The 288,358-nt window shown below is 37.5% G+C and overlaps 10 protein-coding genes across 20 annotated transcripts; 6 read left to right on the top strand and 4 right to left on the bottom strand.

Annotated features, from left to right (window-relative positions):
• Positions 1-9,096: 9,096 nt before the first annotated feature.
• On the bottom strand, positions 9,097-43,442 carry LOC306877065 (TBC1 domain family member 4-like). Of its 6 annotated transcripts, none has more exons than XM_079428599.1 (20): positions 42,464-43,442; positions 32,814-33,419; positions 31,883-31,972; positions 31,064-31,168; positions 30,549-30,681; positions 30,368-30,459; positions 30,159-30,269; positions 28,849-28,968; positions 28,240-28,290; positions 26,207-26,415; positions 24,798-24,950; positions 20,667-20,818; positions 19,452-19,661; positions 16,969-17,130; positions 15,070-15,228; positions 14,715-14,959; positions 13,649-13,808; positions 13,291-13,460; positions 12,084-12,260; positions 9,097-11,268 (listed from the first exon to the last, which is right to left on the bottom strand). In XM_079428599.1, the coding sequence occupies exons 1-20, from the start codon at positions 42,863-42,865 to the stop codon at positions 11,035-11,037; spliced, it is 3,741 nt and encodes a 1,246-aa protein (XP_079284725.1). In that variant the 5' UTR covers positions 42,866-43,442; the 3' UTR covers positions 9,097-11,034. The 6 variants fall into 6 exon arrangements, with proteins under 6 accessions (XP_079284725.1, XP_079284727.1, XP_079284723.1 ...); XM_079428601.1 differs by having other exon boundaries at positions 26,207-26,412; XM_079428597.1 differs by having other exon boundaries at positions 12,084-12,263; positions 28,849-28,971; positions 42,464-43,440.
• A 295-nt stretch (positions 43,443-43,737) lies between these two features.
• On the bottom strand, positions 43,738-46,726 carry LOC306876793 (COMM domain-containing protein 6-like). 2 transcript variants are annotated; one of them, XM_079428202.1, is made up of 7 exons: positions 46,463-46,726; positions 46,160-46,218; positions 45,918-45,983; positions 45,755-45,831; positions 45,420-45,588; positions 45,177-45,329; positions 43,738-45,100 (listed from the first exon to the last, which is right to left on the bottom strand). In XM_079428202.1, exons 1-7 carry the CDS (start codon positions 46,485-46,487, stop codon positions 45,050-45,052), a joined length of 600 nt encoding a protein of 199 aa, XP_079284328.1. In that variant the 5' UTR covers positions 46,488-46,726; the 3' UTR covers positions 43,738-45,049. The 2 variants fall into 2 exon arrangements, with proteins under 2 accessions (XP_079284328.1, XP_079284327.1); XM_079428201.1 differs by having other exon boundaries at positions 45,022-45,329; positions 46,463-46,701.
• Positions 46,727-47,864: 1,138 nt separating this feature from the next.
• Positions 47,865-54,739, bottom strand: LOC306876810 (uncharacterized protein). Of its 3 annotated transcripts, XM_079428220.1 has the most exons (7): positions 54,682-54,739; positions 49,936-49,996; positions 49,782-49,832; positions 49,380-49,441; positions 48,895-48,925; positions 48,617-48,770; positions 47,865-48,391 (listed from the first exon to the last, which is right to left on the bottom strand). In XM_079428220.1, exons 3-7 carry the CDS (start codon positions 49,782-49,784, stop codon positions 48,258-48,260), a joined length of 384 nt encoding a protein of 127 aa, XP_079284346.1. In that variant the 5' UTR covers positions 49,785-49,832; positions 49,936-49,996; positions 54,682-54,739; the 3' UTR covers positions 47,865-48,257. The 3 variants fall into 3 exon arrangements, 2 of the variants coding, with proteins under 2 accessions (XP_079284346.1, XP_079284347.1); XM_079428221.1 differs by lacking the exons at positions 49,782-49,832; positions 49,936-49,996; positions 54,682-54,739 and having other exon boundaries at positions 49,380-49,709; XR_013784855.1 differs by lacking the exons at positions 48,895-48,925; positions 49,380-49,441; positions 49,782-49,832; positions 49,936-49,996; positions 54,682-54,739 and having other exon boundaries at positions 48,354-48,476; positions 48,617-48,690.
• Positions 54,740-55,351: 612 nt separating this feature from the next.
• LOC306877064 (MORC family CW-type zinc finger protein 3-like) lies at positions 55,352-75,334 on the top strand. 2 transcript variants are annotated; one of them, XM_079428595.1, is made up of 19 exons: positions 55,352-55,403; positions 56,323-56,395; positions 56,656-56,788; positions 57,233-57,456; positions 57,726-57,882; positions 58,017-58,164; positions 58,302-58,433; positions 60,661-60,780; positions 61,925-62,022; positions 64,833-64,931; positions 65,017-65,145; positions 68,304-68,378; positions 70,448-70,490; positions 70,582-70,683; positions 70,777-70,855; positions 70,932-70,995; positions 71,102-72,254; positions 73,694-73,935; positions 74,063-75,334. In XM_079428595.1, the coding sequence occupies exons 1-19, from the start codon at positions 55,365-55,367 to the stop codon at positions 74,199-74,201; spliced, it is 3,249 nt and encodes a 1,082-aa protein (XP_079284721.1). In that variant the 5' UTR covers positions 55,352-55,364; the 3' UTR covers positions 74,202-75,334. The 2 variants fall into 2 exon arrangements, with proteins under 2 accessions (XP_079284721.1, XP_079284722.1); XM_079428596.1 differs by lacking the exon at positions 58,302-58,433.
• Positions 75,335-85,967: 10,633 nt separating this feature from the next.
• Positions 85,968-88,259, top strand: vtcn1 (V-set domain containing T cell activation inhibitor 1; the record flags this gene model as incomplete). The annotated part of the gene is made up of 5 exons (XM_079427915.1): positions 85,968-85,999; positions 86,090-86,154; positions 86,239-86,598; positions 87,604-87,861; positions 88,150-88,259. The coding sequence occupies 5 exons, from the start codon at positions 85,968-85,970 to the stop codon at positions 88,257-88,259; spliced, it is 825 nt and encodes a 274-aa protein (XP_079284041.1).
• Positions 88,260-93,172: 4,913 nt separating this feature from the next.
• LOC306876823 (E3 ubiquitin-protein ligase TRIM45-like) lies at positions 93,173-102,149 on the top strand. The gene is made up of 6 exons (XM_079428245.1): positions 93,173-93,803; positions 94,777-95,528; positions 97,066-97,195; positions 99,429-99,543; positions 99,661-99,787; positions 99,881-102,149. The coding sequence occupies exons 1-6, from the start codon at positions 93,331-93,333 to the stop codon at positions 100,030-100,032; spliced, it is 1,749 nt and encodes a 582-aa protein (XP_079284371.1). The 5' UTR covers positions 93,173-93,330; the 3' UTR covers positions 100,033-102,149.
• Positions 102,150-110,837: 8,688 nt separating this feature from the next.
• LOC306877157 (mannosyl-oligosaccharide 1,2-alpha-mannosidase IB-like) lies at positions 110,838-229,820 on the top strand. The gene is made up of 14 exons (XM_079428713.1): positions 110,838-111,679; positions 113,276-113,746; positions 134,573-134,831; positions 164,049-164,145; positions 203,896-204,014; positions 207,749-207,829; positions 218,917-219,011; positions 219,725-219,848; positions 219,935-220,028; positions 224,121-224,236; positions 224,328-224,547; positions 224,841-225,013; positions 229,107-229,222; positions 229,551-229,820. Exons 2-14 carry the CDS (start codon positions 113,436-113,438, stop codon positions 229,681-229,683), a joined length of 1,938 nt encoding a protein of 645 aa, XP_079284839.1. The 5' UTR covers positions 110,838-111,679; positions 113,276-113,435; the 3' UTR covers positions 229,684-229,820.
• Positions 229,821-237,192: 7,372 nt separating this feature from the next.
• On the top strand, positions 237,193-244,530 carry LOC306876981 (terminal nucleotidyltransferase 5C-like). Its single transcript, XM_079428477.1, has 2 exons — positions 237,193-237,415; positions 240,221-244,530. The coding sequence occupies exon 2, from the start codon at positions 240,233-240,235 to the stop codon at positions 241,400-241,402; it is 1,170 nt and encodes a 389-aa protein (XP_079284603.1). The 5' UTR covers positions 237,193-237,415; positions 240,221-240,232; the 3' UTR covers positions 241,403-244,530.
• Positions 244,531-252,775: 8,245 nt separating this feature from the next.
• Positions 252,776-274,970, bottom strand: LOC306876792 (ganglioside-induced differentiation-associated protein 2-like). 2 transcript variants are annotated; one of them, XM_079428200.1, is made up of 14 exons: positions 274,529-274,970; positions 273,462-273,685; positions 271,097-271,236; positions 270,758-270,911; positions 270,050-270,138; positions 269,868-269,944; positions 269,396-269,555; positions 266,435-266,585; positions 265,596-265,672; positions 264,463-264,539; positions 263,528-263,667; positions 261,917-261,971; positions 260,702-260,845; positions 252,776-254,058 (listed from the first exon to the last, which is right to left on the bottom strand). In XM_079428200.1, the coding sequence occupies exons 2-14, from the start codon at positions 273,656-273,658 to the stop codon at positions 254,017-254,019; spliced, it is 1,503 nt and encodes a 500-aa protein (XP_079284326.1). In that variant the 5' UTR covers positions 273,659-273,685; positions 274,529-274,970; the 3' UTR covers positions 252,776-254,016. The 2 variants fall into 2 exon arrangements, with proteins under 2 accessions (XP_079284326.1, XP_079284325.1); XM_079428199.1 differs by having other exon boundaries at positions 252,779-254,058; positions 266,435-266,588; positions 274,529-274,730.
• Positions 274,971-275,131: 161 nt separating this feature from the next.
• LOC306877361 (WD repeat-containing protein 3-like) lies at positions 275,132-286,361 on the top strand. Its single transcript, XM_079429086.1, has 27 exons — positions 275,132-275,242; positions 275,969-276,155; positions 276,257-276,466; positions 276,557-276,675; positions 277,114-277,192; positions 277,476-277,571; positions 277,720-277,815; positions 277,961-278,062; positions 278,246-278,343; positions 278,425-278,526; positions 278,615-278,845; positions 278,933-279,026; positions 279,535-279,636; positions 279,811-279,896; positions 280,002-280,140; positions 280,948-281,004; positions 281,105-281,205; positions 281,473-281,584; positions 281,878-282,012; positions 282,426-282,476; positions 282,561-282,626; positions 282,713-282,805; positions 282,980-283,030; positions 283,778-283,821; positions 283,938-284,066; positions 284,222-284,315; positions 284,413-286,361. The coding sequence occupies exons 2-27, from the start codon at positions 275,982-275,984 to the stop codon at positions 284,566-284,568; spliced, it is 2,817 nt and encodes a 938-aa protein (XP_079285212.1). The 5' UTR covers positions 275,132-275,242; positions 275,969-275,981; the 3' UTR covers positions 284,569-286,361.
• The last annotated feature ends 1,997 nt before the right edge of the window (positions 286,362-288,358 follow it).

The raw sequence follows: 288,358 nt of genomic DNA, 5'->3' as shown, positions 1-288,358 counted from the left end.
TGTGACAGATATGGCATTTAAAAAAACAAAACAAATGATCCCGGTATCATGAAAATGCGTATCAATAGCATGATTTCTGTTTCTATTTGATGTGCGATTTATATACAGAAATTGACTTTTGTGTGCAAACTAAAGTACTAAAAAATTATTTTTAATTTTCATAATATGCAATGAATATATAGCCTATAATGTCACAAATAAATAAATGAATCAATTAATTAAAATTCTTTGCAATTCACATTTATTTGTACACTGTGAATAAAAAAAGTTGAGCCAACTTAAAATTTTAAGGCAACAACTTTTGGCTCAACTTTCTTTTTCTTTTTTACATTGTATAGCGCTTTTCATAATACACTGTTGCAAAGCAGTTTCACAGAAAATGAACATTTCTACATTACATTTAGTAGTTTACAGCACAAGGCAATCTGCGATACCAAACAGGAACACAGGGGGACGCCAAAAGATCACTAAACGAACTACCTTGACCTGACTGTTCCAGAATTACTAAACCACTGACTACTGCGTAATCTAAAACACCTATAGCCAGCATCCAGTATAAACCACTCCTGCTTGTAAGCCAAATAGCTTGCTGAATATTTATTTATTTTTTACTGACACCTGAACGTGAGTATGGCCTACTGTTAGCTCTGTCATCTCTGGTGAAATCGGCTGTTTTCTCTGCATTAGAGCGGTTTTGAACTTACTGTTTGAATGCATTCACTTTCTGGATCCTTAGACATTCCAGGAGTTTACCGGCGGCTGATCTGATCGCAAAAAACTGCTTCTTTTTATTTTTATAATGTATTGTTTTCGTTAAAATTTACTGATTCAAATTAGTGGCCTAATTATTTTACTACTCTGCGCTAGGGTGACCACCTGGCTATAGATCTGTTTCAGGACAGTAGATGTGATTTTACCAGACAATGTGGGACACATGCGAGACCGATAGGTACATTAATACTGTTATGCTATTTAAATACTGATTTACATTCGTTGGCATATGCACCAATTTATGTTTCTGCTGGTGGATACCCACACTCCAGGTTGCGCTAATGGCAACATTAAATTCAGGAGAGAAGATCATTTTTGAGCGCGCACGTTTAACCTCTGACCTATAGAGAGCGCGTCCGTTTTCTGTGAGAATGAATGGGAATCCACCTGTGAGCAGAGAGATTTGCACTCTTGCAGGCTATAATGCACTCTGGACATTTGTCATTATTCCTTTGAGCCATCCACGAAGTCTTCATCAACGGAAAAACCCCACAGACCTAATCCTAACCGTTTTGTATCATATGCACACCAAAGTCATTTTCAGCGTATAAAGAGAATGCCAAATAGAAGCAGAATCTTGTGGTATTGATACGCATCTCATAATTTACGATATAAAGCAGCATAGAATTTTTATTTTTATTTTTTTAAGACAATCATATGCTTTCGCGGGCCACATTAAATGATGTGGCGGGCCGGAATAGGCCTGCGGGCCTTGAGTTTGACACATGTGGTTTAGGGGGAGGAAGCGAAGATGAAACCATAGCCGATAGCTGGGATGGTGAGAGTGAACGCAAGTTATGTCGAAAAGTGACACGTGGAGGGGTATGTGATGTGTCAGGAATCATGTTGAGGTTAAGAGTGAGGAGGAAGTGATCCGAGGTGTGCAGTGGAGTAACCAGTACATGATCAGTGGAGCAGTGTCGTGTGTAAATAAGGTCCACTTGGTTGCCTGATTTGTGAGTAGCTGTAGTTAACACTCTTTTGAGATCAAAAGAGGCAAGTAGAGTGTGGAAGTCTGCAGCCTGAGGTTTATCTGGATGTTGAAGTCTCCAAGTAAAACTAGGGAGTACCATCCTCAGGAAAGGTTGAGAACAATAAATCTAATTCTTCCACAAAGTTACCTAGTGGTCCTGGAGGACGATAAACAACTACAAAATTGATTTTTAGAGGGTAGGTAATAGTAACCGAATGTGATTCAAAGGAGTTGTTGATACTCAGAGATGGTAAATCCGAGCAGTAAATTTCCAATTATTAGAGATCAGACCAGTACCTCCACCTCTTCCAGTCAAATGGGGGGTGTGGGAAAAGGAGAAATTATTGGAGAGTGCTGCAGGTGTAACATTGTCTTCTGGTTTAATCCAGGTCTCTGTCAGGGCCATGAGGTTTAACCTTGAATGACTAGTAATGGAAGTAATGAAATCAGCTTTGTTAACAGCAGACTGACAATTCCAGAGACCAATAGAAAAAGAAAGTAATGTATTAGAAGACATAGGCAAAGTGCGCAGGTTGTTAGGATTGCGCTGTCTACAGTGTGTGATGCATGGTTTGCGAGTGGTAGTGATAGTATTGATCTGAAAACACATAGTAAGAATTGGTTATAAAAACTAAAACAGAAGTGAAACGTAGTAGGAAAGAGAATAAATAAAAAGCGATACTTATATCCCTTGCCGGTGTCCCTGTCCGGTGGAGTCGCACGGTAGAGTCGATGGTCTTTACACTCTTCGGTCTTCACACAAGGAGGGCTTCACACGACAGCTGCCGCAACCGCTGCCTCGGTATAATAACCTTTTTTATACCCGTCTAACAAATCACTATTTGAATTCAGCTGAACACACTTTCCTGTTTATCACAACAAATGGCCAAGCAAGCACAGACACTGACAAGATACGCGATACAGTGCGAGACCAAACACGATTTCAGCAAGGCTCAACACAGTAAACAAAACAAGCATTTCCTAGCAACGGCAACTGCGCTAAACACTAATGAGACAAGTAAATACACTTACGAGCTGATTTTAACTTCCGCTAGTAGACTGCTTCTCTCAAAGACTATTTCTTTACACGGTCTTCTGCTGGCGCTTGAACACACTTTCCTGTTTATCACAACAAATGGCCAAGCAAGCGCAGACACTGACAAGATATGCGATACAGTACGAGACCAAACGCGATTTCAGCAAGGCTCAACACAGTAAACAAAACAAGCGTTTCCTAGCAATGGCAACTGCGCTAAACAAGAAAATAACAATAAAATTACTGTCAATAAAATAACTTCTGTTATAAATATCTCTAAAAGCATAATTGTGTTGGCAGCTTTGTACTGTGAAGGTGATCTGATCCCACAACGGTAACATTGTGAGAGGAAAAAGCAATGAAGCATTCAGGTAATTATTATATTGAGGTAGTTTTCATCAATTTACCACATTGACATGACAATTTATGCTATTTTTCCACAGTAAACTAAAATTGCTCATCCTGTGGCCCTTAAAGAGCGAGTTTCCTCAACAAAAAATAATAAAGAGATGAGAAAAATAGCTAAAAGCAGCTTTTTTTGGAGATGTGATACATGGTGGCACAGGCAGCACCAGCTGGGAGGGGGTGTAAGCGTTGTGCAATGCAGAGGATGTGCATGGAACCTCCCTCCTTGCTCTCACTGTCCCTCCTGGACCAAACTGTGCTTTGTTCCCCTCCCAAAGGGGAAGGAGATTAATTCAGTGCTGGATCAGGTAAGCCCAGTGATTTTCCTGGGGACGTTGCAGCCGGTCTTTTGGGATTAGCTGCAAGCTCGCCCGGCAGCTGGGGGATGAAAGTGGAAGTGTGGCTTGCAAATGGCCTCCAGGCAGGAAAGAAGCCTTGACAGGTACACTAGGATAAACACTGATTGCATTCAAAGAACACATTGTCTGCTGTGATACATATCAAGGAGGAATTCTCTTTGTGTTTGAGCATCTGTCTTCTGCTTCTAAAATGTGCTGTGACTGTGAAATGCCCATTCTGATAATCTAATGAGCTGCTGCAAATTCTTGACAAATATAAAATATATACCTAAATAAATGGACTGATGCATATCTATATCACTATCTGTATGAAGTTCCAATAGCATGCAGTGCCCGTGCATAGAAGATAGAGTATATGGTGAGATCAGAGTCAGTGGAGATTGAATGAGGAAGTGAGGACGAGCCCCTCTGGGATACGGGCAGATATTACCTTGCTCTCAAGGCCAGAGTACACCTGCGTCTTGGTAATACCGGCCCCCTACAGCTCTCTGCACACCTCTGTCACCTGGCCTCTGTGCACAATTTCCAAGCACAGCACAACCTCCAAATCCTGAGCCACCACTCTTATCAGTGCACATGTGCAATGTAGACACACAAACAAGATACTTCATAAATAGGTGTTTTTTGTACTAAAGTAACAATAAAACAGAAGTAACAGATCTTTTTTTCCGTGCTGCCCTACATCCGAGTGTGACACTCATTATTGAAAAAATATCAAGCAGGGGACTTGGTTCTATATTTGATATGTAGGCGTTGTATATAAAAATTAATGCAAGCTTGCAGCTGATTTTTGGGAGTTGGGAATTTAGGCGGACTAAATAATTAGAAAAGTCTATTGTTTTTTCTAGAATATTGCTGATTACATTACATTACAAAATAATTAAACATATATGTTCACAATAAGACCCTATAACATGCATTTACAAAATAGGGTTCATTTTTATTTCATGGAAATTGCACATCAAATTGCACACCATTTTGATTGGTTGGTTGATGTTTATGCAAAACTTTTAATACAGGTTTTGTATAAACAGTTGTTTTAGTGTTTGAGGAGAAAATGGCAAAAGGTGCTGGAAAACACGTCAGTTGGAGTAAAGAAAAGGCCATTTAATTCTTACCTTTGTAGTCCATTCAGGACAAACTTGATATCAGTCCTTTACGTTCTGTAGTCTTTTTATATTCTTTCGACTTGTTCTCTTTTTATTTATTATAAAAAAAATAAAAGACACTACGTATAATGCGTAAGACTAACCGAGACTTGTCATAGTACTTACATATTATTGTTCTTTTATTGGTTTTGATTCTCTTTTGTCCTCATTTGTAAGTAGCTTGGATAAAAGCGCCTGTTAAATGACTAAATGTAATGTAATGCAGATATGCAAGAACATTTACCCCAGGTTTAGAACTGTACAATGTGTGAAAGGTCACTTTATACCAGGATTAATTGTTAACCCTGGGTAATTTATGAGCTGTAATGTGAAACAGGATTCAGTTTTTAGAAAGACTCAGGGTTTAACTATCCCTTACGAAAATTAACTATGATTTACTACAAATAAAACCAAAAAACTATGGCTACTATAGTTAAACCATGGTAACCACAAATTAATCATTGTTTTGATACACTAACCATAGTTTAACCATAGTATCTGTAGTAAAACTATGGTTGTACAAATGATAATCAATATGCCATAAAACATAGTTTCTGCACTTTTATTATAATAAAACTATGGTTAACTTGCTTAAGGGATTTCAAGTGTGAAAAACCCTAAAAAGATTGGTTAGAATTGCTATGTTCATATAATCATTAAACAATTATGCTGAAGTCTTCAAACTGTTATTGCATCTTGTATTATGTAGCTCATATTTGAAAAATTACTGTGAATGCTGGAATCATTATTCCTGCATAAATAATCACAATAAAGCAATATACAGGCTCAGCATTTGAAAAGGAAATCTGATTTCAGAAATTCAAACAACATAAAAATAGAAGATAGAAAAATAGATATTATATTTTGAAAAACAAAATAAAAATCAGTAGTGCTTACCTGTTCAAAAGTCACAGAAGGGTTGTGGGTGTTTGCTATGCCATTGCTACATGCTTTCTCAATGGTTTTTAGGTGCACTAGCTATAGCCCATATGGGGCTCTGGTTGGCTTTTAGCATGTAACTAATCAAAATACAAATTAGGGTTGTATTTAAGTGATGCTGTTATAGCATAAGTATATAGTTGTGTACAATGTGTGTAGAAGCTTACCGGCATCTAAATTTCCCACTTGATGAAAAGACCACTCAAAATAATAGTTGTTTTTGAAAACAACTTTTTTTTTCTTTTTCATTTAAAGTTTTTACTGCTCTAAACCCTTGTCTACTTCATCACAAACCATTCAATAAGATTCACCTTATATGGCTGGAGCACACTGACTCCCCCTATGAAATCTAACCTCCTTGCCAGCTCCAGCTCTTCCTCCACTATATATGAGCCCAAACTGCTCTGATAACTGACTGCAGAAACATGGGAGACACTAAGGGATAAAGACTAAAAACATTACAAATGGTTAATGTAATGACAAGCTTGCTTAATATTGTTCATTTGTCTTAAAATTGCAAAGCATTTTGGTTTTCTATATTTATGCTCATGAAGTTGACATTTTGGATCTATGTGATCAAGTCAAAGTTTTGGCAGGACAGTTAGGGCTAAAATAAAATAATAATAATACAAAATTCTCACTTAATGGCCATTTAAAACTTGTATATTCATTTTACACAAAACCAGTTTATTCAAAATATCTTCTTTTGTTTAAACTGGAAATCAGCTTTCACAAGAGGAGTGAAAACATGCCTCAAACAAAGTGGTTTGACGGCTAGTATTTTGTAGCACTTCATCACCCTTTGACATACGGCCCTTTATTGTGCATCTCTATGAGTGGGAGGATGGATGTGGTATTAAACAAAAAGCACTGATAAGGTTGTGCAGAGGAAGTGCTCTGTGCGGCAATCCCCTACTGACTTCCACGATCCGTCCAGGCATTTCCCCTCCACAGGAAACACCCTCACCAGGGAACACATACGGAATGCTGCCTTTTGTTCATAGAGAGAGATAAGCGCTGTGACAATGCTCCAAGTGTGGTATTTTTGCATCCTCTCTCCATCAAAAGGAGGTTTATCAAAAAAAAAAGGGTGGGTAATGCGCTGTCTCCATCTCTCAGCTGGTCCAATGAGTCATTGTCTACTCCCTGCAGGAAAATTGGGCCTAACTTCCCATCTATCTTGTAAGACTACATATCACCACTTTCTGTGCCAAAAATTGCAATTCTTCTGAGTAATGTGGTTGTGAAAGGACTGATGCTCTTTTGCATTAACATAGACATTTATCAGGCCGAACACAATCAACCCAGACTTTCATTACACTTTCACAGGTCATACCTAACACTTATTTATTCAAATTATTTTAGGCAAAAGCTTTGAAATTTCTCAAATCCATAGCTTTGACATATTAGTGTCAGCAGATAGACACAGAGGTACGTGCAAAACAATCAACAGGTTTATTGAGTAGTAGCAGTGGGAAATGAGATGAGCAGAATGTCCAGGTAAGCAGGCGGGGAACAGGAATGTCTCTAGGGGCTTATCTGAGAGTGAATGCCCTTTTTCCTTTTCCAGGGGATACGGAGGTAACAGCAGAGCATGGAAGAACAGGGATAGGAACACTGGAGCAACTAGTAAGTAGACAAAAGGTAAGGGGGTCAGGTTAGTCAACATGGAAAGCTTGAGACCAGACAGTGAGTGAACGGGAGGAGTGCAGGGATATAGTGCTGCTGATTAGTGCTGACAGGTGGCGGTGAGCAGAAATCAGGGGATTGGGATCTGGTGAGTGTCGTTGGTGGAGACTGCAGTGACTGTGGTGACTCTCTGACAATTAGAAGTCCTTTCTTGTTTAAACATGTATAATATGTCTAAAAAGTAATTATGTGTAGCTTTTTATATTCTTTTTTTATTCTAGGTACCTGAGATGCCATACAGTATGGTTTTCACTGTCCCTTTATAAATACCTGTAAAACCTATAATAACGAATTATTATTTTAATAAAAACCTTTGTTTGTTCAATATAAGAGATGCAATTAAACTAGAAATACAAAGGGCAGATTTTCTATTTTATATTCTGTAAGCAGCCATAACTATATATTAGTAACAGTGGTATGTGATAAATGTAACAGTAAATGGAAAAAGCCTCATAATATAAATAATTACATTTCATTTTAAATGATTTAATGTAAAACATTTTAATATATAAATAATATTATGTAAATAAAAATTTACATAAAACCTAAAACCAAGTTTTTTGTTGTTTTTTTACTGTACATAACTCAAACTCAATTTTTTAAATATCTATGTATAATGTAAATAAAACTGTTCATTCTTTTAGAAAGAAATCGAGGGCTGAATTGTTGTGCATATACAGTACCTGATACAGCAGCTGAGAATATTTATTTAATAAATTATTGTGCATTACAATTATTTCTTTACAATATTACCCTAAACCAGCAGAACTTCTTTATTTCTCCTCTGAATATGCATTAATAACAACAGGGCACATAGCAGCAACCTTTTAATTCACCACTGACATTCAAACATCACCTCAGAGAGCAATCAATGAAATATGCAGTCTTGTTGACTTCACTAACCCAAAAACATCTTCAGGCTGTCTTGTATTACATATCTGCAATGGCGACATTATAAAAGCCTGAAATATACATCACAAAATAGTGGTGGTATTACAAACCAATACTGGCCTTGAGATAAAAGAGAAACACAGCCAACTCTCCATGACTGAAGTCTCAGACCTGCTGTTTAACAGCCTCCGGTCAAGGGAACAATCATAGGACTCAATTTGAAATTCAAACACTTTTTGTAGGAGGCTCTGTTTACCGGACAGTCAAGAAAATAATGCAAACTGGCTCAAATATGTCATAATATTTTGGTCTTAAAGGGATTCTGGTGCCCTTGTCATTGTACACATTATTTGATCCTCAAACAGTAATGCATAGAATTTCATATTCATACAAATGTGAGGATGAAAATCTAATGCAAGTATGGAAATAAAAGCATAAAATAAATCAGTTTTTCTCAGTTATTAGATGGTGTAAACGTACACACCACATTCATATCTTCCCAGCCCTGAATATTTTTATTTGACCGGTATGACTGACATTTCACAATGTTATTGGCAGATGTCCATGAATCCCATAATATTGCAAATAATCTGTCATGTAAAACACTAAAAATAACTATGGCAGTTTTGATCATCATGCATCATTATTCAAGTTTATATGGAGTCTAGTTACATATTATAAAATTACAAAAATGAGCATTGCGATTGCCATTGTGTTGCTATGATGTTCTGAATGCTTTGAGCACTTGCAATGTGGTTGCTAGGAGTTTGCTTACTGACTCTAGTCAACAGACTCCTCTCTTGTGACTTGTGTCTTTCCTTCAGTGTAGATTTACAGAATGCTTACCTTGGCAAGAACAACTAATAATAACAATAATTGGAAACTGAGGTATAAAAAGTTGATTTTAATGGAGTATAGAGGCCTGACAACTTAGCCAAAAATCAAAAGAAACAATCAAGACATTGTCAGCACACTGCACACACACTTTCAATGGTGACCAAAGATCCACTGCAAACAAAAGTGCATCCAAAATAAACGTAGTCCAACAAAACTTTGTGTTGGAGGTGTTGAGAAGTAACAGCGGCATGAGACAATGGAAACATGATCAATAAGTTTTGGCACATTGAACAAAGTATGAAAAAGAATGACTGATGTATCAAATGCATCATCAGATTATTTTTGATTTTTTTTGTATGAAGACATCCTATTTTGTTATAGCACTGAGAAATATTGAAAATTTGGACAATGTCTTCTTGCACGATTAATTATTTCTCCCCCATCCTTCACATTGTTAAACTTTCGGTGTATTGCTAGAATGTACTCTCCTCTGAACAGGTCATGTATTTGCAGCCCTTGATTAAACGTGCCCATACGCATTCACAATTTCAAAGATATGCAAGTCTTTTCAATTTGCAATGTCAAAGATGTATTTCTGAAAAGAAAATGATTCCAAAAAACAAAATCTAAAATAAATGTGTTCAGTTAAAATATTCACGGCACTGGTAACCCCTACCAGGCCAGCACTAACACTTCTTAATGTCACTTTTTGCCATATTATGTTCACTCGAACATAGAATAGCAGAAAGAAGCTATTGCTTACATTTAACAACACTTACATTAGAGTTTATCATCTTACTACAATTGTGATTCATTCATTAAACTGTCGAAACGTGGCAGGTTCTGATCGGTGTAGTCAAGACAAATGTAGATCATTTGAAAACAGACAAACAAGAATGAGTGTTCAAGTAGATATTCCTTTTTAGCTTCACATTCATGTGGTTAGATGAGAGACCAATACAGTGTCATTATTCTTAAGGTATATGTACAATCTTATTTGGCCAACATCAAGCTGAACATGTGGTTTAAACCAATGTCTCATCTGTCGTTTTTGTTCTATTAGGCTTGTATGCCAAGGCCAAAATGAACTAGCATCAAATAAAACCTGTAATACAAATGTCTGATGAAAAAAAAAAAGAATGAAATAATGCTTTAGCATTTGATATCTATATAAGTTCTGACAGATTCTCATCATCATAACAGATCTTTTGTGAGCCGCTCTCCACGACAGAGGAATATTTCGACACAAGTCAAGACCCCTGCACTCTTATACACTACAAAAATATTTGCGCAGATGTCTGTCAAGGACAGTTGGGGCGACACAAACAAGTGATCATTTGAAAAGAAACCCAAACAATGGTAAAATCCCCAAAGGATTGTGGGATTATTTTTTTTTTATGCCAGGCGACCATTACACTCTGCATTTCAAAGATTGCACACGCACATTTTTATGGCATAGTATCTAACACAAAGTTCTTCAGGCACACTTCTTCAGTGCATACACAGAATACTGTGCAATATCGATGATGATGGTTTGAAGACAAATTACTCTTCATGTTTTCAGACAGTGATTCGCTTGAAGTCCATGAGCTCAAACTGGGAAGTCTGGACAGCAGGACTGTTTGTAAGTTGCAGAGGAAACCCAGCAGCACAGGGTTTCACTTCCTGCCTGCATTTTAGGTGAAGCATTTTAACCAAAAGTTCGACCTGGTAAATATTTGGTTTCCACCAAACACCTAGTTTGGAGTTCCAGGTCAAAAAATACCTTCACAGTGAGCGTATAGTCACACATGGACATTAATGCACTAGCTGGAAAGAAAACACTTTTGTTTTTTTTCAAGTTTTCTCTGTGAGGCTGCAAAGCGTCAAATGTGTCTCTCAATTATGCCATCAAAGGTGAAGCATGATGGGAACACAAAATAGGAAGAAGCAGGCTAACTCCCTACTGATGTACCTATATGATACATCAGTCTGTAGGGTGGTGATTCAAAGCTTTTTGTAGGCAGTTTCTTTGGCTTTCCCGTTGGTGCTGGACTTGAGTTGGGTCATCTCCACCTCAGCCATGGCATCCGATGGCAAACTGCTACGCATGCGCTCAATGATCTTTTGGTAGGAAGCTTTCTCTTGTTCCAGAGAACGGACCAGGTACTTCATCTTGCTCTCTCGTGAAAGGAAGCTCTCTACGCTGCTCTCCAACGTCTGAATCTTCAACCGAGCCGCCTGTTAATAAGAAACCCAAATATGAGGATTAATAATGAGGGCATCTTGTGAAGAAACTATGCACAATTTTTCCATGTAACCATATACACTGAGGTAGTTTGGGGTTGGTAAACCTTTTAATGTTTTTGAAAGAATTCTAGCTGCATTTGTTAGATTAAAATATATTAAAAAAAATTAATATTTGGAAATATTATTACAATTTAAATTAAATGTTTTCCATTTTAACATATTTTGAGATATAGATATAGATATATATGTGTGTGTCTGTGTGTCGGTGTGTGTGTGTGTGTGTGTGCGCGCGCTGAGAAATTCCTGGGGAAAAACATTCTGGCAAAAATAACAAATACATAAATGAATAAGGCATTTTCCAAAAATGGGAACTGTGGGGTAAAGTTGGGTAGTCAGTCAGATCCAATGGCTCAACTAATACTATTAGTAATTGTTAGTTTTGCTTATTTTAAGCAACAGGTTGTTTTTAGGAACAACTTGGAGATAAGCAAGTTGTGACGTTACATGTTTACACTAACGGAGTTTCAAGGATAATTAATTCTCCCACATTCATAAAAACTTAAGGACGATTAATCAACAAGCTATTGTTAGTTGAATTTCCATTATTTGAAATGTAAAACACTGAACCAAAATTCCATTTTAATATTCTTTGGTAGTAAACTAAGAGTTGCATCTGTAAAGATCTTAGGTTTCAAGCTGTTTGTCTTTTGCACTGTGCTGCCACACACTGGCAATAAAGGTACAAAACACTCGCCTGCTTTTCAAACCACTACTTGTGTTATGCTGTGATATTGTTAAATATCTACCTGCAGTTTCTCTAGTAAGTCCATGTTCTGTTTCTTGAGCTGGGCATTAGCTTTCTCCAGTTTATCTAGCCTATCGGAGTCCTCTGATGGTGGAGGAGCGTCTGACAGCTCATCCTGCAGGACATGGTACTCCACTTCATACGCATGCAGCTGCTTGGAGATGTCCATCTCGATTGCCTGCTGACCACATTTCATACTGATAGTTGTTTTCAGAGAATATGGCACAGGTTCATTCAAATTAAATGCTATGAGACTCACACACATACCTTTACATAAAGTATATCCAAATATAAACAAAAACTGTGAAATAAAAATTCTAGGTCAATTAATTTTCTTTTTGTCATCTTGCTCAACTTTATCAACAAAACAGTTTGTTGATTTTTGAAAAGCAAGTTGCACCACCTAGTGGTTAAATAGAGTGTATTCTAGTGTATTGCATACTACATAAACACAGTGTCGCCTACTATCTCATGTGAAACCGCATTCAGTATGCATCAAAAAAAGATTAAACAGTGGTCACATGATCTCTTTTTGCCATATGCTTAATTTACAGAATAGTATCCAGTTTGCATCTCAAAAAGAAAAAAATATTTTAAATTTAAGGAAGAGTTGTTAAAAAAATCATGGCTGATCAGTGTAAAAATAAAACTTGAAAATTGTTTTCAGTAACTGAAATAAAGCTGAAGGAAATACAATATAAATACTAGATAAAACTGAAACTTAAAAAAAGGAAATGAAAATGTTTATATACAAATGTAAATAAGTTTAAGCTGAAGTACTAAAACTGAAGAAAAAATTTCTAAATTTTACCTTATTAAAATTACTGAAACTAATAACATACTAAAAATATGAAAAATAAAAAATAAACTAAAATATGAAATACTGTAATAGTGTATAAATAATGCTAAAATAACATGACTGATATTATTTATATCCTTACATTCATTGTATGAATATTTAAAAAAAAATCATTTGGTCACACTGTAGACCATTTTAAAACCAGTGAAGACTATTTTTATATTTAATACATCACATTTCATATTAAAATCTTGATATTCAAAAAACGTCCATAGTTATGTGCCAACTGCCAGAGTAACATGAGTGTTTCAAGTGTAAAAAGTATCTCTCTTTTTTTTTTGGATGAAATAAATCATTTAACACAAAACCCCCAGACATGCAGCAGGAAATTTTTCCATTTGAAATGTACCTTAGTGATCGTCTCTTCCATTTGGCTGTGAGTGAGGGTGGGGATGGTGGATTTAAGGTAGTCCACAATACTTTCAAAGCCGTCACACTCCAGTATCTCTCCCTCGTGGCTGCTCAGCAAACACAGGGCCACCTTAAAAATCACCTCCGTGCCTTGGACAAACAGGAGGTCTGCCACACAGCACACATACATGCACAAGAGTCAAAGGCTATCCACTGGCTACAATACTTGACTTATGTGTGAAATACATACATTATAACACACAAGATCATTTCACCACTATCCTCAGGTTCATCCGAACCCCATCACATACATTCATTCAGATCTGAGCAAGATAGATAGGTAGGAAATAAAATACCAAATATACGGGCAACAAAGCCGAGCGGGAACTGAGATGCGAAGAGAGTGAGAAACCAGGGTGCGGCGTACAGGCTGGGACAGATCTCGTGCTCCTCCAGGTGAGTGTACAGGTTACGGTGATAGTCGTGCAACAGTCGGGACAACTGGTACATCTGGATCTACAGAGAGAGAGAGAAAGAAGAAAAAGTCACACTTAGAGGAGTGAACTTTAAACAGGCTCAAATGCGACTGGCTGAGACAGGCTCTCTCTCACGGGATTAAACATTGGCACATCTGATGATGAATAACCATTAACAGCTGAGGAGGAAACAGTGTACAAGAGGTGGAGACGGCTGTTTGCATACCGCTTGAGCAAATGTGTGTTCAAGTCAAGTGTATTAAAAATACTTGCTGTTCTGGTCTCTGTAACAAAATTAGGATGTGAAATTTACAGCCACTAATAGTATATTTCTTACATTTTCATTTATGTTTCACCAGCCAATAAATCAGTTGCTTTGAATGTTAGACTGACACCTAGTGGTGTGGATGTAGCATTAAGCAAAAACACTTCAGTTATCAACAATACCCTTCCTTTAACAATACCCTATTCACCACCATATTTATTATTAACTTACTTATTAAAGTGTCCAATAAAAGAGGCGCTACCAAGAAATTGAGTAGTACTGAGCCTGTCATGTGATGTAAACATGGCGATCCAAGCTTTTATAAACACCATGATGACTAAAACACATAAACTAACATGTAAACATTTGTTTCGCTTATTGTTCATTTATATATAAAAAAAAGAAAGTGTCCGACAAAATTGACATAATATTAAATAAATGTGTCAAAAGTACTATTCATTTAATTTATTCAATCTCTTTAATAATCTAGTTTTTAATACAACAGAAAGGTAATTCATATAACATTCAGTTCATCAAATTAGCATTAATTCATGCAGTTAATTGTCACAAAAACCAGTCCTGCTACATTTAACAATAGACATAATCAGTTAAGCAAACATACCAGTTCTGAAAGAAAAACATGAACTAGTGAAAACTGATACTCTCACACACACAGCGCACCTGCAGAGAGATCATGTCGGGACGGTACTGTCGGCGAACGCCCAGGTCGTACATGAGGAACTTGAGAGTGTCGAAAGCCTGTTCCTCGCTCATGTGCAAAAGCAGCAAACCGGCCACAAAACTGATCCCCTGGCAGTAGCCCACCTCCGTGTCCAGCAGGGAGTAGGCCTTCAGGAGATTGTACAGAGATAGCTGTCCAGCTCCTAGCTGAGTGCTGAAATACTGGTGTGTTGGGAATGTCCGGCCTGGAAAGTATGGAAATATCACCTCAGTAATGTGCTGGGTCAAAAATATAATAGTATTCTGATGTGCATGTGACTTAGCCGCATAAACTAAGTATTTTGGTTATACAGACCGAGGTCGACCAGGATGGCGTGTTGCTGTGCTGTGAGCTGTTTGAGGAGATCCTGATAAGAGGTTTCAGGGGGCTGCTGCCGCTGCGGCAGACGGTGACGCAAACGATACTGCTGAGAGAGCAAGAGCCACGCTTCACCTCGCCGACTTTTGGGGACACCTACAGAGAACACGCATAAAAACAAAGAGAGTGAGGAACTAAGGGTTAAGAAGAATAGCAAAACAATTTCACATGTAAATCTACGATTATGTATGCACTTCTAGTGAAAAGTTTGTAGTCAGTAAGGTCTGTTTTTAAAGGGGTCATATGATGCGATTTCAAGTTTTCCTTTCTCTTTGTAGTGTTACAAGCTGATTGTGCATAGATAAGATCCCTGAAGTTGCAAAGGCTAAAATCTCAAAACCAAAGAGATATTCTTTATATTAGTTAAAACTCTGCCATGCCTAATATGAGGAAATATTTGCTTAATGCTGCCCAAATGTTCACGCAAAGAAATAAAGCATGGTTTCAGTAATCGCAGTATGCAGTGAGGGACAGGGAAACGCTGTGTTTCTAGGCGAAAGCAAAAGCACTTTATTTGGCCTTCTGAAAAGTAGATGCATTTAGGAATCATTAGATTACTTACAACAGAACAGCAATGCATTTTATGGACGACCGTTTCATGAACCTAGGAGAGGAGGTAATTCTGACTTTGCTATGACAATCTGGCGCTTCTGAATCAGCGACTGTAAGTAAGTTTTGTTATTAGTTTATGTATTTGCTATTGACTGTCCAAATGCAGACTAGTTTTGCAAGTTGTGTGTGTATGCGCGCGCGCGCACGCACACACGTATATATACGTGTATATATGTGTGTGTGTGTGTGTGAGAGAGAGAGAGAGAGAGAGAGAGAGAGAGAGAGAGAGAGAGAAGAGAGAGAGAGAGAGAGAGAGAGAGAGGGTCACATCACAGCAAGTCAGCTATCTTAATTGCGGCTTGTGTGCAAACACATTCAAGCATCATCACTGTGTCTGTCACGAGACTCTGTTCCCCTATTGGGCTGCAACTGATGGTAAAACTAAGGATATTATTAACTGTCTTTAGTTTTATTTTGAAAGCTGAAGTTCGCGATTATGGTAAGGGGAGTTACATTTCCGACAAGAGCTTGTGGTGTTCAGCCAATCACAATGCACTGTGCCAGTTGGCCAATCAGAGCAGACTGCGCTTGTCGGAAGGAGGGGCTTTGTAGAAAACGAATTTGAGAGAGGCAGGGCATAGAGGACCTACAATAATCTACAGTATTTGAAAAATATAAATATAATTATTTATAAATAATGTTTTTTTTTACATTAAAGCATGTCAACATATTCCGTTACACCAACAAAATGATGATCTTTAAAAAAGCATATGACCCCTTAAAGAAATTATTATGTTTCAATAGCAATGACACATTCACTTGATCGAACTGATTTTTAAAAGAAAGATTTTTACATTACAGAATTTTTGACAAACAAAAAAATTATGTTCTTTTGAACTATATATTCAAAGTATACTGAAAAAAATAGCTTCCATAAAAATATTAAGCCTATTTTGAAATTTTGGTAAATTATTTTGAAATGTATTTTGAACACCAAATCAGCATAAAAAAATATTTTCTGAAGGATCATGTGACAACACTGAAGACTAGAGTAATGGCTGTTAAATTCAGCTGCCATCACAAGAATAAATTATAGTTTTAAAATATATCCATAGTAAATTGTAGAAGTATAAACAAAAAATAGTAAACAAAAAATAAAAAAAATTAAATGTAAGTGTACATTATAGTAAAAAAATAAATAAATAAATAAAAAAAAACTTTATTTAGACCAAAATGTTTTTGATGGTTTTATTGATGGAAGTAAACCGATTAAACAGTTCATACCTTGGCAGACAGCACTGTGGATCTCTTCTTTGTCCCACTGTACTTTAGTGCGGCAGGGACTGCTCAACTTTCTGTCCCAAAGGGCCTGCACCTCTTTTGAGCACTGACACATTTCCTGGTAATCCAGCTTCATTTTACGAATGTGCAATTCATCACAGCTGGCTGCAGGGAGGAAAAAAAATGCTAGTGAGATTTAACATTTATTTATTCAGACTAACTGACACATGAATGCATTATGTTCTAAAAGCATTCTAGGTGTCAAAATTGAATGGCATCATGTCTATCACCTGCTCTTACCATAGAGACAGATGCAGATTCTTTGTTAGTGGTTCTCAAGTGTTAAGGTGTGACCCAAAAATGTGGACAGAAGGGGAAAACAACGCTAATTGCAATTAAAATTCCTATTTTAATTAATACTGTATCAATAAGATTCATAATAAAATTCCATTCATCAGATTGTTAAACTTCTTAAAATGTATAATTCATAGCAAAATATCACATTCATCACATTATTATAAAAACATCTTGTTTATTTGCCGTTTTCGTATTGTGTCGAATTACTGATTTGTGTCTAGTGTAAAATCTGGGTCCACAAGTAAAATCAGAACCACTAAACATTCATCACAGTCATGCATACAATAATTTCCATTTCTAAAAACAAAAAAACAGTGTTTACAAGCAATGCATGTACAATGGAAGCTTCACAGGCAAACATGCATCACTTCGAATAAACTCTAGCATGCATGCTGCTGATATTTTGGGTTATATGCACCACAAGTTTCCATAGCAACTTTAGACAAGGTTCAGAATGGCATGACCTTTTAGAGTAACCTTAACAAAGCATCATATTTGTACTATCCAAGGTAAAAGCATACATGAACATCTTTGCAGATGAACAAGACGACGACGCTCTGTTAGACTCAAGGTGCAACTCCACAATTATTGTATATGGCAGGAGGAAATTATATCCTAAAAGCCAACTGTTATTGTTTATCTGCACTTGAGTACATGTAGCTATCTGCCTCATGCTGGTTTGTATTCTACATTGCAGCCAAACAATGATATCATGCCAACAACTGCTTGAAGTGCAGCCTGCTCAGGCGAGACGTCAGTGCCATGGCCGAATATATTCTTACCTTCTACTCAAACATGTTTATTCAGTTTGGCCCATCCAACAGCCACAAAAGAAGACAGAAAACACCAAAAAAAAAAAAGGTAGAGGAAGTGACTTGAGTCTTATGTGTGATGCAGTTTGGCCAACAGAGGGCAATATTTTCACAAAGATTTGCTATTCCAAAGCAAAGTTGAACTAATACACAATATTAACCTTTCATAATGTGTTAAAGAGACTCAAACACTATTTAAAAAAAAAAAAAAAAAAAAAAAAATATTTCTGAAATCCTAGGCTGAACATGTAGCCTAGAGGTCACAGAACTGCAAGTGCACTCTTAAAGAACGTGAACGTCATCCAGACATTCCCATCTATAATTAACTTTGCCCCAGAATGTAAAATAGAGGCAAAGGCCCTTGCCCCTCTAAAAATAAGCCCAGGGCAAAAACAACAGTCTAATCAGAGTGACGGGAGGAAACACTCCCTCTTCTGTGACTCCATAATGTCCCATAAATGCTGAACTACTGCTGTAGGTTTTTATGCAACTGAAGCTTTTATATAGTGAATTAGATTGCTTTCAAGACTCATTTTCTGAAAGCAATCTTATTATAAGCTGTTCATATAATAAGTTTATTTTAACAGTTTATGCATTCCCTGGGAATCAAACCCATGACACAGGGCATTGCTTGTGCCATGTCTGAGCTGCAGTAACTATTTAAAAGGATAGTTCACCTAAAAAATTAAATTTTGGTCATTATTTACTCACCCTCATGTCATTCCAAACATTACTGACTTCCTTTTGTGCAACACAACAAGAGATGTTTTGAAGAATCTCCAATGTTGATTTACTATTATTTGCATACTCAAAATTGCCATGTCAAGACGCATTTTGGCAAGTTTGATGTTCAAGACACCAAATGTCATTGGATTTCATGTATTTTGTAACCAAAACCAACATGGTAAAATTATCAGCAAGTAACTAGTAAAATTGAGATCCGTTTCTGTATTCCTTCAGAAAAATTTGAAAAAAAGTCAACCCTGATGACTGCACCATTCAATTGATATTTATTTTATATATATATATATATATATATATATATATATATATATATATATATATATATATATATATATATATATATATAAAATATAAATATATCATAGTTATTATGTGTCACCATTCATGTTTATTTATATAATAAAATCTACATCAACAATTTATTTCCTTTCGTGTTTATTGGAAACTCATAGGGGTTTAGAATGACATGAGGATAAGAAAATGACCCAGTGAAGATGACCTGCCCGGTTATGAGCGAATCCAAATGAGAGGAAGGTTAAATTATAAGAGAGGTATACGAGTAGAAACACCAACCCTCCAGGCGCTGGTTCTCTTTCTCCATTCGGATGAGCAAAATCTGTTGGTGGATGGCTTTCTTCCACAGGGCCCTGTAGTCAGCTGGACTGCGCCGGCCCTTCTCTCCACCAAAGCGCTGCTCTGGGGACAGGGGGCTGACCCAAGGACCTTGATCCTGGTTCAAAGCCCGAGGAGAAAGTGGCAGCAGCTCCCGGCCATCCATGTGGTCTGAAAAACAGCAGATGCTAACCATAAAGTCTAAGACTTATGCTCAGATAGCATGGGAAAACAACAGTGATTTCCCTGACAAAAAAAAAACAAAACAGTGATGGTACTATGATATCGTTGGCAATACCATTGTACTGAGTGTCATAATAAACTACTATTCATATATCATGATACAATATTTCAAGTACAGAATGAGGTAATTCAATGTTATATAATAAAAAAATATTTTATATAATAAGTATTGTTTATTATTATTATTACATATTATGGAAAATAGAATATACTGTATATACTATTAAGTAACTATAATAATGGTATAAATTAATATTCAAATTTATACTGTGCGTATACTTTTTATATTACATATACATAATAGGGCTGTCAAATCGATTATTCACATCCAAAATAAAAGTTTATTTACAAAATGTGTGTGTACTGTGTATATTTATATGCATTTACACACATATACATGCATATATTTATGAAGTGCATATATTGTATATGTATATACACACGTATATATGTATATACACACACACACACGTATATATTTAAGAGGTATATATATATATATATATATATATATATATATATATATATATATATATATATATATATATATATTTATATAATAAATCATATATAAATTAATATACATACACACACACACGTGCAAATATTTCTTAAATATATACATGTATGTGTGTGTATTTATATATACATATAAAACATATATATACATAAAAACCAGTTCACACACATTATGTAAACACAAACTTTTATTTTGGATGCGATTTATTGCGATGAATCGATTTGACAGCTCTAATATATACCATGGTTACTGTTTCTTTTTCTTGAATCTCAGTAAAAGGGAGAATTATCTTGGAAGTTCTAAAGCTTGCAGAACAATGATTTCTCCTGCAATGCTGACTATAAATAGACTGCTGGGAGAACAGGGTGTAATGTTCCACCTGTCTGTGTGTGCGCTAAAGCATGTACACCCACCCACGTGTTGCATAGAAGCAGAGGGTTTGTTCATGGGTGATGCCACCCTTAGGAAAATCTTCTGGCGCCAAGAAACTCGGCGTGGAGGCACCAAGGTCAAAGAATCGGTGCTACAGCCTGACAGAGACCTCTTCCTGCCCTCTTCATTACCACTGCAGAGAAACAAAACAAGATATGCTTATTCAAATGAGTAGAAAAGCAACATTTTTAGGCCGTGTACTCTCAAAACAGGTGGTCAAACCTGTTATAAGCTAATAAAGCAACACAGATTTTTGTAACATGGACGCAAAAGCTCATAAGCATTAATAAGTAGTGCATTTAGACAATCATAAAAGATGTTAATTAGATTCATGCATAAAGTACACAAAACACAGATTACCTGTTTTAAGGAAAGAGAAAACTATTAGAAAGTGGACAGAATGAGGAATTGCTGAAGAATGCACACAGGAACTTTAGTTTATACAAATCATTCTTTAGGTCTTTTCACTACCAATCAATACAAAACATTCAGTCAACTTATCTACAAATAAATAAATAAATACATAAAATATATATTTTGCAATGTAACTTATTCCTGTGATGGCAAAGCCATCAGCAGCCTTTGCTCCAGTTGTCAGTGTCACATGTTCCTTCTGAAATTATTCCAATATGTTGATTTAGTGCTCAATAAACACTTCCTTTTTATTGCCAATGCTGAAAACAGGTGTGTTGTGTAATTGTTTGTGTGCTTAATACATCGGTGTGTATAAAACCTATTTTCCATTATATAAAACATTTTAAAAAGTTGACATAAGTCAGAAACAAAATGTGCTCAAAGTATATTGAAATCGGTTTTATCCTGCTAGTCTCTGCCTATTTTCCCTGTACCTGTCTCTTCACTTAGTTACCACAACAATACACAAGGACACTTCAGATGGAGTTAATGAAAGTGTGAAATGGGTTTGAATGTTATGCATTAACACTGGCTAAAGAAATAGACTAACCCAGACCGCCACACCGATAGGTGTGCTGCACATTCAATTAGAAGAGACAGCTGGTGACATTCAACACACAGAGAAAAAGACCTTCTCTCCAATTTGTAGAAAACAGAGCAGGCCAAGGATGTGACATTTTAAATGTTATCTCCTCCTTTCAGAGCACTTACTGGATCATTAGAGCCCGCTATGTCAATCAAATGAAGGGCGAATACACATCGAGGAACATCATTTGTTAGTGAGTCCAAGGTGGCTGTTGTTCAGATGAAGGAGTGCTCGTAGTCCAAGCCACTAGCACAAAAGCCTGGTCAAACAGTATTGTCCTGTAAAGAGACCCTTGGGAGAGGGTCTATATTCCACACATGGTTGCTCTGTATGTTCTCTATTCTAATGTTCTCTATTCTCTATTTAAATGGACCAAGACGGCGCCGATGATGGCAGCTATTGTGCGTTGCTCTTCAGTGTTTGTTTTTTGTTTTTCAAATACGATCAGTTTTACCAGGGATGACCTTCTGAACATTCGCAGAACACGCCACAAAATCTTTTACCGGATTTAGATTTTTCAGACGTTTTGCTGGACATTGTAGGACATTGGTGGAGCCGTAGCTCTGGTCAAACGCTACAGGAGGCGCAGGTGGAGGGGGAAGAGAGACGGAGCGCTCGTAAGTGGATTTAGAACGGTGTTGCCTAGCATCCATCTGGCGAATCTCCCTCTCCACCCAACAAAACAGACGAACTCTTCTGCTCTCCCGGACGAACAAGGATTTTTCTAACTCTGCTGCTCTGTGTTTCACGGAAACCTGGCTGAATGGCGACATACCGGACAGCGTGCTACATCTGCCTAATTATCAGCTGATCAGAGCAGATCGCGACGCAGAATCAACGGGGAAATCGCGCGGCGGCGGGACGTGCTTTTATATCAATGAGAGGTGGTGTACAGATGTAACTGTTAAGGAAGATGTGCTGTTCCGATCTAGAAACACTCTTCATTAACTGCAAGCCATTCTACTCGCCGTGGGAGTTCTGATCGTTCATTCTCGTGAGTGTCTACTTTCCACCGCAAGCGCACGTGAGCACAGCTCTACAGAAACTCACTGATCTGATCACAGACAGAACAACAACACCCGGACTCTGTTTTAATCATTCTCGGGGACTTTAATAAAGCAAATCTCTCCCGTGAACTGCCAAAATACAGACAGCACATCACATGTCCCACCAGAGACAGTAATATATTGGATCACTGTTACAACAATAATAAAGGACGCATATCACTCGGTTCCACGAGCAGCTTTAGGACTCTCTGATCACTGTTTGGTTCATCTTATACCGTCCTACAGGCAGAAACTTAAATCTGCAAAGCCTGTATTAAGATCTGTTAAAAGATGGACTAATGAAACAGAGCGGGATCTACAAGCCTGTTTCGAGCAATGTAGTGACAGGTAGTCCGGACTGCTGAGCGAATCATTGGTACAAACCTCCCCACTCTCCAAGAACTGTACTTATCCAGAGTGAGCAAAAGGGCTGGTAAAATCACTCTGGACCCCTCACACCCAGCACGCTCCCTCTTTGATCTGTTACCGTCTGGTCGACGCTACAGAGCTCTGTGCACCAGAACGACCAGACACAGGAACAGTTTCTTCCCTCAGGCAATCCATCTCATGAACACTCAACAATAAACGTGGAACACACAACTATAATACACTATCCATTCACCACACTCACTTATTTTATTTTTATTTGCTCATTTCTAATTTGCACATACTTGACCTGTACATACATAGTTGTCTATATTATATATTGTGTTTTTGCTGCTTTGTACATTGCCTATTTGGTTATTTGTTGTTATTCTTTTATTATTATTAATAACAACATCAAACTGGTGTTGTTGAAATGTACTGTAAATGTGGGTGTGTAAATGGAGCAAGGACATCGTTAAAATAATCTATGTGACATCAGTGGTTCAACCGTAATTTTCAACAATTTGTCTCCTCCACGTCACCCTGGCGCCATTTTGGAGAGTATCACATACGTAAACAACGTATGTTGTTCTGTATCAGCAGCACCACACGCGGATATGTTGTTTACACTTTGATCTGAACGTAAACAACATATCTGTATACATATACGTTGTTTATGTATGTGATACTCTCCAAAATGATGCCAGGGTGACACAGAGGAGACAAATTGTTGAATAAAGTCATTGTTTTTTTCTTTGCACACAAAAAGTAATCTCGTAGCTTCAGAAAATGATGGTTGAACCATTAATGCCACATGAATTATTTTTACAATGTTGTTACTATGTTTCTGGACATTGTTTGTGTTAGGAACCTTGCTGTCTATGGGAGGGTCAGAGAGCTCTCAGATTTCATCAAAAATATTTTAATTGGTGTTTCCGAAGATTAACGAAGGTCTTACAGGTTTGGAACGACATGAGGGTGAGTAATTAATGACAGAATTTTCATTTTTGGGTGAACTATCCCTTTAAAGCTCAATGTTGAAAACACCTTTATAAACCTGGTTTGCAGGTTTTAGCTGGTTTAAGATGTTCTCCAAGCCTGGACAGGCTAGTCCATCTCTACTCAAAACCACTCTAAAACCAACCAGACATGCAAGCCTATTATTTCAAGCCTGCTTTGCATAAATTAATATTTGAATGTCTCTATTCTGAACCATGTCCAAACTATTTGCAAAAAATAAAAGAAAATTAGTCAGGTACAAACAGAAATCAAAACACCACAGATGAACTAAAGATCATTTAAATTTTTCTAAAAAACCTGCCAACATTATTTAAAAATAAATTCTGAATTATTATCCAACATAACAGCATAAATTATTCTCAATATGATTATAGATTAGTAGAAAGTTCTGCAGTTTGATGCAATATAGATGATAATGCTTTTGTTTATCATTAGTTAGTAAAGACACCAACATGCAATGCATCCCTCGTGTCCAGTGGACAATGACAAAGTCCAACAATTTTGACAGGAAGAGAGAGTAAGTTATAGAAGTGGTTCTTCTTGACTGATGACAAAATGACTGAAGCCTTTGGGTTAAGAAATAAGACAGGCGCAGAGAAGGCGGCCGCCATCAGCTCGAACCTCAGGCACCCCCGGGGGAAACGGACACTGAACGGTCCGTAACCGAAGCCCCCTCTCACCTCTTAAGACTCCCGCTGTCCGACAGGGAGGCCAGTGAGCCGAGGGAGCCCTGGTAAAAGGTTTTCAGGAAAGTGGGGGTGTGGAAGGAGGATGAGAGACTGAAGTAGGACTCGCTCTCAGAAACACTGCGCACTCTCGTGTAACCAACGGTGCTGAGGGAGCCGAAACATAAAAGGCCCACAACAAATACACATTACTTTGCAGAGGTTAAAACACTGCCATGAAACCACAATCTAGAACACATGAGAGCTTCTGAGCAGATGAAAGACTCCTTCAACAGCACAGATTTTGCCTAGGAAATAGTTTTTTTTACTGTTACTTTTTTAAATGCTGGAAAATTAAAAGTTCTGACAAAACTATATCATATATCAGAGTTACATCCATACACACATATACACATATACACACATATACACATATACACATATATATATATACACATATATATATATATATATATATATATATATATATATATATATATATATATATATATATGCGCATGTTCATTTCCAACTATATTTACATTTGGATTACTTTTGCTGCCATATACTGGAGGCTTAAAATCTATATAAAACACTAATAAATGTAATTAATAAGTTCAACTATTATATAATTTTTATAAACTACAATCAAAAACAGAATCTCAAAATTAATATAATATTAAATTTTGTTTTACTTTTTATTTTTTTCAATTGAATTATTTTACATTTTAATATTTTTTAAATATCAGTCATGAATCAGTTATTGGCATTTACATAAAAATAAGCTTATTGGTATCAACCACCATTATGATATGTGCATTTCTAAAATCTGTATTTGAAGGAATAAAAAAAAAAAAAAGACAAATTCTCAGACTTGTTTTCAATAGTTGTAAATGTAATAAAAAAGTAGTAGTGTTTACAAAACACAAACTATTTAGCAAAACAAAAAGAATTCTTAATATTATTTTGACAATGTCCTAATTCGGGCAAATTTCTCAGAAAATGCTGATACTTGTTAAATTAATTTGATTAATTAAACAAATTTTTAGAACAATTTCGCAACATCCCATCAATAAAATGCTGATTCATTAAAATAACAAATATAGATCATAAAACGTTAAACAATAAAAATCACAAACATCATATCCTTTTGTTTTAGTAATATTCTAAATTATTTGAATTAGTGCTAAGTCCAGCAAAACACACAGAATGCCACATGCTCTCTCCATGTAAGCATTCATGCTAAAATCATTCCTTTATCAGTTTATATGTATTGTATTAAACCATACTTATGATTTTGCAAAATAAAATCAACAAGCTGTTTTCAGTATTGCTGCAATGTTCTGAATATCACATGACTGCTGAAAAACAGATGGAAAGATATATGACTATCACATAAGAGCAAACAGGAAGTGATGCATTACCTGTTCTGCAACAGCTCTGGGGCCAAAGACTGCTGTCGGCGCAGCGGAGATTTACAGGCTTGGGAGGAAACCTCAGTGAAGGAGATTTTCTTCTTGATGGGCGGGTGGCTGAAGGTGTGCGCGCGGCGACGGAACTGCGGGGCATCTGGGTCCTCCTCAATGTAACTGGGTGGAGTCCCAGGTGGCGAGTCACCAGGGGAGTCGCCCTGCTGGGTGAACAGAGAATGAACCGGGTCAGTGATGAGATGGACCCAACACCCTGATGCACAATACAGACAAGGTCTCCTCAAACCTTAAAATCCACAAAGACATCTTGTCCAAGTGTCAAACCTCAAATTCCAACCACTCGCCAGACAGAAACAAGTAATCTTCTGAGATATGCATGTACAACCTTCAAGTTTCAAACAAAGCAAAACAAGTGACTTGCTGCCAGCTACATCTAACTACTGATTCTCGACTCACCCAGCACTTTCCCTCTCCCCGTCCAGCCGGAGTCTCGGTTCGCTTCCCCAAGCAGAAGTGGCTGCGTTGGTGGTAGCATGACTGCACACCCACTTTGTGATCTATTGTATGTTAATAGCCTGTGTCACAGAGCCACATCAGACACACGAGCCGTTGGGAGGTGGACCGCAGCACAATGGTGGTTTCTGACTGCTGTTTACTGTGATGGCTATAGGAAGGGTCTCTCTTCCTCACTCTGTTTCCTGTCCTTGCGCTATGGCGGTTCCTGAACCCATGCTCTGCTGCGAGTCAGTACACAGTAGGGCCAGGAAACCAGCAACGGCTGCACAACGCTCTCTCTCCTTCCACTCACACAAATCACAAACCCTGTCCACTTCCTACAGCTGCCTACAGCTAAATTTGGTCAAAAACAAATGATCCAAACAGCATAATAGTTCTCTTGGCAGGGTAACACAAAGGGAATGGGAACCTTTATACAGCTTAAATTTGATAAATTTGGGACCAGTTGGCTAAAAGTAATTGTACAAATGGATAAGAAAAGAAAAGTTAGTTCTGAGGATAAAGTAATAACCTAATTTTTTTATGACTGATGATAGTTTATGGACACGCCTTGGTTTGATATTTTTTGTTATAAAATGCATAATTTTTCAACTGGGGTTTGCACACAATTTGGACCAATGAATTTCCATGATTTTTCCAGTTGTTTTTGATTTTTTTTAAATAATTAAAATAGACATAACTATTGTTTGGAATTAAGTTAAGCAGTATTTAGCCTATGAAATATTTTAGAGCTGAGCATAACTAGACAAATGGATATTCACTACATAAATTTAATGATATTCATATATAAACTTCCCAGACGTTCCAGGTTTTCCATTACCTTATAAACCATATATTTATTCTATTTTTAATTATTATTTTTTTATTGTGATTACTTACTAAAGTAAGTCATTTGGACAACATGGGAGTGAGTAAATTACAGAATTTTTGGGTGGATTATCCTTTTAAATCAATTATTTTCATTGTTGGTTTAGATTTACTATATGATAATAATTCTCAGAACTGATTCACAGTACATATAGAACATGGAAGAGAGCCATGAGCAAGGAGCTGCTGGATTCTATTATGTTATTGAGAGCTGAAGTTTAAGCTCGAGAGAAGTTGCTCACATTGGCAGTGCCTCTGAAGCCATATGAGAACCCTGTGGGAAGGAAGAGCTGACTGATTTGTTTTCCATGGAGACGTGTCAAGCTTACCATCACACCCACCTCACATTTCACACCCCACCGAGACAGCGAGGTAGACAGGGTCAAAACAAGCCACCCCCAATAAGCAAGACCTCCTGACCAGGCTGACAAGCCAGAATCAATCATATTACACAAGCTGATGCTGAAAACATGTAGTGTATCATAACACAGCATTGGTATTATTTTCAGCATGCGGTGGTAATTGACACCACAGAGACATGCTTGCTGGCAGGGAAGAACTGAGACGTGATTCTTGGCAGGGAGAGAACAAGAGCTGGGGTTAAAATGACAGATCCTGGTGTTCACGTGTTGTGTGATACTCACGCGGTCAAAACTTCCCATGCTGCCGAGACGTATTCGCATACGGTTGGCCCCCTAGAGAAGAAATGTGTAATAATTAAAACATAGAAACAACAGCAACCTGCTTGAATGTCAGAATTTACATTTACACACTTTAAAGGAATAAAACTTCATTTCTTTCATCATTTAATCAACATGTCATTCATTATTCACATACCTGTATGAGTTCTGTCTTTCATAGAACAAAAAAGATATTTTGAAAAAAAAAATGATGCTGCTCTTTTCCATGTAACAATATCAAACAGTGACCATTGAAAAAAATTATCTCAGTTTGAGCTCCAATGTAGAAATTTATACAGGTTTGGAACAACATGATTGTGAGCAAATGATGGCAGAATTAAATTTTTAGATAAACTGTTCCTTTAACTGCACACACACATCTAATGGAAAATTCAGGCTTAGCTGATCTTTATCTTTACACATAGATATTGTTTTGTGAGTAAATACAGCAGATGGTTGATTCATTATAATGCTGTACACAAACAAAGGTATTATTCAGTACAAGGGTGGGGTAAATGGGTCAATCCCCATTCATTGACTACTAAGACATATACACACAACACACACACATACCCTTGAGAAGATGTTCTCCAGGGAGCTTGTCAGAGAACTCCGGGCTTTGTTCTTCAACACGTCCAGTTTATTACGGCCCGCAATGGAGTTATCAGAGGTCACGGTGCTGCCAGAAGCATTCTGCTGTCACACAAAGGTATAAAGGGAGTGAGTAAGAATGAATGCGCCATACAATTAGAGAGTTTTCTGAGAGATGCGTGAAAATTGTGTTCTGCACTTGGAGACATTTCACTCAATAGATCAGAAAATGATGGAAGAAAGACCAACAGGCATCAGGGATCAAATCGTCACTCATCTAAAACAACACTGCCACAGCAAACACAAGTGAGCTTCAAGCACAGATTGAGTGCATTGGAAACATAGCATTGCTATTTGTGTCTTTTTGTCCCAGTAAACCATTGTTTCCACTGTAGAATTTAAAGGGTGGACGGACAGGTCATTATTTAATTGTTTCCATAGCACACCTTATAAAAACTGTCTTTATGTACAGACAGTTATGTATATAACAAATATATATATACACAAATATCCTTGTGCATATTTTTATATTTATTTTCATACATATATTATTAAACGGAAAAAAAATTGTAACAAACAGCAATGCTGTGAAATTTTATTTCAATAAAAATAACTGTTTTCTATTTTAATATACAAAAATGTATTCCTGTGATGGCAAAGCTGAATTTTGTCGTATGGTCATTTAGAAATCATTCTAATATGCTGCTTTGGTGCTCGACAATTTTTTTTTTTATTACTATCAAAGCTTAAAAGTTGTGCTATTTTAATTTACTTTTATTTTTGAAAACTTATTTATTTCAGGATTCCTTGATGAATAGAAAGTTCAAAAGAACAGCATTTATATAAAATATTTTTTTTTTTTTAAATGATGTCTTTACTATCATGCTTGATCAATGCATACTTTATAACATGAATATACAATATATGTATAATTATATATTATTTAATATACATTAACTAATAGCCAAACAGCCAAGCTAAGTGGTATCAACAGAAAAGGATATTTATAACATGCACTAAGTCACAATAAGACCAGGATTCAGGAAAATAAAGAAAGAAAATAGGGTTCATTTCGATTTCATGTCAACTTTAAAATTACTTTGAGAACATACCACACACTCAGAAGAGTAGCTGCATTCATTCAAGAGCTCTGTTCTAATCTATAGCTGCATTCAGATGACACTTCCAATCAGTCTTATCCAATTAGAGAGAGGTCACAGTTTCATGACTGCAAGGCAGCGTGGGTGTGCGAAGTAAGTGGTGCATTTATGTTGTTTTTGTAGTTATGCTACCTGTGGGACCTCTCCAATATGAACATGAGCCTTCTGCTTGGTCTCGCACAGCTGTCGGAGGTGAAGAATCACAAGCTCGTTTTCTTCATGATCGGATGCTGGCTTCATTTTCTAATGCATGAGAAAATACAACCTAAATATGCAATAAAGAATTGAAATTCAAAGATATTTAGTTACTTTGTCTGCAAAATTTCTCCTTGTGTGCCTACCTGCACCCGCTCGAATATATTGACCTGCTCGTTGTCGCTCAGTTGGGACAGGTACTTCTGAATGGCTAGTTTCGCCCTGGGAGGATACAAACCTGGGACATTGAGAGAGAAGCACACTGGAATATTGCGCTAAATGTGGGACAAGGACATTGAGTGAGTTGATGGAAGCTGGTGGTTGTACCTTCTATTCTCTCACAGAGCTTGTGTAAGTCATGCATTGGACAAGCTTCACACAATTTGATTTGGTTCTTAGAGCTCTGCAGAGCTGCTGCTGTGGTAAAGGCTTGTTTCAAGGTGAGCATTACTTCATCGACCTGTGAAAAGCATTTGCAGACAAAAAAAAAATGTGATCAAATACATTGTTGTCAGTAAAAAAATCATCTTGATTCAATAAGCGAAAAACGTACACAGTAATAGACTTACACTGAAAATTATTATTTAATAATAAAACATTGTTTAATTTGTGAAGTTGTCTCAAGTGTCATTTTTTTGTGACAATCTTTCTGTACATTGTGTGCAAAAGCATAGGTCTAATTCTATTCATCCACTGGGTGGCATTCAGCTCGCAGAGAAATCAGCATACTAAAGGCAATATTCACAAAATAGGCAAGGGAGAGTCATTGTTTCCCTTGTAGCTTAGGATAAATAATTGATCAGTGTGGTGACAACAGGTGCTGCAAGCAGGTCAGGACTCACCAGAGACTCACTAGCACACTGGAATACGTAACACACATACTGGGCTGGGCCAGACTCCACCACATCCCGACAAATAAAGCCAAAGTGATCTGTCTGTTTTACACCCTGCAGGCACAAAAAACAGCACCTGTGAACGATAAATAACTATATGGAGCTGCAAGTCACAATGCAACAACAACATAGAGCAGCAAAATTATTCACTTTATAAAACAAATGATTCTGCCTCTGAAATCTGAAGTGTATATCAATTGAAATTCAAATTATTGCATCAAGTTGCTACATTGTGTGGCAACAGTGAACAGCTTAGAGTTAGTCTAATAAACTACTTGTCGCAAGAATTGTTTAATGTGATTATTATTGGTAATACACAGAATTGTTATTTACTGAACATTGGTGTTATACAACAATGAACCCAATAAGCATTTAAAGATGTGTTTTACAGTGATTTAACCAAATAAAAATGCCTACAAACATCCCTTAACTATAGTAAAATAACATGAAATTGAGTGACTTCTTGCCTTGATATTAGGATCACTTCAGTGTAAACATGTAAAACATCCATTTTTTTACATAAGACTAAGAAAACTGTAAGAAATATGTTTTTAGTGTTTGATCTTTTTATGAGAATTTCAAAATCAAGACAAATATTCTAAAGGTAAATTTGTAAAAAAAAAAAAAAATCTGGTACAAAACCTCGTCAGTAGATTGGTACTTGTTTTGAATAACACTGTGATAACATATGGTGACATAAAATATGACAGGGAGAAAGAGATTATGTCTAAAACCAAACAAACCTAATCCTTACACACACACACAGACCTGTGAACAGGGTGAGATATCCTTAAAATTCTTCTCCAGAACCACAGATTTAGTGTCAGGGCTAATGAGATTCACTTCAAACCGTCCAACCTGCACAAAAGAGCCATTTCAGAGCATACTTTGTTTATTGAGAAAGAAGCAGCAGGAACAAAAACAAAAAAATATCAAGCTACATGTCCGATAACTGATAACTCAGCATGCAGTGTTTTTTGATAGTAGTATTTGCATAAAAACTATTCTACTTATCATCAAGGTCGCAGAAGCCGCAACTGATTTTTTAACCAAATGACCATAGAGACACCTATCCTTGAAAAATGTTTAAAAGGAAAACGTGTGACTGCATGACTTTCATGCATGCTAATTAGCTAAATTTAGCGCTTCACCTATCAAAGAGAAGACATTTGCATGCGTAGGCCTGTTTTAATGGTTAAAGAGATAGTTCATCCCAACATGGAGCATTAATAACATTATTGTGTTTCAGAAAATGAAAGTCAATGTGTTCCAAAGTTGTTCTGAACTCCCATCAACCCTCTATGCACACACTGGCAACAGAATGCCCATTGGCTAATACATTTTGTTAACTATTTATTTCCTTTTTGTGTCTATTTAAATTTAAAACGGCTCTTCCCATGCCCTGAAATGAGATTACGCATTATTTCCTGTCAAACACTAAGGCAGAGTATTCTAGAACCTAGAGTGTATGCGACCTGAAGATATTAACACATCATGCAGTAAAACTGTAAACTTATTATTAGCCTAACGGGTGAGTGAAATAGCCAATGGCTAAAGACATTATTCAGTAGCCTAGCAAACAATTTAGAAAGGTGCATTTGTGAGTCAATGAATCAATGAAAGAATTTCCATTTTTGAGTCACCTGTCAAGGTTTATGAATTCACAGACTAAAAGTAAGCGTGTTTCTGCATGTAGTACCTGGAATAACATTGTGCGATTCTTGTCAGCATCAGACGGCTGCACATTATTGGGCGCGCTAGCGTGTCTCCTACGTGCCGACCCCTTGCCCACCTCTCTGGGCCTTTTCTGTAGGCCACCTGCCAGGCTATTACAGCGAGTACGAATCTCCTGCTGCTCTGCAAAACCTGAGTCCTCCAAGATAGATTCAGGAAAGGTCCCCAGTAGGCTGCCGGTACTGGATGAGCTAGTCATGTCCAGATTCCCATTGCCCACCTCAGACAGTTCTTCCTCATTTAGGTTGGGCTCAGGTTCATCGACTTCACAAAGGGAGGAGCTTAGAGGGTCGTCACCCACAATGAACTCCACTGGGGCCTCGGTGGAGCTGCGCTGGCCATTGAGGAGCCGCAGACGCTTACGTTCAATCTCATGTTGGCGGAATTTGTCAATGCAGTCGTCGATCAGCGTGGAAGGGGCTTTCTTATAGTTGACTGTCACTTTTCCACAGTACAGCACTTCGAATTTCTGGGAGTTGTAGAAAGACTCGTCACTCTCTTGCTTGGGCTTGCTTTCCTCCTTAAGAGCAGCCTTGGACACCTGTCTAATGCTGCTAATAACCTCAGGCACCTGGAGAGCAGTTTAAAGAAATTATAATCAACAATAAAAATACTAAATCAACACACTGAAAGGCAAACAAGGACAAAACGTCCATAAAAAGGCTTATGTTAAACTTTTGCAGGGAGACATGCAAGTTGCATAACTAACTAGGTTCAGCCCCTGAGGAACTATTTAGGAATCAGTAATACAAAGGCCAAGGCAGACTGGCAATGTCAGAAAAAAAAAAAAAGAGCTGAAGAGCCTGAGCATGCATTAAAGAAGCCAGATGGATATAAATCTATCAGATGGGCCTCCTCTCTGGTATCTGATACTACTCTCGATCAGTTAGAATGAAACCTGAAGCTAAGAAAAGCAGATCTCTCTTTTTTTTTGTACGCCTGAACATCAGTAAAAATCATTTGAAACTAGGTGCAAGGGCATAGGTTTTATTTAAACAGTGGTTGAGACTTTTTCAAATCAGTAACACTATACACGCAAAATAATCAGAAATCCTATGCACTGTATATTCATGTTTTTCTTTCCAGAATCTTACACGCATGTTTTATACAGCTGAGAAACTCCAAAAAAAACTAAAATCACAAAAATTTGATTAAGACTTTTTATAGGATAAACTGTAAGAGGTTTGTAAGTTTGATTCTTGAAAAATTCTTAAGACATTATCAAATATTTTAGATAAGTACATATTTTCTAAAATTCAAGATTTAAGACACAGTGGACACTGTCCGAACTTTAAAAGGATATAACCTTTTTTCAGAAATTTTTTGTCTTCACAACAATACTGAGAAAACAGATACGAACATTCTAAAGAACGTTTTGCATTTTCAAACACATTTTCTAACTTTAAGTTTGGGGTGGGGGGAAGAAAAGAAAATGTGAGTTAAGAAGAATTTCATTCTTATGAATAGTTTGTCAATTCAACCCATACATTTTGCTGATGCACCATTTTTGGAAAACTTGAGATTCTAATTAGCTTTTTTTTTATGTAGCTCCTCAGTGAAAGGCACAGGACAGTAAAGATTTACTGTCCTGATTTACAGCAGTTTGGGTTCAGAACTTAAGCAGCATTTAGATAATTCCCAACCCATGCAGAGTCACAAGCTAGACAGAGTCCTTTGAAACACTTAAGTTAACTTTTTATGGGAAATAAAACTTAATTTTAAAAATTAAAACATGGCATGAATTACATTCAGTAGCTTTATTAAATTTAGCTACAGCTGGGATCAATAGAATTATTGGCAGGGACTATTCAGTAGCCTCTTAACTTTGGTAGAGCCCTACTGTTCATACTCAACTCTGCATTCATATTTGTGGGTTAAAATCTGGTGTGAATGTCAGATATACCTCAAAATATACTATGACCATGATCTTCTGTGTCTTTGCTTGGCTCAGAAATATTCTGCCAAGTCTCTCCAAGGTTGCCAAGGTTGTGGCAACATTAAATAAAACTGATTTATCAGCTAGACACGTCTTGTTGAGAGAATAAAAAAAGGAGTCTGGTGACAGAATTGGGCTGGTGCCAGCAAGACTGAAGGTGAAAAGAAATGAAGTTCCACAGTCTTCAAACAGACACTAGGCCCGCTCAGACTAGACTGGAAGAGCATGATTGGCTGGCCTGATCTACATGACTACCACAAGCCTGGTATAAGATTAAATTCTGAGACTCTGTAAACTGTAAATCCCTGTAGCTACATTAAAGAAAACAAACAGTGGAGAACATGATGCTTTAACAAGAATCTGTTAAAGCAAAAAAAGAGTTTCAGTCATTGTTCAAATGAAGGTGACATTTCCTTCAAAGAAAAACACACCAAGCTCTGAGACACATTAGCATGTTGCAAAGTGCACATAGAGCGCAAAGCAGTAGTGTGAACAAAAATCCAGTCGAATACAAACAAATATTCCAGGAACTAAAGCCTCATAATGGCAACCGAGTGCTTGAAATACAAGGTGCCATACCAAGGTCACATGGATTACTTGTTCAAGGCAGTAATAGAGAGTAAGCCAAACATAACTGCACACTGTGCAAACTGGTCTCTCTTTACAAAGATAAAGACAGGTATGTTTGTCAAATGTGCCGAAACCCATGAAAACTTTCACATTAGAGGCAAACATCTGTAAACGACATTTGACACATTGCTTTCCGAAATAACTGGCATGGAACTACACCTATAATATAAATAATCTTTTTTATGGGTTCTCAGGCACAACAAAACCACCTAACCCACCATATTACATTTCAGCACATAACTTGATATTTAAGATGTGGCTTGTTGAGAAGAAATGTGATATTATTTTTCAAAGCAATGTCTTAATGTTTACCTAGCTGACAATAAAGAGTGTGCAAAAGCATAGGATGGACCTGAATTATAAATAGAACCAGAAACTTGAGGCCGGGAAAGTAACCATCCAGGAAACCATATTATAGTCCACTCAGAATGCCTTAGAAACCGTATAGCAACACCCTGGCAACCACTCAGAACAGGCCAGCATTGTAGCAGCAAGTTCTGCATGGGCAGGCAGCACTTTTCTTTACTCTGCAATTGGTTTTATGCAGTTATTGCAAGATCTTCACAAGGAGTCTGGAGTAAAAATTAAGACAACTAAGACTTTTGTGGTCCACTGCACGTCTCTCAGTAAATATGGCTCAGTTTAATGCAAACATTTAATTAAAACCCCAAGGCTAACTTGTGGAAAAATCACAGTGCAGCTGGGAGAAAAGGCTCCTTGAGATCAGGAGGAAAAGCAAACAATCATTCAAGCAATCGTCTCCTGCAATGGGCTGCCTGTGTAAGCAGCACAAAGGGTGTGGCTGCTTGTTTTCAACTGACAAGTGACTTATTTCACAGGAACACTCAGAGATTTCCATAAAGTCTCTAACTACCTAGTTTATCAGATAAAAGAAATCTGCTTTTGGCAGATTATTCAAGCTGGTTAGTGGAAAGGCAATGCATTCTAGTGCTGTTTTTAGGACGCAAGCCCAGTGTGCAAGAAAAAGAGAGAAACCATTTGTCACATTAGCAAGAAACTTCAATGACCTCACTAGAAATCAAAGACACTGTTTTATAAACCCCTAAATGGTCTGAATTATTTAATTGCAAGATGACGCTAGAACAACATTTAGCCTAATTAATTATTTGCACTGAACCAAACAAGCAAGGATGAAAGTAAAGCCCAAAACACACTGACGATTTTAGCAATCCTATAAGATCACACTGTGCGACATCGATCTAATAAACTTGGCTACAACGTGCGGGTAGACTGTACGATGAAGACACCTATTGACTCGTACAATACAACGTTACTATAAAAGAATAAAACGTCATCAGCACGCGCTAATGGTAAACAAAAAGAGCATGATAAATCACACTTTAGCAGTTGTAGTTTTTGTGTGTGCTGAAAAAAAGTGGACACGGTGAAAGAGGAAGGGATAAGAGCTTGAGGTAAGCGGTTTTATGTTTTAGCGCCATGCCGCGATGATTTCATGTCACATTTTTATTGGTTGGTCAGTAAACGTGGATCGTAGCAGTAAACACACTGTGCGATGATCATGCTCTGTATTGTAGGTCGCAAGATCGTGAAAACAGCCGTCTTTGAATCGCTCTCACTGTGCGACATAAGAGCACCGATCAGGAGCCACGATCACAGAAATCGCCGAGTTGGATCTGGATCCAATCTCGCCCCCTGGATCTTGTGTTCTGCAGTGAGATCCATCTTGAAAATAGCAATATTACGCAGCGCCTGAAAATAGTCCCCAGCTATATCATAATTACCTAGCTGGGGACTATTTTCAGGCGCTGCGTAATATTGCGCCTGGTGCACCCATGGTACGGCAGCAAAGTTCCTTGATTATTACGCCGGAATGAGAGTATAGTTCCTAGCCATATCGGCCTAGGAAATAGCAACTTTTAAATTTCCGTCAGTCTTAGTACACGATGTAACTACAGAAGAGTCAAGTTATAAACAGGAAAAAATATAGAAACTCTATGGTCATTTTTGAGCGAGATGCTAACAGTCTAATCAGATTCAATTATCTATGCTAAGCTGCGCTAAAAGTGTTACCGCCAGACACGGATATCGGCTGAACGGATTCGAAAATGGTAAAACTCAACTGTTTAACTCTTGGAGAGCTGGAAAATGAGCCTATTTTCAAAAATAGTGGCATGTTCCTTTAAGACACAGGTGTCCTAGCACATTAAGCACAGGTGTAGTTCATTACATTAACTATGAACATTTTACTACTGTTTGACAATCAGAAAATGTCCAAATGCGTTGTTATTATTCTGAACAATATATATATATATATTCTTTTACAATTTAAAACAAACTGCTGCTGTCAAGCATCCTGATGTTTACAGATATATGCCACTTGGGTTTATATGATGTAATCTAATGCAATGGCATTCATACATTTTTCAAGAGCAGATAATTGTTCAAACATTTTTAGGCTACGGAGTATGGCTAAAGCTTTTTAAGACATGTATTGCACAGAGACTTGAAACCAGCTGAGGAAAATTAAACCTCTTTGATTTACGCATCAAAGCTGTGTGGATGATTAATAGTTTAAACTGATTATTTTACATGTTCTCTTTAAACACAAAGAGCTTCCTGAAGAAATTCCTGCTTTTCATTAAAAATTGATGAAATTCAAATCCACTGATTAGTGCATATGACCTCCTATTTCACAAGGTTATTACCATTTTTGCTTTTGTGATTTAAAGAATGTGCAAAATTTCCTCAATGTGCTGCCGTGACCTTACATTTAAACGGTTGATAAGAATTTATAAGAATTCTGTTTAAAAACTAAGATATAAAATGCAAAAAGCACTGAAGGCGTCTTAGAAACTTACCAGTCAAGCCACATAAAGTAAGATTGAAAACTGAGAAAAGAGCGCAGAAAGATGGCTCATGTTTTAAGCAAGTTCACTATTTATTTATGAGGATTTTTTTAAATGAATATTTGAAGGCAGGCTCAGTTACGAAATACTACAATGGTTGTGATTCTGCACTTTCAGTCTTGCAGGGCCCAAGGTCAAGCTTCATTCAGTCTCAACTGAATTACTTAATGTAAATCAGAAGTTCTTAATGTTCCTGATGACATGGACCTCAAAATATGAAGCTCCCCATGCAAAGGAACCCCTTCGTAAAATATAAAATCAGCTACATAATTTCATGTGAAAACACGTTTATAATTACTTTTTCCACTACACTGATAAAAACTGCTTTCAAAAGAAATAAAGAATAAAGTAAACTTCTGAGATTTGACCAGTCTTTAGAAAGCACAAATGAACCTTGACAGCCACAAAAATATACTGCGCAAAATCTTTTTATTTCGATCCAATTTTTGTGAACCTCCAGCACCCGCTAGTTTGAAACGGTACCAAACACAATTCACGCTATAGTCTAAGACATAAGGAAACTCAAATCACCAGTCAAATCCTGTACTGGATATAGATTGGCATGCCAGGAGTCATTCTAATTATGCTTACCAGGAAGGTATTCAGGGCAGCTGGATAAAATAGGACACTGTACTGTATTCTGAAAAGCTGACTTGGAGGTCTAAGTAGGTTATATCCTGTACAACATTGATTTTGCTTCATACTTTGATGATCGCTCCAAACCGCAAAACAAACAGCCCAATCTTAAAATACATAAACAATGAACAAAATGCATCAGAGGGACCCCAGCCATTTTTTCTTGCCCACAGCATAAACAACATACTACTATATAATCACAGATAATGCTTTCCTTTCATTTCTATCAGTAAAATAAGGCCAGGAATCTGCGTGCACATAGTATATCATTATGAAAGGAAACATAACCTTACTCTGGGTGGGCTATTCCATGCTGAAGGTAGAGTTATAAATAAGGGACCAGTGGGTTCCCCCACAGCATTAAAAGTTGAACTATGTCTATCTGCAGGCATCTGCAAAGGATTGATCGGGCTGCATTAGGAGTAGGAGATATTATATGGCAAAATGCCAGCCAAGTCAGTCTCTGAACACTGTGGACAGACTATAGTGCATGGTAGCACTTCAAAATGAGCCAGCAGCCATCTTAAGACGTGAGCTAAGACACATTCCTCATGGACCATCTAAGCACATGTTGCTATCCAGCCAGTTTTTCTTGCATAACACATGACGGTGATGAATGTTGCCTCAGGAGCTCAACGTGCACTCACAGGACACCAGAAACTTTCCCTTCCTCACATTCACTTCTCTAAGAAATTTTACCTCTGAGCTGTCCAACAATAGTACAAATAGCATTTAATAATGTAGTAAGTGCAAAGAAAGGGATTATTTTTCAACTAAAATTCACAGAGCAACAAAAATATATGTTTGTAAATGCGTAATAAAATGCATGGCAAATCATTGCATAAACACACGTGTATGCTTAAATCCATGTTTCACTCACACCAACGAAGTGCATTGAACAGGCGTCTCAAATATAACTCAGCAGCAGACTAACATTAGTTTCACATTACAACTGATCTCTAATCAATACCATGAAACCGAGAACTCAGATGTAAGTGCAGTGCATCAAGGTTGTTATTATTGTTTCAAGGCAGTATGACAGCTAGCGAGCAGAGGAGCGGGAGGAGGGGGGGGGGGTTCAATATTTTAAGTGTGTATTGTCTGGCTGATCTGATTAATCCTTCCTCTGCATGTGCCAGGAGAGATCTGACCCGTCTTTACATGATGCTCTGTAAATCTAATTCCTCTGGCACAATGGTGCCCTACATACTGGCATTTATCCAACTGACAAAGACTTGTCAATCATACAGCAAACTAAATGTCAGGGTGCATTGGCACAAGCATTGTGAAAGTTCATGTTTGTAAATTATAAAATTGAATTACAAAAATGGAGGGGGGTCAAAGGAATGAAGTCTATTTTTTCCCTAATACAATGCATGTTATTTATATATATATATATATATATACACATACATTATATATATATATATATATTTATTTATACACACACACACAGTGGGTACGGAAAGTATTCAGACCCCCTTCAATTTTTCACTCTTTGTTATATTGCGGCCATTTGCTAAAATCATTTAAGTTCATTTTTTTTCCTCATTAATGTACACACAGCACCCCATATTGACAGAAAAACACAGAATTGTTGATATTTTTGCAGATTTATTAAAAAAGAAAAACTTAAATATCACATGGTCCTAAGTATTCAGACCCTTTGCTGTGACACTCATATATTTATCTCAGGTGCTGTCCATTTCTTCGGATCATCCTTGAGATGGTTCTACACCTTCATTTGAGTCCAGCTGTGTTTGATTATACTGACTGGACTTGATTAGGAAAGCCACACACCTGTCTATATAAGACCTTACAGCTCACAGTGCATGTCAGAGCAAATGAGAATCATGAGGTCAAAGGAACTGCCTTAAGAGCTCACAGACAGAATTGTGGCAAGGCACAGATCTGGCCAAGGTTACAAAAAAAATAATTTCTGCTGCACTTAAGGTTCCTAAGAGCACAGTGGCCTCCATAATCCTTAAATGGATGACGTTTGGGACAACCAGAACCCTTCTTAGAGCTGGCCGTCCGGCCAAACTGAGCTATCGGGGGTGAAGAGCCTTGGTGAGAGAGGTAAAGAAGAACCCAAAGATCACTGTGGCTGACCTCCAGAGATGCAGTCGGGAGATGGGGGAAAGTTGTAAAAAGTCAACCATCACTGCAGCCCTCCACCAGTCGGGGCTTTATGGCAGAGTGGCCCGACGGAAGCCTCTCCTCAGTGCAAGACACATGAAAGCCCGCATGGAGTTTGCTAAAAAGCACCTGAAGATTCTCTGGTCTGATGAGACCAAGATAGAACATTTTGGCCTTAATTCTAAGCGGTATGTGTGGAGAAAACCAGGCATTGCTCATCACCTGTCCAATACAGTCCCAACAGTGAAGCATGGTGGTGGCAGCACCATGCTGTGGGGGTGTTTTTCAGCTGCAGGGACAGGACAACTGGTTGCAATCGAGGGAAAGATGAATGCGGCCAAGTACAGGGATATCCTGGACGAAAACCTTCTCCAGAGTGCTCAGGACCTCAGACTGGGCCAAAGGTTTACCTTCCAACAAGACAATGGCCCTAAGCACACAGCTAAAATAACGAAGGAGTGGCTTCACAACAACTCCGTGACTGTTCTTGAATGGCCCAGCCAGAGCCCTGACTTAAACCCAATTGAGCATCTCTGGAGAGACCTAAAAATGGCTGTCCACCAACGTTTACCATCCAACCTGACAGAACTGCAGAGGATCTGCAAGGAGGAATGGCAGAGGATCCCCAAATCCAGTTGTGAAAAACTTGTTGCATCTTTCCCAAAAAGACTCATGGCTGTATTAGATCAAAAGGGTGCTTCTACTAAATACTGAGCAAAGGGTCTGAATACTTAGGACCATGTGATATTTCAGTTTTTCTTTTTTAATAAATCTGCAAAAATGTCAACAATTCTGTGTTTTTCTGTCAATATGGGGTGCTGTGTGTACATTAATGAGGAAAAAAAATGAACTTAAATGATTTTAGCAAATGGGTGCAATATAACAAAGAGTGAAATTTAAGGGGGTCTGAATACTTTCCGTACCCACTGTGTGTGTATATATATATATATGGAATGAAGTTCACTTTTTTCTAATTTGTGTTATAGACAGACAGATAAATAGATCTCTCCAAGCCACTTCTATTTTTGTCAATGTACCATGTGGCCCTCTAAAAAAATAATTGTACAAAATGATAGTAATTTGCTCCTTGGTCATGGTGCAGGGGATGGATGGATGGATGGATGGATGGATGGATGGATGGATGGATAATATACAAAATATTTAAGAATATATAACCATTTAAGTTGCAAAAAAGTGTTAATATCCGTGAAAATCTAACGTCAAATAATGTTATTGATCTGTACTGCAGATACCGATAACCTGTTCACCTCTAATCCAAATCTCAGAAAAGATTGCTTTATAAACTTTAACCACTGTGTTTTCGATCAATATATTTAACATATAAAACACTTAACAGTTGAATGAGTGGCCATATCGGCTACATACCTGGTTTGGATCACATGCTTTGAACACATGGCATGCCATCTCAGACTCGGGGTTATCGGGTTGACTTCTGATAAGGTAGGCAAAATAAGACAAGTCATGGCTATTGTGGATAAACCTGGATATAAACTGTGCTTTGTGCTCGAATATGAACACGGACGGGTTGCTGCTGTTTGCTGGCACACAGCGGATCAGAGGAGGCGAGAGGTAAAGCTGAACTTCTCTGGCCTGTGCGGGACCGGACTCGTTCTTCTCACTTTTCCTCCGGATCTCCGCCACCAACCAGGGCAGCATGGGCAGCGTGGTCCGCGTGTCCAGAGACGACCAGCCCATGTACCAGAGCGCAAATCTTTTGTCTGCCTTTTGATTACTGTCACTATTCCCTTTTCCATCCTGTCCCTCCATCGCTCCGGGACAAAGACTTTAGTTGCTTTATGCAACAACTCAGTGTCTTTATAATGCCTCTCTAAATGCCTAAAAACATACATGCACGGGTCAATATTGTGTGAAAGCAGTTGGAAACATCACTCACGCTTTAGTCATAAGTGCGCAAAGATCGTGTGTCCTGGAGAGCTTAAGTACAAAAATAATGGCTTTTAAGATGCAGCGACGATTTTATCTTTTATTCCAAGGTCAGATCACTGTTTAAAGATGAAAACATCCATTCAAAGGGTTTGAGAGCTCGAATAATCCCAATATGAAGTTAGGCGATTCGCGTGCGTGTATAAAGACACTGCTGCTTGAAGGAGGCGCGTTTTATTCCTGCAGATTTCTCGAGTCCCAGCGCTTCAGATTGTAGACGCCTCAGCCGACAGACGCCTCCTGCGTGAAGTTGCAGATCAGATGGAGTCCTTTAAAGTCGTTGAACATCACTTTTCAGTCGTTACTGTGTCATTTAACGGCGTTGGAGAACAGAGTGCTGTTGATCCAGGAGGAGTGGCCGCAGCAGCCATAGGAGAGGCGTTCACTTATATGTGTGTGTGTGTGGATCTCTGGCTCCCCTGTCTTATGGTAACACACGGCACTGGCCTGACTGAGGAAAGCAAGTCAACTCAAATTAAGAGTTAAACGTTTTAGAGCTAGTTCTCACACGTTTTACTCCAAGGAATATTTAATATATTTGAAAGTCAGCTTCTTTATATACACCGTTCATGGGCTGACTTTTTGTGACAACATACCCCAGTTATGAAAATGGATCTATAGTATATTTTATATATCTAAAGTATATAAAATCATACACACACACACACACATATACATACATACATAAGAAAATTGGTATTTTGCCTCGTGTTACGACCAGCCAATTTTATTTAAACTCAAACCATACATGGAATATGAACACAAAATACACAAAACACTGCACTCAGTCCAAACACTTTACTGTGGACAAAGCATTCTTTACATTTCTAGCGAGTAAAGGGTGAGGTTTAGGGTGAACACACTTGTACAATTCTATGTGAATTCAAAGGTATCCTATGGATGTGAAGATGAATTTGAGCAATATTTTTAATAATATTAAATACTGCATGTGTAGTGCTCTCTTGCAAGGATAGTGAACTGGAAACGCATCATCACACATCCACTGCCACGTTTTTATAAAAAAATTGTAACCTACTGTACAAAAAAAATTATAATACTCAACGGCGCCCTCTGCTGTCTCGCAAAGAATATAATGGATTTTGATGGAATATACTGTAAAATGTACATATTTCGAATCAAATACTAACATTACTTCATATTGTTATTATTATTATTTAGTCATTTAGCAGCGGCTTTTATCCAAAGCGACTATTAGTATAAAATAAAACTACTTGTAATGACCATGAATGGAGAAACTTGCTTTTATAAAGATCTACCAGCACAGGCAGCCAGCCAAACAGTGACCTCTGGATTTCAATCCAGTTTATTAGTCAAACTGGAGGTCAAGCACATTGCATTGTGGAATACAGCATACTGCACAGAGTACGCAATACACGTAGTAATATTGTATACTGCAGATACATCTTCTGTCATTTGAACTTCTGTAACCTTAAGTTAATTCATATTAATATATTTTTATTAAATACAACAACTGACAAATTTGAAAAGTGTTTACATTTTTTTATTTTACTTTTTTATAAACCAAATACAAAATATGTATTTGGCAAATATTTTTATTAATGAAAAAGTGTGTTTTCCACTTTTGAAAGAAATTCACGTTCTTGAGCACCTCATAAGTGTTATTTGTTATTTGAAAGTGGAAAAACAATTAGAATTGGGGCACTGAAGACAATTATGAAGATTAATAATAATGACAAATGGAAATTTATGATGATTATTATGATGAGGGGAAAAAACAAGAAATCTGACATTTTCTAACATAATGCCATTATTTATTATGATAAAGTAAGAATGTTAACCTTGTAGCTACTGTAACAGTAGAATAAAAATAAAAGCTCAGTGCAAAATTCAACAAATTTACATTGTTAAAATGTTAAATTGTCTACTTGTATGTAAATATTTGGTCATAGACAATATGGTTCACAATCACTGCTGTAAAAAAAAAAAAAAAAAAAAAAAAAAAAAAAAATCGCTTGTAGAAAAATATTAAACCGTCTCTAAAACAGAGGCCATTTCCTTGAACTGCCTGTAGAAGTTCTGAGGGACACAAAGAGAACGATTAATTGCAGCAGTGGACAGTTGAATGAAACGAGGAAAATGCATTCTTCCATACCTGAAACTGCTGAACTGTCATCTCAAAGGATTTATATGACATCTCTCCTGACGTGTCCGCAATTTTGATCAGAACAGAGAGGAGCGGGGAGTTGAGGGACCTGCAGGTATCTGAGCTCACTGCCATTCCAAGCTTCCACTGGATATCTGCAAGCTAAGCGTGAAGAAGCTTTGATATCAACAACCTGACGGAGAACAGTGGTTGACCGATGTTTACACTATAAGCAAGAATCATGTGACACACCTGTCCAATACTAGCCATTGTCAGGACCTCCTGATGTGCATGTAGAAGAGCACCATGTTCAGTCCATAGCTGGTGCACCAACTGTAGAGTTGGTTTGGACCATTTGCTGCTGCATTCAGTCAGTTTACTGACCAAGACATCTGCACTGAGATTGCTCTTTGCAGCTAACCTGATTAAATAAACATTTTTCATAAAATCAAATGCAACAGACACATATCAAACAAGACAAACTGACAGGCTCCATGTGTATGAGAAGTGTATGCAAAGGGGATTTGAAAAAAGCCTTTTTACATACACATAAATAACAGTCTGTACTTAGAAAGATAATACTGTACCTAAAATAGTATGTCATCAGTTTTATAATATCTTGAACAGCTTTCTGATCAAGGTCTAGCCCAACTCTGTGAAATTTCTGTTAGGGAAAGCATTGCAAAGACAATAAAAAGCAGGTACATGCATGCTTAATTTATAGTATATTAACAGGAATGTAGAAATTACATCACAAGTTTCAATCAAATCTACTGCTCTGTTCTGATCCTGAAGGTGAACCAGGATTGACTGAAGCTGGAAAATGAAAAGACGAGTATCAGAACAGTCAATACAACACTTAAAAATAGTACATTCACTAAATTACTACTATGATAATTTGTCAGTATGATCTGTGATGTGTAGCACAAACTTGTAATATTTTTCTTCCAATTATAGACTGCATGGCCAGACCATGTAATTACACATCGTACCGTTTCTGCAAACACGTCTATGGGGAGTTTTTCAATTTTTTCGACCACACCATCCACACCTGCAAAAAAAATAAATAAAAAACGTCACCTCTTGTCATAATTATATCATTTATTAGTGCTTGTTCATATAGATGTATTATTTTCAGTGCAGAAAAGCGCCTAGTATTATACTGCATATGATTTCTATAAAAATACATATAACATCTGTATATAAGGTTAATTTTGAGTTTCACAGAACGGGACTTAACACATGTTGCTGCTTTGCTCTTTATATCCAAGAAAACTGTAACACATTCTACTCACCAGTTGACAGATCCAGTCCTAACATCTTCGACAACAACTAGCGCAATATTTACTATAAGACTACTGCATTCACCATATGATACAAGCGAGACTTTAAATTCGAGACTGTTTTGAAACCATCGATCAATTCTTCTTCTTCTTGTACGATTTAATGGCTGTTGACAAGCCACCATCGATCAATTAGTTTAGTCCTGTACTGTTTGTAGCATCTTCTTCTGTAAAAGCATTTCCAGACCGGAAGTGATAGATCTCATTAAGATTCCCTTTCAAAATAATAGTCCGACAGTCTGTCGGCGTTATGAAAACATAATTCAGAAAAATTAAAAGAAATATCGGAACAAAACAAATGTTCAGAAAAATATTAAACAAGGTGCATCTTGGATATCTAAAGTGAATTCTCAATTAATCCATACATATTTTTATTTTTTATGTGGATGTCTATGTCACTGAAAAACAAGCCTATGTCCGAGATAAAAAAGGAGAAATCTAGTTTAAAGTGCAAGTATCCATTCCCTATCCTATCTAATGTAATCTCACAAAATGCCATTGAGTAAAGTCTACTTTCTTTGTTTGACATCTTCAATACGTATGTTAAACGTAATTTCTTTTTAAATCTCAAAAAGCAATTTTTAAAAATAATAATAAATATCAAGAATTCCTTAATTTGACATGATATGTGCTTTTTCATAAAAAATTACAAAATGTCCTTTTAGAAAATAACTGAAAGACTAGTATATAGTTAAACAGATAATACATGAAATAAATGCAAATATTATTATTATGTTATAATTATATTGTGGCTATTATGTCAAATTATTAATATTAATTCAATGCATGTAATGTCTGAGCTCTTATTTTGAAAATACAGTGCTCCCGGATGTCGGAGTCACGTGTCTGGATGTTTTATATCGTAGCGGATTTGTTGAGAGGGTCCTCGCTGCAGCCTGTAGCGCGATGACGTATTGGATCAGATCCAATACGTACTGGACGTTGTTATGCGCATGCGCGTGTTTTGGTGACGTCATAGACGCATGCGCAGTAGCGATCTGATTATAATGCACGCGCTGGTTTTAAGTGACATGCATGCTCAATGTTGTATTGTGATGACGTTCTAACATGTGTAGTAGTACTGATGGATAGTAATAAGTAATTATTGGTGAACAAGTAATTATTTACACAAATGTGATGCTTAAGTTTTCATAGTTTAACTAACAACGTGTTTCTTGCAAAATAGTTAAAATTTCTCATTTTAAATATCATGATTTAGAGCTTTTAAATCTAAATTGGATGGATTGATAGCATAAGGTCACTGTCAAGTATTATTTTTAATGCGTGTATGTGGAACATTTTATTCTATTCAGGTCATATTTACTGTTGAGTGGAAGCAAAAATGAGTCAAAGAAACGTCTCTATGTAATTTTAATCTTAAAGGTACAATACAATAAACTCTGTAAACAACTTAAAATACCAGTAGACATTCAAGGGAAAATGCAAAAATAATAACAGCACCAAGAAATCTTGTCAGATGTCAAAAAAAACAAAAAAAGTGTGCTTGATATTTTGTCTGGTAAGAGTTCCTTCTTTAATGACTATACTCATTTTCTACAGTGATCTGTACATAGGGTTCCTCTTCAATTTGCTGATCAGTGTCAGCAAGACATGTACGTACATGGAAGAAAAAAATAACCCACAACATTACACATGAATTTAAGTTCAATATACAAACTGATCACAGCATTTAGATCAAGCAGTTCTCAGTCAAGTGACCATTTATATTTAAATATAGCACAACAAACTAGTTGTCATTGGGGCTATTGTGATTGTCGTCACAGATGAAGCAGTCTGCTGAGCAGTAACCTTCAAACTCCACGAAGGATTCCTTTCTTTCAATCTCCAATATAGCCCGGCAGGAAGTCTTTAAATAAGTCCCTTCACGAAAGACAATTGGTCAGTTTATATGGCACTCGATACATCTCCTTGTAATCACTGGAGTATGCACTCCAGTTGACAACACCTATTGTAAGAAAGGGATTTAAAGTATTAAAAGTTCTGAGCAAAGCTTAATGCATTTGCTGTTTAAACGTAGTGTGTAGTGTAGAATTAAAAAACTGTCTACTTGTAAAAGTATAAAAATAATAAAATGAAATAGCTTACTGTCAAGCCAGGCAAAATGAGCCTCTTTTCTGAATGATGCCTCACAAACAACATCATGGAAAAGCCAGCACGTCAGAGACAGTCTGAAGAAAGCCACATCTCCATCTTCTTTGACCACATTCATGAGGATATGCCTCAGGATGCCAGGTGGCATCTGTAGAAGGAAAAAAAAAAGAAAAATAGTAATATTAGTCAATATAAAAAAAGAAGTATACATTAAACATGTTAAAAAAAAAACTAAAAAAAAAGGAAAATATAGGGAATAGGGAAACTCCCACCTTATGTAATCTGGTTCCATTTCCAATTCTCCTTAAGAGAAAGAAAGAAAGAAAGAAAGAAAGAAAGAAAGAAAGAAAGAAAGAAAGAAAGAAAGAAAGAGAAAGAAACATGCATCAATCATGGAATAATTATGGAAAAAGGAACTTGAACATTTTATCATCAGTTGTCAGATTAGTTGTAGCAAACCAATTTTAGTTAAAGTTATTCCTGTGTTCCTTGTTTTGTGCATTTTTCTGAGTAGCTGTCTTTCAGCATCTGATCTTAAATTAATTAAAAAAAAGTGTAAACTACACAGACTGCCTAGAAAGAATTTACTCCACACAGGGAAAACAAATTAATAAAAATAAATCACCATAAAATACCAAATACTGTGCAAATTAATATTATTGACGAGAGGATAAAACACTACTACTTCTACTCCTCCTTCACCTACAATACTAATAAATATGTTTTATTTATAGGAAGTACTTGCAAATACACTTACTTCACAGGATAATTTGTTCGCAGAAGCAAGCACCACCATCTCCTTACTGCAGCCATGTCAGACTGGAAAATATGCTTAATGTAAATCACAATCACCCTTTGAGAATAAACTTTTCCCAAATTATTAGTTTTGATAGCTCACCTCAGCAAAATCAAAGTGACCTCCCATTACGACATAGAATGCGTACTGTAACATTAATTGTAAGTTACATCAAAACAGACGTTAACAATAGTAATAAACTATAATTAAATGTTTTTGTTGATTGCATCAATATCTAAAGTTTGTAGGATATTGGTTTTGATCATAAACTAAAAAAATAAATTAACAATGACAGACGACAATCTGACAAAGCTATCAAGAAAATAAACATTTCTTATTGTTATCAAACACAATTCTTCCTACCATCAACACAAACACTCCACAATTATTTGAACAACTCTGCCTTGGAGCACCCTATTGAGTTAAATAGAAATAAACATGTTATAATTATTCAAAAATAAAATGTGGTTGAATATCTAAAATGGAATTTAGTAATGGCAACAAGAAAAGTGCTTACGCTGAGATCATCACGTCCATACTCTTTCCATGGCCCAGGATGTAGTTGCTGTGCAAGTATTCTACAAAGCATGTAAACAACAACAATTAATGGTCAACAAAAATGGTCTAATAATAAAATGAATAATGAAATACTAATCAACAAACAAACTGGGGTGGAACAACCCTAAACAAATTCTTGGCTCATTTATCACTCTTTAAACTATTTTATGTTTGAACTATAAAATATAATTCCAGTCACAGTGATTAAGTTTTAAATAGTTTAAGCTTCAATGAAAAATGAGCCATAAAACAAAAACAAAATGCATGCAAAAGGATGTATGGTATAAAACAGAACTACCATAATCCTGAATTTCTTTTGAACTCTTAATATTATATCTAAAAAAAAACCTGTAGGAATCAATATAATGGCAATCTCTGAAGCCAGGGCCATACAATGAATCAAGCAAATACATCTCTCTGCCTTTTGGTTTCATGATCTGTAAAATTACTTGTATTAAATGATTCTTGGAAGATACAATTATTAGTTATGTCAAAATATAACTTGCACTCCTTAATGTGTTACTTGCATTAACCCTCTGGTTGTGTTCGGGTCAAATTGACCCGAAACTTTTTTTCTTTTTCCTGAAAATACTAGTTAACGTTATCGCATTGGACTCAAACTTACTGACTTTGCGCACATAGGGTACAAGTATTTCTCATAAATTTTTTTAGAATTTTCGTAATTTTTTGTGGGTTTTATTTCACCTAGTCACACTCGTTGTGTTCCCGGTCAAAAATGACCGGACTCCGAACAACTGCTTATAAATCTGTCATTATGCTATATTATCACTAAATATTGGATTCATTCTTTTTGTCAACTTGTTTTCTTTCATTTAGGACTGGTTTTGTGTTTCTATTTGCTTCTGATTAATCGTAGGCCTCATTTATCTGAGAGTAGGCACCTAATTTTTTGAGTGAAAAAATTATTTTTTATGAATAATTTTCACAATATTAAACAAAAAATTATAAAAATTTGCACTGTTTCTCACACTAGTGTACTTTAATGTTTAATCAGGAAGTTTGCTTTTAATTGCTTTTATTTTGTACAAAATTGCAAAAAGTCACACTCGTGGTGTTCCCGGTCAAAAATGACCGGACTCCAAACAACTGCTTATAAATCTGTCATTATGCTATATTATCACCAAATATTGGATTCAATCTTTTTGTCAACTTGTTTTCTTTCATTTAGGACTGGTTTTGTGTTTCTATTTGCTTCTGATTAATCGTAGGCCTCATTTATCCGAAAGTAGGTACCTCATTTTTTGAGTAAAAAAATATTTTTTTATGAATAATTTTCACAATATGAGAGAAAAAATTATGAAAATTTGCACTGTTTCTCACACTAGTGTACTTTAATGTTTAATCAGGAAGTTTGCTTTTAATTGCTTTTATTTTGTACAAAATTGCAAAAAGTCACACTCGTGGTGTTCCCGGTCAAAAATGACCGGACTCCAAACAACTGCTTATAAATCTGTCATTATGCTATATTATCACCAAATATTGGATTCAATCTTTTTGTCAACTTGTTTTCTTTCATTTAGGACTGGTTTTGTGTTTCTATTTGCTTCTGATTAATCGTAGGCCTCATTTATCCGAGAGTAGGTACCTCATTTTTTGAGTGAAAAAAGCATTTTTTATGAATAATTTTCACAATATGAGAGAAAAAATTATGAAAATTTGCACTGTTTCTCACACTAGTGTGCTTTAATGTTTAATCAAGAAGTTTGCTTTTAAATGCTTTTATTTTGTACAAAATTGCACAAAGTAACACTTGTCAAAAATGGCCGGCCATTGAAAGTGAATGGGGAAGAATGAAAGAAACAACTAGTGTTCAGGAGCATGTTGTGCTTGCAAACCAAGACCTTGGACCTTTGCATGTGTGGATGCATTTATACTCAAGCTATCACACACACACATACACACACACGCACGCGCGCACACACACACACACACACACACACACACACACACACACACACACACACCCATCCATCCATGCATACAAACTATTTTATTACACCTATTTCATCCTACCCTGAACTGCATGCAATATCCTTTTATGAATCTGATATAACTCTCTCTCTCACACACACACACACACACACACACACACACACACACACACACACATGCTCAGACTGCCTTGTCTTTAGCCTGGATTGACCTCCATAATAATCTTCTTTCACCACATATTCTAGACTACGGAGCCCCTTAGAGCTTGTGGTGGTGGAAAGATTTCGGGGTGGGTGAAAAAAATTCGGGGTGGGAGGAAAAAATATTTTTCAAATCTTTTGCGTTCTCTCGCAAAGATGTTTGCGTTCTCTCGCAAAACTTTGTGTTCTCTCGCAAAGATGTTTGCGTTCTCTCGCAAAGATGTTTGTGTTCTCTCGCAAAACTTTGTGTTCTCTCGCAAAGATGTTTGTGTTCTCTCGCAAAACTTTGTGTTCTCTCGCAAAGATGTTTGCGTTCTCTCGCAAAGATGTTTGTGTTCTCTCGCAAAACTTTGTGTTCTCTCGCAAAGATGTTTGCGTTCTCTCGCAAAGATGTTTGCGTTCTCTCGCAAAGATGTTTGTGTTCTCTCGCAAAACTTTGTGTTCTCTCGCAAAACTTTGTGTTCTCTCGCAAAGATGTTTGCGTTCTCTCGCAAAGATGTTTGCGTTCTCTCGCAAAGATGTTTGCGTTCTCTCGCAAAGATGTTTGCGTTCTCTCGCAAAGATGTTTGCGTTCTCTCGCAAAACTTTGTGTTCTCTCGCAAAGATGTTTGCGTTCTCTCGCAAAGATGTTTGCGTTCTCTCGCAAAACTTTGTGTTCTCTCGCAAAGATGTTTGCGTTCTCTCGCAAAACTTTGTGTTCTCTCGCAAGATGTTTGCGTTCTCTCGCAAAGATGTTTGCGTTCTCTCGCAAAGATGTTTGCGTTCTCTCGCAAAACTTTGTGTTCTCTCGCAAAGATGTTTGCGTTCTCTCGCAAAGATGTTTGCGTTCTCTCGCAAAGATGTTTGCGTTCTCTCGCAAAACTTTGCTTTCTCTCGCAAATATGTACGCAAAGTTTTGCGAGGGAACGCAAAAGATTTGAAAAATATTTTTTCCTCCCACCCCGATTTTTTTTCACCCACCCCGAAATCTTTCCACCACCACAAGCTCTAAGGGGCTCCGTAGTCTAAAATATGTGGTGAAAGAAAAGATTATTATGGAGGTCAATGCAGGCTAAAGACAAGGCAGTCTGAGCATGTGTGTGTGTGTGTGTGTGTGTGTGTGTGTGAGAGAGAGTTATATCAGATTCATAAAAGGATATTGCATGCAGTTCAGGGTAGGATGAAATAGGTGTAATAAAATAGTTTGTATGCATGGATGGATGGGTGTGTGTGTGTGTGTGTGTGTGTGTGTGTGTGTGTGTGTGTGTGTGTGTGCGCGTGCGCGTGCGCGTGTGTGTGTATGTGTGTGTGTGATAGCTTGAGTATAAATGCATCCACACATGCAAAGGTCCAAGGTCTTGGTTTGCAAGCACAACATGCTCCTGAACACTAGTTGTTTCTTTCATTCTTCCCCATTCACTTTCAATGGCCGGCCATTTTTGACAAGTGTTACTTTGTGCAATTTTGTACAAAATAAAAGCATTTAAAAGCAAACTTCTTGATTAAACATTAAAGCACACTAGTGTGAGAAACAGTGCAAATTTTCATAATTTTTTCTCTCATATTGTGAAAATTATTCATAAAAAATGCTTTTTTCACTCAAAAAATGAGGTACCTACTCTCGGATAAATGAGGCCTACGATTAATCGGATGCAAATAGAAACACAAAACCAGTCCTAAATGAAAGAAAACAAGTTGACAAAAAGATTGAATCCAATATTTGGTGATAATATAGCATAATGACAGATTTATAAGCAGTTGTTTGGAGTCCGGTCATTTTTGACCGGGAACACCACGAGTGTGACTTTTTGCAATTTTGTACAAAATAAAAGCAATTAAAAGCAAACTTCCTGATTAAACATTAAAGTACACTAGTGTGAGAAACAGTGCAAATTTTCATAATTTTTTCTCTCATATTGTGAAAATTATTCATAAAAAATAATTTTTTTACTCAAAAAATGAGGTACCTACTCTCGGATAAATGAGGCCTACGATTAATCAGAAGCAAATAGAAACACAAAACCAGTCCTAAATGAAAGAAAACAAGTTGACAAAAAGATTGAATCCAATATTTGGTGATAATATAGCATAATGACAGATTTATAAGCAGTTGTTTGGAGTCCGGTCATTTTTGACCGGGAACACCACGAGTGTGACTTTTTGCAATTTTGTACAAAATAAAAGCAATTAAAAGCAAACTTCCTGATTAAACATTAAAGTACACTAGTGTGAGAAACAGTGCAAATTTTCATAATTTTTTGTTTAATATTGTGAAAATTATTCATAAAAAATGCTTTTTTCACTCAAAAAATGAGGTACCTACTCTCGGATAAATGAGGCCTACGATTAATCAGAAGCAAATAGAAACACAAAACCAGTCCTAAATGAAAGAAAACAAGTTGACAAAAAGATTGAATCCAATATTTGGTGATAATATAGCATAATGACAGATTTATAAGCAGTTGTTTGGAGTCCGGTCATTTTTGACTGGCAACACAACGGGCGTGACCGGAGTCCGAACACAACCAGAGGGTTAAGGGGAACTGATAATTTAAACATAATAATAGACTTACACATATCATCCAATGGTTTGATGCCCAGGATGGCAGCAAGATGAAGTCACATTGCTATATGGTCCTAATACAGACAACAAACATTTTTAAATGACTGTTTTGTTTTATATCTATGGACAGTTGTGATGTGGTTTTGTACATCTCACAAAAAGGACAGTGATACTGGTTACCTTATACTACTGGGCAACTGCCCTTTTTAAAGTCATTCATCTAAAACAAGACAATAACAAATAAGTATTCATTAGCCAAGCAAAATCAGATTAATTTTACATTAGCCCTGCAGTCTGTCCGCATGGTATTATATACTGAAGTATACGATTAAAATGAGAATCCCTGTGCTCAACATAAAAGTCATGTCAGCTAAACATTAAGCGACACGCTTCGGATAACACTACTATAAATGTTGAAACAACAAAACAGTAAATAAAGATTCCAAAGATGAATTACCTACCGACATACAATCACTGCTGTCAATTAATCCATCGTTTTTCTGCAGATGCTTCTCGAAAGACCAAAGCACGTGCGATTGGTCACCAACTCTCTACTACGCATGCGTCTATGACGTCACCAAAACACACCACCGCGCATGCGCGTAAAAACGTCCAGTACGTATTGGATCTGATCCAGTACATCATCGCGCTACAGGCTGCAGCGAGGACCTCTTGGATTTGTTCACATCAAGGATGGCTGTGCCAACGGAGAGAGGAATCCCGCTCAGTGCGGTATGAATATTTAATACCGGTGCATTTCTTTGCATGACATGTGTAATTAACGCGTGGTAGTAAACACCGTGCTAATAGACATGTAATGGTAATAGATATAAGTTTACACGTAATAACTTCTCACACTGTTAGCATGTCATTGACGGGCTGACGAACTGTCATCTTAAATAAACTATGTGTTTTCTCATTATATAAACAACATATATTTTCACAGTATATTGAAAGCGGTATATGATCATTTAATGCCAGGATCATGCTTTTGTTTTGCTGTGATGTATGTGTTCGGATATTACTTTCAGTTTCGTTTCTCTGTCAAACGGACATGCCTGGTCCAGCATAAATCCAGTTATGTATTCATTTCATCCTAAAGACTTTTTACGCTCATAATCCATCAGCCTCTTTTATTGTGACTGCGTATCTGGTATTAGAAATGATAGTAAAAAAATTAGAGATTCTGATATGTACCTCATCAACACATGACAATATCCTCTAAGCTGATGGCGGGCCACTCATAAAAGGTTTATGCATCATCAGTAAAATGTTTTTAATAAAAAAAAGTCAGTTTTTACTTCTGTCTTTATTTCTGTCTATATGTGGTTTTTAAAAACAGCTTTGAACAAGACTCCAAATGTTATATGATTAATATGAAGTGTTTTAAGGAAAGATCATGATTTTTTAAATTATTTGTTTTTTTAAATACCCTCATAAAATGTTTTATAAATAATGAAATAAAACTTAGGCTCTTTTAAAACAACAAACTAAAGAATTTTAAATCAAGCCAAAATGGAGGACATGCAAATAATGCCATTGATGATCAGATGATCAGATCCACCGCTTTATAAAACAGTGCATAGTTTCATAAAAATTTATTTTTAGTGTTTTACTTATATAGTTTACTGTGTCTTTGATCCTTTTATAGCTTAATCCAAAGTTCCTTCACACCAACTCCACCAGCCACACCTGGCCCTTCAGTGCTATTGCAGAGCTGATAGGTGAGCGAGACTATCGCTATCTTCTGATATTGCTCATTCTGATAATATTTGTTTAGCAGTTTGGAACAATGGATGTGTGCCCTCAAGGGTTAGATTACTATGAACTTGTAACCTAGTTTCCCCACATAAACATATCCCTGCTGATATTGCCAATGCCTGCTGACTGTGTGTAATGAAGGGCTACATTAGTAGAGAGCCACTCAAAGTTGAATAAATATGTGCAATCAGACAATATTTTAAATTTATCTTTCCTACCTCAGACAATGCTTATGACCCAGATGTGAGTGCCAAACAGTTTTGGATTGATAGGACAGCAATCAAAGGTCAAGACTGTCTAGTTTTCATGGATAATGGAGCAGGAATGAATTACGATAAGATGTACAAAATGCTCAGGTGGGTGAGAACACAAACCAATAAGTTGACTAGCATTCACTTGGGTGGGTTACATGATCCTTAATAAATCATTCTAATATGCTGATTTAGTACTTAAGAGCCCTTTCTTATTATCATAGTTAATTGTTAACGAAGTGTGGAAACAGTGTCTTTTCTCAGGATTCTTTGATGACTAGAAAGTTTGAAGAACAGTATTTGTTTTAAAAAGAAAAAGAATGCTTTTGTAACACTCTAAATGTCTTTTGTGTATATGTAGACTTACCATTGTTTGGTACGATTTTTAAAACTTTTTAGGTCTCTTGCTGCATTTATTTGAAAAAATAAAAAGCTGTAAAACCCATAATATTGTAAAAAAAATTATATTAAAATTATATATTAATAAGTCATTCAATTTCATATTAAATAGTTTTACTATATAACATACTGTGTTCCTCTCCCTCTCAGTTTTGGCTTCAGTGACAAGAAGACTATAAATGGCCATGTCCCTGTGGGCCTTTACGGCAATGGATTCAAGTCTGGTTCCATGCGCTTAGGAAAGGACACCATTGTGTTTTCCAAGAATGGAGAGTCCATGTGTGTGGGCCTTCTGTCCCAGACATATCTTCAGGAGATGCATGCAGAGAATGTCATTGTACCCATTGTCTCATTCAAACGCATCGGCCAGTCATATATCCTTACCTTCTAAATATGCAAATACAAGAGTAGGCCTTCATGAATGGACTACATAGGATATAATAGAATATTTGACATGATATAAGAGATGAAGAGGGTATTAGAGATATATTACATATATTAAGAGTCCAGTGACTGATTTCTGTTTGCATTTGATTGTAAGCTCTTATAGTCGAGTTTCAGTAATAAGTTGTTTTTAGGATAGAGTTTCAGCATACATTTATATTCTCGATTTGATGTCTGTAACCTTGACCCTTCCTCTCACTCCAACCTGAGTCACAACACGCTGCAAGTCTTCAAGATATCCTGCACTACTCTCTGTTCCAGACGGAGGCGGAGCTTCTCAGTGAGCTCGATGTCATCAACGCACACTCTGACACCAAGTCCACAGGAACACGAATCATCATCTGGAACCTCCGCAAGTGAGAATCAAAAGATCTGCTTATGTTGTAGATCAGAGCAGTGTTTGGTGTTGCTAGTGCCATTCTCTTGAGCTATCAGGATCAGAAATGGAAAGATTAAGTGTTTCAGGAAATGTTTTTTTTTCCTGCTACAGAACATCCACAGATAAATCTGAGTTTGACTTTGACGTAGACCGCTATGACATCCAGATTCCATCTGAAATATATGAGAGTGAAAAGAAGAAATACAAGCAACCATTTCACTCATTTCTGTCAAGCCCAGAGAGCGACTTCTCTCTGCGGGTGAGTACTTCACCCTCCTATCTAACACATTGCAGTCTACATATTGTATTATCGTTGGTTCTACTTCATTATGCATTACAGTTCACAGAACATAACTGTAATACTATATGTGTCTGTGTTCATGTTATTTTTTGTAGGCATACTGTAGAATCCTATACTTGAAGCCGAGAATGCAGATTATTATTCGTGGACAGAAAGTGAAAACCCAACTGATCTCTAAAAGCCTGGCAAACATTGCCAAGGATAAATACAAACCCAACTTTCTAAATGTATCCAACCAATCATATAGGAGCAAGATATGATTTACTGCTTCCCAAAGAAAATCTTATACATCATAACTATTTACTATAAATTTAGTTACTGTGTCTCTTGAGATTTTTAAAGAGTGCCTCATTAAGTTTCAGAGCACTGCTAAGTCAGTTTGATCAAAATATTTTTCAGATCTGATTTCTGCACACTGTCATAGACCTAAGATTTTATTCTCCACAATAAATTCAGTAATTAATCCGAATTCCCAGTATTCTAGGGAGCTGTCAGCAGGGCTCTGTGAGAAATTTGTGACATTTTTTGTTGATAAAGTGAGTGACATTCGCTTATCTTTTACTTCACAGCTCTCAGACCTGTCTTTAAATTTGCCTGCTAGTCAATTTTATTTTGTCATTTTCAACATGTCTCTTTAATCGAACTCTCTGATCTCGTTAACAAAATGAAGACTACTAACTCCTCACTAGATGTTGTTCTCTCTGAGATCATAAAAGCAGCCTTTCCAGTAATTGGACCCAGTATCCAAGTGTTGGTTAACTCATCCTTGGATACTGGTGTGGTTCCTAATTGCTTTAAGCATGCAGTTGTTCAGCCTTTGCTTAAGAAGCAAGGTTTGGATGAAGGTTGTTTTAACATTTTTCGGCCTGTCTTGAAATGATCCTTTTTGTCAAAGCTTTTAGAAAAAGTTGTCCAATTACAGTTGATCACATTCTTAAATACAGCTAATTTATTAGAACCTTTTCAATCTGGTTTCACTGCTTATCACAGTACGGAGTCTGCTTTGCTTAAAGTGTTCAGTGATATTTTGGTTGCAGTAGATGCCGGTAAAAATGCGGTACTGACTACTTGATCTTACAGCTGCCTTTGATACCGTGGATCATAATGGGCGGTTAGAACATCTGATCGGTATCAGGGGTACAGCTTTACAATGGTTCAACTCTTATCTCAAAGACAGGTCTTTTTCTGTAGAGCTAGGCGAGTTTTCCTCATCATCTGCCCCAATTATTAGTGGAGTACCTCAGGGCTCTATTTTGGGACCACTTCTTTTTAACTTATACATGCACCCTCTGGGGGATATTATCAGGAAGCGCAATGTTTCTTTTCATCTGTATGCTGATGATACACAGTTGTACCTCCCACTAAAAGTTGGGTTGGGGTTAGAGTCCATTCAACCATTGCTGGAATGTATCTCAGATATTAAAAAATGGTTATCGAATAACTTTCTCCAACTAAATGAGAACAAAACAGAAATTATTGTTTTTGGTCCCCAAAAACGAGAATGAATATCATTGAGGAGCTGGGCAACCATTTCCCCTCCATTTCTTCACAGGTTAGAAACTTGGGTGTTATTATAGACTCAGAATTATGTTTATCCAAACAAGTTAATTCGGTCATCAGGAAGAGTTCTTATCAATTACAGGTCATTTCCAAACTTAAATCGTTTTTGTCTTTTCAAGATTTGGAGAAGGTTCTTCATGCTTTTATTACCTCACGTTTACATTACTGTAATTCTCTGTACTCAGGTCTTCGCTTTCACGTCTCCAGCTGGTACAAAATGCAGCTGCAAGGCTGCTGACTGGGGCAAAGAAATATGACCACGTCACTCCAAATTTAGCCTCACTACACTGGCTTCCGGTCCATTTTAGAGTTCAGTTTAAGATTTTGCTGTTTGTCTTCAAAGCTCTTAACAATCAAGCTCCGTCTTATCTTAAAGTTCTTCTTATCCCTTTGTCAACTACCAGTAATTTACCACTGACAGGGCTCTTTTATCTGTCCCTCATTCCCGTTTGAAAACCAAGGGTGACAGAGCCTTTTCAGTCAATGCCCCTCGTCTATGGAACCAATTGCCTCTAGACTGCCGCCTTGCACCTTCCATTACCAGTTTTAAATCAAGATTGAAAACATATCTTTTTTCCTTAGCATTTTAATTTCAATTTATTGATGTTTTATTGGATGTCTTGTTTGCTTCTTTTTTGTTTTCTTTTCTCATTTAAATTTATGTTACATTGTTAAGCACTTTGGATAGTTTTGCTATGTATAAATGTGCTATATAAATAAAATTTACTTACTATTGGAAAAATAGGTGGTAACTTTTCAAAGAAAGACAGAATAGTTTGTTTTTTGACCATGAAAGCAAATTTACATGAGCCTAGGGTTTTATTTTATGAATTTAACCAACTCATTGAATACATAGGTTACAAAGTGAGCTTTCCTTAAGTCTTTTCTTCTCAGAGAGAAAACATTCCCATCGTATTTGGCTACAACACCAAGAGCAAAGACCATTATGGGGTCATGATGTACCATAAAAACAGGCTCATCAAAGCCTATGAACGTGTTGGATGTCAAACCAAGGTAATTGTTTACATTTTTAATTGATTTTTTTTTTTTTGCCTAAACACACCATTTGCCACGTACTTTAGTGTGACAAAGTAATGTTTTATTAATATTATTTTATTTTAATGTTTAGAAACGCTGCAAATCCTCACAACACATGCAAATTAAGAAATGCTGCAAATCCTCACAACACATGCAAATTGAGAAACGCTGCAAATGCTCACAACACATGCAAATTAAGAAACACATGCAAATTGAGAAACACTGCAAATCCTCAAACACATGCAAATTAAGAAACGCTGCAAATCCTCACAAAAACGCGCTGCATGGACCACAATGGAAATGTTTCAAGGGGACCCAAAAAAAGTGACGGACCAGCTGGGATTTGCTTATTGTGCAGTGGCTATTGGTTGAGTTGTTGGTGAACTGAAAGGTGAGTGTTTTTTTGTTGTTGTTTATTTTAACACCCTGATTGCATGGTTTCTTTGTCTTTTAGATATTATTAGATTAATAATGACAAATTACACGATTAACGTTATTATGTAAGATGGCTAACTTATCCTGAACTAAATATAATTTCAAGGTTAATGAAAATAAATTCGCAATGCTTCATTAATTGTTAAAACCAGGTCAAAATAAAAATGTCAGTAAGAATAATATTTTAACATTTATTCAGGCTCTTTTAGTAGGCTAATGAAAGAAAGGACATTTGCATGTGTTGTGAGGATTTGCAGCGTTTCTCAATTTGCATGTGTTGTGAGGATTTGCAGCGTTTCTTAATTTGCATGTGTTGTGAGGATTTGCAGCGTTTCTCAATTTGCATGTGTTGTGAGGATTTGCAGCGTTTCTCAATTTGCATGTGTTGTGAGCAATTGCAGCGTTTCTCAATTTGCATGTGTTGTGAGGATTTGCAGCGTTTCTCAATTTGCATGTGTTGTGAGCATTTGCAGCGTTTCTCAATTTGCATGTGTTGTGAGCATTTGCAGCGCATGTGTTGTCAAAATGATGAAGATGTTTTCTTGATTTGCTGGTGTTTTGTCTATTTGCATGTGTTTTCTGAAGTTGCAGCGCATTGAGCTCTCTCGGCCACCGTATTTTATAGTTTATTATTTTTACTACTTGGAGTATCTGAATGAAATTTTAATCTTGATTTTGAAATTAGGCAAATGAAAAAGGAGTGGGAGTCATTGCAGTGATTGAGTGCAACTTCCTTAAGCCAACACACAACAAGCAGGACTTTGACTACACAGAAGAGTACAGGTGAGAGTAATACTGTACAGGTGGATTGTAATGTTAGTTTAGAACAATTTAAGTGTAAGTTTACAATTATTGTTTTCTGTTAGTACAGGGGAGTCATACTCAGCTTCTGGAGGGCCACTGTCCTGCAGAGTTTAGCTCCAACCCTAATTAAGCACACCTGATCCAGCTAAACAAAGTCTTTAGTAATGCTAGGCTGTGTCCGAAATCGCTTCCTATACCCTTAAATAGGGCACTATTTAAGGAAATAGTCATTTGTAGTGGTGTCCAAAACCGTAGTGGATGTTGAGTGCATTTATTCAATTCCATATTGCACCGTAATAAAGAGTGTACAACCAATGTACACTCAATGGCTAGAGAATAACCATAATGCACTGTGAGGATCGGGCAGAATGAATATCCGTGTCTCGCCAAAAGATGGTGTATGCAGCTAAATCATACATCCATCCACTTTATAAACAGCTTGTCCAATGTGGGTACTGCGTAATATCATACAGGTATAAAATTTATTTTTAATTGATTGTTAAACAGTTTAATTAAGGTTTATACATGCTAATTTCCATGTCAGAGTTCAATATAACAATAATAATACATCTTATTTATAGGTGTCTGTGACACTAAAGGAGATCTTACATGCAAATAAAACATGTAAAACAATTAACAAGTAACAATAAAATTCAAAGCCAGCATTAAAATCTTTACAACATCACGAGATATAAAAAATCACCGTTATGCCTGCTTAAAAATATGCGTTTTCAAATGAAATTTAAAAATAGGGAGAGAGTCACTATTACGAATGTCCTGTGGATGTAAGTTCCACAGATGAGGAGCAGCAAAGCTAAATGTTCAAGATCCCATAGAAGCTAAATGCATCTGAGGAAGAACTAAACAGAAGGTAGAGGAAGATCTAAGAGTTTGAGATTGAGTATATGTTGAAAGTAGTTCAGATAAGTAAGAAGGAGCCAGGTTAACTTATGTAATGCCTAATAAACAAGAAGCTAAATTCAGAATTCAATATTCTGTTTAACAGGAAGACTTTTTTGAAGAACAGGAAATATGTGTTCCATAGTAGGAGTTCTAGTAATTATTTGTGCATTTGAGTTTTGTACTAACTGTAACTTGTGTAAACGTTTAAGAAGGAGACCATAAAAAAGAGCATTGCAATAGTCAATACGTGAAGTGACAAGAGCTTGAACCATAATGACAGTGCTCCTTGTTGAGAGTGCTGGACAGAGGTGGTTAATGTTACGTATGTGATAATAAGCCATCCGAGTAACCTTGTTAATATGTGCTTCTAAAGATTAAAAGAAGTATTGTTGAGGAGAACACCCAAGCTCTTAACCTGCGTTGAAAGAGCAATTGTAAATACATTGATGCACATAGAGCAGGGGTAGGCAAGTTCGTTCCTGGAGAGCCGCAGTCCTGCAGAGTTCAGCTCCAACCCTAATCAAACACACCTGAACAAACTAATCAGTGTCTTCAGGATTATTAAGGCTACAGGCAGGTGAGATTTTTTTCAGGGTTGGAGCTGAACTCTGCAGGACTGCGGCTCTCCAGGACCAAACTTGCCTACCCCTGACATAGAGAAACCCACTGGTCTTTGACCAGTTATTTTTTTATCTACAAGAAGCATTTCTGTTTCACTACTGTAAAGTTTAAGAAAATTATTTTAAAACTAAGCTTTAACTCCAGCCAAACAGTTAAAAAGAGAGGATGATGGAAGTTCAGAAGTAGGTTTTGAGGATAATCTTTGAGTCATTGGAGTCAATATCATATTCCCTAAAAATGCTTCCAAGTGTCAGTAAATAAATTATAAATAATAAAGGGCCCAGAACTGATCCCTGTGAGACACCTGTGACTTAAATGATGACTTAGATTTAAACTGACCTAGTTGAACAAATCGAGTATGACCAGAGAGATTAATCAAAAATCAAGAGGAATGAATATAGATATAGTCCTGAGTCAGACGCTACTAAGTCATTAGAAATTTTGACAGGGCAGTCTGTCTCAGTACTATGATAGGAACGAAAACCTGATTGAAATTGTATAGGTTATTCACTGAGAGATGATCATGAGCCGCAACAATGTTTTCCAGAATTTTAGATAAAAATTTAAAATTGGAGATAAATCTTTTAATTACTGCTGGAGCTGCCAGTGTGCTTAGTTTCAAATTATTATTAAACACCAAGCACAAAGTGACTGCACCTCCAGTGCACTCAGTGTCTTGAATTCACTCACTCATTTTTCACTCTTTCAACTGGACTATATTAGTGGACTAATGTTGGGAATAGTGAATGAGGGTGTAAGGGGTGATTTTGAACACTAGAAACCTCCTAGCAGGTGTGTTGCAGTTGGTTGGAGCTGGGAAAGTGGCTCTCCAAGAGCGGAGTTTGACATGTATTAGTACATATAGGACTGTCTGGACCGTATACATACTGTATATGGTCAAATACATTATATAAATCCTGATGTTAACAGCATAACAAATATTTGCATTTAAATTGTTTTGACTAATTATGAATATCTTATTTTGTGAGCACGTTTGCAATTCAGCGTTTGATTTTTGATGAGACAGGCAGGGTTACAATCAATTCAGGTAATTACAAGAATTGCCCGAACCCTTGTTAAGTTCTGTTCTCATACTGAACTATTGAACTAAATGAACAAGCTCTTTTCTATTTGAGTTATTAATTAATTTTAATATTTTTAATACATTTTAATAACTAATTTTAGTTTTCAAGAGGAAATTTTGTTTTCTAAAACAAGAAATCAATAATATAGCAGTCTAAGCTGCTTATTATTTGTCCACACAGGAAAACCATGAACATTTTGGGTGTGAAACTGGAAGAGTATTGGAAAGCAATCCGTCATAAAAAGGGATTAAACACTACAGTACCTATGGAGGATATCCCGTTAGTATACACTCACATGCAACTTCAAAACATTTCATTTCTTTCTTTTTCCATATATAACCCTTGTTCCTTGTTTAACATAAAGGAAGCGTCCTGATCAGAACTGGGTTGAGTGTGATGAGTGTCTGAAATGGCGTAAACTTCCAGATGGCATTGACACGAATAAGCTCCCTGATAAATGGTTCTGTCGATTTAATCCAGACCCCCAATTCAGGTTTGTTTAATCTGACTTTTCATTGTTTAGGTTGTAAAATGATTTACCTCCAGCAGGATTCAAGAAAAAGGAGAATAAGTCCTGGGAGAATTATAGAGTACTGACTTTTAACCTACAGTCAAATCAAGTCACTATTATTTGTATAGCGCTTTTATCAATGTAAATTGTGTCAAAGCAGCTTTACATCAGCTTGATATAAAGCTGGGTGGCTTTATATCAGCTTTACATTGTTTAGATGGGGAAATAGTTTGTCATTCTCCTCTGGCCAGACAAAATCAGCAGTTTAAATCTAGGCTAAAGCAGAGTCAGATTGTGCAAAGGACTCATCTGGTTCCTGTGGTCTTGTCCCGATGGCCATCTAGGAGACAGGGTCTTCACTGGGGATCAGTCTCCGGGGCTCATCTAGTTGTCCTGGTCTCCGCTGACGTTCAGAGCTGTAGAGGCCATCTCTAGGTGCTGATCCACCATCTGATCTGGATACGGACTGGATCCGGGTGGCTGCAGTGACCATCTGATCTGGATACAGTCTGGATCTGGGTGGCCTATGTTAACCTCGGAATAAGAAAGAAACAGACAAATATTAGCGTAGATGCCATTCTTCTAACGATGTAACAAGTATATCGGGTGTTTTGGGAAGTGTTCCCAGTTCCGGTTGACCTAATTAATGCAGCCTAACAATCCTTTAACGGATTTGAATTATAGAAATGCGATAGTGTATTATGTGTAAACCAGGTTAAAGAGATGGGTCTTTAATCTAGATTTAAACTGACAGAGTGTGTCTGCTTCCCGAACAGTGTTAGGTAGATTATTCCAGAGTTTGGGCACTAAATAGGAAAACGATCTCCCGCCCGCAGTTGATTTTGATATTCTAGGTATTATCAAATGGGCAGAGTTTTGAGATCGCAGCGGACAAGAAGGACTATAATGCGATAAGAGCTCACTCAAATACTGAGGTGCCAAACCATTCAGGGCCTTATAGGTAATTAACAAGATCTTAAAATGTATACGATGTTTAATAGGGAGCCAGTGCAATGTTATTAACAGAACTGGGCTAATGTGGTCATACTTCCTGGTTCTAGTAAGAACTCTAGCTGCTGCATTTTGAACCAGCTGGAGTTTGTTTATTAAACGTGCAGAGCAACCACCCAATAAAGCATTGCAATAATCTAGCCTCGAGGTCATTTGACATTGAGAGCATAGGTCGTAATATTCTCTAATTCAGATATATTTTTAAGATGGAAAAATGCAGTTTTACAAATGCTAGAAACATGTTTTTCGAAGGAAAGATTGCTATCAAAAAGTACACCTAGGTTCCTAGCTGATGATGAAGAATTTACAGAGCAGCCATCAAGTATTAGACACTGATCTAGGTAATTACATGAAAAAATGTTTGGTCCAATAATGAACACCTCTGTTTTTTCAGAATTTAGCAGTAGGAAATTGCCAGTCATCCAGTTTTTCATATGAACTATACATTCCGTTAGTTTTTGCAAATTGGTAAGTTTTATCAGGTCGCGAAGAAATATAGAGCTGGGTATCATCAGCATAACATTGAAAGCTAACACCATGTTTCCTATGATATCTCCCAAGGGTAACGTGTAAAGCGTGAAAAGTAAGGGGCCAAGTACTGAGCCTTGAGGTACTCCATACTGCACTTGTGATTGGTATGATACCTCTTCATTTACTGCCACAAAATATTTTTAAGATATTCATTATCTTCATTTACTGGCACAAAATACAGTTAAGAAAAGATATAATTGAAATGGATGTTCTGAGAAATCACTTGTCTCTGTGACAGCCCAAGACTCTGTAAAAAGGCAAGATGAAGTCTGGTGACTGTGGGTACATGCCATGAAATTGATATGACAAAAATGTACCATGTCCTAGCTATCTTAACTTATCTATCTTAGCTATCTGTTGAAAAAAAGCTAAACAATTTATTTTACAAATGACTTGCCGTTTTATTTTTCATTTACATTTACTCATTTAGCTGACGCTTTTATCCAAAGCGACTTACAATTGCTATATATGTCAGAGGTCGCACGCCTCTGGAGCAACTAGGGGGTTAAGTGTCTTTGCTCAGGGACACATTGGTGTGGATTCGAACCCGGGTCTCTCACACCAAAGGCATGTGTCTTATCCACTGCGCCATCACCACCCCATGCACACAACAGGATTCATCCACCAATATGGATAGACAATATGGATGTAATATCTTATTATTATTAATATTTAACTTGCACTGGAATGGTTTCTGTGACATCTCACAGGATCTGAGCAAAACGTCTCACAATTTATAACCAGAACATGATGCATGATGGGATATGCTTAGCCTCGAATACCGCTCCGAAGCTGTGCGTTAAGGGCACTGTGTTTTAGCGTTTCTAAGACCTGGGACAGTCTTGCACGCTTACTTCCTGTTGTGTGCATGCACTCTCCAGTGGCCAAAACCACAAGTGTGGGTATTTGGATAGGCCCTGTGTCCTTTTAATGATTGCTGAATTGAGCACGGGAGATAAAAATAATCAAAATCATCAGTAAGTAACCCTTTGTTTTATAGCTAGGCAAAAATATGATATGATACTTGATATTTTAAGTTGGTGATGTTTTAGTGGATGTTATTATTTTAGAGAATATTTACTGGTCAAATGAGAGACTGAATTGTTAACATTTAGGAATGCACTTAGACTTTTTAACATCAGGAAAAAGATTTAGTTTCATGACCTTTGAAATGATAACAATTACTTAATGATCATAATTTATTGAATTACACCCATGGTTTTACTAGTGGATTAGTAACTCAACACTTTTTATATATAACTGTAAGATATTACATTGTATTATATTTAATTGGTAAAAATATTTTTTGTTTATGGGTTTTTATTATAATAAACAGAACGCTAATATAGTTATCATTGGTGTGAACCAGACTTTCTTCTATTTTACAAAGCAACCTGTGACCATCTTACCTTTTTTCTCCTCATGGGGTTGCATCTTTGAACAGACAATTTCAGTGCATTTGAGCAATGTACAGTATAATTTGTCTAAACATGCAATGTAGATTAGATATCAGTGATATTTATCAGCATATGTGATTGTGTGTTCGTACAAATCTCTAAACATTTCGTAGCTCAAACAACTGTTCTTTCTACATCCAGGCGATGTGAACAACCAGAAGAAGCTGAAGATTCTGAAGATGAAAATTCAAACTGCCTGAAAACATACAAACAGTAGTGAGTGAAAAAAATGTGTTACAACTGTTTATTCATTTTATCTGAATATGAATTAATTGTATTACCCAAAAAATTATTAAAGGGTTACTCCACCCCAAAATGAAATTTTTTTCATTAATCACTTACCCCCATGTCGTTCCAAACCTGTAAAAGCTTTGTTCGTCTTCAGAACACAATTTAAGATATTTTGGATGAAAACCGGGAGGCTTGTGACAGTGCCATTGACTGCCAAGTAAATAACATTGTCAAGGCACAGAAAAGTATGAAAGACATCATCAAAATAGTCCATCTGCCATCAGTGGTTCAACCGTTATGTTATGAAGCTATGAGAATACTTTTTGTATACAAAGAAAACAAAAATAACAATGACGAGGCAGTTATGTGTAAGCCACAGGCTTACACTCTATTTGTGGCAGCAATCCCCCACCCCCATATATATATTATGCAAATTCAAACGCTGTTTTATCAGGCATTACATGCAAGATAAAATGAAAATGACATCGAAAATTTTCTGATGTCAGTCGGTTTTCTCCTGAAATACAGTGATATTCTCGTTTGGTTCTCAGCGAAGGCGGACGCTTTTTCTCTCCTCTCCTCCCCTTATCTTTCCTGCTTGCTCTCTCGTCTTGTCTAACACTTGAGAGACTCTTTCTGCACTGCTCTCCAAACTGAAAAAATCATGGATTTGATCAACTGGTCTCTCAACGCAATTGACACCATATTCTCTACAAGAGCCCTGGGTTCGGGGGAGCCCAATTGTCCGGACGGGACGTTCGCTACTGGCTACACAATGGACGCATGGGAGAGATGGTGGGTCGTGTGTCTGGCGGCTCTTTCCGTGGAGGACATTGAAGACATCTACCTATTCGGAACCATGATAACGGGTTTTCTGCTGATTGGATTAGGCTTTGCCCTGGGTTATCAGAGAATTCAGAAGATGGGAACAGCTGTCCAAAGCCTCACAAGGCTGCCCGTCATGATTGAAGCAGTGGGCAGAGCGGTCAGCACTGAGACTGAAACCATCAACCGCAATATGGATTCTATCACGGAGAAGCTCACGGCTGTGCTGAGAAAAATTGATGGATTTGGAGACCAGAATGGACAAAGAGAGTAGCTGTGAAATTGGTATGCAGCTGCTCGCACCAAGACCAAACAATTGCAATCTTATCTTCATTCGGCTTCCCTAAACAACCAGAACTGCCTCGGACAAGGTCGTTCTGGAAACAACCCCCCGGAAGAGCACTGCAGTGAAGACGCTCTTGCTTCCTGACCCCCCCCACAGACACCTGGTTGTCGACTCCGTCTGGGTCCCGATCAAGGCCGTTTCCATGGCACCGCCAGTCTGACAAGCGGGTCTGTGATTAGCGCTGAGAGGCTGCGGGTCCTGATGGCTGCTCGTCTGAGCTGGATAACCCCCCCCTCCTCTTGCAAATCCTGTGTCTCTGTATTGATTGTGCTTTTGTTGCTGAGGTGTTTTTCTTGTTCTCACACTGTACTCCCGAAGGAGCATAGTATGGGGATTATTTTTTTCTCCTCTCCTTCCTCATGTTATGCTGTATTCTTCTTCTCTATTGTATTTCGTTGCCTTGTACCCACATGTGCAATGACAATAAAATTGAATCTAATCTAATATAAAAACACCCTTGCCGGATTTTGATTTTTAAACATGCATTGCTCATGTTTATTCAATGAAATCAAAGCCTTTAGGAAAATCTATTTGTGGCAGTTTTGATATTGTGGCGGTCCGCCATAAATAAGTCAATGTATGGGAAACACTGCGAGGTCTTTCATACTTTTCTGGGCCTTGACAGTGTTATTTACTTGGCAGTCAATGGGACAGTCACAAGCATCCCGGTTTTCATACAAAATATCTTAAATTGTGTTTACGAACGAAGCTTTTACAGGTTTGGAACGACATGGGGTTAAGTGATTAATGACAAAATTTTCATTTTGGGGTGGAGTAACCCTTTAAGATAAGCCAGTGATAAGATTAAGAAAATGGATCTGATATACCAGGTGTCCAGACGTGATATAGTCTGACACTGATGTTCTTTGTTATGTTGCCACAGTGAGAGAACCCTCAAAAAACAGCAGGAACAGCAAAGAACTCAGGTAATATCTTCTCAGGTAATATTTCTGGATTTCTACATCCAGTGGTGGTGTTGCTTGTTAGTCAGATGTCTTTCCTCTTGTTTGTAATTAGATGGAAGAAACTAGGCAGGAACAGCAGAAAACTGCAGTGCCGTTTCAACAGAAGGAGAATCTGAAAAGGAAAGTTGACCTTATGCGTCAACTGTACCAAAAAGTAAGTTTTTCCTTTTTTTAACCAAAGCTTAGTTAAGCAATTATATGTTCCCAGAACATATTGAAGTCTTGGTCTTCCCTTTTGTTTCCCTAGGGCCCTTCCTCACCCAGATCACCTACGGCCTCTTTGACGGCAATGAGCCCTTTCAATTCAGTGACTCTTTCACAGTCTGGTGAGGCCAAATTGTGTGTGTATTTTTATTTGATCCAGAATCTAAATAGTTTTATTAATATTTTGTGTTTGAACAGCTTCTAGCCCCTCGGACAGCATGCCAGTGATTTCAAATGTCATGTCCCTCTCCACTCCTAAAAGGTACATAATTTTCATTCTTACTTTCTCTCTTTTTTACACATTATTGCCATTTACTCTCTTATTTCTGTTTTTGCACACAACATGATCTCAAACCTGTCTCCTACAGAGCAAAGAGAAGTCTTAATTTATACCCGAGCCAAACTGTAAAAAGAGCAAGAACATTACATGACACTCCAGATAGTCCATCAACATCCGCAGCTACATCAGATTTCATAACCTCACCTTTGGCAATCGCAGACGATGATGGCAATGAAGTTGATGAAAACAATGTAGAGAGCAGTGACAACGATGATGTTGTTATTGATGAGACCCACAGCACGCCAAGATCCAAAGCCTTTGACCTTTCTGAGGTGAAGATGGAAAAAAATACCAGCGAAGATGCACCAGGATTATATATGGAGTGCAGTGATCAGTCTTCCATGGAAACTGAAAACACCGGAACGGCAACAGTGGAGGCATCGACTTCCAGTGGCCAAACAAGCATAACAACCCAAACAGAACGTTTCATTGTCAAGGCGGAGAAAGATGAGCAGATAAGAAAGGAAGAAGGTGAGATCAAGAAGGAAGAGACTGAGAATGATGTGAGAAGGATGGAACAGAGCGCTACTAATGTGGAAAGCAGGAAAAGTAACAATACAGAAATCGAATGCCCCATGAGATGTAGTAGCGAAGTTTCCAGACCAAATCTTGAAGAAATAGAGGAGATACCTAAGGAGAATAAGATCAGTTTTGAACAACATGCAAAGTCATATGTAGAAAACCAGGAAGGTATGACATCAACTTCAAAAACCTCACTTGTTTCTAACATAGAAATAGACCTTATGCCAACACATGAAGCACAGAAGCAACAGGATAACCTGCTAGATCTCCTAGATGCCACAGCCCGGGAGAGAGATGAAATCAGAAAGCAAGCTCAGGAGAAAGAAATCAAACTTTTGAAACTCACCATAAAGAAGGGCTGCAGCCATCAGAGCATCCAGACAGATCCATCAGAGGAACAGCACTATAAGACTCTCTACTTGCAGGCCACCCAGTCCATCAAAGAGCTTACACAAGAGAGGGATGAGCTAAAAGTGAAACAGGAGGTGTTGTTGCAAATAAAAGCTGAAAAAGAGGCACAGGATGAGGCTAAGAAGGAGGAACACTCATCAACAACAAGCATTTGTGAAAATGTAGATGATGAAATGGCTCTTCAAGTGGACTTTCTTCTAAGAGACCTGGTCAGTCGCAACACAGAGTGCAATGAACTGAGAAATAAGGTGAGAAACTGGTAGTTTTGGCTCTCTAAACTAATGTAACTAATAAGAAATGACAGTTGTCTGCTGAAAAGACCAAAATGAAATTCAAGCCAGCTTAGTACAATTTTGATGCTGTTAAAGGTTCACCAAAAAAAAAAAATTATATTATACTACTGAAGCTGACTGACCATGAAAGCCTTGCTATTCAAGTCAAGTCACCTTTATTTATATAGCGCTTTTAACAGTACAGATTGTGTCAAAGCACTTAACAGTATCAAATTGGAGGATAGAGTGTCAGTAATGTATAAAAATAAGATTAAACACTCAATTTTCAGTTAAGGCATTTCATTATTGAGTTCAGAGATGTCATTGTCTAGATCAGTTTAGTTTAAATAGTATCTGCTAAATCAAATTGACGTTAATCGCTAGAAATTAAGTGTCCCCAACTGAGCAAGCCAGAGGCGACAGCGGCAAGGAAGCAAAACTCCCTCTGTGACAGAATGGAGAAAAAAAAACCTTGAGAGAAACCAGGCTCAGTTAGGGGGCCAGTTCGCCTCTGGCCAGGAGTTAAGATTAAGAAGTCTCAGCCTCAGACGTCACGCCCACGGACCGTTGACTGAATATCTGATGCAGTCAGTCTGAGGGTCTGGCTACGCAAGACTGGTTAAAGGGATAGTTCAACCAAAAATGAAAATTCTGTCATTAATTACTCTGCCTCATGTCGTTCCAAACCCATAAGACCTTCGTTCATCTTCGTTCACAAATTAAGATATTTTTGATGAAAGCCGTGAGCTTTTTGACCCTCCACAGACAGAAAGGGTCCTTCCGAGTTCAAGGCCCAGAAAGATACCAAGAATATTGACAAAATAGTCCATGTGACATGGTGGTTCAACCATAATTATGAAGCTACGAGAATCCTTTTTGTGCGCAGAAAAAAATGAAAAATAACAATTTTATTCACCAATTGTTCTCCCGTGCTTTCCTCTGCTCATAAACAAGTTCACAGGCATGCGCCGTGATAATCTCTATAATGGCGGAAGATGGCAACTCAAAGTCATTATTTTAGTTTTTTTTTTGCACACAAAAAGTATTCTCGTAGCTTCATAAGTGTGCGACTGAACCACTGATGTCACATGGACTATTTTGTTCTTGGTACCTTTCTGGGCTCTGAACGTGGTAGGACCCTTGCAGGCTATGGAGGGTCAGAAAGCTCTCGGATTTCATCAAAAATATCTTAATTCGTGTTCCAAAGATAAACAAAGGTCTTACAGGTTTGGAATGACATGAGGGTGAGTAATTAATGACAGAATTTTAATTTTTAGGTGAACTATCGCTTTAAGAGGCATGATGGGGAGCTGGTCTTTTATGCAGGGATGGCCATTATTTGATGATTCATGCATAAACTATTTATTTTTTTCTTTATTTCATTCTTTATTCCCTGCAAATTGTATACTCAAAAGTTGGAGAGCTTGGAGCAGGTTAAAGCTCACTGTGAACAGTTGAAGAAGGAAGTAGAAGAGCTGAAGAAACAAAGAGAGGAGTGGAGCAATGCAAGAGAGCGAGAGACTCTGAAGGACAGTAACGCCAGTTCAGAACAAACATGCAATGCAAGCACAGCTGCAAACCTTGTGAATGGGATCACAAAGGAAGGAGAGAGCAGTCAAAGACCTGTGGAGGGAGAGAACGGAGAGACACCGGCCAAGTAAGAGCCTTGTTGACTTGTTTCAAAGGTTTTCAGTGGTATGTGGCCTTTCTGTACATGCTCATTTGGAGCCACTTTTTGATGCACATATATAATTCTGCTCTCTCTCTCTCTCTTCTGTCATCAGGTTGAGGGAGCTGCGGTGCAGCATTGCTCGTTTATTGGTCACTTTTGTTCCTGCCCTGGACCTCGACCAAGTGAACTATGACTGTGAGGTCATAGATGAGATTTTAAACCAGGTCATACAGGAGATTTCCCCCTCTTAGACCGACTTTACTTAAAGCCAGCTGCCAAAATGTGCATCTCCTAGGTTACTAGGAGACAAAATGTTCAAATTTTATTCCACTCTGAAAACATATTAAATTAAGTTGTATTTATTTACATGTTTTTTTCTGATTAATACTTGCAGTTCTTTGGTTTTACATTCTTTTATACATTCTTCTTTTAGCCACTGGAATAAAAATATATTTTTTCAAGAATAACGTTTGACCCTGTCACAAAAACTTTATGCTTTATTGCTTACAAATGTTTTCTGTAATTTTTCTGATATGCAACTGTTTGTATTTCTAATACACAATTATGAGTGGATAATAGCTGTAGTAAATGCTACTCAAATTGTGTACAGGCAGTTCTGTGTATAATATTGTACATAATGCTGTTTTTGAAAAAAAGAGTTAAATATAAAATAAATTGTATACTTGTTTGATTTAAAGCTGTTCTTTCTGTATTTCTGTGGTTATGTATGTATTTTAAAGTAACTTTTAGTTGCATGTGTGTGAGGTTGTTTATTTAATCAGATTAGTTTTCTGGTAATATCTGGCAATACTGCCCCTGAACCTTTAACCCTCTGGTATTGTTGCTTCGGCTGTCACACTTGTGTAGTTCGTGGTCAAAACTGACTGGAGACTGTGATCATAATAATAATAATTATATTTTAATTAGTGCTGTCAAACAATTAGATTAGATTAGATTAGATTAGATTCAACTTTATTGTCATTGCACATGTAAGGTACAGGGCAACGAAATGCAGTTAGCATCTAACCAGAAGTGCAATAAGCAGAGGTACAGGATATACAGTGTCTACAATAGTTACATATGTACAGAATATACAGATAAGGCAGTAGTACTATGGACATAATTTACAATTTTTAAATACTATCAGTATGATATACAGATGGGTGATATGAACATACTATACAGATGGGTTGTACAGTAAATGCATGTACACTATGAGCAAAAACTATGAATATAATTACAAATGGATATGAATAAGCTATACATTATGAGCAAAAACTATGAATATAATTACAAATTGATATGAATAAGCTATACATTAAGATATATAAATACTAGTGCAATGAACATTGAAAGTGCATAGAAATAAAAATTTCCAGTGCATAGTACTCAGTGTGTGGATGTTTTTTTGTTTTTGTTTTTTAACCGATTTTAATGATGGGGAGGGGTGAAGAGTTTGTGGTGGTGTGTGAGGGGGTTATCATTGGGCAGAGTTTAGTAGGGAAACAGCTGTAGGGAAAAAGCTGTTCCTAAGTCTGCTTGTCCTTGATCGGAGGCTCCTGAAGCGCCTCCCAGAAGGCAGTAATTTAAACAGTCTATGGTCAGGGTGCACACCGGTAGAAGTTCCGCTGGATGATTGGAGACAGGTGGTTCTTCTTCAGTGTCCTAAGGAAGAAGAGGCGTTGGTGAGCCTTCTTGACTAGGCTGGATGTGTTGGTGGTCCAGGTCAGGTCCTCCGAGATGTGGGTTCCCAGGATCCCATTAATTAGGGTTCCCATTAATCGCGATTAATCACATCCGAAATAAAAGTTTTTGTTTATGTAATATATGTGTGTGTGAACTGTGTATATTTATTATGTATATATAAATACACAAACATACAGGACATATTTTGAATATTTATATTTGTATAATTTATATTATAAATACATTTAATATAGAAATATATTTTTCTTTAATATATACATGCATGCGTGCGTATTTATATATACATAATAAATATACACAGTACACATTATGTAAACAAAAACTTTTATTTTGAATGCGATTAATCGTAATTAATGGTTTGACAGCACTAATTTTAAATCCCCGCTCTCGTGAAGCCAACACGGAAGTGACTAAAACTGGCCGCTAGAGGAGAGTCGAGACTCTAGAGACTCTATGTTAAACCGGCCAAATTTACAGCAGAAAAAAAAACATGTTTACAGCCTGGTTCAAAAAACTATTTTGGTAAAACCAGACAAAAAGTTCAACCTGAGTTTACCGATTTATTTTCAATGATCGCTAACATTAAAGCATGCAAGATATACTTAGCCTATTGTTTTTACATCGAACTGAATTAGTGTGTGTCTGTGTCGGCTATGTATTCACATACAATGTTGCGCAACAATGAAAACATCAAGACTGCTAAACAGACACAATAAGCTGAGTGAGTTAAAGGCTGGTTGAGCCAGGAGACTTCACCAAGAGTATGTTGAAATCTGATCACGGTCTTCATTGTTGTGTGCATGATGGCTGATTTGTAGATTCAAGATTGAAGAGTTTTTATTTGTCACATACACAATTATACAGAGTATAACCAGCAGTGAAATAAAGATTGGATCCCCCTCTGTATTTTGGTGTTTTATGTATTTCCCATTATGCTCAGAATACAACTGTGACCATTTTTATACAACCATTTATTTTAGTTTTTCATATTTTCATTACTGGACAGTTTTACTTTTAGTTTTTCTGTAATTCTCATTATTCTTAAAAATGACTGTCAGTTATATAGATAGATCATTACAAATTAAGAACTTTTTTATATATATAATAATTGTAATACAATATTTAGTTTAAATAAATTCAAATCAAACAAATACTGAGTAAAATTTCTTCACATTTAAGGATTTTGTTAGATTCTTGTATTAAATTTTTGTATTCAAGTGTGCAGATCTGACCTTTGTACTCTTAACTCTTCTGTCGTCTCCAGCTGATCAGAGATATTGTAAATGTGAGCGAGGCCACTCTGGGAAGCCCCTCACCCTCGTCTCTGGGAAAGTATCGAGCTCTGAGGTGCAGCATTGAGTTTCATGTTGTCTCTCAACTGCTTCAGGACAGGTAAATATGATTGTGCTGATTGTGGTCTGAAGTTCAAACATAAATATATTTCAGAACATGTCTTTAAATTATGGTGTTAATCTTGTATCCACTACAGGCCTGTTCAGATTCAGCAGATACTGCGTGTCAGCAGAGGGGTGGAGCTTCAGTTGTTTAGGGAGGATTTAGGCAACATTAAACCCCTCCTCCACTCCACTAGTCCCAGCAGTTTTGTTGGAATACTGTCACGGTAAAAGTTATTATTAAATCATTAATTTAAATATTAGCTTGAAGTGTGTGCTGAATTTGACAAAGTCATTCTTAATGTAACATGCTGCTGCTCTCTGATGGACATGTTCAGAACCAGCCTCTGAACCTACAGCTGGTCCGAGAAAACTCCTGCCACACGCGCCTCTTCACCTGCGTACTCAGGTCTACCTTTAAACAAATCTTTCTTTTTCTCTTTCACGTAAAATTAATTTCTGAACCTACGGTTTGATCGTGTTTGTGTTTGTCTAGCTTGACAGCTAATCGTCATATGCTCAGAGCTTTGGCTCAGGCCAGTGGAGGAACATATGAATTCTTTGACACAAAGATAAAACACACTTGGACAGAGAAGGTGAATCATGCTCTTTATTATATTGTGTATTAATAACGTAAAAGGAAACATTACCTTTGCAATATGGGCCAGTCAGAGGCTTGCGTTGAAGAGATTTGTGGGTAATTTCAGGTGCACGCTCAGGTTCAGCGTATGGAGTCTCCAGGCTGCAGATCAGTGGCAGCAGTTTAATCCCACAGTGCCACCTCCTTTTCAAGCCCCCTCACAGCTTCACAGTCTATCCAATGACTGTCACACTCTCGTATACGGCTTTGTGCCACACTGCACTCAGGTAGACAGGCTTTACTATTATGATGGTGCATATTAATAAAGATGATTAAATATTCTTCTTTGTGTTCATTTAGTGACAAGCAGTATGGAAAACATGTCTTGATTATTTTTAATTAATATTTTAGATCTGAAATTCAATTGTCATTTATAATAAAAAACATTCATATGTTTAAACTGAATTACCCAGCTATTTGTGTATTTATTGTTTTATTTATTTTGTGTAATATTAACTCTTTTAGGCCACACTCTTTGGTGATTTGAGTGGACAAGAGATCAAAACAATGGTTTCCACCACAGAACTACAAAAGACAAAGTGAACTGTGAGTAAACATCTTAAATACTTCATATAATCTGACACTTTTCAATTCTTTATCGGGCATTTGAAGTGTGTGTTCATGTGCAGTTCCTTCACAAGTTAACAGCAAGAGCGATCATTAGAGATTATGAAGATGGCATTCTAGCTAACAGTGAGGCAGAACACGAGGTACAACACTTGGTTGCATATTGATATTTTATATAACTGGCAGATTTGCTAATAGAAGAACATGTCTTGATGTCTTTTATCTCTTCATCAAGGGAAGAAAACAGAGCTGAAGTCCTACATCAGTAAGCTCAGTAAAGAGTTCTCCATCTTGTCCCAGTTCACAAGTTTTGTCGCCATTGAAGAGAGGCTATGATTACTGCTAATTTAAGGATTATGTGTTCAGATCATTAATTGAACATACATTACTAAATAATTAATGACAATAATATTTTTATTTTTACATATTTATTTATAAACTCACCCAAAAAAGACTTAAATCCAATTAATTAAAATATTTTTAATAAAAAATATTGTGAATTAATAAAGAAATCATTTAAAATGAATGCAAAATAAAAAGTGAATATCTGTGTGCCAGGAATATGGGCCCGTTTTGTTGTGCTCTGTGACCTGTGCTCTGTTTGCTCTGTGACCCAGTTTCTCCCTTACTTGATTGTGTTCCAGGTGTGTCTTGTAATTACCCTCATTACCCCATGTATTTAAGTCCCAGTCTGTGCTGTCTGTCTTTTTTGGGTCTACATCATCTTATATGTGTGTCATTTGCCGTTCCAAGTGTGGATTACCCTGTGTGCAGGGTTCATTGATCCACATCTCCGTCGTTCCTTCCAACACAGTGTGTGACAGTGTGCATATTGAGAATTGCATTTTCTCACTTGTGACACTAAACGGCCAAATGGGAAAATGTATTGCCAATGCTGATAATTTAAAAAATACTGAATATTGTCTGATACTGTATGTTAGCCTTGCCAGTCAGTCAACTTCTACTAAAGTGTGATAAATAAAAATGAAACCAAATGACTTCTGTGACCTCATTTGCTCTTTTCAGGACCAGAATGAGCTTGACACTGCATTCACAGATATTCCTAAAATCATATCAGAGGAGGATGTGGATATTTTGCCATATATTGGCTGGACTGAAGAGAAGCTGAAGACTGCGCATATTATTGTTGCTGAAGATGATGTATGGGTAACAGTAAAATGCTCTGTTGTCATATAAATGTTGCACCATGTAATGTATTTACAACAATGCATTTTAATGATTTTTTTCCAGATGGAATCAGAAGAATTGTCCAGTAACAGCTCCACATTTCATGACTGGAATTTTTATTTACGTGGCGGACGCATTCGTAAAGAAAGATCAAGTGAAATTGATCATTGCAAAGTGGAGGATGGCGAGGCATATAGAATTTCTTTTTTAGAAGAGTCTGCAGCTCCTCCTGGCCCTCAGCTGATATCGAGATCTTCTTTTGCTTGCTCCAGTACCAGTCTGAGCCCTTCTCCTTCTGAGGTTTGCATTGGCACTCTCGTAGAGTCGTCCAGAATTTATTTACCTGACAGATTTACAGATACAGATTTAGAAGAATTATTTTGTGGGTCTGGTATAACTGCTCTAAAGCCTCTCCCTCCCCCTGCTGGCGCTCTTGACTTCTCAGTAGAGGCTCCTAGTCCTCAAGGCCTCTTTGGTTCCCTTCCCATCAAGTCAGTGGAACCTCGATACATGGCTTAAAGGTGTGCTCGTCGTACTCCCAACTGTTAATGCCATGAAGTTCATACATTCCTCCATGAGTGACAGGCCTCCCCTTCACGGTGCCGCAATGCCTCCTCATGGTTACTCCATGAGTGACGAGCATCCCTTTTACAGTACAGCCGCAGTGCCTCCTTCCCTTCATCATCCTACGTCTTTTGTATCACTATACTCGCTCTCCAAAGATGACAGCCTTCCTACTGTTGGTGCCAGTCTGCAAAGTACTTGCTCTATGGGTGAAAGACCTCCCATTTTGCATGCCAGTGAGATCAGCAGTGTACATGTCATACAGTTTGCAGGTCCTCCTGATTCTACTCATCTTGCATCTACAAGGTCCAAGTTCATGACTCCCCTGCTGCCACCTCCTCCTCCTTCCAGCATGATGGCAGCTGTGCCTGCTTTCTCTTCTCAGTTGCTCTTTCCCCCTACATTTTGTGACTTCAGTAGTCCCCCCAGATTTTGAGTGAGCCTCTGAGTTTGTATTCCTCAGCATTTGGACAATTATGTGAAGCATCTCCTCAACAAGAAGAGCTGCAAGTTGTGCGACAGCTAGAGCAAAAAATATATCTGCAACAACCACTGAAGCAGTCTATGAGTTCTGCACCTGGTAAGTTGACTCTGATTGATGAGGTTCCCTCTGTGATCAGTGTTCAGATAGATTAAAACATATTTTCTAACCTTTGTGTCATTTCTCATGAAGATGCAGAATGCGTCACTATGGAATGTGCTGCTCTTCGATGTAGAAAAAAACTGAAAAGAGCTAAATTAAGATCGGCAAGACGTTTCACTCCACCTCATGGCAGCTTGGCAGAATTGAGAAGAAAATCTGACACAGTGGCCTGGAATGAGCTGTTTGAGCTTCAGCATGAGGTGTTTATACGTGATTTAATACACTAGATTATATACAGTATGTAAATGTGTGAGGGAATATGAACATATGCAATGTGTTTGGATATAGGATGGATACTGGGAGTGCACTGACAGGCTGAGCAGCTTCCTTAACCTGGATGTAGTCTTTTTTGCAAATGTCTTCCTTAAAGGATTAGTTCACTTTTAAACAAACTTTTGCTGATCATTTACTCACCCCCATGTCATCCAATATGTCCATGTCTTTCTTTCTTCAGTCGAAAAGAAATGAATGTTTTTGATGAAACCATTTCTCCACATAATGGACTTCATTGGGACCCAAACGGTTCAAGGTCCAAATGACAGTTTCAGTGCAGCTTCAAAGGGCTTTAAACGACACCAGACGATGAATAAGGGTGTTATCTAGCGAAACGATCGGTCATTTAAAAAATAAATAAAAAAGTTTAAGTTTTATAAGCACAAATGCTCGCCTTGCTCTGTTCTGTGATGCGCGTTCGTGACGTCACGTAATACGCAATGACGTTGAAAAGGTCACGGTTGACTTAGGCGGAAGTACCGAGTCAGTAGGCTTTTTAATATTAAAACACCCAGGATACGCACAAATGGGCATTTTAAACGATAAACTGACACAAAGACATTTGAATATGTGTATATGGTCCTCCTTCCGCACATTTGTAAACACTGATTCGGTACTTCTGCCTAAGTCAACCGTGACCTTTTCCTGTCAATCAGTCAGCGAAGAGTAATCTATTCCCAAACCAATGGCGCTGTCTCAAACTATACCTACCTCTTCCGGTTTGTCTGATTTGTTAATTTGTTTTCGGATTTGTCATTGTGTTTTCTTATTGTTATAATGTTTTCGGAATTGTTGTTGTGTTTTCTGAATTATTTAGTTTTTTAGATTTGTATTTGCATTTGTAATTTTTGTTTTCAGAATCGTGATTTGTTTTGCACTTCTCGCCCACCGTAGTTATGCAAAAAGAGAGACTTGGTGTTAGCTTAATATTGCAGAAGTTATCTTCATAGCCTTAAAGGTGGGGTGGGGCAAAGTGAGACTTTGCGTGTGTTGCGTTCATTTTCTGGTCACCTCTGCTTGCCTTTACATAGTGTAGGCCAGGGTTCCTCAGATCTTTCCCTGGAGGGCCAATCTGCTGCAGAGTTTAGCTCCAACCCTGATCAAACTCACCTACCTGTGATTTTCTAATGATCTTGAAGACTCTGATTAGCATGCTCAGGTGTGTTTGATTAGGGTTAGAGCTAAACTCTGCAGGAGTGGGCCAGATTTGAGGATCCCTGGTGTAGGCTATATAGCCTGTGTATATAGGCCTATAAACTGTATACCAGATTTGATCTTTTTCATGTTCATTCATTTCATGTCTTCTTCCATAAGCCATGTTCTACCCCAAGCAGCTCAGCGTGTTGCGTTCATATTCTGGGGTATAGGCTATTCTGCTTGTCTGTAAATGGTAAATGCTTTATTAATAAGGTGTGTATTGAACTTGGTCCTCCAAACTGTTTTAAGACAAGTTAATTCATTTCAGAATGACCCGTTTATCATTAGACCACTATCCTGTGACCAATGTGTTTATAAAGTCATTAAGTGATAAAGTCATAATTTCAAGTTTTTATTACTTTTTATCTCATCATTTTGACATAGTTAAGTCATAATTTTGAGTTTTTAAATCATAATTTCGAGTTTTTATCCCGTAATTATGACTTAAGTATGTCGTCATGTCAACTTTTTGAGGCATTAATTTTTTTTCTTACGTGGTGGAAATGGGCTTCCATAGAATTTGGATCCATGACTTAGATGTTGTTAGAAATATCAGATCCAGCCCCAGACACCAGGGGCCTCATTTATAAAATGTTGCGCAGAAACCATCCTAAATTTGATCTTATGGTCATCAAAGAGTGAGATCTGAGGTCCTCTTGCATGGAATTTCACGCAGTGTGTCATTATATTTGGTTGCCAAACAGAGATACAGGTCTCCGTCTAAAAGAACAAATCCTCCCCAGAACAGACCGATTCCAAGAAGCTGAAAGAGTTGAGGACAAAGACCATGGCAACAGGCTGCACACATTTTTGTTTTGGTTTGTTTCATTACTTTTAAAATGTACAATATCAGAGGAATGAGCGCAAGGTAAATGACCACAAGTGTGCACAAAAACTGAGAATTAAAGATGTACTGGAAAATGTAAATACTCATAAAAACTACAAATATATTTGCAGCCTGTGACGATATCAAGTGCAGTTTGTCTGGAATATCAGAGAAAAGATGCGGCATTGTTGATCAGCTAAAGCTCAGATGCAGAGATTCAAAACAAATAGCTGTTTCCTCTCTCCTGAAGTCTCAACGGAGTTCTTGAGGCACCTTATATCTGTCAAGATGTCTAGAAAAAACATTTCTCAAGATGGTTTAGAATAGTCTAGTTTCACCAACAAATCAATGGGTTCCTCTTTGGAAGTTTGAAAGTGACATTTAGAGAATTTGTTTTAAAAATGCAGTGTTATGGTTTCAATATGAGCGTTTGAGGGATTTCATGTAGGCTACAGCTCATGTTGATTATACAACTCCAGAAACAGTGCAGTCTTTCTTTACATGAATGAATGAATCAATTAGATTAGATTAGATTAGATTCAACTTTATTGTCATTGCACATGTAAGGTACAAGGCAACGAAATGCAGTTAGCATCTAACCAGAAGTGCAATAAGCAGAGGTACAGGATATACAGTGCCTACAATATGTTACATATGTACAGAAATATACAGATAAGGCAGTAGTACTATGGACATAATTTACAAGTTTTTAAATACTATCAGTATGATATACAGATGGGTGATATGCACATACTATACAGATGGGTTGTGCAGTAAATGTATGTACAGTAGTACTATGGACATAATTTACAAGTTTTTAAATACTATCAGTATGATATACAGATGGGTGATATGAACATACTATACAGATGGGTTGTGCAGTAAATGTATGTACAGTAGTACTATGGACATAATTTACAATTTTTAAATACTATCAGTATGATATACAGATGGGTGATATGAACATACTATACAGATGGGTTGTGCAGTAAATGTATGTACACTATGAGCAAAAACTATGAAAATAATTACAAATGGATATGAATAAGCTATAAATTAAGATATATAAACACTAGTGCAATGAACATTGAAAGTGCATAGAAATAAAATTTACAGTACATAGTAATCAGTGTAGATTGGTTGTTTTTTTGTTTCTTTTTTTAATCGATTTAATGATGGGGAGGGGTGAAGAGTTTGTAGTGGTGTGTGAGGGGGGTATCATTGGGCAGAGTTTAGTAGGGAAACAGCTGTAGGGAAAAAGCTGTTCCTGAGTCTGAGTCAATTAATAACAGAATGAAAAAAAATTAAATAAACATATAGTAATGCAAGACTGTTTTGAAAGAAATTAAAACTTCTGTTATGTGTCCAGTTCAATCTCCCACTTTTACTTATTATACAATTTCACAAAATACATTTTCTGGAGTATTTCATATATTTGTCCAGTTATTCAAGCATATACATTCACATAATTCGATGATATGTGCATCAAAAGGCATATCACTTGATGCATTTATTTGAACCTTATCTTTCAAAAACCTTTTGCAGACAAATTTGCTGTAAATGAACAGATATTTGGTATATGGTAAATAACACCTTGAATTAAATGTAAAATTTTGAAGAAAGACTGAAATAGTACGTACTTTGAAAATTTACTCCAATAATTGTTGCTTTATATTAATAATTTTTATAGTGTACGTCCTTAAATATATCTCTTTTTCACTGTTCATTTTACAATGTCATTTTCCCAGATATCCCCCCCCCCCACACACACACACAAAAAAAACCTGTGAGTAACATTTTTGTGTGTTAGGATGCAGTGTAAAATCTGAATCTCATGCCATTTCTCTGAAACAAATCACATCATGGTCCTTGGCATTCATAGCTTTATAAATCCTTCTACATTTGTTTTCTATACAGTGATACTTTCTTTTTCTCCACAGAATATCATTATGCTAATTGAATCCACTGACACAATCTCCATTAATCTTTAAAATACTATCTGTTATTGATTAACATCAGGATTGATTGCATGTTGCATGTGCCAGCATAAGGTTCAGGCTCCTCTGTACATTTTTGTGAAATGTACCTGATGTCTGCGTCCAAGGCCACAACTGCAAAATGTCTTCAAAAAAAACATTTTTCGCACATACATTACTGTGCCAGCATGTGTTTTTCAGTTGGTATATGATTTCTCAGAATCATAGACCAATTTCACAAAATAACCATAATGACACAAAAACCATTATCAAAATACTTTCTCAATATCATAAGTGTCCCACTAAAAACTGGACACATAGCTCTACTCAAACTAGAAAGAAATTTGGATTGTATTGTACAAGGCAAATAAAATTGTATAACATTTAGCATCTACACATGAACAGCATGTTTTAAGGTGCAAATTAAAAAAGTTTTAAGATCACGTACCAAGACCCTGCATTTCGCATTTTAAGCATTACATTGTGCATAAAATTACAGGCTTCTGTACATATTTTTTCCTTAAAGGGATAGTTCATTCAAGAATTGATATTTTAGCTTTATTTGCTCTCCCTCATGTTGTTCCAAACCTGAGTTTCCTTCTTCTGTTAAAACAAAAGAAGGTATTTTTGAAGAAACGTTGCTAACCAAACAACTGATGGAAGCCATTGACTTCTATAGTTTTTTTCCTACTATGGAAGTCAACGGCCATCAACTGTTTGGTTACCAGAATTCTGCTAAATATCTTCTTTTTAAACTCATTTATGTTTAGTGTTATAAGCACACTCCCAATTTATTATTTAGGTGAAATGGTTAACTGTCAAGCTGTGTGTGTCAGGACACACCTCTCAGAGGTAATATTGACACAGGGAGTAGGTGCTGGTCTCCTTCTCTGGAAGTAAAGTTTGAAACTAGTCTGAGGGGATTAGAAAGCGCTCATCCGTTTTAGCCTGTTTATTTATTAAGCCGTCTACAGAGATGCTGAGCAGAGAGGTACATCGATTCATCAAAGACACTGCTTAAATGTAGAAACAGGTCACCAGAATGGCTTCAATAGGACAAATAATCTTTGGAAGGTAAAATAATTTTTCTAACCATTTCAGGCTGAAAATTACAGTATGTATATTGAGTCGATATCGAATGTTCATTAAATTTGTCTTTTGCAGTATGATTTTTCTCATAGTAGTAATTTCTGGACTCATCATTTTCATTCTGGCTATTGCATTTTCAGGTTAGTAAAACATTCTGTTCTAAAAGTTAATTTGGACTTTTGATGTATATAAACTAAAATGTTGTGTGCATGTTTATTTCCAAGTGTCCCAAGGTACCGTTGAAAGCAGAAGTCCCTCTACTGTGGGGAACCTTGCTGAGGATGTGGTCCTGGATTGCAGGTTCCTTAGCAACAGTGGCAATGAGCAATTCAGTCATGTGTCAATTACTTGGCTGAAAGACTCTGTCAGTGGGGTGGTCTATGAATACAAAAACAAAGCAGCCCAGCTTCAGGGGCAGAACACACAGTTCAGGAACAGGGCTCAACTGTTCTCCGATGCGATATCAGTGGGCAATGCTTCCCTACTGCTGAGAAATGTGAAGCCGGAGGATGAGGGTGTGTATCGCTGCTCTGTCAATGCACCAAAAGTCTCAGGGACTACCAGCGTTAACCTTAGAGTGGCTGGTAAATACATTTTTAATCATTTATTTCGAAGTAAATTAATGTTTAAAATCAGAGAATGCAGTTTTGCTTTATACTGCAGATACGCCAGTAGGTGGTGACAAATTACTGTTTTTATGAGTAAGTCAGTGAAACTTTCACTCAAATGATTCAATCAAAACTACACAAATGACTGTCTACATCTGAAATGGCATATTTCCCTTTTATATTGTGGGTGAAAAACAGCATGTGAACAGAGTAGTATGTACGAATTCACAATATTCATTGTGACAGAAGACAAAAAGTCCCTGGATGATGCACTACTTCTGGCTAGATTCTGAAGTGTGCATCCAGGGGACAGTTTACTATCACATAAGGCCATGAGAGAATATTTGTGAATTACAGTGACGTGAATGAGGCTGGTAGGTCACATAAGAATGAAATCATGACAAATTTATTATGTCCAAATTACATTCACACTGTATAGAACATACTTTTTAATGGTCAGTAAGTAATTACCTATTCAAAAGAAGTATGTACTTAGGGAGTATGTGATTTAGGACAAACAAGGGACTCATGAACAACTATGACTAAACAAAAACACAGCTTCGGATCGTTCAGGTAACAACACAGTATTAAGAATCAAGTGTATGTAAACTTTTGAACGGGGTCATTTTTATAAATTCAACAATTATTTTCTCTTGTGGAATATATGTAAACATATTTTATGTGAAATATATTATTCAGGTCAGTACTAAATAAACAATACCATGCATTTTGTATGATCCCTCTTATTTTGGTAAAATAATTAACATTTTGCAGATTCTGAAAGGTGTATGTAAAGTTTTGAATTCAACTGTATGTATATATATATATATATATATATATATATAGATATAGATATAGATATACACACACACACACACACAAAGACACACATACATAATTAAAATGATATTTAACATATATTTTAGTGTATCTGCTCATATCGAATTTTGCTTTTCACTCAAATCTCTGTGTTGTTTGCAGCATTCTCAGCTCCCACATTTACTCAACGGAAAGATGGGTCTCTGTTTGCGCAGGCTCATAAATGGTTTCCCCAACCAGAGGTTAGCTGGTTGAGTCAGAGTGGACAGCTTCTAAACAGCAGTACCCAGTTTATCAACAACACTGAAGGAATCATGCGAATTGCTAGTGTCCTTGAAGACCCAGTAAAGGAAGATGACACCTACACCTGTCTTATCCAGAACAGTCTTGTGAAAGCTATCTCAGAGGCAACTGTAACAGGTAAAATAGTGATGTTGACAGAAAAAAAGTGTAAAGATAAAACTAATTATTAAGCAGGACTCACCCATAATCATAACATTTACTCAGAGCATTGCATATCAAATCAAGTTTGTTAAAACAAATTTAATGACAACTTGGACACTGGACAAACAAACTGTATGTGACACATTAAATAGCATGACACACGCAGTAGGCTATGTAGAGCAAATAATGAGCTACAAATACAACATAAAAACACTACGCTTCTGTTGTAAAGTAAATGTTGCTTTTCTTTATGATTATCCTCAGCAAACAGCGTGACGGAGAGGACATACTTCATATTCAATGCTGCATCTACAAAAGTGCCATCCTTACAAATTCTGCTCACAGTCATCCTTATACTTTCAGCAATCCAGTAGACGCTGTGTCCAGTTTAAAAAAATCTGTACTTCTGGCCAGAAATTATTAAAGCAAAAAGGAGTTTTTTTTTTATTAAAACAAGAATATAATTTGTTTATTCCAAATATAATATTGAATATAATAAACTTCCTCCAATGGTTGGTGTTGGTCAAGCCAATCATGGTTTTCTTGAACCATATATATATATATATATATATATATATATATATATATATATATATATATATATATATATAGGCGCATCTCAAAACATTTGAATATCATGAAGAAGTTCTTTTATTTGTAACTTATTTCAAAAATTTAATCTTTCATATACTCTAGATTCATTACATGTAAAGTAAGACATTTCAAAAGTTTTTTTGTTTTAATTGTGATTTAATTTAGAGCTTACAGCTCATGAAAGTCAAAAATCCAGTATCTCAAAATATTATAATATTCGTATTTGAGATTCATTAAACGACCATCTCTACAGTATAAATTCCGGGTATCTCTTGTTCTTTGAAATCACAATAATGGGAAAGACTGCTGACTTGGCAATGATCCAGAAGACGAACATTGACGCCCTCCACAAAGAGGGTAAGTCACAGAGGGTCATTACTGAAAGGTGTGGCTGTTTACAGAGTGCTGTATCAAAGCATAGTAAATGCAAAGTTGACTGGAAGGAAGAAATCGGAAAAGATGCACAAGCAACAGAGATGACCGCAAGCTTGAGAATACTGTCAAGCAAAGCTGATTCAAACACTTGGGAGAGCTTCACAAGGAGTGGACTGAAGCTGGAGTGCATCAAGAGTCACCACGCTCAGACATCTTCAGGAAAAGGGCTACCAAGATACTTCTGAAACAGAAACAACGTCAGAAGCATCTTACCTGGGCTAAGGAGAAAAAGAACTGGACTGTCGCTCAGTGGTCCTAAGTCTACGGATAAAAGTAAATTTTGCATTTCATTTGGAAATCAAGGTCTGGAGTCTTGAGGAAGACTGGTGAGGCACAGAGTCCAAGCTGCTTGAAGTCCAGTGTGAAGTTTCTGAAGTCAGTGATGATTTGGGTTGCCGTGACGTCTGCTGTTGGTCCATTGTGTTTGATCAAGTCCAAAGTCAATGCAGCCGTCTACCAGGAAATTTTGGAGCACTTTATGCTTCCATCCGCTGACAAGCTTTATGGTGATGCTGATTTCCTTTTCCTACAGGACTTTAGCACCTGCCCACAGTGGTTTGGTGACCATGATATTACTGTGCTTGATTGGCCAGCCAACATGCCTGACCTGAACCCCATTTGGAATCTATGGTATATTGTCAAGAGAAAGATGAGAAACAGTCAATCCAACAATACAGATGAGCTGAAGGCTCAATAGTGCCACAGCCTGATCGCTTCCATGCCACACTTCACTGATGCTGGAATTTGTGCTAAAGGAGCCCCGACCAAGTATTGAGTGCATAAATGAGCATACTTTAAAGAACTTGAACTTTTCTGTTTTGCAAATCCTTTTTTTGATTGATCTTGAGATACTGGATTTTTTACTGTCATGAGCTTTAAGCTCTAATCATCAAAATTAATGTAATGAATGTACATTATATGAAAGTTTCACTTTTTGAAATAAGTTACAAAAAAAGTTTACTTTTTCATGATATTCTATTTTTTTCCAGATGCATCTGTATATGTATTAGGCCTACACCATCTGCTTATGTAGAAATCTAGATGTAATGGACATAAATTCAACTTAATAAAGTGTGAATTGTATGAAAATGTTGTTATTAATTTATCAGCTGCTCTTGAAACATAAGATGTCATAGACTATGTTTCACATGCTATTATCTAAAACTGTTCATGTAAAAGGTTTGCAATACCAATAAATATTGTGTTCTTATGTCAACAAGTTGAATTTCCATTACACTTTTTACACAAACGATCGTGTTAATTTCAATATTTAATCAGTAAATATTACTACATTATTAAAATCAGTACATTATTAAAATCAATAGTTTTATCTAATAATATTATACAATGGACCTGAGTTAACTAACAATTAATCCAACGTTAACAAAGATTAATAAATATAACAAATATGTTGAATATTGTTTGTGTTAATGCGTTAGACTAATTTAAACAATGGACCTTATTGTAAAGTATTACTGATAATAAAAGATCAGCTATTTAATAGCTGTCTAACCAATACAATGATGTTAAAGCTACTTCCTAACACAGAGGCATGTTTTACATTGTGCATATAGCCTAGGCTAGTCTCCTGGTTTATTCCATATAGAACTGAAACTGTATTTGTAAAGGGAATTGGTAGGAAATAATGCATGAGATGCATATTATTATGCATGTTATTACTAAGTATGTCTGGACTAGGTACGTCACCTTACAAGATGCCTGATATGTACGTCATCTCCATGTACATCGCTTCAAATGAACTTTAAAGTTTGCAATAGTAGATGTATTTGTTATAGGCAATTGCTTTTACTTATTTCCTAACATATGTTAATAATGAATAATAATAAAGTTTATTTCATTTTAGATAACTTTTCTTTTTTGGCTGTTACATTGGTGTAGTAGGCTACCACAAACAACGTTCTTACCATTAAAGGTGTTCTTTTTACTAGGATGCTGTAGTCAACATTAAATGACGTGGAGCGCACATTATTCAAAGGAAATATACTTAGTTTCATGATGTTCAGAATGTTATACAGCCTTTAACATTTTGTAAAAAAAAAAAATGAAAGGTTCCTTACAGCAGTCTCAGATGTTGTATATTATTGAAGCCTTTGAGTTCAAAGGTTTTGACATTCTTTAAGGAAGTAAATAGGGACTTTATATTGCTGGAAAACATTCTAAAATTGGGATTACTGTGAATGGCTCTGGCATTGTGAAGATGAAATTTACTCAGAATAAAAAGTAACAATAAAGTAAAATCAAGATTAACATCATTGGGATGAAAAACTGACAAAGTAAATTATAGATTCTCTAATTGGTTAGAATACATGAATACTAACATTGTAACTTCTGATCAAAAAGACACAAAGAAAATACATGTTGAAATATTATAAATTATTTGACAACAATGCCTTTTGTATTTTTAATTTTTTTATACTTGTTCTGGTGTTTTTTGTTATTCACGTTGAAATATTATTAAATATTTGACAACATTGTCTTTTTTAGTATTTTTATAAGTCTTCAAATTAAATGTTGCATAACAATCAAAATGTACTATGAATTTTATTCTTAATATTTTTAGCTAGTATTGTGATTACCCAAAACTTCAAATAAGTTGTTTAGTGATGATGAATTAAAAATATTATAGACAACTTCTGACAACATACAATAACACAAAGCAATGCCAATTTATCATTACTATTGTACTTTATTCCTGAAAATGAGCAAGCATTACAAACAGTGGCTTGAAATTATGACAATTACAAAAATAGGCAACAAGACTAAACATAAATAAGCAATTGCACTGGAAAAGAGACAATAAAGTGGAAAAATATGAGCTGTATTCTAAATGTTAATGGTTTCAGAAGTTTTCAAAATTTTAGTCAAATAATCCATTGTGTTTATCCTATTGGCCAAAAGTCACATTTTTAAGGGACATGGAAAAGTTTTGCATCTCCATACATTTTTATGTTCTAAAGAATAAATAAATAATAAAAAAACATGTTTGGAACAACAAAGATCCCTGTTCTTTTAACACTTTTGTACTGTTAAATTTCAATTAATAAAAAAGGTAAATTCAGGGTTTCCGCCAGGTCTTGACGAGATCTCGTGCCTCGCGAAATCACGTGTGGATATTTCTTGTGAAGGTGAAAATGTGTCTCGCGCTATCAGCATAGTTTGTAGCTACACATTTGACAAAGCTTGCGTTATTTCATTCTGAATTGTACCGTTATCTGTTTGTTTCCAGTAACGTGCATTGTGTTTCACTGGAGCATCTCTCTGCAACTCAGTCAACAAACTCAACTCTGCATAAGAGTTATATGATAAGTTTGGGATAATTATAAAGTTCATCTGTGGATGAAAGGTGCGCTGTTGAAAACATTTATATTGTAACGACACAAAATATTACATCAATATATTTCTAAATATGCAACCTGTCGCAATCACTGGGCCGCTGGCGCCCTCTGTAGGCATTTTAATAATACATATTGTACTGAGGTTTGTATAGATGTATATTTATTTATGTATTTTAACAGTGTGAAACCATATGATTACTCGCTTTTGATGTTTTATTTAAACCAATTATTATTTCATAATCGTTTAAGTCTATTTTTTAAAGATTTAAGGTTTAAGCTACTGTTCTTTATTACATAAAAAACAAATCATCAGTAGATTGCTCATTTAACAAAATTTGTTAGAGACAGCCCAATTTAATATGTTTCAAAATGCATCTTACAATTCTATTAAAATACCGTTTCATCACCTTCTCTTGACCAACATGATGTATCTCCTGACCTAATATTCGCACATTTTATGGTCGACATAACTCGGCAATCAGGACTATGAGCACCATAACAGTGTTAAGTAAAATTATTAACATATACCCAGCATATCAAAAGTAAAACCTCAGAATGGCACATATGTTAAATAATTAATTTATGTGCGAATTTGTGTCTGTAAGATGTTATTGTAAAAATACAATTAATCTTCAGCTGTGTTGGTGTATAATTTGTAGTAAAATAATAATGTAAAACCGAAAATAATTAAATTGAACACTATTTGAATTATTTGGCGTCACGCGTAAAATACACGACTGTCTACTTCGGCAGGTAATCCTGTCACATAACACTCGCCATAGCGTAATATTAAAGTATGGAAATCCATATTAAAGAGCCCATCGGAACGATATACTGGGACAGGGTCGGATTTCAGGCCACGCCTCAAAACGTGTACGCGTAATATGATTGGACAGCGAGACACGTTCTCAAATAACATGAGCCAAAAAGTTAACTCAAGTTTGGTGAGAGTTGCATTTTTCTTAAATGATAAGATTTATAGACAAAGACGATTAGCCATTTTATAGTAGAGTTTTTGTATAAACCCGCGTTATAGTAAAATAGTAAAACAACAACTACAATGTCACTCTGCAAAGAGCGATTAGTTCATGAAGAAAAGCTAGAAGCAGTCTTGAGTAAAAGCAATGGGGACACTGGGAAGAAGTCCAAAGCGGTCTGTGGTGTTTGCAGTCGGATGTATCGGGACCCTAAAATCCTGCCCTGCTTGCACACGTTCTGCGTGGACTGCATCCGCCAGCTCGAGCCGTTCTCTGAGCGTCGCGTGAACGGGGAACGACGCTCGCCAGAGGATGACACGCACCGGCGCAACCCTGGCTCAATAATCCTGTGTCCTGAGTGCGATTCAGAGGTGGATCTGCCCTCATCGGGTGTGGATGGGCTGACCACTGACCATCTTGCGCTGGACGAGGTTTTCGCGGAGACGCTGCTGGTGAACTGCAGGGTTTTGTGCGACTTGTGCAGCGATAGTGACGCGGGGAAGCGCTGCGAGGTGTGCTGCGTCAATCTCTGCGACTTCTGCAGTCAGGCCCACAGGTCAGTTTATAAGTTTAGAGGCTGCTTTGTAATTAACATGAAAAGTAAACAAGTCATTTATTAGTCCTCATAAGCCACGTATGACTTTACTCCTTTACCAGAAATGGAGAAGTTAAAGCTATAGTTTAAACAGAAAAATGAAAATTGTCAATTTTTTCACCCTCATGTTGTTTTTTAAACTGGTATGACTTGTATGAGAATATATTTTGAAGAATTTTGGGAACTAAACCGTTTTGGTTCCACTGTATGGACAAAAACATTAAGACATTTCTCAAAATATAAAGTAAATATTTATGGTATTCCAAAAAGAATATTAAATATTAATAACTTCTTTCAAAACTGATGCATTTTGAGACCACGTCTATCTACTTCACCAAAGGACAATAGTAAATATTCAAGAGGTACACAATTTTTTGTCACCCATTTGAGCGTTTTATAAATAAAACTAAAATACACAATGGCTGCATCTGAATATGCATATTTTCCTACTATACAGTAGGTGAAAAAAAACAGTACATGAAAGGAGAATTATGTCAGAATTCACAATATTAGCATAATGACAGTAGGTGAAAGCACCTGAATGATGTACTACTTCCAGTGAGATTCTAAAGTACACATCTAGTGGACACTTTACTATCCCATGAGGCCACTAGAAAGGAGTAACACGACTGTATAGGTCACATAACAATTAAAACACGACAAATTAAATATGACCAGATTACACTCAAGCTATACATTCATACTACATAGAACAAATTTATTCAAATGCAGTAACTACTCAGAAAGTATGAGATTTCAGAGACTCACCCTTAACTTAAACTCCGGGCTCAAAGAAGTCAGTCGCACTCAGAATACCACTTTGTGATGGCATTTATGTATGTTCAGCTCATAAATACCGTCTTTGTGACATAACTTGAATGCACCATATTTCCTGTAATACGTAATGTCAAAGCTCTTGTAATCTTCCCTGCAGGAGACAGAAGAGGACCTCCTCTCACTCTATCCAAAGCCTACAGGAGCTGAAGACTCAGGGTCGTCTCACTAGACCCGTTCTGTGCTCGCTGCATCCTGGACAGGAGTTACGGCTCTTCTGTGAGCCGTGTGACCTCACTGTGTGCCTGGAGTGTGCGGCCACCTTTCACCGCGACCACCACTGCAGCTCTGCCCATGAAGTCATCAGCCATCATGGCGATCGGATCAGGGATCTGGTCGTCAGGAGCTTAAGGCCTCGTCTTGGCCGTCTGGAGGAGTCTCTGAGACACGTGGACACATCCCAAGAGGCACTGCAGGCACGGGCTGACACATTGGCGGGTGAGATCCGGGCCTTTGCTCGGAGCTATACCAGCGCGGTGGAGGCACATTGCTGTTCACTGCTGCGGTCACTGGAGAACTTAAGGTTGCAGCGCAGGAACCAACTCCATCTGCAGAAGGCTCAGCTGCAGCAGGCCTTGTCTGACGTCCGCGGTGGGGTGGACTTTGCAGAACGCCTGCTCACGCGTGGTTCTGATGCTGAAATCCTCAGTGCCAAAGGAGTTACTATGAGGAGACTGATGAACCTTGTGGAGTCAGGATTTGACCCACACCCAACAACAGTCGCCCATGATAATGCCAGCAGCATTTGTTTCCTTCCTCAAGAGACTGCTGGAGAGGTGCAGGGATTTCCTGTGGTGGGAGTCATACATGCCAAGACTGTGGATCCCAGCAAATGCACGATCCAGGGAGAAGGTGAGAGTAGGGTAGACAATGGTGGTCCTTTTTTCAAAATCAATTTAGAAGCATACCTCAAAATGAAAATGCAGTCATTAATTCCATACAATGTATGGAATTTGACACTTTCAAGCTTCAAAAATGACACACAAGCATTAAAGTAAAAAAAAATAAGTGTGATGCACATACTGTAAGTTAAATGTAACCACTTCGACTCTATGTTGAATCAGTCTGATTTATAAACAAATGTTTTACTCTGTTTCTGAACTGGATTAACTTATTCATCGAAAAGATCTTTAGAAAAACATATTCAAAAATCAAATGTGGCTACTTTACTCACAACACAAAGTTTTTAGCAGATATGATTTTGGAACTTTCCCTATTCAATATCAGTTTATTAAATAAGAGAATATTCTTTCAAAATTCAGAAACATATATTTTTTTAAATCATGTTTTAAGATCTATAGAAGAGCATCACACAGGTTTGAAATTAAATAAGGGTCAGTAAATGATGACAGAATTGTTATTTTGTTGAACTGCTTCTTTTAAAGTCAAATCTTCAAGTAAAACTGACAGTTGTTTTATACGTTTATTAGCCTTTCTCCCTCTGAATTTGTTCATTAGTCTGTTTTTAATCTCAAATGTTGTTACTCATGAATCTATGTGGTCACATGCAGTACAAGTGTTTGGTCTGGTGACTTTACTGTGGAATTTTAAGCTGTGTTTGTCAAACACATGACAGTTTAGTGCACATTCCTCAGAAACATTACAGCTCAGATGAAATTGTGTATTTGTAGATTTCTGTGTTCAGATTATGTGACTAAATCTTCAGTCTGAAAGTGAGACCTTATATCTGCTTTAGCCCCCTTCCATACACACATAGACATACACACACAAGTGCACACACCAAAAGGCCCAGGGCATGACACCGGGATAATCAGCAGACAACATTCCTGGCTACCATGACAACTCAACTTTTTATGTGCTGGTGCTCCTAGAGTATGATTGTAAAAGAGACACTTATCCAGCTCTGTCCCAGCATGCCACAAGTAGGTTCACCGCAGGAGGAGAATACACTGCTGTTTGCCTGTGGTGTGCAGGTTGACCATTCATGTCAGGGTTCCCACAGTCACAGAAAACAGCAAACTGTTCTTTGTAAGAGCTTTTGTAAAGCGTTAATGCAAAACAATGCGGTTTAGATTTGATGATTGGATTTCATTAGATCTGTTTACTCCTTTACAGTACAGATGTAACTCTGAATGTGTTCTTCCTGTGAAAGAACAAACTTCTCTCTGGTGATGTATGCTGGACTTCTCCACTCATTTAGTCTGCTTTAATCCATCCCTTTATTACAATCAACTGCAAGCTCACATTCAGATATTCCTCCATCCAATCAACAACTGATGAGTTGCACCAAGTCCTCGTCCTATATTTTTCATTTTTCGATAATCCGTTTCACTTGGATGTATGTCACAAGTCAGAAGAAAAGATCTGTCGCAACTTCCGCTACATAGCCTGTGTCATTCACATGTGTCTGTCTTTGAATAACTCACAGGTGTGGAACGAGGTCGTGAAGGCCAGAGGGGAGAGTTCACTCTGGTTTGCAGGGACTCCTCCAGAGAGCAGATGGGCCGAGGTGGAGAACCTGTGCTGGTCAGCATAGTGCACAAGGAGAGTAAGGGCTGGTGAGTATATATGGGAAAATTAAGACCACCACATTTTTATAAAGTCACTAAAATCTTTATACGGTTGAAGCATTGGCACAACATCACTTTCTAATTACAGATTCCTCCTGAATTATTAAGGCACATGTCATTTTATCAAATTAATTTTTTTTTTGTTTGAATTTATTCTCAGATTCTTTTATTCATGAGTGAATAAATAAATATTTTGGGCCTTTCAGAATGAATGAATTTAGGCCTGAATGTAAGATTTCTGTATTTTAATTGCAAATAATATTTTGATCTGTTTGGATTGCACAGTATTAATAAACTTATAAACTTAACGTGATGCTAATTTCTCAGCTTTATTAAAATGAAACAAGAATGAGATTTCTGTAATAGTAATAATGCATTTTAAATACACAGCAACAAAAGCTTAGAAAGAATTAAAGTGAAAATACTATACATTCCATTATCAGCATCTAACATCAGATCTTAAAGGTGACATATCATGAAAATAAGTGTTATTATTGGGTCTACCAGCCCAACCCAGAAAACATGAAAAATAACAACCCAACAAATTTTTTAAGCTTGTGAAAAAACAAGCCGCTCAGATTTCGCTTCAACCCCCCGTGACGTAGAAAGGGGATCTTATTATAATAATACCGCCCCTTAATCTGCACGATTCCACCCACGGCACACGCTGCCAATCTGTTTTCGCAAGCAACAACGGTGTACCAGTTCCGTTGGCAAATGTTCGAGCAAAGCATGCTAACCATTCTGTCTTTGGTTGCACTGACAGGAGGAGACTGGAGACTAGAGCAGTGGATTTATTGATTTATTTACTGTACATTACACGGCTGCCACACAGATTAATATAAACATGCAATTTCTTTTCCAGCTGTTTACCTTCACAGATATAACCAATTGTTTGTACTCACACTTGTGTGTTTTTAACATAAACCTGCGTATTTGACAGTTTAAGCGGACTAAGACATGAAAGAGAATTTAGTTTAGTACTCATGTGCTGTGTTTTGACAGCTGCTTTCTGTGTGTGTGCTTCAGATGTGTGTGCTCAGAAAACTGTATATCAGAAGTTTAACCTAAGATGGTTTAAAGGGGACATAACACACACTGTTTCTGTAGTAGTATTACATCCTTCATATCTCCAAAGTCTTTAGTTTTATAATATTTATAAAAGAAAGATACAGCTTTACGATTCTCTCCGGAAAAAGCCGAGCTCCTGAAGGCGGTGTGCCGTAAACGAGTGACGAGCACTTGAGCGCCGATCGCCAACAAAACAGAGACATTTGATGCCGTTTCACTTACTGTCTGCAGTTCCAAATCATGACCTGGATCTTTTATAGCTGGGACTGCTCCATCTTTCAGTATCAAACGATGTGCCAATCAGCATCGAACTGGGCCTTGTTTATAAAACGTTCGTCAACAAACACACTTGAGAAACTCCATTGCTGCCCCGAAAAAACAAACTGCATCCACTGTGTACGTAAAGCTGGATTCTTTTGGGGAGCTGAACAAGGTTATCTTTCCCTCACAACCAAAAACACACTTTTTAGAGACAGTCTTCCTGAGCGAGTCCTGTGCAGTGCAGCCGAATGACTTGCTCTTGCTGTGGTCGATGCATGCACAGGCGCGTTCTTCCGGGAGAAATGCCCATATAAGGAGTTCCACCCTCGTTTACGTCATGAAGAGCCACTATCTGAAAAAACTCTCCAAAACTTGTACGAACCCGGAAGTAAGTTTTTGGCACAGAAATACTCTGTTATACGTCCAAATTGTTTTTTGAAACTTTGTCCATGCTTAGCTTGAGAATCCAACTCTTTAACAGTGTAAACAACTCTGAATGCATGAAACCGCATTGTACCCCCCCTTTAAAATGCATGATTTCAACATGATCGACATGACATCATCAAAACCAAACATATGTTTTTTTAGTAGAGTATCTGAGGAGAGAGCTGTAAAGGCACAGCCCTAATCTAGAAAAGGCGGAGGGGAACAGCAGCTCATTTGCATTTAAAGACAAGAAAACAGCATGCTTCTGCTTCCACTTAAAAAAGGCATTTTCAAAATTATGTAATAAATTATATGTGAGGTATTTTGAGCTGAAACTTCATATACACATTCTGGGGACACCTGAGACCTACTGTATATTACATCTTGTAAAAAGGGACATAATAGGTCTCCTTTAACATTATTCAGACTGTGATTTTTCACGAGTGTGTCTGTCACATTACAGCTCTGTGGAGGCAGCTGTGGTGGATAAGGGTGATGGTTCCTATGTTGTGTCCTACACCCCGGCTGAAGCAGGTCTCTACTCTGTGTGGGTCTGTGTTAAAGCCCAGCACGTCCAGGTAAGTGTTCATTTAAACCAGTAAGAGCTGTGTCTAATAATTGTATCATTGTACTGGCAAGTTTAAAGGAATATCAGTGTTGCTGGGAATTATATTCTAACAATAGGTGGTTTCTAGGGTTCACCATTTGTGCTAAATGTGAAAAGGAGGTTCAGACGTCACCGTGGCATATTCCATTGTTGTTCCTTCTGCTCCAGTGGGGGTACTAAAGAGGCACGCTGTGGCTGCACAGGAACTATGCCAGGTACTGTTTACTCCAAAGATGTTTAAATTAATTTTAAAAAGTATGTTTTCACCTAATATGAATTTGTGTGTGTGTGTGTGCGCACGCATTCAGGAGGGTTTCAGGGTTGTGGACATGGGCATAAAGGACACCCCGGTAAGCCCCACTGGTCGTGTTGTGGGAGTGTAGTGGAGGCCTCAGAGTGTGTTCTACATAACCTGGGCAGCGTTTCTCCTCGTGGACACCTCAGGACTGTAGAGCTCTGAGACAGAGTAAATATACACTCTATCTGATCAACATAACCATAAACTCATAAACATACTTGAATCTTCTCAATCAGCCTACATATATTCACAATAAATAAAAGAATCACATTGTGTTTTCATGTTGCCCTTATTCACACAGTTTTAAGCCTTAATTTGGGCGATAATCTTTTTTGTTATTTCAGCAGTGTTCATTTTCAGAATCATGTGTGATAAACTGCAATACACAAAGTATATTTAAAATTGTGTTGTCTATTGTACAAAGTGCCAACACTAAATACTTCAGTACTATCAGTATTGTAAAGATTTAACTATTGTTTTCTTTACACATTTAGAACTAGTTATTTTTAATCACCATAAAATTTTAATGTCTATGGCATTATATTGTTCCATATTCCATATCATAATCAGCATGATTTGAAGAAATATTGTAATGTCTGTGAATATTTTGTTAATGTGTGCAGTACTGTTTTGTTTTATCTATTATGATAAGCAGCATGTTTCCTTTGATATTACCCAGCTATATGTGCAATGAGATACAACCCGAATTCTGCAAATGTTGGGACGTTTTTTTAAATTTTGAATTAAAATCAAAACTAAAAGATTTTCAAATCACATGAGCCAATAATTTATTCACAATAGGACATAGAGAACATAAATGTTTAAACGGAGAAATTTTACACTTATCCACTAAATGAACTTTGAAATTTGAAATGAAATTTGATGCAACAAAGGGCTCAAAAAGCAAGAAATTTTGAAAAGATTCAGCTGGGAAAATATCTAGCAACTAATTAAGTTAATTGACATCAGGTCTGTAACATGATTAGTTATAAAAGGGATGTCTTAGAGAGGCATAGTCTCTCAGAAGTAAAGATGGGCAGATGCACTCCAATCTATGTCAAATTATACGTCAAATTTCAAAGGCTTTGCAAATCTCATCTACAGTGCATAACATCATCAAAAGATTCAGAGAAACTGGAGAAATCTCTGTGCATAAGGGACAAGGCCGAAGACCTTTGTTGGATGCCCGTGGTCTTCGGGCTCTCAGACGATACTGCATCACTCATCGGCATGATTCTGTCATTGACATTACTAAATGGGCCCAGGAATACTTCCAGAAACTACTGCTGTGCCATCTGCAGATGCCAACTAAAGCTCTATCATGCAAAAAGGAAGCCATATGTGAACTTGGTCCAGAAGCGCCGTCGTGTCCTGTGGGCCAAGGCTCATTTACAATGGACTGTTTCAAAGTGTTCTATGGTCAGACGAGTCCAAATTTGACATTCTTGTTGGAAATCACGGACGCCGTGTCCTCCGGGCTAAAGAGGAGGGAGACCTTCCAGCGTGCTATCAGCGTTCAGTTCAAAAACGGTATACGGTATGGGCAGCTTGCATGTTTTGGAAGGCACTATGAATGCTGAAAGGTGTATAAAGGTTTTAGAGCAACATATGCTCCCCTCCAGACGATGTGTATTTCAGCAGGACGATGCAAAACCACATACTGCAGCTATTACAACAGCATGGCTTTGTAGTAGAAGAGTCCGGGTGCTGAATTGGCCTGCCTGCAGTCCAGATCTTTCACCTATAGAGAACATTTGGTGCATCATTACATGAAAAATAGGTCAAAGACGACCATGAACTCTTGGAAACGTATATCAGGAAAGAATGGGACCAAATTCCAACACCAAAACTCCAGAAACTCATTACCTCGATGCCCAGACGTCTTCAAACTGTTTTGAAAAGAAGAGGAGATGCTACACCATGGTAAACATGCCCCCGTCCCAACTATTTTGAGACCTGTAGCAGGCATCAAATTTGAAATCAGCTCATTTTGTGCATAAAATTGTAAAACTTCTCGGTTTAAACATTTATCTATGTTCTATTTGTGAACAAAATATTGGCTTATATGATTTGAAAGTCTTTTAGTTTTCATTTTATTCAAATTCAAAAAACATCCCAACATTTCCAGAATTCGGGTTCCATGTGTTATTATAATGCTTTATTTTTAAATGCGTGTATGACTCCAAAGACTATTATTGTATGCATCCATTACATTTCTCTTGTCTTTGTATATGCTGTATTGGTGCCACAAATTAAACATTTACCTCTCCATATATTACAAAACTGCCACTTTGATTGTTAATGTGATGTGTTTTGCATAGTGTATACTATGTAATGTGGTCTATAAAACATCCGTGACAAATACTATCAAAATATATACGTTTTTATGTGGGTATCACCATCATGTTGTTTGCCTTGCTTGAGTAATATATTTTAATTTATGCAGTTATTGTTTGGTTCTTATCATAAAACTAATCATTTCATAGTGAGTCTTTATAGATGTATTTGCTACTTTTTTCTTAAGCACAGATTTTTAGAAATCAGTTCAAAATTAAAATTGTTTATGTATTTGTTTTTGTTTTTTTACAAATGCTTTTCACTTCACAAGACAAGTGACAGACTGGAGTCATGTTGATTACTTGTGGATTATTGTGGTGTTTTAATCGGCTGTTTAGACTCACTCTGACGGCACCCATTCACTGCAGAGGATCCACTGGTGAGCAAGTGATGTAATGCTAAATATCTTCTGAAGAGAAAACTCATTGTGCTGGATGGCCTGAGGGTGAGTACATTTTCAGCAAATGTTCATTTTGCGGGTGAACTTCAACAGTTCAACACAGTGGATCAACATACTGGATTGCCCTTTCTAACACTAGATGGCAGCAGTGCGTTGTGCGGTAGTTTCGTAACTCGTTGCTTGGTGGCTAAATTTGACCTCTAATATTTTTCCACTATGCCATGCACATACAAAGCAGTGGATTAAAGTAGCAGTCAATCTGATTCAGAAGGACACCGTACATGCTTTGAACCCTCAGTTTTCTCTTTGAAATCTCTGAGCTCACAGAGTCAAGGACACAAGGAGTTCTAAGCCTGCAAACAACTGACTGGGTTTTTATCAGAACTGTTCAATGTAATATTTAAATTGATCTATTCATAATAATCTACTTGTTATCTGATATATTTTTATTTGAAGGGGTTTCAATTTCATTACTAAGATGTCTTTGATAATTTTTATAGTTAACTAAAGGCACTTTTTTGTTAATACCCCTAGTTTACATTTGTGACCCTGGACCAAACAAAAAAAAAAACAGTCATAATAGCACGCGTATGTTTGTAGCAATAGCCAACAATACATTGTATGGGTCAAAATTATCGATTTTTCTTTATACCAAAAATCATTACGATATTAAGTAAAGATCATGTTCCATGAAGATATTTAGTAAATTTCTTACTGTAAATATATCAAAACTTAATTTTTGATTAGTAATATGCATTGCTAAGAACTTCATTTGAGCAACTTTAAAGGCAATTTTCTCAATATTTCGATTTTTTGCATCCTCAGATTTCAGATTTTCAAATAGTTGTATCTCAGCCAAATATTGTCCTATCCTAAATCATACATCAATAGAACGCTTATTTAGATGATATTATGACTGGTTTTGTGGTCCAGGGTCACATATCTGAACAAAGATCTGTTTTCACCTTTATTTTCTTCTAAATATAAATGGTGTTGAAATTTGCGTAAACTTAACCCTTTTTCTGTTCATAAAACGGCTTATATTTATATAGCCTAAACTTCAGGAATAATAGAACTGATTATTTATCCATATATGCATATGTTTTCATAAAAAAAAAACAAATCCCCCCTTCCTTCTATTCCTAATGTTGAAAAAAGTCTAGGGTGCTAGAACATGTCGTACTTGGCAAAATCACACAATCTAAGTGATCAATAAAATATATTTTGATATATAAAAGTAGTGTCATATCTAATTTGCATTTCAGAGCGAAATCTCAAAGAATCTCATTGGTGACCCACATATGCAATCTAAAGGGCTCAAATAGCTATAAAATTCATCTTAATTCATAGGGTTTGACAGCACACATCACAGATCACATGGCAGATTCAAGTCTCATTAGGGGGAAGGGTCTGATACACTGATGCCATGACCTGGATATAATCTAAATGGCTTTCGGGAATGGGGTTTGGATGGAAGAAAGTTGATGAAGAGAAGCAGCAGAAGCGTATCATTATATGAATCAAATCATTTGGCTTGTGCAGATCATGATATAAAGCATACGTATATACATATGTGTGTGTTTGTGTGTATGAATACATACACACTTGTGCTTACTTGTTTGCCATCCAGAGGACGTCACTAATGGCGTGCATCGTTAAACTCGTTGCCTGTTTTCCAGAGACCTCGTATTCCTTGGTGTGCACTTCTTCTGTGAACAGCTTTATGTAATCCTCATGGGTTCGAAGAGCTGCTCACTATCATATCTGTTGATATTGGATGCACTCAGTCATTCAGCTGCCTCCTCTTCTCATTGCATTTATCATCTCTCTGTCTTAAACACATTGTCTTGTTTGGCAGTGTTTACCTCTATGAGCTCTTCTCTTTATCTACACTTCATTTATCATTCACACTTGAGGTCTAAAGCATATTCTCGTTCTCTTTGTTATTTTTCCTTTTTGTAAATTGCTCTGTCTGATGTATACACTCTGTGCTTTTGCCATATCCATTAGTATGTGACTACAGTCTGCCTCAGATGTCTAATCTCCCATCAATCCTTCGCAAGGTGAGAACTCTTCCTCACTTGTCAGCAACATGTCATGTCACAGAGCCGAGACCAGATTGTTGTGACAAACCCAGGCTAAAAGCTTCTTTATCATGCCTGCAAAAGCACTGAAGGGAAGAATAACGCATGTGCCAGAGAGTTTTGAATTCAGGACTGTGTTGCGACTGAATTATTCAGTTGGATTAGTTAACATTAGCAGTTTGTCAATAATTCATTCACCAGGAGAAATGTGGTTTCCAGGACAACTTGCATAACATAGTGTTTAGTCCCCTTTGGGAACCTCAGATATTTTTAGAAATAGAGCCGGAGATGCTCCCTCGCACAATTAAAGAGCTGGGAGTTAAAAAAAAAACCTAGTGAAGGGGACATGCAGCATACTTAAGCTATATTATTAATCATTGATCATAGTAAATCATGTTTAAGATGTCAACTATAAATTCATGAATATCAGTTTTTGAAAGAATAGTTCACCCAAAAACTGAAATTTAAACATAAGTTGTTCCGAGTATGAATTATTTTCTTCTGTTGAACACAAAAGAATGTGGTTAACCAAACAGATGCTGGTCCCTATTGACTTCCGTATAAAAAAAAAAAAATACTATGGAGGTCAATGGGGACCATCAGCTGTTTGGTTAACCACATTCTTCAGAATACCTTCTTTTGTGTTCAACGGAAGAAGAAAAAAACTCTTTCACTAACTGCATAAGATCAGAATTATGATGCAGTTATGGCCAAATGTTTGCAAATAAATAAAATTCAATGTGAGCAAGTCAACTATAATAACTAATAATTAATACGCTTATGTACTGCATAGCCCATTTAGCGAGTAATTTGTATGGTAATATAGTAATAAAGTTCTTTGCTTCAGAAAAAATGAATTAATTCCACAAAGAGACACTAACACATTTCATAATGAGAGATCCAAACCTGCAGCGTTTGCTAAATTTTGGCTGTAGGTTTATTTGCCATACACAATGTCCCTCTTCTGTTACCAGTATACAGTATGACTGATGCCATTATACCAACCATTAGGCTATACATCAATGCCGAGACTTTTCTTTGAAATCGGTTCCTTACATAGTGCACTATTTGAGGGAACAGCCATTTGTTGTGGTGTCAGAAACCACAGTGGACATTATCTAGTGCACTCGTTCAGTCCCATAATGCACCCCAATAGCAAATAGCCTACAACTGTAGGCCATACACTCAATGGCCAGAGAATATCTATATCATGCATTTTATACTATGGTCTGTCTGAATGCTCGATTCTGATTGGCTTGCAGATATTCATTAAAACCGTTTAATGCACACAAGTCAGTTTAGTCACCTATATGCATTGCTTTAATTGATGCACACAAACACACACACACACACACACACACACGTTTGTTTCTGTGAATAGTGGGAATTTTCCATAGACCTCTATTACATTTAACCTTTGACTGTAGATGTTTTCAGCAGGCCCTAACTATTTCTGCAGGTTACATATCATTACACCAGTAGGTGGCGACAAGTGACTGTGTTTATGAATGATTCATTGATTAATACTCAAGGATTCATTCTCGGCTTTTACATATATTTTCATTGAAAACAGTGGCTGGCATTATTGTGTTCAACAGTTAAGTAATATTATCCCATTGTTTAATGAACCGTTGTATAAAAACAATTAGATACATTTGTGCTGTTGTTCTGAATATTTAATTTTTATTGTGTGTGCAGCTTAATTGCTTCACTCAAATCAAAGGCAAACATTTGAAATGTTCTGCCTTAACCTAATTGTATTGGCTTTATAAGGCTCAGAGATGTTATTATACTGTTTAATGTAAGTTTTAGACTATTGTGTAATTAGTTTAAATTAGATTTCTCCATGGGTACTTCTGTAACTGAGATGGGTTTTGCACCCCCCCCCCCTTTCTTTGTCATTATGGGGGAGTGCTGTGCCACCTCATTAACTGGAATGTCAGATACAGTCACCCTTATCTATGTTTATTGGTGATAGGATATGCAATTGACAGACACTTTCGTCCTGCAAAACCAATCAACTCGCCCTTGCCTGGACTTCTCAAGGTTGAAGCTGTATCCCATTCATTTGCTTGCTGAGTTTAAACTGTCATCATTCACCATTCCTCTGTTCAAAGTCTCAAAGCACTCATTATACAGGCCCACTGGAGAATGGTTTCACCTCTGCTCTTAAAGTAACAGATAACAGTTCCCTTTCCCTTTTCCTGTATCTTTGTCCTCGTTTTGCCTTCACAGAGGTTTGTGGTGAATTATTTTCTCTTAATCCCGTCTTTTTTGTTGTATATGGTCTGAAGTTTAAGGTGATTCATAGTCTCACAGAAAACTGAGAAACTCAGTAGAGCGAAACTCCTTCTTTCTGACTTTTTGACTTCTGTCAGGGTGTCAAATGTGTGCCTCTTAAACTGACTGACAGCAGATCCACTCCCTTGGCCACTGCTTTCTTGACTATGACTCGCACATACATGATTTCTTCTCCACAACCTTCAACAGCACTGACACTCGCTGTAGGTTATTCTGGTAAATCATCCTTAAATCAAGAGAAAACAACTACACTCATGGCAGCTCAAGGACTAAGTCACAAACAGATCTAAATGGCCTCATTTTTTTTGGCTGCTATAAGCAGAATGTGAAAATGCCCTTTGATGGATCCATGATATGAAGGTGCAAACTTTTTTATATTCAACCCCAAGACAGCATCCTCTAAAGTTTAATGTATATTTGATTAAATGTAAATCATCCCTAAACATATATATATATATATATATATATATATATATCTGATTATATGTAAATCATCCTTAAGATTGCTTTAAATTGATCATATATTCAGTTACAGTATAATCAAACCATTTCTAAAATTAAAAATGCCTCATTAATGAATGTTGTAAAACAACTTGATCATTTTGACAAGTAGCCAGTCATTATAGCTAAATAAACCAGAGCATGAAACCTTTTTGTTATTATTTTAACATTATTTAAACAATTCAAATACGGTTGCAACTAATCATCTTGACCTTTTACTTTTTTTCTTTGCATTTTTCTTTGCAAAAACTAGTGAACCAGTGTTATTTTGGTGTCATTGATATACTATAGTTTTTATTTTAAATTAAGTTTTATTTGTATATGTTCTGTTTTCATTTTAATTAACGTTTTAGTAATTTTGTGTTTTGTCATATCAGTCATTCTTTAGAAGTGGGACAAAACAGGGTGCAAAATTGACAAATAAAACTTTGTACTCAATGAAACGTGTCTTATATGTACTAAGCTACTGAGCTATGCTTTGATGCAACCTCCCACCTTTTCTATTTTTTGAACAAAATGTGCTTTTTAACTTGGACTGTGTAATATAATTTAAACTTGATCTTTAACAGCAATCAAATCACATTCTCATGTTAGCAGATAGATTACACTTTCACATGTGACCAACAATTCCACAACAAATATAATATAATATCATAATGAAATATAATCTAAATATTCATCTGACGGAGGTGACACATCTGAAGGTGGTGACGAAAACCTGAATTTGTTGTCATTTTAGCTATCAAATACATTGGATCAATCAATTACTATATTAAAACAAACACAACAAACAGTAAGTATGTTATTGTTTATAAAGCTTTTATTAAAGAGTCACATTTAAGTATTTTTGGAAAACAACATCTTAGGGTGGTGACATCTGACGGTGTTGACAAATTTGGCATTTCTTTTACAAAACAAATAGAGTTCATGAAGTAGCCATTTTGTTTGTTTCTGTTGATGTGAGGTGTTAATGGAACCTGCTTCAGGAGAATAAAATGATCTAAATATTTCAAATAATTCCCTCAGAAATTGGAAGATGGTGTTGACATATCATGGTTGTGACCAAGAAATATTAACATTAGGATTTAAAATATTCTAAAACTATAAAACTTAGCAGAGTCTGTCTGACAGTGATGACTCTGCAGAGAAGGACTGTGGCAAGGGGGTCCTTTAGAGTGACAGCTGCCCCTGATATTCCCTGATTTTATTACATTTTAATAAATGTTTGACAGTGTCTTTTCTTACAGTCTATGGACAGTGTTGATAAAAAGTGGGGACACAACTCTGAAACCTTATGAAACACACGTGTCACCGGAAAAACAACCTTGCTGTGATATGAGACATTATTAAGTGTTGCTTTTCATAAGACAAGGTCTTTTTATCATTAAAAAAAAACATTTTTTATCCATTTTATAGCATATTAATGATTGAACCCTTCACTGTAGACACTGTTTTAAATTTAATGAGATGACAATAAGTGTCATAGATTTCACATAATAATGATACAATTAATTTGAAGGGGATAATTGTGTTAAATACATTCTATTATTAATCCCCATAACATTTACAATTTTAAATATATATTTTTAACCTAATAGCAGTTACAATTGCTGGACATGTTTTGTCCCATGTCTCAAGAATGACTGACTTATTTTATTTGTATTATGTTTTGTCATATTTTATCAGTTTTTTTTTTTAACAAGTCTATATGTTTTTTTTTTTTTTTAAATAAAGTTTTAGTTTATTTAGTTTTATTTTAATACATCAACTTAAACTTAATGATCATTTTTATTTTATCTCATTTAATGTTTGTTTTATTTCAGGTAATGGGAATTTTGTAATGGCCAGTTCACTATAGTAACAGTTCAGATACAGTCATGGCCAAAAATATCGGCACCCTTGGTAAATATGATCAAAGGCGGCTGTGAAAATTAATCTGCATGGTTAATCCTTTTGATCTTTTATTTAAAAGATTCACAAAAATCTAACCTTTCATTGGATTATACGAATTTGAAATGGGGGAAGTATCATTATGAAAAAATTTTTTTCTTTAATACACATTGTCCACAATTAACAGCACCCTTTTATTCAATATTTTTTGAAACCTCCATTTGCCAGTTTAACAGCTCTAAATTTTCTCCTATAATGCCTGATGAGGTTAGAGAACACCTGACAAGAGATCAGAGTCCATTCCTTCATCTAGAATCACTCCAGACCCTTTAGATTCCCAGCTCCATGTTGGTGCTTCTTCTCTTCAGTTCCCCTCACTCATTTTCTACAGGGTTCAGGTCAGAGGACTGGAATGGCCATCGCAGAAGTTTGGTTTTGTGCTCAGTGACCCATTTTTGTGTTGTTTAAGATTTCTAACAGAGTCAGTCACTTATTCATTTTTTTATCTGTTGGTATTTGTTAGAATCCATGATGCCATGTGTCTAAACAAGAGGTCCAGGACCTCCAGCAGAAATATAGGCCCACAACATCAAAAATACAGCAGTATATTTCATTGTACACATGGGGTACTTTTTATCGACGATATAGACACACATCCTCTTCCAGGCAGTTTCGTAACATTTTCTGTTGATTGGAAATCCTTAATTATTGCCCTGATGGTGGAAATGGGAATTTTCACTGCTCTAGCTCTTTTCACATCACTAATTTGCTAAAATATCTTTTGCTGCGCATCAGAAATATATTCTTTGCTTTTTCTCATTGTGATGGATGATTAAAGGATTTTGGGCTTTGTTTTCCCTCCTGTTTATATTTCTGTGAAACAGGAAGCCATGGCTGGATAATTTCATGTTCATAATCACCCTGGAGTGCTCAAAATTGTGAAAATGAATGGGAATATACTTCAGAGATATTTTACTCATAAGAATTTCTAGGGTTACCAATAATTGTGTCCAACGTGTATTTGAGAAAAACATTTATTTTATAATGATATTTCCCCCCATTTTAAATTCTTATTCTCCAATGAAAGGTATGATTTTTGTGAATTTTTTAAATAAAATATCAAAAGGATTAAAAATGCAGATTGATTTTCACAGCCTTCTTAGATCATATTTACAAAGGGTGTCGATAATTTTGGCCATGACTTTATCTAAACAACAACTAAGCTAATGCCTATTTAAATGTTTTAAAACGTCAAACTGAGCACAAAAATTGAGAAAACACAAACATACAGAAACACAGAAAAACAACGATAAAGAAGACCCAAAAACGTGGAAAAGGTGCGACAAGTCCATATTAAGAACAACTATAAATATATATATTTTTGTCTCTACTATCGATTGACCGCCGTTGATTTTGCGTTTCCTATGGAGACTCGTACTTGAGAGACGCTCCCTGGCTTCACCAAACGGCAGCTGACTGGATGTTGGAGGACCGAGAGGAGGAGTAGCTGTTGCAGATCAACATCCTGGATATTGGAGCCTGGCGGCGCACACGGCTACAGAAATAAAGGCGTTAGGGAGGTGGTGGTGGTCATCGCAAATGCTTCAGTGTATAGAAGCACAGACATGAACGTGAACTTGGCAGCTTTCAGGCATTAATTGTGGATTTATGGTCTATGGCGCCGATTAATCCCAAGGCACCGACAAGGTGGTGATGCAGCAGCGGCAGGACGGGATCGGTCCGTTACACGGCTGCCAGCTGAATGCCTTTACTGGAGGAAAACGGCGCAGCACACGTCCAGCGCAGGCCGGCGTGATCTTTCATTAAAATAGGACAGTATGTAGAGAGGATCAGCCAGCCGCTGCGATACACCCGTGTTTACTTGCATTATTGTATCGGTTCTCCGGTTCAGAGACGCTGCCACGGCATCAAGCGGATCAGGCCTGGGCTGAAACACCGTGCGCGCTTCGCGATATTTACCGCGTAATGTGACGCGAACTTTTATCGTTAACAAGCATAACGAAGCACCTAGTGCTGTATCATTGTGTTTACTATCCGCTTGTCCAGTTTTCTCTGTTTACTTGGGTTGCGATACTGTTTTCTTATCAAACTGCTTTCCCCTATTGATAACCGATTATTGTATTGCTAGTTTAAGATAAATAATACGCCTAACGGCGGTGAGGGTGGACTCGCCGTTTATAGCGAAGATAACGACTTGACCCAACCCGCCTTGGCACAGAGAAGCTGTCGGATCAAAGCGAGGATCATGGATCGGAAGGATAAAAAGACCCTCACGGTATGTGCACACATTTGTTTCTTCATGTTAAAGATGACCCGCTTGATGAGGCGCTGTAATCAAGAGCAAACACTTGTACAGGTGTCACATTGTCATGCTCACCACTAAAAGTCTCTCATAGACAGTCTGTGCCGAACTGTATGTTTCTGGAGCATGTTTATTCACATTCTTTGATATAATGGCATTTGATTTGACTCTAATCTATCAGAGCGTGATAGTCCAAACAAGACTTTCAAATAAACAGGATTTAAATGGTTTTGGGCCACAATGTATGCTTGAACGTCCTCATGATAAATACCCTCTCTCTCTAAATGTTTGCCATTTGTAAGGTTAAACCAAAAGTCCGTGTATTTATTTATGGGTGGTGTAGTACCACAAAAAAGCTAAGATTCCTCTTTCAGTCTCTACAATTAATCACAATCTCAAGTGCTAAACTGTACTGCAGGTAATCACAGCATTGCTGATATTTATAAAACAGAACGACTAGGAGTGTTATTGTTATAGTTCACTATAGAGTAATTAATATCAAGGAACTTATGTTTAAGACAAAATTTGACCAATTAGTTTGTATTTATTTTCCACCAATGAAACAACAAGGCTTGCCTGTCATCAAGCAAAACAGACTAAAAGCCAAACTGGATTCCCCCCCCCCCCAGTATGCCTGAATTCATGGTATCTTTTGAGCAGTGTAAGAAAAGTACCAACATTACGTCTGGTGTGCATCTGATAAACGCTGTACTATCCCATGAGGCCACAGGAGAGGAGTTGTGAATGGCAATGATGTGACACAACTGTCGCTGGTAGGTCACGTGACAGGTACAATGTTGAGGATGCAATGCATTTCATTCGTACTACATAAAACATACTTTTGCGAAGTAACCTTCATTCAAACCAATTGTAGCACTTACTAGACAGTATGCAATTTTAGACACAGCTGTAATCGAATCGCTGTACTCCAGCTTTATGTATCCTATTTTTGACTTGCTAGTGAGAGAAACATCATTCAGAGCAAGGTGGTGTCAAAATAGTATACTATAGTTGTTGCATAGCACTCTTACTATTTTTGCATTATCTATTGCTGCTTTCAAGTGCACGTGGGAACCACCAAATCTGGCTTTGGTTTTTGTGACATGCCACACATTTAAGTTGGAAACAACACAGCCAAATCACTGTCTTATGATGTATAACCACATCTTTCACTTATTTATGCATGGTATCATAACTGAATGTTAAGCAAACCGTGCTTGACTCATGGATACAGACTATATATAATTGTGCTTCCACCATGTTTCAAATCAACATGCCCCTTGTTGCTTTGAACTCGTAATTATGGTATTTCCAACACCACTTGAAAAGCATATATTATATTACAGAAATATTCAACCAGTTTACATCTAATAACTGCTAAAATGATTACAAGACCCAGAGAATCATATTAGAGGGCTGGAGCTACCTGTTGTATATTAAAATTTAGACTCATGTCCTTTCTGCTGCTTAACATAATTGCCATGGAAACTGAAGTTCATTTTTAAGGGCAAGCTTCTGTTGAGTGCCTCATGATAGTCAGTATCTGAAAATGTCTGTCTTTGTTTTCAGAGCAAGTGGAATCAGTTGTGATCTACAGGACAACTCCATTTCTAAGAGATAAGCGGACGTTCGGCAGTAAAGCTCCCATTACCGCAATGAGATAATAGTGTGGCTTACACAAAAAGAACCTTGACACTTATCCCACCATATTCCAGTTCATCATCACAATATGACCACGCCGGCTCTATTGCCACTATCGGGACGTAGGATACCTACCCTGTCGCCAGGTGCCTCCTCATTCCCCCATCACAGAGCCACCTTGCGGCTCTCAGAGAAGTTCATCCTCCTCCTCATCCTCAGTGCCTTCATCACCTTGTGCTTCGGAGCATTTTTCTTCCTCCCGGACAATTCCAAACACAAGCGTTTTGACTTTGGTTTGGAGGACGTGTTGATACCGCACATCGAGTCGGAGAAGGAGGCCAGGCACAGCAGCAGACAGGTCATACATGGCGTGGGAGCTCACGACGAGCATCGACACAGGTGAGAGCTCAGAGATGGCTTCATCTCCTCAAAAACACCATGTGTTTTTATGTTTGTTTCTATTGGTCAGGGGTTCTCAACCCTGGCCCTCGAGGTCCACTTTCCTGCAGAGTTCAGCTCCAATCCTGACTAAAAACACCGGAAATAAGCTAATCAAAGTCTAAATCAAAATTCTAAATCAAAAGTCAAAGTTTCTGGCAGTTGAATTTGATCAAGTTTGCGGCTGGTGGTGCATTCCATTTGTATTTGCAAGTCGGAAATTCCAAGTTCCCAGTTGGAACTTTTAACTGAAATTCCCCCCTCAAGTTGGAATTCCAACTTGGACTCAGAGGAACCGCAACAACCCTGACTTTAGAATCCAGTATGGCATCAACAGAAGTGAAACAGTAGGAATATATTGCATTTCTGTTTGTCTGTGTCTAAATACATGAAGTGGTGCACACAGTACTGTCAAACTTCTATCTGTGGACATGATATGTTGATGCTATCTTTACAAAATACTGCGTTTTTATCGACTGGTATTGCTATCAGTGAACACGTCCATCTTGGTTTTCTGACTTGTGTACTGGAACGTTGTCAACTCGGGTGTGACTTCATTCCCAGCTTCGATAGCCAAGGTAAATGGATCGCAGCATAAACTCTGCAGGAAGATGGACCTTGAGTGCTAGACTTGAGAAACCTTGGAATAGGTGGTATATCATCTTTAGTGTGATGATTTATCTGAAAAACAAAATGTGCTGCTTTGCTATACTGGACTAAATGCTCATCATGGTTTTACAAACAATTTAACTGCATGATACTCATATAATTGGCATGTCAAGATTTATTTCCAAAAACATTAAAGTCAAATTTAATTGTTATTTGTAAACAATTTTCCTTTAAGACTTTTATGTTTTCTAGTGTTCCAAAAAATGGTAGGTCATTTATTGTGATTTCAAAAGATTCAACTACAAGAAGACAAAGAAATAGAACTCGCTTCTGCACTCGGGCGCTGTTTTCCGTGCTGCACGCACGCACGCACGCGCACACACATACACGCACATACACACACACACACACACACACGCCGCCTCTTATATACACGAACACTGGACTCAGCTCTCTTTCGCGCATTCTTACACATTTGAATGGACAAATACACACAGAAATATAGCTGCAAGCAGCAATCACGGGGCCAAGCACTCCAATGGCAAAGTCAGGAGCTAAACATGGCATGGAGCATCAGACCAAATGCAACAATGAGTAACAAAAGCAATAATTGCACGATTGTAATTGAAATGGCTGAAAATTATAAATAAAACCACCAGTAATATGATTAAATGGCTTATCACTTTTGGCCAATAGGTGACGCTCTAATCAAAGCACTTTGTTGCGTTCTGTGTGAGTTGACAATGGCACACACAAAGTTTGGTGTAATTACGTCAAAGCTTTGCATAGATATAGTCTCAGACTCATTTTGGCAACATGCCTAAAATTTGTAGCAGCGCTATACAAAAACGGTTTTATCTGTCGACATGAAATCCATAACTTTTTGTCAGCGTGGTCTGAAGATGATCCCATTCAATTTTGGTGAAAATTGGACGAACGGTCTAGGAGGAGTTCGAAAAAGTAGGTTTTCAACATGAATCAATATGGCGGACAGGAAGATCGGCTTATTATAGAATAATTGGTATGTATGTTGTCGGCATGACCCAAGGAATATTTTGAGACCAGTTTCATGACAATAGGCTGATGCAATCAAAAGTTATTAGCATTTCTGTAAGTTCAGTATTCAATGGTTACTGAATGGTCTATTACTCTTGACCAATAGGTGGCGCTGTGACCAAAATGACGTGGCTTGGTCAGAGTGAGGTGACAATGACACATGCAAAGTTTGGTGTAAATATCTCAAAGATTTGCAGAGATACAGCCTCAGATGCAGGTGCCTAAGCACCTTCGGTGCTTGGCCCCTAATGATATCAAAATATCCCATAAATACAATCGGTTATGTCTTAAGTGAATTTAAAGAGTTGAGAAAGAATACTAGGGTGCATTGGATCCGTGCATTGACAGCAGCCGCAGCCGCCAGTCATTAATGTTAATCAAAGAACAAAAGAAAAGAAAATCCCTCACTGATCTTGACTGAATCACTTTTGTAACCTCGGTTTATATTTTATTTGTCGTTTTTCAGCGCTGACTACCATAATGGCAACGTGCGTCTGTGTATGCGATTTTGGAGATGCGTTCCAATCCTATTTATCCTTATTTAGGGTATAGACCTATTCTATTTTGATCTGCAGTTTAATAAAAGTTAAACAGAAAAAAGAAAAATAGTAGCACTGCATGTGTTTCTGAATATTTATTTAAACGATGTATAACGATGAAAAACCACAAACATGATGGTTATAATTAAAATACGCAAATTCCTTCACAACGCACATTTTTACAGATTTTTTTAAACGGTGTATACAGTATAATTAAGCTGAGATATAGCACTTTAAATTCTTAATTCATTTGCAACAAAACTATAAAGTTTTGTTGCAAACAGATTAAGGCATTATAGTTCTAGCCTAGGCCTATCTCAGCATGCACGCGTTCGGAGTTTCGGCAGCCCAACACTGAAAATTATATTGTGGGCATTGTATTTTGAATAATAAAACAAAAATTATAAAAAATTAAATACAAAAATGAAATTTAAAAATTACCCCGCTTCTAAATAAAAAGTAGTTATTTTTATTTTGTTAAAAACGGGCCAACTCTGAACTAGGCTACCGGAAAAGAAAAAAAACCCTCAACGTTTTTGCTCAGAATTCGTTTTTAATCCCTGCATGATTTTAGTCATACATGATAAATATCAAACAGCCTACGTTATAGCTTGACTACAAGTTTTAAAACAACGCAACAATTGTTGTATTCAAGGACATTATACTTACCATCATGAAATGTCTACACAGTGCCAAAAAGAAAGAGAGACATCGGAAAATAGGCATATTTTATTCAAGATATTAAATTAATGAATGAATGGAGGCATTTATTAATGACATCAACATGCATTTATCATGTCCAACTTCACCATGATGAACTTAAAATTGGGTTCTATTATTTTTCCTCAACAGTTCTCCTAGGGATGGGTACCGAAACTCGGTATTAAATCGGTCTCGGGGCTAAATTATGAAAGACCGGAGTATCGATAAGCTCTGACGTTATCGGTACTTCTGTCGGTATTGGAGAAATTAAGAAAACACACATACATTTATTGTTTCTCTCTCTCTCTCTCTCTCTCTCTCTCTCTCTATATATATATATATATATATATATATATACACGTGTCGCCAGCTGTTTTTATGTGCAATAATATTCAAACATTTGTCTATGATGCATTTTTGCTATGCGCAATTCAGAAGCCAGATCGCGCTCACGCGGAGCTTCAGCACACGCAACATGAAAGTCCTGTTTAATTATGATAGAAGAGAGAACGAACTATTCAAACATCTGCTCACACTTTAGGCCTGTGGCTGTTATATTAAGCTAAGTATTTTATTTTATTTTTTTCGATTTTGGCTTCCAAGGATTATAGCCGCATTTCTTCTAGCACAACTCCCTTCCCTTCATAGCGGCGCGGATTCGTTCCTCCGAATCAAAACTTAACATCTGAATCAGCTCAATCAGTGATTGTTATAAAATGCCGTCTTTACTGTTGCTACATTGCAGGACATATTTGATAGTAAAACGTTGAAAGTACAATCTGCTGTTCCCCAGGCTGAAATGTGTGCGCGCGCGTGTGCCTGCGCGGCGGCGTGATCCAAAACGGACAAGCACACTTTGAGCTTCGGGCGCGTCGAAATAACACACAAAAATATGCCAAAAAATACACACACAATGTGTCAAAATGGCCGGTTATGAGAGTCTTCACTTTTGTTTTAAGTGGACGAGAACAGTTGGGAGAAAATCCGATGCGTGTCAGTATATTGTCTTAAAGTGTCAGACTGGAGCTTGAGCCATCAATGTTAATCAAAGAACAAAATGCAAAGAGAAAATCACCCACAGCTCTTAATCTGAACAACGTTATAGCTTTAATAAACATAAATCTATCAGTACATACAGTGAAAACTAGGCAGTTCTCATTTACATTTGATTACTTTTGTAACTATTACTTACCTGAACATTAATATTAGTAGACCTTCATGGAAAAATGAAAGCACTGTTTATTTCATTTCGTTTGTGTGTTTGTTTTATTGTATTTGTCAGTTTGTTTTACTTTGTTTCTTTGTTCATGTTGTTACTGTATCTTATCTTATGTATATAAAACACTAAAAATACCTGCACACTGGTGCATTTACAAATTGATGAAGTGCAGGCATTTTTAGTGTTTTATATACATAAGATAAGATGCTGTAAGAATATGAACAAAGAAACAAAGTAAAACAAAAAGTACCGATAAGAATACCGTTAAAGTACCAGATCGATAAGCAGTATCGGTAAGAGTAGTAATACCGTTAAAACCTTAACGATACCCATCCCTAAGTTCTCCTCAAAAAACAAAATTCTTTTCAAACTTGATAAGAACAGAATGGAAATTATTAGCAACACCAATATAACAGTAAAGCTAATGTTTTCTGTTAGTTTAAACACAAACTATGAAAAAGTAAAAACGAAACTTTAATGTGGCAATAATTAAGACCAAACTGAACTGAACTGTGTTTATGGTGCATGTCGGCAATGTTGTCTCGGCTGGGGCGGGGCGTGGTGGAGGTGGAGCTTGGGTAGACGATATTATCGGATATCGCGATATTTTTTACGGCGATTATCGATAATATATTTTTGACATATCGCCCAGCCCATATATAAGGCATAAAATTCAATGTTAACTACAAAGCAGAGAACCTCAGTACTCCTACACATAAACAGACACTCCTTTCACAGTTTTCTAAGAAAATAGAGAGAAAACAGATCAGAAAACAGTTATACTTTCTCTTATTCTGAGATTGATGTTTTTATCTTCTTGTTTTGTCCCCTAGCAATACTACCAAGATTATTAAAGGCTTTTATTTCACGCTTGAGACGGTTGTAGCCATACAGCTCTGTTTCTTTCTTCAGCAGTGGACCACAATCCATTGAGAGTTTAAGTGAACTTCAGTGAAAAAGCGTTTTCTGCTGCTTTGTTGTTACAGGGGCCACTAAGTGTTGCTTCTGCATTCGCCATTGAGCTTTGGCTTGTTCTGCCAGTATTAAGAATCAAGAACCATTCATGCAGTCTTTTATATTTAGAAAAGACTTTAAACCAAGTGAGGTTTGAATGCAACTTCCGTAAAAAGAAAGTTTGTGTTTTGATAATGAATTTGCATTCTTAGGTTGCTTGAAAATCAAATTACTTTTCCCCAGTCCAACACAAGATGAATTATCAAAATGTCAGAGCTTCTCTTTTCCATGTAACAAAAATTCATTCGGAGCTTTAATATCATAGGATTTCTTTTTCACATTATTACAATATGATCCCTTGTCTCGCACTGTTGGAAATATTTTAATAAAAAGCAGTCTTTTTTTTTTCTGCGGGCACCCAAGCTTTCACTGTTTATGGAAGTGTGTGGCAAATGCTGACTCTGTCTCAGCTAGGCATTAGTGTGACTGAAAACCATCTTGAAATTGTGCCGGCTAGACTGAACACAGCCTCTTAAGCACATGAAATGAGCCCGCTGAGCTGATGAAATGTTAACTTGTTTATATTTTCATTTTATTGGTAGCATTGTCTCAAAGGTAGAGTTGAAGTGCAGTCAGGCATACTGCATAAATGAGTGAGAGAGTGCAGTGGATAGCATTGTTCTCATTTTATATCACAAACAATGCAGCATGAATTGTTGCTTACTGTAGTTTATTAATAGTATCTTTTGTTTTAGTTTTTGTTGATTTAATTGTTAATTCTAAACATTCAATCAGTTGGTTCTGAGCATTTACTTGAACCTCAGAGAGTAGTCAAATGCACAAGATCACATGATCAGCCACTAAGTTTTTCAGTGTTCAGGATGAGCATATGATCCATCTTCAGCTGTCATTGCTGTGCTGTTTAATGTGATGCTATGTACATATGGCATATCTCATCATGACAGTATATATTTAGCTTTGTGTGTTCTCTGCATTTTATATGGGCCTGGCATTACAGATTTAGTTGCATTTATTTATCATGCTTAGCAAATCTTTGGATGGCAGAGTCATATTCCATGCTCCATTTTCCACATCAGGCAAGCGTGATCGTAATAAATGGGCATTCATGCTTGCATACAAGCATGTTCATATTATTCCCTGTACTGTTATCATCATGAACCTTCCATTTAGCTTGACTTTCACGCAGGCACATACAATGGCAGTTTGACACTGCAGTCACGAGCTATTGTCCCAGATTTCCAATTGGAATAATTTGCATCAGCCCATTAGTGTAATGCAGTAGTACTTAACCTTTTTGATTAGAAGACCCCCCCCCCCCCCCCCCCCCCCATTGTCCACAGCAATAGGCCCTATGCTTGTTCCAGTTGTTTGTGATTTACTAGAAAAAGATTCAAGATAAAGGCTTATTATAATTTTATACCTGTTTTAGAGCTTGTAATTAGAAGGTTTAACTAGAAAAATAAATATTCATAAAATTGTATTAAAGGAGGGGGTGTGTTAAGATAAGAAATATATTGTCTGTATCTGTATTTTTAGTTGTTAGGCTAATTTTAATGCTTGTTTTTGTTTTATTTTAAAATATTTCAAGTCATCCTGAGGCCCCCTGTTGGAAACCAGTGGTATAATGGGAATTTTTTTTATTTTTATTAATGATACATTATTTCTAAATGTCCAATAACTGATGTGCAGAAAGGATTTTTAGCTTTTTATCTCTGAGATTAAATATAGCAATTTATCAGTAGGTTCAACATGATTTAGAAGGATAGCCATTGTAGATTGGTGTGAATGTCTGTAAAAAAATATATTCATGATAATATTGACCAATTAAACAACTGAGGAGCATAAATACTTGTCATGAAACCACACTGCACAAAGAGTAAATAAACGAATAACTAGCTTTTGACTGAGAGATATGCACCTCAGTTGTTTAATTGGTCAATATTATCATGAATATTCTGTGGCTGGATTTTTATATGAAATTAACATGTATTAGCACGTAACATGGGACCTTTTTTTGCACCAATGACATCTGAAATGCGGCTTCTCTGTTCTAAACCAGGTTTATTTTTCATCATAACTTGACATTTTTTCCCCTATTGCTGCTTGCCTTTGGCTTTTTCACTTGGGGTTGTGAGACAGTTTTAACATTGCTTTGTGACAGTATGTATTGTTCTTTACAAATAAATTGAACTGAATCTTCAGATAAATCCCTTTGGTTTCATGAATAGAACAGTGTGTTCTGTTTTTGTACGGTCATTACAAATTGGTCACTGCATCATCATTCCAGAAAATCTATGTAATGCTCCATCTGTAAGTCAGTCTTGGTAAATTAAAAAAAAAACAAGAGTCACGTTTGTATGTGAATTATGAATAATGCTTACTAAACCTGCTGCCCATCTGCTTTCACTCATGACCCGAAGAGCTCATCCTGGCCATGAGCTCAGAAGCAAACACAAGCTCTCTGTCTCTGATCTGCCACTTACACCCGGGGGCACTGTGATCTGCGCCACCCTGTGTCCTGTTATCCCTGTCAGTGCGCCATGCTAGGGCAGCCTATACCCTTGTTTTCCTGGGCCTGCTCATTGTTGGTTTTCACCAGTCCACCAGTGTGATGAGTACCAGACTGGCAGTTATTCTTTGGTAGTTGGCATTTATTTTCTGTCTTTGGTGCTGTTTAAACTGGGGTAACTCAAACATTTGTTTAGAAAAGTACAATTATTAACATCTGTGATTTTTATTTACTTGTTGGGGTGGAATTGTTTTTTTTTTTTGGGGGGGGGGGGGGTCTATTGTTTGGATGTGGGCGTTACAGAAAGTAATTTCCTGTGTGTGTGTGTGTGTGTGTGTGTGCACGTGACGAAACCCGTTGAAATAAACATTTGTGTATGCATATGATTGTTTGAAATAGTTAAGATATTTAAATGCTTTTGAAAGAATATTGAAAGCCTATTATGCTCACCAAGGCTGCACTTATTTGATCAAAAATACATTGAAAACAGTAACACTGTGAAATATTATTACAATTCAAATTTCTATTTGAATATATGTAGTAAAAATGTATTCCTATAATGACAAAGCTTTCAAAATATTCAGCAGCCATTACTCTAGTCTTCCGTGTCACATAATCCTTCAGAAGTCATTCTGATATGCTGATTTATAATTATATTTCTAAATGTATTGCCTGTCAGTGCAGTGGCCATTTTCTTCTTTTTTGACATCAGATGGGATGCCAGCAGGCAGTGCATGAACCACCAACTGTTATTTTACCCATAAAGCTGGCAAAAGGTCTGAATCCATAATGAAGCGGCATCAGGCAGATTTGCGCACAGTGGAAAATTAGCTTTAGCTATGGTATCCAACAAAGTTCAAAAGAATTGAGAAACATTGTGAAAATATCCACTCTATACAGGCATTCATAACCAGATGGGATTGGATTTCTCAGGATGGAGCGAGTTAACCAAACAATGCTGTAATATTTACAGAGCTTTGTGCAAGAAAAAACAGCCATATTTGATTCAGACTGGATTGAAATTGCGAAGTACGTCTGCAAAAGACAAGTTTACTTAACCTCCTCCTCAGAGAAACTGAAACTGAACTTGGCCGGTTGGTACATATTTCCTCCAGAAAGCGTTCAGGATTTGAGTTATTTCATTTGGTCTCTCAAGGAATCCCCTCTTGATTAGTGTAGAGTAGTGTGAACTTCCCCATGCAGTTGGCTTGTCGAGTTGTGGAAGATTAGTGGAAATGGCTCATGTTCTCTGAGTTAGTGTGTCACTGTGGTGGGCTGATGTAACAGATTGCCCTGTGACATGCGCTAATTGAGTTAGTGCTCACACCTGCCAACCTGACATGGAGCTCAAGTCGCCTCTGAAAAAGCGAGAAAGATATTTTGGGTGAAAACTGGGAGGCTTGTGACTGTCCCATTGACTGCCAAACAATTAACACGGTCAAGGCACAGAAAAGTATAAAAAAACATTGTCAGAATAGTCCATCTGCCATCAGTGGTTCAACCGTAATGTTATGAAGCTACGAGAATACTTTTTGTTTGCAATGAAAAAAATAAAAGACTTTATTCAACAATAAGGCCGCATTTACACTGCATGGTTCAAGTGACCCAATTCCAAATTTTGATTTTTTTTTTCTCCCATGTGGCACAGATCGGATATGGCCCACGACTGTGTAAGCAGGAAAAAAATCGCATAGGTTCTAATATTCTCCGATCGGTTTCAGGCCTCATTCATATGTGAAAATAAATCCGATATGAACCGGATACGTGGATTTGCGCCTGCTGTGTAAGCGAACAAATCGGATATTCCCCTGTAAATGCGACTCCAACATCATTGAAAAGTGAATTTGTTTTTTGAAACATTTCGTGGTACAGACATACCTGTAACAAATGAAACATCTCTAGTTGAGTAGCAGAGTATTAATTTCATTTGTTTGTGTTAAATAAATGGGGATCTGACACTGAAATGTGTTGCTTTTGAAATCACGTGTGCTCGTTCTGCTGTTGTCAGTGACGGCGGCTCATGTACAGACGAGTGCTTCAGTCCCGTTCATTCCATTGAAACCACAAAATAAAATGCACACAAACATGTCCCTGCCTTTTGATATACAATCACTGATGAACGCATTTGGATTTAATTTCTAAAAAAACACAGACGATGTAACATACTTAACAATATCTACCACCTGAGTACTATTCCACTCGTAAGCTTTCAGCGGAGCTGCGTACATCACTGTCCAGACGAATTTGTACTAGGCTATATTATTTTGATGTATAGTTGTAACTATTGCATTAAAAATGTTTCTATATGATTTCCATGTCAATAAATTAAACTTAATGTACTATTCAAATTGATTTGTGATGTCATATGCTATTTTTGGCTTGTTTCACCAAGTGCAGTGAAAAATGGGTTTGGTTCACTTTTAAAAGAAATGTAAGCATGTCATCCAAAAAATCAGATATAGTCACAAAACTGGAATTGGTCAACAAGAATTGCAGTGTAAATGCAGCCTTTGTCTGCTCTGTGTCAGCGTAGCGCCATTTTGGAGAATATCCACTGGACGCAAACTGTACGCTGTTCTGTGTCAGCCGCGCCGCACAGATATGCTATTTTCGTTCAAATCAAAGCGTAAACAAACGTAGAAGAAGTATTTGTGTGGTGCGGCCAACACAGAACAGCATACGCAGTTTGCGTCCATTGTAGGGGTCGACCGATATGTGTTTTTCAGGGCCGATACCGATTACTACAGACAAAGTAGACCGATAACCAATATATTGAACCGATATATATGTCTGGTGTAAGAATGAAAATGAATGTCAAAATTAAGATTAACAAGGGCTCTGACAAAAATGGCCTTCCCTAGTGTTGGTTGCACTTCTTACTCTTGTCTTCCCCATGCATCCATCTACAATAAGGGTAATATATAAAGAGAGAGTTAAAAGTGGGGCCACTGTATGCTTCATGGTTAAGCCTATGAATACTAAATACTAAAGCTAAACAGCTTGGGGAAATGTAAGTATTTGGCTTCAATAATTTACATGTTAGAAATGTATGTGTAATAGCATAACCTCTCATAATTCTTCATTAATTATTTTCGGTTGACTAAATCATAACCTACAAGAGGGGACTATTCAATTCATCATCTAATGCACATCAATTGATTAATTTAAAAAGCACAATGCATATAATAAGTGTAAATAATTTAATTGTCTTCATAGCTCCATTGTAGAAGTTGTGAAGAAGACCGCAACTATTTTAATGAAACTATAACACTAATAGCCTGTTATAGGCTCACTTGGTTCAATAGCCTATTGAAATGTCCCAATTTCCGTCATCATAATCTTGGCCTATGTGACAGTATCTTAATCTTGGCCTATGTGACAGTAATTTCCATTTAGTTTTCATTTACAGTGCAGTGCAAATGAAGGCATAAAACATTAATTTAATTTCTCTTTTAATCAAATGAGAGTTAAACTCAAATTTGGCAAACAAATGGGTTTACTATTAAAATTAAATCATGGAAGAAATAGCGCATTGTGTGATTGTTCTTTTAAACAAAAGTTGTAATAATTGTAGTAGTATTAGTAAATAAACCAAACTTTTATTTTGACGGGTTGCCATGAGGACCTCTTAAGTTTCTGTAGCCTATTTATGATATGACGATCGTTTTACTCAAACGAAACAGTCAAATGCTCATGAAGTAACTCTCAGAGCAGTTCTGGGGATGATGTTCATATATTTATGTCCTCATTTAGTGACATGGCAGATGCGGAAAACACCGCGAGCGTCGCGCACTTCTGTGTGTGTGTGTGTGTGTGTGTGTGTCTGTGTGTGTCAAAACCGCGCGTCTGTGCCATTCACATATACAGAGACACGCCGAACATGCAGAATTCATATTTAAATAGTCTTTTTGCAGCTTAATGTTTACAGATAGTCCATATCATGAGTCGATTTAAGTGTACTGACCTACTTTTGATTAATTCATCCAAACTTTGACTAATTCCGTGACTCCGCGTTATACAGTAAACGCTGGATTCCGCGATTCCCCCTGCGTTTCCCCCATCTCGGAAACCATAAATAGATAATATTGAGGTTTTTACAACTTCAGTGTAGTGGATTGTAATTTATTGCAACTTGAGCAACGTCTGCTGCTGCCTTTTGAGAGATAACTGATGCGTGATGAAGCAGCACCAGTTAGCAAGCGCTTTCGGTGTGAGAGTGCCTTTAGTCTTCCACCTTGATTGGTCGGACTCCTGACTCTCAACAAATCAGATGCGCGGTGGGCGGAGACTGCTCTAGGCCACAGAGTGGTGAGTTCCGACAGGCTGTATCAGAGCCAAATAGCGCGTTTCATAATTAAATAATTTTATCGGCACATCGGTTTTGAAAATGACCGATACCGATTATCATAAAAATGCTTAATATCGGTGCCAATAATCGGCCAGGCCGATAATCGGTCGACCCCTAGTCCACTGGATATTCTCCAAAATGGTGCTACGCTGACAGAGACGACGAATTGTTGAATAAAGTCTTGTTTTTTTTCTTTGCGTACAGAAAATATTTTCGTAGCTTCATAACGTTACAGTTGAATCACTGATGGCAGATGGACTATTCTGACTGTTTTTTTTAAATACTTTTCTGGGCCTTGAGAGTGTTAATTGTTTGGCAGCAAATAACAGTCACAAGCCTCCTGGTTTTCATCCAAAATATCTTAAATTGTGTTCCGAAGACAAACAAAGCTTTTATGGGTTTGGAATGGCATGGGGGTAAGTGACTAATGACACAATTTTCATTTTGGGGTGGAGTAACCCTTTAAGAGCAGGGAAACAAAGACTTGTTTGCATCAGAATGTGCTGCTCAAAAAAAGTGACAATGAAATTACTACTGCAGAAAACATTGTTTAGCTTCATAGCATTTAGAGGTAATGGAAAAATGCAAATGAAGGGTGCAGCTGTTGTGACTGAGCAAAAAACAATCCACATCATCTTTCAGAGCTAAATTATTGGTTAAAATGATTGTCATAATTTGTATCAGTAGCAATAGACAGTCTTGGGACCAAGAGGGTATTTTGTGTAGAAATATTTAGTTTAGATAAATAAAAGGAACTTGCCAGACTATTGCTGCATTCTCAGAACATCTAGCGTTTGTTCATTTTGTAACATTTGCAAACTTAAATCACTATTAAAGGCCAATATATTGCTAAAAGTAAAATGTTGGCAGGACAAGTAAATCTATACTGACTACATCTATGCTAAGATAAATATTTCAAACACTAGAAAGCTACGTTGTTATATGACCTCACTGTGTTGCACGTTTAATTCAAGTGGCATCAGTTATCTCTAAAGTAAAAAACAAAAGTTTAAGTTAGCTTTTAATCCTATTGTGTACAAATGTCTAAACTCTTATGTCTTATAAAATGAGTCAAGATAGCAATGTTAAAAATCATGGCTGACAATGCTTCCGGTTTGGTTTTTCCATTAAAGTGATTAAGAATGACTGAGAGTCCAATGCACGCAGCTGTCCGTCCTCATGAGGCAGCTTTACATCATATAAGACATGGAAAGTCAGAAAGGAGATTTGTTTTTAAAAAGACACATGAAAAATGTAGGAAGAAATAAAGAGAAGCTCCGCTTCACTGAAGGGCTGTCCACTTAAAGGCTGTAGTCAGACCTGTATGCATCATTTGATATCAGGAGGCTGTTATTCCCCAGAGCAGCTTCAGGCTGAGAGTGATACAGTAAGAAACCGCCACACAGCGTTGTGTCTTTGAAATATTGAAACGCAAGACGGGCTGAGAAAGCGAGGGATGGTGGGGAGGCTGAGGAAGAAGGCCCTTCCTGAACTATATATTGGAAATATGAGTTGCTGACCTTATTTTCTCGTTTCTGTGAAATGGGCCAGTAGCCACGTGGCTCCGCAGGTGTAGGTGGTATTTTGTTGAAAATGAGCTCAGTTCTCAAGGGGATTGTGTGTTAGTACGTTCACATAAACATTTGCTGGCACTGTGGATCTGTACTACACTAAATGCTAATGGAAAGCACATACAGTCGGCTGTTTTATCAGTGGGCGGGTTGAGCAGTAAGTTCCTCATTCCTTAACAGTGCTGAATACTTCAAGCTCTCCTTGATGATACAGATTTCTATCGGTGTGTTTCCATTCTCTCTGTATTTCCCTCTGTCTTTCTCATATCTGTTTCTGTATGTGAGCAAGGCAGAAAATGAATCCTGATCAAAGCCTAATGATGGGGCTGAGGAATGGGTCTGTCTGAGATAGATTGGGTCTCCTGAGGCGTACAGAATTAATCTGCTGTACCAGAATGAGAACCTGCTTTACACTGAGAGAGCCACACACGGGGGAGAACGGCTCCAAAAGTGCTTCTGGACCCATTCTGCTGTAGACAGTGTTCGGTGTACTTCCACGATAAGCCCTCACTAGTGAAGCAGCTGAGGTTCGAAGGTGGATGTGTGGGTAGGTTGATGGTAGATGGTGTTGAGCGCACAAAACTGATGGAAGCAGAGCATTTTTAACACCTGCTTGTGGTGGGTGTAATAAGATCAGGGTTTATCTCTTCACAATGGCAAGTTCTGCTGAATTTACCAGTGTTCTGTTGGCATGACAATGCCATCTAACATCCATTATACAACACTATCGTCTCATTGCATCTATTATAGTAATTAGATCAGCTAGCATATTTTTATCTTAAAGGGGTCATCGGATGCAAAATTCACTTTACAAGTTGTTTGAACATAAATGTGTGTTGGAAGTGTGTACACATCCATCTTATAATGATGAAAATCCACCCAGTGTTTCTTTATTTTTTATTTTAAAATCTCCTAATCCCAAATCAGGCTGTTCTGAAAGCCCTTTCAGAATGACGTAGTTCTGTACAGACTGCGCGCATGATAGTTGATTGACAAGGCCGTCTTACCTTAGACCCGCCCTGAGTGAGCTGAGAGCTGTCTGCGACTCTGGTGCAGGGGAAGACGAGATGTCTCCGATTGAGCGATTGAAGTGTTTAGTTGTTGGATGTAATAATGAAGATAGCAGACGTCATTTACTCCCGAAATCTGAGCTGCTGAAGAGGATCAACGTTACTTTCGTTTTGAAGGGAATGCACCATTCCCGATCTACATAAATGCACCTATAGCCTCGTTCAGACTATCAGCCCAAATCCGATTTTGTGCATATCCAGATGGAATCTGATTTGAATAACTGACTGTCCACACAGCATATCGCAACTGTTCATATCCGATTTGTGTGTCCATAAGCACTCTTTCGTTTTTACTGAATGTGCATTGGTTTCTATGGTAATGCCATTGTGTTGTTTTGCCTACTCTAAAAACAATAGTCACAGCAATACAGTTTGCTATACAGATGTTGTCTTACGGTCGCGGTTGCGCTGTAGGCTAGTATTATATTTCGTCTTGTGAGTCAGCGGCAGAATGTTTGAATGTGCGGCTTTATTCCGTGCTGCCATCTCCGCTACTTTGTGTTTTGAAAGTAGCGGAGACCAAAAAACAAAAAAAGCAGTGAAGAGGTACGTATACTACCAGTATATAGTTTTTTTCCACTTGACTTGCACTTCGCAACAACACACGCTTGTTTCTGCAAAGATGTTCAGCACGTTTTCTGCAAAAATGTCTGACTGTTTCTGTTTTACGTGGCGTGAGGACATGAAAAAGCTAGGCTAAATCCGATCTGACCGATCAGACTGAAACTCATTTCCAGAAATGCGATTTGAATGGGATTCCAAACCACATATGAATGTAGCTCGAAACGGATTTGCACAAATCAGATTTCATGTAGTTCGTTGCTATTCAGACTATTTAAATATGATTCGGATTTGGGCTGACAGTCTGAACGAGGCTTATGTTTGCTCGAATCATTCGTGATCCAGCTTCATCCACAGAAGAAGTAAGTATAAGGGTTTTTATATTCTTTGCAAATTGCCTTTCCTAATAATGTGCTAGTTAGCCAGTTTCGCGGCTGAAGTTTACAGTCTGCTCGTCACTCCACAGAAGAGAGGGTGGGGCCAGCAGAGCTCATTAGCATTTAAAGCAACATGGACTAAAAAACAGCTCGCTGAAAACAGAGCTGAATTTAACAAGTAAAAAGGTGCATTTTACACTACCATTGAGAATTTAACCAAAGTATATTATAGACTTTTCATTAAGACCCTAAAGAGTCATATCAACTTGTGTAAAATGGGCATCCGATGACCTCTTTAAGATCAACTAGTATATTTTTATTGTTTCTGTAAGTGACGGATATGGCTAGGTGAAATGTCTGTTATTTACCATATATTCAATATTTTGTTGGGGATATTAATTTAATGAACAAAGAATATTTTGCTAATATGAATGTACATTTTTACTTGTGTATAAAGTTTCCATAATAGCGTTATGCAAAAATTTGGCTTTCACAGGCAAAAAAAGTTAATTGTCTGTTATAACCAGCTTGCATAAAAGCCACTTTCAAGCCAAACAGCCTTCTATTGGTCAGTGTGGCAAATTTCTAATTTTCTCAACAAACAAAGATAAACACAAAAATAAAAACAATGCCATCTCAAGACTGTGCCAATTGGTTTTTCATTCCACTACTTCTGATTTTGCGAGCACAGACATAGTAGTGTTTTTTTTATTTAAGTCAGGTTTACATGTTGAAATAAGTGTAACTGAATCATTTCCAAACAAAACAGGGATTCATGCATCATGGTACTCTTGTGAACGCGCAGTAAATAATGACACGGAAGAGAAGAATTGTTGAATAAAGTTGTTATTTTTGTTTACTTTAGACATTTAGGTTGAACCACTGATGTCACATGGAATAGCTTTTTTAAGTATGTCCATGCTATGTTTCTGGGTCTTGAACGTGTCATTTGCATTGCTGTCTATGCAGGGTCAGAAAGCTCTTGGATTTCTTTAAGAATATCTTAATTTGTGTTCCGAAGGTCATGAGGGTGAGTAATTAATGACCGAATATTCATTTTAGTGTGAACTACCCCTTTAATATGTATCATCCGTTCAAGCACTGAAAATATTATTTTACTGTGTTTTAGTTTTTGCTTGACAATGTTTGACTGCGATGGTTGAAATGGTTCTTAGTTTAAGCCATTTCAGAACAAATAGTAATTACTGTAAAAATGTGCTTACAATATTCATCAAACAAGACTGAAGTATATATACATACATGGAGCACTTTTTCATGGATCTCATATAATAACAACTTTACGTTCCAAAGTATATTCCAGCTAGAGCATGTGAATGCTGTACTGTAGGTGGGTTCACATAATGCCTGGAAATAATGGAATTTTTCATAAGTAGTACCATACGTAATTGATTGAGCTAAACATGTTAATGCAGCCACACTTTGATTTGACTTTGTCTCAGTTGGGGTAATTGATTCAGACAAATGTTAACATGCTACTAATTGCATGTTTGACATTATGAGCCTTCCATGAAATCACCTAGACTTTACTGCAGCTTTGAGAAAGCATTTCAAAGAGAGTGAGATTATGCAGCCAAAAAAAAAAAAAAAATCCAAAAGAATAATGTGAGAGGGGGCGAGTGGTTGCAGGCTGAGATTTGTAGGTGAATCCATTATAGCGGAGCGTTACCATAGACATTAGATGTCTCTACTCTAATGCAATGCAGAGTGTTATTGGTGTTTACTGTCATTAGCAAAGCCCTTTGCTCTCATGTCCCTCGCAAGGAGCCATTAGTGCCCACATTTTTCCAGTTCGCACACATCCCTGCTTGCAGACTAATCATTTAACCCGCGCATCAAAAATGCGCATATCAGCACTCCCTCAGTAATGCTTTACTGTAATTACAGCTCTTATCCTTCAGTACAATGACGCTAGTGTCCGTCGCATATCTTTTAAGTTAATGAAGCACCATGATGCAAAATAGTGGCTAAATATTGTCATTAATAAACTATGGGCAGGTACATCTCAAAAAAATTTTTTTTTACTTATTTCAAAAAGTGAAACTTTCATATATATTTTACATTCATAACATGTAAAGTGAGACATTTCAAAAGGTTTTTTTTTTTTTATTAATTTTGATGATTAGAGCTTACAGCTCATGAAAGTCAAAATCCAGTATCTCAATATATTAGAATATTTATATTTGAGTTTCATTAAATGACCATCTCTACAGTATAAATTCCGGGTATCTCTTGTTCTTTGAAATCACAATAATGGGGAAGACTGCTGACTTGGCAATGATCCAGAAGACGAACATTGACGCCCTCCACAAAGAGGGTAAGTCACAGAGGGTCATTACTGAAAGGTGTGGCTGTTTACAGAGTGCTGTATCAAAGCATATTAAATGCAAAGTTGACTGGAAGGAAGAAATTGGTTTAGGAAAAGGTGGACAAGCAACAGGGATGACCGCAAGCTTGAGAATCCTGTCAAACAAAGCTGATTTAAACACTTGGGAGAGCTTCACAAGGAGTGGACTGAAGCTGGAGTGCATCAAGAGTAACGAAGCTCAGATGTCTTCAGGAAAAGGGCTACCAAGCCACTTCTGAAACAGAAACAACGTCAGAAGCATCTTACCTGGGCTAAGGAGAAAAAGAACTGGACTGTTGCTCAGTGGTCCAAAGTACTCATTTCAGATAAATTTTAATTTTGCATTTCATTTGGAAATCAATGTCTGGAGTCTGGAGGAAGACTGGAGAGGCACAGAACCCAAGCTGCTTGAAGTCCAGTTTGAGGTTTCCATAGTCAGTGATGATTTGGGGTGCCGTGACATCTGCTGGTGTTGGTCCATTGTGTTTGATCAAATCCAGAGTCAATGCAGCCGTCTACCAGGAGATTTTGGAGCACTTTACGCTTCCATCTGCTGACAAGCTTTATGGAGATGCTGATCTCCTTTTCTAGCAGGAATTTAGCACCTGCCCACAGTGCCAAAACCACTTCCAATCGCTTTGCTGACCATGATATTACTGTGCTTTATTGGCCAGCTAACATGCCTGACCTGAACCCCATTTGGAATCTATGGTATATTGTCAAGAGAAAGATGAGAAACAGTCGATCCAACAATACAGACAAGCTGAAGGCTGAATGGTGCCTCCGCAGTGCCACAGGATGATCGCTTCCATGCCATTCCTCACTGATGCTGGAGTTTGTGCTAAAGGAGCCCTGACAAAGTATTGAGTGCATAAATGAACATACTTTAAAGAACTTGAACTTTTCTGCTTTGCAAATACTTTTTTTGATTGATCTTAGGAAATATTCTAATATTGAGATACTGGATTTTGACTTCCATGAGCTGTAAGCTCTAATCATCAAAAGTAAACACAAAACTTGAAATGTCTTACTTTACATGTAATGAATCTAAAATATATATGAAAGTTTCACTTTTGGAAATAAGTTACAAAAAAATGCAGTTTTTCACGATGTTCTAATTTTTGGAGTTGTACCTTTACTAGGGAAAGCATTCAAATGAATGTTAAGCCAGTATAGTTTAGCAGATGTTTTGTTGGTCTTCCCCACCCAATCTCACTGTCACCGGGGGAACGTTTGCAGGCCGTATTTAACAATGAGCAAACTCGTCTGAAATAACCCTCATCGCCCCAGCATATCACTGTCTGTGTCACTGTATCCACCTGACCTCTTTTCCTTACAATCCCCTCCTGCTCTCTCTTTAGTCTGGTGTGCTTCATTGATTCACAAGACCTAAAAAATCTTCTGTTTTCACCCTTATTCTTCTTTGTGTGTGTGGTATCAGATTATGCTATTTTATGGCTTGTATTATATGATGAGTCTCTTGTGCGTTCTCCCACTCTCTGCCCCCATAATTGCTTTTAACTACATGCATACGGAACAAAATGATATTGTTGTAACACATTGTTTCTTTTAATACCATTTCAGTCCCATTTATTACAAAGCACCCTGTAAATGATTTCTGAATAACCTACACGCTGTTATGAAAAAAGCAGCCAGTAATTATGGTAATTTAAGTCGCACAGTCCAAGTACGTATGGTAAACTCTTTGTTCATTATAAGTTGAACATGAATTGAAGTAATGATTTGCGGTTCACTCATTCAGTCAGATGCTTATTCAAAAACTACTGATTCAGTGGAAGGTTCATTAGAAGGATCTAAACCGATGATTCTGACTTATTCATTATGAGAATCAGCTGAGTCACGTGTATGTTTGTTTTACGTTTTATGCCAGCAAAGTCAATGCGATTGAAAGATGTATGTGTCTGTTTATTGTCTGTCTTTTATTTCACAGTATCTGGCTCTTTTTAACTCATTACATTCGATTCAGACTGCAAGCTTATAATGTACAAATATAATTTCTTTTGCTTTGGTGCTTTAGATTCAGCAGTGGTGCAGAATCGCAGGCTCAGCGGTATTACATAAGCTGATGTTGAGATGTTCTATGTTTTTCAATTGTAGAAGAAATGCCTGTGAGTGGATTGTCTGCCTCATTATAGAAGCTGCGAGCAGTATAAAAGTCTGTGATTATTGTCCCTGCAGTCAAATATTGCCATTTTTCCCCTGACGGGAAGATTTACAACAAACCCTAAGATTTATATGAGCTGATTCTTGTTTGGTTATAAAGCTATGTTGGTTTGTTGGAGAGATTGATGCGGTTTGTTTGTTGTTGGTGTACTGTCCTCTGTGGGTGGAGTTAAATTCTTCCTTCTGTGGATATTTGTATAAATAAATACATTTTTAAGATCAGAAATAAAGTTTTAAATAAGTTTATTTAAAAATATATTTTTTTTTAATTTGACAACTGATTTTTTTCGTCTCTTTTCAGTCTTCAGTGTCATATGATTCTTTATAAAAGTTTATAATTTAATGATTTTTATATTATGATTTAGTGCAATAATTTATTTAAAAGAGAATTATTTTGTAGCATAAATGTCACTTTTTTTTTTTTTTTTTTTTTCTTTTTTTTTTAAATGCAAGGTCTTTCTGAATAAATGTATTAATTTATTTGAAAAAATGTGATCGTACTGGCACTCAACTTTTTCCACAAGCAGTAGATCTGTAAGAAGCTGGCAGTATAAACTATATATTTATATTTCTATGAACATAATTTGAACATTTTATGAAACATGTTGTATGAATACAACATAGACTGGTGCCTACAAATAAAATAAAAAAATCACAATTTAAAGTTATTCTTTACTGATGTATTTCACTGTGCGCCTGCAGGGAGGAAGAGGAGAGCCTTCGTGACAAGATCCGAGCAGATCATGAGCGGGCACTGCAGGAAGCCAAGGAAAAGCTCCGTAAATCCAAAGAGGAGCTGAAGGCAGAGATCCAGACAGAGAAGACCAAGGTAGCTGAGGACCTGAAGAAGAAAGATGGACCCAAACCACTGCCTCCAGTACCTATGCCCAAACTGGTAGGGGTCATCAATGGTGACCCAGTGGACCCTGACACCAAGGAAAAAAGGGACAAAATCAGAGAGGTAAGGTGTGTGCATGTGTTTACATGCTTTGAACTTGCAAGCACTCTGTCTTCTAATGTTTGCAACACCTGTAGATGTATTCTCTCACTTGATACTGTTTTTCTTCTCTCTCACTTATTTACTTCACATTCCTTTTTAAATTGAACGGTCTTGGCCCATTTAATCTGTAGAATTTTGAATCAAACCAGGCTCTCCGCAGGTATAATTATCATCTTTTGAAAATGGGTTGCAATCTTGGATAAGAATAATTCTGAGAGCTATAGCCACTGGCTGATTTGTGCTTGACTGGAACAGACTGTCTTAAAACGCTCTTACAGATTTCTACTGATGTAATGCAGCGTTTGTTTTTCAGTCTTCCAGATGTACCATAAAATTTGTCTTACTATGTGAGATCTGTTCCTAAATGAAGCAGATTGGAAAATGTCTGTTAGACTTGTTTGCTAAGCATTGCTGTTCCAGTTCTCATACTCGGGGTTTGGGATTTCTTGCACCGTTCTTGTTACTAACACAGATGATATTCAAATCTAGTTGACTTTTTATATTGATCAAGTTTAATGGGTTTTAGTTGGCGGTGACTCTTTAAGACCTCTTACATAAAGCTCAACAGTCTGTGGGCTGCAGATGATGAGTCAGCACTGCTTGCAGTAAATGCCAATATTTTCACTTTCAAATTGCTGCTTGTCTCTAATGAGCTCCTAAACCTGAAAATAAATGTTTTTCTTTTGTTTTAGTACTTTGGAGAACGATCATTTTGTCCCCACATAAGTGTGTGTTGGTAGTAATGCTCCAAGAGTAATTGGCGACTTTGAGTGTAAAACTGAGATGATTGTTGCAGTAGAGCTTTTCAGCTAAACTCTGGAACATCATGTGGAACATCACCCTGGTTCTCTTGACAAGAACCCAATACGATTTTCTGTTGGCTTTTGGATTATTGCAGAAAATAAGCTCTGTGACCAAAAAAAAAGTTTAATCCTTACACACTTTGTTAATCGTAGTCTTCACAAATGAACACAACATTTATGAATTTTGAAGTCTAAGTACGTAAAAGTCTAAACATAGGCTATAAGCAAACTAAACCACAATTTCAGAACTCTTTCAGTTAAAGACTGTTATAATAATTTACGCGAGCATGATTATAAACACATTGAAGCTGTAAAAGTGGACTATTAAATAGCCATTCACTCTGTAGCCACTTGTTAGCAACCACCAGCCAGTTTGCCTAGTTTGATTAAATTTGCAAAATGGATTCTTTTATTTTTCTGTTTATTTTTTGTAAAGCTTCTTAGAAACCATTTGTATTGTATAAAGCGATACATAAGTAAACGTGGCTAGTAAAAATAAATAACCCAGGGTTTACAAATGTAGCCTAGTCTAAAAAAATATGACTAACTTTGATTAGTTACGAGCCCAGGGTATTGTGTGGAACAAGGATCAAGATTGTTTACCCAGGGTTAAGAATGAGTTGTGAAAAGTCTGGAATTAGCCGTAATGAGAGGTCTGCCGAGTGATGTGGATGAGGGAATACAGGACACTGCTCTATCTTAGTGTTAATGTGTTTTAGATTGGGAATGTGGAGTCTTTAAGTGCTATGGAGGTTATAGAGGAGACATCTGCTATTTATCAAAAGATATCCACCACCTTCTCTGTTTTTCTCTTCCCTACAAACACTCACATAGATGCATATATTTGTATGAATACCCTGCAGGATGAAATCCAGCATCCCGACATCTCTCAGTGGACTACTCACTAGGGCTGTATACCTTGGAGAACCTGGCGATACGATACATACCTCGATACACAGGTCACGATTCGATACGTACCTCGATACAGAGCTGTCTCGATACGATTTGATACAATGTGACACGATTCGATACGATTCAATAAAAATACATGGGCCAGAGCCAATTAGTTAATGCTGAACACATTTACTCAACAAACAGAACTCTGCATTTTTCTTCAATTTATTGAAGACAAAAGTGCATTATAACAAAGTGCATTTTGCTTAAATATTTGCAACTTTAAGTGCTCTGATTAATTGTACACAAATTGTATTAATCTGGAAATTACCACAAGTCAACATTTAACTTTCCAAGGGTACAGTCTGAGCTCACACAAGCACAAAATCTTCTTCTTATTATTCTTAACTTCTTATTAAATCTTCTTATAATTCTTTTTTGTGACACCATGTACTGCCATAACATATTTCACTATGAAATCACTTAAATGCTACATCTTGCTTTAACATTTTCCATGAGTTTTTTTGAAACTCGCGGGCGCCGCTGCGCCCCCTAATGGCTGGGCGGAGTATCGATACTAAGGGCTAGAATATCGATACTGTATCTTTTTTTTATTATATCGGTATGTATCTAAGAATCGATATTTTGAGCACACCCCTACTACTCACAGCGGGGCCATCTGCTGCTCGCTTTGGGGCCTTTAACCCGCTTTTTACTCTCTGGATGTGTGTGTCCTGCCTTCATTTAAATGCACTCTGATACCTCAATACACATTACTTCAGTTTCCTATACCCACCTTTGGCGTAGCCTTTAATTTGCATCACTGGCCAGTTTCTCTGCTTTCTGAGAGTGAGTGACAGACTGGCTGCTGATGATACTTCTCTCAAAAAACAGACTCTTGTTTCTGTCAGTGAATTATGATTAAAACTGGACCAAAGCGTCCTGCTGTCCATTTTATTTTGCGTAGTTCTCAATGCTTGTTTTAAATGCTAGCAGCTGTGTTTGTGTTTGATTACTAAGAGCTGTTACAGTTTAATCGCAGCTCAGCCCGTGTTTGTGTGAGTCTAGGACAGTACTCATCACATTCATGAATGTTTCTCATATATATTTACTCTTATACTCTTCCACTCATGCACTAGTTCACAGCTCTCACATTAACTAGGGTTGTGCAACAGCGATTGAGTACTAGAGTACTCGCCGTGACAGCGATGATCGATCATTAAAACGATGATCGTGGGGAAAAAAATAATTTTATAGCATATTATTTGTTATAGCAGCACTTTGGGCGGCACTCTGAGCTCTGATTGTTTAGCAGGCCACAGCATGCGATCCAAGAAAAGAGAGAAGGACGGCTTGAAGTCACACAGTAATATCTGGGTTAGCTAAATACATATCTGATTAAGCTAATATAGGATGTATTGGGATGTTAACATGCTGAATGAGCTTTTTTAAAATACTGTTATAATAATGCAACAGTGCTTTTTTGTTATATTTGTTCAAAAGTAGGCATACTTCAATTAATATTGTTTTTTATACATTGTATGGCTTCGAAAACGCACAGGTGATTTCAGGAATCACTGATAATGTAGATGAAAATATAGCACATCTGCCATAAACATAGCATTATAATGAGAACTTAATAGGATGTGAAATCTATAATAAATTGTCTGCTTTCCTTACCCGTGTTTCGGTGCGCTGTCATGAAAGACTTGACTTTCTCTCGCTATAGCGCGCAACTTAAAGCTCACTAGCATAATGGCATTTGCATCCTTTTGTGCAAATACAAGTTGTAATGTTATGTCTGTCTATGTTATCTGATTAATATCATAGGATGTGTCAGAACGTGCTTCAGTTCATTGACAAAGTCAATCAGCTTCACCTCAGGCAGCTATGCTTCTTTTTTAATACCATTGCGACATCATGATCTAACAGTGTTCTAATCATGTGTTCATGTTTTAATAGACAGGTTGTCATGTCATGTTTTTATTTTTAACATTAATTTTGATAACTGATATTAACAGATATTTCAGATATTTTCATTATCTCCATTTATAGTTTTTGAAACCTATTGTTCGTTGAAATGAGAAATTGCTAAAAATGCCCATCCCTAACGTTAACTAATTACCTCGCACAAAATGCTAACATGATTTACTTATCACACATAATGCTAATACTCTAGTTTAACATATTTAATGCTGACTAGATTTACATGTGGCCATGTCATAATACGTGACACTGCAACATGGGATAAAGGGTATCTTTTCCATGTTAGAGTTTTTGTCTTAACCAACAAAAACAGCGGTTGATGGCTCCGTGATCATAGGTATTTGTTTTGGGTAATATTAAAAATGTTTAGTTTGAGTTTGAATGTCATTTTATGCATGACTTTAATAGTAATAATAAAAAAAACAATGGATAATTTCCCTCAGATGTTGAAAATAACTTCAAACTGTGAAACCTGTGTAAATAAACAAATGTATTAGATGACAAAGATTGTATCAAGTCACTGAGTATATGTTTTGAATAATGTTAAAATTATTTATTTTTATGAATTTGATTATGTACTTACTGTGCCCTCCATAAGTATTGGAACGGTAAAGACAAAATTGCTCTGTTGGCTGTGGAGTCAAGACATTTGCAAATATGATTAAAAGATGAATATGAGACAAAACTACAGAATGTCACATTTTATTATTAGCCGTTTCAACACATATATGTTTTACCAAATAAAAAGAACAGTACTTTTAGAGTGCATCCCGCTCATTGATGTGAGCTTAAGTATTGGGACAGTTGAACATAAAGCAGATATAAAAGATTAAAAGCTATTATTTAGTTGCAGATCCCTTGCACACAATCACAGCAGTGAGTCTGTGACTCTTGGTCTCATCGTTTGAAATGCTTTTCCCAGCCTTTAATGCAGCCAATTCCAATTGTTGCTTGTTTTGAGGAGTTTCTGCCTTTACTCTCCTCTCCAGCTGGTGAAATTCCTGTTCAATCGGATTTAAATCTGGAGATTGACTTGGGCAATCTAAGACTTTCCATTTCTTTGCCCTTATAAATTCCTTGCCTGAACTGGCAGGGTGTTTTGGGTCATTGTCCTGATGCAATATGAAGCACTTCCCAATGAATCTGGTGGCATTTTCTTGAATATTGGTAGGCAAGATGGTTTTGTACCCTTCCAAATTCATTCTGCTACTGTCATCATATATTAAGTCATCAGTAAAGTTGAGAGGGCCTGTTCCAGAGGCAGCCATGCATGCTCATGCCACGACAACACCTCCACCATGCTTTACAGATGAGGCTGTATGCTTGGGATCATTGCAGTTCCCTTTTTTTCTCCACGTTTTTGCTTTCCCATCACTTAGATAAAGGTTCATCTTTGTCTCATCGGTCCATAAACACAGTTCCAAAACTTTTCTGGCTCACCTTTGTGCTTTTTTGCAAACTCTAATCTTGCCTTTCTATTTTTGGTGCTGGTCAGAGGTTTGCATCTTGCTGTGTAGCATCTGTAATTCTGTGTCAAAGTCTCCTGAGGACAGTAGATTGTCAGAGCATCACCCCAGCTTTCTGGAAGTTGTTGGTGATTTTACAGACATGTCTTTTAGGGTTCATTTTCACAGCTTTTATGATTTGTCTGTCATCAACTACTGTTGTTTTCTCAGCCGATCAGGTAGTTGTTGGTTGCTGGTGTCGCTGGTGGTTTCCAAACTCTTGATTTCTCCATGCCCTTTGTTTTTGCTAGAGCTCTAATTGACTTCCTCTTTTCTTTTAGCATCCAAATTGCTTGCTTTTCTCTCAAAGTCAGCTCCCTCGTCTTCATCCTGGTTTGTGTGTGTCATCATCGAATGCAAGATTCAGAATGCAGAAGTAATGTGTATAACTGATACGACACATTCCCTGCTTTTAATATCTGAAGAATTAATGCAACAGGACACATCTGATCACTTAGAAAGACCTGTGAGGCAACTGTTCCAATACTTATGCCCACATCAGATAGAGGGATGAAAATCTAAAAGTGCTGAACTTCTTAGCTGGTAAAACATCTATGTGTTGAATCACCCAATAATAAAATGTGACATTCTGTAGTTTTGTCTCATATTCATCATCTTTTAATCATATTTGTAAATGTCTTGACTCCACAGCCAACAGAGCAATTTTGTCTTTACTGTTCCAATACTTTTGGAGGGCACTGTAACTGTTTTATTAGTGAGAGACGGCGCTTGTAGAGAGAACCTACCCACACGTTTTTCACGCTTTTTTGATTCACTGTATTGTGATCGATTTTGTTGCGTCTTGTAGCCATGTTGCATCTGGTTAGGGCATAGTGTCACACAAAACTATTAGCTTAAAGGGGTGCTTAAAGCTAAATGCTCGGTGGTTTGAAAATCGCATCAACGATTATATTATTACATATTTTTCACATAATTTAGATTATTACAATACCTTTCTCCCCAGCCTGGCACAAACAGCTCGATTAGTTCCGGGTTTGATGAAGGCCTGCTTTCCAAAAAACTAAATGTGTTGTGATTGGTTAGCTGTCCCAGTGTGTTGTGATTGGCTAATGGCGTTTCAGTACTGACCTGCCCCTTGCTAAAACAGCAAGTTCGTCTAATATAGCTATATCAATATTGAGGATTGCGCAGAACCTTTGCACGCACGGATATTGCAAGACATATTAAAGTCGTAACATTATTGTTTTTTTTTACCAAATCACATTTTAGATCGGATGTCAACAACAGCTTAAACATAACTGCATTTACTATGTACAGATAAGTGCAGCGGTAATATGTATTATGTTTATTGTTCTTTAATTCTAACATTATAACATGAATTGCAGTGAAACTGTAATACAGTTGAATTTATTTATACCATAGTCTATTCGTGGCGGCATATGTATGCAAATGAATTCTCTGCCAGTGGGAGGCGTTGTTGGAGCGGGAGAGAGCTAACGCTGTACACAAAACAGAGCTCCGCTCACAAACGCTGCTTTATCAGACATTACATGCAAGATGAAATGAAAATGACATCCAAAATTTTCTGAAGACAGTCGGTTTCCTTCATAAATACAGTTATATAAAAACACCAGCACCGGGTTTCAATTTTGAAACGTGCAGTGCTCAACCAAGCCTTCTCCTCACCCGCCAACCATTCAAATTTCCGTAGGTGGGATTTGTTTTAATGATATTCTAATGGGCTACTTTGTGATGTCACAAATACAGGAAAACAACAAAATATCTCCCTTTGGAGTAGACTTTGAGATTTGTAACTTTGTAGATCTTTTTATGCCCAAACATACACACTAAAATTCAAAAAGTGAAAATGCATAATAGGACCCCTTTAACACTAGATTTACTACTCTTAAAATGCTAATACGCCAGACTTCGTGTGTACTAACATTTACCTTTCTTAAATGCTCAGTGCAAACATCTTTGATTTACCTCGTTGTTAACATACTATATTTACTTCATACATGTACTCAAAACTGTACAACATTCATTTGATTTAGCTGACACATACATAACCATTGAAGCACTACGTAGACCTTGTACATGTTTACACGCTAACTTTACCTCACACATTACATACACACAGAGTTTGCAATGTAACCACATTCATATTTACACAAACCCGTCTTACCTGCTGATTGTTGTTTCATCTTTTTTTTTTTTTTTTTTTTTTACCCAAAGTAAATGCAGATCTGCCTGTTGTATGTGTTTTGTATGATTTACTGAGCTTCTGTGAATTAGCGCAGTGCTAGCTATACAGAGCCTGTTGAAAGGACATGAGCTGACAGGAAAAGATGCTTCCATAATGCCTCTCTCTCTCCTTTGCTACAGTAACACACCTCTCTTGCTTCGTGTGATTAAACGAAAGTGCTGAATTCATCTTTCTTATGTGGATTAGCTGCTATGTTTCCAAAGCTCAGAGGAGAAAGATAAGAAGGCAGAGAAGTTAGCTGTGTACATTGTTAATGGTGTCTGTCAGTGTTTGTTGTTTGCTTTTGCATGTGAAGTGTGTGTGTTAAAGGAGTTTATGTGATAGAACCTGATATTGTAGCATGAACCTCAGATCTGTTTCACAAGGTAAGCTTAGAAGCAGTGTAATGGAAACGGCAGACTCTCATTTTTATGCAGCGTAACAGATGTGCATCTTTATACAGGAAAGCAATTATTTACTCTAATACCTGCCGTAAATGATAAAATGGTTATCAGAAGTGTGATTATTAAGGATTATTACAAACTTAGTCATTATAAAATCTTATTAAATCCAAATTTAGATTTATGAATCTACCTAGAACAGCACATAAACACCGAACTGTAGCTGATACTCGGATGCATAGGAGCTCCCACTCATTCATGTTATACATACATTTACATTTAGTCATTAAGCAGATGCTTTTATTCAAAGTGACTTACAAATTAGGAAATTTATGTATGTGTGTGCGTGTTTTTGTGACATCATGAGGATACAAATTTTTATAATGACATGGGTATCACAAGGAGAAGGTGATTTATGAGGACATTTTCCCCATGTCCCCATTTTTCAAAAGGCTTATAAATCATACAGAATTAGTTTTTTTGAGAAAGTAAAAATGCACAAAGTTTCCTGTAAGGGGTAGATTTATGTGTAGGGCGATATAATCTACCGTTTGCACAGTATAAAAAACATGATGCCTATGGAATCTCCCCAAAATTCACAAAAACAAACGTGTGTGTGTGTATGGTAATGGCAATATCTCATCCAATTTATGTCATCTAGTAAACTGAAGTATGAGTTCACAAGCTATGTGTAACAAAAAGAGACTAAAATTCTATTCACTTGTATACATCTGTATATTTCTGCTAACAGGGAGTGTAGGGGGTGAAAGCGGCCCTTCTTCACTTGTTCTCTCACTCTCTCTTTGTATGTATTTGGGTTTTCACATAGTGTCTGTTTTGTTCAATCTTCTGCATTTTAAATGGATTTATCATCCCAGTGCAGTGCTCTTTATAATCTTTTCATAAACTCTTCTTTACACACTTACAGAAGTCTCATTTTGACAATTCTCTGAATGTAATTACTTATAATACTCCCTCTACATTAACTCAGTGATAAGCTTACAGTCATATTGATTTGTCTAAGGGACCCTCAGCACAAGCTCCTCAGTTCCTTCCTCTACAGCACTCAGCCATAACAGGGGATTACGGACTGTGTGTGTGTGTGTGTGAGTTTTCTCACAATCTGAGTGTGTCTTTGCTAGTGCTTTTGCTTGGTCTGATGGTGGTTTGCAGGGCTTGCTTGAGTATGCATGGTAAACGAAACTGTGCCATTCATTCACAAAGCCACACAAAACATGCAGTATTCATATTTAAATAGGATTTTTGTCATTTTATTGACCTACTGTTTGTTTATTATTCATCCCAAATTTGCAACATTTTTATGATTGGATTCTGTGATTAGACATAGAACCCTACTTAAGGATTGATCTACATGAAATAGGGATCATTGAGGATGTATGCTTGTCAGGGGAAATGGTATCTGGAGTTTTTTGTAAACTGAACTTTAACTCTCATTAGCTACATGAGCTCCACCTTGTAATATGTCAAATCTTGTCTACTAGCCACCAGGCTAATTATCTGGCGCGTGTTGTGTTTGTGGCATGTTGCTGTGAGAATCTGGAGCTCTGTGCTGCTCTGTTAATGTTAGTATTTTTGGCAGTGTGAGCATTTACCCTGCAGGGTGCTGAGACCCGAAGAGCATTAGAGGGCAGGTTCATGGCTGTGCATATGCACAGAAGATGAGATGGGGAGAAAGTGAGACTATACGCAGCAGTCAAGGTCACTGAGGGAATAACTGTGCCTGCTTTTAAAAGCGTAAGTGAAATCAACACAATACAATAGGGTACAGCATGACAATGTGACACAAACAATATAAAATGTGAATTGTCATTTGTATCATTGTTTTCGTCATATTGTATTCTACTTTTTATATTTTTATACAATATTTTTATTATAAATATCATGCAACATGATGAAATGACACAATATGATAAAACGCGGCACAATACAAAATGCAGAGTTTAGCCCTACCTGCTCCAACACACCTATTTATATATTATTAGGGCTGTCAGTCGATTAAAAATGTATCTAATTAATTACATGTTTTCGATTAATTAATCGCAAAATATATTTGACTGTGAAAATACCCTCAAAAGATTATTTAAACAGCTATTTTTGTGTAAAATGTAAAAGTATCAAGTAGACATTACAAATTGTAGCTTTAGAAATATTTTATTTGATTCAACATACAGTTTATTACACACAAACATTTAGGCTACAACGGTCTAGACTATGGAATATAAAAGATCTCTGTATTTTTTGTTCATACAATGAAATTCATTGGTAACCAAAACAGCTTTGTTACCAACAGTCTTCAAAATTCCTTCTTTTATGTTCCACAGAAGAAAGTAAGTCATTGAGGGTTGAGTAAATGATGACAGAATTAAATATTTTGGGGTGAACTATCCCTTTAATGTTTTATTATTATTATTATTTAATTAAATGATTACATTTAAATGATACTCTAAATAAGAAATTTAATCTGCCAGCAAGTGGCGGTAAATGTCTTTATGAGTCGGATGATTCATTTAGGAATTAAACGGCTCTTTGTGAAAGATCTTTGAATCGTCGGTTCACACGATTCACTCAAACGCGGATTCATTCAGAAACTAAACGGCGCTGTGTTGGTCAGATATATATAACACAATATCAACGTTCCTATTTATTGAACTGTTGTATAAAATCACATTTGCACTCGTGCAAATTAAGACAAAAGCGCCACTCATGTGATATTGCTCTCGCTGCTCGCGTGATATCGCTTATATGGTATAAATGAGAAAAAGATATGAGACATACAGGGGTATTTTTTTGCCACAATATCTTGAATTTTAGGGCATAACTGCATTTGTAGTTGTTGCCCTGCATCATATGTGCCAACAGTCAACTGTATGAAATGTGAGATGATGTACAGGTCTGGTTTAACACAACATCAAAGGCTGCATTACACCTGAATCACATGAACATCAGTGCATGTTATTTACATAAAACCTGCTGCTTAGATCCAGCTCTTAAAGTCTACAAAACCAGACGCAGTGGAGTGAGGTCGAGAGGGAACTAAAATGAGGACCTTGAACGGCAATTGAAGGGCAATATATCTGAATTAGGTGAATGATGGGTTATATTTGACATGTCACGAGGTAGTGCAGTCATGTCTGGGTGTGATGTCTCCAAAACAGAATAACGGTCTTTCAGTGTCAGAATGCTCTTAAAGTAAATTTATCACTTCGCCTGGCCTCTATTGCATCGTCACATTTATTGCACTGAAACTGTCTGATGGGATTCCGTCTGAATGGACAGGTTATAACGCCGCAATTTCAACCTGCAGCTCTGTGGCGAAATGGGAGGAGTCTAAATCAATCACGGGGACTGAGGCCGTCACCAGGGGCAACTGGTAATTGCAGCTATGTTGCTTGATACTTTCAGAGCGGCAGTTCTTATTTGACCTCGCTGCAGACTTTTCACAGTTGCTTGTCTCTGTTGGTTTGCTGTAGAGCAAAGAATGATCTATGAATTAATTGGATGTGCCTGGTGGGGGTTAATGCTAATTAATGCAGCTCCCCCTAGAGGAAACTGTGGAGGGCATTTTCGCATTGCGTGTGTGTTTGCTGCATGTTCAAAATGCTGTATTTGTTTTAAACACCGCAGTAATTAGCTGACCACGTGAAACTTCACCATCCTCAGTAATGATGAGATTTTTCATAAGGAACACACGTATACACACACACACACACACACACACACACACACAGAGTCATGACTGCATTTGTTTAGAACAGTTGTTTTCTAAATTTTTTTTTGTTCTTACTTCTCCCATCCTTAAAACCTGAGGTTCTCTTCTAAACCTCTCTCCATACCTCTTATGGTGTGTGAACGCACTCACGTCTTTTGTGTCATGTGAAAGTTGAAAGACCATCATTTATCAAATCAAAGAAAGTGATTATCAGCTAGCTACATTCAGTGTCTGATCATTTGGAATGAGGCTGATATTGGGATTTCACTACACTATCATCAGTGTCAAAAGTATTCGAAATATATAGAAATTTGTATTTATTTTCTCCTTTTTGGCCGTTGAATCACACTCAAAGTATGAGTATAGGGAGCTTGTAAGCATTACTTGTATAAATAGATTTTCCGGTTTATCTGCACTACCTGCACACTGGTCTGTCTAGCACACCATGTTTTTTTTTACAAATCCAAAACACTCTTATATTAGTGAGCAAACTTTTCTCGAGTGCATGTGTCAGCCACACACTGTGGTGGTGGTGTTTTCTTTTTCCTTTTATGAATCATGGCAACCAGCAGTATGGTGCCACCTACTGCATTGGTGGAGCTGGATTATTGATGATAATATTGTATGTGTAGTATTAAAGTATTTAATTTAAATTCTATGGTTATCAACTGGTATGTTGACACCTCTAGTTTGGAGCAAGGTTTTTTTGCATCGACTCTCTTGTGAACTCTGACGTCCCTCTAGTCTAGTTAACCCTCTACATTGCGAGTAAATCACACTAAATGGCCAAAAAAGCAGCACCACCAGTCCTAAGTTCAGTTAAAATGAGTAATGTGCATTCATACATGGTTTTAATTCTAATTACTAAAGTTCTATAATTTAAATGATACTTGATTATCATATATAATGCTTGACTGATGTCAAGAATGCACTTTCAGATATTTAATGCTTGTATATATTAGGGGTGTATAATCTTTGCTTGTATATATTAGGGGTGTAACGGTTCGCAAAATTCACAGTTCGGTTCGGTACATTTTCGATACGGGGGGCGGGGCAATTGGTTACATCGCAATGTTGGAAATATTTCTGTTTTAAACCATGAAGGCGAGCCAATGGATATCACACAAGCACGCGTTTGCACCAGGGTGTGCACACATGCAAACTTTGCGCAAGATTTATGCTGGTGAACGTCTTAATCTGTCAATTCACTATAAGCAGAAAGTGAAAGTAAAAACGGAATGATGGAGCTTTCAGCATCTGAAGCCGCGTATCCTCTCAGAGACGACGAGAGATGAATCTACTTCAACATGCTGATAATGGTATAGCCTATAGCTGTTTTCATTTATTCCCTTTATATTTCTCTTGTACATACTGAAAAAAAAAAATATTATTAGAAAGTATTTCGTGTTAAACAGGTTGTTTTTGAAAGTCGGTGCTTGAAATAAAAAAAAAATTATTTCATTGATTTTTATTGATGACTGCAGTGTTCATATTTTAATTATAGGACTATAATTTATTGTATAGCCTAATAGACCTGTTTTAAAAGACCTTTTTGAAAAACATTTTTATTGAGGAGTAAATATAATCTTTGCAGCGTGTCAGTTATGCGTTAATTATTGCGGGGCAAATTAATTGTAGCTACTTTTAATTTAATAATAAAAGTAACTTCATAATAGGCCTTCTAAAAATAAGAATGTAACAGGCCTACATTAATTGGGAGTGCAAAATCCTCTTAATATTGCCAATAATTGATGTTTTTGACAATATCTCTGGCTATCGTCGATACAAGATTATAATCTATTGACTCACCCCAGCAAGGGGAGGTTATCACTGGTTGCCTATTACGTTGTTTGGGCTGTGTTGAGCGCAGTGGCACTGATATTTCACACACACTAAGCTTTTATTTTCCAAACGTAATAGGATTAGTCCAACGAATCGTTCGGTTTGTAGTGCATACTGAACCGAAAGCCTCGTACCGAACGGTGTGTGTGTGTGTGTAACAAACATACATACGCACACAGTGCCCTCCAAAAGTATTGGAACAGTAAAGACAAAATTGCTCTGTTGGCTGTGGAATCAAGACATTTACAAATATGATTAAAAGATGAATATGAGACAAAACTACAGAATGTCACATTTTATTATTGGGTGATTCAACACACAGATGTTTTACCAGCTAAGTTCAGCACTTTTAGAGTTTCATCCCTCTATCTGATGTGGGCATATTGGAACAGTTGCCTCACAGGTCTTTCTAAGTGATCAGATGTGTCCTGTTGCATTAATTCTTCAGATATTAAAAGCAGGGAATGTGTCGTATCAGTTATACACATTACTTCTGTATTCTGAATCTTGCATTCGATGATGACACACACAAACCAGGATGAAGACGAGGGAGCTGACTTTGAGAGAAAAGCAAGCAATTTGGATGCTAAAAGAAAAGAGGAAGTCAATTAGAGCTACAGCAAAAACAAAGGGCATGGAGAAATCAAGAGTTTGGAAACCACCAGCAACCAACAACTACCTGATCGGCTGAGAAAACAACAGTAGTTGATGACAGACAAATCATAAAAGCTGTGAAAATGAACCCTAAAAGACATGTCTGTAAAATCACCAACAACTTCCAGAAAGCTGGGGTGATGCTCTGACAATCTACTGTCCTCAGGAGACTTTGACACAGAATTACAGATGCTACACAGCAAGATCCAAACATCTGACCAGCACCAAAAATAGAAAGGCAAGATTAGAGTTTGCAAAAAAGCACAAAGGTGAGCCAGAAGAGTTTTGGAACTGTGTTTATGGACCGATGAGACAAAGATGAACCTTTATCTAAGTGATGGGAAAGCAAAACTGTGGAGAAAAAAGGGAACCGCAATGATCCAAGCATAAAGCCTCATCTGTAAAGCATGGTGGAGGTGTTGTCGTGGCATGGACACCTCTGGAACAGGCCCTCTCAACTTTACTGATGACTTAATGTATGATGACAGTAGCAGAATGAATTTGGAAGGGTACAAAATGCCACCAGATTCATTGGGAAGTACTTCATATTGCATCAGGACAATGACCCAATGACTGACACCCTGCCACTTCAGGCAAGGAATTTATAAGGGCAAAGAAATGGAAAGTCTTAGATTGCCCAAGTCAATCTCCAGATTTAAATCCGATTGAACATGAATTTCACCAGCTGGAGAGGAGAGTAAAGGCAGAAACTCCTCAAAATGTATGTATGTATGTATGTATTTGCATATATAGTATATGAGTCCGTATTTGCATAGTATATGAGTCCGGTGAGTGAACTAAAAAATTTACTAATGGTGATTCAATTGCCAAGGTGTCCGTAGAGGGTTGCTAGTCTAAGGAGTGTACTGGCCCAGGTTGGAAACCACTGGTAAGATTTCATTCTAACCACGGTAAATTTTTTTATTAAAGTTAATGTTTCACTTAAGTCATACAGGTTTGGAATGAAATGGTTAGGGTTAGGAATTAGGGTTTGACTTAGGCTTGCTTGCATGTAATTATGTATAATTAATTGAGAAGCAGAAGCCGATGTTGTGATGTAGAACACTGATGCACTGCGGCTTGTTTTCAATGAGAGGAACACACGCATGCGTCATGGTACTGTTGTAAACGTGCCTCAAAGACTGACACAGTGGAGACTAAATTGTTGAATAAAGTCGTTATTTTTGTTTTCTTTAAATGGTTCAGTGGTTCTTCATCGGTTCCTCACCGGTTCTTTGGCATGACTGAGGTGCTATATAGCACCGGTACCATATACAGAACCTGTTAAGCTCCTGTATGGTTCTTCAGTGGTTCTTTGGGGTGATTAAGGTGCTATATTGCATCACTGCCGTACAAAGAACCTGTTAAGCCCCTTTAAAGGTTCTTTACGAGCCAAAGAACCATTGTTGGTGCGGTTTAGCACCATTTTTATTGAAGAAATACAATGCAGTATGGCACCTCTAATGGTTCTACATAGCACCATTTGACAAAGGTGCTGTACCTTTAAAGATCTGGTGCTATATAACACCAAAAGTGGTTCCCCTATGATTATGAGGCCAAGAACCACTTTTAGTGCTATATAGCACCTTTTTTTTTTTTTTTTTTTTAAATGGTGTAGTGGTCTAAGAGTGAGCTCATCCATACCGAAACGACTGATTCTTCCACTCACCTCTTTCTACCGAATGTTTTTCTGCCTTGTCTCTTGTTTCCTTTTTTCTCCTTTTGTTCCCTTGTTTTCTCATTTTTCTTTCTTTCTTTGGAAACCTATTGTAGGCTTTCTTTTGTCTCGCTCTCTCCACTCTTTGCTCCAGCGTTGGCTTTCTCTTTGCTCTAGGAATCCTTCCAGACAGTGTGATGTGCTCTAAAAGGATCTCCCCTCTCACGCTTAAATCCCAGTGCGCAGTGGAAAAACCATCAGCATGCCCCTTATAACACACCCAAGTGCTTTTGCTGCTCCCTGGCAATCATGCACTCCAAAAATAAAATGCCAATGATAATGGGAAGAAAAATCATATTAGAGCGCCTGAAAGCAGCAAACGGTTTCAAGAAAGGTGGCAGTGTCCTCAGGAAAGAGGGTGATGCGTTGTAACCACTTACAGGTTTTGAGAACATTTTAATTTGTTTTACGTTCTGACTTTCATGGTGTCTGAAGGCAGGGCCTGACAGGCATAACCAATCCACCCACAGAGCTGATATGAGCGCTGATCACTGTTCAAACAAGTGTGCCGGCAGCCGGATGGTAATTGAAATGCACAATGGGCCAGCCCCATCACTCAAGCAGTTGAGCAGAAAGCACCGACAAGGCTCATCTATCGCTCTCTTTGTTCTCTCTACATTGCACTGTGTTCGATTGATGGGAAGGTGGAGATGGTCGTATCTGTCTGCTCTGGAATTGATATGAACATGACTGCCGATCCATAGGGACCGATCCAGTAAATCAATTAGATGCTTTGTGCGGATGCACCGAAGTTTACAGAGTAAACTACAAAACCGCTTGATGAATACAGATAGCTTTAAAAAAAAACGTAATATCTGGAAATGAGGAAGGCATGAGAGAATGTGGGGTTTGAATGATATAGTTCAAATGGGCTTTGTGTTGAGGTCCAAATTTTCAGTTTATAAATCCAAACTATGTCACTTAAATGTTTCATGCAGATCTGTTTTAATGTTAGGCTTTTACATTAATTGTGGAGTTCTCGCATGAGGCCTCCAAAGAGGGAATCTGTATGCTTAGTCATTGCATAATTTTTTCTTTTTTTTTTTTTTGTGAAGGACTGCTGAAATGGGTGCTCATTTAGGACTTTAATTAAGAGTAAATGCACTTTCAAACTCAGCGAATACGGCGCAGCCTTCATTTTCAGGAACCTCATTTTTCAGGAACCTTATGGTCTAGAGTCTTTCAGCACTGCATGTGAGACACTGAATGAACACACAGTCCATGGAGGAATAATGTGAAAATATAGCTGCGAGCAGCGATGACGGGCCCAAGCCGTCAGCATACGCCACCCCGGTGGCATCGATAAAACGGTGCCCAGCGAGCACACACAATACAGTAACCCTCTGGCAGTTTGGTTTTAAGGGATACGGCAATTAAAGGGTTAATCCAAACCATCAACTCTGTGAAACACAACACACAGAACAACATATAAAACTTTAAATTCTGTCAAAATATATTTTTCATTGGTAGTTGATGTTAGTTAATGCATTTACTAATGCTAACAAATGAGAAATTATTATAGTTACCAAAGCTTTTAATGATTTATAAGCATTTGTTAATGATTTATTTTTCCATTAACTAACATGAATAATTTTTACTAACACAAATAAATAAAGTAAAGAATATATTGTTAATATTTCATGTTATTTGTGAATTAACCAATGTTAAAAAACAACATTATTTAACTGTTGTTAGTTAACATCAACAATAATTATATACCATTTAATGATGATCAATATTAATTCCAAAATGTGTTAATATATTATTAAAATTTAAAGTTTTATCTTTTGAGCATGACTATTTTTCTAATATTAAAAATATTATGTTCATTGTTAGCTCATTGTAAGTTCATACTATCAATGAAGAATTAACATGCTATATTTTTCATTGTTAGTACATGTTAATTAATGCATTCCCTACTGTTAACAAATGAGACTTAATTATAAAGTGTTATCAAAACCTTTAATGCTTTATAAGCATTTTTTAAGGATTTTATTGAGAAGTTTAAACAGACCCTCTCTCTCTCTCTCTCTCCCCCTCCACACTCACTGAACTCACACAGTCAGTCACCCACCCAGTCACCTACCGCACACATTAGAAGCACAGTGACAGGAGAACTCTGATAAGTTTTAAAATGTTCCTTTCGCCATAGTGTATTGTAAATTCATGAATTAATCACATATCCTCAGACTGTCTTGTTCTGTGTATGTAATTTTTTATGAAGTGTTTGGAAGCTGCTCTTAAAAAAAAAAAAAAAGTGTTCTTTTTTACTGTAACTTTAATAAATTGCCATTAAATCACCGTTCAAGATATCCTAAATCGGTCCGCAATGTAGCATCTTCAGTATCTTGGAATCATGTGAAAAAATGTTTGGTGTGAATTTTTGGTTTCTGCTTGGGAGGAGTATGAATTTGTTTACAGCCCGTTTAAAAAAAAAAAAAACACATAAAAAAAAAAATAGCCGATTTCCTGTTGGTCGTAGCTAATGACTGTAAATTAGAAAGTTGTCCGGATTAATAAGAACAATTTATGTACCGAGTTTGGTGTCTGTAGCTATCATTATATATATAATCATTAATAATTATATACCATTTAATGTTGATCAATATTAATTCCAAAATGTGTTTATATATTATTACATTTTAAAGTTAATCTTTTGAACATGATTATTTTTCTAACATTAAAAAGATTAATAAATGCTTTAAAAAAAATTGTTCTTTGTTAGTTCATACTATCATGGAAGAATTAACATGCTGTAAAAATATATTTTTCATTGTTAGTTCACGTTAATTAATGCATTTCCTAATGTTAAGAATTGAGACCTTATTATAAAGTGTTATCAAAATCTTTAATGATTTATAAGCATTTTTTAAAGATTTTAAAAAACAGACCCTCTCTCTCTCTTTCTCACCCACTGCCTCAATCCACACAGTCACTCACACAGTCACTCACAGCCCACCCCACCCCCACCCCTCACTCAGCTGCAGGCTGACAGGACCTCTCACTCAGAAGCATTATATCAACTCTCTGATAGTTTTTAAATTTTCTCCTAAGCATAGTGTATTGTAAATTCATGAAATTAATCACATATCCTCAGACTGTATTGTTCTGTGTATGTAATTTTTTATGAAGTGTTTGGAAGCTGCTCTTAAAAGATAAAAAAAAAAAAAAATTATCTTTTTTACTGTAACTTTAATAAATTGCCATTAAATCATCGTTCAAGATATCCTAAATCCGTCCGCAATTTAGCATCTTCAGTATTTTGGCATCATGATAAAAAATGTTTGGTGTGATTTCCGTGTTTTTGCTTGGAGGAGTATTAATTTGTTTACAGCCCGTTTTTAAAAAAAACCCACATTAAAATAAATATAGCCGACTTCCTGTTGGTCGTAGCTAATGACTGTAAATTAGAAAGTTGTCCGGATTAATAAGAACAATTTATGTACCGAGTTTGGTGTCTGTAGCTAAAACTAACCCCCCCATTTTTGACAAAAGGTGGCGCTATAGAGTGCCTCTTCCACGCCCGTTTATGAGCTTTTTCCAGTGTCTAACTATCATTAATACTGATATGTGTGTTGAGTTTCATGACATTCTAAACATGTTATCTGCCTCAAAATCACCAGAAACGAATTTTCAACTTTGACACGTTGCCATGGTAACATAATTTTAGATATCAATATTCCCTTCACAGTTTTACATCGGCCGTGTTTTGACATTATTCTGGTGAAGTTTGAAGCAAATCGAGTAAAAATAAGATGCTGAATTCAAAGCATTTTGAAAACGACACACTTCCTGCAGCCAGTTGGTGGCGCTATAACTTTCAGTCATAATAGTCACATCTATCCGATCGGCATCACACAACGAACAAATCAATGAAGTTTGATCTACATCATACAATGTATGTGGACGTTATTAGGCATTTCCTGTGTCTCATTTTTCGCCATAACTTCATCGCCTCGCCACGGGCAAACCGTTCGACATATCAAAAATATCTTCGCAATTTAGCGTCCCCAATGTCTTGAGATCATGTTCACCGAGTTTGGTGGCAATCGTATGGAAATCCTCAGAGGAGTATATCAAATTCCAGAGCATGCGCTTTTTAAACAGCCCTGAATAGCCGACTTCCTGTTGGGCGGAGCCTAAAACATGCAGCGTGAAAGTTGTTCGGCTCAATGAGTTCTATATGTGTACCGAGTTTCATATGAATACGTGCAAGTATGTGTGAGCTATACATCAAGCTTTCTGACAATTTTGCAGGGGGCGCCGTAGAGCCCCTGTGCCACGCCCGGGTCCCAGCCTCAGCGGCGTCCTAATGGCCGCAGGTTCCAATGTGTGTGCCAATTTTCAAGAGTTTTCGGGCACGTTAAGGCCCCCAAAAGTGCCCGGATGATTGAAAAAAAAAAAAAAAAAAAAAAAAAAAAAAATAGCTGCGAGCAGCGATGACGGGCCCAAGCCGTCAGCATACGCCACCCCGGTGGCATCGATAAAACGGTGCCCAGCGAGCACAAGCATTACAGTAACCCTCTGGCAGTTTGGTTTTAAGGGATACGGCAATTAAAGGGTTAATCCAAACCATCAACTCTGTGAAACACACACACACACAGAACAACATATAAAACTTTAAATTCTGTGAAAATATATTTTTCATTGGTAGTTGATGTTAGTTAATGCATTTACTAATGCTAACAAATGAGAAATTATTATAGTTACCAAAGGTTTTAATGATTTATTTTTCCATTAACTAACATGAATATTTTTTTCTAACACAAATGAATAAAGTAAAAAATATATTGTTAATATTTAATGTTATTTGTGAATTAACCAATGTTAAAAAACAACATTATTTAACTGTTGTTAATTTACATCATTAATAAATATATACCATTTAATGTTGATCAAAATCAATTCCAAAATGTGTTAATATATTATTACATTTTAAAGTTTTATCTTTTGAACATGACTATTTTTCTAATATTAAAAATATTTTGTTCATTGTTAGTTCGTTGTAAGTTCATACTATCAATGAAGAATTAACATGCTGTAAAATATATATTTTTCATTGTTAGTTCATGTTAATTAATGCATTCCCTACTGTTAACAAATGAGACTTAATTATAAAGTGTTATCAAAACCTTTAATGCTTTATAAGCATTTTTTAAGGATTTTATTGAGAAGTTTAAACAGACCCTCTCTCTCTCTCTCTCTCTCTCTCTCTCTCTCTCTCTCTCTCTCCCCCCCTCCACACTCACTGAACTCACACAGTCAGTCACCCACCCAGTCACCCACCGCACACATTAGAAGCAGTGACAGGAGATCTCTGATAGTTTTTAAATTTTCTCCTCTCCATAGTGTATTGTAAATTCATGAAATTAATCACATATCCTCAGACTGTATTGTTCTGTGTATGTAATTTTTTATGAAGTGTTTGGAAGCTGCTCTTAAAAGATAAAAAAAAAAAAGTTCTCTTTTTTCTGTAACTTTAATAAATTGCCATTAAATCATCGTTCAAGATATCCTAAATCCGTCCACAATTTAGCATCTTCAGTATTTTGGCATCATGAGAAAAAATGTTTGGTGTGATTTCTGTGTTTCTGCTTGAAGGAGTATGAATTTGTTTACAGCCTGTTTAAAAAAAACCCACATTAAAATAAATATAGCCGACTTCCTGTTGGTCGTAGCTAATGACTGTAAATTAGAAAGTTGTCCGGATTAATAAGAACAATTTATGTACCGAGTTTGGTGTCTGTAGCTATCATTATATATATATATATATAAACATTAATAATTATATACCATTTAATGTTGTTCAATATTAATTCCAAAATGTGTTAATATATTATTAAATTTTAAAGTTTATCTTTTGAACATGACTATTTTTCTAACATTAAAAAGATTAATAAATGCTTTAAAAAAAAATTGTTCTTTGTTAGTTCATACTATCCTGGAAGAATTAACATGCTGTAAAAATATATTTTTCATTGTTAGTTCACGTTAATTAATGCATTTCCTAATGTTAAGAAATGAGACCTTATTATAAAGTGTTATCAAAACCTTTAATGCTTTATAAGCATTTTTTAAGGATTTTATTGAGAAGTTTAAACAGACCCTCTCTCTCTCTCTCTTTCTCTCCCCCTCCCCCTCCACACTCACTAAACTCACACAGTCAGTCACCCACCCAGTCACCTACCGCACACATTAGAAGCACAGAGACAGGAGAACTCTGATAAGTTTGAAAATTTTCTTTTCGCCATAGTGTATTGTAAATTCATGAAATAATCACATATCCTCAGACTGTCTTGTTCTGTGTATGTAATTTTTTATGAAGTGTTTGGAAGCTGCTCTTAAAAGATAAAAAAAAAAAAAGTGTTCTTTTTTACTGTAACTTTAATAAATTTCCATTAAATCATCGTTCAAGATATCCTAAATCCGTCCGCAATTTAGCATCATCAGTATTTTGGCATCATGACAAAAAATGTTTGGTGTGATTTCCGTGTTTCTGATTGGAGGAGTATGAATTTGTTTACAGCCCGTTTAAAAAAAAAAAACACACATTAAAATAAATATAGCCGACTTCCTGTTGGTCGTAGCTAATGACTGTAAATTAGAAAGTTGTCCGGATTAATAAGAACAATTTATATACCGAGTTTGGTGTCTGTAGCTATCATATATATATATATATATATATATATATATATATATATATATATATATATATATATATATACAAATTAATAATTATATACCATTTAATGTTGATCAATATTAATTCCAAAATGTGTTAATATATTATTAAATTTTAAAGTTTATCTTTTGAACATGACTATTTTTCTAACATTAAAAAGATTAATAAATGCTTTAAAAAAAATTGCTCTTTGTTAGTTCATACTATCATGGAAGAATTAACATGCTGTAAAAATATATTTTTCATTGTTAGTTCACGTTAATTAATGCATTTCCTAATGTTAAGAAATGAGACCTTATTATAAAGTGTTATCAAAATCTTTAATGATTTATAAGCATTTTTTTAAGATTTTAAAAAACAGACCCTCTCTCTCTTTCTCTCTCTCACCCACTGGCTCAATCCACACTCAATCCACACAGTCACTCACACAGTCACTCACAGCCCACCCCCACCCCTCACTCAGCAGCAGTGACAGGGAGCTCTCACTCAGAGGCAGGCTGGCAGGGAGCTCTCACTCAAAAGCAGCTCTGATAGTTTTTAAATTTTCTCCTCCGCATAGTGTATTGTAAATTCATGAAATTAATCCCATAACCTCAGACTGTATTGTTCTGTGTATGTAATTTTTTATGAAGTGTTTGGAAGCTGCTCTTAAAAGATAAAAAAAAAAATGTTTTTTCTTGTTTACTGTAACTTTAATAAATTTCCATTAAATCATCGTTCAAGATATCCTAAATCCGTCCGCAATTTAGCATCATCAGTATTTTGGCATCATGAGAAAAAATGTTTGGTGTGATTTCCGTGTTTCTGTTTGGAGGAGTATGAATTTGTTTACAGCCCGTTTAAAAAAAAAACCCACATTAAAATAAATATAGCCGACTTCCTGTTGGTCGTAGCTAATGACTGTAAATTAGAAAGTTGTCCGGATTAATAAGAACAATTTATGTACCGAGTTTGGTGTCTGTAGCTAAAACTAACCCCCCCATTTTTGACAAAAGGTGGCGCTATAGAGTGCCTCTTCCACGCCCGTTTATGAGCTTTTTCCAGTTTCTAACTATCATTAAAATGGATATGTGTGTTGAGTTTCATGACATTCTAAACATGTTATCTGCCTCAAAATCACCAGAAACGAATTTTCAACTTTGACACGTTGCCATGGCAACACAATTTTAGATATCAATATTCCCTTCACAGTTTTACATCGGCCGTGTTTTGACATTATTCTGGTGAAGTTTGAAGCAAATCGAGTAAAAATAAGATGCTGAATTCAAAGCATTTTGAAAACGACACACTTCCTGCAGCCAGTTGGTGGCGCTATAACTTTCAGTCATAATAGTCACATCTATCCGATCGGCATCATACAACGAACAAATCTCTGAAGTTTGATCTACATCATACAATGTATGTGGACGTTATTAGGCATTTCCTGGGTCTCATTTTTCGCCATAACTTCATCGCCTCGCCACGGGCAAACCGTTCGACATATCAAAAATATCTTCGCAATTTAGCGTCCCCAATGTCTTGAGATCATGTTCACCGAGTTTGGTGGCAATCGTATGGAAATCCTCAGAGGAGTATATCAAATTCCAGAGCATGCGCTTTTTAAACAGCCCTGAATAGCCGACTTCCTGTTGGGCGGAGCCTAAGACATGCTGCACGGAAGTTGTTCGGCTCAATGAGTTCTATATGTGTACCGAGTTTCATATGAATACGTGCAAGTATGTGTGAGCTATACATCAAGCTTTCTGACAATTTTGCAGGGGGCGCCGTAGAGCCCCTGTGCCACGCCCGGGTCCCAGCCTCAGCGGCGTCCTAATGGCCGCAGGTTCCAATGTGTGTGCCAATTTTCAAGAGTTTTCGGGCACGTTAAGGCCCCCAAAAGTACCCGGATAGTCGAAATAAAAAATAATAAAAAAAAAAAAAATAATAATCCTTAGGGGAACAATAGGGCCCTGCGCCTTACTGGCTTGGGCCCTAAAAAAATAATAATCCTTAGAAGAACAATAGGGCCCTGCGCCTTACTGGCTTGGGCCCTAATGATGAATGAAGGGTCATAATGCCTTTCTAACATTTACATAAAACTCCAGCGCTGTCTTTTCATATTATACATTTGTTTCTCGCTTATTGTCCCTCTCTTTAGTGTATTTGTTTTATTTTCGTTGAGAAAAGAAAGATAAAAAAAATAATTTATATATTGTAAATTAAAAAAACAAAAAATAAGTGTGTGTGCGTGTATTTATATACAGTCATGGCCCAAAATATCGGCACCCTTGGTAAATATGATTAAAGGCTGTGAAAATTAATCTGCATTGTTAATGCTTTTGATCTTTATTTAAAAAATTCACAAAAATCTAACCTTTCATTGGATAATAAGAATTTAAAGGGGCCTATTATGCAAAAATCACTTTTATAAGGTGTTTGAACACAGTTGTGTGGCCGCAGTGTGTGAAAACAATCAGTCTATAATGGTAAAAATTCACCCACTAATTTTTTTATAATCTAAAAAAAATCATAAACAGTCTCTCCAGATGAGTTGTTTCAGATTCTCCCTCTGCTCACGTCACCGAGGGGAAAAAGTCCTGCCTTTGTTATGCTGCCCTATAAGCATAGAGACAGCCCTGAGTGAGAAGCTGCGGTCCGCCTCCGCCATTGATTACTTGCTGTTGCTGCTGGAGATATACAATGTCAGCGACAAAGAGGCATTTCAAGTGTTGCGTTTTGGGATGCACTAACAAACATAGGAGTCTCCATAGATTCTCTCCATCTGAGCCGCTGAGGACACTGTGGTTAAGTTTCATTGTCTAAGGAAATGTCCCGGAAAAAAACGGTAAAGTCCCCAATACGTGTAGGGATCAATACCAACACTTTGTGTGCGAAAGTCAGCTCCAGACAAAGTAAGTACCACGTGTCTGTTTTCCAAATTTTCCACGTGTTTGTTTTCCAAAGTGCTGCCTTCATGAATGACCGTGAATAGGAATGTGGTGGTTAAAAGTTGCATATGAAAGCAATGTGAGTCGATCGCTTGAGTTTATTGAGCTCAAAATCACAAGTGGGTCTTATAAAGTTTGTGATAGCATGCCATGCACCATGAGACCAGCTATGTTGTTATTTTTATCCCACCGTGCTCCCCGTCTGTGTAATTCAGAAACGCGAATTTATTATGCACCGTATAATCAGATGACTGACTTTGAAACGGAGTACGTTTTCTGCAAAGATAACAGGCATGTACAAATAGGGGAATGTTTATTTGCAAAGGCTAGCACTGCTAATGCCAGAGCGTGAAGCTCCGCCCTCTTCTCCGGGAGCACCAGCTCATTTGCATTAAAGCAACATACTCAAATACAGAGCGTTTTGGCTCACACCCTAAAAGTGGCAATTTTAACAAGCTATAAAAAAATTATCTGTGGGGTATTTTGAGCAAAAACTTCACACACACACACACTCTCTGGGGATTTCAGAGACTTATTTTACATCTTGTAAAAAGGAGCATAAAAGGTCCCCTTAAAAATGGGGGGGGGGAAATATCATTATGAAATAAATGGTTTTTCTTTAATACGCATTGACCACAATAAACGGCACCCTTTTATTCAATACTTTTTGAAACCTCCATTTGCCAGTTTAACAGCTCTAAATTTTCTCCTTTAATGCCTGATGAGGTTAAAGAACACCTGACAAGAGATCAGAGTCCATTCCTTAATCTAGAATCACTCCAGACCCTTTAGATTCCCAGCTCCATGTTGGTGCTTCTTCTCTTCAGTTCACCTCACTCATTTTCTACAGGGTTCAGGTCAGAGGACTGAAATGGCCATCGCAGAAGCTTGGTTTTGTGCTCAGTGACCCGTTTTTGTGTTGTGTTTGAGGTTTGTGTTTGGAATATTGTCCGGTTGGAAGACCCAAACATGGCCCATTATAAGATTTATTTAGTCACTATAAGATTAAGAGTCAGTCACTTGTTGATATTTTTTTTTATCTGTTGGTATTTGATTGAATCCATGATGCCATGTGTCTAAACAAGATGTCCAGGACCTCCAGCAGAAATATAGGCCCACAACATCAAAAATGTTTACAAAAAATGTTTACCAAACCCATATTGAGTGTTTGCTGCTAAAAAGTTAATTTTTTAGTTTCATCTGACCATAGAAGCCAGTCCCATTTGAAGTTCCAGTCATGTCTGATAACTGAATATGCTGGAGTTTGTTTTTGGATGAGCTAATTTTTCTTGAAACCCTCCCGAACAACATGTGGTGATGTAGGTGCTGTTTTTTTATGTATTTATTTATTTTTTTAAAGGTTTTCTGACCTCGAGACTCAACTATTTTCTGCAATTCTCCAGCTGTGGCCTTTGGAAAGTCTTTAGCCACTCAAACTCTCCTTCTCACTGTGCATTAGGACGATATAGACACACATCCTCTTCCAGGCAGTTTCGGAACATTTTCTGTTGATTGGAAATTCTAAATGATTGCCCTGATGGTGGAAATGGGAATTTTCACTGCTCTAGCTCTTTTCTTAAAGCCGCTTCACTAATTTGTGAAGCTCAATTATCTTTTGTGAGTACCGAAGTACCGGGGCTTTTGACAACACTAGTTTTTAAAAAAAAACGTCCAAAATCACCTTAGATATACGGCAAAAGTCAACAGGCTTTTCAAAATGCAAAATATTGCCAAACATGCGCTTTTGCATTTCGTTTTGAAACTAAATCTTCCGCTCTCACCTTCTCCCCACTCTTCTGGTCCATCAGCTCGACTCACTCTCCTCACGTGAATGAAATCTAATCTATGCAAGTGACATACCGGTGTTGCGACTTAACACCGGTATCACCGCCAACACCGTCTGTTGCAGCAAGCTTAATAGTTAGTAAGGTAGTTGTTAAATTAAGGGACTTGGTAGGATTAAGGATGTAGAGTATGCTCATGCAGATTATGTGCTTTATAAATACTAATAAACAGCCAATATGCTAATAAGCAACTAGTTAATAGTGAGAATTAGTCCCTATACTAAAGTGTTATGGTTTTTTTTTTTTTTTGTAGCTTCACAGACATGGTTTCTTTGAAGAGTTGTATGGAAAAGAGCTATGTGCCTATTCTTAAAAAATATTTTTTTTTTTGTTTCAGAGGAAAAAATAACAGCATACAAGATTTGAATGACTTTAGGAAAAGTAAATAATGACAGAATTTTCATTTTCAATTAATGCAAAAAAAGAAAAAGGAAAACATACCCCTTAGGCCACTTGTGACTGTCTAACCTTGTTCATCTCTCATGCGTTAGTGTCCCTGTAGACACATCTTCATGGGGTAGTTAAAAGCCTGGGCTTAATTTAACTGCCAGTTTAAGTTTCCTTCGTGTCGGATAGGCTCTGCTCTTAACGCTTCACAAGGCCTCCACTTAGTCAAAACAACTGTTAATTGACAGGCAGAACGACCCTGAACAGTCCTTGAATAAAACATGAGAGAGGTTGGAAGTTACGCATGATCAAGTGGGAATTTAGAGGAAAGGGAAAGAGAAATCTGTAGACTCATAGCTCTCCATCTGCTTACAGTTAATTTTTTAGTCTTCTTGCTTATCACAGGCTTTAATTTGTCTACCCTAAACGGGTTTAACAATCAGTCTAATCAGATGCCAGTCTTCGGTCCGTTGGAAACCTAGAGGAAATACTGCATTGTGGTAATTCAATCTTTTGTACGCACAGCGTGTCATGGAAAGATTGAAAGCCGACAACAAAATTCAATTATTGACTTCTTTTCATTGCCTTGGCTCCCTCCTGGGTTTCTGCTTTTTAGGCTGAGAACAGCGGAACAGAATCATGGCTTATGCTTGGGATGGCAGCCTACAACAACACTTGACAGAGACGTCTACTGCATCTGTGTTCGTAAGCTCCATTCCAAGCCTTAGCCTACCTAGTCAGCATTTTAAGGCATTATTGGCATGCTCCCTTATGCTGAGGCCATTTTAAACAATATGCAACAATAATATACCTTGTTTGGGTGACATTTTACTCTAAAAAGCAGCATCCTACATAGGCTGTAGACAGCAAGCGTTAGCTTTTAGAGCAGAACCGAAATTTCATTCTTGTGCTTTTTACACACCTTGTCACAAGCGTTCCGCTTTTGGAGGAAGTATTACTCCAAAGTGGTAATGTTTGAAGACATGTCTAAATGTGGAGTGGCTCGGAGCTGAATTTCAGCCAGCCGTTTAATGGAAGCGAGCGAGCGAGAGAGCTCAAAGAGAGGACGCCTAGAGCCACAGCTGAGACAAAGACATGCTTAGAGACGCAGACACACACTGTGTCCATTCATCTTTCCCCAGTGGGGGAAAAAAAGAAAAACACGCATGCACAGAGTGAAGATACATCGACAGGGTGCCGCTGGCCAGTGACCTGAAAGGGGAACGACAGTGCAGCAGACGCGGTCACGGTCACTGTGGGGGCTTCTGGGTAACAGGACATCTCTGCTGCGACGCTTCATCTTTCACATCAAAGGCCTTTGTGCATCCCTGTGTTATTCTACCCTGTTAAAACGCATTGTACGTTATCAGACCAAACAGCTTTTTTGGCTTTCATTTTGCTATATTTTGCATCGAACAATGGGGTTGTTTCCAGGCTGTGTTTTTAAAAGGTTTTCAATGAAGATGTCATGAAGGCAGGCAGCTGTAGATGAACCAATCAGTAGGATGTGGCTGTATCAGGGTTCTGTAATGCAGATACTCGCTATACTTCTTGATATATTCATGGGCAAGGCTAAATTCCTGTCATTTCTGTGTTCTAGATGATGAAACATGCATGGGACAGCTACAGGCAATACGGCTGGGGCCACAACGAGCTCAAACCTATCGCCAAGAAAGGACATTCCACCAATATCTTCGGTGAGTAAGGAGCGCACATGCATGTTGGAGTCTCATTTACATGTAAATTACTGCTCTTGCGGGATGATTCGGTTCAGGTTGGTAAGGACAGACACAGGCAATCCCATCTACATGCACTTTTGTGTGCTGGCTGTCAGCTGCAGAGCTAAAGAAGATTCGACTTCTGGGACTGAATCTGATTTTTGTGTGTACATGCGAGCATGCCTGAACAAAGAAATCACTATTGATCCTGTTTGTGACTTACTCTGCTGCTGATGTAACTAAGGCTGTGTGTGCAGGGAAAAAGAATAGTACAAAATAAATAGTTCTGAATCCTGATAGGATTATCTGAATTGAAAGCCGTTGTGAAATGCACATAAACACCTGTGAATGCACATTCTTAAAGGAATGGTTCACCCAAAAATGAAAATTAAGTTTTTTCATTGGAATAGATTTGAAGGAATTTATCTTTTTTTTCACTTACTGCCCAATGGATCCTCTGCAGTGAATGGGTGCAGTCAGAATGAGAGTGCAAACAGCTGATAAAAACATCACAATAATCCACATGACTCCAGTCTAGGGATGTCAATTTTCGATCATTTCCACAATCGATCGTCGTTTAAATTAACGATCAATTAATCGATTAATCGTTAACCTTAATACTGCAAAATGCATCTATTGCAGTAGCATATAGTCACCGGCATGACAGGATGTGCAAATGCCACTCAAAATGCCAGCTTCCTCACCCAAATGAAAGGGGTTTTTAGTCTAAGTAAAAGGCTAGTAGAAGGATCGTAAAATGAATGGATGTGATTATGATCATTTGATAAAATGAAGAGAGCGTGGCGTAGTACGCACGGGATCATTGTACTTCGTGGGCTGTTTCATATTCTGTCACGTAGACCACGCTGAATGCGCCTTTTTAAATGGTTTCATGGTGCTCGTTGTTTTATTGTAAAACATTGTCGCAATGTTTGCAGTTGACATTATCGGGATTTTAAAAAATGATCCCAAACGCAAGTACGGCGCATGAGGCTGTGACGTGCGGTCAGTGATCCGTTTCCAAAACCACCGGGGTTGCAATGGCAAAACACACTGTTACCCATTTGAAACATTTTACATGTTGAAACGTGAGTATTATGACACAAGTGAGGTACAAAGCTTTGTTAATAAGATAAATAATTGGTTAGCAGGCAAATGTTACATCGCGACCATGCTTTTGGATTCATGCTGTTCGAGCGCATACATTTAAATCAAGCCATTCGCGGCTTTGTGTCCTGTTTTGCCAGATGGTCACGAATTTAATATTATTTATTGTTTCTTTTCCCAAATCCTCACTGTCTCACCCTCTAGATTCGCAGATTTATTTTATTGTTGTTTTAATCACTGTTTTCGCATCTCTTACTGTGGTAAACATGTAGAGGGAAATTAAAGATTTTGTGGCCGTGAATTAAGAATTCGTTACTATGACTTAAATTGCTCCCGCATTTAAATTCATGGGTTTTCTAGGGAACAAATTAATGAAACCTGGACAGTGGCCACAAATTAATATGTCGTAGGATCTAATTAATAAGTTGTATGAATGAATAGCCTATAGTATCTGTCCTGTTCGCGTGTGCGCAGCCCTGTCAAAGCGAAGTGCCCGATATGCAACAATTATCTAGGGAAATTATAACTGAACATGACTTATTACTACATTTCAATACAAAAGAACTTTGTATCTGTTTTAATGTACTTTTAAAGTTTGGATCACATTAAAAGCGTATAGTTTATACATTAGTAAATTATTTTTAGTGTAAGATCTTGCACGTGTTTTGCGCATGAGCCGCAGGCACCCCAAAATGAAACTGCTTAATCGACCATCGATAGCTCTTATCGCTACATCGCTTATCGACAATTAATCGATCGTCCATTAATCGTTGACATCCCTACTCCAGTCCATCGTCTTGTCAAGCGAAAAGCTGTATGTTTGTAATAAAATCATCATTAAGACATTTTAACTTAAAGTCCTCTATCTATTATATTACTTTCTCGAGTGAAAAGTTTTTTCTTCTGAATCAGGAGAGAAATATGCAGATATCAAGCACCGTTTATAAGCAAAAATGGTCCAAAACTGTTCTAAGCACGTCTGTGGATTCTGACACGAGGACAATGGGGAATGGACATTTTGCTTGGAGGAAGCAATATTGCGGACTCGTTTAAAGAAAAGGGGTTTTGGAATAAATGAATAAATGCTACTTTTTAAATGAACCTGTCACGTCTTGCACCACAAGTCCCGTCCTACCTTATTTCCATCTGAATATTTTCATAACTTTTCACTCAAATCTCATCACATTACTAAACTTTTTGAATGCGGTTTCATTTTTGTCTTTAAATATTTAGCTTTGCAAATCGACCTCAAGCAGTTTTCCTCATAAACTTGCTAAGATTTAGGATGAGGTTTTATTTGTTTTTTCTTTGAGAGACCAGTGAGAGAGACACAATGCAGTTCTGTGGTTTAAACAAAATATGAGGGAGCTTTTGAAGAAGAACAAAGATATGAGAAGGAGAGAGAGTGTGGAAGAACAAGGGAGATGTGAGAGACTCGGCGCCTCATGCTGCAGTGCGGTGTGTCGAAGTGTCTTTCACACTTCACTTTCATATTTAATAAGCCTCTCTCTGTTTCTATCTAACACATGGAATGAACTCCTCAGCCATACATGTATCGATCACTCTGTTTGAACATACTTAGGTGTGTTTTGGATAGAATCTGGGGGAACATATTTCTGGATGACTTTGCTTTTCACTCTCAGAGACCCTGAACACTGTGTGCTGTACTCCATCTGAAGTTCTGTCTTCAAGGGAAGAGAAACACCACTTCTCTATTCAAAAACACTGTTTATGTGATCTGTGAGGCGCTCACACCTTTGGTTGAGCCAATGTTCCTGTGTCTGGCTGGTCGGGATGCTCAAGCAAACAGTACTTATTAAACTGATAGGAGAAAGTATTTTAAAGGGGTCATATGATGCTATTTTTAAAGCTCATTATTTTGTGTATTTGATGTGACAGAATATGTTGACATGTTTTAATGTTCAAAAACACATTATTTTTCCAAATACTGTACATTATTGTAGGTCCTCTAGATTCACGATTTTTATTAGTCACATACACAATTATACAGATTATAACCAGCAGTGAAATGTAATTCCTCTATGCCCCGCCTCTCTCAAATATGTTGTTTTCTACAAAGTCCATCCTTCCGATAAGCGCAGTCTGCTCTGATTGGCCAACTGGCACAGTGCATTGTGATTGGACGAACACCACAAGCACGCATCGGAAATGTAACGGCCCTTACCATAATCGTGAGCTTCAGCTTTCAAAATAAATGTAAAGACAGTTAATAATGTCCTTTGTTCCCCTTTCGGGCTTGAACTGATGGTAAACTGAGTCGCGTGACAGACACAATTATGATGCCTTGTATGTATTTACACATAAGCCGCAGTTAAGAAAGCTGACTCCACTGTGATGTGACCCTGTCTCTCTCACTCACTCACACACACACACGACGAGCAAAACTCAGAATTTGAACAGTCAATAGCAAATACTTAAACTAATAACAAAACGTACTTACAGTCGCTGATTCAGAAGCGCCAGATTGTCATAGCAAAGTCAGAATTACCTCCTCTCCTAGTTTCACGAAACGGTCGTCCATAAAATGCGTTGCACAAATTCGGACATCTGGGTTGTGCTGTTCTGTTGTAAGTAATCTTAATGATTCCTAAATGCATTCAGACATGGCTGCATCAACACTACTGCGGTTACTGAAACCACGCCCTCTTTCTTTATGTGAATGTTTGGGCGGCATTATGCAAATATTTCCACATCGTGACGTAGACATGTGGGGGTGAGTTTGAATGAGCCATTTTAGTGGGGCGTGGCAGTCTTTTTTTTTTTTTTTGTTAACAACTGTTTATTGAGTTTTATTTTGTGGAACAGTAGTACAAAACAAAAATCAGCTGTACAAATTTAAAACCCACCCCTTGGTAGACTTATAAATAAATAAATAAATAAATAAATAAAATAGCATTAATAATAATAATAATAATAAACACATATTAATTCATATTAATAGATAAACACATAACAATAAAACATTAAAAGCTGAATGCCATGAATTTACAGTTTTCATGTTAGATACATGTATCGAGAAATAGAGCGTTCCATTGAGATAATGTCCAACAGATACACAGTCCAGGTTCGTCTGTCCCTGTGTGAGGAGGATTCCAACGGTTGACAAGCAATTTTTTGCTGCTGTGAGAGCAGCTAACAGTAAAGATCTTTGTTGGACGGACAAGGTGAAGTCCCAAAAATCATTCATGAAAAAATGGCGTGGAGTCAAACACATCTCAGTACCCAACAAATATGATAGGTCCTGTGAGAGCTGAGTCCAAAAAGGTGAGAGAGAGCGGCACTCCCAAAAAAAATGCAAAAACATGCCTAAAACTCCTTGGGAACAGATTAATATAAAAACGTTTCATTGGAGTCATATGCAGCAATTTCCAATGAATCATTTGGTGATTAGGGTTTTTAGAAGACAATTTAAACATACCCCATACCTGATCGGAAAATAAAACATGCACATCCTCATTAAGATCCTTAGCCCAAACAGTTGTAATAGATAAAGGTTTGTATGAATGCTCAAGAAGAAAGAGATCGATGACTGAAGCAGAGGAGGGAGATTCCTCAGAAGGAAGGATTAGTTTGCGCAAACGGTGAACAGGCAGTTGAGAGTTCCAAGGCACCCCATATGCCCGTAGGGACGATCTAATGCGCAAATAGATAAAAAAGGACGTGCCTGGCAGATTATATTGAGTTTTAAGGTTCTGGAAGGATTTTAAACCACTATCATAGATATCTCCCAGAGTGTCTACTTTACTATGAGTACATTGCGGACAATGAAATAGAGTACTACCTGACAAAAGGTTATTATTGTGGAAAATAGGCAAATGCCTGTGCCATTTTGTAATTAGTTGTGAACGTCTTTCAACATCCCTCCATGTGAAGATGAGATGGGTTACAATGGGACCAAACTGAGATTTACACTGCCAAAGAGGAACTCCTGAAAAAACAAGATGCTTCAATTTATACGGATAAACAATAGATTCCTCAATTGCTCTCCAAGACACAGAAGCGTCAGGATCAAACCAAACTGCTAAAGGGCGGAGGGAAAAGACTTGAGCATACAGTCTAAAATTAGGGAAAGAAAGACCTCCATGTAATCTACATCGTTGTAAGGTAGTCAGTTTAAAACGAGGACGTTTCCCATCCCATATATACCGTGAAACACATGCATCTAGTTTATTCCAGTAGCCAACCGGTGGAGCGAGAGGAATCATGGAAGAAATTAAATTAATTAATGTTATTAATGTTATTAATTAAAAACATTCATTTTAATCACCGATATATGGGCCTGAAAAGAAGTAGGAAGACGAGACCAATTTTCCAAATCTGAGGATACTTTGACTAGAATACCATAATAGTACTGCAGGGTGGGGCGCGGGCCATCAGCAGAAAAAGAAAAGAAATAAAACCGTAAACAGCCAAAGGACGTAACTTAGAATGGGAAATGGATCGGTTTGTGAAAGGGAAAAGAAAAGCCATAAATGAAGTCGCACAGACCCAGGCAGGTGCTGGTCATTCAAAAGCTAAATGCAGAAAATATGACTAGGCATATCTTGCTCTCGGCTTCACTCACCGTGTCTACACCAGACGCTACAGTTGTCGCATTGCGCCGCAACAGTGTAGACTGGACGCGACAAAGCGACTGTTGAAATTCATTCATTATTTTGTGTCACTACGTCATAAATAGAACAAGGGGGATTTGTCGTGTCGTGCCGCCACTGATCCAGTGTAAACAGTGTCCCTGATTAATGGGTTCTACTGTATTTGCTGCTTGCGTCCGGTGTAGATACGGTGTTAATTTAGTTGGTGAGAGGAAAGGCCTGTGTGTGTCCTATGCCTTAGCGGATAGCATGAAACCCACAAAAAAACAAAAACGCTGGATAAATAAGTAAAAATTAATTAAAAAAAATTACAGAGAGAATAATATTTTTTTATGTTTCAAGTGTTGCAGGTGTTTTTTTTTTCGCTGTGGACTTTTTAAATTAAAGCATTAATTTTTCATAAAGTTTATTGAAATTATTTGGTAGTCTGAGGTTGGATGGGGATTCGGGAAGGGGGTGGGGGGCGCCAGATTTTTTTATAGGTTTAAAGGGGGGCGTGACCAAAAAAGTTTGAGAACCACTGAACTAAGGGTTCCAAGGATAGGGCAAATAACAGAGGAGAAAGCGGGCAAACCTGACGAGTACCTCGATGTATGAAGAATGGGTTAGAGCGAACAGCACTTGTGAGAACAGTGTCTGCTCCCAGACCCAGATGCTGTAGAACCCGCCCATAAATAGTTCCATTCTAGCTGATCGAAAGCTTTCATCGCATCTAGAGATAATACTGCGCAAGGGGAGGACAAACTATTATTTGAATTAATAATATGATATAACCTGCGTAAGTTATCCGAAGCTGAGTGAGATTTAATGAATCCTGTTTGATCACGATGAACTAGCCTATTCATAAATTTCTCTAGACGACGAGATTAGTACTTTTTAGCATATAATTTAACATCAGTCCCTATCAAAGAAAGTGGCCAGTAACTAGAACAGGAAGTCGGATCTTTATCTTTTTTTTAACAAGAGAGAAATAACAGCTATATTAATAGATGGGTGAAATGAGCCTTGAGTAACTGAAAAACTTGTCATATCTAACATGAGGGGGCCTAAATCCGACCAAAAAGAAGTATTCAATTCGATTGGAATGTCATCTATGCCTGGGGATTTCCCCTTGTTCATAGATCGAATTGTTGACCCCAGATCCTGAAGAGAGATCGGTTCAGCCAGGTATTCTGAATCTGAATCTGACAGCCTAGGTAAATCAAGGTTGGACAGAAAAGATGCAAAAGAGTCAGGGTCACCATCAGCAGAAGAAGTATAGAGGTTAGAGTAAAAAGAGTGAAAGGTGATATTAATGTCTTTTGGGTCTGTCATAATGAGCCCAGATTGGGATTTCACAGCTGAAATATTAGCAAACTTTTCACTGTTAAGTAATCTTAGGGCTAAAAGGTGGCTTGGTCTACTCTCTTGAAAATAATAATTCTGCCTGGATCTTTGGATCAGGAATTCTGCCCTGTATCTCAGTAATGAATTGAGTTCGGACCTAACCGCCATGATTTTACTGAGTGTATTGTCTGAGAAACAACGCTGATTATCTCGTCAGATTCTGGAGCTGTGATTCCAGTTCAACTATCTTTTTGTGTCGGTTTTTCTGAAGGAAAGAGGCATATGAAATTGAGTTATTCCTTATAAACCCTTTAACTGCATTCCAAAGTGTTTGAGGATCATCCACTGAACCTTGGCTAATTTCAATGAACTCAGCAAATTTATTTCTGAATTGACTGCAAAAATTTTCATCCTGTAACAATTTAGGGTTAAATCGCCATCTAGTGGCACGGGATGGCCGAGGGATCAAAGATAATCTGCACAAATTTCCATCATGATCTGACAAAGATACCGAACAGATATCAGCATCACGAACAGCTGAAGATAAAGAAGTAGAAATGAAAATAGTCAATTCGCGAATAGGATTTATGAGTAGCAGAAAAGAAAGTGAAAGACTTAGCAGAAGGGTTTAATAAATGCCAACTATCCACCAATGAGGATGAGGTTACACATTGCCGAAATTTGTCAGAACACAAAGCTTGAGAGTGTGATTCCTTTGGTCCAGATCTATCTAGGAAATGCGACATTACAGAATTCGTATCTGCACCCAATACAATTTAAAAATCTGAAAACTTCAAGAGATAGGTTAACAAAACAGAGAAAAAAGTAGGGTCAGGAGTACAAGGGGCATAAACTGAGAGAAATACAATATTCCTATTCTCCACTATTTTTATGTGTTATTCTACCATCTGTATCACAACCTTTATCTAAAATAGTAATATTTAAAGTCCTCCGGACCAATATTAGGACACCCTTAGTTTTAGTATTCGAAGATGAGTGAGATATCACTTCATAAAACTTATTATTACACCTGTGTATATCCTCCTCTTTCAAATGGGATTCTTGAACTAACACTATATCAATCTTTCTTTGAAAAAAATCCAGAAAACCTGTACATTTGTGAGGGCCATTTAGGCCATTAAAGGGGTCATATGATGCGATTTCAAGTTTTCCTTTCTCTTTGGAGTGTTACAAGCTGATTGTGCATAGATAAGATCCCTGAAGTTGCAAAGGCTAAAGTCTCAAAACAAAAAAAGAGATGTTCTTTATCAAAGTTAAGACTCTGCCACGCCGATTAAGACTTGGGAGTCACATGACGTGCTCATGAACCTAGTCGCACTTGAGTAGAGCTCCGTACGTTTGGCCTCTTTTTGCAATTTTTTTTTTCGTTTTGTTTTAAGTTTTATTCATTGGTTGTGCTTTACCTGATGGCATGCAGTCGTAAACATCAGTTGTTGTCTCCGTCGGCTTCTCCGATTAAGAAGAAATCCAAGTCACCGAACTCAAGCGATATGATGGACAAGATGGCGAACGCTGTTACACACTTTGAGGACATTCTGAGAACCGAGTTGACAGCGATGCAGAACGAATTTGCTTATCATATGTCAGTTGTTCAGTCGCTATGCTCTAAACTAGATCTTCTTACAGGGGAGATGAGAAAACAAAAAAGTTGTCGCAGCTCACAATAGGTGCGAAGACGCGCTCGAGCAAAAGGTTGTGGACTTACAGGATCGCAATAGGTGCAGCAATCTGCGTCTGGTTGGATTGCCTGAAGGTTCCGAAAAGGACGACCCTATGGACTTGTTGAAAAGATCGCTACCGACGTGGCTCTTGTCTCTGGCGGGTTAGGGTTAGCACATCGCGTGTACACAAGGCTCTCCTCAGATTGCACTAAACCACGGGTTTTCATCTTTAAACTGCTGCGGTACATGGACAGGGAGCTCATTCTGCGGGCCGCCAGACTTCATGCCCCGGTGAAAACTTCCGACGGAGCAACGCTGTCTTTCTTTCCAGATTTTTCTCCGGTCACCGCAAAAAAAAAATTGGAGCCAATTAGGAAGGAGATGAGAGACGCTGGCATCCAGAATTTTATCCTTTATCCTGCAACACTGAAGGTCATTCTCTATCAAGGTGAACCTATAATGCTATATTCCCCAGAAGAAGCAAGAGTTTTTCCCAGATCCCTTTCATCCACCAACTCTGTGAACTCCAGCTGGATATTTGCTGTCTAATCGGAGAAGAGATGCTCTAAATGGTTAGGTGACTGTCTTTCACTGTTCACTTTAATGTTCACTTCTTAATTCATAGTTCATTGTGCATACAGTATCGCTTACTGATTATGATATTTTATTTGTTTTAGTTGTATTCTTTATCTCTTTTTTATTTATTTATTTTTTTTTTAAATGGAAATACTACCTAGTCAATATGAGATTATGGGGCCAAATGTTGGTGCTACAGTAATGTTCAGGATTTTGTTGACACCACGGACCATATTAAGGGGTGCTGGCAGATCAAAGTTTGTTCTTGGTTTGATCTGCCATAGTTCATGGGAATGTTTTTTTTTTTTTTTTTTTTTTATGTAACAGGGAGGGTGGGGGGTGGTTTAATGGTAGACTCAACTGGTTTTATTTTCAAACTTGTATTGTGGCTTATTATGCAGTAATTCTGTTTGATACCTATGACTGACCTTAACATCCCAAAAATTATGTGCTTGTGTTTTGAGTTTACAAGAGCTTTTGATCACTTTCTTCTATCTAATTGTAATTGTTGTATGCTTGTTTCGTACATCCAGATTAAAATCAAATCATGAGGAAAACTTTTAGTATTAGCTCACTCATTAATAATGGCTCTCTAAATAGTTTAGGCTGCTTTTCTGGTTCAGGCTAGCAAAAAATAAAACAAAAAACTATATATTATATTTCCACAAGCAAAGATTGTAGTACGAGAAAAGAGCTTTTGAATTAAGGAAATGTTTGTATTTTTTATATATATATTTCTTAAAACATTAATTCTAATATACAATAAATTTAATGTGTACACAATGTAATTACTATATTATTATTATTATTATTATTATTATTATTATTATATAATTAAGTGTAAATAGGCTAAATAAAAACAAGCTTTCATTTCCTAATTCAAAAGCTCTTTACTCTCACTACAATTGTTGCTTGTGGGAATATCATGTTTTTTTTGTTTTTTTTTTGTTTTGTTTTTTGGCAGCCTGAAATAGAAAAATGGTCTAAACTATTTATAGAAGTGTTATTAATGAGTGAGCTGGTGCTGCTGACAGTTTCATAATGTCACTTTCTGTTGACTGATTTTTTCCTCCCCAACCTACATCTATGATGTTTGCTTATGTATTTTATCAATCTGACAACATTGCAAGTGGGTTAGAATGGATTGATCAACAACTAAATAGCCGGTTAGTGCAGCGAGTTTTACCTAGGTTTTTCTTTTTCTTGGTTGTTTAGCCATGATATTTTTAGCAGCAGTGATTTTTAGAAACATCGATGACACAGCATAGTAAAAAAAACAACCTTTTAACATTCTTGTTTTTGATATCCATTAAAACTTTTCAGAGTATGTTAAAACACTCTGTGGTGGGTTGGGTTTCTAAACCCCTCGCCCTTTAAAATACTCTGCTACTCCATCAAAGCACTGCTTTTGTAAAAATTCCAGTGCCAGTAAATGTCAAAACAGTTACCGTAGGAATTCATGTTGTCTTCTGTGAGTGGCATTCCCATTATTATGCATAATCTGCAAGGCTTTTGTGAGGATTGATGTTTTCTGAAGTAAAAGGTTATAGCTTTATACAATTTGTTGTGTATCTGTTAGTTAATTTATTGCTACTTGTCTGACCTGTGCCTGGTGGACTGACCTGTTTCTGGTGGACCAGACTAAATTCACAATTACTCTCTGGATTTTTTCCATCGCAGGACAGAGACAATTCATATTTCTCAGGAAACCTTGCAAACATTCAGCATTTAAAAACATAATTTAGCCTAATACTGCAGACAAAGCTATGAGACGATAAATACAATATACAAAGTAGGGCTGGGCGATATATCACATTTGATTGTTATGTGCATCTCGTCAGTAAAGCTGGTTCCGTGATTATAAGCTACACAATATCACGTTCAATATCGAAGGTGATTCATCTGCGATTATGAATGTGAAATTGCGTGATATTTTCCACAAAAAAATTTGTCATGAAGGTTTGGAACAACCTGTGTGTGGGCAAATGTTTTCATTTTTGGTAATCTCTCCTTTTAAAGACAGTCTAGTCCAGAGGTCCCCAACCACCGGGTCGCAACCCACTACCGGGCCGTGGAAGAATTCCTACCGGGTCGCGAGAACGTTCAGGGGGAAATGTGTATAGATATGACGCCCTGTTATTTATTGTGTGTAAATGATTGCTCTAATTATTCTGTATTTTCATTGTATGCTATTGATATGGAGATGCAATTTGACGATTTCATGTTAAATTAGTAAATAAAAGATTGCTCTGATCTGTCATATAGGCTATTAGGGCTTAAACGGATCGCAGTTGATCCGTTTGGAGCGCTGATCTGTGATATATGGACCAGTGCTCACAAGAATAGAGACATGTTTCAGACAGCGTGGCATACCAATTTGTTTCCTCTTTCATGTATTCTTGCGTTTAAGATACATATGCATGGGGGTTTGCAGTTACGTCGCAATACTGGAAATATTTCTGTTTTAAACCATAAAGGCGAGCCGATTGATATCACACAAGCAACGTGCAAACTTTGCACAATAGTTATGCCGGTGAACGTCTTAACTTCTGTCATACAGAAAGTGAACGTAAAAAAAAAACCCGCTGCATTAACAGCGCATATTCTCTCAGAGTCGACAAGAGACGAATCTACTTCAACATGTGCCGATAACAGTATAAATGAATAGACCTGTTTTAAAGACCCAATCCACAACAGGGATTAACCCAATCCACAACAGGAGCTAATTAGCTAATCAGGAAAACTAGGTCAACGGAAGACATGGCAAAACACAACTAAAACAGAACATGTAACATTTCGCCCCCTCCCGGAACGGTGCATCCTCGCATCGACAAAAGTCCAACAGAGGAGGGAGGGTGGGGGTTCAGGAGTCGGGCGTGGAGCAGATGAGGGACAGGCAATAGCAAAGGGGCAGAAAAAGTCCAAGAAATAAGTCTATGGGGGAGTGGAGGTTGGGAGTAGCCCGGAGCAGGAGGAGCCAGGTGGAAAACCAGAGGCCAACCAGGATGAGGCCCCAGGGCGGAGTCGAGGGAGGGAGGAGCCAGGGTGGAGAAGGCTTTGACGACACCCTGGGGACGACTGACGGAGACTGAGCCGATGGACGAGGAGCCCAGGATGGAGCCGAGCAGACGGAGAGCCAGGGTGACATCGAGGGTCCGGAGGGCCAGCGGCTCAGGCGACTGAGGCAGAGGCAGGCATCCGGAATGCCGTGGCGGAGCCGGAGTGATGGAGGATGAAGGTGGAGCTGAAGGGAAGGAGGAGTCTGACAGAGCCGGAGGGACAGAGTGACGAGGCGTAGCCAGAGGAGTGGAGTCCCAAGGCGGCAGATGGTCTACGACTCACCAAGGCGGAGCCAGAGGGACGAGGGAGCCCGGTGGAGCTGGTGGGAGGACGGGCCACGGTGGAGATGAGGGAGCTATGAGCCAAGGTGGAGCCGATGGTTCGGAGGACCGAGATGGAGTCCAGGGCTCGGAGGCTGGAGGTGGAGACAGGGGATCCTCACACCTTGGCAGAGCTGGAGGCTGGGAGTCCCGAGGCGATGGATCAGAGTGCCCAGCTGGCGCAGACTGAGGCTGAGCTGAGGGGCTGACAGGCACCAGCGGGACTTGGTCTGAGGAACTGACTGGTTTAAGAGGAGATGGCAAAGAGGGAGGCTGGGAGGGAACGCGGGAGGATTTGAGCTGGGCGGAACCAGCGGAGACGCAGGAGATTCAGGGCTGGACGGAACCAGTGGAGACACAGGAGATTCAGGACAGGGTAATACCGCCCCAAACCAGTCAATAAGATCCCTTTCGAAGATGTCCAAAAGTTCCTCAAAATGGTTCCCAGAAATCAGTTGTAGCTCACCCTCAGTCACGGTAGTGTGGGCGGGGCTTCCCTCCAAGCCCTCGATCACCACCAAAACTCCCTCTGGAACGGACAATGTTGCCGGCTCACACACTTGGTCAGACCACTCCTGAGGCTCAGGTTCCGGGGTGACGATTGGCTCAGTCGCGGGTCTCGGATCTGGCTCATGTGTCACGACATGCTCAGGCTCTCCGTCTGAAGTGGGCTCTGGCGAAATCTCCGTACAGCGGGATGACAGCTGGCTGGTCTCTGGTATGCGAGTGGGGGTGGAGATGTCTTCCTCGGCAGGGCAGACAGAGAAATACAGTCCACTTTTCTCCAGCACCCACTCCACACAAGCGTCGAAATTGTCCTTTGGATTGTCCGCTGGCAGGCATGCCTTACACCGCTCGCTCAGGTTGGCGATGTAGAGAAAACAGAGCGAGCGGTCCGGGAAGTGAGTAAGGCACGCCAGATTGATAAAGTCCCTGGTGTGGCCTTCCAGCGGACGGTCCTGCTGCTCCAGGCAAAGCAGCTGGACTGCGGGCAGGTCCATAATGGGAGAGGGAAGGGGAAAAAACAAAAAAACAAAAGAAAAACACCGCTAAATAAATACTCAACTGAGGGTCTGCTATTCTGTTAGTACAAAAGGAGTTCTTTTAATTATCCACTGACTGAGAAGGGCACAACCAAACATAAATCCAAAATAATAGCAGACAAAGGAAAATGGGAGAACACAGGATTTAAATACTAAACGTAATCATCGGGAAATAGAAACAGGTGAGGAGCTAATTAACTAATCTAAAAACTAGGTCAACGGAAGAAATGGCAAAACACAACTAAAACAGAACAACATGTAACAGCTGAGCGTAAGAGACGTCTTTTAAAACATTTGATATATTACAGATCCCAATTTGAACACACTGTGAATGTTATGATGAATGTATAGAGCTGTTGTAGGGTAATTATTATCATTATTGTTGTCTTATTTTTTTTATTATTTTTTTTACAGAACAACAGTAAAATTACAATACTAGCATTTATGAATGTTGGAGTTTTTCTTAGATTTTATTTTGGCAGAAACCCGCAGGAATATCTTAGTGCTTCTTTTTCTTGACAACAGCATGCAGATATTTAAATGATTCTCATTACGAATTCAAGAAGATGTTTGTTTTGCACGCATCACATTGTCACATGTCTTTAAAAAAAAAAATATATAAAAATGTTACTGAGCAAATGACGAGTAACAGTGTTTCAGCGCTTTGGACTTTGAACCCTGGCGCCGTGAGCTCATGCAGCGCTGTTTGAATTCATGTAATTCGTGCGTGTTTTAGAAAACATAGCATTCTGCAGTTTTATTACAAATCGTTTGAGGCCATTGCACGATTTCAATCATCATAGTAACCAGCAACAACCACCCCTTCCTCTTCTCATCGGAGACATGAGATGCAGCGCTAAGCACTCTCTCGCTGTCGGTGCTTCATGCTTGTAATGATTTTTGCGTCTTTTTAAATAGGCCTACTTCCACACTGCAGATGTGTTTGCTGCATTACTGCGCACCTCTATTTATTGCGTCACCTCATTGTTCGGTACAATTTATACTTTTTTTTTTTTTTGCTAAAAAAACTTCCGATTGCCGAACATTCGGTGCATCCCTACTGATCAGCTGTGATACCACACTAGGGCTTTGACCTCTTGACTGTACATCTGATGTGTTGGTCAAAAGGACTCTGACCATTCCAGTGGTTTACTGTTGTGGTGGGACAGGGACTCACCCATATTGATCTTCGAATCGACATCCATTGATTTTCTTTCTTTGTGTGTGTGTAAAAACATTTGACCCATAAAAGCCTGAGACTGATGCTGGAAGGCACTGTCTGGACAGATTGCTGATGGTAAGCACTTTGATTTGTAAACAAACACCCTGTTTACGGGGAATATTCTCAGACTGGACTCCAGGGGCAGATCACGTAACCCAACGTTACGCATATGATAACATGATACTAAAATAACCACGTTACCGTGTGGTCACACTGCGGTGCGAGTGTCTGTTACTCTGTTTCTGATATATTATGATTTAATGCTTAATATGGAGTTGGAATTGATATGGAGAATATAACTGAGAAATGTAAGTTATGCACTGAGAAAAATCTCAAACAACTTTAACAGTACAAATATCTGTCAGAGCATCTGACTGGACAAGCTGCCTTAAACTGTTAACCATCTTACAGAACAATTTTGACGCTCCTAATTAAAGCATGTTTCATGTTTAGGACAATTTGGTTTATGAATTTTCCCCACAGCAGCTGATTCTGTGTCCTCTGCTATTTTTCAGATTCGCTTGCAACATCAAACTACCGCAAATTGAGAAATTGAGAGAGACTGTATTGCCTTGTCCTGTATAGTGTATAAAATAAACCAATATATTGTACAAATTCAATGTACCACCCAGTTCTAATATGGAGCTGATTTACAATACAATTAATAAGTTTGGAGAAATTTTTCATGATTCTGATTTCCGGTTCATGAACCGTAATCATTTGAAATGGAAATCTTTTGTAATATTGTTACTAGGGATGCACCGATGTATCGGCCGCTGATATTTATCGGCCGATTGTTTTATTATTTTAAAGCCATCAGCATATCGGGAATAGCATGAATAGGGCCGATACCGATGGTTTATTAATTAACTGAATGGAGACAATGAATTGCATGTCTACTGCATAATCCAATGTTTTTCTCTGGGCAAAATAATTAAATACCAAAAAAAAAAAAATCTGTACAAAAGACAGTTTGTCAGACAGCATATAATACGGCCTATGCAAATGTGACGCTGACGCATCCAACAAGTGAAATGCCCGCGCTCAGCTGTAAATTAATCATAAGTCGCAATGGCAATGACCCGGCTTTAATTTAAACCGAGGATATGTCACAAAACCGCCAAGCATTAGGCCTACATTTAAGTGAAAATGGATGGCAGGTAATATGCAGCTTGTTGTGTGTTTGAAACCAGCAAAAATGGCAAGATAGTGTAGAACACGGATTCACACAAGTTCACATCATACACCTGCAGCATTTCTGTGAACGGAGAAAACGGAATAAAAAACTAGGCTATATAGGCTGCATAAAAATAAATATATAGGCCTATACACAAAATACATTTCGCTTAAATCATTAACAGATTAACAAAACGGGAAAAAAAATTGTGAGTTTGGATCATTGTAGGAAACCGAGATGACAGAAAGATTTAAATAGTCCGTAGTACAGTCTGTGCCATTCAGCGTGACCACCGCCACTGTGCTGTTATGTGAAGGATGATGTTTTACGTCGAAAATGCGAGTGAAGAACAAAGCCTATAGTTTACATAGGAATAGGCTGAATAATATTTTAGCATCCAGATACGTCGGGAATATGGAAACATTTGGATTTATGCAGAATGAGAGAGGTAGGCTTCAGTTTCGCTTTTAAAGGGGTCATCAGATGCAAAATTCAAGTTGTTTGAATTTGTTTGAACACATCCATCCTATAATGATAAAAATCCACCGTGTTTTTTTTTTTTTTTTAAATCCCCTTTCTCAAATCAGGCTGTTCTGAGATTCCTGTCAGAATGACGTAGGGGTGGGCGATATGGAAAAAATATCAAAAATATATATATTTTTCTTTTTTTAAATCACGATTCTTTGTCATGTTGGTTTTACAATTTTGCAAGTTGTCTGAGCATTACAGTCAAACTAATTTCCCTATTATAAAGACAAAGCCTTTCAAGGTCAAAGTGTTAGTTTCGTCTTGAGCTATTTAGCAGTCCTTTAACCTTATTGGCTGGGCTGATCAGAAGCCGGCAACAGCGACTGTGAAAGTTTTTAAACTGCTCGTCGCTGCTCTAAGGTTGGGAAAGCCGATTTGTCACCAGAAGAGACGGACTACAGCTGCGTAAGTGTTTTGAATAACTTGGTTGCAGTTCTGTTGTTTAAATAATTCACTTGCCACTAGGAAGGAATAGTTTGTTTCCTACCTATTTCTACTCTGCATTTTCGTTGTTTTTTCTGTTAATTGCACTTACTGGAAATTAGAATAATTTGCGCCTCAGCTGAGAACGAGCCTTTGTGTTTGTGCAAAGTGTTAGTTTCGTCTTGAGCTATTTAGCAGTCCTTTAACCTTATTGGCTGGGCTGATCAGAAGCCGGCAATAGCTGTTTTCACTCTAGTTTCTTAGACTGTATTTAGTTGATGTCAGAGCGCTGACGCGGAAGCATCAGCGGAAGCATTCAGCCTCCTCGTGTGAAGACCAACGAGTGTAAAGACAGACGACTTTTTCCTGCGCGACTTTGACCGAGCAACGACACCGAGCGCACACTTAAGTATCCTTTATATCTTCCCTCACGCTTTCCTATCCTCTATCATGTGTTTCCAAACCATTCCGGTTCTCTCTCTACCTCGCTCTAAAAATACATGCAGAAGGTCACGTAACCCTGCTAACCTGCGCCTTATCTCTACATCTTCCACTGCACCTGTTTCTTTCTCTGTAGGTCTTTGGAATTGCCAGTCAGCTGTCAACAAAGCCGACTTCATTTCTGCATTTTCCTTACATTCCACACTCAGCATCCTGGGCTTGACTGAGACCTGGATCCGTCCAGAAGACACGGCAACCCCAGCTGCTCTCTCTCTCACAATTTCTCCTTCTCTCACACCCCTAGGCAAGTTGGCCGGGGTGGGGGCACTGGCTTGCTCATTTCTAACAATTGGAAATACTCTACCCACTCTCCCCTAGGCAATCTCAACTCATTTGAATCGCATGCTGTTACTGTGACAGCTCCTATAAGACTCCAGATTGTGGTAATCTATCGTCCGCCGGGCCAAATACCACCAACCTTCCTAGACGAGCTGGACGGACTGCTGTCGTCTTTCATGGAGGATGGCACTCCACTCTTAGTCTTCGGCGATTTCAACATTCACCTAGACAGGCCTTATGCTACAGACTTCCAGTCACTCCTAGCTTCATTTGATCTCAAACGCCTCACCACTACTAGCACGCACAAATCTGGTAACCAACTCGACTTAATTTATACACGCAATTGTTCTACAGATAACATTCTGGTACAACCACTCCATATCTCTGACCATTTCTTCATTACATTTACGTTACATTTTGCAACTCAGGTGCCACCATCTCCCTTACCGGTTACTTTCAGACCTACGCTCCCTTTCCCCCTCCCTTCTTTCCTCTGTAGTATCCTCCTCTCTTCCCTCGCCTACCCATTTCTCTTCTCTGGATGTAAATGCAGCCACTGACACTTTATGCTCTACCTTAACCTCTTGTCTAGACGACATCTGTCCTCTCTCCTCTAGGCCAGCACGGGCTGCTCCTTCTAACCCCTGGTTATCCGATGTTCTTTGAGAGAATCGGACCAAACTCAGAGCGGCAGAGAGAAAATGGCGCAAATCAAACGATCCGTCGGACCTGAGTAGGTATCAGTCTTTGCTTTCATCTTTCTCTACTGAAGTCCACACTGCCAAATCCTCACATTTCCACAATAAGATCACCAGCGCTCCAGACATGCGTAATCTCTTCAGAACATTTAATTCTCTCCTCTGTCCCCCTCCTCCACCTCCCACCACTTTGATAACCGCTGATGACTTTGCCTCTTTTTTCACAGACAAAACTAGAACAATCAGCAACCAGTTCTCAACTCCGCAGGACCTCCGATCAACCACATGCACCGCTCTAGCTCCCATCTTCTCCTTCTGTCCCCTCACCGAGGCAGAAGTATCCAAACTTCTCCTCTCCAGCCATCCTAAAACATGTCCTCTCGACCCGATCCCCTCACATCTTCTCCAAACAATCTCTCCCACACTCTTACCGGCACTCACACACATTATCAACACATCTCTCCTCACAGGCATCTTCCCCACAGCATTCAAGCAGGCTCGGGTAACCCCACTGATCAAAAAACCTACATTAACTGCTTCTCTTTTAGATAACTACAGACCTGTCTCTCTCCTTCCATTCATAGGGAAAACACTCGAACGAGCTGTCTTCAACCAGCTCTCGCGGTTTCTTTCACAGAACAACAAGCTGGATGCTAAACAGTCAGGTTTCAGGAGTGGCCATTCAACAGAGACTGCGCTACTCTCAGTCACTGAAGCCCTGCGAACTGCAAAGGCTGATTCCAAATCGTCAGTCCTCATTCTGCTGGATCTCTCTGCTGCTTTTGACACTGTCAATCATCAGATTCTCCTGTCTACACTCTCTTCACTGGGCATCACTGGAATTCCACTTCGCTGGTTTGAATCCTATCTCACCGGTAGATCCTTCAGGGTGACCTGGGGAGGGGAGGTATCCAAACCACATCAACTGATCACTGGAGTTCCTCAGGGATCGGTTCTTGGACCCCTCCTCTTCTCCACGTACACTACATCGCTGGGTCCCATCATACATGCACATGGCTTCTCCTATCACTGCTATGCCGATGACACGCAGCTCTATCTCTCTTTTCAACCAGATGACTCAACGGTAGCTGCACGGATCTCAGGCTGCCTGGCGGACATCTCGGCATGGATGAAAGAACATCACCTACAGCTCAACCTGGCAAAGACGGAACTTCTGGTCTTCCCTGCCACTCCGACTCTACGGCATGACTTCACGATTCAGTTCGGCTCATCAGTGATTACCCCATCAACTTCGGTCAGAAATCTTGGTGTAATCTTTGATGACCAGCTGACCTTCAAAGAGCACATTGCAAAGACTGCTCGTTCCTGCAGGTTTGCACTACACAACATCAGAAAGATCAGGCCCTTTCTGACAGAGCATGCTGCGCAACTTCTTGTCCAGGCCCTGGTTGTTTCTAGACTGGACTACTGCAATGCTCTTCTGGCTGGTCTGCCATCAAACGCAATCAAACCTCTACAAATGATTCAGAATGCAGCGGCACGACTGATCTTCAACGAGCCCAAAAGAGCGCATGTTACACCTCTCTTAATCTCTTTGCACTGGCTACCAGTGGCAGCTCGCATCCAGTTCAAGTCACTGATGCTTGCGTACAGGTCTACCACAGGCTCTGCACCCTCCTACTTCCACTCACTATTACGAACCTACATCCCCTCCAGAAGTTTGAGATCTGCTAGTGAGCGACGCCTTGTGGTACCATCACAGAGAGGCTCAAAATCACTCTCCAGAACATTCTCGTTCACCATTCCTGGCTGGTGGAATAATCTTCCCACCCCTATCCGGAACGCCGGATCTCTGGCAACCTTCAAGCAACAACTGAAAACTCATCTCTTTCGGCAGTACTTGACTTCATCCTAAACTCAAAAAAAACTCAAAAAAAACTTTCCCTCTATCTTTCTCTCCACCTACTAGCTTGTACTTATTTGAACAATGACTGAGACTTGGTGTTACGAGCACTCCCTCTGTCTGACTGCCTCTTCAAGATGAATCGCTTTTTGTATTCCCCAATTGTAAGTCGCTTTGGATAAAAGCGTCTGCCAAATGACTAAATGTAAATGTAAATGTAACAAAAAAAAAAGGAAAATAAATGGCAGATATTTAGGCCAAAGTGGGCAAAGATAAAAAATCTTTGTCATTATTTTATCTCTCTTATTAAAAAATGAGAACAAAGATACACATTACAAATACGCATAATATACAAATAAAACAAACAGTGCTTTATTTTCAGGTACAATAGGTGTATTTAGCAGGAGCATTCAAGAAATTGAATGATCAAATATAAAAATAAATTATACAGACTGATTCCTAAAGCAACTGTATTTGTAACTGTAAGTTTTTCAGTCAAGAGTAGTGGTTTTTTTTCTTCTTTGCGTTTTGTTGTTTTATTAACGTTAAAGGAATAGTTCACCCAAATTTAAAAATTCTGTCATCTGTCTGTCAATTCTGTCATAGTGTTTTATTTTTATACCATCATTTACTCAAAAGGTGTTTTAAACCGGAGTGAGTTTCTTTCTTCTGCTGAACATAAATGTTATCTTGAAGGTGCCGTAGAATGCATTGATACAATATTTTAAATTGTTCTCTGATATCTACAGTACATAGAAGGTATGTGGCTTAGGTAAGGGCAAAAATTCTCCAGAAACAGTTTTACATGTCCATTTACCGCCCTAGGATTTCTCCCCAGAATGAAACGGTCTGTTAGTGGCTTATGTGGAAGGGTCATGAATAATAATGTTGAGCTCTGCTCTGATTGGCTGTTTCACAGTGTGGCTCATTTCAGTAGCTCACAGGAAGGAAAAACAGGGAAAATATATATTTCAATACTTTCTCACGCAGTTATATCATTGGGTAATTATACTGTAAATAAAATGCGGGCATCAGGAAGGCCTGGGCATTGAAACGGTTTTCAAATGCACGATCACGTTTTACTTTCACTTTCGAGATTCGCGATCTCATGTAGGCTACTCTGTTTATACTATGGAGCGGCAGTACTTACCACACATTTTACACGATCAGATGCTTGTCAGTGGTGCTCAGGATCTGTAAATCATTCGCCATCATCCTCAGGCATCTCTCCTTATTCTGTTTATGTGGTAAGTGAAATCTTATGTTCTGTAACAGGCTACAGCTAGCAATCAGCTAACCATGTCCCTTTAGTGGCTCGTGTTATTGTATTAGACCGCGTTATTTGTTTTCCGTGCACATCACATCCCCTGCATAGCCGGGAACATAACATTTATTTTCATGATCTGCCATTTTCGCTGTTGTCCTCGCTTGTTTCGTCACAATACCTGCAGAACTTCTGATGGTTCGGCTGGTGGCTGGCCTAGAACATGGGTGGGTTTATGCAAATGTTGGGGGTGCAACTATTTGTGATCCCGACTGTTATGTAACAGTCGGTATTATGTTCTGATTCGCCTGTTTTTCAGTGGTCTTTTTTATTCACGAGATTAACATAAGGAGGAAACAATGGTGTTTGAGGCTCACTGTATGTCATTTCCATGTACAGAATAATAATTATTCAACTATGCCAAGGTAAAGACAGTTTTCCATTCTATGGCACCTTTAATGGCGGTCGACCCCATGTTTAGTTCTGTCCCTTTAAGATCTGCACGCATCTAATATACAGGCATGTAAATGAACGGTTTACTTTCATTTTAGACATAAACAACTGAGTCTGTATGTAAACCTTGTGTGTTTTGACATTATTAGCGCAAAAGATAACTTGGTTCAGTAATCAGGTGCTGTTTGACAGGGTTTTAGTGCGCGTGCTTCAGGTGTATGCGCTCAGAAAAAGCGCACGTCAGACCAGTGCATGAATGGAACATTTACTAAATAATTATTAAATAATGTACTTTTGCAATTGCGAATAAGTGCAATGTCCTGTCAGAGTAACTCTACCACTGTATGTCGTGTTGTACAGTATATAGAGATGGAGGCTCCAGAACAGTAATTGATAGAATGTGCACTGTAGCACGATACTACGATATTTCTTCAAAAGCAGATCGTGGAGAGATTTTTATCGTCCACGATCAAAAATCGTCATATCGCACACCCCTAGAATGACGTAGTTCTGTACAGGCCCCTCCCACGATAATTGATTGACAAGGCTGTCTTACCTTAGACCCGCCCTGAGAGAGCTGTCCGCCATTCTGTCGACTCCGGTGCAGGGGAATCTTTGCAAATCGTCTTTCCTAATAACGTGCTAGTTAGCCAGTTTCGCGGCTAAAGTAAACAGTACAGTACAGTACACCCCACGGAAGAGAGGAGCGTGGTCAGCAGAGCTCATTAGCATTTAAAGCAACATGGACTAGAATGGCTTGGTAAAAACAGAGCTAATTTTTGACATGGTTAAAAAAAAAAAAAAAAAAGTGTTTTTCACTCTACCATTGCGAAATTTTAACCAAAGTATGTTATGGAACTTCATTAAGACCCTAAAGAATCATATCAACTTGTGGATAATGGGCATTCAATGACCCCTTTAAATTAATAAGTTTTGGCTTACAACTTGAGGATTTGTTGTGGAGAGAAAGGAACTAAAATAGCCTAATTGTGTTTGTGATGTTTGTAAATATTTTGCTTTATTTATGGTATTTTAGCCTACATTATTTCTGAATGTAATTATAAAATGTGACGTACAGCCTACTAATTTAGGCTGTTTTTTCCTATACTCTATTGATGATCTATTGTCAGAAGTGTGGCAGTGGGTCATAACTGTAGTCATTAAGATTTACTCCATTAAAAGTTTCTTACCAGACAATAAAGAGGTGAAGATTTTTATTTTCCTAAGCGGTGAAGCTTTGTGTTTTCATTTCTTTCCACCACATGACGCCTGAATGAACTGAATAAGCTTAACCTCAGTATGAACCCTTCACACATTGAGCAGGAAGTTGTTATATCCTTTGCTGATGTGTGAAGAGAGAGAGCGAGAAGGCTGCATCTAGACGGTTTTAGCCTGGGCACAGCCCTCCAGACCCGCAGCTGGAGACGGGCCATTGTGTTCTCCGTCATCCCGACATCCAGTGTAGTTGCCATAGCAACGGCAGGGCTAGCTGAGGTCAGAATACGTATGCTGGCTGATAAGAGGCAGAGCATCCAGACTACGGAGTCTTTAATCAGCTCTCTGGTTAATCAATACCCACCAGCTTGCTGAGGACGCTCGGCATGAGTCTAATGCTCAGACCATTGTCCATAACTGGGTCATTTTTGTTCCTCATATCTGTTCCTAGGAATAAAAGGGCACAATGCATGATGAGCACTGCTATAAAATGAGAGCTCAGCGGTTCTCCCTGACTGGTTGAAAGGGACGGCGCTTAAGCCTTGTTCACACTTTTGATTTTGGTCGCTAGCAGGTGGCCCTGCCAGTTGATGCCCTAATGATGTTTTTTGGACAAAGAATCAGTTTTCTTGCTACAAAAATGTACCGTTTTGCGGGGTGAAGCATTTGCAAGTTCCTTCAGGATTCCATACAGATTTTTTCTGCACAAAAAGACTTTGTTAGTGATTGAGATGCCATTTGCAAAGAGCAAATATTACAGATGAAATCAATTTTTTTTTTGTAGAGCTAAGCTTAATTTGTTCACTATAGCAATATTACAGTTCAGAAAACCACAAATTTAGTATTAAGAGTTCTCCCAATAGTTCACCCAAAAATAAAAATTGTCATGATTTAGCCTCAAGCCATCGTATATATGGCTTTCTTCCTTCAGACGAATACAGTCGGAGTTGTATTAAAAAATGTTCTGGCTCTTCCAAGCTTTATAATGGCAGTAAATGAGGTTAAGATTTTGAACCCCAAGAAACTGAGTCCATCCATCATAAAAAAAAGTACTCCATACGGCTCCAGGGTTAAACAAAGGCCTTCTGAAACAAATCGATGCATTTTGTGTAAGAAAAATATATCTATGTTTAAAACTTTCGAAACTGTAATCTCTAGCTTCCAGTAACTGTCTTATGCACGCTCCAGTAGATGACGTAGGATGGTAGGCGTAGCATGAGTTCTGGGCAGAAGTGAGGAACGCGGAAGCGCAGAGGAGAGAGCAAAACAAAACACCGGTCAGGAATTAGAAGTACAAAATAAGGATTTGTACAGAAAAATGTCCTTTGCTGTAAACAAAACTTGGTTCTCGCGAGACTAGCATATTCTCACCTGAGTTTAAACTATGCCTACGTCATCCACTGAACGCCACTCTCTCGTGAATGTGCGTCGACACGACAGTTAGCAGAAGCTAGAGATTATGGTTTATAAAGTTTTAAATATGGATATTTTTCTTACACAAATGCAATGATTCACTCCAGAAGGCATTTATTAACCGCCTGGAGCTTTGTGGAGCACTTATGACGGATGGATGCAGTTTTTTGGGCTTCAAAATATCTATCTATCTATCTATCTTATCTATCTTATCTATCTTATCTATCTAATCTATATAAATAAATAATATTTATATATTATATAACTCCCATTGTATTCGTCTGAAAGAAGAAAGTCATATTCAGCTAGGATGGCTTGAATAAATGAGGTAATTTTCTTTTTTGGGTGAACAATCTATTTAATTTTTTTGTAGAAACGTTGTGTAAACTCAATACAATTGTGAGCTAAATTTTGTATAATGAATAGACCTTATTCATTTTGTGGAGGAGATGAGGAATGAAATCGAGAGGAGGGAAAACAGCTGTCTAAGGGAGTTTTGTCAAGACAAGGGATTGCAATGAGAGAATATGAGCTCAATCGGCTGGTGCTTTTGACTTCTCCATTCATTTTCAGTATTTATGACCTCATTTGCGTAATTCCCATCAGCCACCAGCCTCGCCGAAATCTCCAATTATATATGCATCTCGGTGCTGCCCAACAAATTCCGTTCCCTAGGTGGTTAATATTTCCTTAATGATGCGTGTGATTTTCTGTTTGACTGTGGAGAACATGGGGAAGTATACACAGCTTCTCAGCATGTCAGTTTAGTGCTCTTGGCATGTGTGTGTGGGTTTGGTCTAGAGACCCATCAGTACGTGACCTACTGTGTTGTTAATGATGTAATGAGTGGTGGGGATGAGGCCTGGGGCATATAGTCTTCTCCATGGTGACTTCATAAAACGACTGCAGAGGGGTGACCTCGGCTCAGGCAGGTGCCAAGCACCGCTAGCCTCTCCTGCAATGCAGAGACAAAGGAGTTTAACACTGGGGTGTAGGCTTTTGTCATCTGCGTGCTAAGTATGCCAGTTTTGTGCAGTGTGCTGAGGCAGAATGCATCCCAAGCACGTGCTAAATGCTGATGTGTGCGCAGTACTAGACAGTTAGTCATGCGTTTTTCCTCCAAATGTCTCACTTAGACACGTTTCTGCTAAAGCCTGTAATGTATTCATCCGTCTGTGTTCAAATGGCCTCTTTTTTTAGAGAACAATGCAGATGTAATTTTTATAGCTTAGGCTCATTTAGTCTTTGAAATGTGTGACTGTACTTGAAGAGAATTTTTATGTTCATTTTGTGGGGAGTTTTAGGTGTGCTGGTTTAACTTGTGTTTGTAGATTGTTGCAAGTCAATATTTAAGTAAAAAAAATCTAATCATACCAGAATGTATACAGTAGAGTAATATGAAATGCACAGATTGGTAAAAATACCCTTCTTGGCGATTTACTGACAAACACAATCAGTCTTAAGTGAATGTAAACAGCACAAACGATTGGATTTGTGTCAAAATATTGGATCTGTGAATTAGGCCTTACAGTGTAAATGCAACCTAGTAGATATGCTGTGTTATGTCATTAATATTAATCCAGTTAGAAGATTGACTTAAAAAACAACCACTTGCTCCTCTTGCCCAGGTAACTTCAGTAGCTTTAATAAGCAACCTAAAATCAAAAATGAACACAAACAACATTTCATTGATTAAATATAAATAAATGTATACACTGATTTTGCCTTTTAATACAGCTTCCAGCCTTCTTAGAATATATTCTTACAACTTTTCAATGCTCTACAGTGGAATGTCATTAATCAGAACATCTTCCAGATGAGTTTAAGAGATGCTAAAGGAGGGAATTTGCTTCTCTTCAAAACTATACATAATGTATTACATAATATTCAATTCCGGTGATTTGTGTGGCCAGGGCAGATACTGAAGTTCACGTTCGTGCTCCAGCTATCCAGATTTTATGATCACATTTTAGTATTGTTGTGTGCGGTTAATGTTTTAGTAATAACAGCTCTTTCTTGGATATTGGCTTTGTGAAGCTCTCTGTGGTCGGGTTCTTCAAGGTGAAAATTGAAGTTTGTAATCACTTTTGCTGCTGTAGTTCTGTGTTGTTTGGGCAAAATCTTGAGTGTTCAATGGTCTCTATCATTCTTTGTTTTCAGACACTTTTCTTCTTTGCTGATGCTTTGCTACACTTTGTGTACCCATAATCATAAGGACCGTTGTTCTTGAAACACCAAACAATTGGACTGTTATAGTTACAGACGCTCCTGCTATTTGCCCTTTTTGGAAATCTGACAGGTTCCCCCTTTTACTTGGCACTAGTACAGTACTAACCACAACTGAACAGTTTCTATACGAATATACTAACTGGATAATTTAGACAACCAAAAAAATTAATTAAAAAAAATCTATTAAATAATGTTTAAATAATAAGATGCATAAAGTTAAACAATGAAAAATATTGCATTCTTTCTTAGCAAAGGTCTAGACCTCAGCAAGTACACCGCTTCCTGCAAACACATTCAATAAGTTAGGTTGTGCCAGCTCTGCCATCTCTGAGTTTGAGGTGATGGATTCTTTGAGAACAGAACTCACCATGCATAAATTAGTATGCGCAAAATGTAGGGCTGTTTGTGTCACACGCGAGGCGTAGTGCCATAAATCATGTGAATACATGTGTATAGCCTACACATCTTGTGTGACTTCATCGCTGCATTTAAAAAAAAAATTAAAAAAAATAAAAAACGCTGTCTGCGACTTCAAGGAGATTCATAGTCCTCTCCACAGCTTTTAGGGCAAGCATGCAGTATGAATGAGTCTTGACGGTCGCCTAGATTAGTAGCATCGATTATCTAGATGTCAGGGCACCCTAATTTGACAGGGCCTTTTGTTTAGTCGATGTTCAGGCAACCTACCGATGATTTGTTTTTGAAAATCTGTACTTTTGCACATCCATATCATGCAGAAGGGAAGCCCACAGCACCGTTCTGAAGGGACTTATTTATTGTTCTGTTTCGTGCTACGAGTTAGCATATTTCCAGCTGGCACAGAAAGAAATGCTGCAAACACTCCCGACTGACTGATTCCAGCTCAATTCCTGCTGCTTTTCCCGCTTTAGCAGGGTTCTGCTGGGATTAAATTTAACAGATGAGAAGATGACAAGCGCAAGTGGGAAATCACACGAATTTGATTCTGTGCAGTCCACCAGGAATGCATGTAAGCCCTTGACATAATACAGAAGACCTAGAAACAAAAGACTAAGGAGTCAGAAAAGAAATGGAAGATGGAGTTAAACAGGAAGAAGAAGTGGAATGAAAGTCATTGCATAGCTAGCAGTGTTGGGCAAGCTGCTTACATTTACATTTATTCATTTAGCTGACGCTTTTATCCAAAGCGACTTACAATTGCTATAGGTCAGAGGTCGCACGCCTCTGGAGCAACTAGGGGGTTAAGTGTCTTGCTCAGGGACACATTGGTGTCTCACAGTGGATTCGAACCCGGGTCTCTCACACCAAAGGCATGTGTCTTATCCACTGCGCCATCACCACTGCTTATACCTTGACCGCAATTAATACAGAAAAGAGACACTTTTGAAAATATAGCAACACTTCAAGCTAAAATTTTATTTGTAATTTTATAATTTTGCCAGAAAAAGTTTTAGAATTGTATTATATGTTAATGTAAAAAATCTTATTTAATATAACTTTTGTTTGTTTGCTGGTTATTGTATTTGTTATACTTGTATTTTTTTTATATTGTTTTTGCCATGAAAATAGCCTAAGATGCTGACATGGCATTAAATAAAAAATATACTACTACTACTATTTGTAATTTTTTAAAATGTATTTTTTTTTTTGTTTGTTTGTTTGTTTTGTATTTTTGCCATATTTTACTTAATTGTACATCCCATTTGTCAGTCAGCAGTATTTGTTTGGCACATAAGCAATGTATAATTAAATTATTACTATTAAATTAGTTAAAAATGTACTAATAAATATTCATATTTAACTAATATTATATTATTGGTGAATTATATATATTATATTATATATATATATATATATATTTTATATAACGTTTAATATATTTTAAAAAAATCTATTAAAAATGGACATTTTCTCATGTGATTAATTGCTTGAAATAGTTGCTATTTACTGAAAAAGCTGCTCTGATTTGAAAATTGCTGAGCTGAAGTGTTGCGACTGAAAAATGTTAAGTTAATAGCATTGCAGTTTTTTTTTCTGTCTGTTACTTTCCTCCACCGATACCAACCCTGTCCATTAAAATGGTGCAAGAGTCTGTGTGTCTGAGAAACAGGGATCACTCCTCTCCCTCGGCATCACCACTACAGCCATTCATCAAAGTGATGTGACTCAGTAAATATTCATCAGCCACTTACAGTGACTGACAGCAAGCACAGCACACAGCAAACACCAAATTACAAACAGAGCGGAGATAGAGATTTGGTGAGAAAGGAGACGTGCTGATGGAAATAAGCTGTTGAAATGTCTGTGCAGTTATTCATTAAGAGATCATGAGAGACAGACACTAGTGTGCCCTTGAGAGCTGAATGTACGTGACTTGAGTGCTGATTGGTTATTTGGACCTGAGCACAGGTACGTGAGACTGTGATTGTATGTGTGTTAGTTACAGTGTGAAAAGACCACATGGCAGCAACAGGCCTTCAAACTTTCTCTCAAGTGCAGGTGTACTCTTAAGTTTAGATTGCAGAAAAATTAATTATTCCGTTGGTACAAGAAGTTTTTAAAGGTAACATCTTTTGGAGCCTAAAATTGCCTTTAGACGTGCAGCAAAATGTCTTGCATTGGGTGATATTTGGCTTTATTTTTCTGCTGTTTTTACGGTATCATTTATTTTGTTAACTTTATACTTTTAATTTAGACAATTTAAAGAGCTAAATTCACAAAATATCTGCTCATAGAGAAATGGTCTTGTAACACTTAGTTTTAGATTGTCATTAAATGCCATACCAAATTATCTTGACCTTAAAAGTACCATATCCTTAATTGTGGGTCCCAGTCCTGCAGGGTGGCTATTCTGACAGCTGTCTAGTAAAGAAACATGCAGACTGCTTTTGCCCAGCCACATCTGACTCCAGGCTTTAGACCGTTATCATTAGTGCAAGGACTTACTTGGGTTTGTGCAGCAGTATTTCAGTTTCACGTGTAAATTAGGACAGCAGGCTGGCCGTCAACTGGTAACTTAAAAGGGACAGTCTACACTGTCAGACAATCTTAGTTATGATGTATATCTTACAGTCTGACATAAAGACCATTGATGTTCTACTGTCTGCCTTTGCTTTTACCCAAGATGCCTCTTTGGGTTTTGAGTACAATCTAACAAGCAACAGTCAAGGACAGAAAAAAACAGTGTGCCCCCAACTTTATAAAAACCTGCACACCAGCTAATGGAGAGTCATGGTCTTTATTTCTGTTTTTCTGTAGATTTTGTTTTATTTTTATTCTTTATTTGCTCTGCTGCAGAGTCATTATTAGTACCTTTTTTCTATCGTTTTTTGTGTTCTTTTTGAAGAAATTTCAGAGCCTGATGAAATCGGTATAAATACGCGTTTAATACTGCAAAATACGCTCGATGTTACAGTCACTGCCCGTGCCGTCCAGAATAAAAGAGAGCATCCCTATATCGAGTGAAGAGATTTGTGGAAACTCTGGTTAATTATTGTGATCCAAAATTTGCCTCGCATTTCAGGATGAAAAGACGAAAAATTCAGGTGAAGGATAATCCACTTCTAACCTCCAAGACTGTGTTATGATCTATATGACCTTATTTTTATTGTGAGTATTAGGCTTATCATTATTGCTGATCACTGCTGTTGTGCTATGATATTGTAATATTTACCATTATATAATCAGAGGAGCATAGAAAAGTTTATGAAAGTGTCACTCCACAATACAATAGCAAAATATATAAATATGTATAGTATTTTTGTTACATTAATCAGTGTCTAGCACACCTTCCTAAGGAAAGGATATGGACCAGAAGACATTGCAATTACTACATGATATTTAGAGACTTAAAGAAGTTCCAGATCTATGTATCTCAAACCCCGTTGCACACCATTTCCAGGAAACATGTTGGGCACCGGTGTGAACCTGAACGTGCCCCAGGTGTATCCTTCGCTGCTACAGATAACCCACAATTCTTTGCGTCGCCAGAAACAACCATCGTTAATTTGAAAAATGTCGGCGCCGGCAGATTTACACACTCAACTTAAAGTGCCTCCAGTAAAAACGTATAAACTTTGTTCTTAATATCCTAATTAATTAAAATAAATTTCCATCATTTAAGTAGTGTGAGAGCGCAACAATGCTTTAAATGTGTTGGTCAACGTGATTTCCTGTTTCCTTCTCCGCCCGTCCTATGAAGGACGTCTCGTTTAATTGTAGGTTGAGGACACTTCGTATACGTTACGCATCCTACAAGAGGATTCGACCTCCGGAGGAAGCAGTCTTCTAAATGAGTCACAGCTACAGAAACCAATAGGATCTGGCTGCAGACATAGGGGCGAGTGGAGCTCCACTCGAGCGGAAATACATCACCTCCACTAGCAACGCGTCCGCCATGTTGGTCCGGGCAAACTTTTAAAACAGTTAAACTTTTTCACTTTTGTTAAAGCTTTCGTTTTGTAATATTTATTAATTGTTATATACACATGTATAAACGGTACTTTGCATATAATGTCACCTCTTTGTACATAATGTGGATATTTTCTGTACTTTTATCTTTGGTACTTTTACCTTGGCATTAATAATAATAATAATAATACATTTACATATTTAGCTGACGCTTTTATCCAAAGCGACTTACAATTGCTATATATGTCAGAGGTCGCACGCCTCTGGAGCAACTCTGGAGCAACTAGGGGGTTAAGTGTCTTGCTCAGGGACACATTGGTGTCTCTCAGTGGATTCGAACCCGGGTCTCTCACACCAAAGGCATGTGTCTTATCCACTGCGCCATCACCACCCCCTAATAAACTAAGCTTTTACGGTTTATGGCATGACAGCGCTGTCTTTATTATTTATGGCCCCAGAAATTTGCACTACAGACATAAAATCATAGCAGTAGGTTTAAAATACACATTTTGAGGTCCTCTGCCTTTTTGTTCATGTTTGTTTTTTAACTATACATATTTCAAGTATATATTGTTTTTTTTACCAATGTAACATTCCATACATTTTAGAAAGTAAACACTATGTTTAGCAGTGAACATTAAATGAAACATTGTATTTTAAGCTAAATAACAACATATACAAATCAAACAGTAAAATAATGACTAATTTCCACAATTTAACAGTTTTAATGGAGTAAAAAACAAAAAAAAAAACATCTTACACTATATTGAAAACACATGAACTGCAAGTAACCAAAATTGTTACAGTAAAGACACATTGCTCGCGCACTCTTTCACTCTTTGCCTGTACCAAGACCTCCATCGTCTGTAAAGCAATCCCAGCTACAGTAGCCAGGGTGGTCATCTGAGTAGTAAAACCCCAAAAGCACTCCCCGTTGTCCATTTTCCTGGTAGCCAGCCCCATAGTCTTTGTAAAGCTGACTGCACCTAGAGATGGTGTACGGCTTTCTGTACATTTGATAGTGTCTCTTTGAATATCTTTTCCAATTCACTACACCTGTTCAGAATCAAAACACCGTTATGACGTCACAATTCAGACAATAAATGAACATCTTTAACTGTCAAAAGTTTCATGTTGGAAATGGAAGAGAGTAAGATTACCCACAAAAAACAAGAGGGGGCAACCACACTTCTTGAACTCACTATCAAGCCAGCTGAAGTGTGCCTCCGATTGAAAATGCTCCTGGCTGAAAATGTTGTTAAATCTCTGGCATGTCAGACCCAGCCTGAGGATTGCAGAGCAGCCATCTTCTAGAACTACAAAGACAAGGATACTCTGCAGAATGTCATCTGGCAACTGTGGATATGAAACATGATTTACCCCTAATATACAGTAAACTCAAGCCATTTTCATCAACATTAAAGTGATTATTAACACATGCCTGCAAAATGTCAGCGGTCACTGCACCATCCTGTGAAACCCTTGCGATCTTCGCTGGGAGTGTAGTTACCTTCAAAAAGTCAAACAGATTGTTTAGGAAACAGCTGCGCATATATATACATACCAAAATATTACCAAAGTGCGGTCTCCTTTTCCTAGGGACATGAAAGAGAGGTGGCAGATTTCCTTCCCCCGTCTTCCTGCCTTCCTGTGTAAAATGTGCAAATCTTCGACCATGTCTGTAATTGACATCGACCAAATATGTTTATCATGCTTTCCCACTTTGATAGTAGTATCTATTAAATGTACTACTTTTCATTTCACAAACCGTACCCCTCAATCTCAAGGTTCTCCAGCAAAACCTTGCACCACCACCTCCTCAGATATGGCATGTCATCCTGAACATAAGAACAGTTGTAAGGTAATTCAAAACAATGAACATGAAACTTTGTTAACGCTAAGACTTTGCTTACAATGGTGAAATCAAATGCTGCCTCCATAGTTATGTACCAGGCATACTGTAAAAGCAGAAAGGCTGTTATTTTGCCATGTCTGTGTATGAGCAAAAATTCACAAAGATGAATGAAAATGAGGTGCTCAGTCATAGCGTTAATGGACATGGTGTGGACACAATGGATGTTGTGTGGACATCAATAAACATCCTGAAAATGAGCTTGGCAACTCACCATAACCATGAATACTCCACAGTCAATCCCAAAATGTTGTAGGGGTAGTCCCTGTTTGAAGAAAGAACACCCATTATGAAGAATTTACAATGATTGTCAACAATATACATGTTATTCTTGCATATTTTCATTGTACTGTAAATGAATATTACCTCAACATCCAAGCCTGACTGTTCTTCCCATGGCCCAACAGCCCTGATAAAAATCAAGACAGCGTTACGAGGAATATTTACAATTTAAATACAGAGTATGATTAAGCTGGGGAACACAAACAATGCAGAACATTCAGTGTTTGGTTGTATAATGTAGAATTCCATCGTGTTTATTCATCATTTTGAGCGTAGTTTCATCCAAGCCCTGTGCGTTCTGCTTGCACTGCACGTTACCACAGCGTCAGTTCGCCATTTTAGCGATGATAAAATAAAATTACCTGAGTTAAAGTTTGAAGAACTCACAGCGACGCCATTTTGAATTATTCAAGTGGAGGTGATGTATTTCCTGTTTCCACGGTCTGCACGGTCAATCAAAAAGCCTGTCTAATTAACTGAGCTTTACAGTTTTGTCTGTACCAAATTCTGTTTTCCATTATTTTCTGGATTCCATTTTAATGGTTCCGTTAAATTGTAATAATCAAAAGCATCTCCAATTAATTGATTTTATATTTAAAAAATATATTTTTCTTCTCAGAAATACTGCACATTTAAATTTTTCTCCTAAATCTGGTAAATAATATTTCTGGTAAATAGTCCTTGATTATAATTGTATTATTAGTAGACTAGAACACGTGGATATGGTATGTAGACACGTGGACTATAATACTGAACTTTGATTTCAGTGATTTGGACTATGAGATGGACACTTGCACTCTGTTGTACTTATGCTTTAAAAAAGAATTTCATAGACATTTGGATTTCATTTGGTTTAATAAAATATTCTTAAGTAAAATTGTTTATTTTTTTTGTGGGAAATTAATCTAGATTAATCAATCAATCGATAAATTAGTCGATAGATTAATCGAAATAAAAAGTTGTTAGTGGCAGCCCTAAACAAGTGTATCATGCTTTCCCCTAAAATACAAAAAATAAATGTTTCTTGTGCAGCAAATCAGCATATTTAAATGATTTCTGAAGGATCATGTGACACTAAAAACTGGAGTAATGGCTTCTGAAAATTCAGCTTTGCAATCACATTTTTAAATATATTAAAGTGAAAAAAAAAACCTGAGCAGAAGACAAAAAAAAAAAACATTGTTAAAAATCTTACTATATAATGTTTGTGAATGTGTGCATTGTCTGTAGTGCTAATAAGCTTCAGCATTTTACAGTATCAAAGCAGAATTCGTAATGTAACTGTAGACCATGAGCTGTTCATTAGCTTTAATGGTGACCGTGATACTTGATGAGGCAAACATGATTTCATTCCTTCACTAACACACTTAATTGGGGTGAGGACCTAAATATGATTTTCAGTGAACTTTTCCTTTAATATCAGTGCATGACATTTCACGGCTACGTCTTGGCAAACTGAGGCTGGTAGTATTAAGCAGTGTCATTTTAAAATCACAACTGAATATTAGAATGGGATTAATACAAGAGGAAAGAATCCTCAGGAAACCGTACAAATATGTCATTTTGTTTCATTTCCAATAAACCAGTCTTCAAAAGAATTCCTCAACCACATTAAATTCACAGTACACACACCCAGTATTGCGTTCTCTCAATATTTATACTGAATCTCGCTGCTACTTTTCCACTAGCCAAGCTCCGCAGAGCCAGTAGTTTCATTTGCAGAACCCACATTTTCAGTCACACTCCAGTGGGTTTGCAATCTGAGCCTGTACGGATAAGTAATGGCGAAGACTGTGTACGAAATAAAGGTAAATGCAGAAATGATGGAAAAACACAGCCAGATGCTTCCAGCATATGTACACGCCCCCAGACAACAGGCTGCTCGTGTCTGTGGACATGAGCTCAAGTGGGCTGGTCTAATTGATTGAAGGTGATCACTTCTGACAGTGCAGCGTTTTATCTGGACATAATATGCAGTATGTTTCATGTTCTGCTTCAGATGCTTTCTCCTTGTGCTGCTCAGATTTCTCGTGGAGGAAATGCAGAAATAAGTTTGTGACCTTAAAAAGTTCATCTAATATCCTGAGCGTTAACTGCACTGGAGCTTGAAATTAATGTTGGATTTTCATTTCAAGAGCATCAGCAAAGTTAAGTGTCTTGGGGAAAAGGCAACTTGTCCGTCTGATGTAGTCGGCAATACCTAACATGCGTGTCGTAATGTGATAAAGAAGCTCAGACACCAAAGGCATAGACAGAAAAGACGACAGGCTTTTAAGAAATCATAATTTTATGTCTAGAACTAATTCAAGTGAGCTTTAGAAACAACCAAGCAAATATTTAATCACTACAATGCCTATTACTTGGTAAAAATGTTGCAATAAATTGGAAAAAAACATTTAATATCACTCGTTCAGATGCCATTTTTATTCACGAACAAGATGTTGCACAAACACTGAATTCAGATGTGCCTTGTTACCTTTCTACCTCCGTGTACTCCCTTGAAAGCAGCAGTTTTCAGCAATAGTTTCATCATGCACTGATTCACCGGGAGTGTGATGACTTGACCCTGCAAAACGCTGAAACCTTGCATTTATGGTTACTTGTATCAGATGCATCTAAACAGTGTCTAATCACTGCGGCTGTCTTCACCAGCTAAACAATTGACTGTTATCTAGAGTTCAGCATTGCATTTGGCCTCATGACTCATTTGTAGAAATTGCACTAGAAATGTTTTTTATTTCTTTCTTTTTTTATGTGCTTGGTCTCAATGCACTTTATGGAGTACAAATTGGCCATCATAAAACATTCCTTGAGCGAGATGCTGCATGCAGAATAGAGCCACAAGGCAATTAGGTTTTATGGTGTGTAGTTCAAACCCGTGTAGTACGTGCCTTACAGATACTTAGGTTAAAATTGGAACTGTTTGATTTGTGGATTTTAATTGTAGGTCTTTCTGGAGGTCTGAACTCATTTGTACTGTTGTGACGTAATTGCTTGAAGCATAGATGCAATATAAAAGTGCTTTAAATAATCTGGTCAGGCAATGTTACAATCTTTAAATAGTTCTTTATAGTTTAGCCAGTTTATATTTTGGGATGTTTTTTGTTCCTTTCATTTAGCGACATGTTAAATTGATCAGAAGTGGTGGTAAAGATATTTATAATGTTACAAAAGACTTCTTCTGAACATTCTATTGGAAGTATATTGAAAATATCTACATTTTGCTATTATGTTAATATTTGTAATATTAATATTATTACAGAAAGATTTTTACATTCTCACCAAGGCTGCAAATAAATGCAATTTGTGCATAAATGCAAAATGCGCAATAACTTCTGAAAAATTGTGTGTATAAAAGAGAAAAATCTCTCACAATTATCTATATAGTCTAATGTCTCTTTTTCTTTACGGTGTCTTTTCTTTCTACTGTTCTCTCTCGCACACACTTAGCCTAGCCAGGGCAGTTTGTTGATGAGCACAGCCGATGTTGCAGTCAGGGTCCAGGGAGAATCAGAGGCAGCTGAAATGGTGAGCACTATTAAACTATTAGATATGGAGTGGGTTTGACTCTCTCCCCCACTCTATTTCCTTGATAAACCCCTGAGACAACACAGAAAGAGGGAGAAAGCCTTCTGACTCATGCCTTTGGCTTGGAGATGCAACAAAGTAAAGATCCTCCTCCTTTTTTTGTATATATAAGTACCCGCATTCACAAACACACACCTGCATTGAACTAAATAAACCTCTCAACCACTGAAAACCTCTCTGCTGTTTTTCTCTCAAGATGAGACGGGAGAATCTGAAAAAAACTGAATCCAAAGAATGAAATCATCACACCGGCTGCCACGTCTGCGTTCATATTAGAACAGCTCGCAATCTGTCGCCAAATGAAACTGGCATGGATGACACACAGTGAGGGAGCGTGGGATGGAGAGATGGCTTGTAGGAAGCAGAGAGAGAAGCTTGGACTGATTACCATTGGAATTCCCCAAGTAACTTTATTGAGTCCAATTTGATTTACACCAGAAAAGTCTGGCATCCAGAATGCCAGCCTTGTGTAAATGCCAATCAAGATTCATTGAGTATGATGAGGACTGATTTCAAGTCCAGGAGAAATGGAAAGGGTGGTTTTTACTCAAGATGGGCAGTATATTTATGGGAATGGAAATGAGGCAGTGAGGGATTGTTTTGTTTTGTTTTCAAAGTGAGGTCATAGATGAGATTCATCTTTAGTGATGGTGCCATAGTCAAATAGGAGAAATTCACTTTACAGATATATAAAAAACACTGAAAATGAAATGGAAAGGGTGATAAACAGGAAGGCAGTAAAGATATTAGTCTTAAATGACGTAAGAGGAAAGGGATTCAAGTCTTAAAGAAGGATGAAAAGCAAAAGTGTTTATGGTTCATGAAAGGCTGGGGCCATTTGGGGTGCCTCTGGACAAGCCGAAGCAGCAGTCTGAACAGATTAGAAGAGCTAAGAGTCTGAGGGCTGATGGGTATTTTTAGACTGATTTAGAGTTCCTGACAATAATGATGATGATAACACTGCGGTTCTACAGATTGAGAGAGCGAGAGAAATGCCACACATCATGTCTCAACAATTTTCCACTCTTGAGATTAGTTTTATTTGTGGGATAACAGGATTCTTGAAATATGAGCTGGAACTTTAAAAGGGCTGTTTAGTCGGCGCCGATAGCTTTGTGGACAGGGTGCCGACATACAGCACCGTTGCGCTACGGGCGTCCCGAGTTAAAATCTCAACTCGAGGACCTCTCCTGATCATACCCCTCTTTCTCTCTCTCCCACTTAGATTCCTGCCAGCTCTGATCCGTCTTATTATAATAAAGGCAAAAATGCCAAAAATAAATCTTTAAAAATATAAGTTGATTTGTGGAAAAATTAAATGTTAAACCGAAATACAAAATTATTGAATTAAAGAAAGTTTCAACATATTTGCGCTAGCTGCCCTCTGTGCATTCTGATTCATAGTAGTGATGTCAGAATCATTCATTTGAATCAGATCTTTCCAATGAATCAGTTCACAAATGATTCATTACTTGGGTTCAACTCACTGACTCTGTTCACTGATATTATCAGTATATAGCTTAAATCTTTTATCTCATATTTAACCTCATATTCATTCCTTCAATGTCCTCTGGAAATATAAACAGTTCACTACCATTCAGAAGTTTGGTTATCTCCAAGATCTCTTAAGATGTTTTATTAAAGGCTTTATTTATGTTTTGAAAGTGAAAGTGAAAGTGAAGTGACATTCAGCCAAGTATGGTGACCCATACTCGGAATTCGTGCTCTGCATTTAACCCATCCATCGTGCACACACACAGCAGTGAACACACACACACACACACCGTGAACACACACCCGGAGCAGTGGGCAGCCATTTATGCTGCGGCGCCCGGGGAGCAGTTGGGGGTTCGGTGCCTTGCTCAAGGGCACCTCAGTCGTGGTATTGAGGGTGGAGAGATCGCTGGACATTCACTCCCCCCACCTACAATTCCTGCCGGCCGGAGACTCGAACCCGCAACCTTCGGATTACAAGTCCGACTCTCTAACCATTAGGCCACGACTTCCCAAGATAGATTTTTTCATAGATATAGTAAAAAATAGTATGCTGTGAAATACTATTATAATTTAAAATAGATAATTATAAGAAGTATCTATTTCAATATATCTTGAAAGGTAATTTATTCCTATAGCGGAAAAGCTGAATTTGAAAATTTTAGTTTTAAAACCGCTTGTGCTGCTTAATATTTTTGTGAAAACAATATTTAAAAAAAAAAAAAATTTTCAGGATTGTTTTGATGAACAAAGCTCAAAATAACAGCAGTTATTTGAAGAAAAAGAAATGTAGAAGGTGTAAATATTTGGTAACATTATAAATGTTCAATTATGATCAATTGAATTGTTCCTTTCTGAATCAAATTAATTCCCTTCTTACTTGACCCCCAAACTTAGTGTTTTGTTTGGTCCGTTCTCCTCCTTGTGCTCTGCTCTCTAGCTTTACACTAATTCAGATTGATATTGCTTGCGTCAGACTGTCCCGATTATGTAACTTTAAGTTTGTTTACGTTTTAATTACTGTGGTGCATATGTATTCAGTAAATATTCATATCTACATCCTCTCTGCAGGTAATTCCCAGATGGGGGCCACTATAGTAGACGCCCTGGATACCCTTTACATAATGGGCCTCCACAGTGAGTTTAAGGATGGCCAGGAATGGATCGAGCAAAACTTGGATTTCAGTGTGGTAAGTGGCCAAGACTCGGACATGAACACACACACACGCTTACCAACAACACCTGACTTTGTCGGTTTGGCAAAGCGTGTCTGTTTTTGTTTGCAGACACAGTTATATCTCAGGACGCTGTTATTTCACAGTGGTAAGCTATATACTTTGGCATCCGGCTGACACAGCTGTATTAACAGTCATTCGACACCCCATAACCCCTCAAAGACTTCAGTCCTCAGTGTGTGTGGATCTTTCAAGTTTTGATCAGATTGTGGTGGCACTCCGTGGAAAACGTGTTGAGCTGATGTGACACATCACCGTATCCAGGAGACAAGGCTGGCGTCATGGAAACAATGTGAACTGCTCTGTCTCCGGAATTAGCCAGTGATGTTGAGGAAAAAATGGCAGACAAAAGAGACGTCAGAGAATGAAGCGGGGGCCGGCGAGTGGCCCCAGGGGCCCCGTGTCTCCTTCTTTCCTTCTCTGTCTGTATTCACATCCTGACCCATTAATGGGATTTCTCCAGTTTCTCTCCCTATCAGTTGTTTTTCCGGCCTCTCCTCCATCAGATATGGAGAACCTGTATGGTTCTCTTGGCTTTATCATCTGTTTGGTGTCTGCGTGCTGTGTGATTTTTATTTATTTTTTCTCCACCTTTCTTTGAGCAGTGGTGGACTCTCAGTGCCTGAAGTCTTCTCTGCGTGTTTAGTTAATCTTTTTGGCTTTTCCAGCAGTGACCTAATTTCTTCTCTCTCCCCCTCCTCACTGTTACTTTTGGACAAGTATATCTTAAAGCATGTGCACCCTGAAGGATGACTCACGCTTGAACCGTTGGGTCTGGCCGCTGAGGGCTCAGTATATCACAGCGGGATGGATGTGTTGGAAGAATTTTTGGAGGAGGGCAATAAACTACAAAGCATAAGCGAGGAAGGGAAGCGTGTGCAAAACCCTGTGTTTTCAGAAAAATATTACATAGCACAACTGTTTTCAACATTGAAGAATGTTTCTTGGACACCAAACTATCATATTAGAATGATTTCAGAATGATCATGTGACTGCTGAAAATTTAGCTTTGCCATAACAGGAATAAATTACATTTTAAAAGTGTACATAGCTGTTCAAAAGTTTGGGATCAGTAAGATTTTTAATGGAGTCTCTTAGGCTCATCAAGGCTGTATTTATGTGATCAAAATACAGAAAAAACAGTAATATTGTGAAATTTCAAATATTGGGTTCCTATTTTAATATCATTTATTTCTGCGAAGCAGCGCTGAATTTATCAGCCATTACTCCAGTCTTCAGTGTCACGTGATCCTTCAGAAATCATTCTTATAATGCTGATTTATTATCGGTGTTGAAACTGTTGTGCTGCTTCTGCTTTGCTTTCGAACATGTGATACTTTTTTATTTGATTCTTTGATGAATAAAAATTGAAAAAGAACAGCATTTATTCAAAATAGAATTTTTTTTCTAGCAATCTAAGTCTTTACTATCACTTTTTATCATTTAACACATCCTTAATGAAAAAAGTATTAATTTATTTAAAAAAAAGACCACTGACCACAAAACTTTGAGTAATAGTATATATTGTAACACAAAATTTCTATTTTGAATATTGTTCTTTTCATCTTCATTTATCAAAGAATCCTGAAAAAAGTATCACATGACCCCAAGAAATATTAAGTAGCACAACTGTTTCCAACATTTATTATAAATCAGCATATTAGAATGATTTCTGAAGGATCATGTGACACTGAAGAGGAGTAATGATGCTGAAAATTCCGCTTTGAAATTACAGGAATAAATTATATTTTAAAGTAGATTCAAATAGAAAACTGCTATTTTAAATTGCAATATTTCACAAAATTACAGTTTTTTTTCTATATTTATGATCAAATAAATGCAGCCTTGATGAGCATAAGAAACTCCTTTTAAAAACATAAAAAATCTTACTCATCCCAAAGTTTTGAACAGCACATATATAGCCACCATTTAAAATTGCACATTTTTCATATTACTGTTTTTACTGTATTTTTGATTAAATAAATGCGGCAAAATTTTTCTTTCAAAAAACATAAACTTATTGAGCCCTAACTTTTGAATGGTACTGCAGAACTTCGTTAACCAAGATTAATAAATACTTTAAAAGTTAATTGTTAATTATTGCATTATTTGTGAATTTATGAAATGTTTAGATTAATTACCTTATATTAAATTGGTGCCCATCATTTTATAATAAAACTAATTAGTTCACACCCCCCCCCCCCCAAAAAAAAACATAAAAAAACAAACAAACAAACAATCACTTACAGTCCTGACAGTTTCATCTGTTTTTGTCTATACAATGAAAATCAATGGAGTTCAAACCATCTGATTGGACCCCTGTTGACTTTCATTATATCTGCAGAAAGTTGCTGAGACATTTTAAAATGCCATCTTTATGTTCTACAAACGAAATGCACCTCTCTCTCTCTCTCTCTCTCTCTCTCTCGTGTTTCTGTTGATATGATGGATGAGACTGCCTGCCATCAGCATTAATCGCAGCTGTTAAACCAAAAACTGAATTAATGGACCTTGGTCAGGGAACGGTCATATCTGAATTAATCTGGTGCACGTTCACTTTTGTCAAAATGAATAGACGTGCTAAATGAATGCTAAGTGGAAGGGGTTGGTTAAAGCATGCTCTTGTCTTATCAAATTAGTGTAAAACCAAGTCGATATAAGATGCTTTAGCAGCGTTATATTTAGAACTGGAAAACCTGCTTATATTTCATAAGCGGTATACAAAAACAGGTGCTGTTTTTAGGTGCTGAGGATTATGGGATTGTGACAGGGCTAAAACAGGATTTCGGGAGCTTGTACAACCATACCATTGAACTTCAATGTGTTCTGTTTTTCGGCATTGGTTGAATTGGTTCCTTTGCTATACAAGACTTGTGTGTGTGTGTGTGTGTGTGTGTGTGTGTGTGTGTGTGTGTGTGTGTGTGATTAGCTGCTGTTTGCGGTGTGATTGTGCGAGTGGAAAACTGCTTCATGGTAATTTTCTCTAAATAAAGGTTGAAGCTGACAAGATGGATGTTGATGATACAAACACACACGCACACTGCTCCAGCATTCATTTCAGTCTCACTGAGGGATTATTGTATCAGCTTTGATGTAGATTTGAAGTTCATTTGGGAGCTTTGCATGGCTGTTATGTAGATATTTCATGCACATTAATAAAGCTGCTTAAATGTTTGTTTGAATTATATGCAGTTGTGTTCTGAAAGTAAAAATCACTTTCATTTTCTTCTGAATTTAACAGCACTTTTCTTCTTACAATGTTAAACTGATTATTATATACTTGAATATTTTGCAATAAACATCAAGTATATTGTATTTTGTAAATGTGTAGAGTCAGTAAAATATTTTTTTAACCAAGTGGATACTTCTATGGATGCGTTTATTCAATTTTGATTCCTTTGATTCCCTAGTTTCCTCAAAAATATTAAGCAATGAATCAATTAAGCAGAACAATTAACACTGGTAATAAGAAGAAATATGTCTTGTGCATCAAAGCAGCATATTAGAATGATTTCTGAAGGGCCATGTGACACTGAAGACTGGAGTAATTTTTTATCCCTTTTTTTAGGTGTTTATATAATTGAACTTCCTAAAAACAGGAAAAATGCTTAGGAAACCAAGGACCCTGAAAAAGTAGGCGATCACTGTTCTGCTCATATTCTTCCTCATTTTTCCCTCTGTTTCTACAGAATGCAGAAGTATCTGTCTTTGAGGTCAACATCCGCTTCATTGGAGGGCTTCTGGCTGCATACTACCTCTCTGGACAGGAGGTACGTTATCATTGCTTATTGACTTTTGCACGTTTGTGTGCATGTTTCTCCTCTGTCTGCGCTGTTCAGTGTCATAGTTATTTCAGATGGTGGAAGTTCGTGCAGGCCGCCATATAGACGAAGATCTGGACAGAGAGAGAGTTTATCTTAGGGCAGTGCTATTGGCTCAGAGAAATAAGAACAGCTTTTTCAAGGGAAATAAATGTCCCTCTCTCAAGCCCATGTTAATTAACGCTTCCCTTCTGTCTTATCTGCCCATGGACATTAATGGAGAAGGGTACAAATAGTCTCTCTCTCTTTTCCTTCATCACTGTGCAGCATATCTCTGCCACTGCATATCACAGTGTTCTCCTCCTTTTAGTCTGAAGGTGAAAATGCAAAGGAATTAAACTGCAGCCATGCGGCACGACCTCATCGCCGCTCCACACACTTCATTAGATGAGTTTAGATACTGGATGTGAAACTCGCCACACTTGCATACAAAGTCATCACACTCGTCTGTCCCCTGCCTGCCTGCCTCTCTGTCCCAAGTGACCTTTTTTCCTTCAGTACAGTGTTTTGACACGCCTGGGAGTCAGGCCTCGGTCCCCAGTACAGTCACACTGTGTTCATCTGAGTGTTTTCTGCATATGTGCTATCATAGACATACCATGCAGTACAGCATGGGGTGAATTTGAGGCAGAGTGTCTAATTTAGCAGTGCTTGTATTGCCAGTGGCAAACATGGAGAGAAGTGATTATATTAAATGAATTGTTCAAGGAATCATTAAATAACACCTGGATTAACTGTGCATTTATATCTTGTAATTACATCTAGTCGCCAAAAGGACTGTAGTATGCTATGGAGGGCTGTATCCAAAATGTGCCCAAATTTGAGCAACAACATACACAGAGATTTCCTTTGCAGAGATCAGAATCAAAGCAAGCATTGATGTTACAAGAGACACTGAAATGTTGGTATAGCTTAAATACAGAAGAGAAGAGACAGACAACACACGCAGCTTCAGGTTCAGACAGTTTCATTTAGCTCCCATGGAGTTAAAAACACACAGATGCTCAGCCATTTGCATCTGCACTCTGCATCAAAAATCTGAACACGCTGTTGCACCTCTAATAACTTTTAAGGCTTATTTTGCAGCGTTTGTATGAGCCTTTTGATGGATTGCATGAAGGAGCTGTAAAAACTGGTTACACTCGCTAAGTGAATAAATCGCGTTTATGCTGAACTCTTAAAAAGCAAAACCAAACGCTTTCCTTCGATCCACGAACGTGCGTCTCTCACTTAATGTATGCAATCTCACAGTCGAAAGTGTCTGTCGTAGGAAATCAACACATGCTGTTGTGAATAATTAAGAGAAGCCTCTTCTCATTGGATATCTACACGCAGTCTCGTGAATAATTATGAGACACCGACGCCGCATCACAAACTGTGACGCCAACAAAATGTAGATTTTAAACCCGCAAGACGAAAATAGCGCAAAAAAGCCTGCTTTTGACAAAAATTGTCTCCTATGATGTGCAACACCTCTGCTAAAATCTCAGTAGTAGTAGTTTGGTGTTTCATGACCCTTTAATTCTGTACAGCAGTCATTTATTTGTAAATATGTACAATATATCAGTACTATATTGTTTATTGGCAGATATTAGATCATTTTTATATGCATCATTATCAATCAATATTGTATATTTAATTATGCTGCTCGTTTCCCCTATTGTACATGTAGATCACATTTGCCTTCAGCTGTCGCTCACTTAAACTTAATCTTTAAAAGCACTAATAATTTTAAATAACACTGTTAAAAGTAATCTTGGGCAGTCTCAAAATAAATATTCAATTTTCATACTGTACTTTACAATGTTGTGATGCATAAATTCACTTGTAGAATTTAAAATGATTAATATTAGTTGATTAGTATTTAATTCTTAATTTAATAATTAGAAAAAACAGGCCATTTGTTAGTTATCGGTAACACACACACAAAATGATCTGGTGGTTATTATCACCCAGAATCACCTTTTACTTCAGACCCGTAATGCCTTACAGTAGTTTGAGTTATTTTATTATAAAGTTAGTTATGTTTTATAAAGATGTGCATACTCTTATTGTAGATACAGTAACTTCAGCGTTATGGGAACTGAAGCATCTTTCTCCATTGACGGCTATTCAAAAGCCTTCTCAAAAGCACTGAGATTTGAAATTGCTTTCTTCCAGGGGATCATGCAAACGCAAGCAGTTCCCATTGAGATGTATAGGGATTCTAATGAAAAACTTTCTCCAGGTATTATACTCTACAGCTCCTTGGTGTAGGCAGAGTTCTCTATATATGTCCCTAGATGCAGTGGAGGCAGCATGGAGCAGAGGGTAGAAGCACTGACTGAATGCAGTGTCATAGATTGAAAAGCCATGCCTCTTTAATTAGAGATTTTTGATCAGGCATGATGGAGTAATCCGCTGGGGGTGGAGGGAATGAAAGAGGGTCCAGAATAGAGAGGGTTGTGTACTGATGTGCGGCTGGTTTTTCTAGAGAAGAAGAGCATCTGATCTGAAGAAGACCGAGGACTCCATACTTTTATCAGCTCTGGAGGTTATCTCTCCTGTGCAAGACCACATCCTCCATTCCTTCTCTCTCTCTCTCTCTCTCTCTCTCTCTCTCTCTGGTAGCTGGCTGTAGCAGTGAGTGCAGTGATGGATGATGTTTACTCTTCTGTCCCTCTGTCCTTTCCTTCCTCTGTCTTTCGGTCCTCTTGTCTTCTATTTTATCCTTTCCTTTCATCTCTCTTTCTCAGTCTTTCTCCCTTGTTCTTTAGATCTCTCAACCCTGCATGTCTTCACAGTATTGTTTCATGATGGCAGTGAAGAGATGAATTTAGATCTAAAGTAGCAAGGGGCCAAGGTTCGGATGGCTAGTTTGGTTTATGCTGTATGTGAAGCAAAAAGCCAAAATCTTCTTCATTGACAGCAAGTAGTTTTTAGTATAGTTATATTCAACTCAGGCTTGCTACATTTCTGCTAAATTTCTAAAAACGTATCTATAAATTCAGTTCACATAAGTTTTCATCTGAAATAAATGCTAGTGAATAAACAACTTGAACTGCTCAATCAAGTTATGATTACATGTGAGATTTTTGATTAATAAAGACTTAAATTACATGTGGTTCCTTGTTATGACTTTAAAACACTTGTAGCAAAGTTTAGTGTTCGTAAACTAATACATTTGATCTGGTTAATGTATTAGTAGTAGTAGTATTTGTGAGCAACACAGAAAGCTGCTATCCCAGTGGCTAATGCTAACGGTTCGCTTTCTTTATGGCTCTTTCTCAAACAGCATCCTCCACGTCTATATTGTCGTGATGTAATGATGATTTGAGATATTAGGGGGAGAGTAAGATGTAAAGTGTAGGGTTAAGAATGAAAAGAGTTTAATAAAGCAGTCCACTCTGCATCCTGTTCTCATTGGAGAGATTATTACAGATGAAGGAATGTGGAGTGTACTTATCTGGAATTTTTTTCTTTTCATTCTGGCAGTTTATTTGAGTTTTTCTTATGCACTCATATTTAATGTCCTAAATTGGCCTTCACATAGTTGCAGGTCACTGTTATCTAATATGAATTAATTAATTATTATTATTATTATTATTAGGTAAATCATTTCCTTTGTAGTTTTGATTACAGTGTTTAGTTTACCGTTTGATATTTGATGTTTTATGTAAGGCCAAGCAAATAGAAGCACTTGTTCCCCTTTATGGTCATAAAAAGTGACTGGCTCAATAATTGTTTTGAATAACTCTAAATACTTCCTGGAATATGTTTTTTTTTCTAAGACCGTCATAGCAATTTCTAGGTACCTCACCAGCAAGCCAGCAATTTTGGATGAATTACTTGTAGATCTCACATCTAACAGTAATTTTCCAGTGGATCTAGACAGCACTTTTCTTCCTTTCTTTTGCAGACAATTGCAGATTCTTTGTGCGAAAAGCAAATATAGTTCCTTTACCTTTTGCTCCTGCGGATGCTCAGACGTTCTGGCATTCTTTGTGAGATGGTTCAATTACTGTATGTTTGACAGCCCAATTACTGAATGAATCGGTAGATTTCTCCAAACACAGTGCCAACGGAGGCTTTATTTCTTAAGATTCCTTCAAGCCAAATAGGATCATAGGCTGTAAGTGAACAACACGGGCAAATATTTGTTCTTTGTCTTGATTTGCACATTTATTACAGCAGAGATGGTGTGAGGAAATGGTGTTTGCGCTAAGCATTATGCAGCAGTTAGCTTTCTCTCTCTCCCCTCCCCATCACTCTCTCTGTTGATGCGCTTTCCTGTGGTTGTATATCCTTCACAGTGGTAGAGACTATGCGGTGTCACATTAGGGAGCAGCACACTCTTGTTGTCAAACACGGATCTCATCAAAGGCAGAAGAGAACTGCAGTGGAGGCAAGATAAGGACAGAGATTTAAGAAGGGATTTGATGGATGAGAGAATGTTTGTCAGCTACTCATCTGCGTGTTTGATGTGCTACAGACTTTGGACATGCCATCGCCAGTCAAATCTCCTCTTCAAATACAAATAACTGGCCTTTCTAGACTGACATTTCCTTATAAAACTACCTGGTTTTCCAGCCTTTGGTTTGTAGCTGTATTGCATGAGTGTGTCCAAAACACCCTGCAAATTGCCAGAAAGATCTTTAAAAAATAGCTTTTGCAGTTTTATGAGCTGTTATGTTAACATCAATGAGCGCCTAACCACTTATATATAGTGGTTATATAAGGATATGTTGGCTTTGAACATCAAGACCACCGGTGTTGGTGTTTATTTTGACATCCCAGCTGTGGTTTTGTTTGTAACACTCATCAATGTGAAATGAGACACACCGAATGCTGGGCCAACTGAGAACTGAGACTAAATAATTGGTCAGTCTCACGGAGAAAAAACAAAAGAAAAAAACACCAGTGTGTTACTTCATCCCAAAATCAAACACAAGGGGGAATAAATTGTATTCTTCATAAAAGTACATTTTACCAATATCTCGTTACTGTAATGGGGAAAAAAACTTTTAAGTTATAATTTTTTTACATAATTGTTTTACTGCTTTAATACTAATTTTTTTTTATTTTTTTTTATTTTTTTCAATAGTAAGAGTCTGAGAATCACAATTGAGAGTAATGGGAATTATAAAAATGGTAATAAATTAGCTATACTAATGCATTACAGTAATGAGAATTATGTGTGCTTAATTCTTTTTCAGTACTGTAGAATTGTAATAAATTGTCTAGATGCAATGATATTATTAAAACATACATTAAATTGAGTAAAATACCATAATCTTTCTGTGCAATTTTAGTTCACAAAAATACATTGTATTAAGAGATTTTTTAAATTACTGATAGGCTTAAATAATAATAATGCTTAAATAATGGGAGGAAAAAAAACTAAATTCACAGGGCTCCAGACAAAAAAATCGAGTAAGGAGCCATTGGCTCCTATAAAAGAAAAACTTAGGCGCCAAATTATTTTTTTAGGTGCCACAGAATAAATTATTTTATTATTATCATTTTATTTTTCCCCCCTATTTTAACATTTCAATCATTTTGTCATGCGTTTATGTCTTATCTTTTCTAGGCTTTATCAGCATTTTAATCCATCTTGTAGATGATCAGGTCGACCGGGGGACTAAGGTTCACTTAAAGTGTGAATTAAATGTCTTTTACAACTTGAAATATACAGTCACAAAGAATTGTTCGTTACACAGAATCTGTACCAATATCATGGACCATAAGCATCCCTTGGCAACTGAGTGCAGTGCATCCTATAAATGTTGTCACGTCTTCCACACATTCAGTCTGTTTTTCTTCATTAGTAAAATGCAATTTTATAGGAGGAGTTGAATCATGTACAACAGAATAAGTAAAAATATTAATATGCAACAGCGCATAAATATAGCAAAACGCTCCTCTTTATAGTTATTTTTCTAGCTGACTGATGAGTTTATGGACACTGAGTGGTTATTCTGAGGTAAATGTATTACAATGCAATGTTTACAAGCTTTATACATTTCCTCAGTTTGAAACACTGAATGCGCTTTTACATAAAACATTTCAGTAAGTTGTACTATAGGCTTTCTTATTGCCTAGCTTTTGATCATGTTCATTTCATACTATAGTAGTAAATCGAAATATATAATGGGTTCACTTGCTGCTTTAACTGAGGTGCTAAAGAGATCGCGTCTGAGCATTAAGTGCGATACTCTCCGCTCGCGCGATCCGGACGCATACACGGACCGTGTGGACGCGGGGTACTGGTGTTTATATTACCGAAAGTGTGCGCTTGTGGTCCGCATTAAAGAGCACCCAAACCGCATCATTTGAATTTTGTAGCATTTTAAAGCTGATACTTTGTTTATTAAAAAGTAAGACAGCACAAAGCTTTTTGCGATTACTGGATGGCAAGTGCGCTTCAAATAACAGGAAGTCCATGCATTAACAGAACACAGCATATAGACTAAGATCTCGATAAGAAGATCGACCGGACAAGTGTAAATGCATCTGGTTGTTGAAACCACATATGGTAATTTTACTCCTCCCATAATATTAAAATAATAGACGTGTGAGAGCGTTTTATAGGCTATATGGCATGTTATAGTCAGATATGACAGCGCAATGCAACAAGCATCACCGCGGATGAGTAGCGGAGTATTTCTTCAGCAAGCGACGCGCAAACTGAATGAACCTGAAAGTAAGTCGCAGACGCTCAACACACAATCTTCTTCATTAAAAGTAGCGATACTAGCCTATCTTTCCAGTGCTGATGCCGCGCGCTCTCTTGTTGCGGTCTGTGATATTGAAATTAGCTGATAATTAATAAAATTATCCATTGCTTTCATTGACGTGAACTCCGTTATATTTGCATATGAAGCGGGAATTGAAGAACGGATTTATATCCGTTGTGCGAAGACACATTTATGTGGCCAAGTGTAAATGGGGAAACGTTTTAACAAATCATATAGATATCCGATCAGAGAAAATGCATGAAGTGACCAGGTGTAAACAGGCCCTTTCAGGTCTCTCTCACTGCATTCAGCAGACTGTGTGCGGCAGAGACGAGGACTGTTTGAAACTCTTTTCCAGTAAAACTTTGATGCGCATCGTCTTATGTAAGTTTAATACGTGAACATAACAAAAGATGTGAGCGCAAAACAATCGGGAAAAAAGTCCTTTCATGCAAATTATATATAGTCGCCAGTGGCGACCTCGGCAAAAAACTTCACTCGCAAATTAATATTTTTGGTCGCAAATGCGACCATTTTAGTCGCAGTTTGGGAGCCCTGATTCATGATTAATGGGTTCAGTTAGAAAAGAGAAGCTTCTTGAATTTTTATTTTTTTTTCCAACTTGTGCATTCTGATTGTTTTTCCCAATGTCGACTCTAAGCTGTGCGTCTCTTATATTGTCTCTTCTGAAGCTGTGCAATTTATTTATAAACCTGGAGCAATCGTTTTAAATAAAGGCTGAAAATGTGTTTGAAATGTAAATGTAGAAATGCATTGACTGTCTCTATTTGCTTTGAGGAGATGAGAAGCATTGTACTAAATGCGCATAAACATTCTCACAGACGACAGCCTAATTTCTTCATTAGCCGACGTCTCTGATGCTGTGATCTGATTGGCTGTGCTCGCGTCAGATTGGCTGTGTTTGTGTCGGCCTTGATTGGCAGCTACCCGATTGTGCTGCCATGACGACGAATAGAATAAACACCAGGCAGAAGGTTTGTCATAAAAGACTGCAGATGCACAAACACACTGAGACCCAGAGCAAGAGAGAGGGCAGAAACCCAGCTTTAACCCTGAACCCCTGTGGAACCTTCTGTGCAAACACTCATTCCTCCATCTCCAGTGTGTTCTCCATAATCTCTTTTTATGCTTCCATTAGACGTTTAAGGAACATCTCAGGCTGGAGGGGCTGTAGTGTTGTGTGTGTGTGTGTGTGTGTGTGTGTGTTTATGAACAGAGAGCAGAAGCTGTATCGTGGGGAATGTCCGTGGTCATATCCTCATATGTGTAATAACAGGATCATCTCTGGCGCTTATGATCCGCATCAACCAGATTAGGCTTCAGCGTCGAAATCTGCATTCTGGGAATTACACACACACTCACTCACAAACACACGCCGCTCCCAACTAGTAATCCTGAGGGAAGCACTCGTTCAGCCTAAATTAGGCTTCCTTCTCTGTCTTCTTTAATTTTTCGCACAATTTCTGTACTCTTTCGCCCTTTTCTTGTTCTGCGATTTTTCTGTCATCTAAGTGACTTGTTTGCACCTGGTGTAAATAGAACCGGATGCACAGCATGGCTATTTGTACCACAATAGTCTGCTAGAACACGATAACGTTTTTAAAAAAGAAGAAGAATTAGGTTTAAGAAAAGTGGCGAGAATGTGCAGTGGTATTTTTGCATAGACAACCCAAATTAAACCTAACTTAAAACAATTTTTTTTTCTAATCCAACTCCTACTTTTCTTTCTCTTTCTAGACATATACACATGCGTATGTATGCACATTGTTTTTATTTAAAAGAAATTAATATTTTTGTTAAGCAGGAATACAACATTCATTAAACGTTGAAATAATTCATAAAAGGGTACTGAGAAAATGTAGCATGATTTCCTCAAAAATATTTAAGCAGCACAACTGTTTTCAGCATTGATAAGAACAAATGTTTCTGAATATTCACAATGAATAGAATAAACACAGTATCATGTGATGATACTGCTGAAAATTCAGCTTTGCCATCACAGGAATAAATTACATTTAAAATACATGCAAATAAGGAAAATATTTTAAATTGTAATAATATCATAACTGTTCCTTATGCATTTTAATAAATACATTACTGCTAAAATAAATTGTACCCTTGGTGCTTCTTGGTGCTCTTTTAAAAACATTACAAATTTGGATAGTATCTGCATCTGTATCTTTATTCTTTGTCCCCAGCCTTGTATTTTTTTGTTTGTTTTTTGCCAAAAATGGTTTTACTTTGCATGTTTTCTTTTTACTGGACCTTTTGTAAACACAGCATTGTGGTATTTCTGTGAGTGTGTGTGTCAGAAATATCTCAAAGGCTGTATACACTCCTCACACATCTATTCTAGTGAATTGCTGTGCATTTTAATAGACTCCATGTAAACATCTGTAAGACAGGCTAGAAATAAAAGCCTCAGCTGTGGCTCGGGCAGCTGTGCGGTTTGTCTAAGAACCAGAAGCCTTTTTTCTGCTATGGCTTCATTCTATCTTCGGTCCTAAAAACACAATCAACCGCACAGCTCCCGCTCTGACATGAGCAACAGATCTTTCCCTGCTTAGAGGAGTCTGGCTGGGAGTCATCAGCACAAGATATTTTCAAGCCGTTTTTGCTCAAAAGCACTTGGTGGGATGGCAGAGTTGTAGTCAGACAGTCTCGCTGAAATTATGATGACACAGTTACTGTTGAGGGAGAAATAAAATATTGATTGCTGCACATTTGACATGGACGATGACTAATAATAATACTCTGCACTGTTGGAAAGGTAAAGTCATTCTTTGTGTCTATGCTGATGTGTTCATAAAGTGTCTGAATGGACTTGAGGATTCAAGAGATGCTTTTATCCAAAGCAGCTTATATTATTATTGCAGGGACAAACCACCTAAAGCAGTACTTACCTGCAAAGTTCAGCTCCAACCCGGCTTCAGCACACCTGCCTGTGATTATCAAGTGCTCCTGAAGATCTTAATTAGCTGGTTAAGCAGCGCTTGATTAGGGGTGGAGCTGAACTTTGCAGGAAGGTCGATCTCCAGGAACAGGGTTGGGCACCACTGATCTAAAGGAATCTGGGTGGTTCGAAAAAAAAAAAAAAAAAGGTCATCACTTGTTTGATCAAATTGTTATGGATAGGTTTGTCTTTGCTTTGAATGTGTCTATCTGCAGCAGTAGTTGTTACTATAAACTAAAACAAAAAAAAACTAAACTGCAGCTGTTGGCAAAGGTCGTCTCGGTTCAAAATCTGAACTTTATGAAGAGGCCCCAGTGCATCATCTCTTCTGACAGTAGTGAGTAAACAAATTCAGGTGTGGTGTTCTTTGGGTATTAATTCTGTCTCAAATGTGTGCTCTCTCTCTCTCTGTGTGTGTCTGTGTGTGTGTGTGTGTGTGTGTGTGTGTGTGTGTGTGTGTGTGTGTGTGTGTGTGTGTGTCAGTTCCCCTCTGCTGAGTTTGTGGACAGATTTTATCCCTTCAGTCAGAGTCTGTAGTGTTAGTCGTGCTACAGGGGTGAATCTCACAAAACCCATCAGCAAGACCAAGTCTGGGTCATATTTCACCTCCAATTAAAACAAATATCGTTTTGAGAAAAGAAAATGGAGCCTGTTTATGACATTAGGTTTTTTATGTATGCTTTTACTTTATGTATTTTTATGCATTGTGTCAGTTTGAAAAATATAATTGAAAATCTTCAAATTTGCCCCTACAACTTCTCATTGGGGTATTTTAAATTCTCATTGAATCACCCTGTTGTAAAAGTATGTCTTATATAAATATAAAATATAAATTTAGAACTGCAATGAAAAAAGTCTTACCAGTAATTTATGAACAATAATGCACATTATTTTATTTGTTAATGACATGTTTATTATTGAATTTTGATTGTTAATATTTATGGTATGTAAGTATCATTGTAGTATTTGTCTACTGAATATTTTTAAACTTTAATTATGCAGAAATGTTTTACAGGAATGACAATCACCTTTGAGAATAATAAATTGCAATGAGTCTTAACATGCTATGCCAAGAGATTCTTGAAGAAAAATAAATCTTAATGGTCCTGAATAGGCTGCATTTTCATTATGTAATTGTTGTAATTGTGTAAGTATAAATTGTTTTTCACACTGAATCAAAATAATAAAAAAACACTCCTGACACGTTTTTGTGTGATTCACCCCCTCAGGTTTTTTTTTTCATTCCCTAGAGCTTACTTGATTCTTTTTGTCCACCTGTGTGCTTTGCTTTGTCTCCCTTGTGGTTCATAATTTATTTCTTTCCTCTCTATGACTCTTTCTCTTAGGTTTTTAAGGTGAAGGCTGTCCAGCTGGCAGAAAAGCTGCTTCCTGCCTTCAACACCCCAACAGGCATCCCTTGGGCCATGGTCAATTTGAAGAGGTATGTTACATGCACACCTTCCCTTTCACGCCTTCATCCTTTCATTTTTATTTTATTTTTCTCTTCGCCTCTTTTTCCCATGCTGCCTGTCCTCCCCTCATTGTCCTGATGGGGGCTGCCACATAATGGAAGGCTGTTAGACCTTGTGCGTCTACGAAAAACCCTGTGGCTTTCTTCCTGTTTAACTCGACTTTCCACATAATTTCATTAGAATGAAATGAAAATTGCACAATTAATCTGCAGAGCGCATTGTGAATGTACATGAAGGGTTTTTTGTGTTTGAGGAGGGAGGAGGGTCAAATCCAGCCTGACACGGCTTTTGTGAATTAATTGGGTGTTTAGAAGAAATTGCTCGGGAACAGACAAGACCACCGCATTTTGGGTGTTTTTAATCCTGAGGGAAAGAACGACGCTGTGTTTTATTAATCCCCATTCATGTAGAGCAGCCTTTCGCAGTCTACACACACACTGTGGATACATTCTGCATGGAAATGAGAAGTACAAGTAGAGCACAGGATATTGGACTTGACGGAGGAATGATGGGCGGCAGTGAATCCATTTGGAGTGGGAATGAAGCTGTTTGACTTAAATGAGTTTGCAGTAATTCTTCATTGTCTACACATTGCAAACGTATAAAGGTGGATGTTTGCTTTAGGCTAGTAAGGAACATATTACACCTAAATGTCATGGGTGTTTCCTTCTGTCTGTTTCAGTGGAGTGGGGCGTAACTGGGGCTGGGCGTCAGCTGGAAGCAGTATTCTGGCGGAGTTCGGGACGCTGCACATGGAGTTTGTGCACCTGACGTATCTGACTGGAAACCCTGCCTACTATCAGAAGGTAAGCTTGGGTGTATGAGTGTTGTGTAACTGTGTTGGCCCTTGTCTTTGTGTCCTGTTGTGAACTATGTTTGTGTTCTGGTTTAGGTGATGCACATACGGAAGCTGCTGGCTAAGATGGACAGACCCAACGGGCTTTACCCCAACTACCTGAACCCACGCACAGGACGCTGGGGCCAGCGTGAGTGCCTCCCACTAACATCCTCTGTGCTGCACAAGCAACTATCACTTTACACTTCTCCACAAAAGGCGTTTTGTGAATTCTCACACTGTATGAAATAAAGAGGGTTACAGACACCCACAACATGAACTTGATGCTGTGATAGATTTAAAAAAAAAAAATAGATTGCACACACAACAGTTGGGTAAAATTATGCTTTATAAGATGGAAGAATTTGCTATTAGCATTTACTAGCACTGAATAAAATAGACTTTTCTCTGGACTCTGTCCCCATTATCTTAGATTTTGATTCCACTTAACCTTTTTTTTCTGGGACTACTTTATCCATGAATGATGCATGAAATGCTGCTTTAGGTTTGGCCCCAAAAAATAAATGTAGACAGTTTTGCTGTGTATTGCTTGGAAAAGCCTTTGAGTCAGGACCAAGCAAGTGAAGGTCAAGATTGCTGATGTACAAGACTTGCCGTTGCAATATATATTTTTCTGTTGTCTTAGTCAGGTTCAATTTTAACTTACTATGCCAAAATTAAATTTCCTACATTTATAATTTTTTATTTCATTTACTGTCTGGCAACGTTTTGTGTTAAGTGTTACGCTTTATTTTAATAAAGAGTATAATTTATTGAATAAATTATATTGAATTTATAATTTAGCAGTAATTTGACCACAAACTTGAACGATATTGTATTTCATTAACAAATGTAACATAGTGACAACGTGCTAATCTGAAGCTCACTCACTCGACACAGCAGGCCTTTCTTATTTATGAGCCCTGTTTTGTTATTCGTATTGCTGCAATAATCATAAGATATTCAGATCAAATGGAGGACCCAAAATACCACTCTGAAGCCTGTTTATAGACACTGATGATTTTCATAATCCCTCTACCAGGATTTATTATTCTATAAATGTGAATGACGACAATGGCAGCTTATCCTCATCTCACTGATCAACGAGCTTTAATAAAGATGGGATGTGAGGAAGTTTCTTTCTTTATGCATAATTAGTAATTATCTGTAGTGAAAACACTCCACTGTGTTTTAACCAACTCTTAATTACTGAGAGAGATGAGTTTAATTAGTGCCCTGCGTCTAAAGACTAAACCTGATCAACCCACTGCAAGCAAATGCTCACACACACGCACACACAAAGACTAACTTCCAGTAAAGTGTGATGGTGTGTGTGTCTGAAGGGGTAAAATGTAATTAAGGTGCACTAGAGATCTATTTTCTAAATGAAAACTCGGTGTGAGTGACAGGCTATTATAACAGAGTATTATTCCCTCTCCCACACTGCATCTGCCCTGTGTGGACCCTTAAAGGGACAGGTCCAAAAAATTATGTTCTCTCATAATTTATTCTCCCTCATTTAGTTTCAAATGACTTTCTGTCCTGTGTGCATCACAAAATAAGTTTTTCAGAACAGTTCATGTGAATGGGGATTGTGTATCGCAAGCAGCTTGGACATTGTGCTAAACATCTCCTGTGGTGTTCCAAGTCAGATGGGTGATTAAATGATGACAGAACATTAATTTTTGTGTGAACTACCCCTTTAAAGTTCTCTCTCCACGTCTCTACTGATCACCTCCAGGGGCCTTTAGATTTTAGATCCACATCTCCTCCTCATTCTCTATCCACAACCCTGTCCGCTTGCTGTCGGCCAAGCCTCTCTGTAGAGATTTCCTGCCTGCATGTTTGATTGTTACTCAAATCCCCACCCTGTTGTTTTTTATTCAAAGACTTTGAGTGCATTTACTTTTCAGCGGGAGGCCGTTAGGGAGTTGTTTTTGATTGGCAGAAGTGAAAATCCAAACGTTCGATGACTGGCAGCCGTGCCAGAAGAGGCTGTGAAATAAAGGCCCAAACGGTTTATGGGAGTCTGAAATGTCTCTGCTTCAATCAATCTTTCCACTTCCACAACTTTTCTTTTTTCCTTTGTCTCACTGCACATCAGCCTGCATCATCTATGTATTATTCATCATCTTAATCACTGATAATGTTTATTTTATTGTATTTATTATGATTCTACCACCTTTCTGTGCTACTCGCACACATTCACGTCTTTCTCTGTAGCTTTTCTCTCCATTCCTTTCGCTGTCTCTGAGCAGCTTGTTTTCCTCTGTTGTTTTCAACCTGTCAAGATCCACACATTCTTTCTGAACTGTTTCTTCTTATACGTTTTTCTAGCTCTATCCAGATTTAGTTATTAGTATTGCGTGCAAAGCCAAGAATCCCTTAAATCTTAACCTAACTCATCCTGCTATGTTTGTCCTTGGGGTGTAAATGATACATATCTATGACGTGTTGAGGAAAAGTGCAATATTGCTTTCAAGCAATCTCTTTTTCTTTTTTTTTTGCCTAAAATGACAGAAGAACTCAAGTTTCAATATATGGAGGCATCTGAGCCATATCTGGGGATAAGAATATCATAGAGGGCTCTTTTGAATTGGCACTGTAAGCAATGCCTTGGCAATCACATGGCAACATTTTGGGAATTACCTGCAGCATTGCTTTTGCACTGAAAATTTCTGCAGAAAATGTAAACAATTTTTCCCTCTATATTCCAAAATGCCCCGCCTCTTGCAGCAGGATGGAATAGTAAGAGTTACTTACAAGTGGCCTGTGATTGGACGTCTCAGTCTTTTTCTCACTTTCTATTTAGTTCTTTTCCCCTACCTCTGTTTTTTTCCTCTCCTGTTGAATAATTCATCTCAGCTTCTGCGTCTTGCCTCTACCAGGTCAGTCCCTCGCATCCATTAGCATAAAATACATCTTTTACTTTGTCTTGGTGTCTCTGTAAAGGATGTCTCATAAAGTACTTCAGCCTCCTGCCTCATTGCTGCCTCATTGATTTATTTAGTTCTCTGATTTTTAAACTAGCTATTGCAGATGCAATTTTTAGCCATGTCACTTGCGTGTTCACACCTCTCTCGTGTAAATCATCACCTCTCAATCTGTACTCCACCCCCAGTCTCATCTAAAGACCTTTCATTATGGCTTTTGGCAGTTCATCTCCTGATCATTTGCCCTGCTAGCGCTCTCTCAGCAGGCTGAACGCAGTACAGCTCGCTAACCTTGGCAGATATGAGCTGTGACAGTGCTAATGGGCTCCTCCCTCGCTCCTCTATGATACTATATACAGAAAGTGTACAGTATACACTCCTCTGCCTCCCACACACTTCACACTTCCTGTTCTCCTTTGAAAATTGTGTGTCCTGTCTGTTTCCCAAATGGGTTAACAAGCTTCCATGTTAATCTTGACACTCAGAGAGAGAGAATGTATGGATAGATGGACAGATAAAGACAGATAAAAAGATTGATATAGATACAGACAGATATAGATAGATACAGACAGATATAGATAGATGGATAGATACAGATAGGTAGGTAGGTAGACATGTAGACAGACAGATATAGATATAGCTAGACATATATAGCTAATCACGTGGCCATGGCTCTAACCTAGTGCCTCTTTTTTTAATATTCTCTGTTTATGTCCATGTTCAATAACTTCAATATTTCATTCTTAATTTCTACAGCTCTCTCCGACAAGTCAACACAGATTTGTTTACATGTTCTGTTGTAGGTTCCCATTACGAGCCATTACCGGCACAAATGACTCCCAGCCTGTCAAACGCTCACACTTTACACACACTCACTCTGCAGAGTCATTAGCTGTGTCAAAGTGGAACACACATTCAATGGCTGTGTTTATAAGTGATTAGGTGTGTGCTGGTGTGTGTCCACGCTGAATAAACTCCAGCGAAAACATGCTCACTTGTGCATTTTTATTGTAATGAGGGTCAGTGTCAAGCCTGAATACACTTTTTTGGCAACATTCAGGCACGTTAAAAGACTGAAATATGAACAGAGTAACCAAAAGAATCATAGCAGGCTTTTCTTTGCTCTGGTTGAATGCATGTTCACAAAGTTTGGAATTTAGAGGTACCTAATTAGGCTAGTTTTGTCATTTTGAAGTATTAAACTCACTTTACTCTAAGTTTAATAACTATTAGAGGTTGTTGTTTTTGTCCTTACCATCAGCAACAGACATTCATTAAGCTTATCCTTGTGTCTCTCTCTTGCTCTGCAGATCACACCTCAGTAGGTGGGTTGGGTGATAGTTTCTATGAGTACCTGTTGAAGGCCTGGCTTATGTCAGATAAAACGGACACAGAGGCACGCAAGACGTACGATGATGCCATCGAGGTGAGGGATGCAGGTTGCAATGGCAATTTGTGTTTTTTCGTGCTGCATCAGTTTCTCTCTGTTCATTCTCTCTTTCTTTCTCTTCCTACAGGCTATCGAGCGCCACCTCATCCGTAAGTCCAATGGTGGCCTTACTTTCATTGGGGAGTGGAAAAACGGTCACTTGGAGCGTAAGATGGGTCACCTGACTTGCTTTGCTGGGGGCATGTTTGCCCTGGGGGCTGATGGGTCGCCAGATGATAAAGCTGGACACTATCTGCAGCTCGGAGCAGAGATTGCACACACCTGCCACGAAAGCTATGATCGCACTGGTTAGTGAATATGTGAGGGGGGCAAGAAAGAGATGAAGGGTATAAAAAAAAAAAAAAAAGCATGAGATCTTTGGACTTCAAATCTAATTTGTAGCATGGTTTTGTTGCCATGGTAACACTACAGGTTATTTTCAGAGTATGGCATTTCTATTTCACACAACTTGACTGAAAGACATTGATGGATTGCAGCTCAGCCACAACAGGCTCTCAGACAGATAGTTTCACGTTTATAGCACCATGAGAGCCGAAGGTTCAACTAATAGTACTGAACATAAACCTTTTATTGTTTGCAGTTCTGAAGCTCGGTCCAGAGGCCTTTAAGTTCGACAGTGGGCTGGAAGCAGTGGCTGTGAGACAGAATGAGAAATACTATATCCTGAGGCCTGAGGTCATCGAGACGTACTGGTACATGTGGAGATTTACCCACGACCCCAAATACAGGCGGTGGGGTTGGGAAGCAGCGCAGGTCAGCATCTCTTTCCACTGATAAAGATAAACAGTATACACACACACACACGCGTATATAAAAAAAATTAAATATATATATGTACATATATTATTTATTACATTTGTTTCCCTCTCTGTGCCCACATACTGTATTTTGATGACGCTATATTCTCAATAAAACTGTTTTCATTGGTATATTTTACTGTTTCTATTGTCAGACAACGGAATGAATATGAAATAGTGACTGAAACGCGATCCATTAAGGCAACATAACCAGCTCTCACTTCCAAGATGTTAATCTGCACAAAAAAATCATGATAATCGCATCGTCGTCTGATAAAATCAAATACACATAAGATAAAGACAATAGTGTTGTGCTGTGCTGTGATTTCGGCTATACTTGCATGTAAAATTAGAGAAGCAACATAATATCTGTTTATGTTGCTTCTCTATCACTTTAACTGAATTAAAGTGCTGCTCCTCTCTGCCGCTCGCTGAACAGAAACTGAGCAGAGACAGAGAGGTGTGCGTGCGCTGGGAGAGCAAGACAGACACCTCGCACAGCAGTACCGGCAATTCTCAGAAACTAAATAAGGTTTGGGCGCTTTTTTTGAAGGGGAAAAAAGTCGCTAAAGGGGTCTGCAATGTTGCTAAGTTGGCAACACTGTGCATCTCCATTTCTCCAACTACAGGTTGGGCCACAGGTCAAACAGAAAATATGCACTGCGTTAATCGTGCGTTGAAAAAATAAGTGCCATTAAAATGAATTGCAAAATGAACGCATTAACTTTGACAGCACTAATATGTGTGTGTGTGTGTGTGTGTGTGTGTGTGTGTGTGTGTGTGTTTTTTTATACAGTATCTCACAGGAGTACACCTCTCACATTTATGTAAATATTTTATTATATCTTTTCATGTGACAGCACTGAAGAAATGACACTTTGCTACAATGTAAAGTAGTGAGTGTACAGCTTGTTTAACAGTGTAAATTTGCTGTCCCCTCAAAATAACTCAACACACAGCCATTAATGTCTAAACCGCTGGCCACAAAAGTAAGTACACCCCTAAGTCAAAATTACATTGTAGCAAAGTGTCATTTCTTCAGTGCTGTCACATGAAAAGATATAATAAAATATTTACATAAATGTGAGGGGTGTACTCAGTTCTGTGAGATACTGTGTGTGTGTGTGTGTGTATGTATATAATATGTATGTGTATATATGTTTATGAGTGTGTGTGTGTGTGTGTATATGTGTGTCTATGCAATGCAAATGTTTATTAATTTGACTACTGTAATATTTAACAAATCACTTTAGTGATTTAAAATTAAGATACTTAGTTGGAAAATACATTTTTAATGGATATTGAATATTGTATAAATATTAAGTTCATCAAATATCCTAGGAAAAGATTGCCTACAACTAAATATTGAATATTATATTTTGGAAACTGCTTTCTGAAATTTTAGTTTACTGGCAATTGAAAGGAATAGCGCTAGATCATGACAGTGATTTAATTCTTTAAGAGAGGACTATTTTTTTAAACTGTGTTTTCCTTTAATAAAGGTCTCATCTCTATTTTAGGGACTTTCTCATGTCAACTCTCAAAATAAATGGTTATCCATATTTCATACTCTGCATTTCTAATATTGGCATGCCTGTATTCAATAAGCCTCACAACTGGATTTCAGTGTTGGCAAAAACTTTTTTTTAGCATGTTTTATTTTAATTTATTTTAACAAAATAAACTACATTTTTAAAGTCTGCCATTTATTGATTAACAACCATAACACAACCATAAAATAATCATCTTATTGTGTCTGCCGAAGCGGAGCAGATATATTCCACCAAGACCAAACACTATTAATATTGACATGTACATTACCATGCCAAACCCTCTAATAGTTGTCACGATATACATTTTTTTTGTAAGTGTTGCCTTTGCAGAAATCACCAGCACAAAGCTCCCTACGAGCAACACAAACAGAAGTTTGACTCATTTCTCACAGGGCTGGTATCTCCAGCCATCAGAGTTCTGCCAGATATCAGAGACAGAATAAGGTCAGACGGTGTGTACAACACTGGATGTTCTTAGTATCTAAACCCATATCTCATCACTTTGATATCCATCTGTAGTCCCAGTCGCTCTATCGGTGGCATCTTTTTGCTGCTCATAGTAGTCCTGTACCTCTTTATCCGTATCTGTTTATCACTCTCTTTTTTTAGATTTATCCTTCCCTTTATTTTCATGTCACTCTTATTCCAGCCAGACCTGGACTGTTTTTTAGGGAATGTGTTTGTTTCTAGAACAATTTGAAAGTGCTATTGATAATGGAGCGTCATTGTTTTTTCTCTGATTGGGTGTCATTGTTCTGCCGGTACAGTACTGTTTCACTGCAATTGGGCTTCTTTTGATGAGCCGCTGGGTGCCTGGGCTCTTTCTCTCCTTCCCTCCCTTATTTTTTCACTCCTCCCATTTCTGCAAAAAGAGAAATAGAGCAGAATAAAGCTCACTTGTTCCCAGTCACAGAAGTTCCTTCGTTGCTATCAGCTCCAATGAGGCATATTTGATCAACTTGATTGAAAGCTTTTTACTTTTTTTCTTCAATTGTTTACATTTGTTTAAATTCTATTTTATTATAATACAGTTTGATAGAATACAAAATTAGCTTATGGCCCACAGCCCTCAATTAAGTTTGATTTTTGAAGTTTGGGCATCTATGGTTTATATAAAAAAAAAAAAACAATAAAACCCTGAAAAAACTAGTAAAGTCTGTTGTTTTAAATGCTACATGTAAATTTAGGCATCATAAGATTAGAAGGAATAATATGGAAAAAATGGATATTCATTTTGAGATTTGCCAAAGATTATACTCAACAGTGTAGTTAAATCAGTGTTTTTAAAGATGTTAGATGATCCAAAGGTAATCTAAATAGAAAATAGAGGAAATTAAGCTTAAAGTCTTGAGTGAATCTCTGTTGAATGGGTTAATAGGAGGCTGGATCAGGCCAGCTGCTGTTGCGTTATAACCGTGTGAGGCGAGTCCTCAGTGTAGCAGCTGTTTCAGGCAGATCTGCTCCAGGTAGGTGAGCACATCATGCCATGTTTTCCTGGCACAGATGGCTTGCATCACTCCTGCCTGCAGAGGCTGGAACAGCACTAATGGAGCATTATTGGGTCTTGGAGAGCAGGGCCAGAAAAATAGAGCGGCTTCGTATATATTCTATTTTTGGCTTGTCATTACTGCGAGTACACCGTCTTGAATTGATTTGATTTGCAGTCATAAAGTGGTGATTAGGACAGGGTTTTACTAGATATAGCACATACTTTATAGGCAATCTCTCTAAGCTAAAGCACAGGAAATAGTAAATCTGGAACTGAACTAGCCTGAGTTACTCACCAGTTGGATGGTAACTTTATTAGAAACTGCAAGATATTGTAAGACATTACATGGTTTAATCGAATTTAAGAACAATAGTCTGGCCCTTGTTGTTGTAGGATATATGCATAATTCAAATCAAATACATAGTCATGACTCAAGTATCTCTTAACAACCTTTAATGTCAAAAGTCCATCTAAGGTGCCGGGATTATCATCTTTCACCTTCACCATTTTTCACAAATTTGCAAGAAAAAGTAAATTCAGTTGTAAAAGTAAACCAATTCAGTGCACTAAAATAATGTATTAGCTGTCATGGGGACAAATATAATATTATTATATGTAATATTATATATATACTCCACTGTTCAAAGGTTTGGGGTTTGGTAAATATATACAGTAAAATAATACTGTAAAAACAGTAATATTATGAAATATTATTACAATTTAAAATAACTATTTTCTCTTTGAATATATTTTAAAATGTAATTTATTTCTGTGGCAGAAAAGCTGAATTTTCAGCAGTCATTACTCCAGTCTTCAATGTCACATGATCCTTCAGAAATCATTCTAATATGCTGATTTACTGAACATTTCTAAATATTATCAATGCTGAAAACAGTTGTGCTGCTTAATACATTTTATGCATCATTGCTGAATAAGTATTCATTTCTTTAATAAAAAAAATTTAAAAAGCTCTTACTAACCTCAGACTTTCTCCACATTTTCTGCAGGCTATAGATAAATACTGCCGAGCAAGTGGAGGATTCTCTGGTGTTAAAGACGTCTACTCCTCCAACCCCACCTACGATGACGTCCAGCAAAGCTTCTTCCTGGCTGAAACACTCAAGTAAATATAATCTCATTTAACAATACAATACTGAAGCTGTGTTTCTATAGTAGCACAAACTGTTTCAGTTCATTGAGCTAGTACATGTTATTATCTTCTATTGATATGGCTAGCCCTGTGAAAAGCAGTGACAATTAGCTAAACAAAGTGGGATTTGCAAAGGAAATAGGAGTGGAAAGTCAGCCGGTCATTAATGCCACCTGCTGGTTTCACTGAAGCACTGCAGTTTCCCATTGCCAAATGTGTTTGAATCGGATACATCAGATCCGTGACCCAGTTTGCTATCAGCTTCAAGTTAATTGTATGATTCTTGTGTGTGCTTCTGTAGGTATCTCTATCTACTTTTCTCCAGCGACGAGCTGCTGCCTCTTGAGAACTGGGTGTTCAACACGGAGGCCCATCCTTTGCCCGTCCTGCACCTGGGCAACATCACCCTGTCTGGCAGCGAGACCCAGCGGTAGAGCGGACTCACCGGGGGGGCGCTCTCCCCCCTCGCTCACCCCTTTTGTAAACGCCTCCCTCCTTGTGAAAGACAGCAGCTGCCAGTGCAAAGGAGAGGAGAGAACTGTACCCACCAACCACTGTCTCCTCCTGGACTGTGAATCATGGGACTGCAGTGAACGGAGGGGACCGGAACAGACCTAACTCTCTTTATCTATGTCTTTCTCATATATTCTCTGAAGAACAGACTGCCGGATTGATCATGTGTGTCTCTCTATTGTGGCCACTGGTACGACACGTCCGTACACACTGTACACGCATTAGCAGACTAAAAGACCTTCTGAAATGGATGTGCGTTTCTCACTGGAGAAGGATTTTAACAAGTTAATTCGTCCTTTTCTTTATTTCCCCCCTCTCTTTCTCTAATTTGGTGGCATTTCATATCATCAGCTCAGCGCTTAATCAAAATAATGGATAAATGGTTTTCGGAACAGACCGCCTTCAGAGCCTTTCACTTTCTGAGCTGGGCTTCTGGAGATGGCAGATGTTGGATGTGACTTCCTGTGAAGTCTTTCTCCAGGATTTCTCTTCAGACAGTCTCTCCGATGTCTCTTTGTTAAGGTTAGCGGGTAAAAAGGGACATATGCTGCTATCGAACAGCTGCTGCCTGTGACACCGTCATTCCAGAAACCTGTACTTTCCGCGTCTATCCATTCCCATCTTTTTTTCCATCAATTGTGAATGCCCAGAATGTCATTCATACTGCATTCTGAAAGAAGGATTTTTGGTGTTTTTGGTTTTGCATCACAATGAATCAACACTTGAAGTAACTGTAACTTGTGGAGAGAAGTCACAGTGCTGTAGATGCTAATGCTCACGGCAGTCACCATTTGTTTTCATTTGTCGATGGTGCCGCTCTGTTAGACCAGATTCTTTCAACAGCCAAGACTTACCACTAATTGTAGCCAACAAGGTAGAGATTTTTATATATATATATATATATATATATATATATATGGAGTTCATAAATACAGGAAACCCGGAGTAAATAAAACACAAAAACCAGTGCAAGGATTTTAAATACCATTGCATAACAACTAAGCTCGTGATGTATGATGTTGGGAATACTCCTGAATGCTTTTTGTCATTTCAGTTTCTGGATGTTTTCATTAGTCAAATGCATATCTCTGAATATTTCATGTGAGTTTTAACATGACTTATTCAGTCCTGGGCTGTAAACACCCTGAACTTGTTTTCTGAAACACGGTGGTGGCAGACAGATTTCTGATATCAGATGATTAAACACAAACTGCAGCCAATCATATTGAGGTATTTTGTTTGTTTTTATTTTTTTGGTTTAATTGACCTTTGATGAATATTGATTCAGTCTCTGATGATTCAGGAAGATGTACTCAGCCTTATGCTCTCAGACTCATGTTTTTTTTTTTTATCTTCTATCTTCAAGTGTGTAAAATGGCACATCCACAGAAGATTTCATGTAGTCGACCGGGAAAGGAAAAGCTAATTATTTTCTCATCTTGGGTAATGAAGAAACTGTGAGAATCAGTCTGTCAAAAAGACCGTACCATTGATGGGATGCTGGGTGCCATCGACCACTTTATATCCCGTCATTTCAGTCCCTCAGTTTCTAAAGCTCTCATCCCAGTGTGAAAGAGAGATGTGTCCTATCCTCTCCTCCCCTCCCCTCTCCTCTAGATGGCAGCAGTGGTGTCCGGCTGCTTCTGTATGTCATTTCTTTTCTCTCAGTCCCAGTAACATGACTTTGACTTAATGTTGAGTGAAGCCCAGGCCAACACTCTTCCTTGTTGTTGCTGGGTGGGTTTTGACAAAGCTGTGTTCTGTATTTGTATTTTTACTGAACAAAAAAACAATTGTAAATATGTTTAAAATGCCACATAAATTCAATAAAGCTGTTACAAAAAGTGAACGGGATAAAACAAAACAAGCTTTTATTGTCAGGTCTTTGCTTACTAATTCGTGCAAAAGACTTGCATAGTTGCATATTACATTTCATAGTTCAGTTTTATAGTTTCCCACAGTTATGGAAGACCTACAGAAATCAGGGAATTTGCCATTTCAAGATTATGAAAAATCTCTTAAATTCTTACATTTCAGAGAAAGCCATAGAAGTTTCTGTAGTGAATATAATTTCCTTTGTTCACATAGAGCTCAAAGAGTTTAATCGTTCAATGAGCCACATTCAAACCATAGGTATTTTAAGACATTTGTACTTGAGTTGAGGTTGGTAATGTGTTTTTACTTAAATACTTTAATTGAATGCTAAAAATAAAGCAGTAAAACCTTTTCAACACTGATAAATGTTTCCAAATCAGCATATTAGAATGATTTCTGAAGGATCATGTGACTCTGAAGACTGCAGTAATGACTACTGAAAATGTGCCATCACAGGAATAAATTACATTTTAACATATTTTAGAAGTAATATCTCAATATTACTGTTTATACTGCATTTTATTAAATAAATGCAGCCTTGGAGAGCATAAGAGACTTGCAGTCTCACATACAGCTTATGTTAATTATAGCCTATGTTATATTGATGTTTGGCATAAATACACGGTGATCTCTCTTTTTAAACCTTTATCCATAATCATGAATGAGTGGAAACATCCTGGAAAGTCACTGGTCTAAAGCATTGGTGACCTTGTGCATTTATTCTTAGCACAGCCTATATATAGATGGAATCTAGCTACAGCATGGACATTTCAATTATTTTAGTAATAATATTAATGATAGAGGCTTTATCTGCTTGTTTTAATGCCTTCATGCTGCTTTGCTCTTGGCAGCACACATTGATATTATAGGTCATGGTGAACTGGTCCTGGCAAACTACCCCTGTTCTCAGTATTCACGTCATCACCATTGCAAACAGTATTTCACATGTGAGCTTGTTGTTATTCTCTCTCTTTAGGAGCAGCGGATTTAAGGGCAAAAATTAGGGATATCTTTTTTTTTTTTTTTTTTTTAAAGCTGTCCTCTGTCATTGAGTTGTCTGGACTGACCGCAGTGTGACAGGATAGATGGATGGCCAAATCTGGAGGCAGAGGTCATAAGCCGGGTGTCATTTGCCCTCTTTCAACAACCCCAGTGACACAATGTGACCCTGCCGTATCATCTGCTGAACAGATGCTGAACGATGAAGGATTTCTCCTTCCATACATACAGTCAGGTCCAAAACTCTGAGACCACTAGTGTAAGTGTTTGTATTTTACATTTTTCTAATGCAACATTTTTTTTGAGTTTGCATGAACTTCACAAGTGCAAAACCTGATGATCATGTTCTCCAGCATGATATGAGAATGATCCAAAGAGTAACTTTGTAGCCTAAGTTGACCCTGAACTAGAAACCTTCATCTGAAACCCAAAGTCAATTGCTGCTCAGTAGAAAGCGGTGAACGATAAGCTGGAGAGACTGGCATGTTGCAAGTGTGTGGAGCAAAAAAAAAAAAGCACCAAGGTCACTGTGAACCAGGTAGGTCAGTTAGCTTCTGATAGCCAAACGATTACACACACACACACACACAGAGAGAGGGTGTACTAAGAGCTCCAGTGTCTCTTGAGAGATTTGACTTTCAGAAGAGCATACGGAGCACCGGTTATTTTAAGGCTTATAATAGAGCCAATGGCTTCTGTTTCGTTCCTACACTCCCCGTCTGTTTTGCAAGTATAAGCAGGACCAAAAGTCTGTCCTAAGTCACAAGAATACACAAAACTTAATTCAGTTGCTTTAATATGCAGTACTCTTACCGTTACACACCCCTTACTGAAAAAGAATAGTTACTTATTTTTAAGAATAACAGAAATTGTCATTGGTACATCATCCTGTTGGTTAGTTACATACTCTTGTGTCTGCTTGCTAGAGTGGCTGTTTGTGTTGTTCAGGTATGCAAAACAGAACTGTGAAAACAAAGGATCTTATTTCTTAAAGTAAATACTGTGCTGGGGTAAGATGTCCAATTGAATGGGATGCTATGTTGCATGTCATTTAGTATCTTTACAGATGTTTTCTCCCCTGGGTGTGTTGTGTTCCGTGGCATAAAACACATCTGAAAACTCAAATTACAGCATAGTCACAGCCATATTTATCATATGTGCCAATATTATTTTTGAATGATTTGCTTCAGCATCCAGTTTTAAATTGGACAAGTGCGACCCAACACAGTAAATTTGGTTCAACATTTAATTTAATGAAATTTAATAAAAATGTGTAAAGTATATAATATTTGCAAAAGTATATAAATGTGTTGAATTGTTAATTCATAATACCATGAAGTTTTTGTGAAGTTGCTCCACATAATACTGTCTTTACAACCAGAAATAATCTTGTCTTGTCATAATGTCAAATTTTCTGATAATTTAAGAGATTAACCTTGACACAGTTATGATGGTCTATCGGGGTTCTCGCTGTGATATCATTTCCTGTTTTGTGTGTGTGTGTTTTGTTTCCAAGCCACATGGCTTTGGATTGGTGGATAAACCAAATTATTATTATTATTTTTTTTTCAAAGAAATTATAAAGATTATCTTTACAGGAATTTCATTCATCTTATTAATTGCATTTTAATACATTTTTTTTAAATAAAATAACACTTAAAAAATGAATGTCATGTCACTGAACCATCTGCCTGATTGATAGAAACAATTTTCCCAAAAATTACAATTCTGTCATAATTTACTCATCTTCTAGTAGTTCCAAACCTTTATGACTTGTTTTTTTTCTTTGGAAATGTCTTTTTCCCCTCCATACTTTGAAAGTCAATGTGCACCAAAACTAGTTGGGTAACATCATTCTTCAAAATATCTTTTGTGTTCTGCAGAAGAAATTAAGTCATACAGGGTTGGATTGAGTAAACAGTATTTTCATTTTCGAGTGAACTTTCCCTTTAGCTATTGTAGCTTCTACCAGCTGACAGATGATTTTTTCCTGCAGTTGAGAGCCAGTGCTCCGTCCCTTTGGTATTATTCAGACCCCTCTCCTGAGGATGCATGAGACCCTCTGCATCGTGTTTTTGTTTTTCAGGAGCTCAGAATTTGAATCAATAGATCCCATAGCGATGCTGATGTCACGGGAAGGAGAGGATTGTGAATGTCACCATGAGTCACCGGACTGATAGACAGGGGAAAAAACAATTGCATGGACGTCCGCAAACGTAGTGGAGTGTTTAATGTGTTAATGGCCTGTATGTGCGTGTGCGCGCATCCTTCAGTGTGTTTAATGTGTTAATGGCTGCTGGTTAACTATCCGTAGCTTGGACAGTGAGTCATTTCCACTTGGCGTTGAGCCCAGCTGCAGCAGGTGGCATTGCCTCTCCTCACAAACTAAATGGCATTCACCTTTGAACAAAACACTGCTTAATTTCAAGTCGATTCAGCGCTCTCTGTTAAGTTTATTTGTTCTTTTAAATCCATCTGGGAAAAAACGCTTGCTTAGCCTCATAAGACTTCATGTATTGTTAGATATTTCTCAAAGGCTGTTCTTGATTGATGATGAAAGAAATCTTGGTTTGACTGTTCAATGTGTTCTCAAAGTTGAGCAAATCCATCAAGGATTGGCAGATCGTGGTTCGGGTCTTCTGGATTAAATGTATTAAAATATTAATTAATCTTAAGTATGACTATCATTGCCCGACTTATGACCTCTGCCTCCTACTTTCACAATCTCTCTTTCTCTTGTGGTTTTGACTCATGTTTTTTTTTTAGGTCATCAAGTTGTTAAAAAAATCCAACTGAGAAAATGTTTACTAACCAGTTTGGGCAGTAATAAACCCAGATGCTTTGAGTTTTGTTCATAGGCTACTGAAATAAATGACTTATATTTTCTTATGTAGCACATCTTTCATGCTTCATCTTCATTTTAATATGTAAATGCATCATCCTGTTTACTCGAGCTTCATGCATAATTATGGATTTGAAAAAAAAAAAAAATCTATTGAAAACCCCTTATATGACATAAAAGCTTAAAGCTAAGCTATAAGATCAAATTTTACTTTGCTGTCAGGACTGGAAATTTAATGGGTAAGATGTGGTGCCATTATTCCCTATACCAATCTTTAATGTTGATTGCTGTGTGTATGAATCAGCGTGGGAAGGACGCTCCCATCATAAATGTCAGTGGCTCGGGGAATAGCATCTTGTGTGTGTTTCCAGTTTCTAATTCTCTCTCTGTTCCGGTCTCATTCTCTCTTTCTCTTTTCTAGGCCATTCACAAATTCATTGTCGTTCAGACCCAGCACACAAAACTGGAGTTTCCTCACGTGCGACTGAGCAAACATTTCCTGTTTCGCTTTCTCACGTAATTTATATCCACACCATTGCTAAGAAAAGATTCAGAAGGAAGCAAACAGACCGGAATATTCCTCCCTCATATGTCCACTGGAGGCTGCATCAGTGCTGATGTAGTGCTACTTTCCTGTAGGGTTTCCCCAGATGTGCTTTTATACCCACTTACTAGGCTATGTTTTACTCCCTCAAACCCACCATCCACAATTTCACTGACACACCAACGCGGCTCATTCTTTATGGACCAGTCAGTGTCTAAATGTATGTGATTATTTGAATTTCTTGTAGGTCCAGCTTTTCCAAAACAAATATTAATTAGTGTCTGTTTTTCTCACAGTTAGGAAAGACAAAATAGCATTTGTTCGTGAGGGCCAAATAATAAAAAAAATGTCCTCACAAATATAGCGAATCTATGTTCAGAATGATTTTATAAGAGGTTCTCACAATATTAAAGGCTCATGAATTGTTTTGCTTGTACTTTACTGATGTAGGCCTTCTGATATGAACAGTTTTGTGTGAGGGTTAGGGTTGGGTTAGCCTTAGGTGTGTAAAATCTATATGTATATGTGAATATTTCTACAGTATAGCCTGAATATTCTTGAATATTTCAACATATAGTGCAAACGAAAGCTATCCAGCAGAATTTCAGGAGAAAAGCACAGATGCTTTTGTTAGTTACAACACACCTCTCTTTCTCCTAGACCACAAATTTGGCCTTTTATTTTATTTTATTTTATCATCAAATTAAATATATTTATATATTGTTTTAACACGTGTAGCCTAATCATTATCAAGCATTAGCAAATTATTCTATCTGTTTCCACGCTGACAACAATAAGAGGTTGAGCTTTAAATATTTTAACTGATATAGCCCAGCTTACTTAATGCACCTTAAAATACCTCAGGTTACCAAACGTGTTCTAGTTAATTAGAACCTGCTTTAGCTAGCTACTCTCTGCAAAAGCAGAATGTGCCTGTAGTCGTCGCCTGGCAACACAAAAACCTCTTCAGCCAATCACAGGCTTCGCCTGGCGCATTGATACCAGCGAATAGAACGCCGTATGTTTTTGAATTCCATGTAGAGCCTTATAGATGCCTTAGCAAATCTTAGCATGGGAGCAATGGTAAGTAAAACACAGACAGATTATTTATGATTTTATTAGTTAAATAAAATAAATATTTGTATGTGTGCTGTGTGTGTTGATGGCAAGGCTTCAGAAAAATAGTGCGCAGAGGAGGTGCGGAGAACCAGGTTGTTTAGCAGGCAGTTATAAGAGAGCGCGCATGTGTGTGTGCTCTTCAGAACTGAAGCTCTCTGGTGTTTGACGATTGAACGAACGGATGGATGGAGGTGCTGGTGCCAAACCTTATTTGACATCCACTATTTTGTGCCGACCACGTTGCTGAGCACTTCAGGTGGATTTACTGACAACAGTAGGTGGACATATTTCATATTTATAACTTGATATAAACGCGTTTGATCGGCGTGATTCGGATGCAGTCGGACGATTCACTTTAAACTGTGTGTATCGGAATAAATGCAAGCATAGAATTTGGTTTGAACGCTGATCTCGCGCAGTTTATGGCTTTTTTGGTCTCACGTGCGCTGTTTCAAACGATTTTCTTTTTATATATACGTCGTACTAGAACGGTTTTGATTTTTTTTTTCAACCTGATGCGTTGTGTTTGGAGCGTTGCACCGTACGCATGCTTTATTTACTCACATTGGCTGCTGTTATAATAAAATGTAGGTTGTTGAAAGTTTGCGAGCTGACCGCCATGTATCTTTATCTAACGTTAAAGGTCTGTTGTGAAATTCTACCATAATTTGGAAACAATCCAAAAGGATTCCTACTGGAGTGTTCTTATATTGTTCCAACATAAAAATAAAAAAAATCAGATCTAGCACGTTTATTTCCCAATAAGACACTGATTACCAATAGGCTAAAATAAATAAATAAATAAATATATATATATATATATATATATATATATATATATATATATATATATATATATATATATATATATATATATATATATATATATATATATATATATATATATATATATATATATATATATATATATATAAAATATGGCTGTGTAGTATCAAGAAGCATTTTAAGTAGAGTTCTAATGTTGTGTAGGACTCCTAATCTTGTTTTATCCTTTAAATTCTTCCTCGGATTGTTTTAAAATTATCATGGGAATCCTGTACACATTCTATATGAATGATATTCGGACAATTTAAGCCATTTGGTTTAGAAATTTCTTTTAAATGAATCATTAGTGTGCATGATTGATCAATGCTTTTTTGGGGGATTTGTTTGGATGTTTTTCATTGGGAAGCATGTTGAATTAGTTGAGGAGCAGCTGAGTGTCTCAGTATAAATGCTTCAGTTTCTGTTTAGAGTTTGTTTTGTTCTTCTGGAAAGCCTGCGACTCATGGTTAGCTTTTCTCTTATGAGAGAGCAGTGAATATATACAGGTGCTGGTCATAAAATTAGAATATCATGAAAAAGTTGATTTATTTCAGTAATGCCATTCAAAAAGTGAAACTTGTATATTAGATTCATTCATTACACACAGGCTGATATATTTCAAATGTTTATTTCCTTTAATTTTGATTATTATAACTGACAACTAATGAAAATCCCAAATTCAGTATCTCAGAAAATTAGAATATCAATTAAGACCAATGCAAAAAAAAAAGATTTTTAGAAATGTTGGCCAACTGAAAAGTATGAACATGAAAAGTATGAGCATGTACAGCACTCAATATTTAGTTGGGGCTCCTTTGGCCTGGATTACTGCAGCAATGCGGCGTGGCATGGAGTCGATCAGTCTGTGGCACTGCTCAGGTGTTATGAGAGCCCATGTTGCTCTGATAGTGGCCTTCAGCTCTTCTGAATTGTTGGGTCTGGCGTATTGCATCTTCCTCTTCACAATGCCCCATAGGTTTTCTATGAGGTTGAGGTCAGGCAAGTTTGCTGGCCAATCAAGAACAGGGATACCATGGTCCTTAAACCAGGTACTGGTAGCTTTGGCAGTGTGTGCAGGTGCCAAGTCCTGTTGGAAAATTAAATCTGCATCTCCATAAAGTTGGTCAGCAGCAGGAAGCATGAAGTGCTCTAAAACTTCCTGGTAGACGGCTGCGTTGACCTTGGACCTCAGAAAACACAATGGACCAACACCAGCAGATGACATGGCATCCCAAACCATCAATGACTGTGGAAACTTTACACTGGACCTCAAGCAACATGGATTATGTGCCTCTTCTCTCTTCCTCCAGACTCTGGGACCTTGATTTCTAAAGGAAATGCAAAATTTACTTTCATCAGAACATAACTTTGGACCACTCAGCGGCAGTCCAGTCAAGACGCTTCTGACGCTGTCTCTTGTTCAAGAGTGGCTTGACACAAGGAATGCACGGCTGAAACCCATGTCTTGCATACGTCTGTGCGTGGTGGTTCTTGAAGCACTGACTCCAGCTGCAGTCCACTCTTTGTGAATCTCCCCTACATTTTTTGAATTTTTTTTTTTTTCACAATCCTCTCCAGGGTGCGGTTATCCTTATTGCTTGTACACTTTTTTTTTTTTTTCCCTACCACATCTTGTCCTTCCCTTAGCCTCTCTATTAATATGCTTGGACACAGAGCTCTGTGAACAGCCATCCTCTTTAGCAATGACCTTTTGTGTCTTGCCCTCCTTGTGCAAGGTGTCGGTCGGTCGTCTTTTGGACAACTGTCAAGTCAGCAGTCTTCCCCATGATTGTGTAGCCTACAGAACTAGACTGAGAGACCATTTCAAGGCTTTTGCAGGTGTTTTGAGTTAATTGGCTGATTAGAGAGTGGCACCAGGGGTCTTCAATATTGAACATTTTCACAATATTCTAATTTTCTGAGATGCTGAATTTGGGACTTTCATTAGTTGTCAGTTATAATCGTCAAAATTAAAGGAAATAAACATTTGAAATATCAGTCTGTGTGTAATGAATGAATCTAATATACAAGTTTCACTTTTTGAATGGTATTACTGAAATAAATCAACTTTTTCATGATATTCTAATTTTATGACCAGCACCTGTGTGTGTATATGTATATGTTCTTTAATTTGTTTTATTTCAGTTCAGGCTTATTAGCTAACTAAAATAACTCTATATTTTTTTTTTTCTAGAGATTTTTAAAGATTTCTTTTCGAGTTGGTGAAATTGTTTTTGCACTTATTTTATCCCAGGGAACTGCATAGATGGCAAACATGGCCTCAGCCTCATCCAGCAGCGAAAGTGAGTCGCAAAGTGTGCTTACCTGGGAGCAAGTGAGCCGCTTGAACGATGTGCTGACGGAGGCCGTGCCAGTTCACGGACGTGGCAACTTTCCCACCCTGGAGGTCCGTCTGAAGGATATCGTACAGATGGTTAGGAACCGTCTGGAGCGGAGGGGCATTATAGTCAAAGATGTCCGCCTGAATGGCTCCACCGCCAGTCATGTGCTGGAAAAGGACATTGGCTGGAGCTACAAAGACCTGGACGTCATCTTCAGGGTAGACCTTCCTCGGGAAGAGGAGTTCCAGCTCATCAAAGATGTGGTTCTGAGCACTTTGTTGGACTTTCTGCCAGAGGGGGTGAACAAAGAGAAGATCACTCCCATGACCCTGAAAGAGGCCTATGTCCAGAAGCTAGTCAAAGTCTACACAGAGCAGGACCGCTGGTCCCTCATCTCACTGTCAAACAACTACGGCCGCAATGTGGAACTTAAGTTTGTGGACTCGATCCGGAGACAGTTTGAGTTCAGTGTGGACTCCTTCCAGATCATTTTGGACTCCGTGCTGTCATACTATGACTTCTCAGAAAACACCATGTCTCGGCACTTCCACCCTACTGTGGTCGGAGAGAGTGTGTACGGCAACTTTGCCGTGGCTCTGGACCACCTCAGGAACAAGCTCATTGCCACCAAAAGGCCGGAGGAAATCCGCGGAGGCGGTTTGCTCAAATACTGCAACCTCCTGGTGAGGGACTTTAGGCCTACGGACGAAGACGAGTTTAAGGCCCTGGAGCGTTATATGTGCTCCCGTTTCTTCATTGACTTTCCCGACATTGGTGAGCAACAGCGCAAACTGGAGGCTTATCTGCAAAGCCACTTTATCGGTGAGGAGAAGAACAAGTACAGCTACCTCATGATCCTGCGACGGGTCGTGAATGAGAGCACCGTGTGTCTCATGGGACACGAGAGGCGGCAGACACTTAACCTCATCTCCCTGATGGCGTTTCGCGTTCTCGCCGAGCAGAACGCCATACCTGATGCATCCAGTGTCACCTGCTACTACCAGCCGGCTCCGTATGTCAGAGACCTCAACTTCAACAACTACTATGTGGCCTCTTGTAACCAGTCCATTCCAACTTGGTTGCCTTGTAACTAAGACTCAAAGATGCTTGTTCAACAACAAAATCCATGATTTGGCCAGAAAGCCGGATATTTGGCCGTAAGGGATGTTTCCCTCTGTAGGCATAAAGGATATTTAAAATGACAAGTGTTTCCTTTTTGCTTTTTTTTTTTTTTTTTTTTTTTTTTGCTTTGCTTTTTTTTTCCTTTTAATTCCTTCTCTGCAGAAGTGCCAAGACACTTCTTCTGATTCAAAGTGATATTTTAGTGATTTGATTGTTTTGTTTTCTTTTTTTTTCTCTTTTTACTTGATATACTAAAGTTTCAGATTTGTTTGCTCTCATCTCTGTCCCTGACCTGAGAGGTGTTTTTTTTTTTTTTTTTTTTTTTTTTTTTTTCATATTGAAGAGGAACAATTCCCATAGTGCCTTAATATACGCTAACCTTAAAAATGAAGGAAAATGCATATTGGGACAAATTAATATTTTTCCTGTTACAAAATAAAAAGGCCAAAAATAATAATGTTCTTAGAAATTGAGGAGAGAGAGAGGGAAAAAAAAAAGACAAAAGTAAAAGAAAAGATACGAAAAATGTGAGCACAGGTGAAATAATAGGTATTTTAGGACTGAAGTTATCAGGAGTTTTTTTGTTTTTTGGTACACTGGTGGGCAGCTAAATTCTTTTTGTTCTCAAATAGAAATGTGAACAGAATCATGTTAAAGTATTCATAGCAATGTGCTTCAGATTGCTGTGTGAATGAATACTGAAGGCTTTTGTGTTCCACCGTACGTTTTTGAGAATTTGTCATCATAAACCTGTTCGGTCTTGCTAGTTACAACGAAGGTGAGACTGAAACTGAATTTGGTTGTAGCATGTACAAAAAGATGCTTTGTCCTTTTCCCAGCAGTTCAGAGCAGTTAAACAGTCTATTTTTATGAAGATTAATGAAGATCCTCAGCTCTAGTCGTTAAACCTTCCTTCATCTCTTATTAACATTGTGTCTGTTTAAATGGGACCGAGAGATCATGCTTGTCCATACAAGGTTCAGCTGTTGGACGATCTGTCCTCCTGAGCTTTTTGCGGCCATTAACAGACTTGGCACTGCCGCATGTAACAAGACCTCCAGCTAACAGCCTAGCCAAGCCAAATGGTGTCACACGGCTCTAAAATTATCCCTTCCTGCTCCTCTCGGGATGTGCCTTGAATGGACAGCATGTGGGGTGGAATTTCTAGTGGGGCAACGGTCTTTCCTGTGCTTCTGACTAGCGTCACTGTAGATGAGGGGTGAATGCTGGTATGTCACAAAGCCTTTTCTGGTAATTGAGGTCTGGGAGGGGTTGCCGTAGCTGAAGGATATACCCGTGCTCATTTAAATGGACATAAAAGCATGTCAGTGTGGATTCCTTTCCAGTTTTGGAGCTAATCGATGTTGCTGCTCTTGATCTTTATTGGGCTTCGACGTCTCCTGTCTTGGTCCTTTGTCAATGAATTTGATGTTATTGCTTCAAGGCACATTGCAATTGTCAGTTGGGTTAAGCCAGTTCTGTGCTTTTCGTAAATTAGACTATATTAAATTGTGAATGTCTATTCTTGTCCGTCTTCTGGCCCCCCGTCATGCCCACGTGTAGACTCTTTCGACATTCGTCCATTCAGAGAAGGGTAGTACTCTGCTAGCCGCTCTTACGTAATGGCGGACAGCTGCACCCTGCCCCTCAGGTTTCCTCTTGGCCTCGCTCACGCGCCACAGTTCTTGCTGCTTCAGCTTGAACAAGCACATGCGCCACATAACCATGAGAGCCACGTTCCTTCTCTTATCTGCGCTCACAGACTTCTAGGGTAAAGAGAGAAGGGTCAGATGGCTTCTCACTTAGTGGGTTACACCCCAAAGTGCATTGAGCTGGAATGGATTTTTACTCGTACATTGTTTTTGTTTTGTATTTTGGCCCTGCACTTTTTTTTTTTTTTTTTTGTGACATGAAGACAGTGGACCAATGTTTGAACCAGCAACACCTTTTTGTGTGTTGACCCATTTGGAATTTGAAGAGACATTGTAGCTCATCCTCTCTGGTTTCAGAATAATTTGGTGCCATTAAATTTTTGCCAGTCCATTAAATAAAATTGCTTTTGATTTTTCTAAGTCCCACTTAAGTCTCATGTCACACCTTGTACTTTCTGATTGTTGTTGTCTAGTCATTCCAGTTGTTCGGAGTCATTTTCACGTCATTTCAACATCAACCTCCTAACCAAAGCAAGTACTGTGCAATACACAGCATTCTCAAAACCTGAAAAAGGCCAAATTGTTTGGGAACCCATGTCAATGAATGCACTTTACAGGCCTTATCATACTCCAAAGCTAGTCATTGTCACAAGCTATAAGGTGCCCTTTTTTATTATTTTTGTTTATGGGGAAGTCTCAGGGACATAATAAAGGGCTACAGTGTGTCTTGAGGGTAACAACTCCTGTTCAGCCAACTTCCTGAAAAGTGAAACCGTTTGAAAAGCATTTTATTACCAAGGAATTTAAAATATATAAAATGTTCACTTGTCAGGAACAAATACTCTTGTTTCAGAACCCTTTTTTTTTTTTTTTTTTTTTTGTGCGTGTAAAATTTAGTTCGTATTATCTTTTAATAGTTGGCCTACAGAATCTCACCTTAATCTGTCTGTTTTTTTTTTTTTGTGCGTGAAAACAACTTTTGTGTGCTTTTTATCTTGTCCAGGTGCGCTTCACATAGATGAGGCCTGATGTGATGAGGCTTGGCTCGTTTCCTTTTTGAAGTCTGTGTAAAGTATGTTTCTTGAAAGGGGAGTGTTAAAATGGGAAAACATGCTTTTGTTTTTGAATTAATATTCTGTTCTTTTTATTTTCTTTGTCCCCTCTGTCAGCTGTAATTCTATATTCCCCAGTGTTACCCTTTATTCAATAGACAAAGGTGTTGGAGCTTTTGTAACGCAGCTCTGAATGCATCTGTAACTGTGCAGGGGAGGTTTATTGGATTTGACATGCTTGTCTAAAGTGCAAGTCTTAATGATGATGATTGAGGCCTTTTTGAAGCCCTTTTGCAATGTTGCAAAAAGAGTTGTGGATTTCAGCAGATTTTGTTTACATTTTTTGTGATTTATTTGTCTTGTTTGTCTGCGAGGATGCTAATGATTGTGAGTTTTAAAAAAAAAAAAAAAAAGTGAAAAATGGAAGAAGTCGCACTATTATTTTGAAATGGTTATGTCGGCTCTGATGTCGGCGTGGTGATTTATGATGTAGATTAATTGTGCCATTTTGTTTCTCAGCACTTTTACCTCACTATAATTTTCCTTTGGATGGAATTGAGAATAAGGAAAATGTGTATCAAGGGGAAAAATAAAGTATTGAAAGCCCATACTTTTTCATGTTCTTTTCTTTGAAAATGAAAATCCAATAGATATTTTCAATAAAATTGTGTAGTCTTTTCCTATAATAAAGTTATCCTTTTAAATTTTTATTTAAAAACTTCAAGTTTTAGTCATGACTATTACAGTAGATTTGCTGTTTGAGATGGAGGAACACTTTATTCCAGTGTTTCTCGTAATGGTGGAGACTGATAGTTTCAAGTGTTTGAATGATCCGGGTTCACTGAGGTGTTTATTCCCAAGGGTTCTCTGGCCCCTGTGTTTGTCTCCACTGCCCTTAAAAGCACAAGTATGAATCAGCAGTCTCTGCTGCAGGCTCGAGCTAGATAGTTCTGATCTATATCCATCACATGGGCTAAAAATTCAACTTTTTAGTTAGCTTTTACTTGCACATGTGATTTTTTTTTTTTATTTATTTTTTATATATATATATATATATATGCGCTAAATGACACTTGAAAATCTTAAAAGCTTTGACCACATATTCCATTTATCCTAACATTACGGTTAACAAGAAGCTGGTCATATAATGTAGCACAAGAGATTTGAGCTTTAAAACCGATCTAGCTGTGAAGGGAAATTCCCTGAACAGTTTCTGCTTATGGATCAGCATACTATAAAATGTATCAAACTTCCTTAGTTTTCATTATGATATTTAATTAGGTTGTGACATTAAAAGGCACATTTTGATTAATTTTAATTTAAATATGTATTATAATAAAATGTGTATAAGGTGGTTGGCTTAAAGTCTGAAAATTAAAAATGTATGTGTGTACTTTTTTTTTTTATTATTGATAGTACTTAGGTTATTTATTTTAAGCTTCAAGGTAAATTCTCGGTTGTGATGCCTGTTAGAATAAAAAAAATTGGCTGGTGCAATTCGGTTAGTTACATTTCCAATTACGCTTAATTGTGTGCATTAGCAATGTTGTGGGAGTTGTTTTTACAGTTCACTTGGTAATATCTGGAACTCTCCCATATTCCATGCACTTGAATGAAAAGTAAAAACTTGCTGGTGTGTGTGGTGTGTGGCTGATAATCAAAGGCCCAGGACAGTTAGTGAGCGCATTCACTTCACACAAGTTCTGGTGCTCAGTCACTGGAGGCCACTGTGAGAACAATGAGTGAAAATGGCTGGCCAACAATGACTGATTTCTGGAACAGTGCTGAAACATGTAGAGGGAAACAATGAAAACACAGCACACAGCACAATCTTTATCTAGAGAATCCCCTCTCTCCATTCTCTTCAGTACTATCATTTATAACAGACATATGGCTGAGAGAAAGTTCCATGTTTGAAATAAGTCCATTTGACTGCGCAGAGAACAGCATTTTTGTTTTGTATAAAACATGCCAGGTTTCTGTGCACACAGAGGTTATGCTGAGGAGAGCATGTATTTCTTCATAATATTTATGCCTCTTGTCAGATCAACTTAATTAGTCTTAAATTTTATTTCGTTGAACCCTTACAAGACGATAAAAAAATCAACACTGAGACTTTATTCCCACAAAATTATCAATCAAGCTGCTGTGTTCAGAGTTGTTTTCAGGACTAGATAGCAGTTCTGTAATTAGTACGTGAAACGAAGAAAATGTCAGTTTCCCAGGTTATAAATCGTATGTAGTTAATATATAATGTATGTAATGGTCACCTCAACTGGATCAGGAGCAGTTAAAAGAAAAGAGAAACACATTTGTTTGACATCCTTTTTGTGATGATATGTTGAGCAATACCCGCAGAGAATATTTCCAAGGCTTTCTTTGTAAAGCTGTAGAGGTTCACGGGGGTTCAGCGTGACGCTCATGTTGTGCTACATAAGCAGAAGGTGCATGTGGCAAACTTATCAATCCTCTGAGAAATCAAGCAGCTTAAGCAAACTGTCTGTCCTGGCCAGGAAATAGGCAGGCTGCTCAAACACTAACTGCCTGCATCAACATCTTTCAAGAGGTGCCATTTATAGGAGCTCAAGGTCCTGAGAAACAGGTGAAAGATGAAGGGAGGGATGCCAGATGTTCTTGTGGCTGAAACAGAGAGAATGAGAGATGCAGGGTGGGGTAAGGGGGAGTAAACTCTACCAAAGCTGGGTATTTTTTGACCTTGTCTGTAGCATTTCTCAGAAACAATCTTATTACACCTCCCAAAGTTCCTTTGCACCTCCCCCTGGTTTGATGGTACTCAGAAACCTGTAAGCTGCAACCTCAAGCTCCGCACATACGTCTACGCTGAGTCACTCCATATGATTTGTCTTCAGGAAGCTGGTCTCTAAAATGTCAATGTACATGCTTATGTAACTGACAGCAGTGTGGCATGATAGTAAAAATCTGTAATTTTTATTTTATTTTTGTATATTGCAAGGGAGAGCAGGGTGGTCGTCACGTTTTAATTTTTAATCTTTTAACTTTTACAAAATAATTTTGTAAATTTTACAAACAATTTTTTAATGTTTATTGGTTAAAGCAATCCTTTTTGTTACGTTTTATATTTTTGCTGCTTAATAATCATATTTTTGTTTAATCTTTTTGTGTGTGTGTAGGCTATATACATACACACATATGAAAGGTAAGCATGGTAGTTCACAACGAACTAGACATTGAACAGCCATATATATAAGCCTATATATAGAGAGAGAGCTGGGTAGTAACTGAATACATGCAATCTGGATTGTGTAATCAGATTCCAAAAATTAAGTACTTGCAGTTACATTTTAAAATACTCGTAATCAGACTACAGTTAATTTTTTATTGATTACATTCACACAATAGCAATAAGTTATTCATCATTTATTGATTCTCTCTAATTCCTCTTTTTTTATCTTTAAAATTTTCCTTTCTAAAATAGTCTACCGCTTAAAGTCCAGTTTTGTGGACATTCATATACTAGTCATTAGTCAGGTGGCAACACAGCATTTGACCAATGGATTCACAAAAAAATCATTTCAGGTTTAAGAAGTGTTTCAACATTGCATCAACTACTGATGACCACGTTCATTTTTATTTGAATATTCACTCAGATTATTTAACCATGAATTATGTATTCTTTAAAGGCTTTTGTCTTTCAAACTCATTAAAATGCACAAATTCTTATTTCTTATTTGAAGTGAAGTGACATTCAGCCAAGTATGGTGACCCATACTCGGAATTCGTGCTCTGCATTTAACCCATCCAACATGCACACACACAGCAGTGAACACACACACACTGTGAACATACACCCGGAGCAGTGGGCAGCCATTTTATGCTGCAGCGCCCGGGGAGCAGTTGGGGGTTCGGTGCCTTGCTCAAGGGCACCTCAGTCGTGGTATTGAGGGTGGAGATAGCGCTGGACATTCACTCCCCCCCACCTACAATACCTGCCGGCCGGAGACTCGAACCCACAACCTTCGGATTACAAGTCCGACTCTCTAACCATTAGGCCACGACTTCCCTTTTGCAGACATTCTCAAACTTTTTGTCATCTGAACCTCTTTCACCACTTGGTCAATCAGCAATTCTGTAAAAGACAATCCCCCGGTTTCACAGACAAGGCTTAAGCTAGTCCCAGACTAAAATGCATATTTGAGCGGTCTCAACTGAAAATATCTTGCTCTGACATATCTTAAAATATGTCAGTGTCATTGTTCTGTGCCAAGATGCACACCTTAATGTTTTCTTCTAAGGCATTTTTTAAAAAGTTGCTTAAATATCTTAATTTAACTACGGCTTAGTCCTGGCTTAAACTAAGCTCTGTTTGTGAAACCGGGCCAATATCTCCCTTTGCATTGAGCTTTCAGTGTTGTAACTTTGCAGATGTTTTTATGCTCAAACAGAAACATTACACACTAACTAAAGTTAAAAAAGGGAAATCATAATCAATGACCCCTTTAAGTACCCCTGAGATTTTAAAATAAATATTTCAATAATTAAGTATCATTTGCATGTTCATGGTTCTGACATTGGCTAATGGTCACATGGCGTGCAGGTAACCATAACAAAATGATCATTTTTTAGTAAGTGAATTATTTTGATTATTTTAAAATTATTCATTTTAATTTTACATTTTTATGATTTAATTGCTTGTTAGCCTTTCATTAAACTCAAACCCCGTGCAAACCCCAGTGTTGTTTGACAAACTTTGATGTAATATGTTTAATGCACTTCATATTAATTATAATGAAAGGAATATATTTTCTCACTCTTTGTATTTTTACAAAATTATGATACATAATGTCCTGTTTAAATCAATGTGATAAATGAGGAAGGTCAAAAATAATCTGAATATAATACCTAAACTGTGTAATGTAATGGATTACGTTGCTGACTACAATTGTTGTCATGTAATTAGGAATCATTGTAACGGATTACAATTTGTATCTACCCAGATCTCTCTCTCTCTCTCTCTCTCTCTCTCTCTCTCTCTCTCTTTGTATATATTGCTATAAAACATTTCATTGACTGTTCAATGTCTAGTTCGGTAACAACTTACCTTGTTGCGTGTATGCTTTATCTTTTTTTCTTGGCAATAACAGTGGACAAAATTCAGTTTCTATGAAGACTTTGTGTGTAAACTGATGTTTAAAAATAAACTTAAAAATAAATATTGTCTGGAGTAAAAGTGACAGCTAACCCTGGTGTCTCCTACATGCAGTGTTTATGACATTTTACTTTTAATATTTGCAATATTAATTTTTGCAACAAACATTTATTTTTTATTTTTTCATGACATTTTCATAAAATAATGAAAAGATACAAACTGAGAATACGGACACAAAGCTGAGTGGTTGCAAGCAGAAAAGAAAGAAAAGTGTATCAAATGTATCAGTGGCGTTTTAACCACAACTGGACTAATAAAATACTCGACAGATTTCTGCATGCAGCTACTTCCTGCATATCTCAGTCTTTTGAACTCCTGTCAGCATGCAATTAGATACGGTCAGGATCTAGTTTCTAAACTTAAAACCTAATTTCATTTTTCAAATTTGATTTATAATGAACTCACTGAACTCGTCCCCGATTCTGCAGGCATGGAAAGAAAACTCAGAGGTTTGGAAATGTGTTTTTTTTTTTTTATTATTATTTAATTTGCTTCGCTTTTGTAGAGTTACAACGTTAGATTCCACATAAATGTCAGTCAGTAAAAATGACTTACTGTTTGCTTATGTCACTTTCATGAAGTTTCCTCATCTTGCTCTCGCATTTCAAATAAACGTCTTCGCACCAAAACATTTCGTGCGTGAAACATATCGTTTCCCAGAAAGACTAGCAGTAAGAATTTTTCAATAAATGGATTCGTGAAGATAAACAATGTAACATTCTATTATGAATCAACAACCCATAAATGTAGTAAGTGTGCTGCTGCCCCCCACTGAGCAGGGATATTCACAACACAGTGACCCGCTCCTGCCCTCCAATTTCGCCAGTAACAGACAAGAGCAGTACAATAAGCAGATGGTCTGCGCAAATCAATGCCATATTTTCAGTTCCAGCGCTGATAAAAGAGAGCGAGCGTTTATGTTCATTCACCCAATTAATCATCCTGCTGCCTATAGTTTCATTTCATACTGCTTCATCGCTTCAGTATATTTCTCTCCGGATCACATTGCTTTAGTTAGTGCAACAATAAATTCATATCTCGGCAAACATTGTGATAAAGAACTATGAGATCATAATTTACATTTAAAGGAATAGTTCACCTAAACATGAAAATTCTATCTTCATAGTCACCCTCATGTCATGCAGAGCATGAAAGATAATCTTTCACATACAAATTGTTTTGGTTCCCATTGGGTCGGCTGCTGAAACTGTTTGGACATCAACATTCTTCAAAATATCTTCTTTTGTTCTGCAGAGGAAAGAAAGTCATACAGGTTTGGAACAACATGAAGGTAAGTAAGTTTCATTTTTGGGTCAACTATTCCTTTTATAGGCTATTTTGTGTGCATGAATCATTTCAACACGTGGAACCCGAGAATGAATGCAGTTAAATTACATGATATATGAATATATAGGGTAATTAATTAATGCACTTGATTAAGTGGTGACTGATGTAAGGAAGGTTATTTAAGGACAGCTCATGTAAGCTTACAGACCAGCACGTGATGATTAGGCACATTGTCATGTCTCCATTTCCCAGATACCCCTGCTGATTCACTGTGTAATGCCAAAGCAATCTTGTCCAGGTGTTTCAGTTCAGCTCAGACATGGCGAGAGCTCTGCTGAAGACTGATTCATTTTCCTCACCATATGCGCCGCCTCAGAGACACTGTACTGACCACTGCCTTACCAGTGCTGCTTAAAAGATTATAAAACAAACAGCATGACACAAATATGTCATGTGCTGTTGAACCAGTCCGACTGAGAATATATGGATGGACACGAAATAGGTTATCCACTCAATTCAACAGTTTTGTAAAGACTGGGGAAGGAATTGCTGCAGCTAGATATGCAAAGGTGTAAGAGATATTTTTACAGACTCGAGGCTGTAAGTATTGACTTAAAGTGTGAGAATATGTGGTGATGGCGCAGTGGATAAGACACATGCCTTTGGTGTGAGAGACCCGGGTTCGAATCCACTGTGAGACACCAATGTGTCCCTGAGCAAGACACTTAACCCCTAGTTGCTCCAGAGGCGTGCGACCTCTGACATATATAGCAATTGTAAGTCGCTTTGGATAAAAGCGTCAGCTAAATGAATAAATGTAAATGTAGAATATATTTGGATTTAGAACCGATCCTGTAGTGCAGTAAGACAAGTGTTTTCCCCTTCAAAACAAAAATTTGAATATTAAAAGAGTGACATCCGTCCACTGCAATAAAAGATGACAGTAAATATTCCAGAGATACTGGCTGCTTTACTTTCACCAACCATTTTGAATTGTCAAAAAAAAAAAAAACACAAAGACTTAGATCATAGAATTATATCCCATGGTGGTTTGGATGTAACTTCACACCCTGGCCTGAATCATCCACTCTAGTGAACATTATGTATCAAATCATGCAATGTTGTAACACTGCATGTGCAACAAAAAGTGTCTATGGCCACTATACTGATGATTATTCTTCCTCCACGAAATTAATTCTTAAATTCACAGTAATTCTTAAATTCATTGCCTTAAAACAATTTACAGATACTGTAATAAGGCAAAAAGTATGGTGGCCGAGGGAGCTCAACGCGCTGCAAATAGAATAAACACCTGCAAATTAAGAAAACAACTTTGTCAATTTTACAACACCATTTGACAGCAGATGCTGCAAATGCTCACAACACAACCAAATAAAGAAACGCACTGCAAATGCTCACAACACAATCAAATAAAGAATTTTATTTGCAGCGCCTTTATTTGTTTGTGTTGTGAGCATTTGCAGCACCTGTTGTCAAATTTATGTTTTCTTGATTTGCCGGTGCCTTTTCTATTTGCTTGTGTTTTCTGAAGTTGCAGCGCATTGAGCTCTCTCGGCCACCGTAAAAAAGAGCTTAAACAAAATAAGATTCCTGAAAATATCTTATCCACCTTATTTCCAACGTGGAAGCCGTTTTCTGTGAATGTGTGAGATGGGTTATTAGCCACTATAAGGAAATAGCGAGAAGAATAACAAAAAAAAAAGTGCAGTAAATTGTAAAACTGTTTGCACAACAAACCAGTGTGTTCACAATTAATAATACATTAAAGCAATATGGCAAGCAGTGTTGGGAAGGTTACTTTAGGTTACAGATAGTAAGTAACTATTTCTATTACTTTATTAAGGTAATGCAATCGATTACATTTGATTACCTTTCTAAATTTCTAATGTTTTCAACTTTATTTCAACAATTATTTTCAAACATTTAAAGCAGGCAGGATTAACCTTACAGTAGTACTCCGCCCTCATTACGGTCAGATATTCAAAAGCCTTCTTAACTTGAAGTTAAAATCAAAACTTAAATGGCAGAATATAAGTACTGGCACAACTTCATACAAAAATAAAACAAACTAGCCTACTTTTTCATGAAATAGAATGTAGTTACAGCTTCAAATCTAGTATCTTAAAGAAAAAACACTTGAGACGTAATCAGAAAATAAAAGGCTGCTTTTATTCAAAACCCATTCCAAAAGGCTTTCAATCTGAAAATACACTGATCATACGTATTAAACAAAATAATTCAATAGACACCCAAACAAAGATTAATGATAACATCAAATGTTCATATTCTGTTTATTCAAATATTACTTTCTTCATCATCATAATTCATACGTCTTACTTCATTTAAAATGGTACGAAATTTAACAAGAATCACTGCACAGGTAGAGTAAGTGCTTACTTTAAAAAAATAACAAAAACAAAATACTGAATTAATACCAGACAGCATCTGCAATAACTACAATTATCTATTTACAGTGCTTCACTCTGAGATCAGCTCTCTGTCTGTGACATTCCTTCGGCCATGCTTGTAAATCTGCTTCAAATGAAATACAAACTGGCACACTGCAAGATTTTAATGTACCTCAGGTGAAGCTTCCAGAACACTGATGTACCATATTCAAAGGAACAGCAGAAAATATTATTATTAAAGGGCTAATAGAAATCTCAACAGGCCAACCTGATTTTAGAGCTGCACAAAGCAATCTTTGTGAAAGCACATCCCTCATGCACAAAGAAAAGTTTCCTGTCAAACCTCAAGAAACTGTAGTGATGGTTGTTTGACACCTCAGATAAAGCTTTAAAAGTGCTTGTGGTGAAAAAAAAAAAAAAAAAAAAAAAAAAAGTGAATCAAGAAAAATGCAAAATGCTGCTCCTTTTAGTGACTTTGCAGACACAGAATGACATGAAACAACAAAACAAACAGCAAAATATGAGGCTAACAGATGTTTGGATGGCCAAGGACATAAGAAATTAAAACCAGAATGGTTTAGGCTATTTCCAGCCATTATTCACGCAGACAATGGTACACGTGTTTCACATCGGTACAAAATATTGGTTTAGTATGTTTGTTATGCATGTTTGTCAAATTCAGTCTCTTCATCTACACCACACACGCATACCTTGTCCAAAATCAGCTAGGGTCAGGCAGGCAGTTCTTTCAGGGACATCTGGGATGGGTCTGTGGCACGTTCAGCAGGATGCGTTTATACAGCATTATTGATTGACAGTCTCTCACTGTCACAGAGAAATCTTGCCGGTCAGGAATGGCAAAGATGCACTTTTGACTGCGTTCATCTTGTTCACATCAGAATCGGGGTCATCGGGTTGAGTGTTGGCCCAGTGAAAAGTGACAGGTCCTTTCCTCAGTTCTGGGTTTATCTGACACCATCACAGGCCTGAGGACTGAGCTGTGTAATAGGGGCTGTTAACCTGGAAGAGCAGAGATGATATTCATAAGTACAATCGAATAAAGATAAACAGTAGTAAAGGTTACAATTTGTTCACGGACTGGCTGAGATGCACTCAGCATCTCGCTGTAAAACGCAGAGGGCAAATTGACAAGAGGCCCGTCACCACAATATAAGCCCAAGACACACCTACATCCTAGAGAGCCTGTCGGCACAAATATAAAGATAGGTTTAGATCTAGCTGCATTGTACATCAACCCAAGAGGTTGCATTTACCATAGAATACAAATATTCAGTAGGTAAATATTTATTCAAGTATTTAATAAAGGTTGTAGTTTCTAGGATATAAAGTAGTATGTGAGGATTCCAATAGCCAAATGAGCACTTGAGCACACACCAGAGATGTGCTGGGAATTAATGAGTGTCTGCTCGGATGCTACTGTATGACTCACAGCATGGCAGATGATTCACTTTCTGAAGCTGTGAGGTCAATCTAACAGAGGTGTTACAGGCCTTCGGGTCAAATGAATGCAAAAAGCGATTATGCTGTAAATTGTTTCAAAGAGCACAGGAAATTCATTAAAAACAAACAAAAAACAAAGTGCAAAGTGGAGTTGGTTTTAGTGAACCGCTCAGTGAAGGGTTTCTCTCAGTTTTGTACTTTTGTAATTGTGTCATTTTTCATACTATACTTTTGTAGATTTCTGTATTTATTTTGAGTCACTTACAAAAAAAAAAAAAATCTCAGAATGTTTTTTCTGTCAAATTAAAATGAGACAAAAAGCCTCATAAGAAATTTCATATTTTTTATTTTTATCAAGCCAGAATTTATTACAAGTGTTTTAGATACCAATTGAAATCCTTTCATTAAACATTAGTAGTTGAAACTGGAGTCTTGTGGTGGATTTAAAACATGTTTTGGAATGCAAGGAATGCATTGCACATTTTCAATAAGTCTCGTTGAAAGTTATTTCTGTATGTGGTCAAATGAGGAATGAGACAGCTTTATGCATGTAGAACAACAACAAAGTTGGCTGGGAGCAAGTCTGTTTGTGTTCCTGCTCCCTTCAGAAATCATATGAAGGCCTACTGAACATATTTTAGCCTCTAAGCTTATCAATACATGACGGACCACGTTATTGCTGTTGCCTAATAATAAATATGCAAACACGATACCCATACAAAAATATCTGTAATACAGTTATTTACAATATTTTATAATGCAATTACAAGATTTTTGTATTTTGATTTTTGTATTCCAAATTACATACTGTAGTCCATTACTACCCAACAACGCCTGCAGTATAGAGGAGATGGTCCAAAAAAAAAAAAACCTTTAGGGGGCCTTTTAATGCTTTATGGAAAGTTGACTGGGTTATTTGAGGTGACTGCGGCTGGACTTTCCATGGCACTGCATCTGTTCAATATGGGCAAAGAGAGAAAGCCGAGTGCAATTGGCATTAAAAGCTTACACATTCTGCCATTTCCCCTCCTGCCCATTAACTTCCTGGGTAATCAAAGAATGACAGGAAATACTTAAGCAAGGGAGTCCAGGAGTGAATCCAATGCTAAGGCAAGTAGACCAAAAACACACGCTATTCTAGCAAAAAATAAGGTCATACACGTTAAGAGAAAATGCGTTCATACATTCAAGTGATAAACACGTTCATTCATTAAAAGGACTATGAATGTTCCCCAAAGACAATCTACAAAGTCTCCAATGTCACAGTTTCCAGTACTAACAAAAACACAAGAGTCCAAATGAGTCAAGTAAAACTTTAAAGCTTTTGGTTTCAACAGAAGCAACATATGGGACATTCCCTGTTGGTGTACATATCTAAGGGATCCTGAGTTTGATTAACGATACAAATGTTTTTTTCTGTAAAAACCCACCCTGAAGAGGATCATCTGATCTAAAGTTTGATTTTTGACATTTAAGGCTGGAATACACTACACTATTTTAGCCCAGACTTTCCGACTATTTACTGTGTGGAAAAGTTGATGCTAGTTGCTGAAAATCAGAGTCAGTCTGCAGATTTGAGTTGATAGATGTCATAGAAAATTGTGTAGTGTATGATGGTCACAGACTCCGATTATTTTAGCTTCAGACTATGATCCTCCAGTCAGGGGGATAACAAACATACTTGATATTTTGATCCTATTTTATAACACAATGTTTGTCACACATATTCTATCAACAATGTGCACATATCTGTGTGAGTCTGTTGTGATTGGAACAACTTTGAAGTCTGGTAGTGTGTGATCCTCAGTCGTTTAGTGTATAATGGCTAGTTTTCCTCTGCGACTATTACAAATTCGGTGAGTATGATGACAGGTGTTTTGAAATCTGTTCAAATTTTAAAAGTCATGTAGTGTATTCCAGCCTTTACTCACACAGGAAGAATGCAGGGATATAAACAAAAATCAGACATACCTATTAAAGCTTGCTTTTTTCACTCTAAATGTCATTAAGTTCGTGTTAACATACTAAATTACGAGTACAAAATATTTCTCATGCAAATGAAATAAACAGCCTGCAGGGGAAAAAAATGTTTCTAATTAAGTTTGTGTGCCTGCAATCTTGCTCTACGAACACAAATACAGGGCGACATGCACCTGGTGTGAGAAAGACCATCCAATTAACGCATTAGTGGCATGATCGATTCTTCACAGCTGCCTCACCTTTGCGCCTTCCTTCTCGCTTTCATTTACTTTAATCCAGTGCCCTTTAAACCCAGGAACAAAACAAAAAGGACAAAAAACAACATCTAAAATATAGAAGGGGAAAAAAATTATGACCATACAGTGAGGAACAATTTAGTTTTTCAGAAGGCACTTCTACTCTTAGGGTCACAGTTTAGTGTGTAATGATCTGTGCGCGGAATCTGAAATAAAATTAAAAAAATAATTAAAAAGGTGTGGATTTGAAGATTACAGAAATCAGTAGGCAGATCTTTGCTGTCTTAGAGGCATTAAAGGGGTCATGAACTGAGAAATCAAAATTCCTTTGATCTTTTGACATATAAGAGGTCATTGTACCATAAAAACATCCTGTACGTTTCAGAACTCAAAACTTTCTCGTTAGTCTAAAAACAATACTGAAGCCAATCTGCTAAAATGACAGCTTGTGGGATGCTTGACTCTATGATGTAATAGTGTGGCTAAACACCGCCTCTGTAGAAGAACATCAACATCACTGCCTGTTTAGCCCTGCCCACTGATTCACAAACATAGTGCAAATAACAAGAGAAGCAAATGCAGGTCTACGCAGAAACCAAATGATAAAGATGGCTCCGAATAAAACAAGACGCTATGCAGTACCAAGTTGTGGAAAAACAGTCTTTGCATTGCCTTCCTTCTGATCCCAGCTTTAGGAAGGAGTGGAACTCATCAGTAAGAACTCGGTAATTTGTTCACTTCATTTTTACCACAGATTCATTTACAAACAAAGCACAATTCGAAGTGGGATTTTCGGAAAGAGTTAAACTAAAAGACTATACTGTGCCGACTATATTGGATCTGACAGTAACGTCGCAACAGACCAGTGTGAGTAACTGCTTTTATTACGTTTCACAACTGATTTGCCTGTTATTACAGATCGTTTGATATGCACCGAGTATTTATCACAGCAGCATCCATCTATGAGGAATGTACGCTGTCAAACACACACAAGTCTTAGCCAATCATAGCAGAGGGTTTTTACATCCGAGTCTACAATCTGCCATGCCTATTCAAACAGAGCGTTCTGATGAGGGGGGTTTAAAACAGGACAGAAAATAGCCTATTACTTCTAAAATGTTTTTTTTAATGTAAAAATCTTAATACTATTATAAGTGGACCGCAGAGAACAGTAAAAAAGAAAATTCTGTCATTAATTGACCTTTCGCAGGGAGCTTAACTGACAGGCGATCAGATCAATCATAAATGCAGAATCCACCATTTTGTCCGACAAACAAATCAGACAGGAGAGCAGATGAACTTGGCCGGACTTAAATTTGAAAAATGGTGTGTATTGATGTCTTTCTGTGGTTGAAATAAAATAAAATATGTTCTGATGTTTATTCATGTTCATTTCAAGTAAATATGAAAAGACGATCGGTTCACGTCTGCAGCTTGAACTGGCGCTACAGTGATCTGTCATGACAAAAAGAGCCACAAAATTATATTTATTTTTTTTGAATTTCTTAAAAAGACAAAATTTGAAAGCTGAGACTTTGTTTCATACCAGATGTAACCTGCTGTGTCTTGTCTGTCAGCATGCTGTTAGTTTCCTCTTTGCTCCGTGATGTATTTTTTACTGCGTGAAAACAATTTGTGTAGTGTGAGAGCGGCATAGCTTGTCGGACATAGCAACAGTAGCTAAGGAGGGCGGGTTTTTGCGAAGGGTCAATTAGTAACCCTCATGTCGTTCCAAACCCGTAAGACCTTCGTTCATCTTCGGAACACAAATTAAGATATTTTTGATGAAATCCAAGAGCTTTCTGAACCTGCAAAGACAGAAACGCAACTACCACTTTCAAGGCCCAGAAACGTAATAAGGACATCGTTAAAATAGTCCATATGACATCAGTGGTTCAACTGAAATGTTGCGAAGCTATGAGAATACTTTTTGTGCACAAAGAAAACAAAAATAATGACTTTTTTCAACAATTTCTTCTCTTCCGTGTCAGTATTCTGTCAGAAAGCTTCCGGATTTCAACTAAAATATCTTAATTTGTGTTCCAAAGAAGAATGGTTTTATGGGTTTGGAACGAGGGTGAGAAATTAATGAAAAAGAGTGTACATTTTTGGGTGAACTATCGCTTTAAGATTACCATTTACACTGCAGTATATGATGTGATCATGTGCATTTCTGAATGTAGTTTTAGTAATCGGACCACAAAACATTTTAGACCCACTTGGAATCAGATTATCCGAAATCAATGTGGATAACAATGCCCACATGGTGGTAGCTCAATTCCATGCCTAGTAGGACTTGAACCTAACCTTATTGGTTACCGGCCTGTATCTTTAACCGAGGGGTAACACCAACCACCTAGAATGAAGCTGTTGATGAATGCCATGTGTATGTGCATGCTGTGAGAACAGTGCAAAACTAAGAGCTCAGGAATGACAGGATGAAAATCAACTAAATAATGAGTGCAGTCCAGATGGGTCCAATCAATGCATGGATATGGTCTGCTATTCGCTGTGACAAATCTGTTTATTAAGATCTGAGCAGTTTACTTGGATTCAACAGTGGTAACAAAAGGCAACACAATTTTAAATTGAAAACAATGTTCTCCACATTGAAGGAAAAACATGTTAAATGACATGATTTTAATAGTAGTATGAGATTCTGCAATGCCAGACAACTACAACCATAATTTTCTTATTTTCTCTTTTCATATTCCAGAGCAACTCGCAGTTTTTTTTTTGTTTCTCTGTTTCCTTAAATATATCACCCTATCCCACATAAGTAGCTGAAGAGTAATCTTAAGAAATAAAATGTGATGTGTTCCTTTGGGACGGAGCAGGCGGCAGCACAGCACACAGACGGCTGAGTTTCTCACGGCTGAGGCCTCTTTCAGTCTGAAGGGAAAGACTTTCCTCCACCCATACTTTGGGTCAACAGTTAAAAATAAGTCTCTAAGCATCTCTTTTCCACATGCCAAATGCAATCCATTTCAAAACAAAAAAGGACCTCATTAAGGCCTAAAAAAGTGAATATTTTTTATATACCGGCTTCACCAAAATTAAAACTGTGCTAAAGGCTGCATTTAAAGAACAGGTCACACAGGGAAACTAGTTTAAAGAATTTGCATATAATTGCTTCTAAAATTGGTCACAAGCTGTACATTTCAATTACCTTAAGCACAGAGAAAATCTTTTGCATGTTTGATCATAATTTTCCTAAACTTGTTTAAAAACATAACACTAACTAAACGTTAAGGTCATTACAGACATTCATAGTCACATTATTGTATATGTATTATTATTTTTCCTATTTTTTTATGTAGTAGTACTGTAGCCTAAAACTGTTTTGTCTATAATCTGCAAAGCAGCAATCAAGAATGTAACTGTAGTTGTAAATAATAATTAATAGCTGATTTGGCTTGAAATGTAAAAACAGACAGTCCAAACAGAAATAAAGAAGGCTTCATGTGTTTTCTCAAACAGAAATGACAGTGACGCTATCTTTTGGCCATCTGAAAACCAGAAGATGCAACATGGTCCCTGGATGAGGTGATTGTGTTACAGAGGGGTATCTGGTTCTCTGCAAAAGCTCTCTGAAGACTTACATTTTAAAATGCATTTTATCAAAAGTTAAACTCTCTTAAAGGAATAGCTGACCTCAAAAGTAAATTTAAATTTACCCAACTTTATGTTCAAGTCTTTGTTTATGTACTTTCAAGATATTATGACTGAATTATGTTTCATCTCTTAAATCAGACAAGTTTCATAAACCAGATTAAATGATTCTTTGAAACATTCTTCAACTCTCCCATTGGTGTTCCAGAGAAAAAAGTAATGCTGGTTTTGAAGAACTTGTTGACAGAATTTAATACAGATTAAATACAGAAAGAATTACTAAAGGTCAAGTTACATACACACCTCTTTGTCTAAGTGTAACATCCTTTATCCTCAATGGACAATTGTATTGTGGTAAAGCACTGAATACTCACCCGTGTGTCATACTCCAGGACAAAAGGAGGGATGTCAATCTGCTCAGGTAGGATGCAGGTGAAGAGCTGCTGTAGGTTCTCTAGGTGATGGACCTTCTCTTTAAGGCCTGATACACTGAACGTCGTGAAAAACCACGTAGAGACCTGACAGGAATCACAAACAAAACCGTTTTATTGACTAAGATGCTATTTCCCATGAAAAGGGTACAAGAATAATAGTTGTTGAAACACAATATAATTATTTTTTTTAACAAATGGTGAAAAATAAAAGCTGTGCTTAACCCACAGAAAAGGTTAACTGTCAAACTTATACGAGTGGTATATACATGGGTTTGGGACACGTCTGTTGGGAGAGAACACATACATATATATATATATATATATATAAAATATCATTTAAATTACTTTGATGAATTCTGTATTCATTGATTCGTTGAAGAAAGTTTGAAGCAAGAAGCAAGTTTGGAAGAAAAACATTTGTTCAAAATATAAATCTTTTGTGACATTATAAATATAATTTAGAATCATTTGTTCACCTCACATTATAAATGAACTCAAATGTTAACTCTAAAATGGTGTAGAAGACTGCGCTGTTTTCCTATAAAGTCAATTTAATAAATAACAAATAGCTACAAAATTGGTGAAGTTGTAACTGAATTAAATGTTTCATTGCTAAAGGCAAACTCTTAGCTCCTAAAGCTGTTGCTGGAGTCATTTTCAGCATTTACTCCAATGACTCAGCCCTAATGCTTGAACACGTTTCACACCTGGGATTGTTACAATGCTCGAGCATTCTCTGACTGAAATGGACGCATTTTAAAACGAACAATTATCTGACACTTAATTGCCGGGGTTCCTCTACATTTGGAGTGCACATAATTGTTGAATAATTTCACAAATGAAAGCAAAGCCTGGCAGAGGCAACACGCTCTCATAAGCACTTCAATTACCTGAATAGGTTCTACGGAACACTATGGTACACTTAGTGAGGACACATCATGAATCTCAATGCGGTCTCAAAGACGCTTTTCAACATATTCAGTTACACAGACTCATACACAGTCTTTCTTAGACAATGTGGAACATGTGGAGCTGACCGCTGTGAATCAGACCATAGGCCCGTACAAACTTGGAAAGAAAAGCTCAAAACAAGATGAACATCTAGTGCTGCCTTTAATGGACTTACATCTGAGTTGATGAACTGATTACATTTACCTTGGAGCGGAACGTCGGGTGAACGAAGTAGAAAGCCCTCAGGTTTTTCTTAAACCTGAAAACACAGAAGGAAAACCTTGCGAGAAATGGTTTTTGAAACATTATCAACACATCCAATCGATTACTTTTTACACAAATAGTGAATTCCTCTGGCGCACTTGGCTTTGAAAGGATTATTGCCTTAACAAAAAAATAAATAAACCCATTAGAAAGGGAGCTAAAGTGCATTTTTTAAGAACGAGCAAATGTCAGTGAATCGAGTCCAACGGTGCAGCCACATCCAAGCCACACGCTGTTGTCCAAAACACACAGATGGAAAGAGACCTGGACGGCCAGAAGCAGAAGGGTGTTCGAAAAGCGCAAGGGACGTGTCGGTCAATCTTTCCCACGATGGACTTGGACCGGCCTGTCCAAATTCATGAGCAGGGGCCATAGGGAGTGATAGCGTCGTCACTGGCTAACTCTGCAATAAACATGGCTGTGATTGCTTACAGAACCATTAAAGAACCTCATCCTTATTGCAGAGGATTATGTCTGTAAAACGCTTTCTTAAATACCCATGCCTTTTGAGAATAAATAATACAATGTATGCTGTGCTCTGCTGATACCTCATAATAAATGACACGAGTCAAACTGGCCCGGCTCTCAAAGTTATGAGTCATGCTGATCTCCACGATGTACGGAAAGTGTGAGGGACTGGATCTGGAGAGTGTTTCTGCTTTTTATTTCAAGACTGTGGTTTCCTCTGCCTGCATGCTGAGAGTGTCCCCTGAATAAATGACGAATGCCTGACCTCACGATCACCTCCCACGGATTTGACTTTCGAACAAAGACTCAAACTCTTCTGCTAAGCCAGAAAAATAGCAATTATGAAGACTGTTCAATTAAAAGAACAATATTTTTCTTAACACGCAATTACAATGTCATTCCATGGAGCTATATCTATGCAAGCGTTTGAAAGCCTCTGGTGGTGATGGTCGTGGTAGTTTTTTTTTAATTGGTTGGGTGAGAGGAGAACATCGAGACTACAGATTTAAAAGGTATCAAAGCCATTGCAATCGCTCTCAATGTTCTAACCTTGATAATCCCCTTCAAAATTTCCCAAAGTGCTCTGAAAAAAAGCAATATTACTTCACTTTCCTTGGAAGAATCAATCACCTCAGACACATTTGAGCACTAATTTAGAGTGATACTCTAGAGAAACACCAGGTAAAACTGAGGAAACATGACTCAGTTACTTTGAATGGTGCTTTCCGAGCTTGTCATAACCTACAAAAGGATCGAGCTTCTGTGTATAACTCTTCTTGACATTCGAAGAACAGGAAGCCCAAGACACAGACATTCCCTTATGATTTTACAACATATGTGGTGCGTTTGGGTTTGAGGAGACAGTGCTGTTTGGCACAAGAAGCTCATAAAAACGAATAGTCACCAAGTCAGCATTTATATGAAACTGTGATTAGCTTTTCCATGCGAGTCTGAGTTATGGTTTTAAAGAATACCTCCGCCAAGAACAGGGTCAAGTAATGTCAAAAACATTGTAAGGTCATAGAGAGCAGGGAATGTGGGTGGTTTGTAGTATCTCTGTAATGGAACCGAAATAGCCCTTACTTGGCGTCCACAATGTCATAGAGCTTCTTGAGAAAGTCGGTGTCCAGGTGGTTGTGTTCACCGGTGAGTGTGTGGAAATACACCATCACATACTCCTTCACCGTGATATGGTCCATCACGTGGATGAAATACAGCAAAGCCTAGCACACAAACATTTACTTGGTTATCCAAGTAGGCACATTCCATAGTCTTTAATTGTTTTCATATTCAGCTAAAACGCTATAATTTAACACTAAAACCCACATTCTAAAATTAACTCAAACGTTGTGTGTGTTTTTTTAACAAATGGGAACATGCTCAAGAGGACATTTTGCCAGTTTTAATTGAATTAAGTTTTTAATTTCTCTGCACAAATTTGTCTCCCAAGTATGGTTAAGTAGGTACACACTATTACTTTAAGTAATAGTTCACTCAAAACTGAAGATTCAGTCATGATTTACTCACATGACATTTCAAATTCTCTCTTGTGCTCCACAGAGGAAAAAACCCACACAGGTTTGACATGAGTGGGAGTACACAATGACAGGATTTTTAGTTTTGAGTGAACTAATCCATTAAATAAACAATTCTAAACAGTGCAGTCTAATTTTTCATATTTGCATTTACAGTGCAGTAAATATTTAACAATTCAATCTTTTAAAAATCAAATGTTTCTGATTCCAATGCAAATCTCAATCTAAAAAGTCTACATCTAAATGGAAACCTTGATAACAGTATTTTAATACACATTCTTTTAAAAATTAGGTTAACCTAAATTTAACCATTAAGTTAACCTTCAGTTTAACCCAAGTTTTGGTTAGGCAGCATTTAGTGCTAAATCTGACTAAATGTATGTAACATTTGGTGCAAAATAAGATATGCTCAATACAGGATAATAAAATGGAGTGTAATTAACAGAACATGGCAAATGGAAGTATGAACATTTTCTCATTTACCTTCTCCATATCAATAAGTGTAACTGGAATATTCCTGCCAACGACAACCATGACCGTCCTACCACACAAATCAACACCTGAAAATGAGAAAAAAAAGCTTTGTGATAGGACTATATAATGGAAGGATGTTTCCTCACACCCACTGCTGACAACATTCTCACATGCAGCATATCTCAAGCAACACATTAGACATTTCAGCCTCACCCTGTTTAATGAACTCATTCTGCAGAAATTAGTTATGTGTACACATTAAAATACATGTTTTGCACTATATTATAAGAAACATCTGCATGTGCATAGCCAGATGTCTTCATATAGTCCATCATCACATGGCATTGTGAACATAAATGTTGAGGTGCACAGCTGGAGAAAGTCTGCCCCCCTTTGGTCAAGTGATTTATTGTGACTCAGACAGTTTTTTGAAAAGTACTTATGTGGCTTTCTGAAATATGATTAAAAGTAGAAATTCAAGATTAAATTTAGCAGGACTAATAGCTTCTGGCAAACCTAATGCGTACAGTCTGTGGTAAAATGTCATGAGGTTTTGAACTCAGTAGGTTAGCCTGGACAGTATCTGAGCTAAGAAACAAAAAAAGATGATAAATACTTAACAACACCGAAACCGTTACTTTGGTGGTTATTTTTTGTCCTGAAATTGTGAAACGAGAGAAATGGATTACAGAACCCCCTGATGTTGAGCTCAATGAGGCAGAACAAAGGTTTCCTGCCCAGAGAGCGCAAACACAGATGGAGACAATACAAAGTCCACATGTGCATAAAGACATACAAAGAGACAGCAAGCAACACAAAGAAAACGAGTGAACGTGTGCTGGAGAACATGTGTGAGATAAAACAGGCAAACATCAGACCATATCATATACAATAAAGTCGACATACATGAACTAGGGCTGCAAAAAGATTTAATATTTTAATAAAATTGATCATTTATTTATTAATCAAATTATTCATAAGTGTTTCATTTTAAGACTGTTAAAAGTAGTTTAACTTTATTAAATAAGTTTAATAATTGATTGTTCTAAAGTTTACAGCCTTACAATTAAAACACTTGAAATACAACTAATTTACAAAAAAACTATTAAAATACATGAATACCCATAGAGACAAAGACTGACCAGTCTGATATAGAGCTTTTAACGCGGCTATGTCTGAAAGATCCTCTGCTCGAGCTCTGCAAAGCCAGCGGTTGTAGCTGTGAAGAAAGACAACAAAAACTAAGACTTCACATTTAAGCAATTTGCAGTGATGTAAAGAATTTGATATGAAACATTACTTTGAAAACATACAAACCTACATACAAATAACACATACAAACTCAGAGTACATTCTACAGTATATTAAACAAATGCACTCAATAATTAGGACTATGAATTAGATCACGGCTAAAGATGCTATTATTATGCTAAGTTTCCAGTGTCTCAAACATTTGCCATGATAACCAAGGTTTCAACAAAGGACTGTAAAATCAGGGTGACTCAAATAATAAAATAAAAAATAAAAATTAAACCATAATGACAGGAAGGTTTTGAAACTTCTAATATTTGGGCAATTTAGAAATTCATGCAAAGTTTTATATAATTCAGCGTATCCAATACAAATGAAATGGTACCTTATATCGTCATACATACACACACAGTATAATATATATGTATACATACATATTCAAACACAGACATATATATATATATGTGTGTATATATATATATATATATATATATATATATATATATATATATAAATAATACTGTATGTATGTGTGTGTGTATGAAGAGATAAGGTACCATTTATTTAATTTTTTTACCAATACAAAGAGGTAAAAGAAAAATCTTGCATTAGTACAACAGGTGATTCACATTTACACCACCCAATCATGGTACATTTTTGTAAGTGGCTTGGATAAGAAATGTGGTACTTGTAAAAGGTGAGAGTATAATGAGAAAACTACACATCTTACTTCCTTTCGTGCTGTTTCTGCTGGGCTGCTTCAGACATTTGGCCCTGAAGGATGAGTTTACGCTGCTTATCCACATCCCCTTCCATACGAGCAAATGCATGATTCCCTACCAGCCCCAGGTCGGACTCTAGTGAGTCATCCCCGGAGTCATCTGCTGGAAATTAGAGCATTATCACTATTATGTACTATTTATTTTGTATTAGCGCATTTCACAGAGTTCTAGATATTACAGGGAAAGCAAAACCAATGCGCCATAAAAATTTGCTGAGGCACAAATGCTTTTGCTGTGATAAACAGTAAAATATACTCTTGCACACTTGGAATGACCATTACTAGGTTCAGTAAGCACTACAACGTGGTACATTCCACAAGACCTGAACTCTCACCCTCAATCAGAGCTGGGAAAGCCAGTGGTGTGTGTGATGTACAGCCATGCAAATCGTAAAAATAATTCATGTCTGTTATTCTTGTTTACATGTGTATGCCAAATATCTATCACGGGCCAACTTTAGCCATATTTGACCAGACATGAAAAGAAAGTCCAGTCTGAGCAACAAACAAAACTTCTCATTTCCTCAGCTGAACCACATAGTCACTGGTCAGACTACGAAATATTCAGCCAGAAATAAAAGAAACACCTTTGACAGAGAGGTAAAAAGACATTAACAGGTAAATAAGGGGATTAACAGCCAAACACTCAGCTGTTTGCAAACCTAGGGTGAGACATCAACAAGACTCAATTAGACACAGATGTCTCCCGAAGGTTATCTTTGGCCAAAATCATTACAGCATGTAGAAGCAAAGAATGAGATTGTTTTTGTAATGCAACACATGGTACTTTTATGATCTTCCTCATTGAACGGAGAGCACCAATGCTTGCTTTTTCTAGTAATGCCTTTGGTCTCAAGCTGAAATTTATTAGGATTTCAGGAGCACTTCACCACAATGTGACAAAACTTTGTGACACAAAGATCTAATAAAAAGGAAATTGTAAACAATTAGATGCAAATATATCCATAGCACAGCAAATGAAGGACAGAAAATATAAAGACTAGAGAAATTAAATGGGCATTAAGGGAACGGGACAAAGAAAAACTGGAGAAAGTAGATTCGGGAAGTGTGTGGTTTGAGGCATGCTTTGAGGCCTCTACATGGCTTCATAGACTAATCCATAAGAGCTGGGCTGTATTAGTAAAGGCCTAGTCACCTGCTGTCTTTAATATTACTCTAAGAATGACAGGCAGACCTGCTTCGCATGATGAAATTACATTAATGAGAGGACAAGAGTTTGAAGAGATCAGCTAGATCATTGACAGGGTGCGGCAGAGACAGTCCAAGATGAACATTAAAAAGTGTCCTTTAATGTCCTTCAGTTCAGAAAGACTGTATAGGAACAAACACTTCGGATCCTAATAAAAGCCTTCAGCAGGGTTTTGGCCCATCCAAAGATAGCAATGATAAGCAATAAAACATCTGCACAATAAATCCTAATAAAACAGATGTGACAAAGTTTAGTATCACACTAACTTTCTGTACTGCACATAATCTGCTTTAGTAAGGGCCCAACACCGAACCCTGTGGTATTCCATTACTAAGCATATAAAGTAAGGGGCTTAAGCTTTGGTCTAGGGTCCTGATCACACCATTGTTTTTATTTTGCTAAATCAAGTTTAAAAACACTTTGGACCTTTAAAAGTATTCTGTTTCAAACCCAACCAGATGGAAACAGCAACACTGGCTCAACCAATTGTGCGAGTTTAGTTTTGGACTGACAATTACTTTTGTTGACACCAGTGGCCCAGAAAGTACACACTTCACCTTTGACTTCATATTAACAAGGAAGTCTGGAAGCTGTTGTGCCACTTCAGTAAACCGTATACAGAGGTAAATTTGGTTAAGCGATCGTGTTTGTTCAGATTAGAGCTTGTTGTCATTCTCAATGGCTCAAGAAAACATCCAGAAGCAAGAATGATAAAGCAGATTATTGAATGGCCTTAACTTGGAAAGAGCCTATTTGGTAGTTCAATTGGTGACAGATCTTGGGCTGCCTTTATATGTCCTGGATTAAAGTGTTCAAAGACAGGCAGGACAGTGCAGTATTTATTTACATGGGAACTGGCTTATGTGCCGTGTTTGAATTGAATCAACAGCTCTAGTGAGACTTGATCACCTTAACACAGCTGGCTCACAGTCCACACGATCTGGGTTTGAAATAATGGCAGCCAACAAATATATAATTCAATCTCCCACTAACAAATAAATAAACACATTTGCTCCAAGTGCTATGGCAAGCACACAAGCCAAACAAACACTCGTATAGGCATTTTAACAGTTGTGTCTATACACACACACTTGACTGTAGATGTGTTCACAATGGGACTGTCTGAACGCAGAAGATTCTGCTGTAGTCAAAGCTCCTGTTGTGGGACAGAGGCGCATGCTGCTCATAATCATAATTCTATCACATTATTGGAAGATGTTTTCCATTCTGTAAATCAAATATATTACTGCAGATGCTTCTCTGTTTAAAAAAAAAAAAAATCTCTTTTCCATCAAATGGAAAAATTGACAGGGTAAATACATGTCTTCCAGATGAATGTTCTCCAAATGTTTTGGTAAACATTTACTCCTACCGCTTGTTTGGTAATCTTAAGAAATCTACACTACTGTTCAAAAGTGGTAAGAAAGGTTTTTTTTTTATAAATTGAAACAGATTAATTCTTTTTCAGCAAGGATGCATTAATTTGATCAGAAGTGACAGTAAATATTCTTAATATTCAATAATATTCTTTTTCAAACAAATGCTGTTCTTTTAAATTTTCCATTCAAAGAATTCTGGAGAAAAAAAAAAAAAAAAAGTAGTATTATGGCTTCCATTCAAAAACAAATTTATGAACCCAGATTTTTTGTTTACCAAAAAGATCTGAAATGATGACATACTGAAAATTTTTTTGAGCTCACCCTCTAGATTTCCTGGCTTTTCGGCAATGCGAATCTGTCTCTCCGGGACCACGGGCTCCCCCTCAGAATTGCCAATGTCGGCAGGGAGGAGAGGCAGACCGATCCTCTCCTCCTTTGTTGAACGTGGGTAATACAAAGGTATTAACTTCCTGTACACTGGCTGGAAAACAGAATAAATTACAAAAACATTTAGGGTCAATCAATCATAGATACACATTCAGGTACATGCTAAAAAAATACAAATCTTACTTTGTATTTGTGATTTTTTTTTAAATAATGAAATTTAAAAACGTTTTAGCAAGGAATACATGAATCTCAAATGCATAATGCTGTAGCTCACACTCAGCAAACACATACACAACAAAGCTGGCTTTTAAATCAAAACGAGAATTTAATAAGAAAATGAAAGGGCACACAAGAGAGTTAAAGGCTGGAGGCTGTTGCATAACAGCGAAAATTAAATGCCACACACCTCCTCAACATCCGAAACAGCAAACACCACTGTCTCAATGTTTTCACCATGGTTCTCCAGAAATCTACGAACAGTCCCTAGAAATATAAACGTGGGGGAAATAGATTCTAATGAGATCCCTCTGAATTTCATCAGAAAGGAGTGACCTCAAATGTGATGTTTAATTTCAAAGAAGAAATTACTTAATGCTATATGGGTGGCGTCCTCCAGTGGATATGCCCTTTTGACTGTGCTGACTACACAAAACCCCACAGATGCCATGGCATGTTCCCTAAGGAGAGAAACAGAATGAAGAAACATTAAATAAGTTGCATGTGCTTCAATTATATATAGTTTACATTAGTCAGTTGGGTTTTCCATATAGGAGTTTTCCATATTATGAGCAGCCAGAAGTGTCTTTGATGACATGCTATCTGCATAGTCAAGCATTGCTGTCATCAACAACTGCTGTCAACACACACACACACACACACACACACACACACACACACACACGTTCCCAAACAATAGATGAATGGCATTTATCTTTAGCCAAGGGTGAGTTCAAATTCACAAAAGCTAATCTAAATCTCATATCATTTCCTTTCTTGCCAAAAGCACATGGGGTTTATTCTATACATCATCAGACATCACTATTAATAATTTTCGAGCAATGAACAAAGGTTGGGGTTATTTTACTAAACAGCTCACTGCCATGGGAACTGCTATCCTGTTTATCATAAAATATTTGATTTAGACTGTATTTGAACTTTTTAAATGTCTGATATGATCTAATAACGAAGCATATTTACTTTGTATAATCATGTCAGAATGTCCAGACAATCTGTATGAGCTGACACTTAATAATTGTGCAACAATCTCACTAAATTTGATGGAATGATCCAGCTTACTTGGAAAGCTGCATGACGTTTCTGTAACAGCTGTAAAGAGAACTTTCCGCAGCTGTCCGGTACTTGGCTTTATATTTGGGTCCAACTGTGTGAATGATAAAGCGTGCAGCCAAGTTGAAACCCTCTGTCATTTTTGCCTCACCGGTCCGACATCCTGGAAAAATATACGCACACAGATATCACTCAAGCGAAAGTGACACAAAATGAGATACCAAAGAAATGGGATAAGATCTGTTCCAAAGCTGTGTAGCAAACACAAACAACATTTAAAAATACTAATAGTTTAAGATAGCAGCTAGATAACAGTTCTCCATCTGCTAACCTGGTAGTGCCCCCTACCTTTCAGTTTGAGCAATTCATCTCTTAGTTCAGGTCCGGAGTATCTATGAATACTGTCTGATACAGGATTCTTGTCCGTTAGTGTCTCATTACTTGTATTGACGATTGCAGTGCAGTTTAAAAGTGCTACATCTCCATTACTGTGAAATGAGGGAATGAAATAAACCAGCATATCAGATAAAGAACATCATATAAGCTTTGAAAAAGCTGTAAGAACAAATATAGCATATAAATAACTGTTGTTACTGTAAAATTAAACAGTTAAAAATGATTGGTTATTTAAATAAAACTGAAATAAAATCAAATACAAATATTAAATGAAAAACATGAACTTTGATTTTAGAAAAGTTGCCTTGGTTTAAGAACTAAAGTTCGTACTAAAACTGCAATAAAAAACAAAAACTAAGAAAATGACAGATATACATAAAATTGCTAAAAACTAAATTAAACTTGAAATATACACACACACATATATATATACACATTATATATACACATTATATATATATATATATATATATATATATATATATATATATATATATATACACACACACACACATACATACACATACATTATCTCACAAAAGTGAGTACACCCCTCACATTTCAGCAACCATTTTAGTATATCTTCTCAAGGGACAGTACTATAGAAATGAAACTTGGATATATTGTAGAGTAGTCAATGTGCAACTTGTATAGCAGTAAAGATTTACTGTCCTCTGAAAATAACTCAACATACAGCCATTATTGTCAAAAAAGCTGGCAACAAAAGTGAGTACACCCTAAGTGATAACAGCTATTGTTTGACCATGCAAAGCCACGTCCTGTTCATCATGTTCATGTTTTTGTCTGATTGACAGGACCATACAAATTTGTGTATCTTGTATTAGAGCAGTTAAAATTTGGTGCTTTGAGTACAATTCTCTCATACTGACCACTGGATGTTCAACATGGCACCTCATGGCAAAGAACTCTCTGATGATTTGAGAATTAGAATTGTTGCTCTCCACAAAGATGGCCGAGGCTATAAGAAGTTCGGTAACACCCTGAAACTGAGTTAAAGTACAGTGGCCAGTGTCATACAGAGGTTTTCCAAGACAGGGTCCACTCAGAACAGGTCTCGTAAGCATTGATCAAAGAAGTTGAGTCCTCGTGCTGTGCGTCAGATGCAGAAGCTGGCTTTAAAAAACACATGCATGAGTGCTGCCAGCATTGCTTTAGAGGTTGCAGAAGCGGAAGGTCAGCTTGTCAGTGCTCAGACCATACGCCGCACACTACAACAAGGCCGTTTGCATGGCCGTCGTCCCAGAGGGAAGCCTCTTCTGAAGCTGGCTCACAAAAAAGCCTGCAAACAGTTTGCCGAAGACAACCTGTCCAAGAGCATGAATTACTGGAACCATGTCCTATGGCCTGATGAGACTAAGATAAACTTGTTTGGCTCAGATGGTGTCCTGCATGTGTGGTGACGCCCTGGTGAGGAGTACCAAGAAAACTGTGTCTTGCCTACAGTCAAGCATGGTGGTGGTAGCATCATGGTCTGGGGCTGCATGAGTGCTACTGGTACTGGGGAGCTGTGGTTCATTGAGGGAAACATGGATTCCAACATGTACTGTGACATTCTGAAGCAGAACATGATGCCCTCCCTTCAGAAACTGGGCAGAACGGCAGTTTTCCAACATAACACCGACCCCAAACACATGACAACTGCCTTGCTTATGAAGCTGAAGGAGTGGCCAAGAATATCTCCAGACTTGAACCATATATATATATATATATATATATATATATATATATATATTTTGCAGTTATATACATGGAAATCGTGAACAACAGAAAGTCACTATGAACAAATCCTGCAAGCATAAAACTATGTCTACTGATGAATTCTATTCCTGCCTGAATTTCCAGAAGGACTGGTTTTATGAATTGGACTTCATAGAGAAGTTCCATGCAATGAACTTCCCCGTTGTTAAAAAAGGGAAACTATAAATTTGAAGAGAAAAAAACCTCCCAGACAGTCACATGTGATTTAGCTATAAGGGAGATTTGTGTGCATGAGGGAACGACTAACAGACGTGAAGATCAGAGCTGTTGCAAATAACTGATGCAACAAACACAGTGCAGAATTACATAAAAACATTTAGGTCTAAATTACTAAATGATTAAACTAAAACAAACTCTTAAACTATTGAACAAATTAAGCAAATCAGTGGTTACATTTACAGACAATCCTGATGCTTATGCTTTTAGGAGTTATATGCAGTCTGTTTATTAAGCAATTTTTTTTTTTTTAAATAATGCAGAAATTTATGGAGAGAAAGAAAACAGAATGTTTAAGAAATGTCCGGAAAATAACACTCACAATAGTACAATCTTGCTGTTGATGTCTTGTCTGAAGGGGAAAGGGGACTCTAAGGAATTTAGCTGATTGTTCAGCTGGTCATCTTCCTCCATTAAGTGGTTTTCTCCATCAACATTGTCCTGGACTCCCTGAGGCTGGTCCCACGTGGAAAGGTTCTGGACCTCCACAAACTTGGAACGAGCTCCCAAGGGATCCATGCTGTAGCTTCACAGGATAATTTTGAACTGAAAAGGCACAGACACAACATTTGACACACAAACATACTGAAGTTTGACCTGGGCTATATTAGCACATAAACGCATACACACAGAGATATTTGCATTATATTAAAACATGTAAGACAGTGGTTACAATGACAGACTTCAATGAATTTAAGACAGAGAAATGCTGTTCGGGGCCACCATTGTCTAAAACTATATTTGAGAGCTCAATACTATACTCAATACAATAGGTTAATTTAAATATTATATATTGTGATTTCTAGAACTAGGCATTTTATATTATTTTAACATAGCCCATTTAAACAATAAAAGTCATCTTGGAAGTCTGCTGAGGCCCTCTAGTGGGCCCCAGGTTGAGAACCAATTTATTAAGTTTTTTTTTTTTTTTACTTTGATATACATGCAAGTGTTTCAAATTCAATAACTCATGTTTACAAAACCAAAACAAAAAAGCTACTATATTATTATTAGATTTCAATAAAGTATGGTGCTTTCTTCAAAATGAATTCACATGAAACATAAAGCCACAATGAAATAAAATAATTCCCCAAATTTCAAATTGTAATGGTATTCAACAAGACTTTCTGTGCCAGCTGCAGTATGAGAAGTGTAGTGTTCATGAGCGTAATTGACTTTCACGCACAACAGAGAGGCTCTATCAGTGCAGACAGATCAGATATTCAGCAGAAATGAGATGCAACAAAGCAATGAGTTTCTTCAAATACATAAACGCTTAATCTCGAACGCAAAAGACACATAGAAACAATGCAACACAACTAATTAAATGAAATTGACTTGATGAATGCTAATTATAACCACCATCAATCACAACAACCAGCAACCTACCAGATGTCCTATGATGCAGCTATTGAGTCCTTCCTACCGCAAAAACAAAACCACATTAGCTCCAACTAATCCGTTAAAGATCACTGTCATCTTCCAGTGCTTCCGCTTTTCAATTAGCCATTGTTAAAATGTGATTTTAGCTGCTTGTGGTCAACACATCGTGTTTGCAACATTCAGCGAGTTTCCTGATCAGCTGATTCACGTGGACAATAATCATCACTTCCGGCAATGCAGTAGGGGCAGTAGCTATGTGGTCGATCCGTGTAGAAAACGTACAGGCCTATACAATACTGAAACACATATTTTAATCGACGTTCTAGTAAATTACAATTAGCATAATAAAGTATAATGAATAAATAAATTAAATTAAGTTTTCATTATAAGCACATTGATACGCCTCGTGGACAGCAACACGATTTCACAGACCGAAGTAATCGATACTGTACACATAATTCAAAAGAAGAGCAAATAAATAAAACGCATAAAGTTGTGTGAATAATGAGGAAGTAATATTTTAGAGTGATACAGATGCCTATAAAATATCAATTCTTGAAACATTTCGTGTAGTAACATCGTACTTCTGCTCGGTAATCCACCGCTTTTGTCTTTACTTGATGTCACACATGCGACTGAAAGCATGTAGAACTTCTCCACATCCACAGAACCACTATTTTCATAAAGGACTGCAGATACAATTTACATCTAATCGACAAAGTATGTAACTACATTTTCTATACGCAGTGGCTTATTTTGAACTTTGTTATCTGCATATCTTGCTCTTTAAATGAGATTAAACGGACTGCATGTGCTTCTCGTTGCTGTTTATACGGTCGCATGGACCTCAAAGCGTGGTGTTGGAGTAACAGTTGCTCACTTTCATTTTATGAACTGACTGTTTAATTCATATACGTTATACGTACTTCTCAATCATAGATTTTACAGGTACTTATGAGAGTCATTTGTAGCAGCCGAATAACTAAAACACTATTAAACAACGTCACAACCACAGATCTGATGTTAAAATATTGACACAGGATACAACCCTATATGAAAAGAATATTAAACATGTAGTAATTTTTTAGCTTTTGCCACTACAGTCTCTGTATGTAATATAATTATATTTTCCAACAATCTATTTATTATGTTTTATACATTAGTTGTTCAATAATAATATATATATATATATTTTTAATGTATTCATTGTCAGGGATCATGCATAAAAATATAATCTCATTAAAAAGAGGCTTTAGCTACTTGCCAATTTCCATCTGCAAATGCATAAAACTTGTTTTATGTCATGTAGAATTTACTTTGATATGCAGCTTTATACAGTATGATTGGTATTTTCTTAAATATGTGCTCTTTTCTAGATTAAAGGAGCAACACATCTTACCCTACTCCCTTACTGTTGTTTTTGTGTGTGTGTTTGTGTGTCTACAGCCTCTGGCTTGCCATGGGATTAACTAAGCAGTACCTGCGCTATGTGGCGAGTGCTGTATTTGGAGTGATCGGCAGTCAGAAAGCCAATATCGCATTTGTGACCCTCAGGGGAGGAGAGAAGGGTCGATATGTCGCCGTGGGAGCCTGTGAGCATGTGTTCATATGGGATGTCCGCAAAGCTGAGAAGGTACTTGCTTTAAATGCTTTAGAAGATTGCTTGGTACATTACATTCACTCATCAGTTTATATAAACTCATATACGTTGAACTCACCCCTTTCATTTCTCAGGTTCTTATACTTGAAGGTAAAAAGCATGAGGTGACATACCTGTGTCCTTCTCCTGATGGCGTTCACATAGCGGTGGGTTATGAGGATGGTGGTGTGCGCATCTTTAATCTGCTCAACGGTGAAAGCAACGTCTCCTTCAGTGGACACAAATCAGCTGTCTCAGTTATTAGATATGATGCACTCGGTGCTCGTCTCGTCACTGGCTCGAGAGTAAGACTACAGTTCATTTCACAGCAGTTTTTTAAACAGATTTTCAATTTTACATAAACTAAAATCATTTTCTTTGTTGTTGTATTTTAGGACACAGATGTGATTGTGTGGGATATCATCAATGAGTGTGGTCTGTACAGACTCAAAGGACACAAAGATGCGATCACACAAATTTTGTTCTTGGAGAGCAAAAACCTGCTGATTACAAGGTAAATCCAATTCAACACTTGAAAATACTCATATTATATTATATTATATACATTCACACACATCATTTGCCAGAATATAAGGAGCTTTTTTATTATCTGAAATGTGCTGTGAATTAAAAACAAAAACAAACAAAAAAACACAAAACTAAATATTTGGATTTTGGCCATAAGTGAGAGGTACATGAGGCCAAGTTTCCCACGTGCCAGTGGTTTCAGTTTCACTTTAAATAAATGTGTTTAGGCTCTATGTATATATTTATAATAAACATTCTTTATTATGAATGCCAGAATAATTTTATATTTTTCATTACTGCTGTTCTGTACTAAATACTGTTAAATGTAAAGGATTTGAGTGAGGGGAACCAAAATAGTTTGTAGTGTTTGTAATTTTTGTAAACATTTCATTTTATTTACTGTATTTTACGTATGTTTCCTCAGTTCAAAGGACAGTTTTGTAAAGTGGTGGGACTTGGACACACAGCATTGTTTCAAGACCATGGTGGGGCATCGCACTGAGGTAAACAGGATCACTGTACACTGTTGAGACTGTCTTGATCTTTCTGAAATATACAACACAACAATTTAAATGCATGCTCTTGCTGCTTTGGTATGTCCACATAAATCAATGTACTGTAAATGATTAGGGAGTTTACTGTAAATGACCTGAGGTTAGGTGGCATTTGGTATCGTAAATAAAAATCATAAGGTGTTTTCTTACTTTACTTTTGGACAATGAGCCTCCAGCACTATCCAAATATCTATGTGTTGTAATACAGTGCAACATTATCCAATCTCTGTAGGTATGGGGGATGGTCCTGTTGAACCAGGAGAGTAGGTTGCTTACAGGGTCTGCTGACAGTGAGCTCAGAGCCTGGGACATTCAGTACATTGAGGAGGTAAGGCATATTATTCATGCTGTGCCAAATTGTTACTTTGTAGGCTGAATTACATTCCAGCACAGTCTTGAATGTGATACTTGAAGTCTTATATAGAGAATTAAAACTGATTTCATATATTCAGAATGACATTAAAGTTTCTTCACAGGGTAAGGAAGTGGGGGAGCCACAGGAAAAGAGAATCAGATGTCTTCTTGATAAAGAAGAGGAAGATGAGGAAGGACTTGACGAAGAGCCAGAAGAAGTAATATTTCTTCCAGTATTCTCTCCAGTGCATCCTGTTCATTTAATGAATGTATTCAGTGGATACTGGTGACTTGAGACGACACAATACACTTCAATTAGGGTTTCCTTTAAATATTCATCAAAGATCTGATTTCTGTCCACAGCGAATTCTCAGCTGTAAGAAAGCTGGTTCTGTTTTGAGGGAAGCCAGAGACAGAGTTGTATCCTTGGTCATAGACGCCAAAGCTAAAGTGCTAGCATGCCATGTAAGTATGTTTCTGTTGTGTATACTAGTGTTTTGCAAAAAATAATATCCTTCTGAAAAAGGGTTTCACTCTTATTAGCTTGGTCGGTAATGTTGAGAAGTACCTAATTAAAAGTAGCTATGCAATAATTATGCAAAAATTGCGACTACATCATATGATAATTTTTTTTTTACATCTCCACAGGGTCTGGATGCTACGCTTGAAGTCTTTACTGTTCTATCTGAGGAGGAGGTCCAGAAAAAAATGGACAGAAAACTAAAGAAAGCCAAGAAAAAAGCAAAGTGTGTGAGACCTCTGTTTTGAAACGTGAAGTTGTTCCTCTAAGCTTTTCTGATATTCTGATGAACTGTTTTGTTATGCAGGTCTCAAGAAGGAGAAGAGGATGGACCTGAACCTGTAGTGGAGAGGAAGTTGAGTGATGAGATTCAAAAGCTGGCAAACATAAAGGCATCATCCAAGATCAGGTCAGAGAGTACTTCTGCATGTAAGCATAGTCATCTTGTGTGCGATACTGGTGTTAAGTATTGATGGGAATGTTTTTTTCATCTACAGATCGATGGACTGCCTTCTGGTTCCTAACGGAGAGATGAAGCTTGCTCTTCTGCTGCAGAATAACACAGTGGAGACATACACCCTAAAGACTACAGAGAAGAATCCTACTGGCACTAAAACCTCTCGCCTCACACTGAGTGGTCATCGCACAGATGTCAGAACGCTGGCCTTTAGCTCAGATAACATAGCCATCCTCTCCGCCTCTGGAGAGACCGTCAAAGTATGGAACAGGTGAGTGTGATGATGACAAATGTTTCAATTTATTTGCATGGGTTTATAGATTTTGAGTCCTTAACAACAAGTATCTTCTTTGGTCAGGTCCACCTTGCAGGTCATTCGTACCATGGGATGTGAATACGCTCTCTGCTCGTTATTTGTTCCTGGAGACAGACAGATTATTTTAGGAACAAAGGTAAATAACTATTCACTTCTCAGTTGTCAATTAATAAGGAGATTTTTATTAATTCTGTCATTATTTGCTTAACTTCATTTCTTAACTTTATTACAAACCTGCATGATTTTCTTCTGTGGAACACAAAATGAGATGGTTTGCAGAATACCTGCCATGACTATGGGCTTTCAAGCTCTAAAAATTACAAACACATTAGCTGTATGTTTTATGTGCTTTTATCTTTTTTTTTTTTTTTTTTTCTGTTTTAGTACTGATATTTAAACTAGGTGTGTGAAGACACATTGTGCCAAGTTGGCTGTAATTTACATCAAGTGCCATTAGTTCTGGCCCTTTCTTGTAACCAAACACGAGCCAGCAACTTTGAAAATGCATGAATCAGATTTGAATGAGACGTTTTCTGAATGCTAATTAAGTTCCTGAAAGATCTTCTGTTGCAAAACGTTTAGTCCATATATCCTTTACTATGAAAAATGAATTTTTCATTATTTTTTAATTATTCTTTTGTCAGAGTGGGAAGATTCAGATTTTCGACCTGGCCTCAGGAAGCCTTCTGGAGACGACTGATGCCCATGATGGAGCTCTTTGGTCCATGTGTCTCTCTCCAGACCAGGTATAATATCATTCTCTCCTCTCAATGACAAAGAGCTTCTCATCCCTACAAAACACCACAGTCTGTGACTACAGTGAATTCCTGACTCTGTTTCAAAGACAGACAGTAAGCTGTCAGCAAGGGTTTTAGCTTTTTGTGAACATATTTGACTTTGATTTGTGTGTGTTAATGCAGAGAGGGATTGTAACTGGTGGTGCTGACAAGACTGTGAAATTCTGGGACTTTGAGCTCATAAAGGATCAGGACTCTGGGAAGAACAAGTGAGTTATTATCTGCGATCACAAACCACGGCTCTCTCATCCAGATTTCTCCATCCCTCTTTCTCTTCTTGGCTTTAATGTATTATTGCTTTGTGTAATCCACAGGAGACTGACGGTGAAGCACACACGCACCCTGCAGTTAGATGAGGACGTGCTGTGTGTGCGCTACAGTCCTGACCAGAGAATGCTGGCTGTCTCTCTTCTCGACTGTACGGTCAAGATCTTTTACACAGACACGCTAAAGGTAAACCACAAGCACAGCGTTTAGCATTACAATACTTTCCTCACACCACAACACATATCATCATGTTAAATCCACACATAAATCCAATGCTTTGTAAAAAAAAAAAGTTAACAGTGTCCAACAAAAGCCCACTGTTTTACTCGAATTACATTTACTGAGAGATATTTTACCACCAATAAACATCCTGACACTATAAGCAGACAGGCCCGGTTTATATCAACATCCATCTTGAGTGATCTGATCACGTCAGCGGAGACCGACTGCTTTTTTTATCAAAGAATAACGTATTCGCATGATATATGTTACTGAAATCAAAAAGTCTTAAAAGTTTTATAGGCCTGATGGATGGATGAGATTTCAATAATTCAGTCATTTTCTTATTTATAATTATCATATATTTTAATAATTGTTTAAATTATTTAAAATTTTTAAATGTTACATTTATTTGTTTTAATAATTGTGAAATAACTGTTTAAAATGCTCATTATTTTTAAACCTTTTTTGTATTATTTTTTTCAAAGAAAATTATTACTTTCCCTATTCCCTTTTCAATCTACAGTATTCTCATACTCGTGGAAAAATATATTTAAAATGTAACTTATTGAACTTTGTATTTCATTTATATTTCATAAATATTATACAAACTATAAATGGGGCCACAGAAATATGTCAGCACATTATAAATAACCAGTCACCACTCATGTAATATGACGTCATCATGCCTAATGCCCAGCTCTACCCAAAAAACAGCAGTCCTTTACAGGACAGAATAATAAGAGATTTGCCCTCTGTCTCAACTTCCTCTAGTTCTTCCTGTCGCTGTATGGACACAAGCTGCCCGTTCTATGCCTGGACATTTCGCATGTGAGTGTACTGGCTGACACGACACATAATGCGAGTTATTCTGACAAATGGCGTAATTGTTTTGCAATGTTCTTTGTGGGTTTCTGTGCGTGTTCTGCAGGACAGCGCTTTAATAGCCACAGGCTCAGCAGACAGAAATGTGAAGATTTGGGGTTTGGACTTCGGAGACTGTCATCGCTCTATGTTTGCACATGATGACAGGTAATAAAAACACTGCTGCTCGTATAATGACGCATTGCTGGCACAGTCTGTTCTACATCACATTACCTGTGCGTTTTTAGTTATGTTATTGAAAGTTATGATACCGGTTGATGACAAGTACAGTGATTTCAGTGTTCGGTCAGGTGTCACCTACCTACGGTGTTGACATCCCTCCAGCACCTGTGAGCTGTAGTCGCTGGATGACATCAGCCCAGATGGTCATTATTTGTCATCCACTGTTCTTTCCCTGTTGTCTTTCCTCTCTAGTGTCATGTTTCTTAAGTTTGTCCCTAAAACCCATCTGTTCTTCACTGCGGGAAAGGACAGAAAGATCAAGCAGTGGGACGCTGACAAGTTTGAGCACATCCAGACATTGGAGGTGACCTTCTCTAATAGTTGGACAGCATTCAATAGGCATTTTTCCATAGCCGGAATGAGTTTTCCAAAGGTTGCTTAGGTGGAAGTAGCTGTTATATTGAAAGGATTAGAGTTATAATAAGAGCCCAGTCAATATGCAGCAGAGGCTGATTGCATTACGTAAGCCGCAGTCTGCTTTTGCTTAAGCCCTAATCAATGTAATCACAGACAAGGATGTATTGGAACTGTTGCATTATTGCAGACCCTCTCATACCCTTGACAGTTTTTCAACTTTGACCCTTGGATGTTCCTCAGGGTCATCATCGTGAGGTCTGGTGCCTGGCTATCAGTCCCAATGGAGACCACATCGTCTCTTCGTCTCATGATAAGTCCCTCAGGCTGTGGGAGAGAACGAGGGAGCCCATCATCCTGGAGGAGGAGAAGGAGATGGTGAGTGCTTGGTTTTTCAGTAGAATGTCTCACAGCAGAAAAATGGGTTTGATGGTATTAAATACAGATCTATACATCTATGTTTACACCTCTGATAGACTTCTGTCATCTTCAAATGAATTAATATGGAATATCTGGGTAATGCTTTAGTATTAAAGTTAGGCAATTATTGTCGCAAGTTCTATCGTTACCAGCATGGAGTTAGTGTTTCATGAATCCATAGTTCCAAAAAACATCTGCAAACGGCATCGCAAAGTTGTGTGGTTGGAGCTATAGCTCTTGACCTGTGCTTAGAAGAATAGTTTCTTGTTTATTCTACTAATAAATCCAAGTGTATCAGCATTTGAAAGTACGTCTATAAAACCAAGCATCTACTGAAAACATTTGCTGACTTGTCTCAATATTTTTCTCAGGAAAGGGAAGCAGAATTTGAGGAATCATTGGCTAAAGGCGATGAACCTGTGGTAAGTGGTTCTCTTAAACCCTAGAGATCAGTTATGTCTCTTTATGTCTCTGTGTGTTCTCAGTGTTTCCTCATGTTTTCGCAGGTCCCTGGAGAGACTAAAGGAGAGGCAGAACCAGCTGGGAAGAAGACCATTGAGACAGTGAAAGCTGTGAGTTTGCAGAACTGTACAGATGAAGAGCTCCTCTCCTTTATACTCCGTAATGGAGAAATTATACTTGTGTTCTGTTTCTATAGGCCGAGCGAATAATGGAGGCTGTTGAGCTCTATAGAGAAGAAAGTGAAAAGCTGGAGGAGCACAGTGCCGCTTGCAAGGCAGCAGGGAAGGAGGTATAATGATTTTTAGGCACTCAAAGCCCATTAAGAGAGAAACACATTTTATTGAAGTTCTATTTTAGTCTGCAAAAAATAGGGCTGGAGCCTGAAAAGTTCACAAAATATGGGTTTATAATGTAATGATGCTGGTGCTTTACCTAGACGCTTCTTTGTTTTTCTTTTTTGCAGTTACCACCCCCTAAGATGAACCCCATCCTTGTGGCTTTTGGAAATATCTCTGTGAGTGTGTGTTTTAATATTAGCACTAGGTTTGTTTGGTTGTCATATTTGGTTGATAATATAGGGATGCACAATGTACAAGATCCATATCGGTCAATGGCTAAATTAGAGAATTTTTAAAGATATATCAGATGATATTATATATTTAATGGTAACACTTCGATTCTCACTATTAACTTGTTGCTTATTAGGTTGCCCATTATTAACATTGGCTGTTTACTAGTACTTAAAAAGCACATATTCTGCATGACCATATTTTACATCCCTAATCCTACCCAATACCTAAATGTAAAAACTAACTTACTATTAATAAGTATCAAATTAGGAGTTTGAGGCAAAAGTCGTAGTTAATGGTTTGTTAATAGTGAGAAGTAGACTTTAAAATAAAGTGTAACCTGTTTAATTGTATATGCACATTTCCTTTATTTTTATATTTAGATGAACTTTTGCTGTCATCTAATGCTGACGGAGTTATTTTTTAAAAGCACTAATAATGTAATAACACTGTTAAATGTGATGGCTAAATTCTTTTGCAGCGTTAAAATTTGTGGTGTTGTTGTTGTTGTTTTTTCACGGAAGAGAGTTTTAATATTATCTATTTATTGATGATCAACCTTAACATAATTTTAACAAATCAGCTGATTTTTAATAACACACCATACTAAAGGGCTGAATTATATTTTAGTTGAAAAGTCTATTTAAAAAGTGAGAATCATCACTCATATTTACTTGTCATTGTTTCTGCAGCCTTCTCGATATGTTCTAGAAGTAATAAAGAAGGTTCGGTCCAGGTAAGAGCTCTTCCTCAACCCAGTCAAAAGCATTCGAACTCATACATTTGCCCATCTGTTATGTACCGTTATGTTTAATGGGTCAGTCTGATTCTTAGCTCTGCTTTTCTCTTCAGTGAACTGGAAGTGTCTCTGCTGGTGCTGCCGTTTCCTTACGTTCCGGATCTGCTGAAGCTCTTCAATGGTTACGTACAGCAGGGCCTGGAGGTGGAGCTAGTGTGCCGCTGCCTCTTCTTCCTGCTCAGGTACTCATCTGTAGCTACTGCTTGGAACATTTTACAGTTTCATGTAGATTTATGTTCATTTTACCATTTCGTTATTAAATTACGCTTTTATTAGCATTGAGGTGATTATTTGATTTGCTCCTGACTAACAGTCCTATCATTTATCATTTTCCCAGAGTTCATTTTGGTCAGATCACCAGTAATCAAATGCTACTGTCAGTCATTGATGCGTTGAGGACCAACACAATCTCTAAAGTGCGAGAGATCAGGGTGAGTTCTAGAAACAGGATGGATTTAACCACTGTCATCACCTCTCATATGATCAGATTGTGTAAGCCTGTGTGTTCTCATCTACCCGTGTTTTCAGGATGTCCTGGGTTTCAACAGTTCCGGTCTTCAGTTCCTGCAGCGTGAGATTGAGAGCAAAGAGGACGTAATGTTCTTTGCTGATGCCACAGACCGCTTTGCAGAAAAAAAGAGAAAGAGAAAGAAACGTGAAAGAGCCGTACTTACAATCACATGAATCTGACGTGCTTGTCAACTGTTATAACAGACTCCATTGCTTTGTTCTTTTACAATCCTGAAGAAGCATCATGCTGATGTTTTTATTAGTTGATGTTTCATTTGTACCTTTCTAGAGAAGTCCATAAAGGTAAATTTCTCCACAAATCAACTTACTGAAGCTACTTTGTTCTTTATAATATTGAAGTGTGTTTGAATGGAGAGCCAAGCTGCAAAAAACCCTATTTGTCATCATTTTTGAAACCAAGACTTTTTTTAAGAAACACATTCTATTAAACCATGTTAAGTAAATCTAGTTTTAAGGATTTTAAAACTATATTAAAATCCCCCCCCCCCCCCCCCCCCCACACACAATTTTTTTCAATGTCATTTTTTTCAATGTAAGGGCAAAATTTAGGCTTACTGGCAGGTTAATGCAAGTGCTGCTACTGGCAAAAGTGAAGCAGCAGCACCACCATAGAGAAGCAGTGCTGTTTTATAATGTAATATTTCATGCACATTATATGATGTACTAGCATTGAACCGCAAATAAATCAGAACATTATCTTATGTGAAAGCAATAGTTGGATATAGAAACGTTAAGATTGAATCAGGGTAATTTGGGACATTTTTGGCACTTAATTGATTGTGATGGAGCGAGAAATGTATGCATCAGATTCAGATCTTTGGTTCCCCACATTACCCAATGTCCCAGATTAACCTCAGTCACCCAACATTAATACCCATATGTTTTCTGTTATGCTTAATTCTGTGGAAAAGATGAAGTGAGTCATCAAGACAGATTTTCAATCTCACTGATCGCTGCAAGCCTGTAAAAACACAAGAGCTTTCAATAGGGATGAAATAATTAAATTAGTTCAATCTTTCTGTATGGCTGAAGCTGTGGTGACCTTGAGGGAGATCCACACTGACTTTACTGAGCTCATAACCTGGATTAAATTTACAGTTACAAGCTCATACATACGTGGGATTCATAATTCACCACCTGGAAACCTTATTTCAACTACATATTTCACTCCTAGTTAGTGCTCCTCGGTCTTAACAGCGATTCTCACCCACCTCTCATGCCTCACGTTCCTGCTGTGTGTTAACATCCTAATCATCATCGTGTCTTGGAAATAATTAAACAAATCCCTCAAGACACCCCTTTTCAGACCTGTTCAATCTAACAGTAATGAAAAAAGCAAATGAAGTGTGTATTTATAAAGCCGTAAAAAGGCTTGCAGTATTTTATGAGACCGGTCTGGGTCTCAAAGCTATATAAATGTCACACCTACCAATATTAAAAATTCCTGAGAACAAGTTCTGTGTTAATCCCCCTCGAACAGGATGAACTAATCAAACACAGCCGTGTTTTTATGGAAAAGCACATGAATTTAAACATAGCTACCACTGATAGTGACGGTATAGATTCAGTTTGGTGGAGACATCAGGCCTTCTCTCAAATGAATGAACCTATAACTTTTTAACCTCCTGCTTTAGTTGTAAACAGAACAAAATAGTAGTGGTCTTGGTCTGAACCAATTTAAAAAACTATACAGTTGAGTCCAGAAATAATTTAGTTTTATATTGTGGCTGATATTTTTCATAGCAATAACGGAGCACTCATAACATGCACAGCAAAGAGAGTGTGCATGAAATGTTTCTGACATCTCCACGGTTCCCCAACGTTTGAGTCATCGGGCAGATTTACTGATCTACTGCCTGCTTTTCACCTCATAACATATTTTCCCCCTTTATTACTTTGACTGGCCATCAGTGATTGTGTCACTTCTTAATAAAAATAATGACTGTAAAATGAGTGGGTGACTTTGTTTTGAGTTATTTTGATGTACAGGAATGTGTCTCTCGATTTATTGCTATATCTCTTTTTATATAAACATAACTTATTACAACACATATAAACAAAGTACAAAACCTTGACATTTGACATTGGACAATAAAGCAGGGCAACATATATACAGCATAACCACACTGGGATCGAAAACTGCATTTAGTGAAGAGAGGGGAAAAAAGTAGGAAAATTGATGTGTGTTTCAGTTGCCATATCTTTAACCAAGTAAGCCTTAGTAGAAGACAATTTTGGTACTTCAACCTCTGGTTTATGGGCCAAGAACTGGTCAAGTGAATCCTAGAAGAGACTGAAACTGACAATGCTTTGGAGCTGTTCAGATGCTAACAATGGTCAGATTTACCAGTAACCTATTCTATTCAACTCAGTTATGATGCAATTAAAGACTAAAGATTATTACTAATTATTTATTAATCTTCAGTGGTTCCCAAACATGGGATATTATTAATATTAAATATTTAATTAATTCTGTTTAATTATATATCCTAAAGAATTTTAAAATAAAATGAATAAAGAAGACCAATATCAAATAAAAATATCCAAAAAATACACTTATTTATTTATTTTTCCTACACTGCCAGGGTTTTGCTGTTCGGGGTGGAGAGTTCAGTTAAGAGATGTATACAATGTGTAAATTGTATAAATTCAACAAATATATATTATTTAGTTACATATAGTTTACTTTTTAATTAACGTTTAAATATGCTTTGTGTGTAATTATATGTGACCACTGGGCCAATGCATTAGTAAAGACGCTATACTCATATCATGTAGAATGACCACTGGGTGGCACCATTGCTTTTCCAAAAACTTTTCTGAGATTTTAGTGACTGTCAAACTTAATGTTTTCTCACAAATCTCAAGATCAGCCATCGAGAGGGTAAATGTAAGTTTTATTTAATTTATATATATATATTTTTCATTTGTGTTCAATTCTGTTAGCTTTTTTAGAAACGTATTTTGAAGTATTACTTGCTAACTGGTTTATCAATTATAAGAAGCCTACCTGCAAACATCTTACGGAATGTCTTGATATCAGCCACCATCCATTTTACTACAGAGATTTGTATGCTACACATACTTTCTCTCTATTTTTTTTTACTTGTATTTCTACCTTGCATGCATTTTCATTCCCTCACCTTCTTTATTTTTTTGGTTTGTTCTATCAGTTCCAGCTGGCAACCACATTTCACTGTTGAAAGTCAATTCAAACAGTCACCAGTGAATTCACTCCCACCATGAAAATGATTTCAAGCAATAACAGTTGACCTGTGGTCCAGTCTGTTTACTTTTAAATTGAGATAAAACAACCAAGGCCAAATCTCAGAATGTAATTTTTTTTGTGTGTGTCAGATGGTCCTGTTCTCTTTTCTGAGTCACTACACATTGATTCACCAAAGGTGTGGAGAGCGATTGAGCCTTTGAAAGCGCTCCATTGCTATGTGAACCCCATTACAACCGTGAACCCACACAGAGAGAGACATTTTTAAGAGCTCTCCCCAGAAATCCACACAGCTGATGTAATTAGTCATTTCAGAGTCATGCACTTCATAATACTCCCTATAAACAGACATTCAATCCTTCCCTCAGTGTTCACTGTTTATCTTAGTCTTTTACAATCTGTTCTGGACCACCGTCTGTTTATCCTTCCCCAACAATAATGCTCCTATACTGCGATGGAGGAATACAGTTCATTTGTCCAATTAAACAAGGAAAATAAATACAAATCGATTATGGACACAATGTCGTGATTTGTTCCCAAAACACTTTTACAATGGCACACAACTTTTAGATTTACGATGCAAATAGAGCAGGGGTGATGAATGAAAAACGTCCTTGACATGTTTTTCAAAGGTTTGATCTACATCATTATCTAAACATATCTGGAAATAAATCTGTATTACACAAGCAAATTGACCTTCCGTTTGCTAGCAAAAGT

This window comes from Barbus barbus (assembly GCF_936440315.1).
Source record: "Barbus barbus genome assembly, chromosome: 11".
NCBI classification, from domain to species: Eukaryota; Metazoa; Chordata; class Actinopteri; order Cypriniformes; family Cyprinidae; genus Barbus; species Barbus barbus.
This window is presented reverse-complemented; position numbering and strand designations above follow the sequence as displayed.

Coding starts and splice junctions, on each gene's coding strand:
- LOC306877065 (XM_079428597.1), bottom strand. CDS start 42,865: ATGGAGGGACAGGATGGAAAAGGGAATAGTGACAGTAATCAAAAGGCA. Junction 31,973..32,813: donor ATCGCACAATGTTATTCCAG/GTACTACATGCA, acceptor TCTTTTGTGCAG/GTTGGACGGTTTGAAGTGAA. Junction 13,809..14,714: donor CCGACATGATCTCTCTGCAG/GTGCGCTGTGTG, acceptor CTCTCTCTGTAG/ATCCAGATGTACCAGTTGTC.
- LOC306876793 (XM_079428201.1), bottom strand. CDS start 46,487: ATGTTAGGACTGGATCTGTCAACTG. Junction 46,219..46,462: donor AGGACTGGATCTGTCAACTG/GTGAGTAGAATG, acceptor TTTTTTTTGCAG/GTGTGGATGGTGTGGTCGAA. Junction 45,984..46,159: donor TAGACGTGTTTGCAGAAACG/GTACGATGTGTA, acceptor TTCATTTTCCAG/CTTCAGTCAATCCTGGTTCA.
- LOC306876810 (XM_079428220.1), bottom strand. Junction 48,926..49,379: donor CGAACAAATTATCCTGTGAA/GTAAGTGTATTT, acceptor CTTTCTCTTAAG/GAGAATTGGAAATGGAACCA. Junction 48,392..48,616: donor TCATTTTGCCTGGCTTGACA/GTAAGCTATTTC, acceptor TCTTTCGTGAAG/GGACTTATTTAAAGACTTCC.
- LOC306877064 (XM_079428595.1), top strand. CDS start 55,365: ATGGCTGTGCCAACGGAGAGAGGAATCCCGCTCAGTGCG. Junction 55,404..56,322: donor GAGGAATCCCGCTCAGTGCG/GTATGAATATTT, acceptor ATCCTTTTATAG/CTTAATCCAAAGTTCCTTCA. Junction 68,379..70,447: donor CTGAAAACATACAAACAGTA/GTGAGTGAAAAA, acceptor ATGTTGCCACAG/TGAGAGAACCCTCAAAAAAC.
- LOC306876823 (XM_079428245.1), top strand. CDS start 93,331: ATGTCACTCTGCAAAGAGCGATTAGTTCATGAAGAAAAGCTAGAAGCA. Junction 95,529..97,065: donor ATGCACGATCCAGGGAGAAG/GTGAGAGTAGGG, acceptor AATAACTCACAG/GTGTGGAACGAGGTCGTGAA. Junction 99,544..99,660: donor TTAAAGCCCAGCACGTCCAG/GTAAGTGTTCAT, acceptor GGTGGTTTCTAG/GGTTCACCATTTGTGCTAAA.
- LOC306877157 (XM_079428713.1), top strand. CDS start 113,436: ATGACCACGCCGGCTCTATTGCCACTATCGGGACGTAGGATACCTACC. Junction 164,146..203,895: donor ACATTCCACCAATATCTTCG/GTGAGTAAGGAG, acceptor TCCTCTCTGCAG/GTAATTCCCAGATGGGGGCC. Junction 207,830..218,916: donor ACTACCTCTCTGGACAGGAG/GTACGTTATCAT, acceptor TCTTTCTCTTAG/GTTTTTAAGGTGAAGGCTGT.
- LOC306876981 (XM_079428477.1), top strand. CDS start 240,233: ATGGCAAACATGGCCTCAGCCTCATCCAGCAGCGAAAGTGAGTCGCAA.
- LOC306876792 (XM_079428199.1), bottom strand. CDS start 273,658: ATGGATCCCTTGGGAGCTCGTTCCAAGTTTGTGGAGGTCCAGAACCTT. Junction 269,945..270,049: donor CGCCACCCATATAGCATTAA/GTAATTTCTTCT, acceptor TTATATTTCTAG/GGACTGTTCGTAGATTTCTG. Junction 265,673..266,434: donor CAGAAACAGCACGAAAGGAA/GTAAGATGTGTA, acceptor CTTTCTTCACAG/CTACAACCGCTGGCTTTGCA.
- LOC306877361 (XM_079429086.1), top strand. CDS start 275,982: ATGGGATTAACTAAGCAGTACCTGCGCTATGTGGCGAGTGCTGTATTT. Junction 280,141..280,947: donor TTTACACAGACACGCTAAAG/GTAAACCACAAG, acceptor AACTTCCTCTAG/TTCTTCCTGTCGCTGTATGG. Junction 282,627..282,712: donor CCATTGAGACAGTGAAAGCT/GTGAGTTTGCAG, acceptor CTGTTTCTATAG/GCCGAGCGAATAATGGAGGC.